Genomic DNA, 248,314 nt, shown 5'->3' with positions numbered 1-248,314 from the left:
GGATCCCGGATACGGGTGTCCCCTCACCCAGGACCTCGGCACACGGCTGTCGCCTCACCCAGGATCCTGGCACACAAGTGTCCCCTCACCCAGGACCCCGGACACGGGTGTCCCTTCACCGAGGATCCCCGCACACGGGTGTCCCCTCACCCATGATCCTGGCACACAGGTGTCCCTTCGTCCAGGACCCCGGCACATGGGTGTCCCCTCGCCCAGGATCCCAGCACATGGGTGTTCCAGGATCCCAGACACGGCTGTCCCCTCACCCAGGATCCCAGTACACAATGTCCCCTCACCCAGGCTCTGTCTCTAGAGTTAACACCCAGCCCAAATATACAGTTCCTCAAGTCTTGCTGCAACTTGCAGGTCTTGCACACCACCTGATCCCACTGCTGTTCTTCAAGGAATTCCTACAAGCAGATGCCCTCTTTGGTTTGGCTCATATTTTGGCTTTATTTTTCCTCCCCACTCTCTCTTACCTTCTTGACTCGTGATGCACTGTACCCTGTGTCAAGAGGTTCCCACTGTGCCCAACAGTGAAGCGTTTGCAGTGGCATTCTTGAAGATGATGATTTTGTGACAAGTGACTGGTGGCAGGACTCGCTGGGCTCTGCTGTGACTCCAGTCACAGTCAGGGTCCCCGCCAGGAATCTTAGATTTAGCCAGAGAGCTAAATGGATTAAATCCACATCCTGACTCAACCCACTGCAGACTGCTGCTCCTTCCTGCTGTGACAACAAGCAGATAGAAATGCCTGTGCCTGCTTCCAATGAGTCTCAAATAATCCTCTGATTTGGAAACAAATTAATTCCTTACCATGGGTTTCATAACTCGAAATAACATATAATAATGCATCTTGTGTTTACTACAAATTTTTTCATCTCCAAAAAGCTTCCCCTGTTGAAACTGTTTTGAGAGAAGTATCGAAATGTAATTAAGAGGCATTATGCATCAAAACAGCAAAGTCATCTTGTAAGCCTAGCAAAGAGCATCATTATTTTCATTTACTCATTCTGTGGGTATATTTATTGTAGCCAGCTACAGCCTGCTGCTATTTGCTATGTGCATCCAAGTCTTACTTTTCCTGCAGAAATGTGCTTTGTCACCCTAGCTGGTCTCAGGCAGCTGAGCAACTCTCTACAGATGAACAGGTTTATTCAGGGCTAGTACCCTTTCACTTCCATCTAAAATATTTGTGCATCCTCTTTGCCAGTTTTCAGTCAAAACCACTTGGAATTGAAATGTTACGTGGTTCAAATCTTGACTTCTAAAGAGTTGCTGAATTCAGTGAAACGATCCCTGTTAGAAAGCTACAAAGGGTTGTGTTTTCAGCTCTTCACAGAGAAAACCCAGCAGAGATCTTCCATGAACAGGAAGCACTTGGGGCAGTGAAGGGCTCTTGGGGCAGGTGAACAGCAGCATGATAATCAGTGAGAGGATGGCAGAGCCTGCTGCATTTTAGGATAACCAAAGACATGTAGATGTGGCCCTTAGGCACATGGTTTAGTGTCAGTGTTGGGTTTGTGGCTGGACTTGATCTCAGAGGTGTTTTCCAACTGAAATGATTCTGTGATGGTCACAGCACAGCAGAGAGCCCCATCTCCTTGACTGCGTGTTCCAAAGCTGCTGTTGTGTTCCAGCAGCTCTGGATGTCAGCTAATGACACTGGTCAGACATCATCTCAAGGCAGCCAGCAGCCTGAGCTCCTGGGCTGTGTGTTTGCCTTGGGGATTTCTCAGGAAAAGTAAGACAAGCCCATGAGCAAAAGCAAAACTTGCTCCCAGGCCTGAGGGAAAGCCCCAGCAAACTCCTTGGCTGCCTGGAGTATGTGCCCACCAGCCAGGAATGTGCCTGTGCCTGTGGAGGGGCTGTGCTCCTGCGGCTCAGGGCATGAGAGATGCTCTGACAGACCATAACATGTAAGCCAAAGCACTGACCTGTTTCACAGAGGCTTTCAATGCTATCAAGCAGGGCCTTGCTCATGCAGGGCCAACTCAGCCTCTCCTGAGCAATGAATGAACCTTTCAGCCTCCTGCTCCTCTTGCCTTAATTACTGCTGAGGAGGTTTTGCAAGGGTTTCAGAAGTCATTTGGGCTGATTCATTTGGCTTTGAGATGTTTATGAGATGCTGGCTGTTTAGAAAGTGCTGATACTTGTCCCCTAAGGATCTACCTCCTTTCGCACCAGGCAGTTTAAATCACCAGTGAGTGATTTAAATCACCAGATGTCTGTAGCACAGTTTAGCACCAGTATCAAGATTTGAAACAATCAACTCTGGCAAAGACTGCGAGCACTTGATTTAATGTAATAACCTGGTTGGCTCAGCTCAGTCAGAACGTGCTGTTTCTTCCAGAAAACAAAAAAAAAAAAAAAAAACCGAAGAAATCATGTGCCTCAGCTTTCCTTTTTATCATACACAGGTGATTACACTGCAGAACAGTTGTGGCCAGTGGAAAGAGAGTCACAGACAACGTCTCTCTTATGCTTAAATGGCTATAACAATGTTAAAATAAGACTTTGATATTTCTGTTCAATAATGATTGAGCATGGTTGGTTGTTAAATGATTTTGCATGGTTTTGGGGTGCAAGGACTGGGAATGTGTTTATTTAACCTGTCCTTGAGTTACAGTCATGAGGTGAAGAGTTTTTATTTCCCCAGGCATGTCACTAGTCCATTTATGTAAAAGAAGATTTAAAGCCATCATTTTTTAAGGAAATCTCTTAATGGTTCCATAAAGCTGAGCAGGATCTGTGCTTGGTACTGGTAGGCAGAGCCCTGTTAACTGGAGCAATTCTGATTCACCCCAGCTGAGGAGCCCATCAGGTGACCAGGCCGTTGCTATATTCAGAACCCATTTGGACAGTTTTGAATTTTACTCTTTCAAAAATAAGGCAATAAAGCAATTAGAAACAAATAACAGAAGGAGAGAGCACTTCACCAAAGGCAGCCAAAGATTATAGTGTGGCATAATTAATGCAGGGCTGGCAGCAGGGAAATGGGCTGTAACAACTGCGCTGTCCCTAGGAGAGAGGCTGCAGGCTGAGCTGCAGATGTCAAATGTTCAAATGGCCAAGAAGCTCTTCTTGCCACCCAGCACAGTCTGGCCTGAGAATGCCCAGATGTGGGGCAGAAGGAAATAAAAGAACCCTCCAGAGCTGGGAGGATATGCATGTTCCTGCCAGTCCTTCACTGTGTGTCAGCCAGAGGATTTATCCAACTGAAAACATGCTCCCACAACAAAAGAGAAAGGGAAATAGTGTAACCAGAAAGGCAGGTGCTTTTTTTAGGGAAAAATCCAAGGATGTCCTAAGAGGAGAACTGGGTTAAAAATATCAGGGAGTCTGCTGTGCCAGGGAAAGAATGAGTGGGCTTAAAGATAGGAGAGGCTGCACAGGAAAGGAGTTATGTACTTCTTGAGTGTTACTCATTTTAATTTGCCTTGTTACATGTCTGGAAGCACCAGGTGGAAATCAGGGCTTCATTGTGCTGGGAATTGAGCACAAACATAATGATTAAATGTTGCCAGCTCTGCAGAGATTGAAATATAATTCCTCATCTCTGCTGAATCACTAACCAGCATAATTATTGCCAAATAAGTTTTTCTGTAATTGCTCTTCTGGAATATCTGTGCTACTTGATTTTTTTCAAGATAACCCTGCCTGAGGGAGTGAAAAGATATATCTGTACAAGGTCCAACCTAGTAGCCTTTATAGATAACAAAAGCTGGTCAGAAGCAGAAAATTCTCACTACATTTAAATCCATGTTCAAAAATTCTTTGCTCATATCTTGGTTTCTGTTTCCATAAAATGGGAATAGTCACACTGCACTCATTGCTTGCTTTTGTTGTCTAACACCCATGATCAAGGCAAGAGTCCTCTGTCAGAGGTTTGGAGCACTGACATCATCACATACAATTACTGCTGATTGTAAAGAATAGGGATTAACTGGATAATATACATTCTTTCTTCTGTGTTTTCTGGGACAGTGCTTGAATTGCTGAAAGTTCCTTTTCTATTAGTAATAACTGTGTAAAACCAAAATGCAATCAAACAAGGAGTTAAAAAACCTCCACAAAAAACCCAACTCTCAACTGACCACAGCATGAATGGGAAGTAACACAGCACACTGTCATTGAAGGGGTTTGACATGATGACCAAATCCCTTTGGGATTCTGTAACACTTCATCCTGCTGCTCAGAGGTCAGAGAGCAGCAGGACACACTGGCCACATCCTAACTGCTTCAAATGCACTTGTTTTCTGGCCACAACACAAAGAAATCCTTCTGTCTAAGAACAGTAAATTCTCCCCTGATCCTCAGAGCAAGATCAGGTCAAACCAAGAGGACAGGAATATGATCCTGCTGGTCACCCACATTTCCACACTGAGAATTACAACACCAGGCATCTTAACCGGTCTGCATTTCAATTTGTGAGGCTCCAGCTTTTAGCTGCTGTGTTCTATCCTGCATTCAGTAACTTTGTGTGAGTTTTGACAAACTGGAAGGTGCGGGGAGGGGGCTGGGAGCTGCAGTGCTGAAGCAGAGCATCTGTGCCAAGGAAGGGGCTGAACAGAGCAGCCCTTCCTACTTGGTCTCCAATCTCTGGCCATCACCTCCAACCTCTATGGCAAAAGAAGGCCTGAAACAAGTGCCATGGGCTTTCCCTGCCTTTTCATACAACAGAGGAGACCAGTGTATGTTAAAATGTGAGAAATGTGCTCAGTTTCCTCCAGACAGCGATTGCTGTTTGGCACTCACCTGGGGGCCACAGTCCCTGGCTTTGAGGAGGAGCTTGTTTAAAGGAAAGAATCAAAATTGCAATATCTCATTTTGCTGGTTGCAGAAATGATGAATGAAAAGCAAAGCAAAGGATCCCCAAAGATTGTGCATTTAAAGAAAACAAGTTAAAGAGATGAAAAGAAATCCTTCCCTGTTTTTTAAAGCAGCCTTGGAGCTCTTAAGGATTCCAGCTCAGAAGTTTAGAATAGCAACTAGAGGGGATCATTTACAAGTTGCCTTTTCCTGATTTCATATTCTGTCTTTTAATTCTTCCTAGGAAATAATAGGGACTTTGTATTACAAGCAGCTTGAAAGATTAAGCAGGCAGAAATCCCGCAGCTCTACCTGCAGCTTTGCGTTTGTTATTTTAAGTTTTGACCGGAGATTGACCCGGTGTAAGTAGGTGCTAAAGGTTATCTGAACACTCTCACTTCATTGTCTATGGAAAGTGGATTTTCCCCAGTCTCTGTGAAATGGTCTTGCAGTCCCCTCTGCTGGTGGCAGCTTGCTGGGGAGCTGCACCGTGCCACCACATGGGACCTGCTTGGTCCTCGATGGACGCTGCAGGAGAGCCCCCGGGGCTTGGAGATCCCCCAGCCTCCAATGAACAGGCACCGACTCCTCCAGAGACCAGGAGGCTTTCCCTCACCCTCTCTGCATCCTTAGTATGAGCACCTGGCACCTCTGACACAGGGCAGCAGCACAGGAAAGGGTGAAAAAATTAACCATGGATAACCTTACAAAAACCCACCATGCCTGGGAAAGCTGAGAGCAAATTATCTTGCCCTGGGGAATGTATAGCTTGATATGTTTGTTGAGTTTATGACCAAAGATCACCTGCATGTCTGTAAGGCACACATGCTTATGTCCCTGAGAGCCCACAGCAGTGATGCTGCAGGCTCTGGCAGCATTACAGCCCTACAGCTTCTCCACCAACTCTACCATGGCCACTGGGATCCACTTTCAAAGCAACCAAACCATAGTTTTCCCCAAGAAGGTAAAAACAGACATTCAGAGAGGGGCTATGCAGAAAGTCAGCATTGATGTGTCCTGGAGAATGGAACAGGGCCAGCAGCACAGGGCAGGGTTGGCTCTTAGGGATGTGGGGTTTAAGCACAGCCCATGATGTGCAGCTGCACGTGCTGAGTGGTGCAAATCTTCCAGCACAGGGGTGAAGTTCAATTCCTGGATGCAGAGAGCACCCAGGAATTTGTGAGGCTGCTGCTGGAAAAGTCTTCCTGATCAGCTCACACTGACCAGTGTGGGCAGTGGAGGCAGAGCTGGCATGGATGGCCATGGCTGGCAGTGTGCCAGCGCTCCCTGCCAGCCAGCCTGTCTGAGGAGGAAACCCAAGTGACAACTCTGATAACAGCCCCTGCTCGTGGCCAGAGGCCCAGGGGCCCTGCATGGGAGGGCAGTTTCTGAAGGAATCATCACTAAAGGGATTACTTTGTATGCATAAACCCTCCAGAAACCACTCCAAACATCATGCTATGGCGCTAGCATAGGCACCATGAAGGGATGTAATAGAAAAACTAAAGTTTTATTTTTTTAATAAAATACATCCTTACAAAATAACCATTTTTCTCCCAGGCAGAGGGCTGGGGATGGTTCCTGCCAGCTCTCCTTCCTTCCCCTTCTCAATTTGGAACTGTCCAGTGGTGCTTCTGGGGCAGAAGAGTCAGCTGTGCTGTCCCCAGACCCCTCAGGTGCCAGTGACCTGGCACGGGCCTGGCACACCAGGCAGGTGCAGTGTGGGTGTGAGCTCCTCTGAAGGACCTGCAGAGGCAGCAGACCCAGTGCCCTGCAGAGGGCTGGCAGATGGCCCCAAGACCCCTTAGTCTGACCCATCCACAGCATCATGGCAGGTCCCACCACAGGCTGTGTGCTGGGCCAGCCAGCCCCTGCCTGGCTGCAGGGCACCACCTCCCATGAGCTGGTGCTGGACGCTGCTTCTGCTGGTCTTGGGGCTGGCCCAGGGAGGCGATGGGATGGCCACCGTGTTGTAGGAGAAGAGGAGGAGGAGGAAGGTGCAGGTTTGTCAATCAGTGTGGATTCTGCTGAGAGAGAGGTGCACAGTGATTTCTGCTCTCTCGCCCTCCAGTGCCCTTTTTCAAGAGATGCTGCCATCAAAGATGCAATGCCAGACCCACATCCTGCATCTGATGCTGCCCCATGCAATTGCTTATGTTGGGAAGTGCTGACCCCATATTAGGCACTGCAGCCCACAGCTCAGGTCTCCTCCAAGCCTCCCTGGATCCCTGCTGCCTTCTCACACACCTTGGAATAGCCCCAAGCCCTACAGCCCTCATCCCTGACAGATGTGTGCTAACAGGGCTGGGGAAACACCACTCACCTCTCACTGTGTGTTGTCTGGCTCCTTTACCTTCTTATGCGACTTTGACTAGGGGTTAAAGGAGAGAAAACAAAGATTCTTTTACAGACCTGCTCCTCTCTAATGTCAGGGAAATGTGACTGGGCAGCAACTCCTAACCCCCAGTGTACAGACATATTTTCAGATGAATATGAGGGGAAATGTTTTTGTATCCTTTCAAAGGCCATGAAACATTCCATGGTCATGGAGATGTTCTCAAAGAGCAGAAAAAAAATTTTCCTAGTCTGCTAAAGCACAAATCTGCCCCTGCTTCCCTTGAAGCAATGCAAGTATTACCAGATATTGGAATATCTGGGGTTAAAGGCAGAGAATAAAGTTATTAACAATGAGTCACACACAACATCTCAGTAATTTTGGAGAGAAGATTCATGGATCCCAGTCTCCAACAGTCCCAAGGGCTCAGGAAGGCGCCTGGTTGCCCCTCAGCGTGGATGTTTGTGTTACAGCATCATTACTCATGCACACATCCACACACACCCCTGCAAGAGCCTCTGCAGGGCAGCACTCACTCTTACTTACAGGCTCCGGTTCTGCATATTTGAATTTCTTCTGCTTGTAATAGTCTCGTCCATGGAGAAAATGCAGCAGGAGCAGGTCACAGAGGACAGAGGCCTTGAATCAAAGTGCAGTTAGGTTTGGAGTTGCCCTCCAAGATTACCTGCACCACTGTGTACTTCCAGTTTTTCCCAGTTTGCCCCACAATTTAGGGTCACTTCTGCTTCATCCCACAACATGGCAGTTGCTGAAGTCTCCAAATGTCCATTTAGGACAGAAGTGAAGTGTGCTGTGTTCAATTTAAGTGATTTGAGCCAAGAAAAAATGAAATGCTTCCCCTTTAGGTAAGTGCAGAGCACAGCAGCCTTTGAGTTGTGCTCAAGTTTTTAAAGCCATAACCAAATCACACACTGGGCTTCTGTCCTGAATTAAATACTGCCAATCACATGCAGACTCTTCCTCAATGCCAGCTCTAACTTGAAACCATCAGGATACCAAGACCTGCCAAGAGAGCCAGCCTTCCCTTCATCAGCAGGGCAGAATTCACATCAGCCAGGGACCAGCAGGAATCTATTTTCCTGAGCTGACAAGGCAGGAGAGCACCTCCTTTCCCCCTTTTGCCCATCCCCTGATTCCCTGAGCAGTAGCCAGTATTTCACTGCAGCTCAAGGACACTTCCCACGGATGTCACAGGCAAGAAGAATAATTTGAGAGTCTCCATATAGAGGCTGGAAATATCTGAACTTACCACTCCAAAAATACCAATTCCAGAGCCAATTGTGGTCATGGTCGGGATGATGTCAAATTTGCCTGCCTGGATAAAGTCAGAGAAAATAGGTGATAAGTTACAGTCAGCCCAGGGGGGAAAAAAGGGTGCTCTAGCTGTAGGTGGGGCTCAGCAAAAGTGCCTTGCAGCAACCCAAACCACAACCACAGCACACAGAGAAACAGGAGCTAGGAAAGAGCTGGTTGAACAGAAAAATATTGTAGGTTGGTTTTAGGCTGAAATAAATTGAACTTACTTTTCTTCCTGTATTTTTAATATAAAAAACCCAACCCAAACCAAGCAACCAAACAAAAAAGTGTATAATTTGAATATTCTCCATGGGAACACAATAAGAGAAGACTTCTCTCCCAGTGGGAAGAAAAAGACAAAATAGAAAAATGCAAATGTTCAGCTTTTGCAAATAACAGTAAAAGGTTTTGAGTTTACCAAGTCCTCCCCACTCCCATCACAATTGTTTTTAGACAAAACCACTGATCAAGCCACAGCTGAAAGATGTGACCTATAAAACATGTTTTCCACCTCTCTTCCCTTCCCCAGAATTTCCCAAGGGTTCCTGTGAGCAGGCCAGCACCCAAGGAAAGCATTCACACTAATGTTCCTGATCCCACAGGACCCTGGTGCTGTGTTCCAGAGCTGGTCCCTTCCAAGGACATGGCTCTGCTGTCCCAGGGACCCAGAGGATCCACCCTTACCTTGCCATTCACCAGAATGTCGAGCCGGATCCCAAACACCTTGTAGAGTGTCCTCTTTTCCATCCCATCTTCTCTGTAGTATTTGGCATATCTGTGCAATTGGATGGTGAGTGTTAATGATCTGCCAGGGGGTCCAACAGCCCTACAGCATTGGGATCTTGCTGGGAATGTGCTATCACAGACCTGCTCCTGACCTTCTCCTCAAACCCCCTGCAGGAGCTGGGCTGTTGGCACCTCTCTTCTCTGTGCCTCAGTTTCCCTGCCTGCAGGATGGAGTTCCAGCTCCTGCTGTTCGATCTGATGTCCCCAAGTTCTGTGTGTTACAGATATTGATGAAACACTGGTGACAGAGTCACACAGAGCAGAGGATACAGACTATGAGAACATGTGACATGATCCTACACCATCTCCAGTCTTTCAAGGGGCTTCCCGAAAGCTCAGCCAAGCAGGAGAGCCTGCAAGGGGGAGGAGATGGAAAGGAAATGGGGCAATTTTCAAGGCAAGGGCTGTATTATCACTTTTCTGATGCTGTTTAAAAGAGCACTGGCACTGCTGCCTGGCCCTGCAAAGGTAGTGAGTATTTTGAAGGACAGTCTCTGGCCTTCCACCATCCCTTGAATGGGAACCTGGAAGCTGTCACCTCTGAATTACACTTGGAGAACCAGCAGGTATTTCCTTACCTGAAGTTGAACCCTGGTGAAACATTGCTGTCATCGTTGTACAGGCCATGGAACTGGTAAATGGGTTTGCAGTAGCGCAGGGGCCAGTCGAGGTCACAGTTCCAGTCTATGGTGATGCCCACCACTCCACCCTGCAGCCAAGAGGGAGTCACAAGATTGCCCCTCCTTGGACCTGGCCCACACAGAGAAATGCTTTCCCTTCTCACAGGTGCCCTGTCTCAATGCCATGAGGTGTCCTAGCTCTCCTAATTCACGCATCCCACTGCTGCCTCAGCCTTCCTGAGCAGCCCTGGCTTTGTGGCCTGTACATAACCCCTTGCAGAGACTCTTGTTTCTGTCCTGAGTGCTGGATACACAAATAAATTCATGTCTTCTTGTTTCTGATCAGAATCCTGTGCCCAAGGCACAGTCCTGAGAAACAGTGCTCACCACAGATCCCTCCTGGTCCTCGTGGGACAGCCTTCCCTTGCCTGATTATGGCCAAGACATTGCTCAGGAAATGCAGGAGTCCCTCCTCCCTCCTGAGCTCACTCCAGGCTGTAAATAGCTGTGCCCCAGAGGTTTGTATTTTTATACCTTTAATATATAGAATATTAGAATGGTTTGGGTTGGAAGAGACCATAAAGACCATTTTGTTCCAAACCCTGCCATGGGCAGGGACACCTTTGTTTAGACCAGTTTTCTTCAGGTCCTGGCCAGGAATGGGGCAGCCATAGCTTCTCTGGGCCATCTGATCCAATCCATGCAATAAATGTTCACATATGCAAGCCTCTGATGATTTTGTCCAATGCCTGACAAAGTTATCACAAGGTTTTGCAGCAGAGACAGCAGATACTCCCACACACCAGCCTGAGGAGTGTTAGGCAAAGCTGCATTTTGGAGCCAGGGGAAAGGCTGCAGTTAGCACTGTGCAATGACCAATATTTGACCATCCAGCTGGGATTTCCAAGCTCAATCAGATGGGATTTGGCCACACAGATCTAGTTATTCACTGCTCAAATTGAAACAAGCTGAACCCTGGGATTTACTGCCAGGGGGTCAAATCTTCTCAAGAGTTTCCAAGAAAAATGTAAATATTAGGCCATGTCCAAGGAGATTCATAATCTTTATGAGATAATTCTGACACTTGTTTTCTCAAGAATTCTTGAGAAAACTGAAAATCATCTCAACAGCTGGAGGTGATTGCACTGTTGAGTGTCCCTTTCCCATCAACAGCAAGGAACATAATTTGAAATTGAAGTACCTTAACAGCCAGGAAGGTAAAATTCTGACCCGATTCCTTCACTATGTATCCCAGTTCAAACACAGGACACAAGGAATCAGTGACTTTGTGATAGGTGCATTTCTTCAGGTACTGCTTAGTAACACTCTCAACCAAGTTGCGCCTGTGAACGAAAAGAGAGTGGGAAAAAATCTCAGTAACACAATAATTTGGCGGGGGGAAAACCTCTGTAAGTCCCTTGCCCAGTCCATGTCACTCTCCCATTCACATGCCACTTGCCCACGGGCTCTGCTAGGCAGTGTTCTGAGCTCCAGCAATTCTTATCTGGGACACCTCATGGATAGTGAGTGTATCCCACACCTTTCACATTTAGCTGGAGTTTGCTATCTCCTACCACAAGGGTTAAAAGGAAAGGGCAACTTCTTGCCTTCCATCCCACTCTGCTCTTTTGCCCAAAAACATCCTGTGGCTTTGTAAGCCTTGTGCCTTGCTCCAACTGATCCCATCTCTGATGCTCAGCAGTAAATTGTCAGCAATGATCAAAGGCAGGAAGTTTCCCCACAGCAGCCAGCCCAGCCACCCTCACTGCCAGGACCTGCTCCCTCTCTGTCCTCTTCAGCCTGTCCTCACCTGGGCCACCTCTCCTTGCAGCTGGAGGGGATCCCCTCTCCCAGCCACCTCCTGGGAGGTGTGAGGTCAGCCCAGGACTTTGCCAAGCATGCTGGCTGCCAGGACACTTAACCTTGGCTGCAGCACAGGGACAAGATCAGCATAGAGAAAAGAATCCGCTGTCTACAGCACAAACAGCTTCTGTTAATTTGTTCCAAATCAGATATATGGTCAGTGCCGTCATAAATCCTCTTAGGAGAATGCCTTCAGCCAGCAGGATTTCCCCCAGTGCTGCCAACCCCACCCTTTGCTGAATCAGGTGGGATCTGTGATGTTAAGGGGAACTCTGGGGCACCAAGCTTATCCTGGCCATGTGGTATTTTAATTTTGTCTTCAGAGAAGAAAAATGAAAAATCAGAGTAACTGATTTGCAACTTGGGAGGGTAACTCAAGAGGGGTTAATTCCAGAAATCTTTCCAGTAACTACAGCTACCAGCTGAGGTGGGACACAACGGGAGGGAAATGTCTCAGTTCCTATGAGCTAATGTGGGGTTCAGTGCAGCAGTTAGAGTAGTCCTGGATCACTGAGAAGGTGAGGTGGGCAATCCTCCATACCAAGCATCCAGTTACACCCATCCAGCTGAACCCATGGTTTCCTCTGAGGGACACAGCTGGAGGAACTGACCAGGAGCCATCCCCTCACCCTCTCCTTACCTGGATACCTTGAACTTGGGGAAGGTGATGCTGTTCTTGATGAACAAGGTGAACTTCTCTGCTTCTGACAGCAGGGCAGGGCTGAAAAACACAAGTATAGATATGTGTCCATCACTTGGCTCTCCAGGTTCTAGAGAAAGCTCCATTTGGTGGAAATTCACCCAAGCTGAGAAAAGCAGACCCAGAAAACTGGTGGTCTCATCCCTCCCCTTCCTGGTCTTTCACAACACAGGCTGTCCTGGCCACATCCCATAGAGCCCCAACTTGGTCTGCTCCACACCAAGTGCAGCTGGGATGGGAAAGAGGGCACCAGCATCATTCCTTACCTGGGAACATGGTAATCAACTTCAACAGGGCACCAGCCAAAGATCTCACAGGTCTTCACAGTGCTGTTGAAGTGCACACACTTGCCGGTCATGAGCCCTGTGGGGGAAACAGCTGCTCACACCCTGGATCCTGTGAAATCTCAGCCTCACACTGGGATGGATGGGATCTGGTTGGGGCTTCAGCTCTGCCAAGGGCATTCAAGACACAAAGTGCTCAGGGCTTTGGCACCTTTCTAAAGCAATTAGGAAATTCATTGTGGCCTCTCAGCTCAGGGCAGTGGTTTCTCTTACAGTGCTGTACAGGAGAGCAGCTGGGGATTTTCCTTGTTAAAACACACCTAAGAAAATGCTGAGCTAATAAGAGGACAACAGTTTGGGGGAAATGGCTTAGTCCTGATTAACCTTTTGTTTGCAGCTCAGGTATCTTTCAAAAGAGCAGAGCTGGACCAGCCCATGTGGAACCTTCAACCAGCATGTCAGAGGTTTTCCTGTTCAAAGCAGGTCCCCCAGCCAGGGGACACCCCAGCCAGGCATCTTTTCTCAGTGTTGTCTTACCAGGAGCACCAGGACCGTGTGCCATACCTTGTCCCTGCCGGCTGTATTTCCCTTTGCTGCAGTCGCTGTCCTGTGTGCACAGCCCGGCATCTGGCAGCTATTTGGAGAAAGCAGCCACCTCTTAGCATCCCAGCCTGCAGCTTCAATCCCCTGTCCCTCCTGCCTCACCAGACAGCATTTTTCTTGAGGGAAACACTGCTCAACTACAACCAGAGCCTTGTTCATATACTGTTGTCTTATATATTACAACAGTTTTATTATCATTATATGTTGTCTTATATATCAAGAGTTCTTTTATCATTATGGTGCAAGGGTTCCATAGCCTCAGAGTTTCACACCTCCTCAATGTTTCTTGCTCCTCTGAGCACTGCCTACACCTGGTCCTTGCAGCAGCCATCTGACTCCTCTACCTCCAGTCCTCACCAATTCAGTCTTTCATACCACTTGTTCTTATTTGCTACAGGTGTTGCCTGTTCTCATCCAGCCTGCTCCTAGTCTTTAGTAATAGGGTCCAGCTGGAACTCATTGGGGGATAAGATTACATTCTACATAACCTTCATTTATCCATACTGTGTCCCCCTACAATATACTGCTTCCCAACCAAGGCTGTCCAGATAAAGCAGGAAAAAAGGCAATTTATTCACTCCAGGTAGATACTTTCATTTAAGCCTCAAGTCTGCTCTGCTTGATCATTTCAAAGGGAAGAAAAAAATGGATGTCACCTGTTTTTCTGCAGAATAAAAGTCTTCACATACCACACAGGAGTCAGGAACATTAAATATGGGGCCAGGCCCGGGCTTTTACTAAACCTCTCAATGTCAGAAAAAGTCTTTCCACCACAATCCCCTGAATTACAGAAGCTTAGCCCACTGAAGGAAGCTGGTGTGTTTACCTCTGGGCAGGTTCCTTGTTTCTGTCCAGGAGTGACAATGAAGTTGGTCATCACCACAAACGAGTTGTCCCCCTGTGGAGACACAGCCAACGGGCTCACAGCAAGCACAGGAGCCTCTCCCTGGGTGGGGACCTGCAGTGCCACCAGCCCCAGGGACACTGGAGGACCCCACTTGCTGCCTGGGACACTGCTCCAGAGGCACTGGAGAACCTTGATCCTTTTGGAGGCAGCCTCCAATGTGCCCCCTCAGCCACAGTGGGTCCCAAGTACCAGATGCTCCCCAGGGAGAAGCTGGGCAGAGGTTTGTGACAGAAGCAAACTCCTTCCCACCACAGGGACACCCTGTCATGCTTAGCCCCATGGAAAGCCTATGCCAAGGACCCACCTCCACCCCAGCACAGGAGGAAAAGCAGCCACTGGGACAAAAGCAAATCCCTAACCCACCCACCCTGACTCCTTACCTGGGGTGGGAAAACATAATCCACCACATCCCAGATGTGAGGACCCAGGACACTCTCGTTGGTCAGTGTCAGCCCTTTCAGCTTCACGGAGACTGAGCTGACAATGCTGTCCTGGGACTGGTAGCCCTTCTCGTAGAGGAACACCCACCTGGAACAGGGAAGGGTGGCAGGGTGAGCATGGCCACCAGCACTCCTCCACTGGCCAGATCCTCAGCACACACCTGTGCACTGGGGCTTTTTCTACCAAGTCTCACATGGGGAATCATTTGCCAAGTTTCTTCCCGCTGGATGAGGGACATGTTGTTGAAATTTCCTACCCTTTGCCTGAGGCATGTGGTAGCTGCAGGACCCAACTTTCATGCCAGGATGATGTGTTTTGGGGACTGGGACCCATTTTGTGGCTGGGGGTGTGTGAAGGCAGGTGGAGCACAGTAGCCATCAGTCATTTAGGGTTAAAGCCTATGGCAGGTTTGCAGCTTGCTGGTCTCAATGACCTAACCCAACACTCCTGACCTCCTGATTCACTGCAGAGAAACTCTCCAAAACCCAACGCCTCCAGCACCAACACAGAGCTGAGTCTGGACACGGTTCACATCCAGAGCCGCTGTTTTCCCATCCAGCAGAGGGAATGTGGAGCAATGGCCCTGTGTGCAAGAGGGCTGCAGGAGCAGGGTTAGGGACACTGTGTGGCCAGAACAGGGCTCTGCCTGCCTTTCCCAGCCCATCACACAGCCATTAGGACAGGCTCCTGACACTATTTAACCTAGAGCATAAACAAGCTGCCGCTGGATTAACTCTGACTCAGGGACACTATAAACATGGGCAAGCGCCCATTTCGGGTGGTGCCTGCGGCGCCGCGGAGCATTCTCGGCACTAAAAAAGGAGCGATCTGGATTTTGTCCCCTCTGCCGCAGGCATCGGTCCCGCTGGCTGTGACAGAGGCAGCAGGATACCCATGGGACAGCCCATGACACCAGCCTGGTGTGTCAACCTCGCCTCTGACACCTGGCTGATGGGCAGAGGGGGAAATGGGGAGGCCCAGGTGCTGCCTGGAGGTTTTCTGTTTGGACTTTCTTAGAGAGGGAGCTTTTAGCTTGCAGCCACATCAGCATCCCAGGACTGAGGGCAAGAGGACCTCAGGGATGGCATTTGCTCCAGAGCATGGGGATGGGAGCAGAAATTCAGCGCTGCTGCCACTGCAGCTGGGACACCCAGCTCCAACATCCTCCTCCAAGGCAGAAGAACGTACTGAGTTACACTGGTTACAGTGGGCATCTTCCCCAGTGCCCTCAGGGCTGCAGAAGGATGTGAACTGGGCAGAACATTTCTCTAGATCAGCCTCCAGCACAGACTCTGCTGCTGACCTTATCCCCCCCTGGCAGAGCTGACCACACAGGGCTGGGCAACCCCACCTCCCCTGTGGCAAAGCCAGGGTCATGACAAACAAAACCATTTCCCAGGAGTCTGTAAATGCTGCAGCAAGTCCTGCCCAGGTTGTAAAAGTCCCCTGGTGTCACACCCTGATGTGGCAGAGCCACCAAGCCCTCTCCCCTTGCTGGCCTCATCCTGTGGCTCAGCCCACAGCTCCTTGCATGCAAGAATTCAGGAAGCGAAACCCAGAAAGTGCCCAGCATCTCCTGGGCAGCAGTGATACCACCTTATCACAGCCATCACAGGAAAAAGAACTGCTCCCCAGGGGTGACACAGGGTCTCACAGGGGGGCTGGCCCCATTTCTGTGCACTGATGGCACCAGCCATGTCCTTCTAGCAGACACACGTTTCCATGAGCATCCCATGCCTGCTGTGAAGGGAGGACAAAAGCTGGGAGAACGGTAAATAAATACACATTTGGCTGCCAAATTTGTTTTGAAAATCTGACAGAAAATCTCAGGCATTGTGGCTTGGTGAGGGCAGTGAACTAGGGGCAGTGTTGTGGGCAGAGAACTGGGAGTAGTGCTGTGAGAAGGGAACTGGGGGCAGTGGTGTCAGCAGTGAGGGGAAGCCAGGGGCTGGTGGGGCTGTGGGCAGCTGCAATCATAGGCAGCCCCTTGCTAGAGGAGACCCATCCCAACAAACCAGGAAAAACTTGGGAATTACAGCAACTTCATGCCAGATTCCTCTGCTCTGCCACTGGCTGTCACCCCCTGGCTGATTCTCTTCCTGCTCCCTCCTGGTTGCCTGTCTCACTTCAAGTTGCTTAAGCCACATTTCCTTAGTTGCCCTGCACAACCATCTGCGCCAGTTCCCCATCACAGGAGCAGCTGCCCCCAGCCACATTTGGGACTGGAGCCCTGGGACTTCACAGGCTCAGTCCTTAGGAAAAACAAATCTGCTCCCAGTAACACCAGTGAAAAACTCTTAGCAACAGAGAATCCTTGAGACCTTGATTGAGGATAACCCTTGGGAGCCAAAGTGCTGGTGAGCAGGGTGGGATTAATGGGGGGACCAGCATGGGGGTTCCACACTTATCCCCTGAGTAGATTTTTACCCTTCCCAGGGAGTCTGTGCTAAAAGGAGGGATGAGCACTTCTGCTCCTCACAGCGACTCCCTTGCACTGAGGCCAGGGAGCCACTGCCTTTCCTCTGCATGAGACATTCTGCACCCCAAAAATTCTCAGATTTTCCAATTCATGGCCAGACACCCCCTTTCCTTTCAAACATCCTGCCCTGGGGCCCTTCCCTGTGAAAGGGTGCTGATCCCACAGCAGCCAAGGCTTACCAACCATCACATCCCATCACATCGTCCCACACTGAGGGACAGGCACAGAGTAACTTCAGCAGGAGCAGCAGCCCCAGGGCACCTGAGGACACACATCCTCACCCATTCTGATCCCGCCTGCTCCACTCACTGCCTTTTTTAAGCAGTTGCCCTTGCTTTTGGAGCTGCCTCCCAGAAGCAAATAAGACCAGGAATTTTGGAGCCAAGCTGCGTCTCGGCCGCAGCGTCAGAGCGGTGAACAGGGAGATTTATGGCCCTGTCTTGAGCCGCTCGGGTCTCACAAATCACTGCACTGGCCCCAAATGCCTCTTATTTAATATAAATGAAAATAAAAATAACAACAGATTCTCAGGCCACCGTCCAGCAGCTGGAGCAGGATCTGGATTCTCTGTAGTGAGAGGACGGGGCCGCGGTGTGTGGAGCAGGGCTGGGCAGGGATGGATGAGTCGCCAGCCTGGACATACAGGAGCTTCTGGGGAGGAGATGGGGACTAAGCAGCCATCCAAAAGAGCCATGGTGAGACACTGGTCTGCACGGGAGTAGCCACAACCAGGGGGATGTGAAGCCATTAGCAATAACCCCCCTGCACTGGGATATAGGGGATATAGAAGCCTTTCTCTCTCAATTGCTTTTTAACCCAGTGGCAGAGCATTAATGTCAGGGAAAGCAGGTGCTGGGCAGCCTTACCCGATGATGTACGCCAGGACGATGAGCTGGATCAGCCTGAAGGTCAGTCCCACCTTCTTGTTCCTCACCAGCACCATCCGAGGGGTGTCATACTCGAAGAGGAAGGAGGACAGCTTGTCCATGCACTTCTGCCCCATGGCTGTGCCAGGGCTGTGCCACAGCCTCCCAGCTCTTCACTGCGCCCTGGGTTGGGCCGTGCCCGCCGCCGCTCCGGCAGCTCCTCTGTTTGCAGATTAAAATAACAGAATAAGAATTGCTATCGGCGAGGCTCTGAGCACATCTGGGCTGCCGGGTTTCCTCCTCTGCGCAGGGATGAGGCTTCCTCTTCCTATAAGCCCTGGGCTGGGAACAGCGGGTGCCCTACATGGTCTGGGGGTGGGACAGGGTGTGGGAGGGTGCAGGGCCACCCTGTTGCCAAGCCCACATGCCACCAGGACGAAGCCATCTGTCTGTGAGCGATGCTCCCTCGCCTGGCAGGAGCCTTCCCTGGGGACAGAGAGGCTGCAGGCAGGGCTTGGGATGAGCAGAGACCACGAGGCATTCCTGGGGGCAACAGTGGGATGGGAGAGATTGTGGGGGTCCCGGGAGAAATTTTAGGAATTAGGGTTGGGGTATCTTTCCTACCACAACAGCCACATCAGGCTGTGTGTCCTGAGCCCATGTCCTCTTCTGTCTCCCAAAAAAGGGTTGGGAAAGAGAAGGGGGAGCACCAGAAAGCCCAGCTCAGCAATTCAGAGCTGACCCACGGAGCAGAAGGGCACCCAGCTTGGCCCCCTCCCATGGTGAGGCCAGACAGCTGGGGCTTGGCTCCTTCCCAGCACTTGCACTGGGCTGGGCTGGGTGCACTTGGAAGCATTTCCAGCATTTCCTGAATGGCCTGGATGTGAGCAGGGCCAGGCGAGCCGGGGTCACTGCGAGCGATGCTCTGCAGGGTGGTGCAGACACCACTTAAAACAAATGTCACTGAGAAAGGGACTGGATTTGACAGTGCCAGACTGAAATCTGGGGGGCCAACAGCTGCAATGGGGAGCTTTGAAGGGGGGGTGGCTCATTGCTGGGGAAAGCACAGAGGCTGTGGATGGGGGACCCTGTGCCCTCAGTGCATCCCACTGGGCAGCTCCAGGGCACGCTCTGTGCTGGGGAGCACTGGGGCTGAGAAGGGAAAACTGGGTTTGTGTTTTTGGGGGAAAGAGAGGATGTTTTCCCCAGAAGTCCCAGCACTCAGCTTCAGCACTCCAGGCAGGGACAGACTCCATGAGCCTCAGTTCATCTGCTGCCTCCCTTGGCCTCAAAGGAGACACTGGCTCTCTGCAGCCACCAAGCCTGGCATAAAGGCCCTCTCTGCAGGAGGAATAGGTTTGGAAGTAGGGAAAGTCTTCACCTGCTGGGATAAATCTTTCCTTTCAGGAATATTTCTATTAGTATCACCACCTCTTAAGTTCACTTGCAGCTTGCTCAATGCCACATTTACCTTTCGACTCAATACATTACAGACCTGACAACTGTGAAATAATTGGGAAAAATCAATTATCTTTGCTGAGCAATAAGGAAAACTGGGGAAAAAGCAACTGAATCATTTATCTGAATCTTTTGAGCGTACCATGAAGCCTGGGAATCAAAATCAGATGATCCCACGTTGCAAGTGACATGATGCGATCCCAATGCTCCGGTCCTCAGCAACATGGAAAGCTGTCAGACAAGGAGCCAAAAGCAAATACAAAATGCTGATGTTAATCATGTAGATTGAAGGCTGATACTGCTATTGAGTGGAGCAGACAAACCTTATAAGCTTAGATATCTGTCAGGAGAGAAGCAAATAACTTACTGTATGAAACGAGGCCTTTTAGGGAAGGCTGCTCACCCTTGCCAAGGCCATGGGGATAATGAAAATAGGACAGCTAAATTTAACAGCAAAATGACTTGTAAAAGAGCCACTTCTAACCTCCTCTCTGGTACTTGGAGTCAATAAAATGGTTATAGCATGGATTTAGCTAAAATACTTTCCATTGGGAGATAATAGGCATCTGCCATTTTATAATCTCTTGGAGCCATGTTGCAGCTGGACAGAGGGGCCAGACCCCGTCTGGAGTGATGTGGAGAGCAGAAAACCCCAGCCTGGAGCACCAACAGAGCCTGAATCTTTTCCTGGGCTGACACCAGCACCCAGCATGGGCACCCACTTTGCCACAGCATCCAAATGCTTGAAAAAACCACAGCCTCAACACTGGGCTGTGTTCACACGTCTCCCACACCCACACCATCCCTGGGATTGCCACCCCTTAAATTACTTTATCACAGGGAATTTAGTAAGTTTGCACAGGGATTGTTCACCTGTGTGGCCCTGCAATGATGCCAAGATGGTGCCAACACACCTCCCTGCCTCTGCCAGGTGGTTATCGAGGGACAGTGCCCTGCTTGGGCTGTTCAGGTGTTTACAGGGCACTCACTGGCAGAGATGCTGAGATCATGGGGCTGTGATACTTCCAGCTGTGGTGCAGGCACTGGGCTGTCCTGAGGCCAGGTTGGGATGTCTGTTTGCTGTGATAATAAATGCATTGCTCTAAAACCCAAATGAAAAAATAAAGATGGAATTAAGAGGAAGAGGTTTTGTATCAGCCTACTGTGTAAGGTGCAGCCTGGGGGTGTCCCAGAACCCTCTGCACCAATTCCCACACATAGCTGGGATCTTGGGGATGGTCTTATCTTAGGTTCCCACAGACACCAGCTGGTGTGGTGCTGCCAATACACTGACAGCCACCTCCTCTGAATAACTTGTGTATCTCTTGGCTGCTTCCGAGCAGAGCAGGCAGGAGGCGCTGGGGATGCTCTGCCTGGAGTGATGAGGTGCAGATGCTGCTGGAGGAGCAGTGGCAGCTTGAGTTTATCTGCAGCAGGTCCTGGGCACTGAGCATGGGTTTAGCTCAGGGCACAGAAAGTGCTGAACTGGACTTGACCTGAGCAGCATGGAAACAAAGGACCAAGTGGGACAACACAGGGACACAGAGAGTGGAGCTGCAAGTGTTCAAGGCCAGGTTGGACGAGACCTTGAGCAACCAGGTCCAGTGGAAGGTGTCCCTGACCATGGGAGGGGGTTTGAACAAGATGATCTTTAAGGCCCCTTCCAACCCAAACCATTCTGTGATTCTATGGCTCTAAAACCAGGTTGGGATAAGGAAAATGAGCCCATCTAGCTCCACTGCCCACAGGAGGGGAAAATGAAAGCAGAAACAGCAAATACAGCTCTAAACCCCCTGTGTTTGTGTCTGAGATTGCGAAGACCTGAGGCCACATTTCCCAAACACTCCCCTGGGTCAGCTGGCATTGACTGATCTCCAGTGCCAGGCTTTGGCCTCATCCAGCATCTCCAGCTGGGCCAGGTGCCAAGGGCACTGAGGGCTGGTGACCCTGCAAGGGCATCCCTGGCAGTGTTGGGCAGGGGTAGCACAGGAGTCCGTCCATGCTGTGAAAGGAACTAATTCCCCTGTCCATGATACACACTCAGCCTGTGCTTGGGGCTGAGAGAAAAATGAAACATCTGGTGTTTTTAATGGAGACATTTGGAAATGCAAGTGCATCCTTGCTTTGAGCTGGGACAGGAACTGCTGGAGCACAAAGAGGGTTCTGAAAACTTCTGCATGGGGCTCAAACCCTCCCACACCCAGGGAAGCACCACTGTGGATGGCACGAAAGCTACCAGGTATTTCCAGGCTCTCAGACATTGATAGGGGGAAAAGAAAATAGAAAAAATAATAGATGAAGCTCATTGCACAACCCAGACTCATGCTTGGCAGCGTCTAGCACAGAGCTCTGAATTTCAGCACAAAAATGTGTGGCATGCTGAAGATCCATGGATGGGGAGGAGTAACATGGAGGCAAAGTTTAAAATATGAGGGTGGGTGAGGTTGCCCCTGAGAGCTGCTGGCTTTTCCCAATAATTTTGGCTGCCACAGCCCCCTTGCCCTCACCAGTTGCAGGAGGTGCTTACACCGCACCGCTGGCAATGGGAAGGGGAGGGTGGAAAAAAATTGGCAGATGAGAGCAAGCAAGGTCCTCCAAAACAGCATGTTCAGTTTTCTTTCCAATTTTAACTTGTCCTTGACCTCTCTTCGCTCCCTCCCAGCAGGGCTGGCTGGGCTCTGTACTTGTCCCGTGCTGCAACGCCCTGGCACGAGATGTCTTTGGTGGTGCTCACCCCTCAGAAGTGGCATTTCCATCCCCAGTTGCTGTGACAACACATCTCCCTGGAAATATTCAGTTGAGCTGATGCCAAAGCCAACGTGAACCTGAGGTGCTGGGGGTACCAAAAGGTGTCAGTGGCCATTGTGGGCTCCAGAAATGGGGATGCACATCCAGTGTGGGGCTGGACCTGTGCCACGGGACACAGGGACCCTTGGGATTTTTTGGCAGGGTGAATCTGTTTTCTGAATCATGCCTTCAAAAGACAAGCATAGCCCCAAGTGATGGTACCCAGGGGTGCAGGGAGTGACACAACATCAGGTGGGAATTTGGGGTGTGTTTGCCTTCACTGCTGTGTCCTGACACAGCATTTCTGGTATGGGGGAGTGGCTTGAGGGTCACCTGCAGCCATGGCAGTGGTGCTCCTCTTGCTCTGACATCAGTCTGCACCAGCAAAGAGGAGGCCAAGCAATGGCTCCTTCCCAAAACCAGCATGTGCCAGGGTATCCCATGTCCCTCTTTGCAACCCCCTGTGGGTCACAAAGCTTTTGGCTTACCTTGTGCACCTCCTTTGTCCTGCTCGCAGCATTGGGGAGGAACACATGGGGCCTCATCCCAGTGAAAAAGCACCAAGGGTAGATGTTGCCATGAACACAGATTTGCTCCAAAACAGGACCTGCAGCTGGATCAGGATTTTCTGTTTCAAACATCACCATGGGCAGAGCTCTGGGTGATGCCAAGATGGAATTGCATAGCCCTGAGCCCTGTGCCATCCCCCCAGAGGAGGCCAAGCTATTTAATTATTATTTATTTCACAATTATTTCTTGTAGAGGTTATAGCAGGGCTTATTTAAACCCCCCCTCCCAGCTGGGGGAGATAAGGTGATGACTATTCTGGATACAGTCAAAATTAGCACTGTTATTTGTATTCTCGTGCCCCAAGAGTGAATTTAAAAATTCCCAACAGTCGTATTATGCCGCTCCGTTCATTTTGCCTTTGTCATCCCATGCCAGGCACAAGCTCAGCTCCATTTCTAGTTTGGCTCCTCTGAAAACCCACAAGAAATCCTGATCTGGTGAGCACAACTCCTTTTACGGCTGAAGAATGCCCTCAGGCTCCTGTATGGCTCCATGGGCTCCCAAATATCCCCCAAATCAGCCACAAACGGGACAAGAAAAGCAAAAAAAACCCCAAAAAGGTAAAACAACAACAACCAAATAAACACAAAACCCCCCAGTCATCCAGTAAAATTGCTTTTATTTCTGTAATTTTCTAAGTATAAAACAAATCAGCCCAATATTGTGTGAACAGTGGATTGTATGGATGTGACCACATGGAGCCTTCCCACGTCTTCCCAGCACACCTGGCTATTTACAGTCAGACAAAGGACATGGTTTAGGAAGCAGGAATTTAGTGGAAAAATATTTCTCATATAATAAAATAGGAAACCTCATTTCTTTCAGTTCTGTCCCTCAGATAACACCCTCCCACCCCCCAAGATATAACAATTTACCTTTTACTAAGAAGCAGAGATTTCTACATTTGGCTGTTCAGGCATCTCATATAAAAAAAAAAAAAATCAGCATATTCCCAGACTGAAGCCACTGAGGGCACCTGCTGGTTGCCCTCCTCTTGGTCCCAAGTGCCCATCACTCCAGGCACACACAGATTTTGGCTCATTTAATGCCCCATTCACACCAAAAGCTGAGTGGCACCACAACAACAGGTCCAGGGAGCACAATTGACCCTGTGTACTGCAGCCCTGCAAATCCTAACCCCAATTGTGCCTCACAAGATCTGCATGGGGTAAAGCCTTTTCCTTGGTCAGTACTCCCAGGCTGTTTCCCCAACATTTCACTGCAGAAGTGGGAGGAAAAAGAGCCCAGATGGGGCTGAATCTCTGGCATCATTTATACAAAGTGATGGCCATGCCAGGTATGGTCCAACAATCACAGTAAGTCTCAGGAGTTGGTAGTGGGGCCTTGAGTGTGTTTGAGTTTCAGGAGTGATGTAATGCCAAGGTCACTGAAGCTCATGGACATCTCCCAGCCAGGGCCCCTGCACAGCTCAAATCATTATTTGGTGAGTTTTAGTGGAGCAGGAGCCTGACTGGGAAGCAGTATTATCAACCTGATGTACAAAAGAAAGACCAAAAATTAATGCTGAGTTTTCCTCTTGCTCCTCCTTCTGCCATCTCCATGAGCACAAAGTCCAACTCAATCTCTGATGCTCTTACAGGAACAAAGTCCCACAGCCCCTCCATAGAGCCTGTCCCTCCTGCTGCCCCCCCAGAGCCTGGTGGTGCCATCCAGCCTTGGCTGAGCAGAGCATCACCAGAAACACACACACAGGATGCTCACAGTGCCAAAACCCCAAACACACCAACACAAACCTCATCCAGACCTGGGCCACACGACACAAATAAAATGCAGGACGCAGCACTTTGCTCTTTTTCCTTTTTCCAACGTGGGATCCCCATGGGATCACACACCACAGGGGGAAGAGCTCATCCAGCAATGACACAATGCCCCAAAACAGTACAAAAGACTTCCCACCACAGCTGATCCCCCTGGTGCTCAGCCCAGGAACACAGGACCTTTCCCTCCCACCTTGGCCCCTGAGGAAGGAGTATAAAGTGCTCATGGATAATCACAACCCCATGCTGCCATCCAGCACCTCCTCTGCCCTGCATCTTGTGGAGGATCTGTCACAGCAGCCCACCACTCCTAAAGGTCTTGCTGGAAAGACCTGAGTTTTATTTATAGACTTAGACTATGCCAGGCAGCACCATCAAAATAAAACTAAAAAGGAAATAATTTCTAACCTCTGCTGCCAAGAAAAGCAAGGATCCCAGAGGTTTTCCCTCAAGCTGCTTTTTGAAAAAAGCTTTAGGGCAAAACAGCCGCCCAGTGTCCATCTCCCTTGTATTGCACAGTCAGATGCCTTGGTAAGACACAAGAGCTTATCCCAAAGTGATGGTCTTGGCTCTGGGACCTCCAAGTTTACAAAAGAACATGTTCCAGCCTGTAAAACCTCCCAGCAGGCTGCTGCTGGCACACATGCAATAAATAACTACTCTGTGATCTATCCTGACCTTTCACCAAAGAATAAAGGAAAAAATACTTACATCTATGGATATTTTTCTACTTCATTGAGGTGTTTGAAGTATGAGCCTCTGTAATCAAAAGTATGGGGTGAAACCTGTACTCCAAGTAATTAAAGGATGTGGGGAGAGACAAGAGATATGGTCACCATTCAGAAGGGGAAATGGGGATGTGTCAAAATGGTCCCACCTGCTCCAGGCAGATCTAATGCAGATTACCTGGGCATTTTCTAGATAGATTTAAGGCTTATAATATAAGTAAAACACAATTTGCTGCTGCTGGGAAGAACAACCTGGGCACAGCTCTGGTTTCTTGCCCATGATGGTTCAGGCTTTGGTAACTCACAACTGTGACCCAATGGTTGCATGAACAGACTGACCTGCCTGGGCTTTTACACAAGAAACTTCTCCACACCACACACATTTGGGTTAAATTCATAACCCTCCACCTGACATTAGGTTCAGGGAAAGCAGTGTAAATCAGGTGGTGGATGGACCAAGCAGGTTCCTGCAGGCACAAGGGACCAGGGAGGCTGCAGGCCCTGCTGGACTCTCCAAACAGGGCTGGGATGCTCTGAATCCAGCCCAGCCTCTGAATCCAGCCCAGCCTCTCCCAAACTGGATGTTAACCTCAGAAACAGAGAAGCTGCCTCCTCTGATGACACTGAGCTGGAGCTGGACTAAATTCCCACTGGCTGTTTTTCTGCACAGAACAATGGAGATGGACTCAATCATCTTGGATGTCTTTCCCAACTTAAACAACTCTTTAGTTCTGTGACCTGTACTAAAGTAAGGTGGAATCCACCCTTTTGAGGAAAGGCAAATCACATGTCTACAGCATTAGTCTTACTGAAGCCTTATTTTGGCTTATACAGTACCTGGGTCATGTCCTGGTCCTCTGCACCAGGGTGGGTCTCATCCATGGTGAAAATCTTTGAAGAGGAATTGGTTATCCCATGGGATCAACTGATTAAATCATTTTGACAGAACACATTTGAAAAATAAAACTTCTTCAAGACAAAGTATAATAAGATTTTAAAAAATCAGCAACAATTTTCTAACGACAGAGTATCTATAAAGATCTTTTTTAAAGAGCTCCATATTAAAATTTCTTGAATACATTATATATTAAATACAGTAACAACATTTCATGCAAGGTTTTCTGTACAATAAATCAGCTCAGTAGTATAACAATTCTGTACATTCCCATTGGTCTGGGGGCTCTGCTCATCTTCAATGCTGGTGATGGAGAAAAGAAAGGAGGGATGATATTTGGCACCTACTGTATGGAAGGAGAGATGGTCTTGCCCAGATGATACAGAAAAACACTGGAAGCTTTGAAGAGGCAAAAAGTAGAAAAGAAAACCCAACAGCAAAGGAGCAAATGCTATCCCAGACCCTGGCTCTAGTGCTGTTGCTGGAATGTAAGAGAAAGGAAAGATACAGGCTCTGGCTAACTAAACATCATCAGGATGGATCCTAGGGGATGGTGAGGAAAACAGGAGGGAGAATTTGGAGAGCTGGAGAAGAGACCACCCACTATCAGCTTCTCAGCTGATGCAGCTCAATGGAGAAAGAAAAACTTAATGGATCCCAAAATCCACTCCTGATCTACAAATCCTCACTGAAGACTGTCTGACTCCTGCTGTGGAAAAAATCCCCAGAGGGCAAGATAAAGTTGGTGCCTTACAAAAAGGGATGCCACAACAAACACCACTCATGGAAAAAGACCACATTATGTACAAGCATACATTCATTGCCATCGTGATCCCTTGGCAGGGATGCCCTGTGCAAGTCAGTGATGGTCTCCAGAGCAGAGCACATCAAGCCATGGATGTGCTCCTAAAAACTTAAGCTGTACTACTGCTGGGGAAATAGTTAAAAATTCACTGAGGAAAGAAAGTGTGACCAGGAGGGAGTGGTGGACATGAGGAATGCAAGGTGGGCATCCCCTTGCTTTCTTTACATGGCTGCCCCTCCAAGGAGAAGGACTGCCTTATATAGTGCAGATGGGATCCAGCAAGATGTCAGATGGAGAACAGACAAGACTTCATCGTGCTTTGGTGCTGGATGAGCCTGAGAAGGTGCTGGGCTTTCCATAATGCAGGGATCAAACAGGACAGCGTGATAAACAGGGAGAACTTCAACTTCCACCATAGGCACCTGACCTCGAGGTATAAACACACCTCCATGAGGTTCACACCAGTGTTGGGACACACTGTGAAGCCATGCCCAGCTGCTGCAGCCACTGGAGCAGAGCACAGCAGCAGCAACACTATGGACATCAGCAAGGCTCAACAACACAGCCCCCTCTCCTCTCTCCCTGCCCTCACTCACTGCCAAGCCCTTCCCAGCCCCTGAAGCTGCCTTGTGCATCCCATCCCACTGGGGGATGTGGCCTCAAATCCCAAATTCCTGCCTTAACCTCTCATGAAGGCCACCTTGCCCATGCTCACTCAGTCAGGGCGAAAATTGCAAAGAGGGTCTCAAATTTGGCAAAAACAAAATCCCAAGGAACCACATTACAACGACTCAGATCCACACAGCTCCATCCCCAAACTCTAGGCCAGCTGTCCAGTAATTGCACTCATATGTACAGGAAAAAGAAAGCTACAGAACAAAACGAAAATCAGGATTTTTTTCTTTTTGACGATTCACCCGCATTTGTCTGAGAGTCGGACACATGCATGTCCTGCTGGCTTTAGCGATGGTCACGCATGCAAGACTTCAGTCCCAGGGACAAGTTAGGGATCCTCTAGTTCAGAGTCGCCCTCAGGTCGTTCATTTCTTGTCCTCTTCTCCTGAAAGGGAGGGCAAAAGAGAGAAATGAAAGTATTGGTGAGGGTTCAAAAGCAAAGCAGCTCCATGGTTTTGTTACTGAGAGTGGTTGCTCCTGGGTTGATCCCAGAAGGAACCTGGGATCCTGTGTGCACAGAGCTGGCCTGACTGCAGCTGTGGCAGCTCAGGCTGTGGGAGGAGGAGGAGGATGCTGGTCCCTGGGTGAGGAAGGTCTCTGCAAGAGTTGGGAAAAGGGATGAATTCATAGAATTCACAGAATGACTGGGTTGGAAGAGACATTCAGGATCATCGAGTCCAACCCAGCCCCAACACCTCACCCAGTGCCACATCCAGGCTTTGTTAAACACACCCAGGGATGGGGACTCCACCACCTCCCTGGGCAGCCATTCCAGAACTTTATCACTCTTTCCATGAAAAACTTTTTCCCACTATCCAACCTGAGGTGGAGCCATGTGGAAGGTGAGTAGGCAGGACCCTCCTCACTGCTCCCAACGAGGCATCATGCAGGGAAAGGCAGTGGCTCAGAGAGGAGGAAGGTCACTGCATCCTCCCACCACCCCAGAGCCCCAGCCCCGCTGCAGACATGGACACTGCTCCATGGGCTCACACACTTACACACACTGCCCATGTACCACACCCATAAATCCCTTCAAAACAATGAGCAAGGACCAAACTTCTCATCACAGCCACCGTCCCAGGGCTGCCCTCCCACTTCTCCCTCCCTCCAGATGGATGGGGAGGTAACAGGCAACATATGGTCTGTAGAAAAGTGATGGTATCCAGCTCAAACTCCATGTAACCAGGCTCAAAATCCTTGCCAGAATTTGACTTACAACAACTAGATCCCAAATTTTCAAGCAGTTGACAGGAGTGTCCCTGATTGCTGCGGCAGCAGCTGCCCTCCAGCCTGGGGTAGCTTGGTTTACCCAGAACACACCTTTTTCCTTAAAAAAAACCTACCCAGAAGCAGCACTTGCTAAGGAGAGTTAGAAAAATCCCTTATCATGAATCTTTTGACTGTATTTCTCTCTCTTTCATCACTGTACACATCACAAAATACATCTCACTGGGGACTGCTGTTCCTGTGCTCTTGATAAATAAGGGTCCTGCCCAGGGTTACCCTGGGGCTCTGTGCCTGCTGCCAGCCCTGGTGCCGACAGCTTCCAGGGGAATTAATAAATAACAGGCAAGGCAGAGGGAAAAGGCTTTTTTGCAACTTCTGCCAAAATTTTTTTCCAGTGCTGGCTGCAGAGCCCCGTCCTTGTGTGCTGAGATAAAATGGTTTGCTGTGATGGCAGCATCCCTCTGCATGACACTGCAGGCTTTGGTGCAAGGCAGGGATGCTGGCAACTGCACTGCACTAAATATCAATGCAATAATCAAAATTAATGTCCTCCCCACTGCAGCAGCCTCTCTTCCCTCTCCTCCAGCAGCTGAGCAGTCCCCACTGGGTGACACACCAGTGGTAATTTGCAAACCATGGCAGTTCCCCTAAAACATCACCCCATGGCTGTGCAAACGGGGAGGAGGATGCCATGGCATGTGGCAGGCACAGGAAGGGGACATGGCTGCAGTGTTAAACCACAGTGGATGCTCTTCAAAAAGTTGCTCTTAGGTGTCTAAAGTGACAAAATCCTGGCATGGAGTGAGTCAGGTGTTTCTACCAGCCAAGGGTCCAGCTCCAACATATGCAGGTCCCTGCATGCCAGTGTCTGTCTGTCCTTCCCTCACACAGGTGACAGGAGCAGGGCAGATGCAGGACCTGTTTGCAGGGATGATGGGATGGTGACAGTGCCTCTGGATGCTGCCTCACACCAGGGGTGTCACAGCCTTCCAGCACTTGCAAACCACAACTGCACAATGTGAGCTCAGCTGCTCCAAGCTCTGCTCCCCACAGACAGATGAGGCTTTTGGGGGGGCTTTTCCTTACTGCTTTTGACTTTCCTCAACAGGTTCCTGTAAAAGGTGCTGCTGGAGGGATGCAGGCTCCCACTGCCAGCCCAGATCACCTCCTTCACCAAGGGAAAAGCTGCAGCCCTTGTAGCTCTGAAAACTGCACATCTCCCCCATCACAGCAGGGCACCCTGAGCTTCAGCTGAGACCCCAGACCCCAGGAGAAAACCAAAAGGGAAATTGTCCCCCCATCCCTTTGCAATACCAGGGCAGCAACACTGGCAGCTTCCCTCTGCTCTTCCATTTCTAAAGCATGACACACAGACATGAAAAACAGGAGAGAGGGGGAAATAAAAACAAAAAGCGAGGCAGCAAGAGCTGTAAAGTCTCATGTGGATATTCCAGCACTAGAAGGTGCAGCACTGCTCTCCTGCAGAGCATCCCACAGCTCCAGGGATGGAAATTGTCCCCCCACCCCTTTGCAATACCAGGGCAGCAACACTGGCAGCTTCCCTCTGCTCTTCCATTTCTAAAGCACGACTCATGGACATATATAAAAAACCAGAAAAGAGAGGGAAATAAAAAATCCTGTGTGGAGATTCCAGCCCTGGAAGGTGCAGCAGTGCTCTCCTGCAGAGCATCCCACAGCTCAAGAGAATATTTGGCCCATCACACAGCTCAAAGGATGGAAAATGTCCCCCCACCCCTTTGCAATACCAGGGCAGCAACACTGGCAGCTTCCCTCTGCTCTTCCATTTCTAAAGCATGACACATGGACACACATAAAAGAACAGAACAGAGTGGGAAATAAAAACAAAAAGTGAGGCAGCAGAGCTGTAAAATCCTGTGTCGGTATTCCAGCCCTGGAAGGTGCAGCAGAGCTCTCCTGCAGAGCATCCCACAGCTCCAGGGAATGCTTGGCCCACGGGGACACATCCTCTGCCAGCACCCAGCCAAGGTAGCTCCAGGCACACATTTCCCTACAAGGGCAGGCGCTCGCTGCCCGCTCTGCCGTGCCAGGGAGAGGATGGATGGCTGCCTCCTCTGCAGGAACACGGGCAGCTGCAGCAGCCCCTGTGCTCCTGGGGCACTTCCAGGAGCTTCCCTCAGACCCAGGTGCATGGGGGAAAATGAGGGTGAACAGCTCCTTTTTGCTATATGCTGGAGGATTTTTTGTGTTGGAGATTTTGGTCCCTGCACGTTTTGGACGGTCTCAGATGCAGAGCTGTGTCTGCCCCTGGCAGGGAGTGTGATGCATTTGTCACTGCACTGCCACCTCTGCCAGCCACTCTCCTCTGGGAGGATGCTGAAGCCTAAATCTGGTGCCAGCTTTGCAGAGAAGTGCCCAAAGCTCCCTCAGTGGTGGAGATGTTCACACCAGGGACCAACCTCACCTGCAGATCAGCTGCAGTGGCAGGAGACTGCAGGGCACTGTACTGCCATGGGAGAGGGACCAGGAACAGGGTGGGGTTGCCACCATCTTTCACCTCCTGCAAAATGACCCTGAGGGCTGCTGTCCTCACTGGGCACAAGGACAAACAGCTGCCTAAATGCTGATCTGCCACAAAAGACACCAAGTCAATTCCTGTGCATCCAATCTCCTGATTTTCAGTGGCCCTGCTGCTGTCAGGGCAGGCATGTAGGGCAGAAAACACCTGCTTTGTGGTTTTGTCCCTGCTTTTACCACAGCAATGGTGATGCTCAGCACCCAGACAGGGCCTGCTGCTGGAACATGGTGAGAACAACCACAGCAGAGCTCCAACACCTGTGAGGGGTTTGCTTTGAGATGGGGAACATGAGGAGGTGCAGGGACAGTGCAGGAGGGGAGCAGGGTGGGCTCAGCAGTGGGCTGATGGTGCACAGAGGGACCTGAGCACTGGGGTTATCTCAGTGTCCTCCCTATAATTGGTACTTCTTGAGAACCACTTAGAAAAGAGACAAAGAGGCTTCTGCAAGGCCTTGGCACAGATGCCTGGAAATCTTCCTCCTGCATGCCACAGGATTCTGAGAGAACAACCACTTGAATGCATACAGCATGGAAAATATCAAAGATACTACAGCAAGAGATCCCTGAGGGTGGTGAGCCCTTGTGAGCCTGTCAGTGTGTGACAGACCCTGAGAACATCTCCACGCTCCAGAACATCTGCAGCTCACACAAAGCCAACCTCAGAGGGGCCAGAGGGGAATGGAGGCAGCCAGATATGCAAAGGATGCGAGATGAAAGGCTGGATGTGAGCAGAGTGATGGGGAGAGGAATGTAAAGCACTGAGACCACAGTGAGAACTCAAGAGTCTCAGCTTTCTGCCACTTCAAGGACAAGGAAAATCCAGCATAATGGAAACACATCTAAATCTCATCAAAGGAGAAACTTTTCCATGCAATTCCTGAATCAGCAGAACTCACAGCTATACATTTACATTCCTCAGCTGAACACCCTTGGCCATCCCTTGGATGATCGCATGCTGGAGACCATTCCCAAGCCCTGTCTTGCAGAGACCAAGTGCTAGCCTGGCTCCTGGCCAAAACTGCCATCAAACAGCTACTTCACAGGCTTGCTAGGGCCTTATTTTGGAGCAAACACAGAGACCACTGTGGGAAAGGAGATCCTGTCTGGGTAGAGTCTCTTGGCTCTATTATTGTATCTCTGTTCTGTATCTAAGCCATGTTCACCCAGACACATTCCAAGCAGGTCCCCACAAGACTGCAGGAAGCACAGGGATGCAGCATTCAGGGATGCAGCATTCAGGGATGCAGCATTCAGGGATGCAGCATTCAGGGATGCAGCATTCAGGGATGAGACAGGTAAGGAAGCCAACCCTTGCTCTGGAGTCTTGCAGGTATTCAACTGGTGCTCCCCGCTCCATTTGGGTGTTACTGTCCTGAGAATGCCTGGCAAAAAAAAAAATATCACAAGACCACATATAAAAGTGGCTTTTGGAGGTATTTTCCTTTGCTTTTCAAAGGCCAGAGCAATCAGGAAGTGGAAGAGTTTCAATTGCTTCTTTCAAGTGTGATGACTGAAGCGTGGTGATTTTGCCACACAGCTGTGATAGGAGAGTTGCATGGGAAACCCTGGATCCGTGAGACAGAGCAACCCATGAGCATCAGCAGCACTGTGACTGTGGGGATGAGGGAAGCTCAGAGCTCAGAGCACCTGAAACATTGGGAGTGTGCCATGGGAGGAGAAAACTGAGCTGCTGTGCTGGCACTTGAGAGGATGTGTGCCTACCAGAAACCTCGCTGTGCTTGGAGCTGTGCAGGCAGAGCAAAGAAAAGCACTTCCTCCAGCAGTGCAGAGATTTTACAGAGAAATACAAAGTGTGGGAGAAGGACAGACTCAGCCTCAGAGTACAGATTGTGAAGTGAAGACCAAGGGCATGCATAGGATGCAACATTAACCAGCTTTCCTACACCCAGCCTGGTGCCATGCTGTGGAATTGTTGCTACAGGCTTGTAATTGTGGGAGAAAACAGACCTGGGTGTCTGATGAGAGATGAAACAATTCAATAAAAACAGGCTAGAAACAATTTCTATCTGGTTTGTAAACACAGGAGCCCTGCACTTCTGTTTCTCTGAGCAATTGCTGAGTTTCTGCATCAGCCCCATACAGGAAGAAAGGCTGACATGAGCGCTACCTGCACACCAGGACACACTGATGGGGAGGGAGATCTGTTTGTGACCATTTCCTGCCTGCAATGCTTCCCCATCCCATATTTCCAGGTACTTGCAAAGCCCTGCTCCATGAGAAACCAAACACAGCTGTGACAATGCCCCAGAGCCCTCCTTGACAGGGCTGGCCAGACCTGCCTTCAGCCTGGAAAGGCAAGAGTGGCTTTGCACACATTTTCTGGGTTGTTATTACAGGGTGAAGGGAAAAAGAGGGGTTTGCTATGACACAGGTTGCCTGAGGGGTGAAAAGATGGTTTGAGCAAGGTGATGGTGTGGAAGAAATCCAGTCCTCACACTCAGATTGTTCAGATCTTCCCTAAGCAAGGACGGTGCCCTTCCTGCCCCGCTTCTCCCTGCTATCACTGTCAGGGCAGGCTCACCCCAAAAAATGAATAAATAAATCCTATTTCTGGAGAGGGGCCACCCCTGTGGCAGGCACAGTATTGCTCAGCAGCCCTGGGAAAACCTGTGGGCTTAACTCAGTGCTGAGATATCCCCCACAGCAACAACTTCTGCAAGAAATGAAAGAAAAGATGATATCATCTCTTTGGAGGGCTGCCCAAAGACAGGCTGTGATTTACAGCATGGAGCCCAGGAGCACACAGGAACTGCTGCTCCAGTGTCACAGGAGCTGCTTCTCCTCTGGTTGTGCCAAGGGCTGCATCCTGAGAGATCCCTTTAAAGTGGGCAGCCACTTCAAAGCCAGTTTAAAACCAGTTTATAAGGTGTTCAGCTCTCAGTGGATCTTAGCACAGAGGTTGCCAACACCAAATAAGGATGGACAGAGAGAGGTGGAAATCTGAGAGGAAAAAAGACAGGTTTCCTGTTACAAATCAGTGTTTGATTTGTTTCGCTTCATAAGCAAAGGGATCCAGTTCCTGGAGGTTTAAGAGGAACTGAATTAATAACTTGTGGCAGGTTTATCTAATGCTCCAGCTCCAAAGGGAGCATTTCAAGCAGATGCAATCACCAACTGCTCTGCCAGGCGTGGCACCAGGAAGGAAGGGAGCAGGAGAAGACCCTTGGCACAGCAAAGCTGGGTGAACATGCAGGTGCAGACATCACACAGGCAGAGGAGGTGAGTTAGGGGTCCACAAAACCCCCAGGAACCCCAAGCAAAGTGCCACCCTAACCCAGGGGGTGCAGACCATGCTCACCATCCAGGTGGTTGCGGGAAAGGTACTTGAGGCCTTCATCCAGCAGGATCACAGGCAGGGAGATCTTCATCACAACCACCCACTGTGGCCAGCTCAGGGGGGTCACCTGGAAGATGAGCTGCAGGGTGGAAAGGGTTGGACATGTCACTAGGGGAGCAGGTGGGATATTTTGTTGTTTTAGGGATCACATTGTCGTATACAAAGGTTGAGAGAGGGTCATCACAGGAATAAAGAGGGAGGATCCAGACAGCCCAAACAGGAGGATTTCTTCAAGGTCTGTCATGATCCAAGGTGGATTTTGGCCAAGATTAGTGAAAAATTATAGTCTTCACCTCTCCTGCAGATGGGGAAAGTGAGGCACAAGGCAGGACTGCGTGTTTATGTGGTCACAGGTGCTCAGCAGGTGACGAGGGACAATGCAACCTCCTGGGTACAGAAACTTCATTTTAAGCACCTTTGGGCACCAACCAAGACATCCCCAACCTTGCAAAGGAGACAACTCCTAAAGGGCTGAAGCACCCTCTGGAGATATCTAGAGCCTTTGCATTGCCCATTGGGAGAGCTCTGTACTCCTGGCTCGTGGGGCAGAATGACTCCTGATTTCCATGGTTCATGGGGCAGAATGACTCCTGATTTCCATGGTTCATGGGGCAGAATGACTCCTGATTTTCATGGTTCATGGGGCAGAATGACTCCTGATTTCCATGCTGGGTTGAGCCATGGGACCTGGCCCTGAGGGCACCTTCTGGGAACAGTCATCCCAGAAGTTTCCCGACCCAAAGATTGCCCCAGGGATGTCCTTGTCCACAGGAAGCACAGGGAGGTGACAGAGGGCACTCACAGGCATGGGCTTGACATAGAGGATGAGGAAGTGCAGAGCCATGGACATGATGATGGCCCCCAGCAGCCAGATGTTGAGCCAGGGTGGCATCCTCAGCAGCGACTGGTTCTCAGAGACACTGTGAAAGTGAGGGGACAGGGTTACCCCCAGAAACCCCCCCCACATCTGCCCATGCTGGGAATTTCATTTCCCTCCAACATGCAAGGCCATATGCTACATCATTTCTTTTCCAGGCTGTTCATCCCCAGGCTTTGCTGCAAACTGGATGTGGATACAACCAGCAATGCATGGATTAGGGCTGATCATTAATGACCAAATCACTAATGAATGCAAATCCAGTCCTTCCTTCACTGCTCCCAGGCACAGCACACTGCCTTGGAGCAGTTCCTCTATGGAAAACCCAGAGCTCCCCTGTGAGGACGCTCTGAACGGCTCTGCTGAGCCAAAGCAAAGCCCTCACCCTACCCAGAGCCACTCAGAGAGACAAAATCAGTCACACACAGAGCAAGGAGAGCAGCCCTGTGGGCAGCACACCTGTTCAGAGCATTGCACATTTCGATGGTCACCAGCACAGACAGAGCCATCGTCGTTGGGTATCGCGACTCGAAGATCTCACAGTCAATTCCTTCAAAGATAGGGTTGTCCTCAGTGCACCTCATGAAGTTCCTCTGTCAGCACAGGAAACTGCTGGTAAATACATGGCAGAGCAGCAGGAAAGGCAGGAGAGAGGAGGAAGAGTGGACTGGTTGGGGGGCAGGTGATGAACTGGGCTGCTGTTAAATGTCCCAGGGGTCAGAGCAACCAATAAAGTGCCTGCAGTGACTCAGCTTCTGTTGGGGTTGGGCCTTAGGGGTATGGCTGGGCAGTGCCTTGAGGCTCTCAGGTGCAGTTAGGAAGGAGTTTGAGCACACACGTGTCTCCATCAGAAATCCATCTTCCATTGCACATGCCATTGGGATGTGATGGCACCTGCTTTCCCTCTGCCCTGCAGTTTTCACATTAGCTACAATAATGTAACATGAGAACAGATCCCTTCCAATATGGGATGAGGCACAGAAGCTACTTTCAGCTTCTCTGAATCTCTCTGAATGTGAAACTTTCCCTACTATGCTGGTGGCTGGCAGAAGCAAGGCTGGAAACAACCTGAGTGAGAGAATTTGCTTCTGTTTTAAATTACTGTCTTCTCCACCAGGAATTTGGGAATGCCACAACCAACACAGAGGAAAGATAGATAAAAGACCCCAAGACATGAAAGCACACCCTCACCCATGTCTGCAGCTGTCAGCCTGTTCCCTCCTGACTCACCAGCTGATGGAAGGAGACCTGCGGTCCCTCGGCGTCGTACAGGAACCACCAGGTGGCTGCTCCCACTGTGGCCAGGCCCACGTACACTGTGGCCAAGAGAGACACCCTTACCCCAGCACCAGACAGGGACCCCTGTTGTGTGGTGATTTCAGGGTTTACCCCAGAACCTCGGGCCCCTCCCTTGAAGATTCCCTCCCAGGTGTGTCAGTCACCTCTTTTCCACACCCTGACCCCTGCTCAGCACTGTCTGTCAGTCCTGGCATTCCAGAAGGGCACTGAGTGATTGGCAGATCCAAAGGATGCCCTCTACCCCTGGGGGGCATTGGGCCATCCAGGTGTCCTTTGTCCGTCCCCTCCTGTCCCTGCTTGGTGGCTCCCTGCCCCTTCCCTGCCCCTCTCCCCGGGGTTAAAGGAGCAGCAACCACGGGCTCAGGGAGTTCTGTTGGAGCTGGTGCTGCATTCAGAGGCCTGAGGGCCAGAATAAAGCTCTGGATCCAAACCCTCCATCAGAACCAACTCCTTTCCTTCACCATCCCCTTAAAAGCTTCTCTGCCAGAGGGAAACCTGAGGAGCAGCCTCTGTTATGGGGGGAACCTCCATCCCAGCACCACCTGAGCTCCTGCAGGCCTGGACTTGTCCCCACGTGCCCAGCTGCAGCACCCAGCCAGCCCAAAGTGTCTGTGGGGTGAAACACCACACACCCAGCCAGGCAAAAGTGTCTGTGGGGTGAAACAGCACACACCCAGCCAGCCCAAAGTGTCTGTGGGGTGAACACCACACACCCAGCCAGGCAAAAGTGTCTGTGGGGTGAAACAGCACAGTGCCACTATTTGGTTCAGCAGTGAAGGCCAGACAAGCTCAGGCACGTCTCATCCAGCTATACTGGTAATTATTCCAATAGACCCCAGCCCAGGACAGCCCAGGCCCACCCTGACACACCCTCCCACCCAGCAGCACCCACCTCCCACAGCCAGGTAGCGGAAGAAGAGCCAGCCACTGATGAGGGGCTCCTTGGGGTTGCGGGGCTGCTTGTCCATGATGTCCAGGTCGGGGGGGTTGAAACCCAGCGCCGTGGCCGGCAGCCCGTCCGTCACCAGGTTCACCCACAGCAGCTGCACGGGAATGAGAGCCTCGGGCAAGCCCAGGATGGCTGTCAGGAAAATACTGCAGAAAAAAAAAGGGATGTGAAATTATACACGCTCTGGGCAGCTAAGGTTCTGTGTCATGCAAGGGGGAGAGAACATCTGGATCCAAAGCCTCAAACTGTCTATTCACCCCAAGTCCTGCAGACGAACCCACAGCCCCTGATAAGGAACCTGAAGCCCAGCACTGAATTTTGCAGCTAAAATTTGTTTCTGTTGCTATTAAAATCTGCTTTGCAGTTATCCAACTATTGATGTCCCCAGGCCACAAAGGTACCTGTGACAGTGTTTACAGGGGTCTCAGGTTGAGGGAAGAGACAAGGATTTGACTCCATGTTTCAGAAGGCTTGATTTCTTATTTTATGATATATATTATATTATACTAAAATAATAGAATAAAGGATTTCATCAGAAGGCTAGCTAAGAATAGAATAGCAAAGAATGATAACAAAGGTTTGTGGCTCAGACTCTCTGTCCAAGCCAGCTGACTGTGACTGGCCATTAATCACAAACATCCAACATGGGCCAATCACAGATGCGCCTGTTGCATTCTACAGCAGCAGATAATCATTGTTTACATTTTGTTCCTGAGGCTTCTCAGCTTCTCAGGAGGAAAAATCCTAAAGAAAGGATTTCTCATAAAAGATGTCTGTGACAGGTTCCCATTCCCAGCACAAACACCCATGCTGAAATGCTAGGGCAAAGGATGATCCCAAGGTTGTGCTGATGTTGCTGAGGACTGGGAGGGATGGGCAGGGGCAGGGATAGCTGTGACTGGGTGATAGCAGCCTGTGTACAAATATCTGCACCCGGATCAGGCACTTGCATGAGCTTAAATAGGCAATAATTTGACAGAACAGGTCCTGCAGTATGGCAGGATTGTAAAACTACAAAAAAAAAAAAATCAATCTCCCTGCCCTTGGGAACAAGACATGGTGCCTGGGATTACCAGTTTGGGCCCTACACACTGCTGCCTGCAGGTGCCCTGCCCCAGGGGATGTGTCCCCCCCCTGCAGCATGATGCCCACTGTGGGAGGCTCTCACCAAACGACCTCCCCAACGTTGGAGGAGATGAGATAGCGGATGAACTGCTTCATGTTGCTGTAGATGGCTCTGCCCTCCTCCACGGCCGACACAATGGTGGAGAAGTTGTCATCAGACAGCACCATCTCAGCAGCTGACTTGGCCACGGCCGTGCCCGACCCCATGGCGATGCCAATCTCTGCCTTCTTCAGCGCCGGGGCGTCATTGACACCGTCACCTGTCTGCACACAGCCGGGGTCAGCGTGGAGGGATTGTGCTGCGCTGTGATGTCATGGTTTGCCTCAGATACCCTGGGCCCCTCCCTGAAGATTCCTTCCCCAGGTGTGTCAATCACTTCTCCTTTCCCCTCCCAGCACTGTCTGTCAGTCCTGGCATTCCAGAAGGGCACTGAGTGATTGGCAGATCCAAAGGATGCCCTCTACCCCTGGGGGGCATTGGGCCATCCAGGTGTCCTTTGGCCCTTTGTCCCTCCCCTCCTGTCCCTGCTTGGTGGCTCCCTGCCCCTTCCCTGCCCCTCTCCCCGGGGTTAAAGGAGCAGCAACCACGGGCTCAGGGAGTTCTGTTGGAGCTGGTGCTGCATTCAGAGGCCTGAGGGCCAGAATAAAGCTCTGGATCCAAACCCTCCATCAGAACCAACTCCTTTCCTTCACCATCGCCTTAAAAGCTTCTCTGCCAGAGGGAAACCTGAGGAGCAGCCTCTGTTATGGGGGGAAGCTCCATCCCAGCACCACCAGAGCTCCTGCAGGCCTGGACTTGTCCCCACGTGCCCAGCTGCAGCACTCAGCCAGCCTAAAGCGTCTGTGGGGTGAAACACCACACACCCAGCCAGCCAAAGTGTCTGTGGGGTGAAACACCACACACCCAGCCAGCCAAAAGTGTCTGTGGGGTGAAACACCACACACCCAGCCAGCCAAAAGTGTCTGTGGGGTGAAACACCACACACTCAGCCAGCCAAAAGTGTCTGTGGGGTGAAACACCACACACCCAGCTGGCCAAAAGTGTCTGTGGGGTGAAACACCGCACACCCAGCCGGCCAAAAGGGTCTGTGGGGTGAAACACCACAGTGCCGCTATTTGGATCAGCACCAAGGGCCAGACAAGCCCAGGCACGTCCTGTCCAGCCATATTGGTATTTACTCCAAAAAGATTGAGCAGGGTGGAGAGGAGGGGACAGGGTGTCCTCAGGGGCTCACCATGGCCGTGATCTCGTTGAAGGACTGCAGGTACTCCACGATGCGGGATTTGTGCGCGGGCTCCACGCGGGCGAAGCATCGAGCCTCGCGGCACGCCTGGCGCTGCGCCTCGGGGGGCAGCTCATCGAACTCCCGGCCCGTGTAGGCCCTGCCAGACACGTCCTCGCTCTCGGAGAAGATCCCGATCCGGCGGCAGATGGCCACCGCCGTGCCCTTGTTGTCGCCGGTGATCATGATGACGCGGATGCCGGCCTTGCGGCACATCTCGATGGACGAGGTGACCTCTTTGCGCGGAGGGTCCAGCATCCCCACGCAGCCCACAAAGGTCAGGTTGTTCTGGGAGGGAGGAACACACCCCAGACCCATGTTAACCCCTTGGGATGCATCCACTTCCTACCTTGGGCTTCACTGGGATTTCCCCTGGGAAGAAACTTCCAAGAGGTTTCTGGAATTTATGGTATAAATAGGTAGGAATTTATGGAATTCCAACACACCCCCTATAGCAAGCCCCATGACCACAACCAACCCTATCCCAAGGCCATAGCCAACACCCCAGTTGGCCCACTCTTCTGGGTAAGGATCCAGTGAATAAACAAACACTTCCAACATCCCCCCTAAATAAACCATAACAATCACCAAAGACACAAAGCAAACCCCCAAGCTTACCAGCCTACCACACCCTACAACAGCTGCTACAACCAGCTCCAGCACCTAGTAATAAGGGGAGGGGTTAGATGCAACTGCCAACCCCCATAAAATAAAGCACAACCCTAAAAATAAAACAAATTCTATCATAAATTCCTACCTATTTATACCATAAATTCCTACCTATGGAATTCTGTGGCAGTGTTGAGGATTGCAATACAAGATGTTTTCTTGTATTGCATTACCGTCTGTATGGCAGATTATCTTTTGTCAAGTGGGCAGTTTGCCTTATCTCTCTCTGTGAGTGACCACATTCACACCTCCCTTAGGAGGGGACACCTGCTGATAACAGCTATTGAATGTCACTGCATGGCTGATAAGAACTACAGCATCCCATTGGGAGATGTGAGCCCAGAGAGAGGAGCCAAGCATTCCTACATGGATATAACCTGGAGGTTCTGGAACACCAGCACGGCTTCTCCACTGGATTCCCCAGAGGAACAGCAGCTGCCTCTCCTTCCACTGGATCTTCACAGGAAGAATCCATCCTTCTCTGCAGGATCCCTGCTCCAGCAGAACCACCCCTGACACTGCAGGAGGGCTGCAGCCACATTTCCAATTGGACTGCTACCAACACCCTGACCCAGAGGGTCACGCGAACAGCCAGGATTAACCAATCATGTATTAGCTAGAGACACGTGAACAGTAGAGATTTATTATAAATATAGTCTTTTTAGGAATAATAAATTTGGCTTCACTGGATCATGTTGGTCATGGTGTGATGTCCCTGAACCTCTGCGCCCTGCATTTTTGGGGGAGAAAAATCCTGCTGGGACAGCTGGGGAAACTCTGGGCACAAGGAAGATGGAGAGCAAGGCCAGATGTGGGGCGCTGTACCTCGTAGTGGACGAAGGTGGCCGAGTCGTGCAGCTGCATGCTCTCCCTGCGCACGGGCGCGTCCTGTGTGGCCAGGGCCAGGCAGCGCAGGGTGTCCATGCCCATGCCCCAGTCCCGGATCCTGCCCAGGATCTTGTCCCTCACCGGGGCCGTCAGCGGGACCTTGGCGGTGCCCACGCGCACGTGGGTGCAGCGCTCGATGACGCTCTCCGGGGCGCCCTGTGGGGAGGAAAGGAGGACTCAGGGGATGGGGTGAGGATGGAGGGTCAAAGGAAGTGTCAGAGGGAGGGAAGGCACCAAGTTTGGGTAAAAACAGAGGAAATCTCCCCAAATTCCAGCACTCATCCCGGCCCTGTGGCTCAGGGCACTAGATGGCAGCCTCTGACTGAACACACCGGGATCACACCCAGGTCACCAAGAGCAGGATCTGCTGGAGAGCCAGCTGACTCCTGCAAAACCTACAGATCCTCCCGAAATACTTCCACCCCATCCTGTAAGAGTGACAGGGGGTAACATGGTCAGGACGAATGGAGACGAGAGATCTCTGCAGCCAGGTCGTGGAACTTGGGGTTTATTGCAAAGGGCCTGGGTGCAGGGCCCTGCTGGGAGCTGCCAAACACAGCTCAGAGCAGGTCCCAGAGAAGAGAGGGCAAGAGAGGATGAGAGAGTAAAAGCATAAGAGAGTAGAAGGGGTGAGAGCTAAGAGGCAAGAGGTAAGAGAGCGAAGTTCCCATTACAACACAATAAATCATCTTCTGTGTTGAATATTCTCATTCTCACTAATCAATCTAGTACAATATACAAATCATATAGCATTTACATACAGCCTATAAGAATCATTACATTACCATGCTGTGTTACATTTTAAACCCTAAAAACTCCTCTTTGGGCCCCTTCTGCCGAGCTGTAGGGTCTGCTCTGACCCTTGGACCTGTCTGCAAGCAGAGGGTGTTGTTCCATCAAAAGGGGATCACCTTCAGCTGGCCACACCATTGTTTTCCAGTTGTTCAGTAACTGAGGTATCTCAAAGCTTGTTTTCATTTCAATCTCGCTTTTAGTGTCCGTATTCTCAAAATCTTTTGCCAGACAATCATATTTATAAGGCTTTCCTGTTTCATCTTCCTCAACACCACCCCAAAGACCCCTGCTCTGACCTGCAGAGGATGAGAGCTGGAAATCTGTGAGGGAACAAATGTGTGATACTCAGAGGATGTTTGTGATGCCTTTGCAATTCAGGAAAACATGTCCTTGAGCATCCCAGCCTCTCACCCCAGCCCTCCTGACCTTACAAAGCACCCTGACATTACTCTTTAATATAAAACTTGCAATCTTTCTATTGCATCTCTTAAAAAGCTCTCCCAGGGCCACAGATCCAGAGGCTTCAGAGGGTCCCAGCCTGGCCTGGAGGGCAGAGTTCACCTACCCAGATAATTTCCCAGTGGGAACAACAATATTCAAATCTTCTCAGAGTCAGCGGGGAGAAATTCCACCACATCTCTTCCCTTGGGAAGAAAATTTCCTATGAAACACTATTTTATTTCTGGCTTCACTATTTTATTTCTGGAAAACTGGACATCATCCTTTGGGCATTACTGGCATCCAGAGGGTCCAAGCCTTTAATAAAGGCAAGTGCCCAAATTCTGCACAAGGGCAGCTGTCCCTGGCCCCAGCACCGACACACTCAGCAGCACCTTTCCCTCCCTCTAAACCATCTCATCCCCTTTCTTCCCTCATCAATATGGCAAAGACTCACCTCCTCCCTGACCCCACCAGCCTACCTGCTGGATCCTGGCTCCCCAGCAGCTCAGAGCTTCCACCAGCACTGCAGGAAATGCTCTGCAGTTCCCCTCACCTTCCCCAGAGTGTGAGAGTAGCTGCAGAGCATCACCACTGCCCTGTGCAGCCAGGGCCAGATGCTGCTGTGTCAGGACCTAGGGCATCCCTCTGGCTGTCCTGAGCAGCCAAGACCCCTGCCAGGGGGCTCAGGGACCCTGGCACAGAGCCCAAAACACCTGTGGGTTTGATTATGACCCGTGGAGCAAATTACCAATGTTATATGAAGGTCTGCAAGCCACAACAGTTTAGGTAGAATAATAGTGAAGTTATCACAGGGTGGAAAAGTAGATTTTAGAGTTTCTGGTATGGGGGTTCAGGAGGCAAGATGGAGGGAACTGGGCATGTCCAGCCTTTCTCCTTCTTCTTCTTGGCCTCCATCTTCTGCTGTGATGGTGGCACTTTTGGATTGGTTTAGAGTAGAAGCTCACTGTCTAACATAGGTGATAGGTATTGGAAAGCAATTGCAAATAATGTACATGTAGTTTTTAGTATAAAGACATAACACTGTCCTGGGGCAGGCAGAGTGCCTGGAACTGTCTTGCTGAGCTGACCTTGGCAGGGCAGGAGAAAATCTTTTATAGGTAAGACGCAATAAACAACCTTGAGACTGAGAACTGAAGAGCTCAGAGTCCTTCTTCAAGCGCTGGGCTGGGAAAAGAAACTTCTGAACTTTTCTTGGGTTCACTCTGACAAGCTAATGATCCCGACACTGCTGGGTGTGTGAGGGGAAGCTGGACCCTGCAGGTGCTGCAGCCCTACCTTGACAAACAAACCAACAGTGGCTTCAGCCCTACCTTGACAAACATCTTGCTGCCAGCAGAGTTGTTGCCAGCCCCGCTGGGGGTGCAGTACACGGACATGGACTTGCGGTCCCGGGAGAACTCCAGCGTGCACTCCTTCCTCATCAGCTGCTTGATCACCTGCAGGAACAGCACGGGGCTGAGCAGGACAGGCCAGGGACACTGCTGCTCTCTGACAACCCTGCTGAGCCCCTGGGGTGGGAGGAGAAAGGCAGCCACAGGAGCCAGGAAGGTTTCTGATAAGCTTGCCTTATCAGAAAGGAGTCAGAATATTTATTACAACCTGCACAGATCTATCCTGAGGAAAAATGCTGGAACCAAGAGCCCTTTGAGCAAGGGAAGACATTGTAAGATCCAACAGAGGAAATACAGACCCAAAATAAAGTGTGTTTTCACCCAGGAGGACAGGGAGACACTGGAGCAGGGGAGTAGCCAGAACAAGATATTTTCTTGTCAAAAATAGATGTTTCCAAGGAGCAAATGTCACTGGGGCAGGCCAGGCTCAGGGGAACAGGGTTTGGTTCATGCTGGAGGGTGGCTGCTCAGTGCAAAGTGGGCACCCAAAGATAACTCCAAACTTGCTCATCTGCAGCCAGAGCTCAGGCTCTCATTTAGAGGGTCTCTCCTGCCTGAGCAGGGACTGCACTGAGTTGAAGCCTCAGGAATCACCTGCTCCAAAGCTGGTCCTCAAGGCCCTGGCATCAGCTCCCCAGGGCCACTGTTCCAAAACCAGCTCGCCATGAGAGCCCATAAATCACATCCTTGTGCAAATCGGTCCCTTAGATCATTGCAAGTGTTTATTTGCCCAAAATTCAGCCATCCTCAATCCCTCCTCTCCCTCCCATCCCCCAGTGCTGCAGCTCACAAGGGTTTCTCCCCACTCACTGAGTTGCAGGCGTTGGCTCTCTCCACCTTGGACAGCTTGCTGAGGTCGGTGTTGAAGACATTCATCTTCTCAACCAGGCACGTCAGGGCTGTTTCAGTGGCTTCCCCCACCTTCTCATAGACTTTTTTGGACTAGAGGGCAGAAAGAAAGAGCTTAAGCTTTAGAGCACATCCTCCACACGCTGCTGCTGCTCCTGAGGATGCTGCCACCCACCACACCAAGGCACCCCAGGGGATGAGGGAAGCCAGGGAAGGGGATCCCAAGGGACAAACTCTACTCTTGCTGGACCTGAAGCACCTGAAGCACAGCAAGAGCATCCTCCCTACCCCACCCAGGCCCTGGTGCCCCCACACCTCATTGTAGTCCAGCGAGGAGTCATTGCAGAGGGCACAGATGGTGGCCAGCTCCACCAGCCCGTCGTACTGCCCGCACTGCACCGGCTGCTCGTCCTTCAGGCTGCGGGCAGAAAACAACAATGGAGAAACCCAGAGCACACAGGGAATATTTTCCTGTCTGCTCCGGGGTGCCCTGACCCCCAGGGGAGCACTGACTTTGACCCTCATTCATGGAGAAAGTTTCCTAAACTCCAGAATAGACTGGAGTCCACAAAAGTGTGAAATAGATTATAGAGAGCAGTGTAGGTGTATCACTTAGGTGGGAAATTTAGGTTTTGGGATTTTTAGTATGTTGTGGATGGAAACAAGATGGAGGGCACAGGGTGTCCTCCTGGATTTCTTCTTCTTCCTTCTTCTTCTTGGGTTTGGGTGGCATTTTGTAATTGGGCAGAAAAGTCCACATTGCAGCTCTTTGGGATCAGTTACTGGGTTAAAAGGGAAAATAATCTACAGCAATTGGTTCTTAATTGGATAGTTTAGCCTTAAAAGACCATATAACAAGAGATTGTTGGCCATTTTGTGCCTTCTAATGAAAAGCTGCCAAGCTCACAGCAGTGAGACTGTTTTACTGATAAGAAATAATAAACACTTGAGTCCCAACATGAACTTCTGTCTCAAGTGCCTTCAATCCAGACCCAGAGAAACCACAACTGGAAGCACCACGCAACCCCAACAGCCTCACACCAGCTCACACCTTCAATACAGTTAGCTCACCCTAAACATCCCTCCTAGGGGGATACATAGCCTACACATCATTTTTGTAAAAGTGGAAGCAAAAGCCCAATTAAAGCACCAGTGCTGGCAATAAATCCTTGAGTTCACATTTTGTACTTTATTAAATGGGGCAGGACTAAATCGCAAATAAAATATCACAGGAGGCAAATAAATTCTGCAAGTGGCCCAGAACAAGGGGAGCAGCAGAGGAGTTCAAAGGAGCAAGCAGGGGCTGCTCACAGGCTGATGATGAAAATGATGGACCAGAAAAGGGGCAAAGAAATTCATGTTAAAACCCATCCCCTCAGGGGTTTCCATTTGCTTTGAATCCAGAGGAGCTGTGGAACCAACAGCAAGTCCCTTCCCCTCCCTGTGATGCTGTCTCACACTCCAGAGGGAACCCAGGGGAGCATTTAGGAGCAGCAGAGAGCTTGAACAGCTGCACTGCTGTGGCTGCTTCCAAGCAAGTGTTGAACTGTGATCTCTGCTTCCTCAATAGCAGCTCTTTGCTACGGAAAGGAGCAGCCCTGAACACTCCAGCTGCTTCTCCTCTCCTGGTGGCAGGAATGGTAGCAGTGGTTTTGAAGGAAATCAAAAATTCCCCTGGTTCCAGCAGAGGTAACTGCAGGTTAGAGCTGTGTAAACCCAGCCGGTCATCTGCTGGCTGGAAAAATAATTTGTCAGGCATTTACTAGGATCAGCTTATACCACTGTTGGTTTCCAATGGAAAGAACATTTTGGAGCCCTTGTTACAGCTCGGGAGCGGAAAACGGAGCAGCCAAGAAAATCTGAAAAATCTGTTTGGTGAGGGAGACAAAGCCACACTGGGCTGTGAGTGGGAAGGGAGAGCCACTGCTCCTGCCCAGAGGGGCTGCCCAGCCCTGGGCTCACAGGGAGGGACAGCAGACACAGCAAGCATGGCTTGTGCAGCACGGGATCCCCTGGACATTGTGGGAAGGGATGGGAGCCCCATGGTCAGACCCATGTGCTGGGAAAAACATCAGCAAAGGGGCTCTGTCACGGACATCTTTTCATGAAAAATCCTTTCCTTAGGATTTTTCCTCCTGAAAAGCTGAGAGGCCTCAGGAACAAAATTTAAATATTGATTATCTGTTGCTGTGGAACGCAACAGGTGCATCTGTGATTAGCTCATGTTGGTTTGTTTGCAATTTATGGCCAATCACAGTCAGCTGGGTCAGACTCTCTGTCTGAGACAGAAGCTTTGTTATCATTCTTTTCTGATTCTACTGTTAGCTTAGCTAGCCTTCTGATGAAACCTTTTTTTCTATTCTTTTAGTATAGTTTTAATGTAATATATATCATAAAATAATAAATCAAGTCTTCTGAAACATGGAGTCAGATCCTTGTCTCTTCCCTCATCCAAGAACCCTTGTGAACACGGTCACAGGGCTGCTGGCTGGGTGCTGTGTGAGCAAAGGCAGTGTCCTGCATGAAATATCCCCCTGCCAAGGCCAGGTTAAAGCAAACAAGCCTTTAGTGCTACCAGCCCTGGGGGAAGGGGGATTCTCTCCTCAGCAAGCCCACACATCCCTCTCCATACACAACACAGGCACAGGGCTAAATCAAAACTCAGGAACAACAAAAAATGTTGCAGACCAACAGAGTGGCCCTGAATGCAGCCCCCAGAGCCAGAGAACACTGAGCTTCAGAGGCTGGCAGGCACAAGCTCAGCCCCCAGGTCCTCCTCAGTTTTAATTGAAATGCACTGACTGACACCAGCTTATGACTTGGCTCAGCTTTTAATGGAGATTCCTAGCCAGGGATCAAATTGGCTCCATAAATATTCATGAAATTATGTCTGTGGCTGAGATGAGTTACAGCTGCTCCATGGAGGAGCAGAAGGGACCATGCTGACAGATGTGTCTGGGATCACTGAGCAAAGCAGAGGGGAGCAGAGAGTACTCCCACCACCAGCTGAGCTCCTCATCTGCCTTCTTGCTACACTGGGGGCCACCACCTCCTTCCAAAGGAACAGGAATAAACAAATACAACAGCAGAGAACTCCATGTGTGTGATAACGCTTCAGAGAAAAGCCCCCAGCTCCCACTCCCTGACCATGCCTGCCCTGAGAGACAGCCTGACATCAGCAGGATCCTGCCCTGGGCACACCAGCCATGGCAGCCACCCCTCCTATGGGCACAGGGCTCAGGGAGCACTGTCCTGGTGGGGTTTGAGCCATTTGCAAATCCCCCTGAGCATTGCTGGTGGCTCCTGGACAAGCTGCCCACCCTGCATCCTGCAACAGCCACCAGCCAATACCCAAACTGTGCAGGTTCCAGAAACATGGTGAGGCATCTTCTGCTGCAAAGTGAAATAGATTATAGAGAGTAGCGTAGGTGTATCACTTGGTGAGAAATTTAGGGGAAATTTCTATGTGATGAAATTTCTATGAAATTTTTATGTTCATCCCCAATCCCACATTTGTCATCTCTGGTTCACGGGTGGCCTTGTTTTATTGGGATTGCTAACCAAGGGAGAGCCAAGGGTGTGGAACCCTCTGCTGAGCAGTGGGAAGGCAGAGCCAGGGTGAGCAGCACCCAAACCAAGCGGGGCAGGATCTGGGTGTGAGGGAAGGGAAACACTGTCCTGGTGCCCATGGACAGCAGATCACAGCCCATCACCCAACACCTGCAAGCCCACTGGGGATCCCCATGGACAGGACTGCAAACCACCATGGAAACCCCTCCTTTCCCCCAGCCATGGCCATGAACCCAACCCTCCCACCTCCCCCAGCTCTGCTGCCAGCCCAGAGCCCCCTGTGTCCCTGGGGATGGGACCCTCACTCACATCTGTCCCTCGGGGGCGTAGGTGGAGCCGGTGATGCTGAACTCGTGCAGGCTGCACTGGCTGCCCTCCACCTTCTCCATGATGAACATCTGCCAGGGGAGAGGGACAAACAGAGCATCAGGCAGCACATTCAGCCCTCATGCCCAGCCTGGAAACCCACCACAATGCACTGTCCCAGTTATCATAGCCCTGCTGGCACCAGGCTCAGGTGGCACAGACATGGTTTATGAAAATTCCTTTCCTTAGGCTCTTTTCTCCTGATAAGCTGAGAATCCTCAGTAACAAAATGTAAACTATGGTTATCTGCTGCTGTGGAATGCAACAGGTGGATCTGTGATTGGTCTCATGTGGTTGTTTGTAATTAATGGCCAATCACAGTCCAGCTGTCTAGACTGTCTCGGTCAGCCACAAACCTTTGTTATCATTCTTTTTCTATTCTTAGCTAGCCTTCTGATGAAATCCTTTCTTCTATTCTAATATATCATTTAAATAGAATAATATATTATATATTATATATTATATATTATATTCTTTTATAATATATAATTTCAATAGAATTCTTGTATTCTTTTATAGTATATAATTTTCTCTTAATATAATATATATCATAAAATACTAAATCAGCCTTCTGAAACATGGAGTCAGATCCTCATCTCTTCCCTTGTCCTGGGACCCCTGTGAATACCACCACACTCAGGCCCATCCCTGGTCAGCCACTACCCCTGGGTGTCCCCAAATCCTTCCAGCTCTCCTCTGCCTTTGTCATGTTCACCTCCTGCAGCTCCTTCTTTCCCTAGGAGATGAGAGATGCTGAGCCTGTTCCTAAGAAGGTTCCTGTGTTTGTCTTGGAGCACAGGAGGGTCAAGGTATCCACTCCTGCCCTGGAAAGCCTCTGCAGGGCAGGATCCAAGCAGGGGTGGCTGCCCCTGCCACCCTTCCCAGCCAGCTCTCAGCCACCAGCCTTGTGCCTTACTGGGATCACAGCTCAGCTCTGTAATAAAACCCCAGTGAGCCATAAAAGTCCCCCACACTCCATTTTTAGTGATTTTTGCCTTTCAAAATCCTTCCAGTTTTTCTTTTGCTGCTATAATGAGACAAATCCCTCAAACTCTGAAATAAAATTACAATTCCCCTCTCCCCAGGCTCCCCCAGTCCCCCTTGTCCCTCCCAGCACAGCCCACCTGTGAGGGCAGCATCCCTGGGAACAGGAGCAGAGAGTTCAGAGATGCTCATTTCTGCTTCTTGTTATTTATGACCCACACTGAAGCCAAAAAGCAACATAATAAATTAAAAAAATAAACAAAGAAATAAATAAAACTGGTTTGGCAAATGCATTTCCCTGGCTGCAGAGGGAAGCCAGGATTTAATGTGGATGCAGAGAAGTGCTGCTCTCCTCAGCTCCACGAATTTGCTGAGTGCCTCCAGAAAGCAGGTGCAGGGAAAACTGTTCCACTCCAACCTGTCTCAAAATAATTGGTTTTTTACTCTATTTATTTTCCTCTGGTTGTTTGTATTGTTCCCCAGGAGAGGGAAGCAACAGATGCTGGAGAAATCAGCAGGCATCACTCAAGCACCAGAGATGCAACAGCTCCAGCTACCACCCACTCCTCTGCCTTCCACATTTCCTCTGGCAACAAACAGAGGTTCACCTGCTATTATTATTAATTATTACTTGCTATTATTATTAATTATTGTTAATAATACAAGGACACCTCATCAGCGTGAGCCTCCCCCATACAGGAGGGGTCCCAGGTATGAGCTAGGGGACAAGCCAAGCCATAAGGGATGTTCAGGGAGCCCAATCCCAGCATGGTCAGCACCAGGACACCCCAGGGGCTTTTCTCACTTTTTCTCACCTCCCTGTTTTACAGGTTTAAGTAAATCAAAGGAGCAGGTTCAAAGCATTCATCTCCTGTGTGAGTAATTCTGAGCCCAAAACAGCCTCACCCAGTTATTTCCAGATATCCACTACCCCTATCCTGAGCTAATGCTGATGCCTCAGGTTTAGATTTTATATTTTTCACATTCTGTGCTGCTTTAGTGTGTAATTCTGAGCTTCATATCAGAGAATGGTGAGCTCTGGGCACAGAGCAGGGAGATAAAACAATTCCTGCTCCCGCTGGGCACCAAGGACAAATGATCCAAATCTCAGGCCCAAGAGCATAAACAATATGAACTAAAGAGAGAAAGACAAGCAGGATGGGACTTCATAACCTAAAGCTGTAATTGGACAATGAACTGCAAGATGCAAATGGAGCAGAACTGATCAAAGTGAGAGACCCTGTGCCTGGTTGTCCATTTTGGGGCCATTTTGGTTCATCTTGGGCGCAGCCCTGGCTGGGCTCTTGTGCTGCCCAAGGTGGATCCATGGAGATCTTTTTAATAAATCCCTGCTTTATTCTTTAGCTCTGTCCAGTCCCTGTTCTAGGCCAACCTTCACAAGGCACCAATGCCCTCAGCTCCTTTCCCAGGGCCCATCAGGGAGGCCCAGCACCATCCCTGAAAGGTTCTGAAGGAAATACTGAGCCAAAGTGCTGCACAAGAGGTGTCCCAGGTCCCCTGGAGGCACTGGGCTCCTCTGGCAGCTCAATAAAGAAATCAAATCCTATTTCCTTTGGTAACAACCCCCCAAAATGACAGACCCAGAACCTGAGCTAAGGCACCCAGTCTGAGACACCACCACAAGGAACCTTCCAAGCCTAAGCACCCATCATCTTTTTTTGAGACATCCAACACCATCAGCATTCCAGAGAGCCAAAATCTCCTGTCCTCCTCAGAAAATGGACTCCTGAAACACCAACCAGACTCATTTATTAAAAAGCTGAAAGAACCCACCCCAGCCTGATGGGTTTGCCTGATATGAGCCTGTTTGTTTTCAAATGCCCATGGCTACAAAACAATTATTGCTTTCACAATAGTGTCTTTCTTATTAAAAAAGGGAAAAGGGAAATAAAAAACCCACATCATTCCAAGCTCTTTATTTTTCCATGCCTTTTTTTTTAAAAAAAAAGGTGCTACATAACCCACAGCAAGCAGAGGTTATATCAAATTTCCTGCTGCTCCCAGCTTGCGTGACTGGGCCAAGCATGGGGGCAGCCAGGGCACTGCAGAGGTGTTTGCAGGACCACAGAATGGTTTGGGGTGAAAGGGACATTAAAGCTCATCTCATCCCACCTCCTGATATGGGCAGGGACATTTTCTACTATCCCAGGTTGCTCAAACCTGGCCTTGGCCACTTCCAGGGATCCAGGGGCAGCCACAACCTGTGCCAGGGCTCCTCACCCTCACAGGAAACAATTCCTGCCTCAAATCTAATCTAAATCTCCCCTCCTTCAGCTCAAAGCCATTCCCCTTGTCCTGTCACTCCAGGCCCCTGTCCCAAGCCCCTCTCCAGCTCTCTTGGAGCCCCTTTAGGCACTGGACAGGGCTCCAGAGTCTCCCCTGAGCCTTCCCTTCTCCAGGCTGTGCAGCCCAGCTCTCTCAGCCTGTTGGTGTTCTGTCAGATTTCCAGGCTGAGAAGTGGGCAGGTTTGTGGGCAGTGGAAGCAGTCCAGAGGAAATAGCTGTGTCTTAAGTAGTTAAGAGGAGAAGTAAAGTTTCCATCACAAAACTAATAGAAATAATATTAGGAGCAATAGAAGGAGGTGGGAATGCTGCAGCTCAGCTGGGGGCTGCTGACAAGCCAGGCTCACAGAGGGGCTGCCCAGCCTCTTGTGCAGCTCCTGTTTATCATTCTTTGTGAACAGCAAAGAATCACAGTGAACAGCAGCTCCAGCCAGAGGAACACAGACAGCAGCACCCTTGGGCTTCCCCTGCCCTGAACCTTTCAAAGCCATGCCAGCGATCTGGGGTTATTATGCAACAGAGAGGAGAATGGAAGGAAAATGTAACTAAATGCTCACAGAGAATGTCCCCTTCTCTCAAAGGGCTCCAGCATCACTGTCCCTCTCCTGTCCCCTGGATCCTGCCCAGCCTGGTGCTGCAGCACACAGCTGGATGCTGCTGCTGGGTATTTCTAGGAAGAAAAGGGCATTTGTGTTCAAATGCATCCCTGGAGCAACAGCTGTGGGTTTGTGGGGCAGACAGGTGTGAAGGATTTATCTGCACTACTCTGTATTTTCTGCAGTGTCTTTAAAAGAACTACTCATGGAGAAAGGCAGGATTGCTGACTGTAAGAGCTGTAACCATCAGTCACTATTCCATCAACCAACCCATGGATCAGCATCATTCTCCTCCTGCACTGGCAGCAGCCCCAGCCAACCCACAGCCCCTGGGGACCCCCAGGCAGGTCCCCCAGTAATTAGTGACAGGTTTGGACAGGCCACAGTGCTGAACTAAGGCACAGAGCCCTGGGGACTGCACCAGGGAAGGCAGGGATTGCACATCTAGGCTCTGCTACAGCCTTTGTGCAAAATAAACCCCCTTCTGTTCCTGCTCCCCAAAACACCAGCAGCCATCTCAGACAGCCAAATATCACTAATTACGCCAAATATCACTAATCACCCCAAATATCACTGATCACCCAAAATATCACTAATCACCCCAAATATCACCAATCACCTCCTCCCAGACATGGGGCACCAGTATCTTTCCCCCCCACCCCCAAGGCCACATCTCCTCTTTGAGTCCTGATTTTCAAGTGCCACCTTCCTGGAAAATTAAGGTAGGCTGCATAAAAGGCTGCTGCAAGTTTTAGGAGAGTGATTTAAACATGTGAGAGCAGAGAGAGCTGTGATGCTTCTATTATTATTAATTAGAATAATGTCCCTTCTCCTCCTGCCAGGCTCCCACTGCTCCCAGCTCCATGGTTATTTACAGGGTGGGAGGAGGCTGCTCCTGGTCCCTCCCTGCCCTGGGGGATGTGGTGGTCTCAGAGACCCCCAGGTGACCACGGAGTGACACAAACCACGGGTTTGCTCTGCTTTACTAAATGGGTTTGTGGCTTTGTCACTGTAACCTTGGGTGGACTTGAGGTCAGAGCAAAGTCTCAACCATCCTGGGTGGACAGGATCACAAAGTCCCCAGCACAAAGCCCCTCATTTTGGGTGGCTCTGGGGGACACAGATTGACCCCTGCTGAGCCCTGGGTGTGTCCTGGCTCAGACAGCACCCTGGCCATGAGACCCCAGCACTGGGAGGGACCCAGAGACATGGCACAGCTCCTGAAACCAGCCCTGAAGCCTTTCCAGAGTCCCTTCAGAGCTCCCAGAGCTGATGCCAGCACTGAGACAGTGAGCAGGCCCTGCTCAGCAGCTGCACTCACCCTGTTAATGGGCAACTTAATGAAATCACTCTCAATTAATACATTTCCCCAGGTTATTGATAGGGTTTTCTGGCTGTTCAGCCCATGGCTGGGCTGGCTGTTTGGCACAGGAGCGTGTCCTGGCCACACCAAGGGCTGCCCAGCACAAATATTTAATATTTACCCACCTGCCACTCACAGGGCCAGGCAGGCAGCCCTGTCCTGCCCACGTCAGCACGGGAATCCCTGTTAATTAAACATTAACAGCCTGCTCTGTGTCCTGGGCCAGCCCTTCTCCAGCACTGTGCCCTGGGAGCCAGGATCCAGCCAAGGGAATAAACAGATATTGCAACAGGATTATGGGGACATGGGCTGGAGGATACTTTGACTTTTTAATTGCTCTTTTTTTCTGATTTTTTTAAAGTTGCTGAGTTCATTCTGCAGAAGACAATTGATGCAGGAATATCAGCCATTTCCATCCATCTGCAGTTTGTGCTCAGCTAACCAGTGGCCAAGGCCTGTGCCTGGTTTGCAGCACTGTCACAGCTTCCCACCACACTGCCTGTGTGTCACAGAGGAGGGATGCTGGCCAGCTCCTTCTTTTTTCCCACAGCAACACATTTTCCAAGGTTCTCCTACAAAAACAACACGCCAAAGGCATGTAAAAAGCTCTCCTGACACTCATGGACTAATGGGAAAACTGAGAAGTGCTCAGATGGTCCAGGCTTTCCTACCAAGTCACCTCTCCACAGGGCCAGTCATGTGGAAGCAAAATTCTCTGGTAGGTGAGGAGCCTTCAAACCCTTCACCAAAGCACCCCAGGGCTTCCTCCTTCCATCAGAAATGCTTTCCATGGGTCCAGGCTTTGTAATTTTGCATGGTCCAGGATTTCTCACTGGTTGGGTTAAAAACAGGGAGGAAATAGCAAGAGAGCAGAGGAGGCTGACGGCCATCAGCTCTGTCTCAGTGTCACATCCCAGCAGGAAGAAACATTCCCTGGAAAGTGACCCCTGAAATGAGACTGCAACACAGCACCTCCACAATGGTGTGCTGCTAAAAGTGAGTTTCCTAATTACACCCAAGCCAAGAGAATGGGCTCTGTGTCCTCACCAGAGCTGTGTGTGGTAGCAGTGTGGGGGTGAGCAGGGAGGAGGGTTTATAGGAAGCCCTGAGGGTTTATAGGAAGCCCTGGGGGTTTATAGGAAGGCCTGAGGTTCCCCAGGGCTCAGCAGGGATCAGGGCTTCTCCTGGCTTGGGTGTAATTAGGAAACTCACTTTTAGCAGCACACAAGATTCTCATCTCTCCCCACGTTGAATTTGTCTGCAAATTCAACACCTCTCAGTTTCCCCATCTCTGATCCAGAAAAGGGTTTAACCCCACTCTCCAGCCTCTCCCCTGCCCTGGGCTGTCACCCTGCACATGGACATTTGGTTGGTGGTGAGGGTGCCGGTCAACATCTCTGTTTCCCCATTTCTGATCCAGAAAAGGGTTTAACCCCACACTCCAGACATCTGGTTGGTGGTGAGGGTGCTGGTCAACACCTCTCAGTAATCCCATCTCTGATCCAAAAAATTGGCTTAACCCCACTCTCCAGCCTCTCCCCTGCCCTGGGCTCTCCCCCTGCACACAGACATCTGGTTGGTGGTGAGGGTGCCAGTCAACCCTTCTCAGTTATCCCATCTCTGATCCAGAAAAGGGTTTAACCCCACTCTCCAGCCTCTCCCCTGCCCTGACCTCTCACCCTGCACGCGGACATCTGGTTGGTGGTGAGGGTGCCAGTCAACACCTCTCAGTTTCCCCATCTCTGGGCCAGAAAAGGGTTTAACCCCACACTCAGCCTCTCACCCTGCACACGGACATCTGGTTGGTGGTCAGCGTCCCCGTCTTGTCGGAGCAGATGACCGAGGTGCAGCCCAGGGTCTCCACGGAGGGCAGGCTCCTGACGATGGCGTTCTTCCTGGCCATCCTGCGCGTCCCCAGCGCCAGGCAGGTGGTGATGACGGCCGGGAGGCCCTCGGGGATGGCGGCCACCGCCAGCGCCACCGAAATCTTGAAGTAGTAGATGGCGCCGCGGAACCAGGAGCCGCCGTGCACGGGGTCGCTGAAGTGGCTGACGTTGATGACCCACACGGCGATGCACACCAGGAAAATCACTTTGGAGAGCTGCTGGCTGAACTCATCCAGCTTCTGCTGCAGGGGAGTTTTCTCGGGCTCCGTCTCCACCATCTGGTTGCGGATCTTCCCGATCTCCGTGTACACCCCCGTGGCAATGACGATCCCCACGGCCTTGCCAGCTGCAATGTTGGTGCCCTGGGGGGGAGGAAGGGAGGAGAGTGGGTATGTGGGTATGAAAACCCTTGGTTGGAGCAGGGAAATGGGTTCCTCATTGTGAATAGGAAATGGGTTCCTCATTGTGGAAGGGAAATGGGTTGCTCTTTTACCCCCTTGGTTAAGGGGAAAATGGGACATCTTGGGGTTTTTATATAAACCCACCCCAAGGAGCAGGAGAGCCCTTCTTGAGAGCTGTAACCCCTCGAGGACTTGGCTTCTGCCTGAGAAAAACATGAAAAGGGAGGAAACCCAAATTTGCAATAGCTCCAGGCTTACCACAGACCTCTTCCCCATCCATAATGCATGGATGGAAAAAGTGCTCTGAGATTTCCCAAGGTATTTAAAGGCCTCATGTGCCACAGCCCAGATGGAATCCAAACGAAGCAGGTTCTTATTTTTATGGATCTGGGGCTCTTTTTATGGATTCAGATCTTATGCATGCACTCCCTTTCTCTGCTCAGAGATCTCCCACATCCACCAGCAGCCTCTGCACTTTGGAAAACCACAGGAGAGGTGGAGTCAGGTGTAAGGGACTTACAGAGAACAGCATGTTCTTCTTGTCCTGGTTGACAGCCCGGGGATCAGGGATGGGGTCCGCATGTTTGATCACCGACACCGACTCCCCTGCCAAGACAAGAGGGGAGAGATGGACCACCCATGTTCCCTCTCCAGCTTCAGCTCATCCCTGTTCCAAGCCTGCATCACACAGTGCTCTAGAGCAGCACTTTGCCACCAAACCATCCAAACACCCACCACAGGTGGCTTTGGTATTTTGGGTTTTGGGCTTTGGGGTTTTGAGGATCTTTGGGGTTTGGGGATTTTGGGGTTTTTGGGTTTGGGGATTTTGAGGTTTGGTGGGTTGGGGTTTGGGGGACTCTGGTTTTGGGATTTGAGGTATTTTGGGGTTTGGGGATTTTGGGTTTGGGGTTTTGGGGTTTTTGGGATTCGGGGCTTTGGGGTTTTGGTGGTCCCAAGGTCAGGTGGTCATGGTCAAGGTGGCCACTCTCAGGGATGTCCAACCCCACAAGTGACACAGGAAAGGCCCAGGCTTTGTGCTCTGCAGGAAGGACTCCCAATCACCAGACACATCTCACCTGTGCTGTGGCTTTGATGACCTGGGAAGGTCCAACCATCATCTAAATCTTGCTCTCCCACCTTTCCCACCCCAGCAAAGCCCTTATCCCAGCATCAGCTCCAAGGCTGGCCTCCAGGAAGGCAGCAGGAAGCAGCTGCCCCTGCCCCACACTCACCGGTGAGGATGGACTGGTCGACCCGCAGGGTGGTGGAGCGGATCTCGATGATCCTGATGTCTGCTGGCACCTTGTCCCCAACTGCAAGGACAAGCACGGCAGCTCTGCCAGGTGGCACTGGCAGCACCCAACACCCAAGAAATGGGCACAGAAAACCCCAACTGAGTCCAGCCGTGTGCAGGTGCACAGCAGCACCAGCCTGGAGCAATGAGGGCTGCAGCCCCTGGCAAAGGGTCCTGCACTGGGATCCCTAATTTCTGCATTTACAGCTTTGTTAAAGCTTCATTTGGTCTGTCTGTAATTTACAAGTCTGCCCCCAGCCATACCCTGGTGGTGCCCTGCCTGCTGTGCCTCATCCATTCCCCACCCTGTCCCTGTCTCTCCTCTTCCCTGCAAATTCCCCCTGCACCCCCATTTGCCTCTTTCCTGCAAAAAAACCAGAACATCCCCACGTTGAAGCAATCTGAGCTTCCTAATATCAGTCTAACCCTGCTTCAGGTTTCTCTGGGCTGACTGGAAGCTGTTAACAGTGGAAAATCTTCTGTGTCCAAGACAAACAACCATCCCTGGCTCTCCTGGCATGGCACACTGGGCACAGTGAAAGCTGCACCATCCACTGCCATCCAACACCACCCTCCAAGGCACTAGTGCTTCCTTAAAAAAAACATTTTAAGCTGCTTTTCCTGCTGGGTTTCTTCCCCCTGGCTCTTCCTCCTGCTCCCTTATCGCTGGACACAGCCACGCTCTGAGTTTTGGAAATACTGAGGGGAGCCCTGGCTCCCAGCCCCTCCCATCCCTTACACAACACTGCTGGCCTGGCTGCTAACGATGCTCTAAATCCCAAACTTTAATCCCAAGCTTCCTCCCGGGGCTTGTAAACCCCCCCAGAGCAGCAGGAGGGGCTGGCACTGCTCCACCACCCAGCCACTTATTCCAGCTGCAGATCCCAACGCTCCAGGATGCAGCAGCAGCATCTGCCAGACACCCCCTGCTCCCTGTACACCTGTCTGGGGGTGCCAGCACAGATCTCCCCTAAACACCATGCACAGAACTTGGACTCTGCATCTGTCCAAGGGGGCTGGAGCATCCCAGAGGGGGGAAAGAGCTCCTCTCCCCCTGGGAAAGGCAGGAGGAGCTAAACCTGCAGAGGAAAACTCCTGCAACATCTGGCGACAGAGAGAGCCCTGGTGGCTCTTTGCCTTCTTTAGAGGACACAGCCTCAAGCTACCTCAGGGAAGGGATAGAGTGGATATTAGGAAAAGGGATAGGTTGGATATTAGGAAGAAATTTTTCACCAAAAGAATAATAAAGTACTGGAATGCTCTTCCCAGTGAGGTGGTGGAATCACCATCTCTGGATGTGTTTAAAGAAAGACTGGACATGGCACTGGGTGCTATAGCCTTGTTGAGGTGTTAGGGCATGGGTTGGACTCTGATCTTAGAGGTGTCTCCCAACCTTATCATTCTGGGATCCTGTGATTCCTATCCCACAGAACGGACCTGGCCTGGCCATTATCCAGGTACTGAACATTTGCTGATCCCCCAGCACCACAAATCTCCCCAGAGAAAGAGAGGAAAACAGGGGGACACTGCCTGGCTGTGGCTACTGGCTCTGCCTGAGCACCACAGGGGTCACAGCAACCTCTGGTGCTCCCAAAGGGATGCTCTGCCTGTGCTTTTTGGGAAAGGCAAAAGCTGCCTGCACCAGGACTCACCTCCATGGCCTTGTCACAAAAGGGCAAAACTCAGCTGGGTTTGAGCAGCCTGCCAAGTTCCAGCCACCCCCTCCTTCTCTCAGCCTGACAGGTTTCCTGCTCCCTGCTGCCAAGTTCATTGCATTTGCACATGCAAACAGCAGCCAGCCCCTCCTGCCTGTGCTGTCACACATCCAGGGCATCACCTGCATGTCCACGGCAGGTTCAAAGCTTTTCCACCTTGTGTGCTTTCCTATCAGGCACCTGACAGCACCCTCACCACTTTCCATAACCTCCTAAACCCACAATTTGCTAATAATTTGCAAAACCCCTCCAGATAGCCCAGCTCTTTCCATTACAGTTGCAATGCTGATTGTGCCATTAAAAACTAACATTGGGCTGCTGATGGGCAGGCAGTGTGCACTTGATTTGGGGAAGGATGGCAGAATTGTATTAATAATTCATTAATTTAATTAAAAGCCAGGTAAGCAGCTGGACTGCATTGTCAGAGCTGCTTTGGGAGTGCTGCCAGCTCACCCAGCTGAGGATCTGGCTGGCTTGATCCTCCCTCCACTATTTTTTTATTCATCTTCCAGCTGAAGCCCAACTTGAAGACATAAATAACAGCAAGCTGGCTGGGCAAGGGAGGGATTGCAGCATGTTTCCACCAGCAGGGCCACGAGGAGGAAAGGAGAGGATTAGTTTTGTGGCTCTGGGGGGTTTACGGCATCATTTCAGGAACAAACAGAACAGAATCATTGGAATGAATCCTCCTCAGCTCTCTGGGGCAGGCAGCAGACCCCCAGGCAAGCTCTGCTGAATGCACAGCTCCAACAGAAGGGCTGGGGGGTACAACCCACCCAGAGGAAAAAGCACCCTGCTCACCCCCCCATTTAGTGATGAGTTCATCAAAAAGCTCATCCCCTCTGCCTGTCACCCTGCCCGGATGAGCAGCCCCAGCTCCCAAGGAGGCCTCCCCACCCAGGGGCCTGCAGCAGCACCCACACCCTGTCCAGGGATGTGTGTGGGAGAGCAGCTTCCAGAAAGAGGGAATCTCAGTGGAAAATTAAAAGTTCTCCTTGTTCTTCCAAAAAAAGGGGAAACCCTCCCGAGACACAAAACCTGCATCAGAAATTGAGATTTTTTTCTCTTCTCTGCTGTTCTCTACTGCCTGATGCTCAGGAAAGCATGAAGAGCCTCAGCTTTGGGGATGCCCTGGCCAGTGCCACCTCCCCACGCAGCCCCATGCCCGGGGTGGTGGCTCCCACCTGCCACCTCCACGATGTCCCCGGGGACGATGTCGCGGGCGCGGATGCGCTGCACGCCGCTGCGGTCGGCGCGGATCACCTTCCCCATCTCGGGCTCGTACTCCTTCAGCGCCTCGATGGCACTCTCTGCATTCCTCTCCTGCAAGCAGACAGGAGCAGAGCTGATGGTGCCAGCAGGCTCCTTCCCACCCACTGCAAAGGCAGGAAAACCTAAACCCAGCCCTGCTTTGGAATCCATTCACACCATGCACGGGACAAGCACCTTCAGCCTCTGCAAAATGATTCCTGCTGGCTTAAACCACCTCGGGTCCTGGACCTTTGGGGTTGATCATCTCATTCTCGGTGTGAGAAGCAGTGTATCCCAACAAAATGCATTTTTCCCCATCTAGCAACCTCACCTCAGATCAAGCTGCAGATGAATAAATGGCTTTATAATGAATAGGTGGAAAAGAGGAGCATCACTGGCTGAAGTGTTTGCTCATCCCCCAGGAGGGACACATTGAGGTGAGGGGCAGCAGCCACTGTGGCTGTCTGTGGACAGAGCAAAGACCTTCCCTTGGAAAATGCATTTGGCCCAGGAGACAAGCAGTTTTTGCCTGGATAAGTGCAAGATAAGCTCCAACCTGCAAGAATTGCCAAAGAAAGACTGAAAGAACAAGCCAAGAGGCAGCCATATGTGCAGGGGATGGGGAAGCATGGCCAACATGAAAATTGAACCTTTGGAAAATAAGTTTCCAGGGGCATGAAGCAACCAGACCTTTAGATGAAGGCTCTGAGCCTCGTGGAGCAGATGTGGAGGGCAGCTGTGCTCACCTGCCACACCCCCACCACAGCATTGGCAATCAGGATCATGATGATGACAATGGGCTCCACAAACGCCGTCGTGGTCTCCTCCCCTTCCTCAAACCAGGCCAGGATCTGGTGGCAAGACAAAAGAAGGAGCACAATGTGGTTCCAACCAGAGCAGCAACATCTTAAGGAGGATGACGGAAAAAGAGCCAAACCACAGGTGGTTATTTGCTGGAGAGGGAACGGCCTGGAGGTGGCCAGACCCACATGGTTTGGTCAAAGAGTGGAATTGCCATGTCCCACTGCTGGAGCCTCCAGTGCTCTGCTGGGATAAGCTGAGGCACTGAACAAGTGGGGCTGGAGCAAGCAGCCATGCAATGCCTGAATGAGTGCCTGCTGCAGGAAAGCCTCTCCCTGTGTTCAGGGCTCCTGTGGGGACACCATGGCCATGAGCTGATGAATGGAGACACCAGGCAGCACTGCAGCCTCTCCTGGGCAGAAGCTCAGTGAAGCAACACAAATAATCAGTGCAGTAAGAGCAGCCCTGCAGAGCAGGGACTGACCTCGTGGCTTCCACCACCCTGAGCCCCCCTCTCCACCCCAAAAGGCCTCATACCACAGTACAGATAAAACATAAATGTTTCCACTCCATTTAACTGCTCATCAATCTGCACTGTGTCAACACAGCAGCACCTCTCTGCTCTGTCACAAGGACCTGACCTCTGGCACAGGGCTTCACACCTGCTCTACCTGCACTCACTTCATTGCATGCTGTTTTGGGAATGTCTTAAACCCCACAAGGGACCAGCCTTCCCCCTTATCTACCCATGGGTCACATCCTAAAGGAAGAGACAGGAGTCTCAGCTTTGCCATCCTGCTGCCAAACACACTGACTTACACTCAAAAAAACCCCAATTGTTCTCCAGCACCTTAGTGGGAAACATTTCCTCATGCAGAGATGCTCCCAGGGTAGATTGTGGGCAAAACTGCACTGACAGTTCAGTCCTGGGGCACAGCAAACCAGGCTCAAATCATCAGCCTGGAACAGCCCAGGGAGCTCTTTGATATCACTTTTGGTGCCTTTTGATCAGCATCACTGAAAAATCTTCCAGTCCCATCTTTAAGCAATGCAGTGATGTTGCCACCATGCCCTACAAACCACTGCTCTGCAGCTGCACCTCCTTCATCCCACAGGTACCTGCCCTCCTTTCCTCTTCAAATGTCACCTCTGTGTGCCCCAGAAGGTGCCACCCCAAGCCCTGGGTACTCACAAAGGACAGAAAAGCTGCCATCAAAAGGATGCGGACGAGAAGGTCTTCAAACTGCTCCAGGACCAGCTCCCAGAGGGACTTTCCTGGTGGGAAAACATGAAGCCAAGCACAATCAGTGCTCAAAAAAATCCCCAGAAGACAGGTAGACCACTGAAGCCCTGAGAGCCACAGAACCATATCCCTGCTTGCTTCAGGGCTGCCCCTTGGCATTGGTGAGGACATGCAGCACTGTGGAGGCTTCTCTCTAAAATGAAATGCTTCCATTTCTGGCACTGCCCTGCTTTCACTGGGTCTGGTTTTAAAAACCCTCTGTGTTTCTATCCACAGAAGTAGCCTCACCACCACAGAGAAGCTCTACAGCCAGCCCAGCTTTCTCTGGGCTCAGATTAAAAGACCAAGATTAAAACCAAGATTAAAAGACCCCAAGATTCCCTCCGCCTTGTCCCCAGCAAACTCCACCCAGACTCAAGGCATGCACTGCCACCTCCAGCCCAGGACTTACCTTCTTCTGCAGGGAGCTCTGTGGGTTTTCATCAACAGCCCAAGGAGCATAGGATAGCAACAAATGATAAAAATAAAAAGATCATTAGTGATTTGGACCCAGGCTAGCAATCCCTTCCCTTATGCCTCACTCAGCATCCCAAAATGCAATTTTTTCTGCACAAATTCCCACATCAAGGCAGCTTGTCCTCAAACTTCTCAGTCCAACACCAAGTGAGCAGCCCTGGAAATTTCATTTCCCTGCTCAAGTGGCTCCAGCAGCATTTGTTCCTACACTCAGCCTGCCTAAAAAAATATTCCTCAGGAGCTGCCCTCTCCAAATCCAAGACACAGAAGTGCAACCATCCCATAAAATGCCCTGCCAGAAACCCAATACAGCCCCACTGGGGACTGTAACTTTCAGACCATATTTCCTACTAATCTGTAGTACTTTACAGCCTGCAACGCTCTAGGAAACAAATCCAAGGGCGATGCTCAGCTGCTCCAAGCTGCCCTCCTGAAGCCACCCAGGGGGTGCAGAGCCTCCATCCACACTGCTGCCAGCCAAACCCAAGGCCAGGCACCTGTAGAACCTTAGAGAAACCCAGGGGCTTCCAAGCACCCAGCACAGATTGTCCAAAATTTCCACATTCCAGGAGAGACTGTGACCTTCACGTGCAGCCACGACCACTGGACAATGTGATGCCCTAAGAGATTTGAGCTTTTATATTTTCCAAATATTTCTAATCCTGCAATTCTTTCGTGTTTCACTCCAAACTCCATATAGCGTTAGCCTACAGCTTTCCCATTTTGGTCAGACAAAGCAATTCCTCTCCAGACCTGGGAATCAGGGACACCTCACTGCCTCAGGCCCCAAGAGATGGGAACAAAAGTGAGTTGGGGGGAGCAAACTTGGGGTAAATTACCTAATTACCTGAAGCTGTAATTGCAAGATTAACCCCCAATATGCAAATAGACCAAATTTATAAAAGTGTGAAAACCCATGACCTGCTGTCTATTTTGGGTGTAGCCCCTGGAGGGCTTCATCTGCCCTATATGTACCTGAAGGCCCTTCAATAAATATAAATAAACTGCTTTTTATTCTCTTAATTTTGTCTGGCCTCTGGTTTTAGGTCCCAAAAGGCATCAATGCTCAAACCCTGGCCCCTTCCAAGGGAATCCTCCTGCTCCTGGGCAGCCATGGGGGAGCTGGGCCTGCTGAGGCAAGGCTGGGCCCAGGACTGTGAGGCCCTCACCCAGGGAATGCTCAGGAGTGACCAGGGAGGAACCCAGGGAGGGCTCAGGAGTGATCCCCCTGATTTTGGGGGCTCATGGGTGCTTGTGTCCACTTGCCCCCATCAGAATTCCCAGAGTGGATTGGGTTGGAAGGGGCCTGAAAGTTCATCTTGTTCCACCTCCTGCCATGGCAGGGACACCTTCCACTAGACCAGGTTGCTCCAAGCCCCATCCAGCCTGGTCTTGGACACTTCCAGAGATGGGGCTGCCACAGCTGCTCTGTGCCAGGGCCTTCTCATCCTCCCAGGCAAGAATTCCTTCCCAATGTCCCATCTACCCCTGCCCTCTGGCACTGGGAAGCCATTCCCCTTGTCCTGTCACTCCATCCCTTTTCCAAAGCCCCTCTCCAGCTCTCTTGTAGCCTTTTTAGGCACTGGAAGGGGCTCTGAGGTGTCCCCAGAGCCTTCTCCTCTCCCCACATCTCTCAGGATACTTCTGCACCCCATGGAGCTGACAAGAAACCCATGACAGCTCTGGGTTAATGGTTAGACTCAATGAACTTAGAGGTTAACTTAATTCTACGATAAAACAAGATGTTTCTCCAACTCCTTGTGTTTCTGGAGGGAATAAGGGACCAGATGAGCCCAAGAGGAGCCAGCCTGAGGCAGACACTGATGCCCCACCACCGTGGCTGTCTGCAAACACCCCCAGCCTGGAGCCCTGAGTGAAAGCAGGAAGTGAAACCTGCTCATCTGTTTTCCATCACCTATTTTCACTCAGAGGAATGAAAAAAAAAAAAAAAAAACAAACCCAAACCAAACCTACCTTCACTAAACCAACCACTGAAAACAAGAAGCCTGAATGTGCTCATGCTTCAAACTGTACCAGGGCCTCCTCAGCCCTCACAGACACACCCACCATGAGCTGATTTAAACCCATTAAACCCACATCCCCCTGGGTCAGGCTGCTCTGATCCCTGCCACTGTGAGACACAGAGCAGCACACAATGCCTATAATTATTTTTATACCTTTTATATTTTTATGTATTATATATATATATATATATATAGTATATATATATATATATATAGTATATTTATATATGAAAATAAATATATATTTATTATAGTTTTATACATTTTATATTTTTAGTTTTATTATAAACTATAGTTTCTATAGAAAAAAAATTAATATTGGAGCAGTCCTCACAGACACACCCACCATGAGCTGTTTTAAACCCACATGCCCTGGATCAGGCTGCTCTAATCCCTGCACCGTGAGACACAGAGCAGCACACAATGCCTGTAATTATTTTTATACCTTTTATATTTTTATTTTATATATATATAAATTTTATTATATGTAATTATATATATATGTATTAAATATATCTGTATACATAATATATATTACATTATATATATAATATTTATATATATAATTAAATATATATTTATACTGTTTATATTTTTATATATTTCAATATATTTATTATCTTTTTATACCTTTAATATTTTTATTTTTATTATAAACTATAATTTTTATAGGAAAAAAAATTAATCTTGGAGCACCTTTAGTGTTTCAATCACTCTACAGGGCATGTCAGAGCAAAGTGTCCTTTCATAGCCAGTTCCTCTCCACCCCCAGCTTCCTCTCCCCAGCCCAGAGAGCCTCCAAAACTAAAAGCAGAAGAGATGTGCTACTGCTATTTCCATCCAGACTGCACTTTAGGGGTGCAAGAGGGCTGGGGGCAGGCAGGTGCCCTCGGGGAGGCAGCTGGGGCTCCCACAGCTCCTGGCCCAGCCTGGGGTGAGTTTCCACCCTGAGCAGCCACCTGGAACTCTCAGTGCTGTCCCACACTGAGTTTGCATCAAGAGTGGCAGCAGCACCTTCACAGGGCTGGGGCTTTGCATGAGATCTTGATGAAAGTTCACCAAAATGGGTTTGTGTGAACTCAGGAAACGTGCACAGGGGAGGCAGCTGAAAGCCTGCACAGTGACACTGCCTCCTGTCACCAAACCCCAAAGGCAGCAATGCTGCTGCAGGCACCTCCCAAACCCCCAGGTTTGAGTACAGGCAGCTCCTGCTCTCAGTAACTCCTTCCTCCACTCTTCAAGGGGCAGCTCAGCACCCAACACCCAGAGAAAAAGGGCAGAAATTCACAATAAGTTCATATTTTTGGGTGAGAACTGATAAAAACACACTGGAAAACAGGAAAGTTTGGGGCTGGAGTTTCTCCCTGACACATCCAAAGCCTCACTAGAAATAAGAGGGTTTGCTGCTCCCCAAACCCCAAGTTCTGTGTGAGTCACCAGCAGTGCTGCCATGTCCCATCCTGCAGGGAAACCCACCCCAGGCAGGGAACCAGGAAAATCCCAAATCTGTCATTCCCTTGGGACAACATGGTGAGTGGAACCAGGCTGGAATGGAAACTCCTGGCTGGCACCTGAATAGCCCCTTTCTTTGAAATCCAGCCCTGGGCAGGAGCTCCCAGCCAGAACACAAATGCAGTGACACCACCAGGGGTGGAAAGGGGCAATGGTGCCTCAGAGAATCCCAAAATGGGTCACCCACATGCACCATAAATACTCAGCCTCCCCATCACAGGACCTGCAGCTTGTGGACACCTCTGTGGTTCCTCTGCTCCTGCTCTCCTGCATGGCAGCTTTGGAGAGCAGAGCCAAGAAAGAGGAGACATCCCAAGAGCTGCTTTTTCCTGCGTGCCAGATGAGGTTTGCTCACACCAGTGACAGCCACTCATTCAGGGCTGCTTCAAAAGGCATCAGAAAGATCAAATAAACAAGATACAACCCCCCTCCCATGGCAAACACCACTGGTTTGCTGTTCCTGTCATTCCCCAGCGTTCACCCCTGCTCCAGCCCGGCCCTGCACTTTGCAAAAGCCCAGAACCTTCTGGCTGGGGAATCCACTGTCCAAAAAATAAGCAAATTCAGTCAAATTAAGCAAATTAAGCAAATTAAGATGTCACAGCAAAAGAGCACTGTCCCCTCTGGGTTAAGGCATCACCACCACCTCAGAGGGCTTTGCCTTGCAGGGACACATCCACAGCTCCAGGAATGCTGAGAATTTGCAACTTGCTCTGAGCTTGCCAGATCATGACATCTCTCTTTGCTGTGCCACCACATCTGTGGTGATGTTTGGTCCATACCAGGGTGCAGAATATCCACACAAGATGCTCCAAGGAGCCGGGGCACGCTGGGCAGCCGTGGGGCTGTTCCAGCAGGAGGTGAATCTCCAGCTCTGCCAACTCAAACAGGGCTGGCAGCCCAGAGCTGGCGCCTGCAGCATGCCAGGGCACGGCAGTCAGGTGATGAAAAGGTAAATAAACAGTGGTGCCACCCAGGAGCACAGCACAGCTCTGCCCAGGCTCTGGGACAGCCCCGTGTGACGACAGTGCTCACAGGGATCCCAGGATGAGGGACGAGATAAGGATCTGACTCCATGTTTCAGAAGGCTTGAATTATTGTTTTATGATATATATTACATTAAAACTATACTAAAAGAATAGAAGAAAGGATTTCATCAGAAGGTTGGCTAAGAAAAGAATAAAAAGGAATGATAACAAAAGCTTCTGTCTTTTGTTATCATTCGTTTTTCTGACAGAGTCTGAGCCAGCTGACTGTGATTGGCCATTAATTACAAACAACCAACATGAACTAATCACAGATGCACCTGTTGCATTCCACAGCAGCAGATAATCAATGTTTACATTTTGTTCCTGAGGCCTCTCAGTAGGAAAAATCCTAAAGAATTATTTTCCATAAAAGACGTCTGTGACAGCCCTGCTCTCCCGGCCAGAGCAAACACACACCCGGACAGGCTGGCACTGGGGGAGCTTCATGGAAATGTTTGAGTTTTTCCTGCTGTAACAGGAGCAAAAATCCCTGGAGCACATCCCTGCACAGCTGGTGTTTCTCCATCCTGCCCTGATCCCATTCTGCTTTGGGGAAAGGGAGGAACAAGGTGACATCTCAGAGGCCAGCATGTGACAAAGCAACCCCTGGTGCACATCCCAGGGTGCAATCCACAACAGCAAACATCCTGAAATTCCATTTCCCTCACCATTTCAGGAGCTTCCCTTGGATAAAATCAGATTTCCCTCATGGGAAACCCTTCTGCCCCCAAATGATGTGGGAAGAGCATGATGCCCTCTGGGAGAATAATGATGAGCATCACATCCAGGCCCAGCTTTCTGCTCTAAATAACTTATTCAAGCTATATTTCTATGTTGTTATCACTTTTTTTTTTTTTTCTCTCACTGCCTTTAGTATCTTTTCCCTTATGCAAGGAAGGGGAAATGAATGTGCAAAATAAGGGATGCATCCAATTCCTTTGGACTTTGCTGACAGGCAGTAAAGCAGCAGTGAAAAGGGTAAGAAAACCCTGAAACAGCCTCAGCTGGGAGAGCAGCTCCTGTCCTGTGACACAAAGCAGGAGCCCAGGCAGGGCTTCTCTGGGATCCTTCTACCATCCCACACGACAGCAGGCAGGATAAACTGTTATTTTAACTGGCTGCCTTTCCCAGGGCCGGCTGCAGGGGAAGGATCCCATCCTGCAGGGGTGTCTGCTCTGCCTCACCCTGCTGACAGCCAGCACTGCACACCTCCACTCCCCAAAACTGCTGGGGACAGGCTTGGCTGGAGTGTTTAACTCACACTGAGCCCATAAATCCCAGCTGAGGATGGAGAGTGAGGCTGCTCCTCATCCTCACTGGGAGAAGTGTGAAAAGCAGCGTTTGGCAGCTGTGTGCCTGGGGATTTCAGCGTTATCTGCATGCAAACACTCAAAGCCTGATGGTGCTGATGCTCCCAGAGGACAAAACTCAGTGATCCAAGTGCCTGGCTGTGCATGACTTAACTCACCCACACCACGTCCTGTTGGGAAGGATGAAAGTTTGACAAGAATGTCTCACAGATATGTGTGCTTAGCAGAAAGATTTTTAAATGTAGAGTCTGATGAAGGAATAGAGATGGAAGCAAGTTTTGATATAGAAGAAAAGAATTGCTGAGCCAATTTTACTGGATAACCAAGAAGGCAAGAGGATATGTTAGTTAGAAGGGGTTTTCATGAGTTTTAGAGCCAAGGATAAACCCACCTCAAACAAGAAGATGTTTTTACCAAGCAGAAAGAGAGCACAGGCAAACAAGGCAGCAAATGTGGCAAGCAGAAAAAAGGTCTCAGAATTTTCCACTGCAAGAAAACGGAAAAACAACTTCGAGCTTAAACTGTAATGTACTGACTTTTAGTGATTGGAGAACAGTAACATGAATATGGTAATTATAGTAGCTATGATAGGCTATAGATAAAAGTTAAGGTATAGATTGGTTCTACTGTATTAAGATGCTCAGCAAAGAAAAGTATATAATGCATTGTAACCAAAACCAATGTATATAATGCATTGTAACCAAAAGAAAAGTCTATAATGCATTCTAACCTAAACTCAGGGTCTCCAGGCCTGCCTGCAGCTGGAGCTGACAGCTGTGGGCACAGCTCTGTCACCCATGACCCTGGACTGCTGTAATACCTTGGATACAATAAACTGCATTTTGGAGACTGCCTGGAGTCCCACATCCCTCATTCAGGCTCTTACAGCTTCCCTTTCTGCACAGCTCCTGAGCACCACAGCATCCCTGGAGCTGGCCCTGCACCCTGTGCCAGGGCAGGGGTGGCTCTGCTCAGGCACAGTGGCACCCTCAGGGTGCAGCTAAAGGGACCCTGCCTGCTTCAGCCTCTGCCCCCACATCCACGTCTGAAGGAGCTGGGGCTGTTTAGCCTGGAGAAGAGGAGGCTCAGAGGTGACCTCATTGCTCTCTACAGGTACCTGAAGGGAAGCTGCAGACAGGTGGGGTTGGTCTCTGACAGAAGCAGAGGATACAGCCTCCAGCTGCATTAGGGAAGGTACAGGTTGGATATTAGGAAAAGGGATAGGTTGGATATTAGGAAGAAATTTTTCACCAAAAGAATAATAAAGTACTGGAATGCTCCTTCCAGCGAGGTGGTGGAATCACCATCTCTGGAAGTGTTTAAATAAAGACTGGACATGTCACTGGATGCTATAGTCTGGTTGAGGAGTTAGGGCACAGGTTGGACTCGATGATCTTAGAGGTCTCTTCCAACCTCATTATTCTGGGAATCTGTGATCCCCACAAGCTACTGCACCAATGTGGGGGCACATACACTCCAAAGATCACCTAGCCTTTCCCCAGAAAAGCCCCAAAGGTTAAACCCATCAGGCAGCAGCCCGCTGAGACCCAGCAGGGTGAGGGGCTGTCCCAGGGCACCCCCTTGGCACAGGGGGCACTGACCCTGAGCACCCAGCATGGAAATCCCAGCCCTGGGTGGGCACAGCTGCAGGGAGAGCCCCCAGACCTGCAGCCAGCAGCGTTTCCAGCTGTGCTGAGCCTCTGCCACCCAAGGAGCACAGGAAATAAAAAACAAACTAAAACTCTCAGAGGTGCAGGCACAGCACTGGGGGCACAGAATCACAGACTGGTTTGGGTTGGAAGGGAACTTAAAGATCATCCTGTTCCAATGCCCTACTTTGGGCAGGGACACCTTCCACCATCCCAGGTTGCTCCAAGCCCTGCCCAAGATGGCTTGAACACTTCCAGGCATGGGCCATCCATCCCCATCCTTGGGAGATGCCACAGCCAAGCCAAGCCCTGCTTGGTACCACAAGCAGGGACAATCCCAGAGGATCCAGCCCCTCCCCTGCCCTCCACCAGCCCAAGGAGCTGCTCCCAAAGCCAGGGGTGGTTTCCTGCTGTGGTGGCTCTGGGTGTGCCCTAGGTGGGGAGCCCTCCAGCCCCAGCCCTTATTTGCCTATCGCCTCACAGCTGCTTTTTCCTGCGTGCCAGGTGAGGTTTGCTCACACCAGTGACAGCCACTCATTCAGGGCTGCTTCAAAAGGCATCAGAAAGATCAAATAAACAAGATACAACCCCCCTCCCATGGCAAACACCACTGGTTTGCTGTTTCTGTCATTCCCCAGCGTTCACCCCCTGCTCCTGCACTTTACAAAAGCCCAGAACCTTCTGGCTGGGGCATCCACTGCCCCAAAAATGAGCAAATTCAGGCCAGCTGGGGATGGCAGCAGCTGAAGGAGCACATGAGGAGGGATAGCAGAGGTTTAAGGGCCAGAAACATCCTTGCTGTTTTCCAGGCAATGCTTTAGGGTAAAATGATCCAACCGCTTTCCTCACTGGCACCTGGACTCTGTCAATGGCTGGCAAAAAATTCAGCCCCAAAAATTCCTGGTTTGGGTCACAAGGCTTGCTGGGGCAGACAGAGCTCCAGACCAGCTGCTCATCCTACCCTCAAACTCACAGATTCTGAACACAGCCCAGCACCATCGATTCCCCCAGGACAATGATGGGGTCCCAGTGGAGAACTGGGGGCACTGCTCAGTCAGAAGGGAAAGCTGAAAGCTCATTTGCTCCTTTTTCGGCCAGCTGAGCTGATCTCAGCAGGTCAGGGACCAGGAAATGCAGTTATGCTGGATGTGCCCCCCAAAATCACCAAAGAATCAGCAAACCCAGCCCTGTGCTGCCTCCTTCTCCCCAGAAATTCAGAAGTGACATCCCTGTGCTGAAGGAGAAGCCACCGCCCCCATGTCCCACTGTCCAGGGAAACAGGGATGGAGGAGGGACTGTGGCATCTGACCAATGGTCCAAGAAGCAGTGTGAAATAAATAAGGAAAGCCTCACCCATCCCACTTTAAACTTCCCTTCCTTTATTCTTGGAAATGGCTCATCCCCAAAATGTTGGGCAGCACAAGCTTCCCCTCACTGCACTTCAGGGGGGTCCATAAACCCTGCCCAGCCCTGAGCATCCTCCTCCCATGCCACAGTGAAAAACAAATTGCTTCCTTGCCATTATCCCACCTCCCTTAATGCCAGGAAAACAAGCACAGAAGGTTTTGCCCATTTTGCTCTGATAAAACGAAGCTGCCACTTGGGCTTGCCCCTCCAGTGTCCGCTTGGTGTTTGCAAGAATAAAATCTTGGAGACATTTAAAGGAAAAATCTAAAGGAAATGGGGCTTGAAGCCACATCCCCTCACCCCTGTCCCCCATCAGCACCTGGAGACGTTTAAAGGAAAAACCTGAGGGAAATGGGGCTTGAAGCCACATCCCCTCACCCCTGTCCCCATGAGCACCTGGAGACATTTAAAGGAAAAACCTGAGGGAAATGGGGCTTGAAGCCACATCCCCTCACCCCTGTCCCCATGAGCACCCCCAGCAGATCCTGGGATTGCTCTGGGAGTGGGAGGGAGTGGGAAGGAGGAAACCCATGGCTCCAGCCAGGGATGGATTATTTGAGCAAACTAAAAGCAGCAGTTTGTTCCCTCCTGCACCAACGCAGCGGAAAGAATTTCCAGCTCCGGCTCCCGGGTGGAAAAGCTAAAAATCTGCATTGAAATAGTAACAGTTTTGGAAAAAAGGAGAAAACAAACCCAAAACCCCACAACCACTACAGGAGCTTGAAGAAAATAAAGCTAAAGGTTCCATGACTTTTTTTTTTTTTTTTAGTTTTGGGGTCATGTTGGGTATTTTTTGCTTCTCCCCACCTCTACTTCAAGCAGATCCTTTCCATAAATGCAGGGAAAGGCAAGGGAGGGACTCTGCCTCATCTGGGAACCTTCTGCCACAATTACCACAACCCCAACCAAGGCACATGCTGCAACCTCAATATAATCTCTTCTTCCACCCGAGAAATATCATTTTATTTCCTCATTTATCACCCTAAACCTAATTCTTCAGCTAAGTGTTAAGTAAATAGGGAGTTTTTGTCTCATTGTTTTGGGCTCTGCTGCACCCTTGGCTGCTCCCCACATCCCTGAGGTGCTCAGCTGCCCCCAGAGCCAGCAGAGTGACCAGAAAGCCCCAGCCAGGCCAGGGGCAGTGCAGGGGGGATCTGTGCCCCCTCCAGGCACACTGGGCAAATTTGGCCACTTGAAGCAGCTCCAACACCAGTGAGAAATTCTCAATAATGTGATTTTCCTGGGCAGCACTTTAGGAAACCGAGCACAGGAGCTGCAGAGGTGGCAGTGCCAGGAGCCCCAGTGATGCCCCCAGTGCCAGGTCAGCTCACAGGGTGCCCAGCACCTTCAAACACCCCAGGGGAGGAACCAAAATTGGGCTGAGCCTTTCAGCTGAATTCTGCAAGAATTGGGAAACAACAAGGTGGGACCACGTTTGGGATTTTTTTTTCCTAAAAATCCCAAAGGATTTAAGAAAAATCCTATTTTTCCAAAAAATATTTAAACTGAAAAGACTCCAAGTAAGAAAATGAGACTGGGATGCATTTTTCCAAAGGGATGTGTTTGATTCTGGAGGAGAGATGCTGCTCAGAACACAGAAATGCTGCTGTGCCCAGTGGGGGAACAGCAGAACTCCTCCCCAAAGACCAGCTCCAATATTCCTTTACACTGAGACAAGCAACTTCCACGAGGTTGTAATAAACCATTAAAGATATCACATTTGTATGTCTTGGAAAATATACCAATAAATAATAAAAATAAGTAAGAAACAGAAATAATAAATTACATTACAAATGTAGCTAAAGTTACTGAAACAGAGCCCCAAACCTGCAGTGTCCATTTTAAAAAAGAAAAAAAAACCCAAACCAACAACAACAAAACACAAACAAAAAACCCAAACACACACACACAAAAAAAAGGAAAAAAATACCAAAACCCAACAACTACAGGATATTGCTTTTAAATCCAAACTGCATCTTTTCCCCTTCCCTGCCAAGGTGAGGAACCTGCTCACCCTGACCCCTCCAAAAGCTGATGTTTGTTTTAATTGCTATCTTTTAATCAATCCTGCCTTCAGCCAAGCCCCAGGGCCCAAACTCTGCATTTATGGATCATGAACACCCAGACTGTGAACATTGGGGTGGAAAAATTCCCTGCCCCAAGCTCGAGGCTGAATGGATCCAACTCCATCCTCGATGTGCTCAGGTCTGGAGGGAGTTGGGTTGGAGTCTTTTTTCCATTTGTTTGTTTTCTGGAGGAAATGTTTCCGTCATGGCAAACCTGTGGGGAATATCAAAGTTTGAATATGGCATCCCATCCCAAGCCATCGGCCATGATCAATAAAATCAGGATGATAAAATACATCCAGGGTAATGTATCCCTTAATCCACATGGGTTGCTTTTAACTCAAACTGAGATTATCAATCATGAATTTATTTTGCAGAACTCCTTGCCCCAGATGACCTGCCTCCACCCCTCCTTTTGCTTTTTCTGGTATCTGTTCTCAGAGAACAGTCTATTTTCAGCAATGCTCTTGGATGGGTTTTCATGGAAAATGAAGTCTACCCAGCCCTTAGTTTGGATTATATCACAAGAAAAAAATTTCTGTAGGATAGAAAGGATCTGTTTTTCTGGATGCGAAAAAAGGGGTGAGTTGGACAATTAATGCTTTTCATGGATGAACTCTCTGGGGATCACACATTTCTGTGTAGTTGAAGGAGTTCCTTTCCTGGAATGAGATACTTGGAGATCCCTGGAAATATGAGTCCCTTCTAGGGTTTTTTCATAATCACCTCCCAAATATACATAATATCTGTGTGCGTGACTATGAAGATGAAATATTATACATATATGTATGAAATATTAAAATATTATACATATATGTATACAAGCATAATACCAACATATATTTGTACTTAAGGATAAAATCTTATATATATATATATATATATAAGGATAAACTCTTATATATATATATTAATAAATACAGAGAAATTTAAATATATTTCTGTGGAAAAGGGAAAATAATTTGAATTAAGCTTTATAAAGGCCGATAAAGATGAAATATTATACATATATGTATACCAACATGACACCAGCATATATTTGTGCATAAGGATAAAATCTTATATATATATATAAATACAGGGAAATCTATTTGTGTGGAAAAGGGAATAATAATTTGAATTAGCCTTTATAAAGGCCTATAAAGATGAAATAATGTACATATATATATACCATGATACCAACATATATTTGTGCATAAGGATAAAATCTTACATATAAATACAGGGAAATATAAATATATTTGAGTGGAAAAGGGTAGAATAATTTGAATTAGGCTTTATAAAGGCCTGTAAAGATGAAATGTTGTACATATATGTATACCAACATGATACCAGCATATATTTGCGCATAAGTATAAAATTATATATATATATGTGTGTATATGTGTATATATATATATATATATATATGTAAATACAGGGAAATCTAAGTATATTTGTGTGGAAAAGGGAAGAATAATTAGAATAGGCTTTATAAACAGAGGAGGAACCCCAGAATGGGTTTGAAGCAGCACTGCAGAGTAGCCCCTTCTCCTGGGCCACTGCAGGAATCCCCTCTGGAGGGGAGCACAGAAGATCCCTGGCTCTCAAAAGCGTGGAAAAGCCCAGAAAAGCTGCAAACCCCCAAAGAACACCCCAAGGATGACCCGAGGGGAACCCTCCGTGCTCCATCACTTCCCCTCTCCCTGCTGAGCCAGCCTTTTCCATTTTCACTTTTCCACTCGCTCCCCACAGGTTCCTTAATTTAGCCCTGCTGTTGACTCGGGAGGCTGCGGAATGGAAAAAGGAAAGCGCAGACAGGCAGGTGAGGGGAAGGGGAAGGGGAAGGGGAGGGTTATCCCGACCTCGGCTGCCCGGCGGCTCCTGCTGGGCTGGGTCCAGCTCGGCCGGGCCCCGGGGATTGGGGCACGGCCGGAGACAGGGACACCGCTCAGATAAACCCAGCTCAGCTAAACTCGGCTCAACTGAGCCCAGCCAGCTCAGCTAAGCACTGCCCAGCTCAGCTAAACTCGGCTCAACTGAGCCCAGCCAGCCCAGCTAAGCACTGCCCAGCTCAGCTAAACTCAGCCCAGCTGAGCCCAGCCAGCTCAGCTAAGCACTGCCCAGCTCAGCTCCTCCTCGAGCATCTCTGAGCTTTCACTCCCCTTTGGAAGGAAGCAGAAGAGGAGAGACGCTCCCCCACCCACACAGCCTTCCCAAAAAACAACTGCTTTTTATCACCAACCCATGCAAGGAAAACTGTTTCCAAACCAGAGAAAGAAAGATACAAAACAAAACAAACAACCTCCATCATCATCATCATAATCCCTTCTATTTAGCCCTATATTATTATTATTGTTGTTATTATTTTAAAGCCCACTCTGTATAATAAAGGACGCATCTAACGCAAAACACCCGGAGCCCTGCATGTGCTCTGAGGACAGCTCTGCAAGCGCTCCAGGGGGTTTCTCCAGAAACGCAAGGGAAAAAGCCAAAACAAAATAAAGGAAAAAATGCGTTTTGGCCATTCATGACCCCAGGAGGACACGGAGCGGCTGCGGGGGCTGGAACAGCTCTCTCAGGCAGCCCGGGCACGGTTCATTTGGGGACCCCGGGTGACCGGAGCGCACTCAGGGACAGGGACAAGCCAGCCCGGGTTCCCGGCCATCCCTCCCCCCGCTGTCACACACGGAGCGCTCCAACAGCAGGAAAAACACCCGAAGCAAAAATACCGCGGGCAGGAACCCAGGGGGACACGCGGAGCGAGGAGCGGATTTCCTCCCAAACACCGCACCGGGACCGAGACCGGCACCGAGAGCTTCCCCCCGCCCGCAAGGACCGCCCGGCTCCCAGAGGGACACACACACACACACACACACACACAGCTTTTCACTGCCCCGGCTTGGTTTTCCTCCAGAAAAGGGGTTTTGTTCAAAGGTGTCCCATAGTTACTTGCAAATGTTTGTATGGGGGGGAAATTTTTATATATTATATATATATATATATATTTTATATATATATATATATATATATATATATATATATATGTATATATCTGTACTGCATATATATATAGTGTATATATACACATATATATAAAAATATATATAAATTTTATATGTTATCAGTGGGTAAATAAGTTATATTAGTTGGTCATCAAATAAGACACATCTATAATCTCAAATGGGAAATTATACACACACACATATATACTGTATATATATATATATGTATATATACCTATATAAAATATATATTATATATATGTTATCAGTGTGTTAATAAGTTATATTAGTTGTTATCAAATAAGACATACATCTATAATCTCAAATGGGAAATTATACACACATATATATACTGTATATGTATTATATATATATGTATACATACATATATTTTTTATATATACATATATGTTATCAGTGTGCTAATAAGCTATGCTAGTAGGTTATCAAATAAGACATGCATCTATAATCTCAAATGGGAAATTATACTCATATATATACACTGTATATATACTGTATATGTATTATATATATGTATACATACATATATATTTTAAAAAGATACTATATGTAATACATATATATAATATATATATGTTGTCAGTGGGTTAATAAGTTATATTTTCGGTTATCAAATAAGACATACATCTATAATCCCAAATGGGAAATTACATAAATATATAAAATCTCAAATGGGAGATATATATATATATATGCATAGATATAAAAATCTCAGATGGGACATATGTTGCTCTCAAATGGAGCACATATGTGTAGTCTCAAATGGGACACACATATACAATCTCAAATGAAGACCATGTATATAAAATCTCAAATGGGATACGTAAGTGTATATATCATCTCAAGTGGGTTCAGGTATGACCAGAGGGTACAAAGCCAGGACCTGCATCAGCACATCCAGCAGATTTCTGAGCACTGAAATTTTAGGAGGATTTTGATGATCAGAGCAGTGACACAGGTTTAGGACTATTACAGATCTGGACTTTAACAAGAGCTACAACATTTCAGCTTTCAGCCATCCCAGGTCACAAACTGATGCTACCCTCTGTCCCGAATCCCCAGGGATGTGCTGGACCGGGCAGATGGGATCACCACCAAGCCACAGCCTGACCTCACACTCGCCACCTCTGCGGGTGAGAAAGAGAAAAGGATTTTATAGAGTGATAACGAGCAGCCAAACCTCAGAAACCGGGAGGTTCCCACGGCAAAGCAGCAAATGCTTGTTACAGACACCAGGTTAATCGCTGGTGAGGATTAATTCGGCATCTCAGTGGACTCAGATGAGTCCTCCCTTCTTTCAGGGGATGACTGGCTTGACTACGGCCCGTCATGGAGAGGATCATCAGCATGAATCCCATGAATGCTGAAGGGAATTAGGAGCCTCCAGTGTGTGCTGCAGGCAGCGCTGCAGCCCGGCCCGCCAAGGGTTAACCGCCCCCGGAGCAGCCTCCGGTGCTCGCTCACGTCATGGAAATACTGGAGTAACCACAATTTTCTCTGCTGCTGTTTGGCTCAGTTCTTTCAACATTTCTACACTTCCAGCCCAGATCTCTGCTACCTGTTTTGCAGCGAGGTAGCTGCTACCAACAGCAGCTCCACTGAGCACTGGGGATTTTTTTAAAAATATAGGTTATTGATACACTTTCTACTTCTAGTGCTACCAACACTGAAATACAAAAAAAAAAAAAAAAAAAAAAAAAAAAAAATAAGATTCAGACCAAATTCTGGATTCCAGATCTCTGCTACCTGTTTTGCAGCGAGGTAACTGGTACTAACAGCAGCTCCACTGAGCACTGGGGATTTTTTTAAAAATATAGGTTATTGATACACTTTCTACTTCTAGTGCTACAAACACTGAAATACAAAAAAAAGATCCAGACCAAATTCTGCTACCTGTTTTGCAGTGAGGTAACTGGTACTAACAGCAGCTCCACTGAGCACTGGGGATTTTTTAAAAAAATATAGGTTATTGATGTACTTTCTACTGCCAGTGCTACCAACACCAACATACAGGGAAAAAAAAAAAAAATCATGAGTAACAATATCACCCAAAAAAAGAATTATCATATGCAGAATAATGAATGGGCTTCAACCCCATTCAACACCAGTGTGGGGTTGGTCCTTTCTGAGTTTTCTGCGTGTTAACATTGCACTGGGTTGGACTGAACGCCCAGACAGCTCTGTCCTGCTGCCACCCAGAGCAGCCCAGGCCCCTTCTCCTCCACCCATCCCAGTGCCCTCAGCATCAGCTCCTTCTCCTGCCCAAGGTGTTCCAGCTGAGCAGGAGGGGCTGCCTGCACCGCCTTCACCCCAGCTGAGATGCAATGGGAGCTCATCCTTGAGAACCAGGGGAAGGGACAAAAGGAGGGTGAAAAGTGAAAAAAGGAAAGAAATATTTAAAAAGCTAGCAGAAAAACCCAACATTCTTCTGATAATCATGTATTTTTACCTTGTAACTGAGACCATGAGTGCCAGCAGTGCCAGAAAACATCATCCTGCTCCAGCTCCTGGTCCACTCCAGGTGCCTCCCCTCTGGAACACTTTTCCAGCCCATTGCTGCCCTAACCCACACCCCAGCAGCCAGCCCAGGAGAAAACAGCCTCATGCCTGCAGCTCCACTGCTCCTGACCAGCAGAGAGAAGCAAGGGGCTGGGCAGAGAGCACTGCTCTGATGAGCTTTTCACATCAAAAATAGTGAGTAGGAACTCTAGAGCACCCTCATGTAATGTCAGCACCCACATGTCCAGCATTACCTGCCCACAGAGGTTTTTTATTCTGCCTTAAATGCCCTAATCCCCCATGGAATGCAACCCAGGTGTTGCTCCTAACTTCTCAGTCCTTCTTTCAACAGCCCTGAAAGCATTAACAGGATGGAGCACCCACTGCTCCCCAGGTGATCTGGATGGACCAAGAGAGGAGTTTTGGGGCTGGTCCAGGGAGGAGCCCCTTCCCCAGAAGTGGGGCAGCACCAGCTGGGAAAAAGGCACAGGATGCAAACACTCAGGATCTGGCTCATAGCTCACAAAAAATAACCCTAAAAAAATCCCCCAACAACATTTTGGAGGGGTATCAGCATCCCAACTGACTCTGCGAGCGCTGTGTGTAGGAGAAAAATCAAAGCTGGCTCCTCCAGAGGTTTGAGCATACAAAAAAGCATCAAACCACCTCATTTTTCAGGGCTGTGAAAATAGAAGCACCTTGGGGCTGCCAGCAGCCCTTTGATGGGCAGTTCAGATCCCTGATGCAAATCCCAGGGCAGCCCTGGCAATGCTGCTCTCCAGGGAGGTTTTGTGCAGAGAGCATCAGCCTTGGTCCTGAGAGACCACCAGAAACAACAACCACCTGCTTGAAGGCACTTGAAGTGTGCCTTGCTCAGCCCTGTTTTCAGCCAGCATTTGTACCCCTGGCCCCTCTTCAGGGGCATCACCAGGGCTGTGGCTGTGCCAGGACAGAGCCAAGCCACAGCCAGGAGCCTCCTGTCGTCACACCATCCCTTCTGCAGGAGCAGATCAAACGCAAAGTGAAAAGGCAGCAGCTTGGATGCTTCTCAAAAATTAAAATTCTCCTCAGGAGGAAAAAAGCAGCAGCAGCAGCAGGCATGGAGTGAGGCTTTTTGCTCAAGAAAAATGGGTTTGAGGGAAGCTTTAGAAAGGGAAACTTACTTGCAACATAATTATTAATAGGATTTTTCAGGGATTTACCCTGGGGGGGGAGATGACCACAGAAATGGAACACTGCAAATCACATCTGGAGGTAAGAAAAGGTTTAAAACATGCAGAAAGACCAATGGTGCTGAAATGGCAAAGAGCAGAGGTGTGACTTTGTGGTGATGGCAAGTATGGCTCCAGGATGGCCATACACCCTTGGCTGGAGTAGGGACTTCAAAAGAGACACCTGAATTACTGGGGAAAGGATTACCCTGGGAGAAGAGGGGTATTTTGCTCCTAATGGTGTTTTTGGAGGACACATTCCAGCCCCTTACTGGAAGCAGCACATCCCAAGCCAGCATCTGGGCATGCACAGTGCATCCAGCTCCTCTTAAATCAGTGTTTTGTAGCACCAGCTCTACCACCCCCAGCTTTAAACCCAGCAATGAAATAAAAACACTCATGAAATAACACTTGTGCCACAAGGCAGACCAACCCCAGGGGTAAACACAGGGCCTGCAGGCACAATCCCTTCTCCCACAGCAGTTTCTATGCCTTATGGCCCTGCAAACCTTCCTTCCCTGGTTCCTGCAGCATTTAGACAGCAGATGTCAGTTTTTCTGAACCTTGCTCTTGATTCACAGTGTTTTTTAAAGGTAGGTGTGAATGCAGGTAACCTCAGAGGACGGCATGGGGATGAAAACGCCAAGTTTCCCTGTCAATTACAAAAACTTTGTGTAGTCTCTCCCCAAATTTGAAGGCACTCACAAGGTTTGAATGCCTCAGCATGTCTCCTCAGGGAAAGGATTTGGAGGAGGAGAAGAAAAAAAAAAGCCCCAACCCGTAGCATGTTTATGAATCAGAGTGTTCAGCGTGTGTTTCGGGGGTGGGAGAGGTGGGCGATGCACAGAGGAACAGAGCGCAGAGTTTGATGAGTCAGAAAATGCTGCTTTTCCTCTCCTTGCTGCCACCTCAAATACTTCAGCATGAAATAGAAATTTTTTTCTCTTTTTTTTTTTGCTTTTTATTATTGTCAGGAGAGAGCTGGAGCATAACCTTGGCTCGTTAGCAACCGCCAGCAGCAAATCCAACGTCAAGCCCCCGCCGCAGACACACGCGTGTGCCGACACACACACCCCAAAAAGGGTGCAAATAAATCAGCTATCAGCGGTGTTTCTAGCAAAACAGGGGCTCAGATGTGTGCTTCTGCCTTGAGAAAGAGCCTTGGTGGGTTTGAGGAGAGGAGCAGCACAACCCAGGTTGGATTTGGGCTGGGGGATGTCTCCTCCTCCTGCCCAGGCAGGATGGGCACGCAGTGGGAAAATACAGGGATTTGGGGATCCTGAGTGAGGCTGGCAGAGACACAGGGAGGTGTGGTGGAAAAAACAACCAAATTTGCTGGTGGGCTTTGAGCTGAAGCCGTTTTGCAGCTCCATTGCACCTGCAGCAAGGCATGGGATCTGCAGCGCACGGGGTACCACAGCGGGGACACCCCCAGAGCAGAGCAGGGAGAGAAGAGGATGGGTGAGCCCCAAGGAGCCCCACAGGCAGGATGGCCCTGCCCAGCCGAGTTTCCAACCACAGCAGAGCTTCAGAGTCAGAGGAGATGAAAGATGAGATAAACACCCCTATGCTGGAGCCTCGAGTTTGACTCTGCTGACATTCACAGCCCATTTAGGTTACCGATGGAGCAAATAAAATTATGCATACACATTAATGCCTGCAATATCCTGCCTGAAATGTATGCTCATTTACACTCAGAAATCCATTTAGAAGAGATAAATCAGAGCTATATTTAAAACAGAAAAATCACTTGTCTGTCCACAAAGCAACTCCTGCTTACATCTGTTGTTCCTTGGCAAAAATCAAATAATTTCAAGGGAAATTGTGCCCCTTACATTTAGGAAGGGTACATGCCCATACCTTCCTGCTCAGTCTGTTATAAAATAACAGATGTGCATTTGGTTATTTTTGTTTGTTTGGTGTTTTTTTTTTTTTTTAAGTTTTGTGGTAAAAACAAAAAAAAAACAACCTGTGGATCTTGAGCTGGTGGATGGGATGAGGTACAGGGAAGCACCTGCCAGGCACATGTGAGACATCCAAAGCATTTATTAATTAAAATTGACTTGGGAGATTCAGAATTGCCATGGTGAGACCTAAATGTTCTGTGGCTTCTCCAGTTTCCTTGGCAAATGAAAGGCCATGCTGACAGTACTGATGACAGAGCTGAAACGAGAACACAAGCTCTTCCTAATGCAGAAATATCTCCTTCCACTCCACTAATCTGTACCACACTGCTTGGCTCCCCAGCCACGAGCTGGAGATACCAAATAATCACTATTGCTCTCTGCTTCCTCCTGCAAATGTGTTTGTGAGCCCTGGATCTGAAAAAACAACAATTTTAAGCTCCAAAAGAATACCGCCCCCAAAAAATGAAATCATTTTATATCAGTCACACCAATGATGGCTGCTTCTCACTTAACGTCAGAGCTCGTTGCAGCTCGTATTTTTTTAAATGCAATAAAAAAGCAGCAGCCAGCAGCTCTGTGAAGCATGTCAGGAGGCAGTTTTTCAGAAAGATGATGTATTTTAGATGGTGATTCACGACCACACTGGCAGTTTGAAGTTCAAGATTAGAAGGAAATGAATGAATGTGAGACAGGAGGGTGCGAAAATGAAAGTAGCTGGAGCTCAGGGCCTGCTCTGCACTTCGAGCCACACAAGATTTTTCTTCCCCTTCTGTGCAAGCTCAAACGAGTCACCAAACTGCCCCACACTCCTGCTGCTAGAGTTTAATTTAAAGCTAAATTGAAGTGCAATTTAATACAGCCCAACTCGTTGTCCCAAGCTGCTCCCTTGCGGCACCCTCACCCCAAGCAGCTCTCCCAAACAGGACACTCAAGGTGCCTGCTGCCACAACACAACCTGCAAGTTCTCACCATGCTGGAAAAAACCCCACTTTCTGCTTAACACTAAGGTTTTAAACCAAGCAAACCACATAGGTCCCTATCTGCATGGTTTTAAGGTGTTGTAAACCATCTACGTCTCATTTGCACCATGAGAAACACATAAATATTGCTCAGAAATTGCAGAAGTTCAGAATTCTTGAAAACTTTCAACCACATTTCACTGAGGGTTGCACTGCCCTCAAGATTCAGGCACATCACTGCAGGCTGTGCAGCACAGGAGCAGCAGAGCTGGGCTTGGGGGGTGAGAGGCACAGGACACCCCAAAGTCAGCAGCTCCTGTGAGCCAACAGCCCGTGAGAAACCAAAGCTGGGGTGCATGGGAAACAAAACTGCTACATGAGGAGAGCACAGAGCCACAGCTTGCAAGAGGAGGAAGCAAAAAGAAAAAAAAAATTAAAGGCAAACTAATTACCACCACTAACCCTCTGCTCTGCACCTACGTCACAGCTCTGAGCTCCCTTTGTCAAGGCAGAGCCCGGTGCCCGGTGCCACCACCGAGCAGCCAACGTGCCTGACTCAGGGATGGTGATTCACTTGGGCAAACAGCACAGGGACAAAGCCACCAGGAGCCCCACCATGGTGATGCCCATGGTGGCACCCTGCTGCACAGCACAGGCCACCCCTCAGCCTGCTCCTGTGGGCCAGAGACTGGCTGCAATTATACCCTGAGATCAGAGCAGCCACCTGTTTGATTAGGATGTATTTTGCATTTAGGATGTACTTTGCATTAAGGATGTATTTTGCCTTCAGCCCCCAAAGCAGAGGGGCTCCTCCCAGTTAACCAGACAGGGCCCCAGCTGCCCTTCTGCAAAATGAAGCCCAGCAGGAGCAGGTGTGATGCTCCATTGCTTGCAGCTCGTGCAGGCGCTCCATGGCAAGAGCTCCCAAGGGCAGCCCTGACCATGCTGGCCCAGGGAACAGAGCTGGAGCTGCCTGGGACAGGGAGCACTGCTGGGATGGATGGGGGGCCCTGAGCACAGCTCAGCACAGGACAGCTGCTCACAGGGCTGGAGGAGCCACAGCCCTCTGATCCCACCTAACAGACAGAAATGCACACAGCAATGCTGCCAGCATCTACTCGGGCTTCCCTAAGCCTCATCCGTGAGGATCAAGCAAAAAGCAGATGCAACAAGCTCTAACGCAGGGGAGAGTTTACACTCTGATCTCCTGCAGAAGTTTGAGAAGGGACTCACTGCCCCAAAGCACCGGAGCACACCACCCCAACCCTCCTGTTTCCTATGCAGAGTTAAGGACCCAGCTCGGGCACAGCCTGAACAAAGCCACCCTCAAATTACCTGGGTAGGTGCGGACACCTCAGCCAGCCCTTCCTGGGCACACTGAGCACTTTCAAAACGTTTACAGATTCCCCTTCTCAGTGCCGTGAAGACGCCCAGGTGCCCGCAGAGGGTTCCCCGGGTGAGTGTGACACCGGCAGGGCGAGACACACACGGACATTGTCCCCACCACCGCTCCCTGTCCCACAGCACCCACAGGCAGGGCTGCGGCGGGGGCGAGAGAGATCCCCCCAGGACACCTCTGACGGCTCTTCTGGGGCTTCCCTCGGTCACCCGCAGGCAACGAGACCTTCCCCTCTTTCCTTCCTGGTAACGAGATATCGCTGTCCCTCCCCGCTCTCTGTCACTCCGCCAGCGAAATTAACACCCCGCTAATTGCCGACGTTCCTGGCCGCTCGAACCCGCGGCAATTAGCCTTCAATTATAGCCGGTAAACATTGCCCTGATCAACAGGTGTCCCGCGGCACATCCCCAGCGATCCCCGCACAGCCGGGGCCGGGAGGATGCTCCGGGGCAGCACCCCGGACCCTGCCGGGACCGGCGGGGAGGATCTCGGTCCAGATCCGCAACCCCATCCCGGCGGGGAGGATCCCGGTACCCATCCCCATCCCGGTAGAGAGAATCCCGATCCACAACCCCATCCCGGCGGGGAGGATCCCGGTACCCATCCTGATCCCGGCGGAGAGGATCCCGGTCTCGGTCTCAGTCCCAGTCCCCATCCCATCCCGGTCGGGTCCCAGCCGGGATGTCGGTATCCCGTTGCCGGTGTCCCGTTATCGCTGCCCCGTCCCACGCCCGCCCCGCATCCCCCGCACTGATCCCGTCGCTCCGCACTGACCATTGGGGCCGTACTTCTCCCGGTTGCGGCGGACCTGCTCGGGGCTGAGGCCGCAGCTCTCGCTGACCCCGAAGCGGCGGAGCACGTCGAGCACGGGGATGCTGTGCGCCGCCTCCATGCCCCGGCCCGGGGCTGCTGGCCGGGGCCGCAGGAGGCACACGGGGCGCCGCTCGCACGGCGATGCCTCCCTCGGCACCTCTCCGCCCGCCCGCCCGGCGCCGGGCCCGCCCCGGCACCGCCCCGCTCCCAACGGCTCCGAACGGCTCCGTCCCGCTCCGTCCCCGCCTCCCCCGGGGCCAGCGCCGCCCCCTCGGCAGCCCCGGCACCGCCGGACCCCCGCGCTGCGGCTCCGTGCCCGCTGCTGCCCGGGGCAGGGGCTGGAAGGGACGTTAAAGGACATCCAGTGCCACCCCTGCCATGGCAGGGACACCTTCCGCTGTCCCAGGCTGCTCCAAGCCCCATCTAACTTACGCTGTCAGGGATCCCGGGGCAGCCACAGCTGCTCTGAGCACCTGTGCCAGGGCTCCCCACCCTCACAAGGAACAATTTTCTCCTGATATCTAATCTAAATCTCCCCTCCTTCCGCTTAAAGCAATTCCTCCATGTCCTGCCAGTCCAGGCCCTTGTTCCCAGTCCCTCTCCAGCTCTCTTGGAGCCCCTTTAGGCACTGGACAGGGCTCCAGGGTCTCCCCTGAGCCTTCCCTTCTCCAGGCTGTGCAGCCCAGCTCTCTCAGCCTGTTGGTGTTCTGTCAGATTTCCAGGCTGAGAAGTGGGCAGGTTTGTGGGCAGTGGAAGCAGTCCAGAGGAAATAGCTGTGTCTTAAGTAGTTAAGAGGAGAAGTAAAGTTTCCATCACAAAAATAATATTAAAAATATCAGGAGCAATAGAAGGAGGTGGGAATGCTGCATGGGTGAAGCTCAGCTGTGGGGTCTAAGGGAGCTGCCTAAGAGTGATGGTCCCTGGGTCCCCTCCAGCACCCTACTTCCAGCTGGAAGCTGAGCATGCCCCATCCCCTCTGCTGGAAGGTCAGCAGTTCCATGCCCACTGCCTTTGGTGGGATCTGGGTTATCACTGTGTGATAGCAGCGGGAGCCCTGGAATTACAAATCCCTGCCTGACACCTGTGGAAACCACTGACACTGCTGCCACTGTGTCCAGAGAGAGGCAGCTATGCTGGGCTGCCTTTGTCCTTGGAAATGTGAGATGGAAATTGTCACTGCAGGGAGACAGAGGAAGGATCCAGGGACCTCCTGTGTGGTACCACCGGAGCACTGTGCATGTCCCAGACAGGCTGGGACGTCCCACACTCCACACTCCTCAGTGCTGCTTGTCCCCACACACAAGGCACAGCATCCCTGTTTGAGGAATGGGTTTATCCTCTTATGGTTTTGCAAGAATTTTTCAACCTGTCTCACTCCCTGTTCAGCCAGGTTCCCTGTCCCCTTCCTGCCGTGGTGGGCCAGAGCTCCAGTGCAGCCCACAAGGGCTTTGCATCCCTCTTTGTCACGGTCTACTTAAATGACCTCTTCCAGCAACAAAATGACTCTTTTTAGCAGCTCCCCCATGCAGCAGAGACCACCATGACAAGTTACCCTGACATGGAAAAGAAGGGTTGCTCCCAAAATCCACTCTACAACCCAGCTAAGGGTCACCACCACCACCACCACACCTGCAGGACATTTCGATGTAGTGCACCTGATCCAGCTCCCCCACTCCAGCAGTTTGTCCATGACCCGGCTCAAACCTGCTCTCAGTGACTCTCCCCATGTGAACACCAACTCCTGACTTTTCAGGTACTTCCAGTTTCCCCACTGTTGCTGGAAGAAGCCTGCAGTTGATGGTGACCGGCACTGCTCTCCAGCTGAGAGGGTGACAAACCCAATTCTACACAAACATGCCCCAGGCAGAGACAGCAGCCAGCATGAGGAAGGGACAGCAGATATCTCAGGGAGGAGCTCTGGCTAATTTATTTCTATGTAAATTCATTTCTAGAAAAATGTCTTGCAGCTTCCACTGGAGTGGAGTCCTGAAGCAACGCAGGTTCCCTTTTCAAGTTTGATAAATTTATTTTTTTGGTTCACCACAGCTGAGGCGTGGGAGGCAGAGGGTGCTCCAGAGCTCAACCCAGCATGTCACAGCTCCTCCTGCAAGGAGCACAGCTCACCCGTCATCTTCCTCTGCCTCTCAGGAGTGTTTTAGGAGGAAAAGTGCTGTTCCTGCTGCTGAGCCTCCCAGGCAATAGTGCTGCCCTTGGCCAGAGTCTGCCCCAGAGCTGCCTGGCTCATGGGGCTGGGTGGTTCACAGAATCCCAGGATGGAAAAGACCACAGCAACTCATCTGGTCCAACCTTCCTGCTCCAGCAGGGTCATCCCAGAGCAATGGCACAGAGTGTGTCCAGAGGGCTCTGGAATATCTCCACTGAGGGAGACTCCACACCCTCTCTGGGCATATAGTTCAGTGCTGGGTCAATGTAAATGAAAGAAGTTCTTCCTCATGTTGAGGTAGAACTTCCTGGGCATCAGTTTCTGTCCATTACCTCTTGTCCTATTTCTTGGCACTGCTGGGAAGAGCCTGGTCCATCTTGTTGACATCCCCCCTTCAGACACTGACAGACATGGGTGAGGTCCCCTCTCTGCCGCCTCTTCTTGAGGCTGAACAGGCTCAGTTCCCTCAGCATGTCCTCATTAGAGTGATTTCCACCAGGTGCCTGGGAAGAATTGATGTGATGTGAAAACATTAACACATGATGTGCTCTTGACCAGGGGCACAGAGGTCCTGATGCAATAGATCACCCCCAAAACCTGGGGGCTGCTCCCAGAGCAGGGACTCCCCATCCCCAGCCTGCAGCCTGTCTGGGAGCTCCTAACAGACAGCTTAGCCTATTTCAGGGCAAACATGCTGCCCTTGGGGCAAGGCCTTGGGAAAGAGGGTTCTTGGTGTCCTCCTGGACATGATTTAGACGAGGCCCTACACCACAAACTGCCTCACCTGCACACCAGAGGGTAAAGATCTGGTTTAGTGCTCATTGTGCAGACCAAGAACAAAGACACAGACAGCTCAGGCTGTGTGACTGTGCATGGAGACCTTCACTGCTCTTCCCAGTGTCTCCTGACCCTTTTGTCACATTCTCCCAGCCCAGCAGTGTCCCATCAGGCTGTTGCTCCTGCTTCTCCCAGTTTCATGGGATGATGCCAGTCCTAGAACTGGAAGAGAGCACAAGGATGATGTCCCAGCTGCCAAGGTGAAAGTTTGGCAAGGCTGGGAGAGGCTGAGATGAGAGTTACAAAGGGAACATCTGGCAGCCCTGCTAACACCAGCACCATCCACCCCACCTATAATTAAGCAATCAATGAAAACCATTAGCAATTGGAGCTGTAAATTAGTCAGTGAGGGAAAATGGACTGAAAACACTCAATACTGCAAGGGAAGGGTCCACAGACACACTGGGCTGTGGGGGGACCTGGGCTCCATCCCTGGCACCCCCCAGGTGTGGGGGATTCCCTCTGTACTGGGTCAGCCCTGACACAAAGGACAAACCTCCTTATTTACCTTGGCTTCCACCACGGTAAAAGCTTTGGGAGGTAAACACGCTTAAGAGAGCTATAAAAAGATGAAAAGAATGGATTTAACACCTCCCAGGCTACTGAGGAGTTTTTTTGTGGGTTTTTTTTTTTTTTTTTTTTTTGCTGTGGCTGCGGTGTGGGAGGAAGAGCAGGACCCAGCCAGGGCTGACTGAGCTCTGTACAAGACATGGAAGTCTACAGGCAGTTTTGGTTTTAATCTTGGTTTTCCATAAGAAAATGAGGAGTAATTCTCCCCAGAGCCGTGGGTTTGCTGCCTGGCTGGGCTGAGGGCAGGGATGGCTGGAGCCTGCCGGGGCTGCCAGCGGCGCTGAACCGACGCCACCACCCTCGCTCCCAGGGTTTTACAATCCGTGGAAGATTAATCTTTTGTCTCCACTTTGTTCCTCTGAGATGGGGAAAATATTCAGTGTGCTGGAAAGGCTGAGGGAGCAGGCTGTGTGCTGGTGAGAAGCTCCAGGCTCTGGTGGGGCTCAGCTGTGATGGATCCCGGCGCTCCCGTGACGAGGGCTCTGTGTTGAGATGACCCCAAGCTGTTGGAAGTTAGAAAATTTTCCCAGCCCTGAGAACAAAGAAGAAGACAGGATTCCTCAGCTCTGGTTCTCAAGGTTGTTTATTTTTTCTTATCTATAACATTCTTTCTCCAACCCACCAAGTCCTGTCCAGCAGGTCAGTCTGTGGCACACTGACACCCTCAGGGCAGTGTTATCTTTTTATACTAAAAACTACATGTACTTTATTTACAATAATTTTCCAATACCTATCACCTATGTTAGACAGTCTGTCCCTACTCTAAACCAATCCAAAAGTGCCACCATCACAGCAGAAGATGGAAGACAAGAAGGAGAAGAAGGACAGGACATGCCCAGATTCCTCCATCTTGCCTCTTGAATCCCCATTCTAAGAACCCTAAAATTCTACATTTCCATCCTGTGATTAATTCACTATCATTCTACTCAAACTCTTGTGGCTTGTAACTCCTCACACAAAGCTGGTAATTGTTTCCATGGGCTAAAATCAAAGGCACAGGTGTTTTTGACTCTGTGCCAAGATGTCTGAGCCCCCTGCCAGGGTCTCGAGTCCTCCAGGGCAGTCAGAGCAATGTCCTGGGTTCTGACACTCTGCAGCTGTTGGCACTGCCAGCAGCAGTCACAGAAAGCACAGAGCTTTTATTCCATCCTCTCTGTTCCTACACCAACCTGGTTCAGCATCCACAGCTCCCCACCTTGCTCAGGTCAAGGACACAGTCTCAAGCTGTGCCAGGGGAAATACAGGTTGGATATCAGGAAGAAGTTTTTCACAGAAGGAGGTGATAAAATATTGGAATGTTCTGCCCAGGGAGGTGGTGGAGTCCCCATCCTTGGGTGTGTGTAACAAAGCCTGGATGTGGCACTGGGTGCCAGGGTTTAGTTGGGGTGTTTAGGGCATGGGTTGGACTCGATGATCTTGAAGGTCTCTTCCAACCTGGTCATTCTGTGATTCTCTGAATTCTGTGAAGTTCATCTCAGTGCAGAGGGCATCAGAAGCAGCAGGAGCCAGCCTTGGATGTGCCCTTCACACCTTTCCAGGGATGTCACTGCCACCCCCGAGGTCATCACAAATGCACACCCATGGTGGTGGCTCCCAGGAGAGCAGCTGAGAGCCCAAGGAGAGCAAATCCAGGGTTCACCAACCCAAACCAAGCAGGGGATGTGACACCAGGAGGTGTAAATCTCTTTCATTAACACCTCTCACCTTCCTAAATCAGCCCGGGTGATGAGCAGCTGCCCCTTGTCGTGTTCCCACACCCTCCCCTGGCCCCAGGGCCGTCACACACAGAGGTATTAATTAATTAATTAATTAGAGGTGACAGTGCCACTGCCATTTGTCATTCTGCTCCAGGCTCTCACTCACTGCATACCCCAGTTCACAGACAGCAAATCCCCATCCACAAGGGCGAGTCAGGAACAGCTGCTTTTTTTCCCTTTTTTTCCCCCTGCAGCAGCTTAGATATTTGCTTTTCCTATGGAGAAAAAAAAATAATACTCCTTGAAATAACAGTTAGAGGCTTTTCTAAATGTTACACGCCAGCTGACCTTTCAGAGCCAGGCTTAGGGGTTTATTTCTAATCCCCTGACCAGGACTGGCAGCAGCTGTGGGTCAATCCTGCTCCCTGAGGGCTCAAACATCAATCCTCACCACCAGGATGCTCAAGGCTGGAGTTTTGGTGTTCCCACCCTTCCTGGAAGTGTATTCCCTTGGCTGTGCATACTGTGCTGCCCTGTGCAACTTAGGGTAGTGTGGGAGTGTGGTTTACCAGGATTTGGCTTTTTGGAGCACCAATGCAGCCACTGCAGGTGGCAGGGAAGCAGCAGGCCTGTCGTGCATCCCACCAGGGTGCAGGGGATGGTGTAGATCTGCAGCACAGGATGCAGGGATGGTGTGGATGTGCAGCACAGGGGCACCAGTGCCAGCTCTGCAGAGCCCACCTCAGGCCATGGATGACACACAGGGACATCCTGGGAGCACCTGGCCAGCACAGGTGGTACATCTAGGGACAATGAGGAGGAACAGTCTGTCTGGATAATGTTTTTCTGTGGGAGGCCGTGGCTGCACAGGGCAGTCTCCCTCTTTTCCAGCTGTGATTGTTGCAGATATCTTTTCATGAAAAATCCTTTCCTTAGGATATTTTCTCCTGAGAATCTGAGAGGCCTCAGGAACAAAATGTAAACATTGATTATCTGCTGCTGTGGAATGCAGCAGGTGCATCTGTGATTGGTCTCATATGGTTGTTTCTAATTAATGGCCAATCACAGTCAGCTGGCTCAGACTCTCTGTCCAAGCCACAAACCTTTGTTATCATTCCTTTTTATTCTTAGCTTAGCTAGCCTTCTGCTGAGATCTTTTTCTTCTGTCCTTTTAGTATAGTTTTAATATATATCATAAAATAATAAATCAAGCCTTCTGAAACATGGAGTCAGATCCTCATCTCTTCCCCAATCCAAGAACCCCTGTGAACACCGTCACACTCTGATCCTGCTGCAGATGGCTCTGAAAATGAGGATTCACCAAAGTGTCAGACTTTTACAGCAGCAGCTCTTAAGCACATGTTAAGCCTTTCTTCCATGTCCTGTCCACAATTTAGCTGGAAGTGGGGCTTGCCCAAGTGCAATGCTCCATCTGGGGCATGTCAGGAATGGCTGCCCAAACTAGATTTGAGCTTGGATCCTGTGGTGTTTCCAAATTCCCTGGCATTTTCCTCCAGCGGCACACTTAGGAGCCTCTGTGTATCAATCCAGACCAGTATTGGCCCATTATTATATTATTTTTTTTAAACTGTATTCCAATTCCTTTCAAAGGCAGGAAAATACATTAATATCCATTAAAGGGAGAACACCACAACACTCCCTCTGACACTCAAGTGGGTTTTTCCCTGATGCAAAATGCCTCCTGGAAAAAGAAAAAAAAGTGCCTTTGTGGTGTGTCATTCCTGAGATTTTGCTGGAGTTTAGGAAACAGAGAAAACAACACAACAGGAGGGTCCCAGGAAGCTCCAAGGGTCCCTCACCCACCTGGGGCTGGGTTCATGCTTGAGGTGGTTGATTCAGCCCTCTCCCTGTGGGCAAAATTTCACTCCATGTTTCCTTCCAGCAAAAGCAGAAGCCAAAAATGGAAAAAGGTCTGGTTTCCAGCCGGCAGAAGGAATGATTCCTGCTCTCCATGGAGATGTGATGTTCACCAAGGGGAGGGTGAGGGCCGGCGACTTGCTTGGCCCTGGACCAGCACCACCAGCGTTTGCCTCTCTCTTCCACATCCTCAGCACTGTGCCCTGCAGGAACTGCAGGATGTCACAGCCAGGATATCACTGACCCCTCCAGCTGCTCCTGTCCCTTGCCAGGGGACAAACACCACAGTGGCTTTGAGGCCAAAAATGCCCACAGGATGTGGGGATGTAAGCAGGGGAGCAAACCAACCTCATCCCTCCTCACCCTGGGGCTGGCAGGAGGCGACATCAGGACCCAACACACTGCAAGGGATAATGGGCTGGGATTTTACAACACAGCTTCTTTTTAAGACTGAAGAGAGGGAAAAGGGGAAACAGGGGTTTTCTGACTGTGAGTCCTTCCTGCATTTCCCAGGAGATTGGCTGCCCACACTGAGCACAGGAGAGGAGCTTGTCCCATGCCCTGCACCCATCTCCTGCTCCTCTGCAAGTCACCAGGGTCACACTGCTGACACCTGAGCTGCTCTGCACAGCATATTATTATTATTATTATTATTATTATTATTATTATTATTATTATTATTATTATTATTATTATTATTATTATTATTATTATTATTATTGTATAATTTTAAGCACCAGGGTCACACTGCTGACACCTGGGGCTGCCCTGCACAGCATAATAATAATAATAATGAAGTAAAATTTAAAAATACCTAATTTAAAAACCAAACTTCAAAATATTTTAAAAGAAAAATTAAAATAACAAGATTTTTTTAAAAGAAAAGTTTAAAAAGTAATTTCAAATTGAAAAAAAAATATTAAAAATAAAGAGCCACTGGAGAGCCAGGCCCTGTGCATAGGAGAGAAGGAGTCAGGATGCTCCAGCTGCAGAGATCCCACCAGGGCTGTCACACCTTGACACTGAGGAGGGACCCCTGCATGTGTCACTAGGATGGAAAACAAACTCCATGCACAGCAATGGGGATCCTGTCATCCTCCAGGCTCCTGGCTGCCTCTGAGCCACCAGCAATGTGCCCAAAGGTGTCACTTGTGCCCTGTGTGCAGCAGGGCCTCAGGGAAGGGCCCTGCAGCGAGGCTGGAGCCCCAGCCCTGCTATTTTTACCCGAGCAGCAGGCGGGCAGCAGCGCCTTTCCTTCCTCTTTCCTTAGTGCTGAACAAAGGGAAACCAGATAAACCTGCACCAGCCCTCGGCTCTGAGGCAGGGAAGCCCTCAAGAGACAAAAAAAAAGGCAACCCAGCACATTTCTGTGCAGTGTTAGGATGGATGGCTCGGGAGGAGGGTTGGGAAAACACAGCAGTGATTGTGAGGATGCGTTTGTAGCCAAAAAAATGCAACTGGGAGGAAAAGGGACTGGTTTGGCTGAGCAATCAAGCTGGAAAAAGCAGGGAGAAATAAAAGGCAGCAGCATTTTTTTCCCCCTCAAAAGTCCCAGAATCTTGTTCCAGCACTTCTTAAGGCAAAAAAAAAAAGGGGAATTCTTTCCTTTAAAGATTTTGCTGTATATAAGGAGGGGAGGAATCCCAAATGATGAAAAGTATAGGATTGTTTGGAATGGAGGGAAGAAAACAAAAGTTTTTTTTTTTTTTATTGTAGCTCCCTTCATCAAAATTTTTACTGTATTTTCATCTTGAAAGGAGAAGCCAAGTCACCACCACCCCAATTTGACACCCACACCAAGAAAATTTCTCAACCATCTGAAAATTTGCCATGAATTACCCAACACACTGCTGCAGCTCCAGGACACCTTATTCCTCTGGGTGCACTGATACCCAAAACACATGGGCCATATCCCTGCAGCATTCCCCAGCAAACACAAAGGTGTTTTGCATGAAAACTTTGGAGGATGGGCTGTCAGTCAGTGTAATGGCTGAATTTACAGCTTCAGAGGGTGGCTGTGTTTTGCAGGTAGCCTGCAAAAGAAGTGGAAACAATATGTGAGGGAGGTCTGTAAGTATGGATCTATTTATAGCTTGCAAATACATCCAGTGCTACCTACACCCAACATAAGAAACACTCTTTGCCAAATACTTCACATGCTGCTGTCAGCTTCTCCATCTCTCTTCCTTGAAAAAAAAAATCTCCTATATTAATCATAGAGCAAATATATAGCCTGACAGGAACTGCTTTTGGCTCCACAAGGAAAAAAATATGTGTGTGATTGCTCAGCTTCAGTTTGGATTGTGAGCCTGGAATCGCTGTGGACTGCTGTTCACACCAAGGATTTTATGGGAGATGTAAAGCTTTTTTTCCCACCATTTTTTCCTTCCAGATTGAGGAATTGGTGGTGATTTCCCAGCTCCAAGCATCGTTCATGAACATCCCTCCAAATCAAATTGCTTTAGTTGTTCTTGCTGGGCTTGGGCCTGGCGGGTTCAGGCTGTGCCTCTGGCCAGAAACCAGGGACCAAGTAGGCAAAAAAATAAAGAAACCAACCCAAAAAACCCAACCTTTTGAAATTCTCCTCTTTACATTGCTGAAGGGACTGAGGCTTTGGGGGAAAATACATTCCCAAGATCAGAGAATCATGGAATGATTTGGGTTAGAAGGGACCTTAAAGGCCATTTAATTCCAATTCCCTGCCATGGGCATGGACACTTTCCACTAGACCAGGTTGCTCCAAACCCCATCAAACCTGGTCATGGACACTTCCAGGGATGGGGCAGCTTCTCTAGGAGGAAATGCCCCATCTCATCCTTCTGAAACCAAGGACCACTTGCTTTTATTTATTTTGTGTGCTCTTTTTTAAGTTATTGCTCACCTCGCTCTCCTCACCTGAGCGCAGAGGCTCCATCCCAGCAGGCTCCTTGTGTTCCCAGCTTCTCCCAAAGCAGTGTTCTCACTTGCACACCATTCTCTGCCCTGGCAGGTGGCTCCAAGGGGGCCTCTGAGGTGCCACAGCCCTTGAGGTGTCCATGGGGGAGAGGGAAGAGCTGCCAGCCAAGAAGAGGATGTGCCCACCTTCCCCTGGGCCATCGAGGAGCTGAAAAGCAAATTCACTGCTGAAATTTGCCCCCAGTCCTCAGCTTGTGGGGCAGGGATGAGGGGAGCTCTGGGATGGATGGATGGATGGGATGGTGCCAGGCTTTGCTCACCACCCCCAGGCCCAGTGTGCCAGGGCTGCCCTCAGCATGGCGTCACCGCGGCCGGCACACCGGGAACAACCTTCCCACAAAAACTGGAGCCGGGAATCTGGAAATAAAACTATCACAGATGATTTCAGGCTTGCTGAAAGCATGATTGACTGTTTAATTCCCCCCACACACACATACATACACTCCTTCCCTCATGACGAGGCTGACTCAGCCCTGGCATGGACACGGAGGCTTCTCCCGGCTCCTGTGGAAAATGTCCCCTCTTGGAAAGGCCGGGGCTGAGCGGGCACTGCCAGGGCAAACAGAGCCAGCCAGGGCTTTCTCCCACGCTCAGAAACACCCAGTGCCAGCAACACCTTCTCCATCACCCTGGCATGGCCCTGCTCCTACTCAACCCCAATCCCCACAGGCCTGAGGCTGCTGAGTGGCTCTGCTGCTGGCACAGGCCATGCTGGGGTGGGAAAGGCAAACACAACAGTGTTGGGGATGGCATTAATGCCAGGGAATGGCCTCTGAAAAAAGCCAAACACAATGGGGTTTGGGGTGTCATTAGTGCCAGGGGATGGCCTCTGATTCCAGTGCTGGCTGTAGGAAATGCTGCCCATAAATTCATGGCTGTGCTGGGTCCAGGAACGTGGAGGAACATAAACCTCGAGGGAAAAAGGTGAGCCCCTTGGTATAGCTCATCTCCCAAAGATGAGATATTCCTGGGCAAAGCTGTGAAGAGGAACGGCAGGAAAAGCAGAAAAGCAGTGCAGTGGCTATGACCAGCATTGCTCCTGCACTGGGGAATGAGAAAAGTCACTTTCAAAGGAGAACAGGCTCCTTCAGGGCTGACTTTTTATAGGGCTGCCTGCTCGAGGGCCATCAGCCTGGCGTGGTTTTGGTCTAGATGATTATTTATAGTGTCTGCAAGTCCTCACTGTGCACTAAGCACAAGCAGCCCTACCAGAGACAGGGAAATCCTCCCTTGGCTGGCCCAGCTTCCCTTCCTGGCAGCAGGCAGCAATTCCAGGCTCACCTTGTGCCAGTGGTGCTGCAGTGACCGAGTGTGACCGCAGTGATCAAACACAGCTCTCCTCACCCCAACCTCCTCTTGTCACTGACATGTTTTATGAAAAATCCTTTTGCCAGGATTTTTCTCCTGAGAAGCTGAGAGGCCTCAGAAATGAAATGTAAACAATAATTATCTGCTGCTGTGGAATGCAACAGGTACATCTGTGATTGGTCTCATGTGGTTGTTTTTAATTAATGGCCAATCACAGCCCAGCTGTCTTGGACTCTCTGGTCAGTCACAAGATTTTATTATCATTGTTTTTCTATTCCTTGCCAGGCTTCTGATGAAATCCTTTCTTCTATTCTTTTAGTGTAGTTCTAATATATAATTTTCTTTCAATATTACATTTTCTTTTAATATAATATGTATCATAAAATAATAAATCAGCCTTCTGAAACATGGAGTCAAGATTCTCATCTCTTCCCTCATCCTGGGACCCCTGCGAACACCACCACATCTCTCTCTGCTGCATTCACCCCTCTCAGCTGGTTCTCTCTCCCAGGAGAGAGAGAAAAAGAAAAAAAAAAAACCTATATACTTATACCACCTTAAAATTTAATAGCATGTGCTAAATATACATTAAAAAATCCTACATTAAAAAAACCCTTTAACTAGACTTTTCTTACATAACCATAAATTAAACCAATTTTTCCCATAACATAAAAACTACATTTTAAAAACCCCAATAACTTAAACAAAAAAAAATATAACCTACTACAATAAGACCAAATACAAAAATTAAAAAAATATAATAATACCCTCTATCTTCTTCTCTACCCCTTGTGTCCCCTTTTCCTCAGCCCCCAGTGCAGGATCAGCAGCCCCACAGCATTTCAGGGGTGGGCTGTGCCCCCTGTGTGGGGACAAGTGGTTCCATGTGAGCTGGCATGTGCTGTGCCTGCCTCTCCTCCTGGAGTCTCTCACACCAATCTTGGCTCTCGTGCTATTTTTACACTCCAAGCTTCAAGCTGTAGACATGCAGCAAGTGCTCTCCAAATGTAAACCCCAGGATGCATATATTTAGAACCCAGCATTTCTTTCAAAACAAGGTTTGGGTGAGTTTTTGTTTGAGGTCTGAATTGCCAGCTCTGGAGGAGGGAGCACGCAGGGCATCTCCTGGCACTGGTGGGATGCAGTGTGGTTGGCTTCCTTCCTCTCCCCCTGTGAAATGACACGTGCCTGTTTTCCAGCTTCCCTGTGAAATCTGAAGCTCTCTCCCCTCAGTCAACCTGATCCCACAAGCTCCTGAGTCCCCAAATGCACTTTAAGTGAAATACAAAGAGCCAAACTGACATTTAAAACACAAGAATCCCCAGGTGTATAAAGACTGGGAGGGTTTACAAGGCACCCAGCTGCATTCCTCTGAAGATGGAGCAGAGCTCAGCCCTTGTCTCCTACATCAGAAACAGCCTGGGATAAAAAGATTTCTTAAAAAAAATCAAATCAAATAAGAAAAATCACAAGAACATTTGCTGCTGGAAGTGCTGCTGGGGAGGGAGGGATGCCTGGAAGGAGCCTGTGCTCAGAATGTGTGCCAAGGAAAGGGATGGGGTGTGACAGCTCTGCATCCATCTCAGAGGGGGGCAAAGAGCATCCCCATGGGGATGAGGTGGTCTGGGACCACCCTGGGCTCCTGGCCAGGCCCTGTGGAGCCCAGCAGGAGCACCCTGAACCCTGGGCAAGCACAGAGCTCAGGGAATGGGATCTGCGGGAGCGTGGGAGCGGCTCTCTGCAGATGGCACCACAGCAGCTCCAGTGCCAGCCCCACCGTGTGTCACCGGCTCTGCTCAGCCTGCAGCAATGAAAATGCACCCAACCATGTCATTGCTGCTGGGATTTCTGGGCTCAGGCTGCCTAGCCAGGCTGAGAGCCCACAGCAGGGCTGGGGAAGGATGGCCACCAGCAATGGTGGAGCTGGAGAGGAACATGGGTGACTCTTCCAAAGGTTGAGTCCTTTCAGTGCACAAATTATTTTTTTTTTCATGGCTCAGATTATTATTAATGTCAGAGACATCTTTTATGAAAAATCCTTTCCTTAGGATTTTTCCTCCTGAGAAGCTGAGAAGCCTCAGGAACAAAATGTAAACATTGATTATCTGCTGCTGTAGAATGCAACAGGTGCATCTGTGATTGGTCTCATGTGGTTGTTTCTAATTAATGGCCAATCACAGTCAGCTGGCTCAGACAGAGCCTTTGTTATAATTCCTTCTTTTTCTATTCTTAGCTAGCCTTCTGATGAAATCCTTTCTTCTATTCTTTTTGTATAGTTTTAATGTAATATATATCATAAAAAAATAAACCATCCTTCTGAAACATGGAGTCAGATCCTCATCTCTACCCTCATCCTAAGATCCCTGTGAACACTGTCACAATTAACACTTTTAGCTCCTGTAAGTCTCCAGCACATCGAAGTGTGTCCCCTGAGGGGCTTGGGATGGTGGCAAGAGTCACCCCAAGGGACCCAGTGCCTTGGGTTTGCTCAGCCCTGGGCTCTGAACCCATGGAAACATCTCAACCTCAGTGCACAAACTGACAGAAACTGGCATTTATAAAACACCAGACATTCTTATTTACCTCTGAAATTCTCCCCAGTGCCACACTGAGCACAGTGCCAGGGCAGCAATGAGGGATGTTAAACCCTTCTGCACCTCCCCACTGCATCCCACCCTGTGGCCAGGTCATGGCACAAGGCAGAGGGTCCAGAGCAGTGACTCCATCTCAGCTTTTCTGGCAGCAGCAAGGACATGGGACAGTGGCTTTGCCATCCTCTGCCCATGGGGCTGGCACAGTGGTGCCTCTTCATCCCTGTTTTTCATGGGGAGTTGTGGGCAGTCCATTCACTCCACTCCAAACCAAGATTTTTCCTTTGAAAGCTCTGTGCCCAATGAATTTCTGTGCCCAAGAGGGGCAGTGGAGCTGGGGAAGAGTCTGGAGCATAGGTTTGATGAGGAACAGCTGAAGGACAAAAGGAGGCTCAGGGGGGACCCCACAGTTCCTTGACAGGTGGTCAGGCTCTGCTTCCAGAGAACAGGGACAGACAAGAGAAAACAGCCTCTGGTTGTGCCTGGGGAGGTTTGAGTTGGATATTAGTAAAATATCCTCACCCAAAGGGTTGTCCAGCCCTGGCACAGCTGCCCAGGGCAGTGGTGGAGTCACCAGCCCTGGAGGGGTTTAGAAGCCTTGTAGATGTGGCACTTGGAGAGATGGTCAGTGGTGGGGGAACAGTTGGACCCTGTGATCTCAGAGGGCTTTTCCAGCCTACAGAAATCCAGAAATCTGTGATTCTATGACCACCTGCTCCAGAACCTCTCAGGGAGGCACGCAGCTCCCAGGGCTGATGCACCCTCCTTACTCAGCTCAGGCTGCCTGCAGCAGAGCCCAGGAAAATCCATTTCCCATTCCATGAACTGCTGATCTTCCACTCCATGAGCTGCTGATCCTCTGTGCACCAGGGGCTGCTTCAGCTGGGACCCTGCACCCCTCTGGTTCCACCACCAGGACTCAGGATGTCCCTGGCACAGGGCTGAGGAAGGAGAGGGAACAGCTTCACACAGGAAAGCCTTGAGTCCTCCATCATGCACACATCTGACACCCAGCCTCAGCCTGAGCAGCTCCTCATCCCTGAAAATACACAACCCTGACCTATTTCCAGGGAAGGCGAGCGCCTTTTTAAACAAACCCCTGACAAATGAAGGCAAGAAACCATTTCCTCCCCATTTCCTTCCATTAGAAATGAAACACTGCCATTAATCACCCATAAAGAAATAAAACTCCTGAATGGTCTGCTAGGGACTGGTTGAGTCGGGTCCCTCTCCTGGAGCTCAGCACAGACCCAATCCCAGGCACAGCTGGGATCATTCTGGCTGTGCTCAGCCAAACCTTCGCTCTCTCCCATTTTCACTGCATTAAAAACAGCAGAGGATACAGAGCTGCTGCTGGGCTTGCTGATGCTCAGCCCTATGTGCACCCCCATTTTGTTACTCCAATTATTTTCTTTTTACTGTGATTATTTTTTTTTCCTCCCTCCAGGAAAAGCTTGTGTGCAAGAACCCTTTAGGAAAAAATCACACCCTGCACTGGGTACAAGTTATTCCTGGGGAGATTCCAGTTGGAGACAAGAGGAACATTTTTCACAATGAGAACAATCAGCCATTGGAATAATTTCCCCAGGGATGTGGTGGTTTCCCCAGCATTGGACTCTTTAGAATTGGCTGGATGTGGTGCTGGGCCATCTCGTCTAGACTGTGCTTCTGCCAAGAAAGGTTGGACCAGATGATCCCTAAGGTTCCTTCCAGCCTGGGATTCTATAGAACACCAGGGTCTCTTTGCAAGAGCTGTTTTGCAGCCCCAGTGAGTGATCCCAGTCCCTGCCTGCCCTCCCAAAGCCCAGGAACAGCAGCAGGAGCACCTGGTGGTTGTGGCAGCACTCACAGTCCCTGAACACCGAGTCTCACCAGGAGCAGCCTGCTGGAGGATGGAGCAATTATCCCCAGCACGGGACAGGGCACGCACAGATGGCAGAGGGGAATTCTTCCTGCATTTCAGGCTCGGTTTGTGAAGATAGCTTTGGGTGGATTTGCTTTTTTGGAGCCAGGATGGAACGCTCCTCATGCACCCTTGGCAGGGCTGTTTGCTGATTGCTGTTGGCAAAGCAGAGCCCAGCACAACCCTCAATGCTGGGTGCAGCTCCCAGCTCAGGGGAGGGTGCAGGACCCTGCTCTGGCACAGTCACTGGGGCAGAGGGGTTTTCTGTGCCCCACATCCAGCAGATCTCTGGATACTCATGCACAGCATGCAAGGAGCTCCTTTTGCTCAGGCAGATTGGCTCTGACAGTGATGAGTGGATGCTGAGCAGATGGAGGTGTCCCTGTTCCTGTGCCTGCTGCATTCCCCTGGGACATGGGGAGGCTTCACTCAGTCCTGGAATGAGCTGGGTTGGAATGCACCTTAAATATCAACTCATTCCAGCTCTTCCTTCCAAGTGTGGAGCACCTTCCACTATCCCAGGCTGCTCCAAGTCCCATCCAGCCTGGCCTTGGACACTTCCAGGGCAGCCACAGCTTCTCTGGACACCCTGTGCTGGGGCCTCACCACCCTCACAGGGAACAATTTATTCCAAATACCCAATCTAAATCTCCCCTTTTCCAGTCTGAACTCATTCACCCTTACCTCCTCCAGCTTGCCTCTCTGGGGTGAGTGTGGAGCTGACCCTGGGGTGCTTGTGCCCACCCTTGTGTCACTGCAGGCTCCCAGCCAGGATGGTTGTGTGGCTGCAGGATGGGGATGTTTGTCACAGACATCTTTTTATGAAAATCCTTTCCTTAGGATTTTTTCCTCCTGAGAAGCTGGGAGGCCTCAGGAACAAAATGTAAACATTGATTATCTGCTGCTGTGGAATGCAACAGGTGCATCTGTGATTGGTCTCATGTGGTTGTTTCTAATCAATGGCCAATCACAGTCAGCTGGCTCGGACAGAGAGTCTGGGACAGCTGCCTTTGTTATCATTCTTGCTCTTTCTATTCTTAGCTTAGCTAGCCTTCTGAGATGAAACCTCTTCTTCTATTCTTTTAGTATAGTTTTAATGTAATATATATGAGAAAATAATACATCAAGCCTTCTTCCTTTAACATAAGACCCCTGTGAACACTGTCACAGATGTTGGCAGTGCTGCCCCACCTCCTGAATCCTCCAACCCCCCATAGCCACACTGGAACTGTTCCCAGTGTGGGACCTCACAGAAGAAGCATTAAACCAACCCCAGGGTTATCCCCACACTGCTGAGGGACTCAGGAGCTGCCCTCCAGCCCCAGCCAAGGCTCCTCCATCCCAGCATGGAGTCAGACACTTCCTGCCCCACTCTTATCTCCCTGGCCAGGCAGCTGGATGGAGGAAGCCCAACACACACCCTGGTGCTGCTGCTGGGTGGCTGCAGGCCAGGGCTGCCCTTGTGTGTCACACAAACACTGCAGGGCTGCTCCCTCCTGCTCTGGGCACAGCTGGCAGCAGCCGAGGGTGGCAGCATGTCCTGCAACCAGCACAGGCTGAAAATAAACATTTTTGACCTGATTTGACTCTTACATCACTCAGCCCCTCATGGACACATTCTTGCCAGAAATCCCAGCCCTGTGAAGGGGATGGGAGACTCAAAATCCCTTTGATGCACCCCAAGGCGCCTTCAGGCACCAACCATCAGCTACAAATCAGCTCCAGCCCCTCAGAAACCTTGGCTGACAACCCACAGACAGAACAACAGGGAATTTACTAAATAAACTGTGCTGGGAGTAATTTATCTTCATTAAAATCCCCTCACCCAGGCAATGCCTCCCTCCAAGGGGCTGGGGGCACCTCGGGGTGAGGTACCTGGTGCCTTGGGTGTTTTGCACCCTGCAAGTGCATGAAGAAATGCCAGAAACAAACATGCAGAACCTCGATAAGGTCAGCAGGGAGGAAATGTAGCTGAAATCCTTGAGTTTCATAAGGGGCTGTGACAATGGGCTGGGGAGGTGCCAACTTTCCTTTCACGCACCGAGTGACAACCGTGCTTGGAAACTTCAGCCTCTCTGCTCAGAAAAGGGCTGGGACAAAAAGAAATGTTGCAGGAGAGAGTTTTGGAATGGTTTTCTGAATTTTAGCTAGTTTTGCTGTAAGATGGTGAGAAAGGTCCCCTCTAGCATGGCTAAGCTGTTACAGCCTTTGCTTGTGCCCAGCCCAGGATGGAGCAAAGGAAATAAATATGAATTTCAAGAGCAGAGGAAAAACACAATGTTTCTAAATAAATATTTAGGCTTTTCTGCAAACTGCCTGCTGCAATTGCTTCCATCACATCACTTTTTGCATTTCAAAGTTGGGATTTTCAATGCAAATGCTTCTGAGCAGCCAAGCAGGGCCTCTGTGATGTTCCAGGGGATCACAGGGGTGAGAGCACCCTCAGCTCTGCTGGGATCTACCACAGGTTGGGCTCCTGGGGAATCCTCAGCCCAGCTGGAGGGTGGGATGGAGGTGAAAATCCTCTGAGGAATTTGCTCAAGGAGGTGTTTAGATGAAGCTGTGTCCCATTCCTGGTGGAGATGGGGAGCTGGGAGGGCTGCAGAGGTGATCACAGCACCACAAAAAGCAGCTGCAAGCCAGGAGTCCCCATAAAACAACAGGAAAAGGAGAAAAAGCAGCATATCTGCTGAGCTCTGCAGTGTTTGTGCCCTAACTGGGGCTGCAGAGACCCAGATTCAAACCCCAGGGAAGCCTTTGTGGGGATGCACAGGTCACAAAATCCTCCCTGAGCTCCCTCACTGGGGGCTGGGGACCCCCAGTGCTGGGCAGAGCCAGCAATGGCCATGGGGCCACCCCTCCCAGCAGGGTCAGGGAGTCCTTCCAGGGCAGCAAAGAGCTTCCCCAGGCACAGCAATTGACATCTGCACAGGGCACCAGCTTTGCAAAGCCTTGGGGATTTGCATTTGATTAAAATGAAGTGCTAGGAAAATAAAGGCAGCCAGTTCCTTACTGCAGCTGGGCCAGGGCAAGGTCCAATGGTGGGACCTGTGTGAGGGAAAGAGCAGGGATAGGGAGGACAAAACCCCCAAAATTTCGTGTGAGAGGGGCTGAAGAAGGGCTGGGAGCTGGGGGTGATGAAGGTGGCCAAAGCAAACACCCAGGACACCTCTCAGGGATCCTTGGGATTTGTCGCCTCCGCTCTGACACAGAATTTGTGTATGGAAAAAACATGCCAGGCCCATGACAGCAGAGCTGCTCCATCTGGATAAATAGTTAACTGAGTAGTCAAAATAGCCAGTGCTATAAAACAGCTGCTGGGAGAGGAGACAGCAGCAGCAGCACTGGAAAAAGGGGATGGGAGGAAGGAAGCGATCGAGCGAGAGGATGTGCCAGAGGAGAGCAGGGAACAGGCAGCACCACGGGGCCCTGGGGGAGCCACGACCCCCCAGCACTGCCAAGGCTCAGCAGGGACCCCCACCAGCCTCCCCCAGGCTTTGCTGAGCCAAATCCCTGGAGCACCCCAAAAACAGGGCTGGAGAGGGGGCCCATTGTCCTGCACTGGTACCCAGCTCATGCCAGGGTGTCTCACAGCACTCAGGGGGTGTCACCCTGGTTTTTAAAGATTTTCTAAGCCTCTGATGTTGACATTCTTGTAATGAACTTTCTCACACACTTTCTGTAAATAACTCATTGTTTTGCATTCCTTTATGGAGGAAGAGAAATTTGATGGACTGTTGGTCTGTCTAGTGTCAGGTGGCACTGTCACCCTCCAATCCACTGTCACTCTTTTAAAACTATAAATATTGGAGTCAGAAAATAAACTTCTCTTTTTCCTTCACCTTGATAACAGCAGTGTGTATTTGTGTTCTTTTATGTCCTATAGTGACAAGGGGGGCACAGCAGAGAGGCTGGAGCAGGGACCTGCAGAGCTGCTCACCTGGAGAGCTGAGAGCAGGAGCTGCAGGGTGGGAGGTGATTCTGGCCCTGCTGGGAGCAGAGGAAGGTCTCACACAGGAAATGCTGCACACCCAGCCTGGGCAGGATGTCACACAGCACCAGGGCTGCCAGCACCCTGCAAAGGCTTTAGAGGAGGGACTGCCTCCTTTCCACCCTGGCTCAGTCCTGCTGCCACACCTGAACCAGCCCCCTGCTCCTGCAAGCCTGGCCCGATTCCCCCCACTGCTGCACAGGGCATGGTGGCACAAAAAGGGGAAGTTTCCAGCAGAAAACTCAAATACTGAGGTGTTTGTCCCACAGTCCACCACAGCACACCCTCAGCCCTGGGTGAGCAATGAGCTGGGAGCCTGGGATGTCATCAGGAGCATGGATGGGACAGAGGACAGCCCTGGCCAGCACTCCCAGCTGTGTTTATTGCTCACCGTGCCATGGGCCCAGCACCTCAACATCAGCTGCTCCCAGCACAGCCCCAGGGGAGGCTCCCACTGCTGGGGAGGGGCTGGCACACCCCCCCCCCCCAAGCCCTGCAGCAAAGCTCCTGGTGGGAATGGGATGGAGCTCCTGCAGGATGGAAGGGATGGAGCCTCTCCACACCCTCAGGTGCCAGCAGGCATCACAGGAGGCTCCGAGAGCAGCAGCAGAGAGGTTGGGATTGGGGATGGGGTTGGAGGGGTTTGACTGTGCAGGATTAAAAAAGATTTTAAGAAGGAAAGGGATGACAAGCACTGTGACTCTGGAGCCTTGTGGTGGGGACACTTGTGGTGGCACCAACTGTGGGGAGCAAAGTGTTTGTGCTCACCTTGTTCCACCCCACAGAAGAGCGCTGGGGACAGCAGTGCTTCCAAGAGTCCTAAATCCCAAAGGAAAACCCCAAGACAAGGCTGGATGTGGCCATGATCTGATGCCACAAGGTCAATGAAGAGAAACTTCTGAGCCTGGAGCCTTCCCAGGACCTCTCCCAGCCCTTCCCTCTTACCTGCTTCTCCCACCATGGGCAGGGATGTAATTCCCCTGCCCTCCCCAGCCTCATTAGCTGTGGTTTTATTCCCAGCACTAATTACCTGAACCTCTCCATCCCCCCCAGGACATGGAAATCACCTGGAGCCATTCCCACACCTGGAGGGAGAAAACACACCTGTGCTCACCCAGCCAGAGATGGGTTTGCAAAGGGAGAAGATTTTCTTTTCAAATGCTATTTGCATGATCTGGAGGTGTGACCTGCAGCACTCTGTGTTAATTATCTCTAATTGATTTACTCAATCCCAGCAGTGCCTCTGGTGGGAGCAGCAGATGCTCTGGGTGGGTTTGAGCACAGCAACAGGAAGTGGCAGATGGCTCCAGTCCCCAGAACCAGGCAGTACAGGATGGATTAAAAAATTATTATAAGATTTATTAACCCTTCAAGAATTATTATTCCATGATACAGCTGGAGAAACAGGGACAAGAGCCTGCTCTGAAATTTCCAAGCTGGAAAAGGCCCCAAAATGTCAATGTTCCCAGGAAAAATTAGGGAATAAAACCAGTTGTTCTTCTTTAGCCAAAACATCATATTTCTGCAAAGTCACTTTGTTTTCTTTGTGATTTGTCAAAGCTGGTAGCAGAGTGCAAAATAAAACAAATTATTTCCAAACAAGAGTAACTTTACAATAAAAAAAATGTAAATATTTGTACTGACGGAGTGAAAAGAGCTGCTCCAACACTTTCAACATCTTCCCTAACCCCTACTTCCCCACCCAGCATGTTTTGCTTTAGTTTTTACAAGGAATCAACAGTTGGAGAGAGGTTTTGGATTTTCCAGTGGAAAAGAGCTGGAGGGACACTCTTCCTACAAGTTCCGCCAATTAGCTCCTGGCTCCCCAGCCCGGGGCTGCTGTGAATTTTCCACTGCTGGAAATCTTAAATATCAAAACTGGATGTTTTCCTTCCTCCAAGACAAATGGGAGCGTGCTCAGGGCAGCTGACGCCACACACAGCTCCCTGCAGCCCTCAGGGTTACAGAACATCCAGCTGTGTGTGACCCATTTCTCCTGAAAATGCTCATTTTCCACCCAACTCCAGCTTGGCTTTGTCTGCTGGTGGGACAGTGAGCAGGGGGAGAGCCAGGACATCCCTGAAATCCTCCAGCTGTTCCCCTTCCTGCTCTGTCCCTCCTGGAGCAGCTGCCCAGCTGTGTCTGTGCTCCAGATGTGCAGCATCACTGCAAACTGCAGCAGAGCTGGGATGGGGGATGTGACTCATGGGATATCCTGAATTCCAGCTGGAACACAGTGCCAGGGTCAGAGCCTGCTTGGGGACTGCCCAGCACAGGGGCAGACGAGGTGCAAAGGCTCAGTGATGTTGCCAAACCCAGTCTCGTTTTATTAAAGAGCATTAAAGGCCATTTTTCCCTTTTAAAACCATAACCCACGCACCACATACCTCCCATTAATCAGAAATTCAATTTCCAACACATTAAATATTTAGAAGCTGTGCCAAGGGAGGGCGACAATAAAGAGCAATAACATTTGGGTGAAGTACAAAGGTCTCATTTAATTATTCTGCTACACAAAAGTGAGGCCAGATCCCGGAACTGCCCCTTGCCCCAGCCCCTCCTTCCCACCAACACCAGGTGTGTGTGCTTGGGTGGATTTGGGCATCCCCCTGCTCTTGTCAGCAGCGCTTGGGGTGCCAGGAGGAAGAGTTGGGGCCAAGGTTAAGGCTGCAGCCTGGGCAGGCTGGCTCTGCCTGGCTCTGGAGTGTCCTGGAGGTGTCCTGGGATCCCAGAGTGTGGGAGCTTCAGGGGGCAGGACAGTGGGGATGGACAGAGAGAAAGAGATCTCTGAAACCAGGGCTTGGAATTTGGGGTTTATTGCACAGGGCCTGGGGGCAGGGCCCTGCTGGGAGCTGCCAAACACAGCTCAGAGCAGGACTGAGAGAAGTAAAGACAGAGAAGGCAAGAGTGTGGTAAAGAGGATGAGAGAGTGAGGTTCCCATTACAATACCATAAATCTCCTTCTGTGCTGAATACTCTAATTCTCACTATCCAATCTAGTACAATATACAAATCCTATAGCATTTACATCCAGCCTATAAGAATCATTACATTACCATACTGTGTTACATTTTAAACACTAAAAACTCCTCTTTGGGCCCCTTCTGCCAAGCTGTAGGGTCTGCTCTGACCCTTGGGCCTGTCTGCAAGCAGAGGGTGTTGTTCCATCAAAAGGGGATCACCTTCAGCTGGCCACACCATTGTTTTCCAGTTGTTCAGTAACTGAGGGATCTCAAAGCTTGCTTTCATTTCAATCTCGCTTACAGTTTCCATATTCTCAAAATCTTTTGCCAGACAATCATATTTAAAAGGCTTCCCTGTTTCATCTTCCCCAACACCAGAGGTGTCCTGGTGATCCCTGAGGTGTCCCAGGATCCCAGTGATCCCAGTGATCCCAGTGTTCCCGGTGACTCAGCTGCAATCAGTGGGACTCAGCCTTGCCAAGGAGCAGGGAGGGAGGCAGAGAGAGGATCCTGCTGTGTTAGAGATGGGATCAAACCTCAGCTGCATCTGAAGGGGTAGAAATGAAACATGGCGAGATAAAAACAGGGTTCCTGTGATTGACTCACCCCACAAAGGTCACCATGAGCACTCTTTGCTCACAGAATTGCTCTTGAAACCCACCACCATCCAAACCTGGTGCAGGAAAAACACCTTGCAAATGAAGGACAACTTCCCCTGGGTGGTTTCCGTCTCTGGGTGTTTTTTTTCTGGGAGCACGACAACCACAGATCATGAATGTGGGATGTTTTCCTTTTTCAAATGTCTCTAGAAGGCAGTGCAAACCCTTGGGAAGGCTCCTGGTGCCAGGGAAAGCAGATTCCTTCGGAGGAAAAGCCTTTCTCCACACTGTGCTGAGCCCAGGAGCTGGGGCATTTCCAGCTGCCCAAGTGGACACACGAGGTTGATCTCCCAAAAGCACTGATTTGGGGGAGTTTTATGCATGAGAAGCATTCAATGAGAAAACCCCCATGGTGTATCTGCAAAATCTCTGCTGAGGGGCCATGGGGTCATCATCATTCCTGATCCCTTCCAAGAAGTCGGCTTCACCTGGCTGCAAACACCATCCCCAGCCCTGCTCCATACAGTAATTTTAAGGGCAATAACCAGAAAACAAATCCATACTAAGGGGTGGCTGAGCAGACTGCTTTGAACCCACTGCCTGCATAAAACTGATCCCAGGGGAGCAAGGAGTTTCCTTCATTGGCAACGGTGAGTCCAGCACAGGAGCAGGGCAGGGCTTTTCTCAGGATTTTTATTTGGGTGGCAGAGAAATATGAGTGCAACAGAAAGGAGCTGGAAAAACAAACAGGTGTGTCCAGCAGCAAAGGGGCCGTAGCTATAGCAATTGGGACAGGCCCTGTTGACAAAAGGCTGCACAAAGGACCTTCTTGAGAGATTAAAAGGGGTTTATGAGCTGGCAGGCTTTCCCGGGAAGGCGCCGGCGCTGGATCACGGCCCAAGGCAATTGTTGAAAACTCAGAGCAGGAGCACAAGCACTGAGCACAAATCTGCCACAAATCTGCAGCATCCCCCGGGGCAGAGCCAGGCTGGGGTTCCTCAGCAGTTCATGGAGATGTGTGGCTGTGCACAGGGCTGCTCCACTGCTCCAGCAGCACTGCAGGGCCCCAGCTCTGCAGCAGGCACCCCAAAGGGATGGTTTGTGATGGTTTACTTTGGGCATCACCCAGCTTTGCCTGTCAGATGCTGCTTTTCCTGTTACTCTCTGCAGGTACAGCCCGGGGCTGCGCTCTGGCCTGTAGAGGTGTCAAGGGTTTGGGTTTGGCAGGTGCCCTGCCCAGAACTTCAGCTGGACACCTCCCTCAAGCCTCCCTTGCTCCCATCCTAGGCACCCACAGTGGGAGAGCTGAAATGCTGCTGCTGGGCTCTGCAGCTGTTGCCAGAGCCCTGATGCAGCACCTAAAACAAAACCATGAAAACCAGCAGGTCAGCCCAACACCCAACACACGGTGTCCAGGGCTGCAGCACCCTTAAACAGCCCCAGACTCCTGTCTTGCCTTGTTTCTTCTGCAGCCCCTGCAGAAAGTGAGGCTCTGGTGCAGCAAAAACCTGCTGGGAGATGCAGCAGCCAGAAGAGACACGTGTGAGGCAGGAGTTGGGCTGTGCCACCAAGGAGAAGCTCAGAGGATGGAGCTGCAGAGCCAGCTTGAGGGCCAGGGGCTGTTGGGGACAACTGTGGGAACACCACAGCAGCCTTTGCCCAGAGAGATTCACACTCAGCTGGGGCTGAGCTGCAATTTAATTTTTCCTGGTTTAATTTATCTGAGGCTTTCCAAAGGACTAGTTTGTAATTAAAGCCAAGGATCAGTTGTACTGACAACTGTGTGACCTCATGTACAGTCACTCCACTCCACAGCAAGGAGGAAAAGTCTTAAAAGGAAAAAGCCAGAGATTGCCTCGGGCAGATGATGAACCACTGGCACTGCCCTTGGTGGCATCGTTGCTGTGTCCATCAGGGTTATAAAGGGCTGATGGGTCACTGTGTGCCACAAGCCACATTCTGAGGAGGGAACAAACTGGAGACAAACCAGGGAGGCCAGAGTGCCACACAGAGCTGGTCCTGGGGTAAGGTGAGGGACAGGGCGCGGCTTTCTGTAGGAAATCCAGAATTCCCCCAGGGAGTGCAAACTCCTCTTTTGCAGGAATCCAGGAACGAAACACGTGTTGCAGAAAGCAGAGCCGTCCCCGCAGTGTCGGGCCTTGCAGAGCCTCAGAGCTGCTTTCAGCCGGGGAAATTGGAGCATCTGCAGCTGGCCCGGCAGCCCCGGCCCGTGTGTGGCTGTGGCTGTGTGGGACAGGCAATGCTGGGCCTGGCAGCCCCGGGCCGTGTGCGGCTGTCCCTGTCAGGAACAGGAGACGCCGCGCTTGGCAGTTCCGGGCCGTGCGTGGCTGTGGCTGTACAGAACAGGCGGTCCCTGGCCGGGCAGCCCCGGGCTGTGGGTGTCTGTTTCTGTATGGAAGAGGCGTTCCCAGTCCCGGCAGCCCCGGTCCGTGTGTGGCCCTCCCTGTACGGAACAGCCCATGCGGGACCGGACGGCCATGGTCCGTGTTCCTGTACAGAACAGGCTCTCCCCAGTCCCGCAGCCCCTCTCCGTGTGTGGCTGTGGCTGTAAGGAGCAGGCTCTCCCTGGTCCCGCAGCCCCCGGTCCGTGTCCCCGCACGGATCAGGCCCTCACGGCCCTCCCAGCCCTCACGGCTCACGCCGCTCCCCGCTGGCGAAGCTCCGCTCTCGGCTGCCTGGCGAGGGCTTAGGGATGCACTTGAGGCAACGAGAGGAGAGGAAAAGCGATTTTAGTGCGGGAAAAAGTCTCTAAGAGCAGCAGCCACTCAGCCTGGAGAGCCCCGGCACCATCGCTGCCCTGAGCCTTCGCTGGAACCCACAAAGGGGCATCGAGCGTTGGAAAAAACAGGGAAAAACCCCCAAGTAGGGATATTTCTTGTTCCTGTCTAACACTGTTTTTGGCTGTGAGGAAGCCTCGTGGAGCAGAGGAACTGCTACAGAGCAGGGAAGGCACAAGCACAGGAGACAGGCACTGGACATCAGGCCTTGCACCTCATCCATGCATATCCCCCATCAATTCTATGCTGGTTTAATTAAAGACAAGCTATTACTGCCCAGCAGCACCCTAATAATAGCGCTAAGCATTATTAGTGCAAAAGTGAGGCTTTGAGTCTCTGGTAAATAAAGCAGCTCTTCTCAGCTCCCCAGGTCCTGCCCCCACAGGATTGCCTTCCTCGGCCTAAGGAACTTGAGGAGCCAGAGCAGGAGCACTGAGCACACCCTCCCAGGTGCCATCACCTCTGAAGGGGCTGAGCCATCTTCTGCAGAAAAATAAGGTGGCAAAAGATCAAACACATCACGGTGTATTTTGAAACTGGCAATTGAGTGGGGGGAAAAAATGATGTTGTTTAAAATCCAGTAGTGTGTCCAATACTGACCCCACAGAGGATGAAATTTTCCTTTTAAATATTAAGTCACAGTAGGAAGGAACAAAACCAAAAACCAAACCAAGCAAACAAACAACCTCCCCCTTCACTCCCACCCCAAGAAAAAAAACATTGGTGGGGAGAAAAGAGCCCAACCTGCTGCTCAGGGGAATAAAAACCCCAAGGTGAAAGCAGGGAGATTTCTGGGAAACCATTGACGTTTTTGATGAATGAGCTTTCTGTGGGTGGTTGATGTAGAGGAGAAGGGTAAGAAACACAGACATGATTTATTCTCAAGCAGAATGATGAGACTAAAGGTCTCCTGACTCAACACTTCTCCTGACTCAAGAATTCATCTTTTTGTTTCCTGCCTTTGCAGATTCTGCTGGGTGCCAGGGAAAGCCACGCGATTTGCGCACTTCCCATCAACAGCACGCTCTGTTTGGGCTCCAAGGCAACAAACCCAATTTAAAGCCTACCTTTAAAAGCTGAACTAGATGTGCTTAAGATTACACCTTAATTCCATATTTAACTTGATCCAAGATAAGCACAGTGATGAACTGAAGCCCCAGTAAATGTCTACCTATGTACACACGTCTAAGCGTTATCATAGATGAGTTATTGGAGAGGAAAATCTGCACAGGATGCTTTTGCTGATTAGAAAGTATAAAATCCTAAGGGGAAGCATTTCCTGTGATTCCTCAGGTGTTTTGTTGGTTCTTAGTGGTTGAAGAAGTTAAAACTTTTAGTGTCTGAAAGGCAGCAAGGTCAGAGGTCCAGCCCACAACACAAAGATGTGTAAAAGATCAGAGAATCATGGAACAGGATTGGAAAGGACCTTAAAGCCCATCCCATCCCACCGCCTGCCATGGACAGGGACACCTTCCACTGTCCCAGGCTGCTCCAAGCCCTGTCCAACCTGGCCTTGGGTACTTGCAGGGATGGGGCAGCCACAGCTGCTCTGGGCACCCTGAGTCAATATAAGGGGAATTATTCATTATACAGAGCTAAAAAGAATTCAGTGTGGCCTTACCAACACCTACTGGATGTGATGATCCAGCTGTGAGGAGATGCCAACAAAGTGTTTTGGAAATGAGCCTGTGAGAGAAGCTACCACTGACAAACATTTGTAGGCACTTCAATTCACATTTCCTTAGGTTTCAGAAAATTGACTTTTTCCATGCAACTCAAGTTTAAATATTTGTTATTTGCACTGCAAATGTTAAGAAAAAAACCTCCAAAAATGCAATAAGATTTATGCAGTAAGATTATGGAAAGTCAGACAGTAAAGTGGAGAATGGAAAGAAGAAACCAGCTGAAAAAAAATAAATTCATTGCTGTTGTCAGGAAAGGATTAGAAGGAAAAACTCCCCAGCCAACTTGTGAGGAAAGACCCCATCTTTGACACAGACCAGTTATCCCTTCTCCCCCTCTTTCCCATGCTCCCTAAATCCAAACACTGATTCTTTTTATACTCAAGAAATGGGAATTTCTAAATGCTAAGGACCACTACAACACTGCCCCAAATTCCCATCTATTTATCAGGAATGCTTGTGAATGTTTCCAGTTGGAGGAAAAAAGAGTTTGGGTTTTTTTTCCCAAGTGTTTATGGCTGCATACCCACATGTGAGGCCCACTGCAGCCTGGGCTGGAGCTGGGCACCAGCTCTTTATTATTTGTTCTTTCCTAGGTAGAAATCAGGAAAGATTTTGCTGCAGAATAGACCTGATTACATTAGCCCTGACTGCCATGGAAAGAATGAGCTTTAATCTCACTTCCTTCACCTCTTACTTATTCACAGTGGATTTCTCTCTTATTCACTTGAATCAGGGCTGACTGCTTTGCTTTAAAAGCAGAGGTGAGGTGGGCCAGACTTCAGCTTCCCCCTACAAAACCCTGGTTTTTTCCTGTGTTTCCAGGCAATGTTACCAACAGATATTTTGTTCCAGTTATTATCCAGCCTGGCCTCCTGGTCCAGTGCTGAAAACCAACCTCTTTACATATCCTAATGTGTTTTCCAACATTCTGGAGCTTTCCCTTAAGGCCAGGTCATGTTTTTCAAGGCTCTCATGGTTGTGGTTTTGTCCCCTGGAAACAGGAATGATGCTTGTCCTGGTGCCTCCCCAGCAGACCCAACACAATTCACTTCAGGGGGATTCACCATTGAAAAGGGGAAGAAGTAAATCAGATTATTGGGATTTTTTCTGCCCCAGTGTGCCCAGATTTTATGGCAGGATATTCCAGGGAGTTGCAGACAGGCATTCCAGGTTTAAAATTCTATCAACAGGCAGGTGCTGCCCTCATGTTTGTGAAGGCACAAAACCCACTGGAAACTGAGCTGGGCTGTGAAAACACAGGGATTGGGCCAGGTCTGTTTTCAACACAGCTCAGCCTGCTCCTAAAAGCAGATTTTTTAAAAGTCACCCACCTCTAAGCTAACTGGCAGCCTGCTTTTGATCTCTTGGAAGAAAAACAGTCTCAGAGAACTTGCCCTGAACAGCAGAGCCAAGGTGCTGTGGAGGTGCTGCCCTCTGTTACATTCCAATGCTGGCCCCACACCACATCTCACAGCAATTACACCGAGTTTTTTCAGGTTTATCAGCTGAAACCTCAAACCTCAGGGAACAATCCTCACTCTCCCACACCCTCACAATCCTATTATTTATTTGTGTTGAATAAAATTACCTAATTAGCCCATTCTCCAAGGAAACAACTTGCAGCTTTAAGCAAATACAGGAAGATGTTGACTGGACACAGCCCTTTCCTCCAGCCAAACCCAAGGCAAACAAGCTTTTCCATTAAAGCCACTGGAGCAGGTAGGCACCAGGACCTCTGCTGATAAACATCACTAATTAGAATCAACACCTACTAACACAAATCTCAGCTTTACAGGAGACATCTGAGGCCTCCAGACGTGTGTTTCAGGTCTCAAAGTAAATATGCACAGGCACTGAAACCAATGGATATCCACAGGAAAACTGAATTTTTAAGGTAAGGCCACTGGAATGTAAACAGCAGGGCTGGAATTTAAGAGATGACTCCAGAAGTCTGGGTCCTGCATAGCTCAATGTAATATCAGATATTTACCAAGCACATGAGGACAAGCAGGTTTGCTCACAGGCATGGAAAATGAGGATTCCTAAGAAAAACCCTGGATCTCACTACAAACTCCAGCATTAAACATTCAGTGAGGAGAGGAGAAAAACAAACAAAAAACAGACACCGTGTTGTACTTTTTTTGATTTTATAGAATTTTTACAATATATTTCTCTTCATTTGCATATTTTACCCACATCTGTAGCTTTCTTTTTACATGTTGAACTGAACTGGAATAAATCTAAAGGTCTGATATATTTTAAACAACTGATAAAAATTGCAAAGTAGTAAACCCGTAAGAAAAGAAATTATAAAACTCTCGTTTTTAAGTGTTTAATGAAAGCAAGTCAAATGTATCATTAGGAACAATATGATTTGTTTTAAACACATCATAGGTGATTCAGGCAGGACAACTTTTTTAGTTTTTCTTATATTAGGCACATTTTTTTCAGCATACCTGTTTTCCAGACAGTTTTATACAATTCAATAGCATCATTCACATCCACTTGGAACTTCTGCATAATTTTTAAAACGTGATTGATCATGAATATTCATTATTGGTATTCTATTCCTCTTTCTTTAGAGCTACCAGAAGGAAAAAAATAATCAGTGTTTCTCATCTGTTAAAAAATCCATAATTAATGATTTGAGTTATAAGGCAGCAACAGATTCAGTGTCAACTCAGGTCACAGTCCTTCAGTTCCATCTAGTGGGTAGAAATTATATTTAGTGGACACTGTTCCTAGACAGTTCCTTCAGGGCAAGATGACTGACTCATGAGGGCAGTCACTGCTGGTAGAGTAAGTTGAGTGGTAATGCCTAGCAAGGAATTCTGGCCACTCCTGTGTCATCCTTGCAGCCTCATGTCTTCATCCAGAAAGCAAAAGGACAGTCCAACAGAAAAAAAGTGACTGTGACAGAGCTGTGACAGGTTCTGTGAATGGTTTATTTACAGTCTTCATCCCTGATGTGAGAAAAGAAAAATCCTTCTTTGACTGATGGGCAGATGCCAGCACAGCAGCCCAGTGCAGATCCATGATTCCTCAGCCATGGGTGCCCATGGAGGCAGTGAAAAGGAAGTCCTCCTGCTCCAGAGAAGCAATTCCCAACCTGTGCCATCCACATGACTCCCTACATCAGTTTAGGAACATTTCCTTTTGGTGGAGCAGCTCCCCAGGCCAGGATCTGTCCCAGCAATGAGGAGTGAAGCAGGTGGATCCCTGACAGGGAGGCTGCAGACTCAAACACCTTGATCTGTGCATTAAAGGTACACCACAATCCTGGTAATTCTCTTCCCATCCTGATGTCTTTAAGGAAATCAACTCCTGATGCTCAAGGAGGCCTTTCAGAGCAGCATCTCTCTGCTCCCTTTCAGTCTTTCACAAATACTACACTTCTGAATCCTGGCCACTCCATTCCTGAAAGCATGGTGCTTCTTGGTCTTCAGCTTTAAGTCTTTCAAGCAGAATAATCCCATTCTGATTCAAGCACTTGGCTGAACAGAAGTCAAAACAAAACTCTACAGCACAAGAGGCCATAAAAAAATGCAAGGGATGTATTACTGCATGTTTCCCTCTCAGAGGGAGATTGGGCCACCCTTAAACTCCAGCCCCAGCTGAGAACATCAGTTCAGAGGACACTCCTCAAAGCAGGGCTCCTGTGCACTGGTATTTGGGCACCACTCAAATTTTGGACAAGCAGGGTCAATAAATACATTTCCTTCTGACAGAGCCACTGCTTCACACAACTTGCATTCCGTTACTATTAGAGCCTTTGGCTGCCTTTTTTTCCATTCTCCAGTGTTGGGGTGAAGAAGCAAAGAAGAAAATATTTAGCATTAAAAGCAATCTGAATTTATAATTGACAAGACCAGCTCTACAAACTGTGCAATGGTGCACAAAATACACCCCCAAATCTCTGTGTTCTTTTTAACTCTTTGGAAAGGGAATAACCAATACAGCTGTGCAGGAAGAAAGCCAATTTATTGCAGCATAGAAGGTCTGCAATTAATTCCATGTTCAGTAAGAGAAATGTGGTTATTGCTCTGAAAGATAAGAGTGGATTGATCATTAACCCCACCCTGAGTGCTGGGAGTCTGGGTTCCCAACATTGCCAAGAAGGACCTCCTAAACCACTGATATCAAAATAACTGAAGGAAAAAAAATTCTTCTCATAATTTCTTGTAAAGATGTGATTTTTCAGAAACATGTAAGTTCTTCAGGTCTTCATACCACCACTGCCTTGTGACTGAAGGCCAGCCTTGGCTCTCTGCACTACAATAACGGGTTATTTGGAATAATGCACTGGAGATAAAGCAAGGTAAGAACAGGTGACCCAAAGAACAGGAGAAACATAAAGCTCTTGCACGAGGATGCTGTCAAACTGGAATCCTTCAGCTGCTTTGCAAATAACCCACAATTTGTTTTACAACCTGTAGTTTGGTAAGAATTGAAATCCTTTTCCTTGGGAAGTAGCCTCCAAAGCAAAAATGACAGGATTCATCACGGACCATTGCTGCAGCAGGCACCAGATTCTCCTTTGCCTGTTTCACTCAGCAGATGTACAACAGATGCTGCTGATGGCATCACCCCAAGTTCAGCACTATTTTCTGAAGCTGACACCTTTGATGGATCAAGTTTCCTCAGGAGCAGACAATACAAACGTGGGGGCCTTGCATTCTCATACTTCAGCTACTTTCTTTCCCTTACTTCCTCTGAATAAAAAACAATATTGTTCTGTTTACTCTAACATGCTACAATATGTGCATACATAACTGTAGGACGCATGAGTTACTTCAGGATGTGCTTTTTCATTGAAGTGAGCTGTTACTTTTACAAATTCTACATCAAGGTGGAAGGAAGGAAGAAAGGCTGCAGAGTGCTCATACACTGAAGCTGAAGGAACTTCTCCTGAATGGAGTTAAGATGTTTGTTCCCATGTCCTATGGACAAACTACTCTATCCCATGCACTCCGGCCTCAGCCAGTATTAAACATTCCAGAAACTTGTTGATTTGTTTGGATAGTTAATGGCAAGGCTGATAGCAGCAATGTTTTTCAGGGCCTACAAGAGAAAAGGAAAAACAAAGTCACACAAAATATTCTCCTCAAGCTCAAAGTGTAAAGAAATCGTATGAAACTGAACAGAAATAGAAATCTAGAATCATGGACTGGTTTGGGCTGGGAGGGATCTTAAAGATAACTTCATTCCACCCCTGCCATGGGCAGGGACACCTTCCACTATCCCAGTGTGCTCCAAGCCCTGTCCAACCTGGCTTTGGACATTTCCAGGGATGGGGCAGCCACAGCTGCTTTGGGAGCCCTGTGCCAGGGTCTCCCTATCCTCATGGGAAGAATTTCTTCCCAATATCCTAGAAAAGCATTTGTGCATAGCCCACTCACAACTTCCAGAGGCCTGTTAAGGTACTGTAATGACCAAATACATCAATATCTCTTTTATAAACTCCAGTGGGCCATGAGACAACATCCAGGGTCTGCCACAAAGATCCCAGAGCCTCCCAGCCCTGGGGTGTGCAATCCTACCTGTGCTGTGCAGCGATGAAGATGATCTTCAGTATTTAAGGCAAGCAAATACTCCTGTAGAGATCCAAGCTCCTGCAGCCAGAAAACATGCAATGAACACCAATGTTTCTAATAAGGTGATATTCTACTAATTAACATCAAAATGCTGATTATTAGAGTCCCTAAGAACCAAAGGTATCAGAACTGCACACCAGACTCTCCCAAACTGGAGCACAGTTTGTGATCACAGAAATGAGCTCATGACACTATTCATGTTAAAAGTTCAAAACCAACTCTACAAAAACCACATGCAAATACCTCTAAATTAATTATTAAACCAGAATTGCTCTCAGAATAAACAGTGGCTTTAGGGCCTTAATAGTCATGACTATCACTTAAAGTCCAATGATGGATATGGTAACAGAATTCCCCTCTAATTACAACTTGCTGCCAAGTGAAAGTTGTTAATGTTTCTGTAGCTCTGAGGGATAAAGGAAAATGAATTTAGTGTAAAACTCTGTCATTCCCAGCACTGAGGAAAGGAGGGATAGAAACAGGAGCTGCTTACAGTAACTCTGTTTTCTGTCACAAAGAAGAGTTCTGCCAGTGCTCGATGAAGAGGAAGGAGGATACCAGGCTTGGCTGAGTCGTGACATGAGTTGTTTTCCATGTGTGTGAAGAGCTGCCAAAGTGGCTTCAACAAGGTGAGGTCACAGTCCCTGAGAAAAAAGTAATTTAAATGAAATTGGGATGCAATAGTGAGTAACCACCATGACCATTTCTGGGATTGGAGAGGGGAAGCCAAACCAAATCAAATTTAAGAGAACAAAACCATTCATTTGTAACAGTTAACAATACAAAAACCCACTTTGCTAAATGATCTTGAATCTAAAAATACTCATGCCATACCTACATAAGCTTAAGGACACATATCTCTTCTAAAACTCAATTACAGACTTAGTGGTACAACTAAAAATAATAATTTAGAAGCTGTTTACTTTACAGAGAATCAGATCATCACTTCACCAGCTTATTATTTCATCCTTACCTTAAATCTGCAGCATAACTACTACAAAGAGAATAAATTTCTAGAAGATGACTTAAAATCTACCTTTGTCCTGATTTGTGATGTTTTTTTTTTCCTTTATAATGACATTTTAATTCATTAGACTTCTTTAAAGGCCAGCAAAGAGAGAGTAAAACATTCCTGCTATCAAAGCAGAAATGATATCAAAGCTATCAAGCACTGCAAATTATATTGGACAGACAAATTAAGAAAATCTGCTTCAAACCACAGGGATTTTTTTTTTTTTGCTTCAGTTTAGTGCATTTTTGGTGCAGGGTGTGGGGCAGTGCACTCACCCCTGGCTGCTGCACTGCACTACCTTCAGGAGCAGGTGGATGGCCTTGAGCTTTGTGATGATTTTTTTTTCCTTTATGATGACATTTTAATTCATTGTGATGAATTTTTTTTTCTTTATAATTATATTTTAATTCATTAGACTTCTTTAAAGGCCAAGAAAGAAGAGAGAGTAAAACATTCCTGCTATCAGAGCAGAAATTATATCAAAGCTATCAAGCATTGTAATTTACATCCAACAGACAAATTAAGAAAACCAGCTTCAAATCACAGGGGGTTTTTTTGCTTCAAAATAGCATCAGTTTAGTGCCTTTTTGGTGCAGGGTGTGCACTCACCCCTGGCTGCTGCACTGCACTATCTTCAGGAGCAGGTGGATGGCCTTGAGGCGCTGGTGCCCCGTCTGCCGACACGCCACTCCCACCTGCCACTCCCAGATCCTGGCCAGGGGCAGGTGAGGAATCACCCTCTCCTCACACAGCATCTGCTTCAGAATTTCAAACCCTGGGAAAAAAAAAAAAAAAGAAAATTCAAACAGCTGTTCAGTTTTGTAGGGACACGTTTTGTTCATATAGTCAAGTATTGCAAGCCAGAAATATTGGATTAAAATAGCAAACAAAAATCTGAGATAACTCTAAATTACATCTTGACATGGCAACTCTTTCCTAAGGCAAAACTTACAGAAAAATTGGAAAGAATCATATCCAAAATTAAATTTTTGCCCAAATAAGGCAAAAAAACAGAGGCCCTCCCTATTATGACATGCAGTAGAGTTTTGCTAATAGCAAATAATCCATCAACCTCAATTTCATTAAAAATATTTAAACTCTGAAATAAACTAACAAAACCTCTTATGCTAAAAATTAGACCCAGAACCATCCTATTTTAGAGGACAACCACTTTGGAAAAATGCAATTATCATTATTTCTGTTTCCAATTATGGCATCTTGGAGTGTTTACTAAATACTCTGTGTAATTACTATCATATAATGAGATTTTGCATGCAAATTACATTATTATAATTGTAATCTCCAAGTCTCTGTGAAGATTTTGTGTTTCTACCCCAAAATCACAGGAAATAAGAGACATCAGTTGAGTTCCAACTTGAACTGATCAGGTTATAACTGATCACATGAAAAACTGATCATGTTATTTCCAAGACACTGAATGCAAACTCTAACTCAAGGAAAAGGGATAACCACAGGTCTCTCAAAGTTCAGCAAAATGACCAAAAAATACCCTTTTCAATACATTCTGAGCATCTCTTACCTGTCTGAAACCTGCCCAGATGACCTGCTGTCACTGTAAACTTATAACCCCACTCAGTGTTGCTCATGTCAGAAGTAAATCTGTAGTAGAGTGTGTCTCCTGTGTGCAGGGAAGGAAGAAAGCCAACATTATCTTCTGAGTTAGTTGTGCCATCTCAAATACAACTTAAATGAAAAATCTGAAATTAATTAATACTAGATGTCTTCATTTAAGGGAGGTGGTCTTTTATTTTTTGGTAACTATGAAGCACAAAAAGAGGAGGCTGAAGCAAAACCCACAATAATTTCCCCTGTCTAAAGATACTGGATAGGAAGGATAATGTCTTTTACATTTTTGACAACTAAATATAGGAAATTAAAGTAACTCCATATTCTCTACATGTAACTTCACTTTTCCAATTGTGTTACTGGATCAGTTATGATTTATGAAACAAGAACCCCTACACAGGCGGCCAAGTTCTTTGCAACAACACTTAAATTCATTAAACAAAAGGTTTAAAATATTTGAAAGTATTGTCAAAAAATTAAAATGACCATTTCTACTCCAAGGAAGAAAACAAACTTAATCACTTTTAATAGAAGGACTATCAAAATATTTGGCCACTTTACAATCAGGCAAAAAACATTTAAAAGGTTTTTGCCATTGTGGCATCTTCACCTTCAGAGATAAATCCTGGTAGTTGGCTGTAACACTACAGAAAACATCTTCTTATCTATTGTGCTCTATAATACTAGAGCTGTTAAAACTTAAAGTAACTTCCTGCCCCATGGAAAAGCCTGTCACCCTGGGCAAGCAGGTTAGGTTTCATTGGGAAGCAGAATTTTCAAAGTTGCATGAACAAGAAAAATTTTGAAAACATTTTTTAGGATTTAAAATGAAATATCTATAAAAGAATTTCCCTTTTTATCATGAAATGGAGACAGTGTTCTCTCCTACTCCTAAAAGAAAGCCCTTCAATTAAATAAAAAGCCCAGAAGCCTTCAAATGTCTGGTTTCAGCTAAAACCTGTTGGAACCAAGAGCCTTAATCCAGACAGCCTTGGTTGTAAATGAATTTTCACAAGGTGAAACTCAAGTTTCACAGCCAAAGCTGCTCTAAACAATGAGCTTCGAAGTTCAGCTCCTTGGCAAACCTCAGCAACTATTAGGGATGAAAAAGAAGACAGATAGAAGTTCACAAAAAATCTAAAATATTTCTAGAGAACACACATCTGCTTTTAACCAGTACCTTGCAACCCAAAACCAGCACTTGTAACCCAAAACCAGCACTTGTAACCCAAAACCAGCACTTGTAACCCAAAACCAGCACTTGTAACCCAAACAGGTTTGCTAAGAAAGCTCCTAAATCTCTTTACAGGTGCTGCCAGTCCTTGAAGTCGAGAGCTTCCTGCAGTGCTCAGTGGGTTAAACCAGGTTAAAATCAGAAGCAGGAACTGTGCAGTCCTTGAGCTCCCTGGCATTTGCTTCTCACTGTGCTCTCACAAATGTGTTAGAGAATCCAGAGTGCAGCTGGCAGTCAAACCTTGGGTTTTTTCCAGCTGTGCTCTGTGGCACCAGCTGGAGCCAAGGTGCTGGCACTGCCTCTCTTTGCTCAGAGCAGCAGCAGAGCACAAAGATAAGCATATCTTTTCTTTTTTTAAATAAAAAAAAAACATGCTTCCTGTGGAAAGTAAGACAAGGCATAAACAATGTCAGTGAATATCGTGCAGAACAAGGACTGTGTTGGAACACAATCAAGATCAAATTTGTTTCCAGTAGCTGAGTGCATGCTTTGAGTGAGTGGTGGAAAGAAAAGGTCACAGCACAACAACAGATAAGGCACTTTGCAGAAACAAATGCAAGAGCAGCACGTCAGAGCAAACAGAGTGGGACAAGGAAAGGATTGGCTTTTTCCCTGCACATCTCAGGACATTTAACTCATCAGGAGTTTCTCTCAGGAGCCCCAGCAGTATCCTGCATGCCCTTGGAGCAGCCCTGCTCACCTGGAAGCTCGAAGTCAGTCCATTTCTGGGGGGAGCCACTGAAGCTGTGCCGGTCCTGCTGGAAGTCGCTGCTGCTGGACATGAGCAGCTCATCACAGCCCTCCTCTGTGTTACACTGAGAGTCAAACTTGATGGAGAGGTAGATAGCACCAGGAATGTGAACTTTATCCTGAGAAATAAACACAGCAGCTTTGTGTGCTGGCACACTGCACTGCCCACAGCCCACTGAACTTTCACTATATGAACAAGGGAGATATAAAAAATATTACAGCATCTCTGTGAGTTTTTTACTTTGATATTTTTACCCTGAGCTAATTTAACAAATGTAAAGCATGGCCTATTGTTCACATAAGCTGTTAAGCCTGTAAAATGAATTGCCAGCAATGCTTTCCTTTTTTAAAAGCAGTAATTGTTGCTGATATTGATCTCACTGCCAGAACCTAAGGGGTTATATGCATTTTAAAAATGAAAATCAGAGGAGTCAGAGCAGCAGGGAAATTAAAAATCCCAAGACTGCCCAGAGGCAATAATTACTTACCAAACCATATCAGGAAAATGCTATCAAACAGTATCAAGAGAAGAAAGTCAGAAATTGTTTGTGACAGGGAATTGTTTGTGCTGTTCATCTAACAGCACAAGGGCCAACTGGAAGAGGCCAACTGAAACAAATCTTTGGAAGGAAGGGTAGAAACATTTGATTATTAAGGCCTTGAAACCATTTACAAATCTGATCTGCTTGAAATACATGCACAGTAAAACCATGTAAGTTATGCACTTTTCATGGGATTGAATTAGAATTCCATTAAAGTGCTTGATTGAACACATTTCTTTGCAGGACAAGGCCTGAGCTATCTGACATCAGCCTTTTCCAAGGAAGACTGACCAGACTTCACAGGTGCTTCAAGCACAGAATTCAGTCCCACAGATACCCCTGTGAACTCTGAGAGGCTTCTGCTCCACCCCTGGGTGATTCCAGCATCAAGTGATGCCTGTAAGCCCTGCCTGCCCTACCTCAAAGTTGGTGTTGTTGTTGTAAGGATGCTGAGATTCCCTCATCTGCACAGCCATCCCTGGCTCCTCCATGAACTGACAGGCTGTCAGGGCCATGGTTCCCAGCATGCTCTCCTTGCACCCATGCAGCACCTTCTGCAGAATCTGGGGGGAGAAATGTCATGGAAATATAATTTACTGTCAAAAGAACATTTACAGCTGTACATTCTGATGGCTGACACGAGTCATGTCCAGCCACACAGTATTTTGGAACAGGGAATCAAGGTACCAGCAAGATAAATGCAGAAATTATGCCTGCAAGTGTCATCTCCATAAGCACAAAAGATTTCACTCTGTCTTCTGTTCTAGACTTTTCATTCTTTATTTGATAAAAACATGACAGATATTGGCCATGTCTCCTCACACAAGGCTAATCCATGAAGTAATTAACAGGAAACTAAAGCTGTAATCAAGTGAGATAAACAACTTTGTTAACAAACTAAACAGGCACCTTTGCCTTCTATACCTACAGGTTTTGATTTTAATAGAACATGTCTATATTTCAGCCTTCAAAAACCAAAAAAGTACAACTCTGTGCATAAGAAGAAATTATAAAGTATCAACGAGATGGCTGAAGTTTTGAAAGCAGCAGATGCAAGTGCTGTACATTTAAAACTATCAAAAAATGTCCTTTAATCTATCAGGACATACTAAACAGAATTCAGAACCACCTGAGTCTCCCTTTTTCTTATTTTTATAACAGGGCATAAAAGCCCTGAATCCAGGAATTCTTGAGGCCCGTTCATATCATCAGAGTAACTCATTGAGGCCATGTCTTCATCTACCATCTCCCAACTCCTCCTACAAAATGTAATCCACCAGCTCAGGCCAGCAGGTTCATCTTCAAATCTGCCAAAAACTGATTTCTTGGGAAAAGGAGTTTCAAAAACAAAGCAGCATGCAGCAGTTTCCTGAATGCACTCTGCACATACAGAACAGCCTAAGACAAAGGCTAGGCTTTTACATTTAATATGCCTTAATGGATTTTATTCTATCAGTTCATCCTGCCCTTTTCTGAACCCATAAAAACACCCTGGGGCAACAATTTCCATGACTTACTGTGTCAAGAGCCTGTTCTTTTGGTTTGTTTTGGACCTGCCACTTATTACCTTAATCTGACACTCCTTTGTTTTCTTACTGGGAGGGCCAGTGAATAATACTGGCTCTAAACTTTTGCATGCTATTTACTGCTTTAAACCTACAGAGAAAGATGAACAGACTTTTCCATTGCTCCCTCTCCCTCAATGCCTCACAGGGGAAAGATCCAGAAGGAAGAAAACCAGTTGGTTCCTCATACTGAAATTATTTTATGGCTGTAATAATCCCTGCCATTCTTCTTTAGGCCTCTTCCAGTTGTACTGCACCTTATTTTAATTTTTTAAGGAGATGAGGGAGTCACTGCAGTTCAAAAGAGTGCATAGCATTGGTTCAGTGGCATATCAATGACTTCTGCTTTATTTTTCATTCCCTTTTTGAAGATTCCCAGCACTTGATTTGCTTTGACTGCTGTGAAGCCTTGAGCTGACATTTTCATTAAAACATTCTATTGTAATTCCGAGATCACTTCCACCAGCAGCTCATCAGTGGAGTAGCAGGTATTACAATATAGACATTGAGATCTAAGAAAACAGCAGCTTTTAAAAGGCACTGCCAATTTTACCAATTTCTCTAGATTACCATCTATATTGTCTATTTTCAAACCAGACTGCCTATTTTACCAGTTTCTCTTTCATAACTGAAAGAGTTCTCTCTACACAGCTATCTTTTCATTTTCTCTTAACAAGATCAGCACATCAAGACTGACAGATTCCAACTGGTTTTTCAGAACTAATTTAAATTTCTGAGTTTCAATTTCGTTGCAAAAAGGAACTGCATGTATTCCTGTTAGTCAGAGTCTCATGGCATGTGGGCACAGGTTTTGTTCACATGTCTAAGTGAAATCCTAAGTGAAATCCACTTACTTTTTCCCATAGCTGCTTCTCCTCTAGCTGCATCAGCATGTCCAGGATGTATGTCATATGGGCTGGGCCACTGAGATCTAGGATTTCCTCATTTATTGCCACATCATCAGGCCACTCAGCTAACAAGGATGCCAGCACATGCCTGGCATAGAGAACTGCAATAGCCTCATTGACACGGTACAGGTAGTCCCTGACAGCCTTTTTACTCCTGGAGTCCAGCTCCTTGTGCAGGAGGATGGAGCTCTTGGTGCGGCGCTGCTTGGCGTAGCTCAGCTGCAGGTCACTCTCTGTGTTGGTGATGAGTTTCTGGGCTACAGGATTGGTTTCTTCTGTTGCTTTATCACACAGTACAGGCTTGGACTGCAAGAAGAGAAATGCAAGTTTGAAAACAGGCTGTTAATAATTTATTGCCTTTTGTTTGGATATCTGACCGGAAAAATTGCAAGCTGAATTTATAAATGAATTTGTGAAAAAACCCCACAAATGTAGGATATCTGACACAGCTACAGATTTCCTGAGAAACATTGTTTATGTCTACACACACTGATGCATTTGTGGAAATAGCAGGCAGAATTCTAACCAGAATTAGTGTTAACTGAAGCTCACCTACAGAGGTAAAGCTACCAAGTGCCCTAAAATGAGGCAACTGGGAGGAACTTTTGGAGATCACTTGCTCCAAATTTGACTTAAGGCTGAGATAACTTCAAAATCAGGGCTTTGTCCAGTTAAGTTTGGACAATTTCCAGGCGTGGGTATTTCACAGCCTCTGTATAAGCTGTTGAAAGGTCTATTTTTTTCTTTTAATTATGTGAAACTGCTTCAGGAAGCTCCTTCCCCTTTGCTATGCAACTGATAAACAGCTGTGCTGGTGACACCTCATGGCCAGGAGTGAGCCCTCAAAATAAAGCAGAGCTGTGGGACCCTGTAATTCAATACAAAACCCAAAGCTTGCAAGTGTAGTGTCTACTTTACAAGATAAATTCATTGCTTCCTATTTCTTCTGAATTTAAGATAACAATGATATGCTAAAACAGTAGCAGGGCATAGGCTTACAGCAATGAGATACAATCTCTCTTGGGTAAGGGGAGGAAATTACAGCCTGCAATCACAATTTGTTCTCCTGATGTGGGAATCAAGTTTTTTCACTTCCTTAAGGAAGAAATAACAAGGAAGAAATACTTGCTTATTAATTTTGACATAAAACATTGATAACAGATTATTTCAGATATATATAAAAAAAATTGCAGGCATGAATGCCAGAATTGATTATTTTCCAGCTGTTGCTGTTTGTAGAGGTGTCCATACCAAACAGGGCAAGATGATCATGTCTGTATCCACTGCCTTGGAGCTCTGCTCCTCCAGCCTCAGGCGTTTGCTGGGCTGCCACTTCTGAGCCAGGGTCCGGATCCTCTCATCCGTTGTGATCACATCCCCATCAAACCTTCACACAGGCAAAGAAATCAAAAATACACAAATGTGTTTCCAAAGTAATGCAAACTCAATTAGGGCAATTAAATGCAAATTAAATCTTCCCACCTTCTGTTTTGGAAAGATTAAGCTCTGTCTATTTTTGTCATGTTAACTGTTCCCCTGTTCTAACAAGCCAAAGGATTTAAATGTTACAAAAATCACTCATTTCTGTGAGAACATGGTGTCTCTGTGAGATCTCTGAGTACCAGAAGCCACATGTGAGCTCTTGACTCGACTCAGTGCACAGAATTTAGAGCCACAGTGGAACTTCATATGGGAGCATGTGATGTGTTTCAGAGGATGGTGACTTGCTTCCATAAATACAACTTAGCAGAGTTTATTTCCTTACTTTTTCACACATGAAAACTAAATCTTATCCTTGGAAGAATTTCTATCCAGCACTGAGAGGATTTTAGATTTTCACCCACCACTTTCTCTGCTGGACCCAGAACTTCACATACCTCTTTTGAACTTCCAGGAAAAAAGATTCAGTTCTTTTCATCTGCAGCTCATACATGGCTCGAAGAATGTGGAGAGGTGCATTAAGTGCATCATGTGTCATCTGAGCAAGGAGCAAAAAGAAATTTAAAAAACCCCAAAAATACATCAGAGGAGGAAAAGAAAGACTGAATTTCTTTAAGAATGAGGTAGAGAATTAATGAACTTAGCATCTGGATTAACAATAATGAGAAGCAATTTAGTATAACACAGTATAATGATTTTGTAGCATTCATTACTGTAGATCTATTTTATTTTCATTAAAGAATGATGCACTGCAATCACATAGACCCATACTCTATAAATTTAGAAGGAAAACAACCACATGAATCACCAAATGTTTTATGCAACTAGCAAATGCCCATTTACCCAAAAGGAGGTAAATTAATTTAAATACCAAGAAGCAAATTTTGGTGGCTTCATCCAGGCCCTCCAGAGGATCAAGTTTGTTCTGCTCTAAGTCAACAGGACCAACAACAGGCTGCTCCACATCCTGATCTTGTTCCCTGTCTTCCAGTTCAGTATCCTCCTGCTCAGCCAGGGAACTGATGTCTTGCTTTGAGGAATACAGCATTATTGACAAAATCTGCACAGAAAAAAAGGTAACATATGGTGTGACAGCTGCAGGTATTAGGAGTTTATTTGCAATCAGCATCTTAGAGGAACATTATCAGACCTGAACAGTGCTTAACAAATGCTATTTTATAAGGAAGCACACCTAAAAATAAAAAACCAACCCCAAAACACAAACCAAAACCATTTCCCACTTCACTAATGAGTTACACCTTCCATGATGCTGCAAAGACAACTTCAGTGATTAGCTGAAAGTGCAAAGGAAGTCGAGAAAGTAATTATTTAACCATTTCAGTACAACAAAGATTTGAAGATTCCAAGACAAAACCAGAGCAAAGGTGACCATCACAAAATGCCAGTGATGCCCCTACACACCCTGCTCCTTTGAAAACATCCCTTTGGCTTCTCCATAGTCCTAAAGATGAACTAACACAACTCCTGCCTAAGATAAAACATAACTAACAGTTGAACCACACTTATCTTTCAGCTATAAACAACCACTGGGAAAGAATATGCCCACGTGTGCATTGATCTCCCCATCTGCACTGCAGCAAAACCTTGTGCAAGTCATGCTTTTCTTTGAGATTATTTTCTAAATTGAAGAATGGAATTCTCAAGAACAGTCTAAATAAAATCCATAAAACAATCTGAGTAGGTGAGTAATGTCTCATCCTGCAAATTGTTTTCCAAATAAAATCATATTAGTGAAAATCAGCTCCTGCTTTAAAGAATTTAGTCTGTTATCCAGAGGATTATGATGGGCAGAAGAGGCAGATTAAGGGATACAGTTAAGTGAACATTGGTTTAGAGATTAATTAGGGATAATCCTGAGTCCCCAGGAGGGCAGGGTACTGCCATAACCTCTCATGCCACTGTGTGAAGCCTGACTTTTTACAAACTGTCACTTTTCTTACCTCCAGGTCTCGGAGAAGCCAAGTCTTACTGAAGCCAGTTCCTTTGCTACACTTCTTCACCAGGAGTTTGAGTAAACCAGACTGAAGAAAGGCAGACTGGATCTCCTTAAAGCCATGAATCTGCACACACAGACACACACACATTAAAATAAATAACTAAAAAAGGAACAATGCATCACAGTGCTTGAGAGGCTTTGTCACACAGCCTTGGGTGAATTTCCTGCCCAGATGAATTACACTGGGAATCTTTTCCTTGCATTTCCCTAAAATAAAAATCCCCATTGCAAATCCCCTAAGGGTATCATCTGTGATGTGCACAGAGTAGTAACTCAGGAAAAAAGAAAAAGGGAAGGGGAAAAGGGAAGGGGTAAAGGGAAGGGGAAAAGGGAAGGGGAAAAGGGGAAAAGGAAAGGGGAAAAGGAAAGGGGAAAAGGAAAGGGGAAAAGGAAATAGTGAAAAAATGGGGAAAAAAAGGGGAAAAAAAAAAAAAAGAAAAATTTCCTCTTCAAATACTTCAGGAGTGAGAAAACATTTTATGGAGTGAAGCTGACTTATCTCTAGGAAATTCTTCCTGAGCTCTCCTGAATGGCTGGCCCCCACAGAGGAGAATCAAAACAACTTACAGCTCAGACTCACAAAAGCCATTTAAAGCCCAGCAACATTTCCAACCCCCTACAGACTGGGAATAAAGGATCCAGCTGGGACAGAAATGCCCTTGTGGTGATTCCCCAGTGGGCTCAGTCAATACCCAAGTTCCTGCAGCACAGGGTAGAACACGAATTTTTGGTTTTTTATCATATTCTGTGTCAGGTACCTTCAGAGTTCTGTAGAGCCCCTTCAGAGCCAGTGACAGGACCCAGGTTGTCTCCACTGCCTCAGCATAGCTGCTGTCCATGCTGGTCTGCAGGAGGTGGGTGGAGATGAGGACAAAGTGCTGCAGGTACTGCCTCAGCTGGGTCTGGGAATCACTGCCCTCCTGCCCACATTTCTGAATTAACTGATAGTCTTTCACTACCAGAGAGAAAAAAACATAATTTACTTGGTTCACATCAAAATGTTGTAGAGTCATCTCTTAGCAGATGTGAGGAGGTTGAGACATCCTTACATCAATTATATTCTAAAAAAGGTCTAATACAAAAATTATCTCAGATTCCCTGAACAGTCAAGAAAGTATTTCATTTTTTAGTGAAAGTTAAAAATCCCCAGGTCGCTTCTGGCAACAGCACATATTTGCATTATTAGCAGCACAGCAGCTCATGATGTATTTTACAACGAAAATGGGGAAAATTCTGACCTGCAATTGATATGATGAAATAAATATTGCTGATCTTACTGTTTAAAATGTCAACAGTTAAACAAAAAGAAGAGCTTTTATATTCAAATCTTCCTTGAATATCAAAAAGTGGTTTAGTCTGTTGATTTTTCCAAATGTCTTTTACACAACTTCAGTAGTCAAATCTTAGAACAACCTTTGCTTTATTAACTTCACTACATTAGGTCATACAAAGAAAAAAGCCCTTGCTCCTAAAAACCCAACTGATTTGTTATATAAAATATATATATTAAATATTAAATTGAAATGTTAAATATATATTAAATTAAATGTTAATTAAATGTTATAAATGTATATATAAAATGTATATATTAATTAAATGTTAAATATACATTCAATATTAAATAGTATGAAATGTTTGGCATATTAAATATATTCTATATTGAAAGTATATAAATATATAAATATATATTAATAAATATATTATATATATTTTGTTTATATATAATTATATTATTTATATTAATTAATAAATAAATTGATCTTTTTTGATTTTTTTAATGATCTTTTTGAAATTTTAGGGATATCCAAGCTGTTTTATAATTAGCAATTGTTCTAAAACATTAAGCACAGGTTTTTAAAGGATAACACACAAGCACTACACAAGTCTTTAAACAACTGCTTTATCTTCATCAAAAGCCTGCTTCTGAGATTTCTCAATCAACAGAAAGGTCTCAACAGCTTTCTAAATCCTTTTCTGAATAAAAATAATTGAAATAATTTCTGCAGAAGCTTCACAATTTGGCAATGACATGCAAGCAGAATCTGGTAACCTGTGAGCAGAAAATCAGACAACTTACTAATAATGGATTTCAAACTCTGCTCAGTGGTGTGGTTAACATTTGCTTTTAACAAACTGTAAGGAAATACTCTGTGATTCTCTGATAAAACAAAAATGTCACAGAACCTGTTTTTCTCTTTCGGGTTTTGATGTCCACAACCACAGCCCTGTTTTTCTCAGTGAAGTGCTTCAGGATGATCACATTGTGAGGCTCATTAGCATTGTCCATGTACACAGAACGAGTGCCCATACACAGCACCTGGAACAGCAGCAGAAATGCAGTTAGCATTTGGAATATTAATTTACAAATACACAGCCATGTCTTCTATTGGTTACATTTGCTTATTCTTGCTATTGTATTTCATTGTATTGCTTATTCTTGCTACTGTATTTTATTGTATTGCTTATTTTTGCTATTGTATTTTTTAGCTGAACCACTGCTTGATGCCTGGTATTTGCTGCTCTTTAGAAAATGGAAGTTCAAGACTATAAAACAAATGCCTACAATAACCAACTTAATGTTACATAGGCATTGTATCAGTTATGAACATCAAGATGGAGAATGGAGAATGGATTGTTTTGCTTGTACAGAAGTCCTTTTAGATACTGAAACAAATGAAGCTGGTTTGCTTGTAGCAGTTATAAGCAGCATCCAAAGAAATGCCAGGCAAAACCAGCTCATTATTCTTCATTAGATCACTGTTAATTATGCACTACAGGAAAGATGTGAACTCTGACACACATCTGTCACTGTCATGTTTTCTGGAAAAATCCCCTTGCCCAGGATTCTTCTCCTGGGAAGCTTAGAAGCCTCAGAGAAAAAGAAAAACAATATTATCTCATTTGCTTCTCCTGTGTTTTGCTCATGTGGAATGTGTTTGGAGATTGTTTATCCAACATGTGAATTGTTTTGACTTAATGACCAATCACAGCCAGCTGTGTTGGACTCTGAGGAGAGAGTCATGAATTTTTAATTAACTTGTTAAGCCTTCTGTCAGTATCCTTTCTCTATTCTTTAGTATAGCTTTAGTATAGCATTCTATACTATAATATACTATACTACAATATACTACAGTATACTATAATATCATAAAATAATAAATTAGCCTTCTAAGAACATGGAGTCACATTCATTCCTTCCTGCCACGGGGAACCCCAGAATACACCACACACATCAGGTTTTGAGAGTTTATAAAGGTTGTCTCCAACTGATGGAACGTGTATATTTAGAGACGCCTAAAATCTTTAACCAATTCTGTTTCCTTTAGGACTGCCAGACCACTTACCTCAGGAAAGCCAACCAGCACCAGCAAAGTGAAGATGTTGGTGTGCTTCAGCTGGAAGGGCAGCTGTTTAATGCAGTGGTCAGTGAAGGCAGCAATGACATGGTGCCACTGTGCTGAGGAGTTCAGGGCGCGCAGGATGTCGGCCATGGAGCTCGCCCAGTCCAGCCCCACCCGGCTGCAAAGCAAGAGCAGGCTGTGTTAGGAGGGCTGAATGCAGCTTACCTGAGGCTATTCCTCCTCAAAACAGCATAGCACTGCTGATCTGTCACAGCTGCAGCTTTCAAATTGTTAAAGAAATGATTTTCCAAATACTCGAGGCTTTCATGCCAGCTGACACATGAATTCTGCTTTGTTTTCTATAGAGCATAAATATTATTCTGCTTTCTGAGAATAAGATCCCAAATCAAGTGTGCCTGAGCATTGCCACGGCTAACTCTGAATTTTAGTTTAGAACTCAGAAGTTTCTGTTTGCATGGCAGCAAGAGGTTTATTTCCCATTACATGACCACCTGCTCACTCTTGGAATCACACAACCTACAGGGATGGGTCTCTTACACTAAAGTCAGTCTGGTCTCTTACACTAAAGCTAGTTTTTGAGAAAATCCTTTCCCTCAGCTTATGCTCTGGATATTCTTAAATTTTGTATGCTTTTCATAAATTTAAAAATTATGAAAATCATTTCATATGCTTTTCTAATTGTTTATGAAGCTTTCCTCTAAAACACAATTACAATAAAAAATAAGTCACATTTAACAGGCATGACATTAATCTCAGAATGCTTAAAAACTCTCTCAGGATCTTCCAAATCTGTCCTTCTCTGCTGTTTCCAGTGCAATATTACTATAAAAAAACCTCTCTCTCAAATACTCTTGCATAGAAGAGCCAGATCCAGAAGCCAGCACTGGTGATAGTTATGTGACACACCCTCCTCCTTTCCCAAGTTACACAAGAGATTTGTAACAATGTGAGAGAATGAGTGTCACAGAAAAAGTAAAGGACTGTAGTTTTGGCTTTCCTTGTAGTTTCCAAACCTCACTTCCTCCTCCCTGACATGCTGTGGAGGTAAGCACAGGAAATTAGGCCACTCTTCAGCAGCCAGCCTTCCCTGGAAGGAAATTAAAATTCCCACTGCAACAAAGGCTGCAGATGCTAAGCCCTTTCCATGACCAGAGTACAAGTTTAATTACCTTCTTATTAAAAAGCCTCTATGAACAAGGCATACATGAAAAAAAATTACTTTTCAGCAGAGATTAACTGATTGGGTTAAGGTAAGAAGCACCTGTCTAAACACACAGCTCCCAGACTGAACAGAAGATGAGTTGTCTTCCATCCTTCTGGCACTGCAGACCCATCTCCTGGTACAAACAAATTATGTTTGGCTGAAAGGATTTTAGTCACAGCAGCATCCACTTCTGCAGGCATTAGCCTGAGGATTAACTGGCCCAGGAGTCCCAAGGTTAAATGATAAGTTTCATTCAGGTGGCCAGCATTTGAGATTACAACATGAAACATCAGTGGAAGTATTTGTTCTAGGTTGATCAGAGACATTGTGGAGCCCTGTGGAGAGAGAAAAATCTCAGTGAGGCAGGGAAAGAAAACAAGAATTTTAGTCAAAGTCAGCACATGCAAAAGCTTCTGTTCTGAAGGTCTTTCAAATGGGACAGAAGGAATTAGAAGCTACATTCCTATTTGGTTATTGGCCTGTTAATGTGACTATGATAAAAAAATCACTAACATGACCATAGATTAAACTATGCTTAACAGCTAAGACTCTACTGCACAGATACATTAAAGTTCCCTTCCCTCTCCCCCCACCCAGGAACAAGCTCTTACATTCCTTAGTGCTGTCAATGTCTGAACACATTCTAATTCACATTTCATAAAATGTAAGCAACATGGGTCCATACCCCACAGTTAATTCCTAAGAATTTTATTCATGTTATTTGTGCACATAGAAAAAAACCCAGATGGAAGTAAAAAGAACTAACTGATTTGAAAGGTGGTAACATAGCTGCCAGCAACCCCAAAATCCTCTTCTGAGAGCATTCAGCAAAAACTTGTTCCTGGCTAGGTATTAAAACCTTCTCTGTTGGTTTTGGGGTTGAATCCTCTGAGATGGAGTCACCTGCTTTGTAAATAAAAACAAAATAAGAAAATCCCCTAAGAGACATAAAAAATAAAATAAATAAGTGATAGCTTAATTTTTATAATCCAATGAAATTATAGAAATTATAAAAAAGAATTTTTACAATTTGAAAATGAAGTCTTTATAAAAGTGTATAGAAAGAGAAGGTAAAGAAATTTATACCATCTAGTAAAATATATATAGGACAGTGCTGGACAGATCCATTTAACTTTCAAAATTCTTACAATCCCAATCTTTAACAGGATAAGACACTTATTTTCTGCTCCAAGTGCATCAGAACACACAAGTGTGTTAGATCAACAGGGACTATTATCTCCATACATGGATAAATACTTGTGGAAATCAACTCTGATTTCCAGACTCCTTTAAACAGACTGCAAGGCATTGGCTCAAAGCAATGTCTGGCAGGTTTTCACAACGCAGACATTTGAAAATATGCAAAACTGGATTAGGAATAAAAAGGACAGCTGTTTGTTTGCAGATGAGTAGATATTTCTGTGACAGGGAAAATGAGAAATTATTTTTTACCTGTTGCAGGAACATTCCCATCCACAGTCAAGTCTGACTCTTGTCTCACAGCAGCTTTCTTTGCAGAGACAGCTTTGGTTTCAATTTCTTGTTTTCCTGCTTTATCTTCTGCAGGGGACTGGATTTCCTTGCGAGTATCTCCTTTCCCCTAAAAATAAACCAGAAGTATTAAAAGATTAAAACAAAATGTAATACCTGCAGGAACAAGCATGGAAAGAATTCAGTCATCTGCACTTGACAAACATTTTTCTTTGAGTATCAAAACCTTCTACTGGAAGAATTTCTTGATGTATTCATGTTTTAAGTTTCCGTACAATTAAATTATGTTCTTTTATTTTGCTCATATCTCCCTACATAGAATTATTACACTGTAATAGTTTTAAAGACTGTATTAAATTGTAGGAAACTCATATTAATACTCAAGCAAGAGAAATGACAGCCCTTTCACAAAGGACAAGACAGGCTCTTTCCTGCAACACTTTTGTCAAAATCAGTTCAGAACAAGAAGTTTTTGATCAGCCAGATCTAATGAAAAAAACAACTGTGTCCTTTCCCCCCCAATTTTTACCCACAAATGGAATAATTAATATTCCTTATTTCCATCCCACATTCAGAATAGGATGTTTAAGCACCTGAAGACATTTAATATCAGATCACATGTGTGATATCAGGGGTCTGGAGGTAACAGCTACTCACACTGCGATGCACCAACGAGCCTGGGTTGCATTTCTCATCTCTTCCCCTCCCTGCTCTATCCCCAGGGTGACTTTTTGGAGCACTCTCTGTGGGAGGACTGCCTGAAACAGTGCCCTTCTCTGAGATGGACTCATCTTCTGGTAACATGCAGAGGAGAGCTAAATTTTTCAGTCCTGGAAGCAAAAAAGTTATGAAAGTTATTTAGCTGTTGAGTGGCAAGACAGATAAAAAGCAGAACTTAAACACTTTAAAAGAGAACTGCAAACTTCTTAACAATTCTTTTGAACATTAACTTAATCAAAAACATATTTTCTATCAAGCTCATATAATTATGCAGTTCCACTGAATACTAGTGATGGACAGATGGTGACATCTTCCACCTCAAAGATGCCATTGGGGCAGAGGTCTTAATTTAAGAAAACAGTAGAGTGGAAATTATGAATAACAAATGACGTTTGTTTTATTTTTCAATATTCTGACCACTTGCAAAACAGAACTGTATATTGTAAACAGATTAATTAATGAGTAACAGATTATTGGTGGTGGTGGTATTTCAGTTGTATTAGACTGCTCCCAAAAACTACCAGAAAACTTATTTGAATTTTAGTCTAAAAATTTTGATACATTCAAAATAGGACCCTATTGTATAACCCTATTTTCTGTAGTAGGTCTTTGTTCACAGAACCCCCAATTTCCAGACAAATGAACACCACTGCCAGAAATTTATACCACAAACACAGTTTAAAACCTCTTCCCATGAGATGCAGAACAAAAAACTTTCTCCACCAAGTCATTTGCTGTCCTTCAGCTGTCAGTGATACATTACTAAAAGAAGAAGAAGCTGTATTGACTGATCCCTTTACAACAGCTAAGATGGAAAAAAAAACATCCAGAGACTTGCCAAGTTGTGTCCAATGTTTATGTTAGCATAAAATTAGTTTTCTCAAGTACTCTATTTTCCATGTTCCAGCGACCCTGAACGACACTTGTTCTACATTTGCTTTCTACATAAACAGTTATTCTCAGTGAAGTACACAGTAGCTTCCCCTTTCCTTTGGAAACTTTCAAGTCAGTAACCACAGCCATTTGTGACACTTGTAGAAAGCATTGTTCAGAGCTGACTCACCTTTTCCGTGCTGCGCTTTCATCAGGCAGTCCCCAATGAGCTGAATGCACTGATGCTGCAGAACCCTGGCATGACTGAGGACCTGAGGATCCAGTTTCTCTCCTTCTACTTCCTCCCCATTTGCCAGGTCTGCACTGTAGAGGGTCAGGGCAGCAAAGAGCAGCCAGGAGTAGTTGTGGACATAGGGCTGGATGAGGCGCTGGCGGTCGCTGATGCGGATGGTCACCATGGGGTACACCGTGATGCTGTGGGTGGGCAGGTGGCTGCAAGGACAAGGGACACATTTAGGAATGCAGCTTTTGGTTTTTTGCTAATCAACACAGTCAGTCAGTCAGTCAGTCAACACAAAATACCTTCAGAGGAAAACACTTAAAACCCATTGCTTTCAATAGCACAGCAATTTCTTGCTTTATGTATTAATCTTTCCACGAATGAAACGAGTGTAGAATGGTTGAAGAGGGAAGACTTTGCATGGGTAGGGTGTTGTCTAGAAGCTGATACTGCAATAGGTTTCTTACTGGCATGAGAAGCATGTGTGTCATTGAAGATTTTTAATTGCTGTGCTATTGAAATGTGCCCTGCCAATACCTTTTCCTTCTCTCCAAGGAGCTATAAATTTGTGGGAAAGGCTTGTAGCCACAGTGCTTGACACCAGAGGTCATAACATTTTTAATACCTATCAGAGTATTTCTTTGCATGATAGCAAAGAAATTGTTGTTTTCCACAGTAGGGATTGTCTCTTCTGTCTTGTCATACAGGACTGGTAGTTCCTTCTGCAGCTTTTCAGCCATATCCAGAAAACAACTGCTACCAAGTGACTTCAGAGGTTGAGGCAAGTTTCCAGACATTTTTGCCCAAGTGAACCTATATTTGTTTCTCCAAAGGACACCAAGGAGATGTTCTGGTGTCAGACACAGCTTTATAGGAAGCACCATGTGAATGACTGACTGTATTTAGCTACTAAATATTGTCTTTCTGCCACATGGGGAAAAGTAAATCACATTTTTAATACCTGTCAGAGTATTTCTTTGCATGATAGCATCCATAGCAAAGGTCAAAGTCATCACAAACGTTGCAGTTCATTCTCCGACCTATGATAACTCCTTGGCAGTGATCACAGGCATATTCCATATTCACCATTTCATGGTCATCCTCATGTCCTTCAGGTTTAACTCCACCTGCAAAGAAAGACTTCCCTGTAAATCTTTTTGACAAAAGACCTTTCCTAATTTCAAGTTCACATTCATACTAGGGAAAGAACAGTTAAACATTTGTAAAGAACCCAGGAGAAAAGTGTTTGACTTTATTTTGTGTCTAATTGTCCTGGGTTGCAAGATTGGGTTGTAAGATGTGAGTTGGGGTGTGTGTTCTATCCCCATCTGTCAGAGCTGGGGCAGCTCTCTGCTGTCCATGGGGCAGTTTTTTCTTTATCTCTGCCACACCAACCCTCCCTCCAGCAGATCTCTGCTGTCCATGGCCACTGAGTGTCCCTGCAGGGCTGATCCAATGCCAGCATCCCATGGGGAGATGCTCCGCCCAGGGGAGGAGCCAAGCATTCCTGCCTGGATCCAATCTGAGCCTGGCACAGCACAGCAGCCTTTGCCCCCTGCACTGCCAGAGGAGCAGCTTTCTGCTGCCCTGCATGGCCAGAGGGAGCCCAGGCCCATCTGCAGCAGCCCTGGAGCTGCAGAGGAAAACTCCCCCCTTGTGCAGGATCCCTGCTGCAGCAGAGCCACAGCTGGCACTGCAGGAGGGCTGAGCCCCCCTGGGATGGGGCTGGGACACCCCCTGACACACAGGGGCAGGGACTGCTCTGACAGGGTTGTTTTGTATTACTACATTTTTCTATTTTTATTTTCTTCCCTAGTAAAGAACTGTTATTCCTATTCCCATATCTTTGCCTGAGAGCCCCTTAATTTCAAAATTATAATAATTCAGGGGGAGGGGGTTTACAATTTACATTTTCCATTTCAAGGAAGACTCCTACCTTCCTTAGCACACACCTGCCTTTTCAAGCCAAGACAATAACTTCCAAGATACTGTTTTGGCTTCAGATAGAGGGTTTTGAGGGGTTATTTAGTGGTGCTTACCAAGGAAACAGGTTTTGCACAGATCCATGTCATTGCACTGCAGGCAGCGGTACCGATGCCACGGTGCGATTTCATCACAGCCATCACAGGAAATGTCTACGTTCAACAGGTCACAGTAACGAGCCACAAACATGTGCATCTACAGAAATAAACCAAAACAATTTACTTGAGTATTGTTTTCTGACTTTCACAAAGCTTCAGACACAAAGCAGAACATTTCCCCTGCCAAAAATGAATCGGGATATTTTAATCATTTTAGACTCTTGAAAGTCTACAGAGATCCAGCTAATGAAAATTAATAATAAACCAGATTCCTTTCTGCCATTTAGGCTTTTAAAGGTCTCTTATTTATCCCTTCTGCAGGTAAAAATACAAAACATGAGGTCACCTTTCTCTGTTTCTCTGGGTCAGCTTGAGCTATCTTTTCATACCAGGTCTCAAACATTACATCCTGACATTCATCCATCCATTCACAGTTTTGCTTGTAGTCTGCAATTTCATCTTCTTCACTCCACTGACTAAAAGAAAAGCAAGCTTAAAATTAAGGTTGAATGCTATCAGGCTTCCCTTTAATAAAGCTTTACTTTTTAATGAAGAACAAAGTGCTGTGACATGCTAATGAAAACAGAATTGTGAGAAATCCCATTCACTCAGTTAATAAACGACCATACAGACACCTGCTTCTTGCTTCTGTGACATGTTCTTAAATACATGTGGGGACCATAATGCAAAAATCAGGAAAATCTACTCTTACAAAACAGCTTTTGGAATGCTGACAGATCAGATCAGATGTTTTAAGATTTTCTGGCCTTCACATTTGCTCAAGTTTGGCCTTCACATTTGTGCAAGTACAATTACTATAAAATTGCCAAATGAAGGTGTTAAAAACATTTGACATTCATCAAGGCAATAAACAGTATTATATACCTCCTGCTACACTGCTAAACAAGCAAAGTGTTCCAGCAGTAATCAGGCTGAATACTAAATTCCAATAGTTTTTGCAAAAACTATTGAAATACTGAAATTTCAATACTAAAATATTGACTTTTTTGCTGAATACAGCCAAGAAAATTGAAATATTTCAGATAAATCCTTGGATACTGACCAGAATTATGCCATACTTGTTAATAGTCCCCTTACTGCTTGTTCCAGCAGGAAGTTCAGGAACCCTCCTGGGCAAAATGGAATCAATATTTAGCAGCATGAGAAAGCTGCATTGCTCCTGACTCACCAAATGACACTGTCATGGATACTGATGTTCTCCTGTGATGTTGTCATGAGGAGCTGTGGTAGCTGAATCTCAACAAAGAAGGAAAGATCACTGGGCTCCCAGCTCATGTCCAAGAGGTGCAGGAGAGCTGTCTGCACACAGGATAAGGCAGGAAGCAATGACCTAAATAAAAACAAAAGACATTAAAATGTGACAGTTCTAAAGGTGACCTAAAGTTGAAAGACCCAGAGTCGAAATTGCGTGGGGAGAGGAAGGGTAGAAAAATCCCTACACACTGATTTTCAGGCTTTACTGTGCATTAAAGGAACTCTGTGGCAGGAACTCAGGTTTATCAAAGTATTCAACTTAAACAATTTATCAAGTACAAACGATGGAATTTGAAAGAAAGACAGTTTTCCTTCTGGATTCAGTTAAGATCAAGCCAATGGTGTTGTCTGAGCATTAGAAAGAGGTTTTGTCTCTGCTCTTATTTGCATTTATTTGCATTTGCAGGAATTTATTCTGTTTGAAACCTTTTTGACATTTTCACTTGAAACTGAACAAAGGACTTGAAAGTTATTGTCAGAGACACTGACATTATAGCCATTAAATTTTTCTCGGACACCTGGCTATAAGTCCTCCAAAATCTAACCAGAATGTTGCCAAAATATGAGTTTTAACTTTAAAGCATGGCTGCAGATTACCATGTTTCTTGTGGCATTACCCTTGCCCAAGTATTCCATGATAAATTTGCTATTTCTAGTATTTTACTACTAAGTTCAGAGACACACTGCAGAATTGTAACTACAAAATGCAGTAAGTCAAGTTTTTAACACTGGTAAGTTGTTGTGCTTTCCTTTATTTCCTAATAAAAAGCCAACTTGGCATTTTTGATCACAAGATCAAAGTTCCTCATTTAGTTCTGTAAATAATGGAAAGTAAAGACAAAATTAATGAAGACATTGAATGACAAAGAATAAATTACAAAGGAGGAGGTGTGGAGGAATGCAAAAAAAAAATCACATAAATAAAGCAAGCAATGTACTGTACCTGTCATTAATTGTACTGAATCCCTTCACAGAATTTACCAGGAACAAAACAAGCTGATAGTAGGACTCTCGAATCTCTTTGTGCAGCTCAGCACCACAGCCTTCCAAGTTTCCAAAGTAGCTGCAAATTAAAGAGTTATTTTAGTAGCCTAAATTCACTGTGATACTTTAGGTAGCATGATTTGTGCAAATTATTCAAACAGACCCTTTTTAACCCCTCTCCACAAGTGGGAAGGATGTTAAGTTTTATTTAAAAATGCAGTCTAGAAGTTTCAAACAAAAATGAAAGAATCCTGTACCAGGAATCAAAAGTGAAGAAACAGAACAGACAAAAAGAATATTCTCATGGCACTAAGAAGAGAACACTCCTTTAAACTAAAAAGTTGCTTTATGAAAATCTAATCAGGGTCTTAAAGGAAATCAGTGCATTGGAAGATGACCACAGAAAGCTCCTGACAAGTGAGAAGCCAAGAGACAGAGTTGTGACAGCACCAAACACAACACAAAAATCAGAGTTAAACATGTTCATGGCATGAACTGCTGTGCAACTAAGTCTCACTTGAAAATAATTATTAATTTTTGGGGTTTTTTTAATGAAGTACACAAGATATACCTACTAGCCTGAAAACTAGCCTCAAGTCATATTTTGATTATCCACATGCATTAAAAACCAGAACTTTCTACTCATGTCTAATACATGCTGGAGGAACACAAGAACTAAGACAGTCAATCACATGGCTGAGATTTGCCTAAATAATTACTTACTTTGTAAAATCTTTCTGACAGGCTAGCAGTTCAAGGAGAAAAAGGACACAAGGTGGGTGAAAGCAGTGTGGCTGCCCAAGAGAGTCCAGGCACTGGCGGATGGTCTTGAGCACTTCCAAAATACTCTGCCCTTGGGATTTTCTCAAAGCAAGAACCTTTAAAACACTGAAAGCAAAAAATATCAGTGAAAGCTTCAAAATACTGTGCTTAAAACAACACAAATAAAAGAATAATTCAAGAAGTGCCTGACTAGTTACACAATTGCTTTGTATCTGAATTTCCAGCTGTATTTCAATGTATTAGTTGGAGTGAGTGATGAAGCTTTGAACAGAATTCAGCTCTTCCTGCACGACTCCATAATCTAGAGCCCAGAACAGACAAGCTGAGAATTGGAAATCTCTATTTTGATTTATATTTTCAGAATAACAGGTAATTTAATGAGAGCTGCAACTTGTCTCTATTGGTACCAAGGATTGGTAATAGTGATACACCATGTCCTTGCTTTTGTAGAGAAAAAGCAAAACACCTCTGCAAACACATCTGAGAAAGCAAGACAAATTGCCAAGTGACTGTTTTTTACATTCTGTTCTGTGTGATGGAAGCAAATGAAATGAAATAGTACTCTCTGAGTCTCTACATCCTTGTGAATAACTGAAGTTTGGTACATAAGTCTGACAACTGTTTGTATACAAAATATTCTGCCATATTAGCTTGCTGCTAAAATATTTTATTCCACCTGAAGAGGTGTGAAGACAAGCTTCTGTATATTATAACTGACAACATTCTCAATTTGCTTACCTTTCGTGTGAAAGTGACTGATCCTTAATAAAGTCTAAAATGCTCTTCAAAATAGGGTATTTTTCCTTCACAGTAGGCACAGCCCTTGGCTCTTCCATTGACCTGAAGGACAGCAGCCTCAGTCTGCCACGGCCCAGCTGAGACTTGCGGGTGGGAGTGGAAGGAGGTGATGACACATCTTCCTGCTGGGAAACTGTACCCTCAACAGGCTTACTATGAAATGCAGATGCAGCTTCTGCTTCGTGGAGGTGTGGAATTTGTTTAACTTTCAGATCAGACTGTGATGCTTGACCTGCCTCTTTTGAAACAGGGTGGATTCCTGCAGTGGATGACACCGAGGGGGCTGCCTGGAAGTCCATGTCCACAGCTGATCCTTGTCTTTGGCACTGATCACTCACATACTGCTGGGGATCATCCATGTCTTGGCCTTCCAAACTCTCTGAGGCACAATCTTTTGTATTTGCTCTTATAGGCAAAAAGTTCAGTAACAAAAGGCTCTTCTGCACACAGAGTTTTGCTGCAGCATAAAGATTGGAAGAGTTAAAATCACGACAACAGAACAACAAATCTGCTGTCTTATGCTTAGGAAGAAAGTGATTTATCTTATTTCTTCTCAGTTGAGACAGATAGAAAATACTGTTTTTCTGGTTTTACTGATCATGATGCTATGGGTTGCTTAAATTCAGATTTCCAAATGCTAAATCTGAATAATCACACTGAACCATATGAAGTACAGAGTAGTCAGTGAGAACACATTTTGTTCTAATAACATTCATCTGCTGTCCTAACATCAGTTAAATATGTTAAGAAGTATCTACAACAACAGATGAATCTAAGTTCAGAACCAGGTGACCTGAGTGAAAGGTCAGTCCCTGCAGAACTTTCTTACTGTTTTCTGCAGAGAATAGCAAAACACAATCCCAGATAATTAATTCAATGTACATTGGGTTATCTCTTAAGGTATGAAAAACTAACCCCAGCTGCTAACTTACCTTTCACAGCAAAAATAATGCCTTCAGGTTTATAATGCTTTCCTAAGCTACCTGGAATGCTCACACATACAAGGCAACACTCACCAAGAGTTTCTGGGTTCACCTCACTTGCTTCTGTGTTCTGCTTCTCCTCAGCATCATTTCCCCTCCCCATCAGGGATTTCTGCTTCATTTCCAACTGCAGACAGGATGTTAAAATAGTTAAAATATGATTCTCTCTGTGCCTCTATACAGCAAGGCAGGATGAAGACTGTAATGACTGAAAGGAATTTAATCTCAGGAATAGATGACTGTGGTTACTATTCCCAACTTTGCAGAGCAAACCACCCTGGAGCCTACAGGAGCAGCACCTGAACTGTCAGAGCAGTAAAAGCCTCACCCTGAGCTGCTCAAGCTTTGTAGGCTGAGGCCATTCCCTGTCTTGTGATGTGATGTGCACCAGTCCTCCAAGGAAAACAGGTTTCTCATTTACCCTCAGCACTCAGGAAAATACAGACATCTAGTTGTGAGATAAAGTAATCCAAAAATATGTCACCCCCCTAGCAAGCTCTGTCAGATGCAAACATCACCTGCCATGCAATGGGTAAAATTACTCATCTTAACATGCATCTGCACCCATTGTAACTCTAGTACATCAACCTGCCTGGAATTTAGGCAGAAAACAGGAGGGAGAAAGTCACAAGACAATGGATTGATGTCTAAGACACACTTCTTTCTATGATATACCTCAAAAGAAAACAACTGCAATGTAAGAATCTTTCTAATTTATAACATACATTCTTGCTAAAATATAACACATTTCTAATTAATTTAAATTTGATAGCAAATCTAATTGATTTTCAGTCAAATTCAGTCCTTACTACCCATGATGACAAATCTGGGGCTGAGGGAAGGAGAGGAGTGTAAAGATGCAATTAAACATTTAAGTCAAAGTTTCAAAGTTAACACACATTCTTTCAAAGTGAAAATAGCTGATGGATAATAACTGTTCCATCCTAGTCCTTAACACTGCATTGTAAAGTACTAAAGTAAATGACATTAAGAGAGATCCTCCTGAGTGTTCTTACCATCCATATTCTAATGGAATCAGCCAGGGAATATACTTGTGCAAACTCATCACTCAAAGGCACCTTGCCTCCACTGTTGACTGGAAATGAGAGAAAGAAGAGAGTCCTGTTTATTTACAGCTCCATTTTTATACAACTGCTTAACTAAAATTATGCTACAGCCTTCCCTTCATCTCTTAGTCAATACTTGGAATTACACCTGTAAGAAAAATAGAGAATAAACCTGCCAACATTCATATGGTTAAATACACAAACTGCACCTTGACTGATTTATTTACAGAGTTAATTTACGAGTAACTTTCTCATCTCTTCCCAAAATTGCTGCCTGAAGCCATGGAAAATAAAATCCTTCCTTATGCATGCAATAACACTGATGCAAACTTATCAGAAAAATCAACAAATGCTTAACAGTAACTTAAAACTCAATAGTTGTATTTGTTTTCTCTATGAATTTCTGGAATGGACTTTCAAGAGCAATTTGCAAAAATTAAAAATCTGACAATTTAGTTTCTATTCAAACTGCCCTGACAATGACTATGGAGAAAAGACATTCTTATTCAGTCTTCCCTCTTCCATGCTCCCTTTCTAATTTTTCTCCTGTATTCTTTTCAGCATCCCCTCTCCAAATTTCCCACAGCACAGGTGAACATGGATCCTGAAATTAGCCTGTCCCAGCAGATAAGATACTGACAGAACAGTGGGATAGATTTCTCAAACACTCATTAATATTTGTCCAGTTTTCAATGTCACTCAGAAAATTAGCTCAATTGTCAGACACAGACAAAATGACTAAAGGCAGTAACCATATTAGTCATCAAATCAGCCTTTGTGTCAGTCACTTTTACTCATAACTTCACAGCTCAAAAAATAGCTCAATCATTCTATGAAAATGTAAAATGTTTAGTGTCAAAATTATGACAAAAAGTGAAAACCTAAAATGAAATCCTTCAAAACCAAGTAACATCTTATTATCCAATACTTCAAACATATCAATAAATTTAAAGGAAGGATGCTGTAAGTCAAAAAGTTCCTCATTTTACCCACTAAAAAATACATAAATGGTAATACAATGGCCAGTAAGTCAAAAGCAAAGCATTATCTTCTATTGGAAAAAAAAATAATTCTGAGGATGGCAAGGCTGATTTCCACAGAATGGTATTTTGGGAGATAACTCACACCTCCTCCAACCCCAACAGTTAATAACAGAAGTTGCTGCTGGCTTTTTAGAAAAGGTACAATGTAGAAAATGATCCAAGAACCTCTAATAACTGGAGCCACACTGTTCTGAATTAAAGCCCCAGAGGACATCACTATCCTCTTTAGGTATAGCTTTATAGAATAAGAGCTTCTGATGATTATTATTTTGCCAGTGCCCTGAAGACAAAAATATATGTTGATAAAAAATAAACACTCTAGAAAGAAAGCTTACCTAGTCTGTCTAAATGATACCTTTCTACAGAACATCTTTAAATTGCCCCACTGAACTGATTTTTAAAAGTTATTAACTCAGCTGTAAGAGAGCCTTTTACAAACTGTAAGTCTTCATTATTAAGATAATCTAATAATATTAGAGTTACCATATTTTTGAAGCTTCTCAAATAAATCGGGAGTGAGATACACCAAAGCAGCAAATGTTGAGTTCACAGCTTGATCAACAGTAGGACCAGCAACTATATCTGTCTTTGGGGTCTGTTTTTTACATGCCTGTATAAGTCCTTTGAAAAGTTCAGATTTTTGCCCACTGAAGTCCTGGGCAGGATCTGATTTTGCAAAGTCGATAAGAAAGTTACGGCAGACATCGTGGGGAGAGCTCCGAGCCTGCAGAGAAAGGTGGAATACATCAGCTGCAGTAATGCCTGAGAGAAACAGTGCAATCCTAATTCAACCTGCAATTTATCCACTGCACCTGAGCAAACTGAGCAATAAAACACACCCCTGCACAAGGTGGGGAGTCAGTGAGATCATCTTCAAAAGTCTCTCCTGTCACTGTCATATTTTCTGGAAAAATCTCTTCGCCAGGATTTCTTCTCCTGGGAAGCTGCGAAGCCTCAGAGAAAAGGAAAACAATTCTTCTCTCATTTGCTTCTCCTGTGTTGTACTCATGTGGAATGTGTTTGGAGATTGTTTACCACAGGTGATTGTTCCATTGGATTCTGCTGTGAGTTGTTTTCACTCTTTGGCCAATCAGGGCCAAGATGTTGAGACTCTGGAGAGAGTCAGGAGTTTTCATTATTATCTTGTTAAGCCTTCTGTAAGTATCCTTTCTGTATTCTTTAGTATAGTTTAGTATTGCATTTTTTTATATAATATATAATATGATAAAATAATAAATTAACCTTCTAAGAACATGGAGTCAGATTCATCATTTCCTTCCTGCCACAGGGGCCCCTGAAATTACCACACTCTCACATTTTACCCCTTGAAAATACCACTCTCCAAACCATTTGATGATCCCATGAAAATGGAAATTATAAAGGGTACAGAACAACAGTTTCTTTCCCCCTTGGTATTTGAATCCAACAGCACAAATGACCCAAGTTTAACACAGGAGTGTGTGCTTAAGGGCATTCCAACTCCATAAAGCCAATCCCTCTGTGATCCACAGGGATTTCATGCCAAGGGAACACAAGCAGGGGCTGAGTGGGTACCTCGTTTTTGTCTTGGTGTTTGGCACTGCTTTGCCTGGCTCCCGGGAGTGCCTCAGGACACAGCTGATGCCTGAAGACAGGTTTCCACAGAGGAGAATTAAGAACTGAGGTTACTTTCAAAGGAGGCAAGTCTGCTTCACTACCTAATTCTGCAAAAAATTCAGAACAGACCATTCAGTTAGGAAATAACTTTCTTTATTTTTACAGATTAATGCAAATAAGAAATGTTAAACATCCAGTAGGGAAAACAACTGACAACAAACTCACAACAAAAAGTTAATGCAAATAGACTGAACAAGTAATTTAACAATGTTCTCTATTTTTCTAACATGGTACAGAAAACTGAGGTACACTCCTTCATTAATGGCAGCATCAGTATCTTATCTTATAATGACAATCAATATCTTATAGTGAAGGGCTTTAAATCAAACATTTTCACTGTATAACTATAGCAATTTTCTGATTTAAAAGAGTTTAAAAGCTATCTCTCCGACTAAACACCTAATTTGTCATATGCAAGTATGCTTATATTAAAAAAGGAAGAAAATATTCTAAAACATTTCACCTAGTTCCCTGAATTCACAGGTAAATAGCTGTCTAATTTTCCAAGTTAAATATGGAGCACCTGATTGGAGCAAGAACTTTTTATCCCTATTTAATTTCCACAAAGTGGTGGATGGATTCAGATTTAGGAAGCTAGAGATAAGTGTTCTTGCTTTCAAACTAAACAATGAAGATTTTAAAAAAATTATTTATTAAAATTTAATTTACTTCATGGCCGAAATCTTCATGGCCGAAATCCGAAGTGTACTTAACTACTATAATTAACCAAACTTAATTTGTGACTTCACATCACATTCAATATCAAATGCTTATGTGAAACTTAGAATCAGATGTATCCTAAGCCTTGTTAGTTTTTCAGTTTGCTGGCCCCATATTCACACTCCCTATGTGGGGTGGATGACAGGGAACAATTTTAAATGGGAAAAAAAAAAACATACTACTTCATAAATGTAATTCAGCTTAGTAGGATTATTTCCATGATTCCATGTCTTCCATGGGCTTGCAAGATACCAAGTCTTCCATGGGCTTGGAGAAAACCAAGTCCTCCATGGGCTTGCAAGACTGCAAGTGCTCCATGGGCTTGGAAGCTTGGAAGACTGCAAGTCTTCCATGGGCTTGCAACACACAAGTCCTCCATGGGCTCGGAGCACACCAAGTCCCCCATGGGCTCGGAGCACACCAAGTCCCCCATGGGCTTGGAGCACACCAAGTCCCCCATGGGCTCGGAGCACACCAAGTCCCCCATGGGCTTGGAACACACCAAGTCCCCCATGGGCTCGGAGCACACCAAGTCCTCCATGGGCTTGGAGCACACCAAGTCCCCCATGGGCTCGGAATACACCAAGTCCCCCATGGGCTTGGAGCACACCAAGTCCCCCATGGGCTTGGAGCACACCAAGTCTGTCGTTGGCTTGGAACACACCAAGTCCTCCATGGGTTCGGAACACACCAAGTCCTCCATGGGCTTGGAGCACACCAAGTCCCCCATGGGCTCGGAGCACACCAAGTCCCCCATGGGCTTGGAACACACCAAGTCCCCCATGGGCTCGGAGCACACCAAGTCCCCCATGGGCTCGGAGCACACCAAGTCCCCCATGGGCTTGGAGCACACCAAGTCTGTCGTTGGCTTGGAACACACCAAGTCCTCCATGGGTTCGGAACACACCAAGTCCTCCATGGGCTTGGAGCACACCAAGTCCCCCATGGGCTCGGAGCACACCAAGTCCCCCATGGGCTTGGAACACACCAAGTCCCCCATGGGCTTGGAGCACACCAAGTCTCCCACGGGCTTGGAGCACACCAAGTCCTCCACGCTCACATGCAGCAAGTACACAAGGAACTCCATTTTCACAGGGGATTCTCAACAGCAAACCCTTGTGGCTCCTGTGTGCAGGGATGGAGCAGGGGGAGGCACTCACCTCGCAGGGATTTGAGGGCCATGCTCCGGGAAGCCAAGCGCCCCATCAGCCTGGAGACAAGCAGCTGTAAATCCAAGCCCCAAGACACGGCCACGTCTGGGAGGCCGTAAGCAGTGACGGAAAACTTGTAGCCCCACTCATTATTGCTGCTGTCAGAGTGAAAGAGAAACTGCAGCCGTGGGCCAGCCTTAAAGGTCACTTTCTACAGAGCAACAAAACAGTCATTTTGCCAAATGTACATGACAGGAGAACGTTTCAGGGTAATGAATTCCCTTCAGCAACTCTGGGGTTTCAGTATTATGTTCTGGTCATAATAGATCTAATTTCCCCCACCATCTCAATGAGAAACCCACAGAGCTAAGCAGGTAAAATTTCTATTCAAGAGCTTAATGAGCAATTTTATATTAAAAATCACAAAACCAGAAGAGTATTATCCCATTTGAGGACAGAGCACAGCCTCAGGAAGGACCACACTTGTCCTATGATATAAAAACTTGCAAGGGCAGAGCAAGTTTTACGCATGTATTATTGACAGTTAAACATTATTATTCCTTTTCATTTTAACTGATTGTTGATAACAGGAGCAAAGAGGAATTCTTTACTTATTCCCTCCTTTTATTTGCAGCATTTCAGACTTTCTTCCCCCATCTCCTGCCCCCCACCTAATAAACACACCCATGCACAAAAGCACACATCCTCTTACATAATAGGTTTCCACAGGAATCATAAGGACTTCCTAAGACTGGTTAAATAATTTGGTTCATAATCTTAAAGGTGCTCACCTTAGGCCATTTCTCAGTGCCAACCTTTGTATCGTAACGAGTTTTTGCCCCTCTGGCATCAGTAAACTCCAGGTAATCATACCTGTGAAAATTGCAATTCATTACTTCCAAATTTACTTTTTAATTTTTGGAGGAGAATGCTTTTGCTTCTGGATTTTCAGAAGTGCTGTATCTAAGTGTACCCTGTCACTTCTTTCTGAACTACATCTTCATGTGACTGCTAAGGAATTTATTTCATGTTTCAATGCAGAAGTTCTGCCATCCTGCAGTGCTTTGGAATTGATAATAGATGCCAAATCTAACATCTGGCAAATGCTTTAATTGAGAAGTAGCCTGATGTGTTACCAAGAGAATGAGGGCAAAATAAGTACCACAAACATAAACTGTGGTGGTCACAGCATTATTATCAAACAGATCAAGGCCAAAGGAACCAAAATTCATATGAACAGCATGTCTGTAAATTTGCCAGGAAAGGTAGATTTCAGCACAAGGTCATTCAAAAATACACATTGCGCACTGTTCTGGAAAATAAAGAAATTGAAATGGCATGTGTGGAGTGCACATTGAAACATGAACTGCCCCCTCTGCAGACAGACACTGGAATTTAACACAGCACAAGATTAAATTACCTCCTTTCAGTTTCACATTTTTCATCAAATTCCACCTCAAAGTAAGTTGCCCCATGACACAGGAAGACTGAGACCTCATGGCAATTATTTTCATAGTTATGAGGTGATTCCATTGTCCAGGTTCTCAATACCACAGGCTGCTCCTGCTGCCAGCTTTCCATGTCTGTCTGTAAAACAGAAATGCATTTTTAGATACAAATGTAAGAAAAAAATAAATTACCACACTAGATTCTTGTGGCTATACTTTTAAGTTGCCAGATGTGCATGCAAATGGCATTTAAGAGGCTACAGCATTGATTCACACAGAAATTAGCTCTGAAGACATCCAGTGTCTTGGTAATCATAATAAGGAAGCACTTCTAAAGCAAAACCCACCCAGTCCACTGGAGGAGACTGTCTCACCCACAAGTGACTACGAGTCTCCAGTCATGACAAAGAGACACTGCATGACTAATGCAGATTTAAACATCTGTGCTACAGACATACAGAATTTATTCATATCACCACAAGCAGTGAAGCTAAAAATGTTAAGCATATATATTTTTTTAAATTTGTTTTCCTCTTCACCCACAGAACCCTCTCCTTCCTATCTACCTTCCAGGCTGCTCATGCCATTTGCAATTTCTGACCACTCTGCCATATCAGTAGATAGGTTTCTCATTCTTCACTCAACATTTCATTACACACCCTACACTTCTAGAAGCTTTCTAGTTCTTTTCCAATGCTCACCAACAGAATCACCTCAGTTTTCTGTCTTTCTTGCAATTTTGTTTCAGACTGTTTAATAGTGCCCGTGTCCTTAGTTACCTTATGAGGTTCACAACAAAGGCTTTTCAGTGGTTCTATCAAAGTGCTGAATCCCTGTAGCAGAGTACAGTAGGGAATGTCTAAAGTGCAAAAATCCAACAAGAAGATGACCTAGGAGCAAACACAGGTGTCAGGAAATGCCAGACCCACAGCCAAGCCTCCCAGGAACAGGATAAAATCCCACAGCTCACTCACCAGCTGACGAGTTGCCATTGCAAAGACAGAGCTACTTATTTTTTCAACTATTGTTTTGCCACTATATTGAGATAAAAGTGACTGCAAAATTGTTCTGATATTTGACAGGAACTGGCCCACATCTAAAGAGAAAAAAAAAAGAATCCTTAATAGCTACCTTAAGGATTTGCTCCCACAATTCACTTTATCAGACATTAGGAGCATGGTGATGTGCACAAGGGCAAACACAGCAGGAAAGGATCTGCTGCCCCAGGGCTGCAACACCCAACACTTCAGAGAAGTTTTCTGTGATATTTCTATTGTGGAAACAAGTCATGCTTATCAACAATATCACTGAAAAAATGGGTGATGAGTAATTTCACCAAACACTCCAAGATTGTTGCAACAAGCTCCATGTATCCAGTAGTCTCCATACACTGCTAAGAAATGCAGCTGAACTCACAAGTGAGGGTAGGAATTTTTAACTACAGCCTAACTCCATTTTTAAATGTAAGACAGGAATACAGCAAATTTATTTATATACAAAAAACCATAAATATGATGTAATTTTACATAAAATTACACATTTGTTATGTATTTGGCCCAATTAACTCAACACTGAGCTGCTGCATTATAAAAATCTAACAATCCTCCCCACAAAAAAACCCAACAAAACCCCTTAGATGTACCCAGCTTCTTAACCAACTTCTTGCTATTACAAGCATCCAAGAAAGCACATATCACTATCCAGGAGTTTACCAAAATATGGAATGCTATGGAATTAAAATGTTCAAATGAAATCCTGTAACTATTTGTTGGTTGGGTTTTTTTCAGTATTTGGCCCCCAAAACTTACTGAAATCTTTCTGAAGATTCTCCCAATGTAAGATTATCAGTACAGCTAAAACTCCATGTTGCTCAATATGCCTACTAATTACTTCCTAGAGAGATTAAAAATGCTATGACAGTTCTGAGTATGCCTCAGGCAACCTTTGGTGATCCCTAATTACACTGCAATTTGCAAAATCACTTTTTAAAGTCCTGTATTGCCCCATATTTAATTCTGTATTCAATCCCAGCACTTACAATTTTTAAGTATTTCTACTGCAAGATCCTTGGCTGAATTATCAGTGCCTTTAAGCTGCAGATAGCACCAGGAAAGGAGGCTGCCCTGAACAGACCAGAATAAGGAAGACAAGACCGTGCCACTCTCTTGCTGTGCAACATCCAGCATCATCATTTCACACTGAAAAATAAGGAACAATAATGAATGTAATGGAGTCCTCTGCTGCAGCATGACATACAGTATGCACCAAGTAAACTGGGATGGACACAATCATCCCACTCACCCCAAAAAAGATGAAATGTAAATGACAAGCAGCATGTAACACCCTGTAGCAAGTGATGGGCTTTGTTTTGATATATCACAACTTTAAATAGGAACAGCTACATATGAGTCACTTGATGTTCTCAGCACAGTTTTTCTGCATATGTAAATAACCCTCCTCCATTTCCACCTCCCTTAGTGACATGCCCAATCCCAGCCTCTCAAAGTGGAATGATTCCTTCTGAATCCCAGTGTCTCCATAGAGTCTTTTCAATGCTATGGAAAAACACCACATCTTGCATAGCTCATGCTGGACAGACATTATTCATTTCCTACTCTACTAATATGAAATGTTAATGCTTAAAGGAAAACACTCAAATGATTGGAAAAGCTAATCCTACAGACTGCACAGCCATGATCAGGGGTACCCAGGACAGGGAAGCTGTTCCTCAGTATCCAAGGAAGCAGTTTGTGTTTGAGTGCCTACAAAACTCATGGCACAGAAGCAGGAGCAAAGACAAAGCCACTTACCTCTCTTGCTGCCACAAGCAGAAGGGTGTCCATGACTGACAATACTTCACTTATGTCAAAATTTGCAGAAACTCCTTTCTCTGGTAGTAATAAGAGTCCACCTGGATCTTGATCACTACAAAACAAAGATATTCTTACTAATCAACAACAAGGAGTTCCAAACAGTTCCAAACCAGAAATTTAGTAGTTTTTGTGTCAGATGTGTAGAGATCCTACTGTGTAATTACAATGAAAATCAAAAGTTTGTGTTCTGATGACTCTAGACTAATTAAATCAATACCAACCATCAGCACTGACAAACAATTACTTAAAAAATTGGAAGACAGCCTAAGAACAATATACTGTGATTTCAGCACCAACCTTGGCCAATGTTTTACAGAGCAATTCAGTTAATAAAAATATTGATTAGTAGCATGTCCTTTCTAAACAACATTAGTTGATTACTTCAGAGAATTATTGTTCAGGGAAGTAATGTTTCTAAAAAGGATTAAATACAAACTTATTAACAAATGTGGGGTATCAGACAAGTATTTTCAATTTCAGGATCCCTTACCTGAAGTGGGTACACAAGGATCTGAAGGCAAGATGTACAGATTGCTTATGTTCTTGCTCTGTGATGTTTTTCTAGAAAAGGAAAAAGATTTATTTTTATGATACATTCTGTTTTCCTCCTCTGTGACAAAGAATTCTAATTTCTGTGTTCTATTATTCATTTTTTGTAAGAAAGGCAGGGTTAGCTCCTCTTTCTTTGGATAAGCTGCAGAGAGAAAAGGGGCAGGGTAAAAAGAGGCAAAGAAAAAAAATAAGGCTTTTACTTGTATGGGACAAAGTATGTATTATTTGAGCATAACAAGTCAGATTTGTCCTCTTTTCTGCATAAAGAAAGCAGGCACTAAACAAACAATTTCTCATTCAATGTTTACCATCATGGTGAAGAGCTGGTGTCGCCTGGTCTGTCTATCTGGGAAAAAAACTGCTGCTCCACTGAGTAAGGTGTTCTTAACTTCCTCTTTCAGCATTCTCATTGGCATGAAGTTACTGTCCCCCATATCCACTACTGCTCATACAAAAAGGAAACAAAATTACAAGTTCTAATTAATACCCCATCTAATATGTTAGAGGCATAACTGAATTAAATGTTAGTCCACACAACTTCAAGCCCTCACAATCCCATTATACAGACAAAAAAGGAGGGGAAACTTTTTAACTTACAGCAAGAAAGATTTATATTAAGAAAGAATATATCTATTCACCAAGTAAATGAATTCTAGGAAGATTATAACTTGACACCCATCAAAGCTAATACAATTTTCATGATGTGACAGATTCTATGTAAAGTGTTTTCCCTCTAGCTTGCTTCTGCAGGAGACTCTTCAAATTACACTTGAATAGAGAGCATGCCACCCTACTTCCAATGAAATCTAATGTGTAATTCCCATTCTCTTCACTGGCTCCAGAATCTTCCCTGTGTCCCTGTAAACCTCACAGTCTACTCATGAGCTCATTTATACTGATATGCAATTCAGAAATAAATCAACCCCAGTAATATTATAGTCAAAGGATCACACTCCCTGGTGCTACAAGCAGGTGACACATTCAAAAGGAGTTTTCTATTGCAGCTGTTTCCAGACTGTGTTGTCAGAAAATCTACCAAACCATTTCTTTGGGCCAAGGACAGTTTCTAGTGATAAGACTAATGAGCACACACTGACCTGAAGGAGAAACAAAGGAACAGGAGCTGACTTGGCCTCTAGGAATGAGAATCTTTTCCCAAAATTTAATAGACAAAAGAGTCAATATATATTGAATAAAAATTACCTTCACACAAGTGTCTATAAAGCTCTTCTGCAGCCTCTGTGTGACCAGCTGCTTTGCTCTGAGGAGCTTCTTGAGGTTTAGCAGTTTTATTACCTCCAGTAAGTACAGAGAAGCAGCTCTGGAGAAGCTGCAACAGCAGTGTTTGAGCAAAGATACATTCTTCCCTTGGGCTGTAAGAAGATACACAACAAATAGAAGAAAACATTAGAAAAGCAGCTCTTTTCACCAAATAGATATTGCTATGAAAGTCACCATTTCAGATAGATAAAAACCACTGAGTGGAGAGACATGGCCAAAGGAAATGGAGCTACCAGCTCAACTAATCTACAGCTCAAGCTTCTACATAACTTCATAGTTAGAAGTCCATATGGCAGCAGTAGGGAAATGTTATTTATGTAAATGATGTAGTTTAGGAAGAACAAACTGCAGTACTAAACAAAGCATATTTTATTTATATACACACCACTAATTAGGGCTTCAGCAGACTCTAAAGAAGAAACTTACTTTTGGTGCAGTTTATTGTAAAAATTCCAGAACAGCTGCAAATCAAGGCCTGTGAAATCTAAAAATGACTTGTATTTTAATCCACTCTCCTTCTGCTGAACCTTAAAAAGGCAAATAAAACATAGGATTGGAAAGTTAAATCTATACAGAACACACTTATAAAACATAAATCTTTAAGCATTGGGCTTAAAGAAAAGCACAGCCATCTTTCCTATAAATTTGCAGTTAACATGAATTCCAGTTTTTTCATGGATATTCTGGTGCCTAAATGTGGCAGTTTATGCTGAAACCTTCTTCACAGAATCCTCCCCTCTTTCTGGATCTCTAGGATGCCATCCCTTTTCTCCATCACCAGAACACTTTATAACCTCTACCTCTCCATCTAATTTAATTGGAAGTAATAAATCTTCAGCAAAGGTTTATTACTTCCAATTAAATACATAGAATTCTATTTTTCATAAATAATTTTTTCCAAACATGCTTTTAACCTTTATTAAGAGTACCCCAACTTTTCTTCGCCCATTCACAACCGCTGTTTGCACACCCTTATTCCTTTCAGCCTGACAAAAAGAAGCTTATAAAACCTTAAGAAATAAAAATACCAGATCCTGTGCCAGCTGCTGGATGAAGTGAAGTGTCTTGAGGAGCAGAGTTGTGCCACAAACTGTGTCCTCCTCAGTTCTCCTGCACTGCAGGCAGCTCATGGTCCTGCAGGGCTCGTCCCGCAGGGGCCGCAGGTAGCCCAGAACACTGAGCCCTTGCACCCCGAGCCTCTCTGCTGAGTCTTGTCTTGTACACAGGAACTTTATCATCAAGTACTGAATGGATACAAAAATAGCACAATATTTGAGTTTAAAAGCTGGTACAAATTGGGATTTTAAAAGGCATGAGTGCACAGAGGTGAGGATTGAAGAGAGAAGCCTTAGTCCCTTGTTGTGGCCATTTCTCTTCACAGAGAAAAGCAAGGCACAACTTCCCAAGGATATTTCTGGGATTCACATTCTCTGAACCTCAGAGAAAGAAAAAAGAATTCTTATCTCATTTACTGCTCCTGTGTTGTTCACAACACAGGGGAATGCATTGTGGAAGATTGTTCACCTGAAGGGAATTGGTAATTAGATTCTGGCGTGAGTGTTTTGATTCGCTGACCAATTGAATCCAGGTGTGTGTGGGGACTGTGGGCTGACAGTCATGAGATTCTGGACAGTGGAGTTGAGTTGGGTGCTTGTGCAGATTCAGTTTAGATGTAATATAATACAGAATAATATAGTATAATAAAGTAATTAATTAGCCTTCTGATATTCATGGAATCCTCCTTGTTATTTCCCCCTGCCACGGGGGCCACGTTTAATCCTATACCTTGTCTATCACCTCCAGAGGTTTAAAATACTGAGCCTCAGATTCAGGCTAAGTTTGATCTCTCCCTGCTTCCAAAAAGTCACAGGAATGGTTCTATGAACTCTACAGGTGCCTGCAAAGTTTGTCAATGCATTATCAGCTCATTCACTCTGCACACCCTGCTCCTCACTGCCACAGCTACAGTATTCTTGCAGGTTAAAGAATTATTCACTGCTTTTAAAAGCAAGCAGAGGATCAATATGTAATATTTAGAACCTACTTTGATCAGTCTGTTCTCAGTGAGGTGCAGAGCATAAAACTGAAGGAACAGCAAGTCCTGCCATCCACATGCACTGGTTACTCTGCAGCAGTCAGAAAAAATCCCAGCTGACACAACAATGTCACCAATTCTCTTAATTCCCACAGTGCAGAGGGACTGGGGAACTACAACAACTGATTCCAGAACCATGATCTGAAATGCAACATTCCCTGTAAACGCACCAAGCACTTAAAATCAAAACCATCTCCTGCCATTCTCAAAATGAAAGAGTCTCCATTCTCCAGGGACAGCAGCCTAACTGATGGAAATGCTTTATAATTATTTACCCACTGAAACAAGGATTGAAGAACCTGGTTCTGAAAGAATAAATGCTATGACTACACAGTAGTTAAATAGTCTAGATACCAGAATAAAGCATCAATCATATTAAAACCAGTAATCTGCACATTATCACATAGCTTTGCATTAAATTTGATCATGAAGCACTCCTTAACTACAGATATATATATGCATACAGAGAAAAAGAAACTATTTCAGAGGACGAATGTTCAATATTCACTTAACTAGAAGCCAATTCATTTTTTTCTCTGTACAGCAGAGTTCTCCCTCACAAAACAGAATTAGGTTTATTTCAGTTGACACAGAAAAGAGCTCCTGTTTATTGTGACTGAGCCAAGGGGATTTTGTGGGTTCTTACTTGGGCAACTCTGCATTGCTGCATTTTGACATCAACTTCATCCCATTCTTCTTCTACTTCAAACCAGCCAATAGGATCATCATCTCCCAAATCATCACAGGAACAACTGCTTCTGTGTTTAAAAGAATGCAATACACTTTGTAAACAAAAATTTAGAAATATTGCAAAGCTGTTGATACTCTACCAAAACATATAGAGCATCTTATGGCTATTAAGATGAAAGACACCACAAAGTTTCACAAACCCAAAACTATCACATGCAAGGAAAAAGAAAAAAAAAAAGAAAAAATATCAAGAAAATCTTTTTTGTCAGAGCCCCTTAAACTCCCCTTACTCCTAAGCAACAGTTCTGAAAACTGATTCAACACAACTTAATTAAAAATTTTCCGTTACCATTAATCTGCACCCCAAGTAGAAGGTTTATTTTGCTATATCCCTTTTATAACAGGTCTTTAAATCAATGGCTGACAACAACAGCTATATGCATATTTCATCCAACACATCAAATGGAGGCTCATTAAAATCAAACAATTAAATGATGTCCCATTTTTAAGTCACCTGGAACAACTCAGTAGTTTGAGCAGCATTGCAAAACAATCAAATATAACATTAATTTTCCATATATGCATGGCAAAAATCCATTTATACCTGGTTTTTAAAAACTGTTTGAATTCCCTCAGCTTCCATTTGTCATAGCTCTCAAACCTTCTGAAGTGCTCCTCAGCATGGAATTTTTCTGAGGCACCACTGTATGCAAACACCAGCCCACACTGAGCCCCGATGGCACCGCGCCGGACCTGAAGGGCAAAGCCACACAGGGCAGTCAGGAAAATAAAGAATTGTGGAAAGCAACCAGATCCTGACAATCCTGCTCTCTGGAATTGCACAGGAACATGAAATACATTTGGAGAAATGTTATGAAAGCTTCTGTAATGCACTGAATTGAGATCATGCACATGGTTATTATTTACTGGATTTATCACCCTGCCAGCACCCTTACATTAACTAGAATTCCACATATTAATTAGATATATTATAGTTCCACATTTTAATTCTCATTTTGTTTTCCTTTTACATTTAAAAAAATCAACAAAACTAAAATCATGTTTCCCTATTAATATCACTACACTGCAAAACAACTCAGCTGCCTCTCCAACTCCAGTTAAAATTTACTTGCTAGAAGTACAGTCATGTTTAAATGTTTTTGACATAGAAATATGCATTGTTGCTCCAGGAATTAAATAATACTATAGTTTTGCCTTAAGTATATAAGGCAAATCAGCTGCAGAAACCTCACTGAAGTTTTGTCTTGGCCATGAGATCTAATCACAAGACCTTCTTTTGAAACCATGCAACAGTCACACCAAATGCAAATTACACTGGTGTCTCTAAACAGAATTTGAAATACCTCCATTTAATCTGAACTCACATGCTTTGTATCTTGACACCTGCTATTCACAGAGTCAAAAAGTTATTTTAAACATAAGATAAAAGACCTTGCATATAAATACACTTCAGCGAGAAACCACAAACCAAAGAGTCTCTGGCTTGAGATCTATATTGCAAGATACAGATAAAATCAATATAAAATAAATGTCTTTACTACATGCTTGTGGCTCCCTGGAACAATTAAAGACATCCTTTTCCTGAAGTTCCCTGACTTACACTGAAGAAAAACTCTAAAATAACAGTATTTCATAATGAATTTAAATTTCAGTTCATATTAAAAAATATCCAAATTCAATTCCACCACTAGGGGGAAAAAGTAAGTCTTCTACTTCAAAAGCTACATACCTTTATTCTAATTTGTGTCACTTGAAATGAAGATCCAGTTCCAGTAGAAAGAATGATACTTGCTCTGGTTTTCCCAGTTTCAGTAAGAAAACCTAAAGCAGCAGTGGGAACAGAAGGAGTCTGGATGAGTGCAAGGGTTAGAAAGAAAATACTGGGACTGTGGGATGAAGGGGGGGAAACAAAACCACAAAGCTTTTCCAGTGAAATGCTCATTAACAAATGCTTCCAAATAAAAGGGACTACTTAAAAGATTGTATTTTACACAGCACTCTCCAGTATCTCTCTGGGCACTGCAATATCTGCAGGAGCTTCAAGAATATTTTTTTATTAAAGTTTATTAGTAATTCCTAAATATTACTTTGGCTTGTGGCTGTATTCACTGAACTCAGTGAATAGTTCCCCAAACTGTGACCCACAAAACAACAGCAGACAAGCCACAAAATAACTAAAGAATAAACCCAAATAATGCACATGAACTAAGAGAGGTGTAAAATAAGCATTTAGAAAGTGCCTGATTTTCTGTCACAATGGCTTTCATTTACCAGTAGCACTGCACAAGACAATAAACTATTAAAAAAAAAAGATTAGGTGGCATTTCACTTAAAAAGGAGGTCAAGAAACACAAATCTCTTTGTTTAGGTTGCATCCAGTACATAAAAGCATTGCATTAACAAAGAGAGGCCTTAAGAGAGAATTAATAGGTACATGCAGTGAGAATTTCAATGATATCTACAAACTGTCTCCCATCAATATTTGGAAAACTAACAGTGATTCATGACTTCAACCCACAAAGTTTTGCTCTAGGAGAATATTCCCTGTGACAGCTCACTGCTGACTTCACATAGAATATTAACAACTCTCTCCAAAATCCAATCTTTTTGTTTGGTTGGCTTGTTTTGACAATAAATTGCTTTATGAGAAATCTACAGTGTTGCAAAATCGAATTTATATACTGTTTTAGTTTGGGTTCTTGTTTGTTAGTTTACTTTTTTTAATTACAAATCTTCCATAGCATAAAACTATAAAGAAACAAATATATACAAGTAAATATGGAACACCACCACAGCATTGTTAACAATCATTATGTTTGCTGGAATCATCTAACTGAAATGATTTTCTGATTCTAATATTATGGATTTTAAGTCCAGGCTCTTACCATCCCCAGTCCATGGCTCCACAAGGAGGTTTTCAGGCCCTGATTTATCTTCTTTTCCCTTTACATCACATGCTTGCAGAGTGAGTCTTAAAGGCTTTCCTAAGACAAAAAAATCAACAGGTTTATATCAAATCCATTTAAAATGGTAAAATAGATTTTTCATAGTTCTTTGTTCAGAAAAAGATATGGGAAAAAAATACTATGAGATTTTTACCACTGTCAGACCCAAAAAAGGGAAGGGAAACTGGAATATAAGAGATACATTAATCTAAAGTAGTTGGAGTTTTAGATACAGACACAAGGACAATGCAGTTCATGACAATTAATGTTTCTTTAACTGTTGCCACACTTTGGAATTCACAGTCTATGGAAAATCACTTGTCTTACAAAAGGCATTAGTTACTCTAGGGAAAATGAAACAATTTTAAAATTTTTGAAAATAAACATCAATAATTATAAAATAATCCATGTGTTCTTTGGCACAAGACAAGAAGTACTGAAGAAACAGACTAAAAGGCAAATAAAGGGTCTTCATGAATTCTTCATGAGAGACTAATGAGTATCTCAGCAGTTGATACCTGAGAAAATACAGATTTATCAAACAAGTCCAGCAAATACAGCAAAATCACCACCTCATGCCAGACCATGAACAGCTTTACATTCATGAAACACTCAGATTATAAAAACTTCATTTTAACTCATCTTATAAAAGTGAAAAAAAAAAAGGAAGAACCATAGAGAGATGCTAATGGCATTACATTTAAAATGCATCTTAAATTTGTACATGCCTGCAGGAGAGAGCACTCACAGAGGCTCAGTCACACAAACAAATGTTTTACTGGAAGAAGAAAAATGCTTCCTGTCATTTCCCTTTTAAGCCACACAAACACCATCATCACCATGCTGATACAGGGGCCATGATCTACAAAGTTCATCTTTTCTCTCTTGGTTTAACTCTTTAATTACAAAAAGCTGATCAATCACCAACTTTTTGGGTAGTTCAGCTGCTAGGTTGTGATTTCAGTGCCAGTTTTTAATTAAGAAGGTTTGGACGATTTTAAAACCCACCAAGTGGAACAACTCAAAGCTGTATGTTGGCTTAAGGCTGTGAAGGATGCAGGATTGTTGCATTACCATATTTATAGAGCAGGTTCTGTCTGACTGCTGCCATGGAGGAGATCAGGGAGGAAGCCTTGTATGGAGTGTCCAGGTGATCAGTGATGGCACAGAGGGAACTCAGCACTTTGGCAACACTGCCCCGGGCTAAGGCAAAGGCCAGGAGTGTCAGCTCCACCTCTGGGGTAGTACAACAACTGGGAGGAAAAACAGCAACAGTGTGAAAAGAAAAACTGGGACATTCTGTTTTTCAATAAAGACAAACTGCCACAGAACCTCCCAGGTGCATGTTTGTTGGTGCATTTGTATTTTTCATGATACTTTAAAAAGAGCATGTGAGTAAAGATGTAAAAATTTGATTTGCACTCTTCCAAACCACTTCCCACTGAATCAACCACACAAGCTCACCTTGTTATTCTGATAAGGAAGCTATCTACTTCTTCCAAAACATTTGGTGATAAGAAGCTTGAAAAATCTGTGGAGCCTGGGGTTAGGGATAGAGGTGGCATATGCTGCAATGCTTTCCTAGGAAAAAATAAAACATAATGTCAGGAAACCAGGCAGAATAGGAGAAAAGAGCTTCCTAATGTGAATGAGAGGCTTGAATCTTCATGTGGGCAGGTCTCTGCAAATTGCTTCTGAGTGCACTAAATCTATTTACACAGAGATTCTCTTCAAAAGGGAACAACAGTATTGCATTCTAGGCAGGGAAAGTTCAATGACTGCTGGGTAATCTTGAATCTAGTCTCAATCTCAGATTTAATGAGACAAACATATCAAGGAGTTTTAAATTAAATCTGTGACAGCATTAGAAATAGCTTAGTATCCAAGCATTGCTTCATTTTAAATTGGTCCAGAATTGAGCAAGAGCCTGTGAACAAAGGGAAAATTGATTTGAAATTCCCTCAGAAGAATAAGAGAAACTAAGAGAGACAGTTGTTAGCTCAAATCAGAATTATTCTGAATTCCCAAAGCTATTGTGATAACCCCTGAAATTACGAATTCTCAAGCAGTTTCACCAACATTATTCTATTCAATACTAAAGCTTTCAGTATTACAGTTATTCCATCCAATTCTAAAGTTTGGGGTTTCTGCTTTATAATTCTAAACAGTGAATCTAATTCCTGAAAGTATGATTTTAGTCAGGATAATAATAATAATAATATTTTTTCAATGCTTTATTAGCTCAGTGTTCATGTTCTATTTCTAAAAAAATCTCTAAACTTCACCAAAATTGAAGGCCCTCAGTTTCAGCAGAGCCTACAACTATGGGACTATGAGCATGTATGAAGCTATCTAAACTCTGAAGAGATTTCACAGATAACATAAATTAAAAGATAGGCTTAGTGGACTTTAGCCTACAGGATTCATTAACCTAATGAGAGCCCTGCTCTTCAGTGTGGTGACACTGTGCTAACTGAGCTCTGTAAAAGCTCATGTGGGTGTGGAGAGCTTTTATTGGGATTCCAATCCTTCAAGTCATCCAGCAGAAGAGTTTGGCAATCTAACAAGGAAACGTTACACAGAAAATGGTCAACCACCACAAGCAAACATTTGCATGGAGATGGTGCAAATACTCAACTATATCCCCATAAAATGCATGACAAGTAGAAATCTGCAGAAAATTAAACTAAATTAAGCTTCAGTCCTAAGGGGAAGATGTACATTTTATTGATTGTTAATACCAGACAAGAAAAATGAATCAATTTTAGGCTGCTCAAAGTCATTACAAGTAAATGGATCAGTAGAAAATTTATTTTTCAGTGTCCATTAAGTCATGGCTTAACAACTAGACTAGATGAACAGCCAGGAGAATTTCACTTGTTCTAGTACATGCAAATGGATAGAGGAAAAACATCCAAATCTGAACAATGAGACAGAAAAAGCTGTTTAAACACCTGAAGGGAGTAGAAACCAGTCACATACAACAGATTGCTTCCTAAAGCCACAAGTATTTTTCTAAAAAAATGAAGAAGTAGCTAAAATCAATTAAGTCATGGTTTAACAACTAGACTAGATGAAACAGCCAGAAGAATTACACTTGTTCTGGTATGTGAAAATAGATAGAAGAAAAACATCAAAGATCTGAACAATGAGAGAGAAAAAACTGTTTAAACACCTGAACAATGAGACAGAAAAAGCTGTTTAAACACCTGAAGGGAGTAGAAACCAGTCACATACAACAGATTGCTTCCTAAAGCCACAAGTATTTTTCTAAAAAAAATGAAGAAGTAGCTAAAATCCATTTGTGGTTTAATGACTAGATTAGATGAAACAGCCAGGAGAATTACACTTGTTCTAGTACATGGGAAGGAACAGAAGAAAAACATAAAAAATCTGAACAATGAGACAGAAAAAGCTGTTAAAATACCTGAATGAAAGGAGTAGAAACCAGTCACATACAACAGATTGCTTCCTAAAGCCAGAACTACTTTTCTAAAAGAATGAAGAAGTAGCTAAAATCCATTAAGTCATGGTTTAACATCTAGATTAGATGAAACAGCCAAGAGAATTGTTGAATTGAAACAGTCAACACTTGTTCTAATACATGGAAATGTACAGAAGAAAAGCATAAAAAATCTGAACAATGAGACAGAAAAAGCTATTTAAACACCTGAACAATGAGACAGAAAAAGCTGTTTAAACACCTGAACAATGAGACAGAAAAAGCTGTTTAAACACCTGAATGGAGTAGAAACCAGCCACCTACAACAGATCGCTTCCTAAAGCCGCGAGTTTATTTTTTTTCAAAAATACCAAGTAGCTCAAATCACACCCCATGTAAGTTTGGTACTCACTGAGTATTCTGTAGAATGGTGTGAACAAATGCTGGGTTGGTTTCCATGGAAGCTGTCACCAGAGAGGTCAGCAGGGACCAGTACCAGATGGCCGAGGCGTCACACACGGACACTCCCACCTTCCTCACGCGCTGGTAGCCCACGGCCCGCAGCCCGTGGATCCTGGTGTCACAGCCATCACTAAGGCAACGCTTGATGTTTATCTGTACATCTGTCAAAAAAACAAATCAGAATTTTTTTTTCCCATTTCTTCTGCTAGATTAGAGTTAGAAGAATAGATATTTTAAATATTGAATTAGCGCGGGAGCTCTTGGAAGAGTAATGGAACAGCGCTGCTTGATATGGACAAGCACACACCCTCTGATCTCAAAATTTACCCTTTCCATCAACAACCTCTGCATCCATTACAGATTCTATGGCTAGAAACTAGGAAAAAATGTAATAAAATATCCTCAAAGTGGACAATAGATTATTTCACCAGTACCTTCCTACCTAGATACACAGGAAGTGTCTTGGAAGCAAGTGGTTGTGGAGATAATACGGAAAAGGAGCAAAGTTTAAAGTTACATCAAAATTTTCACACAAGTTCTTGACCATTTTGCACAGATGGCATTGTCCTCATTACTTCTGAGGAACAACATCCTTGCTGCCCACTTCTGTGGCAGTGAAAGCTCCTCTCAGGGAAAAACATCTTTTGGAACTGAAGGGACAAAATTTCTGAAGGTGCAGAAACCATCTTAGGAAGGAGCAGTTTTTCTTGATTGATTCCAATATAGCACCCACAGAGCTACCAGAATCAAAAATAACACTATTTAAAAGCATAAAACCTGCCTTACATTGGAGCAACTTCAGAATTTCAGTACCAAAAAAAAAAGCAGATTTTTTGCTAGATACTATAAACCAACATATGCTTTCACTCTGCAAGCAAGGATATTTTGAAACTGCCCCATGTTTTCACGTTGAAAGGCTAAAATTGCATCTTCAGTAATTTTTCTCTCTTCAACCCTTAGCCCACACTACAGAGACCACAAGAAAGGCTTGGAAAACTCTCTTACAGGCTAGAAATTAAACCAGAATTAAAACAATTCCTCTGACCCAAGCACAAGGCCCAAAGTGTCACCCCTGATGAATGACACTTCCACACATTTCTCCATAATCTACCCAACCTTTCACCTTGCAAAAAGCACCAAAGCAGAATCCCAATGGTATCTTTATTGACTCACACATCTGACTAATGTTAGCGTTTTCCAACAGAGTTACGTAGCCAGTGATATTGCTTGGAATGTGAACATCTCGGACCTCCTGGAGACTGCTGGCATTCCTCCCCACTGCCACTGTGACCTGCTGTGGCATGTAACTCTGGTCATTAGCTGCCACTGCAATGGACAGGTGTCTCAAAACCACATCTGGTTTCATCTTTAAACTGCAAAGCAAAAAAGAGAAAATGGTTCTTGAAAAGAGAAGTTAAGTCAAGCACCGTGCTTTTATTATTATTTACCATAATATTATACATGTGCATATATAAGAGATATTATATTATTATTCACTCATTTTACTCCTCTACAAACACAAATAAATCCTCTGAAATTTACCCAATGCTTCACACGTGTTCTTAACCATACCATGGTGAACGCGTTAAAAAAAACTGATTTAGAGAACAGTTTCCTCTGAGAGACTCTAGAATTTTCTATTTATATTTTCAACTGAGAATTCATTCCTCAGGAATAAAAATGCAATGTTAATAATGACCAAAATGAGATTTTTTTTTTCTTTGAAGCACACATTCTAAGATCTAACACTGAAAAAACCCACTAAATATTTCTGTTTCATTGAGCATTTTTGTTTCATGGAACTTCCTGGACAGTGGCAGAATGTTTCTATTCAAGTACCAAACACTGCATCTGTATTACAGCTTGGAAAGCTTCACTATACAACAAGACTGCGTGTCACCACAGCAGATACAGGCATTTTACATGTGACCTTTTATTTGGCAGTCAAATTTTAAATTTTATGCAGAGATTACTGACTTCTGCTTTTAACCCAGCTGTTTTCAATTACACCTGTATTGGGTTTGTGTGACAAGGTTTTAAGACTGGGGGGCCTACAGGGTGTGAGAAGTTGCTGGAGGCTGGACCTTTGTCCCCATGGGGAGAGTAGTGTGCACTGGAGGAGGTTTGCTGGCAGGATTTGTGGTCCCATGGGGGATCCATGCTGGAGCAGCCTCTTCCTGAAGGACTGAGCCCCATAGGGGCCACTCACATAAGGTCTGGACTTGACAGTCCTTGGGGGTCCCTTCCAACTCAGTATTCTGTGATTTTGTAAGGACCCACACTGGAGCACTTTAAGGGGAACTGTCTCCCATGGAAGGAACCCTACACTGGTGCAGGGAAGCAAGTGAGGAGTCCTGCCCCTGAGGAGGAAGGAGTGGCAGAGCCAGCATGTGATGAACTGAGTGCAGCCCACACTCCCCATCCCCCTGTGCCTTTGGAGGGGAGGAGATAACTTCTCTTCCCTTTTTCTCTAAGCCTGGGAAGAAAATTTGCTTTTGTTTCTCCTAACCCCACCCTGATTTAATAAATTCCCTCAATCAAGTCTGTGATGGTAGCTGGTGAGAGAGCTCTCCCTGCCCTTGAGCCAAGAGCCTTTTGTTACCTTTTCTCCCTCCTGCCCAGCTAAGGAGGGGAGCCATGGAGCAGCCTGGCATTGAGGCAGGATCAATCCAGCCCACCCCCCGGCTGTGAGCCCAAGGCCCTGAGCTCCCCATGCCCTGATCCCCCCCAGCCCTGATCCCCCCCAGCCCTGAGCTCCCCCAGCCCTGATCCCCCCCAGCCCTGAGCTCCCCCCAGCCCTGAGCTCCCCATGCCCTGAGCTCCCCCCAGCCCTGAGCTCCCCCCAGCCCTGAGCTCCCCCCAGCCCTGAGCTCCCCCCAGCCCTGAGCACCCCATGCCCTGAGCTCCCCCCAGCCCTGAGCTGCCCCCAGCCCTGATCCCCCCCAGCCCTGATCCCCCCCAGCCCTGAGCTCCCCCCAGCCCTGATCCCCCCCAGCCCTGATCCCCCCCAGCCCTGAGCTCCCCCCAGCCCTGAGCTCCCCATGCCCTGAGCTCCCCCAGCCCTGAGCTCCCCCCCCAGCCCTGAGCTCCCCCCAGCCCTGATCCTCCCCAGCCCTGAGCTCCCCATGCCCTGAGCTCCCCATGCCCTGATCCCCCCCAGCCCTGATCTCCCCCAGCCCTGATCTCCCCCCAGCCCTGAGCTCCCCATGCCCTGATCCCCCCAGCCCTGAGCTCCCCCCAGCCCTGAGCTCCCCCAGCCCTGAGCTCCCCCAGCCCTGAGCTCCCCATGCCCTGATCCCCCCAGCCCTGAGCTCCCCCCAGCCCTGAGCTCCCCCCAGCCCTGAGCTCCCCATGCCCTGATCCCCCCAGCCCTGATCCCCCCAGCCCTGAGCTCCCCCAGCCCTGGGCTCCCCCAGCCCTGAGCTCCCCATAGCCCTTTGCTCCCCATAGCCCTTTGCACCCCATGCCCTGATCTCCCCCCAGCCCTGGGCTCCCCCAGCCCTGATCTGCCCCCAGCCCTGATCCCCCCCAGCCCTGATCTGCCCCCAGCCCTGATCCCCCCCAGCCCTGAGCTCCCCCCAGCCCTGATCCCCCAGCCCTGGGCTCACCGGATCCAGTGGGAGCGGGCACTCCCATCTGACTGCCAGAAGGACGAGGTTTCTCCGTTCGTCATCTTGTCGATATCGGCGGAATTGGAGGAGGTCTCGATGTGTGTGTAGCACTTTGTGACAGACTTCAGCTTGTCTGACTCCTGGTTACCATTCAGATCACTGGGGTATTCTGCAAAGAAACTCAGAATATTTTTCTTTGGCCTGTTTTGAGTGTTGTTATACCTTTGTAAGAATGATCTCACACAGATGAACTTGTTGGCACAGAACACAGCCCCTGAAGGAATGTTTCTGACAGGAACTAGGAGACAGCAAAGTTTCATTTCAGAAATTGCAATAATCTTCATCTACCACTCTCTGTATGAAAACAACTCCATTCCCTGGAGTTCAATAGCCTTTATCTACCCCTTTCATTACTGGCTTCAACACTGCTTTATTATTTTTGTACCCAAATACAAACAGATGAAAGGCAAAATAAATTACAATGGAGAAAACTTCAATTCATGTATTTGAGGGAAAGGACAAAGCACTCTCTTTCCCATGTAACTTGATCTGTTTCAATAGAAGTGCAGAAATCTGAAAATATCTAGTCAAGCTGTAAAGAAAAGGAGCCCTCCCTGTAGGGACCAGGCCAGTCCCATCAGAGATACAGTATAAGATTAATCACCTCCAGCCAAAAATGATAAAGTATCTTTTAGTACCGAACAGTCAACTCCATAAACATCCACCTTCACATGGAAACTAAGTTTCTAGCAACTAGTAGAGATATTTGACTGAACACAGAATATCACAAATGAGTAACCATCGATTCTGAAACAGGCCAGGAGAAAGATAAGAACATTCCAGAGTGTTACTCAGATTGCTGAGTAATTCAGAAAATCATTTATGTGCTTTAAGAAACCAACAAAAATCCACAGAAGCACGCAGATCAACTTCATAATAGTCAAGAAAGCTTTTCATTTTATCTGTAGCCTGTTTCTCACACCCTGCAAAAGAAGGGAAGCACTGCACACCTCTCTCCTTGAGGAGCAGCCGATCCAGGGAGTCCTTGAGCACGGAGGAGCGCATGGTGCAGATGTTGTTGAAGTACTCCAGCACGGGGTAGGGGATGGCAGTGCTGGAGATGCGGTTCCTGTGCAGGAACCTCAGGATCATCGAGGCGTGAAGGCCCAGGCGCTCTTTGGACTCAGAAAATATATCAATGAACCCTAGAGAGAGACAGCATTTCCTCAGGCACCACAGCGTGAGAGGGATGGAAAACTATCAGAGGATGGAGCTCAACTCTGCAACCTCTACAGCAGGGAAATATTTTTGCCAGTGACTTGAAATACCTGAAGGTATTCAAAACAATTACCAAAAATCTCATGTTTATTTTGCTGCCCCAAACCCTTACCTTCAAAATCTAAGTGAAGCAGTTGCTACTTGGTTCTCTACTTGTAGCTCACTCACCCTGAGCTACACTGAGCTTTTCCCTTTGGAATTGTGGATTATTCCCAATGCTTTCCACAAGCTTGATGAGAAATGTCAGCTCCTGAGCACTGGTACCTGAATGCCAGTGCATGTACATGCATAGAACAGCACTCTGTAATTCCCCCCCTCTAAATTCTCTGCAGCAAATTCTAGTGTTTCTTGTCTGATCCTTTAAGGCAAATCCTCTTTAGCCACTTATCATCAAATGCTTGGAAGGAAAGCCAGTAACTGACACTTATCCCAGAAATCAAATTCTGGAAACTGGCACTTTCTGAACTATAAACCATAAAACCTGAATCATGTTTTATCAGGATTTCAAATGCTGAATAACAATATAATAATAATAATAAAATATGTGACTCATCCCCTGGAATAGACTCCATGGAGGATTTATTCCTCCAGTTACCAAGTACAAGGCTGCATTAGCTGGGCACTCACCAAAATTCTGAATTTTCTGTCTGTGAGATGAACCAAATAGGGGTAAGACACTCCCCAGTGACACACAGAAGGAAACAGTGGTTATTTGTGAAAGGAAGTTCTGCATGCAATTCTGGGAAATGTTTAATTTACAACTCCACTTGCTTGACACTAAAGAACCAAGAACCTTCTGGAGAATGGTTTTGATAAGATTAGGACAAGCAATGCTATTAAAGCAATTTATTGAAGCAGCACCTTTTTTATGGGGCTGGGCTTGGGAAACCCTTTTGTTCCAACACTCTGCTCTCATACCTGGCACCAGTGAACAAGCTTGCAGTTGCCTGATTACATGGCTCAGCTCTCCCTGAAGATTTGCTCCACTAGAATTCTTGAGAGCCTCCAGCATATTCTCCACATCCACAGTGCCATCTCCTTCAGCATCAAATTGTGCAAAGGCCTGAAGAGTAACCAAAATAATTTATTTCAGCATATTTCCTTAAAGCAAGATATTTCATAGAAACCATAGCAACAAACGTTGCAACACTGGTAAAACAAAATCAAAAGAATCCATTCCCCAAAGTATTGGATTCATGGTAACAGGAAGCAGGCTGGCTGGAAATCTGCAGTGTTTAGCAAGTTTGAGGGTATTTGCACTGCCTTGCTATAAAAGTCATGCTTAGGTGGAGACAGCCCATCACAACCACCAGTGAATCAGCAGGATCCATCCAGGGGTAGCTGGGACTGGAAGGAAGGTAAGATTTGCTTAGCAAAAAGCTCCTCAGCTGAAGGGTGGTTTGGTTCCAAAAGCCACACCTTCCATTACTCATCACTGCTGCATCCCTCTCTCACTGCATCCACTCACATTCCTCCAGGGCTTACATAGTTTCTTTATTCAAGAGATTGTCCTAAGAACAGTAATATTTTTTTATTTGATTTTTCCTTCCATAAACTGTCCTCCTACACCAAAGATCAGTTTAATATAGTTTGTCTCAGTGTTTTTGAAAACAAAGGAGAGAGTTAGAAAAGGGTTGGGATTTTTTTATTGAAGAGAACCACTGGCAGCTTTATTAACTTTGACCTTAATAAAAATTTTAATATAAAAAGTTGTGTTGAGCATGTACAAAAAGTAACTCACACAGCATTTCACAACTTTGAACTAACAAATGTACAAGGTATTTTAATTCAGCTGAGCCTGTAAATCAGAACTAAGCTCATAAATGTAACTTACTTTAACTAGCTATTTCAGACAACTCATGATTCAGTGACACACTACTATTAAAATCTGGCTATATTTTCACAATTAGATTTAATTTTGAAACAAATTTATGTTTAACTGCTAAAAATGGCATTTGTTCCAAAAGAGAAATCCAGTATTTCAGGAACATGCACCTTTTTCATATAAATTGGGAATGCACTTACAAAAGATATTTCTTTACAAGCAAGACTTGAGTCTCCCTGCCCTGGACTTTGTATTCCAAGCTGAGCCACACAAACCAAGCAAATCTGGTCTCTGAGGACAGATGATCTCACAGGAGTCTGAGTCAAGGGCTTGCTGCTGCTCAGGAGGAAGTTCCTGCTTCCCTCTCTTGGTTTGCTCCCTGGTCATCAGACCTGATGTGCCATTAACAGTGCTATCCTAGAGAGGAGCAGCCTGAAATGATTAGCTCAAAATAACCTGCCAATTAACCATGGCATAATTACAGCAGTAAAATGAGAGCAAAGTCCTCACAAGACAACAGAATTGAAACATAGTTTTAGCTGACTAAAGCTCTCATGGCACTTGTGTGGCACAGAGCTGCATTTGAGCTTGGAAACTTTAGAGTGTTATTATACACAGAGCTGAACCCAAGCTAATAATGAGCACCTTTAAACAATTATTTTGAGCAGCAAAGCTGGTGCTGAGCATCCAGCAGGCACCAGGGCCAGCCCAGCCCAGGCACCGGGCAGGTCCCAAAACAAAAACCCAACACCTTTGCTTGAGGACAACAAGCCAGAGGGAATTCATTCTAACAGACATAGCTCAGTTGCCAAAACAATTCAATGTACAGTTTCACACCACACCATTCTCACCATTTTTTCTCATACCTGAAGTGAAGCTGCACAATTGCTAAACTACAAATTGCACAAGTTTTGTGATGTTACTGGTGACAGTAAAACACAAGGCAACAAGGCTGAATCTGCTGACACCTATGTTAAACAAATTTTTATACTCTCACATAAGGAGGGATTACTACATATATGCTTTTCTTCACAGTTTAATGCAGTATTGTGTTATCTTATTTTTAAACTCTTCCTCTGATCTCAGGAGATTGCACCAAACCTAGAACTCTAAAATTATTAACTGTTCATTATAACGTAAACTCTGTGTTTGATAAAAACCATACATAATTTCCACTGCTGTCCTACGTAACGGGGGAAGAAAACAGTGGGGGGAAAAAAGAGAGTGTCAACCAGTACTCAAAGAATTTTTGAGCTGTGTGCAGGACTGGACATGAGACAATTCAGCAGCAGCCTTACACAACCCAGCTCATCCTGCTCCTAAAGAAATGCAGTAACTCCACACAGTTCAACCCTGAACATGAAGAAGCATCTGAGAAACATCTTCCTTAGGAAATGATGGGTGAGAGGGTTGCTTGGAAATATGACACATGGAAAAATCAGCCCCTCATCTCACAGCTCAGGAGCTGGATGGCGCAACAAGGTATCTGAAAGGTGACCTGGGAGCACTTCATGTTTCACCCTCTGCTCTCAGCAGAACTGCAGCATTAATGGGTACATGACATGACAACTGCTGAAGCAGTACCAAGAAGGATTCAGACGTTCAGTTCATACAGAACACAGATTTTGCATTTAAACGTTGTTCATAAAACATTTGAAGACTGTGCCCAAAGCCCTGCACTGAGAAGATCAAACCTGGGCTGTGCCAGACAGGACCCCAGAGACATTAAAAGGTGAAACCTATGGAGCTGCCACCCCTAAACTGACTCCTCAGTGTGAGAGGAAAGCTCAAACAGCACAGCTGATGGGTTAGTGCCAGAAATGATGACATCAAGGTTTTCCACAGAACTCTCAACATCTCAGCTTTGCAGGGCAGATGTGACCACACATCCGTGGCACGCTGAATCCTGTGACAAACTTTTTCCCCGCTCCCTGGAGCAGGAAATGAAACCAAAACAAATAGATTCCTCATGCAGAGGAGGACGCGAAATACAGACAATCCTCAAAATATTCCTGCAGCCCACAAAGCCCAGCTGTTTGTGCCAAAGGAAGAGCCCTAATGGACCCATTTCAGCCTTGCTGCTGTTACAAATGAAGATGTGCTCGTTACTGGCTGTTCTTGTGAAGGACTGCAAGTGGAGGCAGCATTTCACCGAGCTACTTAAACCAGTCTGGTGAAAACACACCTATCTGCACATGAAATGAATCTCCTTCCAGTTTCCAGAAGCCTTGTTCACCTGTCAGCACCGATCTGAGGCGTGTGTGTGTGATTTAACAGTTTACACAGTTGTTCTGCTGCTCGGGAGCACAACAAAGCCAGCAGGAAGTGACTGCTGAGCTCAGGAACTGCTTGCACTCAGGAATTCAGACACAGTCACTTTCTCAAGTGAGTGTGGAATTCCCAACAGGGTGTTCTGCTGCAGTTTGGATTGCTACAGAGCAAAGCTAAAGTGTGCTACACATTAAATTCTCCATGTCATTTCCCACAGAAGGGGAAAACTAGAAATCCCAGCAGAAAGGAAAACTACTCTCTTCAACCATTAAATACTGACCATAACACCTTCTGCCTGTGGAAGGGGATCTCCGTTACATCACTTCCTTACAAGTTTTCCAAAAGTCCTACTTTACAATAAAAGAAACGCTTCACAATTTCACTGATGCTTTTAAAAAGCTACAATAAACTCCAGCGTGGTAAACTTTGACTCGCTGATAACGCTAATAAGTATCAAGAGGAATTACTCAGGCAGGATTTCCTACCCGTGTTCCCCCCACACCTGCAGCTCTCAGCGGCACCAGCGGCAGCAACAGCAGAAATATTGCTGTAAAAACCCATTTTATTCTTCAGTGGCCGCTGAGCATGATCACTGATAACTGACATAAGTTTTTTTTAGAGGGCTATCTGGAAGCTGACAGGCTGTCCATCAACAGCAGCAGCAGCAGAACCCTTTGGCCTGGCCCTCCCCACGTACCAGGACGCGCGTCCGGGGTCTCCAGGGTTGTGTGGATGGCCACGGAGCCGGGCTCGGGGACACCGACCCCCAGCAGCACCCCGAGGTTCCCCCGGTGCCGATCACCCCCCCGCCCGGACAGGCGGATCCCCGGAGGGATCCCCATCCCCGGCAGTGCCCAAGGCCGGGCTGGACGGCTCAACCCGCTCTGTTGGAAGGTGTCCCTGCCCATGGCAGGGGCTGGAACGGGACGGTCCCCAAGGTTCCTCCCTGCCCGAGCCGTTCCCGTTCCCCGCGGCTCCCGGCCGCTCTCACCTCCTCGCTCTCGCCGCGGGATCCGGCCGCCAGCCGGGACACGCTCTCCAGCACCTCGCAGAACTGCTCCAGGCTCACGGCCTCGTCGCCGCGGCTCAGCCGCTCCTCCAGCCATCGCACCAGCGCGCTGTGGTGCCGCGACACGAGCGGCTCGGGCAGGGCCGCCTCCCGCAGCCGCGCCGTGGCCTCCCGCAGCCGGGCCTGCTCCAGCAGCACCTCGGCCGGCGGCAGCGCCGGAGCGGCCGCGCCGGCTTGGGGCGCGCCGGCCGCCCCCTCCATGCCCTCTTCGGCGCCCTCCTCCTCCTCCTCGCTGCTGTGGCTCGCCGCCGTCCCCATGAGCCGCTCGGGAGCCGCTCGCAGCCGCCGCCGCCGGTGCCGCCGCCGGTGCCGCCGCCGCTCCCCGCCCGGCCCGGCCCGCCTTAGTCAGCAACTTCCCGCCCGCCGCACCTGTCAGCGCGGGGCCGCCACACCGCCGCAAAGCGACACCGCGCCACACCGCCGCAAAGCGACACCGCGCCACACGGCCGCAAAGCGACACCGAGCCACACCGCCGCAAAGCGACACCGCGCCACACCGCCGCAAAGCGACACCGAGCCACACCGCCGCAAAGCGCCACACCGCCGCAAAGCGCCAGTGCCGCAAAGCCCGGCCCGGCGGCTCCCGGGACAGCGACGGGGCCGGTGAGGGGACCCGGGGGGACAGCGAGGGCTGGGGACAGCGATCCCGGGGAGAGAGCGGCACCCGAGCCCGGTTCTGTGGGGAGATCTCATTAATTCATAGATGTATCCCCAAGAGGTGCCAATAGGACGGTGCCAGACTCTTTAGTGCTGCCCAGTGACAGGATGAAGAGTGAAGGCCACACGACAAATTTCACCTCAACATGAGAAAAACTCCTTGACATGAGCGTGGCAGAGCACTGGGACAGACTTGTGCAGGGAGAGCGCGGAGTGTCTCTCTCTGGATGTGAAAAATGTGTATTTTATGATTGTGTGGGGGCTTGAATATATGTAATGTTATGGAGAGAGTCCCTGTTAAGATCTATGTATTGTAAGATCTATGTATTAAATAAGTGGATCCTTGTGGAGAGAGTCCCTGTAAGATCTGTGTGTGGGTCCTAGTTACTCCAAACGAGCTACAGCTGCGAAGTCCTTAGTTGGGGAGCAGCTGTAGCTCGTGAAGGTAACTGGAATAAATAGGGGTGGGTCGAGAGCCCAGGAGGAGCCCCTGAGAAGACACATGAAGAATTGTGCTGCAGAGGAGAACAGCTTGGTACAGTGTGGGACTTGAGAAATATGAACTACAACAAGAATAGAACATGATTGGTTTTTGCAAATATTAAAATGAATATTATATGTGTAGTGTTAGAAAGTAATGCACTATTAATTCTCTTAAGTACTGTGTTAAATATAGTTTTAGGCTATAAAAAATGTTAATATAGAAACTATGCTATGTAGGGTACTTTTTTTAAAGAAAGGACTCACAGTGAGAGAGCAGCCACAGGGCACCCGAATCTTTCAGAGAAAGAGAATTTGTTGCCACTTATCAGGAGAAATGAACTTCCTCCTGCCTCGAAGGCGCTGTTGGAATTCAGAGGAAGAAGCTGACACTGACCAGACAGAATCCTGTGTTTGAATGGAATTTATGCATCATGTATGAAGTGTATGAATATGCAACAGGCTATTGCTTTTAAGGGTTAATCCTTTGTTAATGGTTGTCCTTTTTCGGACTCCTGCTGCCCTGGAAAATGCCAAAGTCACCTGAACCCTCCTGTGTCACCTGCTCCAGGTGCCCCTGCCCTGGGCGGGTCACAATGAGTGATCTCCACAGGGCACTGACAACAAGAGATTCTGTGTGAAAAGCAGCAATCACTTGTTTTTAAAATTTTAAAAGTTTAATAGTAATAAAATGGTTCTAAAAATAGTAATACAATTAGAGTAATAATAATTTGGACAACGGCATTACTCAGAGGGTGGTGAGGGCGGGCTCAGAGAAGCTGTGGCCGCCCCGTTCCTGGAGTGTTCGAGGCGGGGTTGGCCGGGGTTCGGAGCAGCCTGGGCTGGTGGGAGGCGGTGTTGTTATGAGTAGAATTAAAAAGGAGAAAGGTCTCGTGTTTATTTCAGTGTAAAACCACCTCCGTTTATTTCAGTGTAAAATCATCTCCCCCCAGCCCGGAGCGCTCCATGGCTCCGCCGCCATGCTGCCGTAAAGCGCGCCCTGGGCCCGGCCGTCCCGCCGGCCGCGGTTGGGCCTGCACGCTGCCGTGCGGCGAGGGAACTGTCGCGCGAGCGCTGCGCTGTCGCGGCGCGATGTGGCGGGGCGCGGCCGCGGCGCTGCTGGGCCTGGCCGCCGCCTGCCTCCTGCGCCGCGGGTTCGAGCCCCGCGCCCGCCTGCTCAGCGCCGCCGAGCTGCGCCGCTACCGGGGGGCGCCGGGCGAGCCCGGGCTCTACCTCGCCCTGCTGGGACGGGTGTTCAATGTGGAGCGGGGCCGCAAGCACTACGGGCCCGGCGGCGCGTACAGCGGGTTCGCAGGTACCTGCGGTGGGGCGGGGAGCGCTGTCTGAGGGCCTGGGGGTGGCCTGGCTGGGGAGGGAACCGTCCCCGGAGGTGTGGGTGTCACCCGGTGTCACCGCCGGCCGCGGAGCGCAGCCCGGGCAGGGAGGAGGGAAAGCTCAGCCCTTGTTGGGCCATTCAAAGGCTGGGGAATTCATCCATGGCTGGGGTATTCAGTCCAAGGCTTGGGGATTCACTGCATGGCTGAGGAATTCCCTCTATGGCTGTGGGATTCACTCCTTGGCTGAGGGATTTTCTCCATGGTTTAGGGATTTACTCCATGGCTGGGGAATTCAATCCGTGGCTGAGGGATTCACTCCTTGGCTGGGGCGCGGGGGTCACTCCTTGACTGGGGAATCCACTCTATGACTGAGGAATTAATTCCATGGCTGAGGAATTCCCTCCATGGCTGGGGATTCACTCCTTGGCTGAGGAATTCATCCGCGGCTGAGGGATTCACTCCTTGGCTGAGGAATTTGCTCTCTGGGAGGGCTCTCACCCTTGTTGGCTCTCACCCCTGTTTCTTGTGCTCTCCCCCGTGCCCGCAGGCAGAGATGCCACCCGCGCGTTTGCCAGCGGCGATTTCAGCCCGGCGGGGCTGGTGGACTCCGTGTCGGGGCTGTCCCCCGCGGAGCTGCTCTCCATCCACAGCTGGCTGAGCTTCTACAGACACAACTACGAGCCCGTGGGTACGTCTGGGGCTGGGTGGGCTCCCACGGGGATGGGTGTGCAGGGCTCTGAGGTCTGCTTCCCTCCAAGGGAAGGTTTAATCCTTTTCCCACCTGGCTGCTGTCCTGCTTGGATTGTCTCTGCTGAGCACAGAGCATGGAGCCAGCCTGAAATCACTCAGGAGAATGTAGGGGCAGCAGTGCAGGGAAATTGTTCTGGGGAATGGCTTCTGGGTTGTGCAGGTGAAACTGGCTTTGGTTTTCAGCTCTGTAATGCCCAAGCTTGTCCTGCATGGGTTTATTAATATGGGTAAACTGCTGTGTGATTCAAGGGTTGAAGGGATGTAAGCTCAGTTTGGTTCTAAAATTGGGCCATGGTGGCATCTCCTTTTAAATAGCAAATTAAAAATAAAGCCCCACCAGAACTATGCATTTTCCTTGCCTGGAAACAGGTCTGTGGTCTGGAAACACTGTGGTCCTAATTGATCCCCTCTCCCAGGGAAGCTGGTGGGCAGATTCTACGATGAAAATGGGGCACCGACAGCAGCCCTGAGGGAGGTGGAGGCTGCCATTGAGGAAGCTCTCAAGCTGCAGGCAGAAAGTGAGCAGCAGCAGCAGCAGTTCCCACCCTGCAACTCTGAGTGGAGCTCTGCTAAAGGCACCCGCTTCTGGTGCTCCAGAGAGAGGTGAGCCTGTCCCCTCTGGAGCAGAGGCTTTTTGGGGTGCCCTGTGCTGTGTTCCTGCCTCTCCTGGCATGGCAAGGTGTCCTGGCCCCTGCAGCCACCACACTCCAGGGTAGGTGAGCTCTGGGACCTGGCACAGGTTCTGTGGGCAGTGGTGCTGCCAGGGCTGGAATAAGCCAGGCATGGGCTCTGTCCCTGCCTGAATTCCCAGGGTTGTTCAGGTGGGAAGAGCCCTGTGAGAGCACCCAGTCCAGCCATTCCCCAGCACTGACCTGTGCCCCGAGATGTCACATCCACAGAGCTTTTACATCCCTGCAGGAATGGGGCCTCCACCACTGCCCTGGGCAGCTGTGCCAGGGCCTGACCACCCTTGCCATAAAGAAATTCTCCCAAGTATCCAACCTAAACCTCCCCTGGCACAGCTTGAGGCTGTTTCCTCTTACCCTGTCCCTGTGAGCACAGCCTGAATTTCACCTGGCTCCACCCTCCTGTCAGGGAGTTGTGGAGAGTGAGAAAGTTCCCCCTGAGCCTCTTCTGTCACACTGGAATCAAAGAATTTCCCACATGTGCACCTGATCTCCTGTTCTCAGCAAAACAGGGCAGAAATCCCAGCAGGACTGGGATTCAAACAGGTTCTGTCACCTCTCAGGAATACAAGCATTAACCTGTGCTTTTCAGACAGTTTCATACCACAACATTTTCACTTAAACCACATAAAAATGAGGTTAAGCTTTGATTAATCATTTCCTTTCTCTCCTGTTAGTAGCTATCTCTCAGCTTAGGAACTGTTTTGTTTGAAGATGAAATCATTTCACAGACCACACTGCAAAATGCTTGGGCTTCATGTCAGCCCAGCAGCAGCTCTGTGTGCCCTAGGGATCTGCTCCTGTGTGTCACTGACCTTGGGGACAGCCTTGGGACCAGGTGTGATGTGGCAAGGACTTGTGTTAGAGGCGTAAAAGCTGCAGTGGTTGGGGAGTTGGCCCATAGAGAGACACTTAGACATAAAGAGACATAATGAATTAGCTGGGGAAGTACTTTTTCTTCTGCCCCAGCTCCCAAAATCCGTGTTTAGTGTTTAGTCAAGCACAGAAGGCCCAGGAGAGCCTGGTCTATTGGAAGGTGGCCCTGCCCATGGCAGGGGTGGGCTGGAGGGTCTTTAAGGTCCCTCCAACCCAAGCCACTGTGATTCTGTGAAGATGTGTACTCACCTGTGAGCATTCAGGTACCTCCAGAAAAGGATTTTGCTGTGCTCCATCAGGCTGTGATTCCTCTGGCAATGGAAGCATGGAATGCAGGAGCTGGTGACTCTCAGAAGGGCAGAGCCTGCAGCAGCAGTGATGGAACCAGGGCCAGGCCACAGGTTTCTGAAGCACAGCCAATAAAAAGGTGAAGGCTGTGGGATGGTGGCTGTTTGAACAAAGCCTGGATGTGGCACTGGGTGCCAGGGTTTAATTGAGGTGTTGGGGCTGGGTTGGACTCAATCTTTAAGGTCTCTTTTAGCCCAGTCATTCTGTGAATTCTGTGGAAGCAAAGCCTACCTCAGTGTTAGTTCTAGTTCAGAACTAACTAGACCCTATTTAGCTCAGATTATCTGAGGTTTTTCCCTAAGGATTCTCTATTGACTGGAAGCATTTCCCTGGGTTTGAGTTGTAACAGATTTTCCTTTTCGGTTCGCAGCGGGGGCGTGCCCAGAGGCTGGGCCGGGGTCCCGCGGAGGCTGCACCGCCCCGGCTCGCAGGGCGCTCCCTGCGTGTGCGTCCGGAGCTCGGGGCCGCCCTGGGGCCAGCCTGGCTCCTCCCAGCACCGCGACAGAGGCGACCTGGATGACCCTCGGCTGCAGCAGTACGAGGGCTGCCATCCCCTGGCCGAGCAGTGCGTGCTGCCCACGGGCTGAGCCAGGCAGGGGCAGCCCTGCCCTGAAACCTCGCACTGGGGTGGGCAGCTCCAGCCCTGCAAAGGAAGCAGGAACAATCTCATGGGACTTGTGATGCTTTTTAACATATATGGAGATGGAGGAAACACTTCAGCCAGCTCAGTGGCTAAAAAAATCAAGTAACAGGATGATTTCTTTATGGGAAATATTTCTGCACCGGGGAACAAACTGTAAGATGCACAGGCTGAATTGTGTTTTAGAGCTGCTCCCTGTGCAGTCAGGGACTGGGTGTTTGTGTGCACAGTGGTGGGACAGTGAGGTCAGGGAGCACAGAGCTGCTGCAGCATCACTGCCACAGGTCCTGCTGCAGGCACTGCTGATGCTCCTTCCCAGGCACCTGACTCACTCCCAGGAGTTTAAAGGAAGCAGGAGAACCCTGAATTTCTTCTGCAATTAAGGTCCACAGTATCAGGAACTTGCACAGTTTAGTTACACACAAGCTTTATCAAATTCTTGGAGTAGAGAAGGCAAAGGCCAGAGCTGCATTTCCTCACTGTGTTTGCATTAGATACTGAGCCCAGATATTGAAGCCACCCGTGGGGATTGTTGTTTGATATTAACCTCACTGTCCTGGTCTGTGATTCACCACTTTCAAACTGTTCTGATCAGGAAGGAGTAGTTTTAAATAGCTTTCTTTTTGTTGCCTGGGTGGCAACAGAACCATCCTACTGTAATCTGCCTCCTGTTTCCATTCTGGTATAAGACTTCTTCCCATCTGCTCTGTGCCTGTCAGACTGAGCTGGATGTGCCCTTACAAGACCCAGCACTTTTAAAATCCATATGTATTGTGTCACAGCTGGCAGAATTCAGCAGTGTGAGTGACTCCCAGAAATACAGGGCAGGTCATTACCCTCTCTGGGTGGGGCTAAAAGGGAGGAAGAAATACTTGCACTACAAACCTCAAGCTGCAGGGAAGCATTTGCTGGTTTTAGTGGAATCTGCTGTTAAAATCAGTTTTGGTCGAGCTGGGCTTTGAGAGAGACATACAGATCAGGGTCCAGTGGTGGCACAGGTTGTGGTCACTTCTTGTCCTTAAGGCAGCTGCCACCTGTGTGTAAGCTCCTGGAAGTGTTTATAAACTGATTTTTAGCTTTCACCACCTTTGAAGAAAGGCCCAAAATGTAAGTGATGAGTTAGTTAATTAGCAAGTTTACAGGAAGCACCATTCCCTCCCTTGCAGCAGGACACATCACAGCATTTCTCACTGATAAAAATCAGAGGGTGCTACAGGGATGGACAGAAAGTGCATTTGTGTGGCTGCCAGGGATGGAGCCACACAAACTTAAACCTGCACATGCTTGGAACAGTGGGGTTGTGGGTTTAGTTTTGGGGTTTTTTACCTGTCTTCATCCTGAAGAGAAGCCCCTGCAGGCACTGCCCTGCTGTGCCAGCCCGTGGCACTCAGGGGGAGCAGGATGTGTGGCAGAACCAAACCTCAGCCCTGGGCTTGAGCCATCTCTGGGGGTGGAGTGAGAAATGAAAACTCATTTCACACAGAGCTGAAGATCAAGCTGTGTAAAAGGTGCAGCACAGAGCTGCAAAGCAGCACTTCACTGCCTCCACAACTTTGGCCTTTGCCACATTTAAAAAGACACCACCACTTTAAAAAGAAATTGCATTTAAAGTAGTGAAACCATCCCTGCAAATGATTGGTAAGTACCTTTAAAAGAGCTTTTTAAAGCCATCTAAAAGCTGTAGCAAATCCCAGACTATTAAATGCTGTTAAGAAGTAGTTTGTGAGGGCAAACCAGTCCCAGAGAAGGTGGGACCAGCTTGACCTTCTGAGCAAGTTTTATCTTGCTGGAACACTCACTATGCAAATAGTGCTGAGGGGATGGTTTTGATTGCAAGAGCTACACAAAAATCAAATAAACTGCTGCAAAAAGGCAGGGCAGGGAGGTGTTGGTTTAAGTTAAAGTTGGTTGGAAATCAGTTCATAGCTTATTCCTGAGTTTAGGGTTTGGAAACAGTGGGGAGGAAGAGTTTGCCTTGCACCAGGAATAAGTCATCCATTAAAGCAAACAGGGAGACACCCTCAGTGACCTGAAGTGCTCCAAGTATCTTCACTGAGCAGCTCAGCTGGATTCTCCCATGGTGGAAAAGGGAACAGTGACAGCTACAGAGGGCTCAAGTCACCACAGACAGTGCTCTAATAAAGCTCACCATTCATCTGTACTTCAGTAAGTTTTATTAATAAAAGACTAATAATGCATCACAATCTCACCCAGAAGCCTTGGCTGGGTTTGCTATTGCACTGGAGTTTTCCTTGTCCTGCAGTGAGGCTGCAGCAGCTCTGTGCTCTCCAGGGGGCTGAGCTGCCTCCAGCACACAGCTCTGAGTGCTCCCAGGGCTGGGAACCTGAGCTGTGAACTCCCTGAAGCAGCTCTGGCCCCAGGAGCTCGGGTTTGTTTCACAAAACTGATTATAGGTAAGTCTAGTATAAGGCATTTGAGATGACTACATGGTACAAACCAGAACACCAGACCTTGACAGCCAAAAGAACAGTTGGAGCAGTTCCACAACATGACAATGAATACCTGGACTAATCTCAGAACAAAGAATAAAGCTGTTGTGCCCAGTTGGATGTTGGATCCCTGGATTTCTTCGTGGTTTGTCAGGATAAGTTGTAGAGGGGCAGCTGCCTCTACAGGAGCAGACACTTCCTTAGCAAGGTTTCACCTCACAATGCATCATCTAGTTCTGCATTTTATTACAAGTAGAATCATTACACAACGAAGTAATGCATATTGGAAAAATACATTTTTACAACAACTCCAGACAAACATTGCAGATAAAATGCCATTGTTCTAAGACTTCCTTTTCTATTTCACAGAGGGTATTAGAAGGTTCAGTTATTTCTGTCACTCATACAAGCTTTGATTTTTCTAGAGATGAGTTTGCTGCAGTGACCACCTCTGCTGGTTACAGAAAAAAGAGAACTTGCTATTAACATTTGATCTACAAAACCATCCAGCCTTGGCCTCCCATACTGTTACATGTTAGTTTATAAGCACTAGAGGAGCAGTTGGATGAGCTGTTATCTCCAGCACGGGAAGTCATTAAGGCATGACAGCTTTTAGCCAGCAACTCACTCTGCTCTGTTAGTGCCTCCAGCAGCAGCGTTCTCACTCCACTCAGTGGTGTGAAACAGTGACTGCACCTTTCATAGACAGAAATTCCAGCCAGACCACGGCTTGTGCTTGTGTAAGAGTGCTGGGTGACTGCAGGCAAAAGGAATCCAGTCTCAGAACAAAAACTACAGCAGGAGCCACCCGACCTCCCATGCACCCCTGCTGAAGTGCCTGGAGCCTTGTGTGACAGCAGCACTGCAGGGACACAAACTGAGTTCCCATCTAACCCTTTGTTCAATGCTTGGCAGACTTGAGTTAATATTTACCACTAAAAGCAGGGCTAAGAGGGGTGGGGGGGTTGGTAACAACTGTATTATGCTACAAAAAGGGAAGAGCAGTTGTTTAGAGTTAGAAATGTGTTGACCACCACTACATTACAAGTGCCTCATTCACATTTGTACCCTGTAGTGGAGCATTGCCAGCAAAACTCCCAAAAAACCTCAGTGGTCTGAGAGCTCAGACCAACACCAGGCAGAGTGTGTGAGGGACTGAGCCCCAGCAGTTGTCTGGAGGGGTCAACTCCTCAGCTGAACTAGAAAAGAACTAAGGTGGGTTTTGGTTCAAGTTGTGAGCTTTCCCTCTTTAGCTCTGGCAGAAAGCTATTTAGAGTTGGCCGGAAGGAAACTATCTCAAAGGCACTTTAAAAGATCAAATTTGCTGAATTTAGTTGCTTTAAATTAAACAAACACCTCAGGCTGTACATTTAACAATAATCTACTTTCCTTTCAGACTTCAGTAAGTAAGCTGGGAGAGTACTGGCTGTAAACAGCAAACCAGGAGCACTACAGGTGGTTTCCAGATCTTTCCCAGAGTTTTACAGTTATAATCAAGATCCTATTTTTTAGAAAGCAACTACCCAGCCTTAACTTGCCATTCGGTTAATCTGAATTTTCACCAGATCCACATTTTCCATCACTGCTTTCCTGTTCCCTTGCCCTTACATCAGAGAAGCCACTGAAACAGTGATGTTTAAATGCTTTGGCAATTACATATGTGCAGTTTCCCCACCAGGCTGAAGCCCACAGGAAAACCCCTCCTCTGCACTTTCAGCATTCTGAGCACACCCTTACCCCTCCACAGCACTTCAGCTCCAAACCAAGAAGGAAAACAACATGTTACCGTGGGATTACAGTCAAGACTTCTTTCACCAAATGCACTTTCCATCATTCTTTCACTGCTAGAGATCTGCAACCAGTGACATCCTGAAATACCAGACATACAATATTTTCCATCATCTCTTTCACTCAAAAACTCCCAAACTGTAGATTGTAGTTAACTGACACCAACAATTACTGCAGCTACCACTAACTGACAGCACTATTTTCCCTCATTCACCCACAGCATTGTGCCAGAGGTGCCCCATTTGCATTAGGAACTGTGTTAGAGACCAGCTGTGTTACCCAGAGCATTCTGTTGCAACATGTCAGCAGCAGACATCAAACAGTGAGGCAAGTTTGTGTTTCATCCATTGTTCTTCCCTAGTGGTACAGGGGTGATTCCAGTTACAACATAGGCATTTTGGAAGATCAAAGTGCAGATCAAGTGAGACTTGATGTGAAATTAATCATACAAATGTCAGCAATTGCACCCTCTCCTGTCCTCTCCTTGTACAAGCTTGAGAAAAACTGAGAAAGTTTCCTGTAACAGGAGCAGCCTGGTTCATCATCTCCTCTCACTCTTCAAGACCAACAAGTCACTGCTCCAAACAGGGCAACACATCATCACCTGTCCATCCAGTTCACTGGAGATAACAGTCATTAAAAAATGCACACCAATTCATGGAGTAAAGATGAGGAATGCTGAATTGAGTCTATACTAGCTTTATCTCATGTAGTTTTGTTTAAGTACCCATTTTTCTAACTGAAGCCTTTGCCCACCAAATCACAAGCTGGTCTGCCAGTCAAATACTTTCCTGTTTACCCAGACAATGTGGTGGTAGGTTTCCACAGATTCAGCATGTTGAAGAGAGTACAACCAGCCTAGATTAAAACCCTGCAGCTTACTCCTAACAGGAAGCCTCCATGTACACTCCCACTCCCCAGCAATCTTGCTGAAAATGGGCCCAGGTTTAGTGTCTAGAGGTGCAGCACATTCCACACTTGGCAGGGTTTCTGACTCTCCCACAGCAGTTACCAGGCCCCTCAAGCCCCAGAAAGTGTTTCTCTCCCTCCTGGGACTCCTAATGCACTTCAGCATTTATTGCTGTACTGGGAGTTAGACTCCACCACTTTTAGTGTTTCTCCTTTAGCACATGCTCAGCCTTTCAGCAAACTCATGGTCATTTGTACAAGTGCCATGGACTGCAAGGACCAGCTACATAAATATGACAGTGCAATGAAGACTGACAGTTCCAGCAGGTATGAGCAAGAGCATTTTCCTAAAACAAATCTTGCACTTCTCTTGAACATGCTAAAGCTAACGAGTCATTTGTTGAGGAGGTATCAAGATGTGGATCTGCAATTCTGACTGCTTTGCATCAGATGTGGTAAAGCTTTCTGTTGTAAGGCCACAATTCTTGAGCTATACTTAGAACTACCCCCAGGTCTGAAGAGTTTCTTGAATAGTGGTTGCAACAGCTCAGTTTAGCTTCACAAAAAGTCTTCTCTAGAGAAGGGGAACATTTATCTTTAAGACAAAGCAAAGAAAGATACCTGGTTACCCTGAAACTTAATACCATCTCTACTAAGCAGCCTGAAAGCCACAGGACTTAACAGAGTTGCTCAGTGCAAAGCACCATGTTGAGGACAGACCTGTTTTATGCAGATTCAATCAGAACAAATTTCAGCTTCCATACCCCACTGCAACTAGAAGAGGGTCTCAATTCTTTTGTCACTTGGTTCCAACAATCCACTCTGATTCCTAGTGAAGTCTATCGCAGCCTGATACATTTACAGTCATAGAAAATCATTTATACCAGAGTATATCATAACAGGGTCCTTAATTAGTTCAGTCTATTGCAGAAGACATGTGTAAGCCTCCTCTTCCCTATCCAGAGGGCTTGTAAGCAGAGCTGCTGTCAGGAGCACTGACTGGGAATCCCTTTACTTCCACAGCATACTAGGAGACTCCTCCCAGAGTCAGGACATCAAAGCAGATGTTGCAAACTCGAACTGGCTTGTTCAGATCAAATTTTATGATAGGAATCTCCTTTGTTGAGCACTTATGGCAGAGCAGGCGTCCACAGTGTCGGCTGTTGACAGAAGAGAGGTGGGAGAAAAGTGAATTCCCTCCTGGTGAACACCAGGATGTTACTGTCTGACATTCTTTATCAATTATAGCATCATTAAATATACATTAGCAGTTGAAAAGCTATGATTATCTTGTATCTTCTGATATTTGTCTTGTATCTTTCTGATATTTTGGAATAACTGACTAATGCCAACAGCACATGCTGGTTCTGTACTAGTGAGTCACATGGTACTGCTTCAAGTGAGGCATGTGTAGCTTCTCTGAGCTAAGAAAAATCTTAGCTTAACCCCCTTCCAACCAGCATGTTTTGTACAAGTTCAGACTATTTAAAAAGGCAACTATCTACAGAAGAGCAGCTCATGTTCATCTTCAACCATTTCCACACTGCCAACAAGATCCCAAACTTAAGCTGTGAACTCCTGCCTCAATCTGCCACCTCTTTTGGAGCAGGTCATCCTACCACTGTGGTGGTGCTGTGCTTCCTCCTGTCTCTCCTGTGTCAGCCACAGCCCCAGTGGCTGCTCTCTCTGAACCTCCTGCCCCCACAGGAGGCTCTCCCCAACCCCAACCTCTATGCAGGAAATAATCAACTCCTGATAAACCACTGCCACATTTACCACTGAACTTCTATTAACTCACTCTCTTAATAAAATGTATTGTTGCTCTTCTGTGGAGTGAAGTGCCTCACACTCTCTCTGACAACTGGGTATTTAAATCCTGTTTCACTACTGGAACTTGGACATGATTTCTCATTTATAACTAATCAAAATATTAAATGCACAAGCTGCTTAAAATATTATTTCAGTCAGACTACAAGTTTCTGATCTAAGACAGAATGGAATGGAATATTTCAGCTGGATTAGTGGTTGTACACCTATATTAACACCTAAGCTATTAGGAGCAAGCCCAGCTACATTTGGGGAGGAATCCATTTCCCTGTAAGCACAGCAAGGGGGCTCATATTACCAGTGATGCTTTCTTGTCGTGACTCCAAATTTGGCAGCACATTCGTAGCAGTTGGAGCCATCACACCAGGGAGGTTCTTTTGTCAGCATATCTGTTAAGAGGTAAAAATGTGAAGGCAAAATGGGCTCAGACATGTTCTGAGTACACTAAACCTGAAGGCTTTTCCAGTTCTAGGCTGCATTCAGTGTAATGGATTCACTACTCTTGCAGGAGCTGGAGTCTCCTTTGTAGATAATCTGTAGTTGCTTTCCATCACATTGTCCACAGCAACTGTACAGCACCAGTTAAAAAGCAGTGTCTGTGTTTTAAGCTACATTGGACTACACAACCAGCCAAGATTTCCAGGTCTAACCTTCCAAAAAAAGTAGCATCTAACAGTCTGCATTGTACAACTTTTCAGCTAATCACCAGAAGAACTAGTATTTCTACTCTGCACTGTTAGTAGTACAAAATTCACAAGTTTTGCCTCTCTGGAATTACTGTCATCTAAGTCAGAAGCCCAGAGTTTTTTCCTCTGAAATATCCTGGAAGCAAAAGCCAGAAATACTTTCCCATCACAGCAAGTGGTACTTACCCAGCAATCTAAAGAGAAGCTGCTTTGTAGCCACTTGATAGTTGAAGATATTGACTCCTTGGTTATTGTTAACTCCCAAGCGAGCCCCAGCTCTCACTATTGCACGACACAAGTTGGCATTTCCCTTCATGTAAGCCAAGAGGAGCACTGAAAAATAAAAGCCAGACAGTTCATGTAAGCCAAGAGGAGCACTGAAAAATAAAAGCCAGCTAACAGAGTGGTAGATTGTGTTACATCCAGTTCAGAGAGGATCTTTAGTTTTTAAGTTTCCATATATTGTATTTCCATAAATACAGTATTCCTACTGTATTTAACATACTACTGGCAATTATTCCAGCTTTAAAAGTGACATACCATGAATACAACTTGATTACTTTCAAGTTTAGTAGTTGCTGAGTCTCACCTACCTGTGTTTCCTTCAGCATCAGGTTTGTCTAGAGGGTATTCTGGCATACACTCCAAGAAGAGGTCACAGATGGCTGCTGCATTATCTTTCCCATATTGTCCCAAAATATGCATTGGTGACTGGCCTCTGGGGAAAAGAGATTGTTACCCTGATCAAAGTCTGCTTGCTACTGCAGTTACTCATCCAACTCTCCTTGCTTTCAAGTTTGGTTCAGACTTGAACAATGCTACATCTCAGTAATTCAGTACATCACACTCAACTGCCTACTTAACTTTCCTTCCTTGGGGTATAGATATAATTGGCACAGAATTTAGACACAGCATCATCTGCACACTTCCAAATTTGTGTATAAATAATATAATACAAGCCAAAAATATATTTTTAAGCAGCATGTATTTTAAAACACAAAATGGTTCTTTTAGCCTGTTACCTGATATTATTAAAATATAAATAATTACCTGATATTAAAATTAAAGGCTTTAATTACCTGATATTATTAGAATATAAATAATTACCTGATATTAAAGGCTTCTGCATCTACATTGCACTCTGTGAGGAGGACCCGGATGTTGTTGAGCCGGCCATGCATCACTGCCAGATGCAGAGCTGAACAGTTAAAAAAAGAAAAAGAGAAAAAGAAGGTTCAAGACTTTGAGTACCAACAATAATTACAGCCTAATAATTAAACAGAACAACCTCCTTCCACTTTCCCAACCCTCCTTCTCAAACAGCTCCTTCCATCTGCTTTGATTTCCTGGACTTTCATTCTTTCACCTTTGCAGTGCAAGGCCATTCACAGTGAGCTCTCCACCTCTAGGACACACCATTAAAAGACCTACTGAAGTGTTGTGCATTTACTTGTGTAAAGTTTACCATTATTTCCATTTTCATCTACAGCTGCAAAGTCCACTCCATTCTCCAGAAGGACTGAACAAATGGTGGGCAGGTCTTGCTGGGCTGCTAAGTGAAGAGCAGTCTGACGGTGCTTGGTCAGTTCATTCACCTGGGCACCTGCAAGGAGCTGGCAGGAGGAAAGAAGGAAAATGTTCAAAGATGGTTTCAGGGCTATTTTAGCCAACAGCTTATTTCTGTGAATAAGCACACAAGACTTTATTGTACAGAGATACTTCTAGGCCTCCAGAGTGCATAAAATGGTACAATTACTGAGATGCTACAACTTGTGTTTGTGATCAAAGTGCAGAAAGGGCAAGGAAAGATTCTTTACAAAGAGCCAAACCCAGGGAAGGTTCTTTGTGAAGAATCAAACCTAGGGAAGGTTCTTTACAAAGAGCCAAATCTAGTGATTGCTGCAAACCCAACATCCTCATGTGAAGGCTCCTGTGGCAGCTCAGCCAACAGTCCAAGCTAAGGGGGTTTTCTGTTCTGCAAGCAGCTGTCAGGAGGCAAGAAGGAATATGTTCAAAGATGGTTTCAGGCTATTTTAGCCAACAGTTTATATCTGTGAATCAAGCACACAGGACTCTACTGCACAGAGATACTTCCAGGCCTCCAGTGTATAAAATGGTACAATTACTGAGCTGCAACAAGTGTGTTTGTGTTCAAATGTGCAGAAAGGGCAAGGGAAGACTCTTTAAGAAGAAGCAAACCTAGGGAAGGTTATTTACAAAGAACCAGACCTAGGGAAGATTCTTTGTAAAGAGCCAGACCTAGAGAAGGTTCTTTACAAAGAACCAGACCTAGGGAAGGTTCCTTAACAGAGAACCAAGCCTAGTGATTGCTGCAAACCCAGCACCCTCCTGTGAAGGCTGCTGTGGCAGCTCAGCCAACAGCCCAAGCTCAGGGGGCTTTGTTCCAGCAGAAGGGGTGTCAGTGCTGTGAGGGACCAGCCTGCAGGCACTGTGCAGGGAGCAGAGGGCACACTTTAAGCAGGGCCAGGCTGAGCCCCAGCACACACCAGGTTCCTCACGATGATCTCGGAGCCAGCCTGCACTGCCAGGTGCAGCGGGGTCAGCTTGGAGGCGTCCTGCACGCGCGAGTTGACGTTGGCTTGCACGCTGATCAGGAACAGCACGCTCTCGATGTCCGAGTTCTGCACGGCCACGTGCAGGAAATTCCGACCCTTGTTATCCACCTGAGGCAGAGAGGGCACTGGAATTAGTTTGTTGTTCCTGCAGAACAAGGGGTTTTATGGAGCAGGACATGTTTGCACTAAGAGACACTTGCTCCCTCTGCTTGAACTGTAGAATCCTGTTCCTTTCACTGGTTGACACTTACCTGATAGATGTGACTACTGAATAACTGAACTGAGAAACTATCTGCTGCAACTGCTCAGTCCAGTCTGCCTCACACAATTTTACAACCTTGTCCTTTCTTGACCACACACCGGACAGTATTTTTAGACAGACAAGAAGTAAACAGCTGTTGTGGTGAAGTACAGAGCAACAGTTAATGATAAACTCAGTTAAGTGAAACAAGCTTGAGTCTCTCTGGCAATTCATCCAGGAGAAGGAAGCAACATGGGATCCTGCCACAATGATGTAAAATGTATTCAAAAAAACATAGGTTTGTGAGGGAAGAGACCTCCCAAGGTGATCCAGGCCACCCCCTGCCATGGACAGGGGCACCTTCCACTATCCCAGGGTGCTCCAAGCCCTGTCCAACCTGGCCTTGGACACTTCCAGGGATGGGGCAGCCACAGCTGCTCTGGGCAACCTGAGAATTTATTTTTCTAGCCTAATACCAAGTACATGTTGTTCAACTTTGCCTTGCAGCTGATGTTAAAGCATATTTAAACTGGCGGTACTTGTTACCATGTTTTAGATATAATACAAGACCTCACTAAGCACTCACATATTTTACTGGCAATTAAACTTACACAGGATAGGAAGAATCTCCTGAACAGCTGCCTGAAGTGTCACACCAGAAGCCTGAAGATACAGTTGGAGGTTTTATAGTTCAGCAGGGCAGCATAGCATCTATTATTCAGTTATTTTAGGTCAGGTTTTCTGTTGTGGATAGTTTTAGGAGAGCTGGGTAACAGATTATTTCTGTACTAGTCCAGCACAAGACAAGAGTGGAGTTAGAATTTTCTCCTTCTACACACATATGCCTGTTTCCCATTTTAGTATTGACAGGATAAGAAGAATTGACAAGACACTAACCCTTAATGTTCTTACACATATCACATAAACACCTACAGTTTCCTAATAAATCCTGCTTAAGAGAACTGGCATCTGGCAAATGGATTTCATGTAAAGCCACAAAAGGATAAAACAGAACTGGCTTGTGAAACAGCTGTTACCACAAACTAGTGCAGTAACAAAACCAGCATGGTTTGAACTCTCCCAGCTTACCTGTTCTGCAGCTCCTGGTTCCCTCTTCAAAATTGCTTCAGCTGCTTTATTGTTTTTGTATGTCATGGCACAAGCAAAGGGAGTCATTCCTTGCCTGTCACGTACATTCAGCTTAATATCTGGATGTGAAATCATCAGCTGAATGATAACATTATGTTGGTTGCTAATGGCAACATGGATTGGAGTTCTTCCTTCTGCATCCTAGAAGGAAACCAGAAAGTTTGTTAAATATAGACTCAGTAGTACAGAAATCCTTCCCTAACTCTGAAGGGTCAAGGAAACTTTGTAGTTTAGTCCTGTCACCTACCCAGCTTCCTTCAGCATGGACACCAAACAGCTGCAGGGCAGGCTCAAACACACAGTGTAAGAAAAGCAAATTGAGATTCGTTTCTCCCAACAGGTTGACCTCAATTCTGTGCTACAGAGCCCTTTAAACAGCTCACCATAACATCTCCCATTTAGTCAGTCATTTTGGGGGCAGAGATTAGCATGCAAATTTAATAGCAAAGTCAGCTGAGGTGTTTAAACATTTGTCTGCATCAAGCAGCAGTTTACAGCCAAGGCTGCTTTGTGACTGTGTTCTGTAATTCATTTTAATGTCACTTTCAACAGCATCGGGACCTAAAAATGTTATCCATTCATTTCTTTTGTTGTTATTTATAAAGCTTCTGTTTAAGGATTACTGTGTAATCAAAAATGAAGTGTAACTCATACTTACATCACCTCAGTTTACTCAATAACAGAAGACATTTCCCAAACATACTAACAAAGCAGAGTATTCTGGGGTTTTACACTGTAGCTGGTTTAATTATTAATTACAGCTGTCCTCCTGCCTTTAACTCACACTAGGGACAGGACACACTGTATCCCCCTGTTCCACGAGAAAACCAACATTGCAGTAAGTTTTCTGTATCATTTTCCTTCAGCACAGGAAGGAAATTCCTGAATTAACCACCACATGGGCAGACAAGCACCAGGTGTGGTAAAAGCGACAGGAGAGGGGAGAGAAAGCAGAGCTGCACCAGTCATTGCCATGGCTCAGCTCTAAGAGCAAGATTCTCTTTTCTCTATCATGCAAAATACACAGGTGAGAGAAAAGTTTGTTTTCAGTACATTGGGGGAAAAGAATTTACTTTTAAAAATTGTGCATGATTTGTCCACATACCTGAGCATTGACATTGGCACCAAACTCCAGAAGGCACTGGATCACCTCCTCCAGTCCCCAGCAGGCTGCCAAGTGCAGGGGTGTCTGTCCATCATGGGCTTCCTCTTCTCCTTCCCCATTTGGGCCTGGCTTTCTGGGACTATTCACATCACACCCACTACAACAAACACAGTGCAGTCAATTCATTATGTTTAATCCAGATTTAAACTGCTTCAGTAGAGGTCACAGAAAAGATTCCAAGAGCTGACACAGCAACTGCTGACACATTCTACAAAATCCCAAGTTCCTGGTTTTGGTTTGACTCTTGTCATCAAGAAAATGATGCTATTACAGATAACAGAACGTGTCCTTTGGATTGGTCAGAATTCCCTGAGCATCACCCACCCAGCAAAAGCCTAAGGAAGCACAGTTGTTACTGATTTAAGAGAGCATTCAATTAATTTATGCCAGGAACACCCCACATGCATGTTAGAGCTTTGTGTTTGGGAAGGGCTCTGACCTGCGGATCAGGAAACAAGCAATCTGTTCACTGTTCTCATCAATGGCTCTGTGCAGAAGGGTTTGTGAGCAGCCACTGGGTCCTGACCCCCAACACGTGGCATCACAGCCATGCCTGACCTGGAAAGAGAAGTCCAATGACACAATGAAGGGTTTTTTTTAATAGGTTCCTACTATAGTCCCTGACTAATGCTTCTGGAACATTATCCCCTAGAGGTAAAACTTGACTTGTCTTGTCTATTCCTGTGACAGTCACTGAATTTCAGGAAGCTATATTAAAGTCCTCCAGAACAATACTTTTATCAGTTTACTGTGTAATCCTTAATTAGGTGGTATTTACTAACAATTCAAATATTTGTCCATACACTTTGATAGACAGATCTAAAGCAGGTTGGACTAGTTACCTCATTTTCAGCAATGACAGGCACCTACAGTAAATCAAGCAGCAACAGCAGACATTGCTTTTGAAGGTCTGGCCCAGTTCCCTGCTTGCTCAGACATTCAGCTAAACAGAGAGAAGTTTTTTCCAGGAACTGTATTGCTAATATTTGTATTCTTCAACTAGAGAACTATGTACTTGAGCAATGAGGCACTTAAGACTTGTTCTACTCCACTTGACAAACTATTGACAAGGTTTAAAGATGAGCAGTTAAGAGTGTTGACTCCATAGAAAAGTGCTGATGAACACAGTCAAGAACAGCTACAAAACATATTTCTCACGTCACATTTTTAACCAGTTGTCTCTAGCAGACAATTGGACAAAGCTTCCAAGTAACCCCCTTATGAAAAAGACACAAGGAGGTCTACCTGTGTATCCTAGGAAATCTGTTGTATCATCCACGCCTGAAAGTAAACAGTCTTTAAAGAAAATATGAGCATTTAAAGACCTTCTTCGTTCAATGTTAAGATGCAATAAAAAGCACATACATTAAAGCATAAAATGACTATTTAGTTTTATTCAGAAAGCTGATAATTACACAAGTTGTGTATGCTACAGATTGATCTAAGCAGATCCTTACTCCATCCAGATCAGGAATCCAGACAGCAGGATATATATAGAATATATTTTTTTATTAAAGTGGCTGCCAGATATTTGGTCATGCACACTACAGTATTTATAAGATTCCTGCAGTAAAGAGGAATTTCTGGTGAAGAAAAGACCTCCAGAAATTAGTAATATTGGACTAGTCTGTTATTTTCATGCATTGAGTTTGCTTTTGCTGATGAAGCATTTTGCTGCTAGGAAGATGAACAAAAGTGAGACTAAAGCCACCTGACTCTTACCAGAGTTGATGCAATGTCTTCCAGGTTGTTTTCCAAGGCAAGCCACAAGGGAGGATTTCCTTTCTCATCAGGCACAGACATGTCTGCTCCCCTGGTACAAATGGCATCCACCACCAGTGGGAGCTGGTTTTGGATGGCCAGCTGCAGGGCTGTCTGTCCATCCTGGGTCCTGCAGCAGGGACACTTCCAAGTGTTACAGATGCATTATAAAGTTCAGCAACAGCACTTAATTGGCATAGCCAAGAATTAACTCCTGTTGTATGTATTTTTGCATCACAAACACACCATGTATTTCATCACAGCTCTCTAGTCTACCTTTCTCTCCCCTTCACTTTTAGCAAGTGATTGATTTCTACAGTTGGAAAAACAAGTCAGTGTTCTTAGCTCAGAGACATTCAATTCCTTCAGTGCAGCCATTATTTGAACAGAGTTCTTTCTGAGCCAGCCTGCTGCCACAGAAGCAAACAGCTTTGTCTCCAACGTGGAACACTTCAAGCAACAGTCAAATACCAACTGTTAAAAAGTTGAAGTCAGAACAGCAGCTTTAGGCAGTTTGTACCCATTCATTACAGTACAGCTTGCCAAATTTAACAGACAGCCTGTCAGTCATGTAAGCAGACAAATGTTCTGTTAAGTCTAATGTAAGTTGTCTAGGAGACACTGAGGAGGAAAGATTATCAGACTCCTGTTGCTGGATCAGTATCTAATTATTTTAGATGGTAGCAAACATGCAGCTCTAACAAGCTGGCAAATGGATGAGACAATAGAAGCTCAGTGCCTCTAGGGCTGTCTCTAGGACTTCAGTCTGCCACAGAGGAAGCTGTTTTACCCTGAATTAAGTGGCACCTCCTTCTGCAGCCTCAAGAGGAGGTACTGACTAATGGAGCTGTACCTAGGACCAAGTTAACGCATGTAATCCCTCAGCCATAACCAGTGCCACAAAACAGTGCCAAACACAACTATGTGTAAATCAGATCTGGAACAAATCTCAAGCCATTATACAAAGGCAGTCAGCACCTGCTCCTAGACACATACACAGGTGAGAGTTCTGTCAGTTAGGAGCTTACCTGACATTTATATCTGCCTGGTGTTCCAGCAGGAAGAGGGCACTCTTACTGTCCTGCCTCTGGATTGCCATGTGCAGTAGCGTCTGTCCATCTGACATGGTGTCATTGATGGATGCCCCAGATCCCAGCAGCTGGGCTGCTATTGTGTGCATGCCTGAACAGAACAAGCTCATTAGTATTTCACCTTCAGTTCTATAAAACAGACACACTGAGACTAATAGACTCAAGTTAATGTGCACAGACAATATGATTAATAGTTTTCATCTGATATGAAAACTACCAGTGGGTTCACAGAGGAAGAATTCCACTAAAGTGCAAGCACAGTCCTGGGCAGAAGCTGCAGGACTAGAAATCTTTCACTAAGTCATATGTGAACACTAATTTTAAAATATGAAGAACCATCTAAAGCTCTCTTTGACAACTCCTCCCCAGCAGCACAAGCCAGAACATGAACACACAGCAGCTGTTTTATCTTTAAGAAAATCTTGTTCCTGTAGTAGCTTCACATCCTGAAGGCACATACCTGTCCAAAGAGCCAATCCCAGCACAGTCTGGTCTCTTGAGTCCTTCAGACTAAAGTCAGGAATAATTTGCAAATTGTTGGTAGCATGAAGAGCATTAGCTACAAGAAAGCACAAGGAATTAGGGTATGCTTGTACTTGACCTGCAGCCACAACCTGAAAGCTGCAGCAGCAATGCCACAGTTTGTACTAAGCTGTTCCTTTAGCAGTCAGTGTGTAAGATCTGAGCAAAGCACCTTCAGCTTCCCTGATGTGACACTGCCTAGGATTCAGACCATATTGCCACTACTGACTGATCTTAACACATATACAGAGAAAAAAAATCAATTTTCTAGCTAAGAGGGTTAACCTGTCCCTTTCTAGGTGCAATTCCAAATAGAGTGGTATATACAAGGCTCTGAGAATGAAGAGTGGAGGCTCCACAATATGGTGCAGCCTGGGATGGGCAATATTTACCCCAGATCACCTACTGGGATGGGCAGTATTTACCTGGGATGGGCAATATTTACCCCAGTTTACCTACTTCCTGCTAAATCCCACTTATGGTAGGAGACAAAACTGGCCCTGCTTCAGCTGTCAAATTCCCTCCTGATGCTAGAAAGCTGATTAGTAGCATTTAATGAACTCATCTGCTGGTATTTGAGTACTCAAGTCTCAACTCTACTAAAACACCAGTATTGCTCTGTATAAAGTCCTCTTAGTAAGGAGTTGAGGGAGGCAGAAGTCTCACCACAGAAAAATGTCTTAATCCAAAATTGCTTCCAGCATCCAACTGAAGCAAATGCTTTGAAGCTATCTCAGCTGTAACAGAACCCAAGACTAACTGCTCAAGTCCATTATCTACAGTGGGGAATTTACAAACAGACAAAATAATGTCCTTGTTTAAACAAGCAGATGTTTTAAGACTAGTTAGCCGGTCTTATTAATTGCTATACTTAAACACTGCTTACAGGAAGATCTGCTTTCTTAGTAGTTTGTCAGAACACCTTGAATGCCATCCTGACACACCAATTCACTGCAGCATCAAGTCAGGACACCCACCTTTTTGTTCTAGGATGACTGACACCACATCTGGGTGGTTGTAAGCAATAGCCATGTGAAGGGGAGTTTGCAGATGAACATTCTCTGCTGATGGAGGAGCAGGTGCATCCTTCTGCCCAGGCACTGCTTCTGCTGTCTGGATGTTGGGATTGGCTCCTTGCTGCAGGAGCTCTGCCGTCAGGTTTGCCAGGCCATGCCTGCAGGCTGTGTGCAGTGGGGTTTCTCCCTTTAATAAACAAGGTGCTGAGTTAACAGCTTGAGACATGAGGAGAAACAGCTTTTAAACTCTTAAAATTAAACTATTAAAATTACAAGAGCTGGTGAAGAGTTTCACCCCTAGTCACTGAAGCTCATTAGGAGCTCCAAACTACATGAGTTAGCTTTTACTAAGGATTTTATTACACGAGGCACTGCAGTAAGTGCTAAAAGCATGTTAACAGCTGGTGATTCTGCAAGAACAGCACCACAAGAATGCAAGTGGTCACTAGCAAATACCTGAAAACATGCAAAGGTTCACAAAGTGCTCCAACTTGCTTTAAGCTATGGTTTAGCTATAAGAAATCTCTGCTATCTTATTTTTGAAGAGAAGTAAGGAAACTTTCAGAGTAAGTTTCTGCTTTTACCCATTTGTTTTGGTGGTTGACTTTTGCTCCATGCGTTGCTAGGAAGAGAGAGGCTGCCTCATTTCCTGCACCAGCTGCTCTCTGAAGCAAGCAGTTTCCTAAAGAAAAACCATGGACACTGTTATTCCAACCACACTTTGATACTGAAGTGTGCTAACACCTTCCCCACTACACTTTGAAGTCAACAAGGAAAACCCTTGCTATTAGGTTGGTAGAAGCCCCCTTCCAATTGTCACATGCACTTCCATTTAGTGATTACACATCTTGAAATTGTAAATATTAGAACCTGGCAATGAGTCCAGATTTTCTGTCACTTCCTGCAAGTCCATCTCAGCTTGCCAGTGCACGAGCTCTGGGTAAAGCAACTACCACCTAGCATTTATTATGGAGCAATTGCTGCTGAAACCTCATGCAGCTCCTCCAAGTGCAGTCAGCATTAAGCAATTAACACACAAGCCTTCCACCTACAATGAAATACAAACCTCTGGTTTACCTGTTACTGTGTCTGGAGCATCTGTATTGCTGCCTCGCTGGATCAACCTTGCTGCAAAACTGTTCTCATCAAAGGAGGTTCCATTCACAACAGGGGCATCCTCAAAAGGGTTCACAGACTGATCAGAGGACACAGTGATATACTGGACTGCAAGCCACAGAGCTGTGCTGCCTTCATGATCCTTCAGCTCCAAGTCTAGTCTAAAAATAAGAGTTAGTGTCCCCCAGTTTGTATCTTAAAAAGTGGTTCCTCAACACAGCTGAAATCCAAGTGTCTGAACAGCCATATTAACTCATCTCATACCTCTCTGACAACTTTTGCTTGCCAAGAAGCTACTGTAGCTCCAGTTACTTCAGACAATTTGTGAATACTCTGAAACAAGCACAGCTCCTTTCAGTGACTACTAGAGTCAAGCTCGTTGCTTGTAGGGAAGTGTAGATTCCCTGGTAGATTGGGCTCCCACTAAATGTAACAAAGAGGCAAATTCCCTTGAGTAAGCTGTGTACAGGAGCTGCAAATTCAGCTGCAATGAAACTGAGTCAAATGAAGTCTCCTGCTTCACCATCCTAAGAATTCATCTCTAAGGAGAACCCAAGTTGAACTCAAGAATATATTGAGATATTTCAAGAGTGTTATTACTCCTTTCAGCTCCACTACAAATCAACCTTCACCTCTGGAATTATTTCAGCCTCTTTATAAAACACAGAGATGCAGTTTGCTGCTTCTTTACAGTAGGGTAAAAACTTACATGGCTTCTGATATGGTTTTAACATCTCATTTATGCAAAGCCTTTACACTTTTGCATCCCAAATTCTTACTAGTCTTATTATAAGGGAAAAAGGCACAGAGGAGTTGTAAAACCAGTTTTCACATCTTCACTGTCCAAGGTAACCTTGGTGCATTCATTTTACATTCATGTGAGACTTACTGCTTGCACTGCAGGAGCTGGCTGAACACAGGCTCATTCCTGACCACAATGGACACGTGCAAGGGGCTCCTGGAATTAGAGCAAAGTTACAGCAGGAATGAGTGAGACACTGCAGACTCTGGCCCCAGCCACCAATGTGCCCCTAGAGAACTACAGGCTTTCATCTCTGCTTAAAGGAGAAAGGCACAAGCATTTATTAAAAGAAAGACAAATCTAAACTTTTAGTGAACATGACTCCAAATTATTTAGTAGTAAGGAACTCATTAATGTAAGAAGTAACTTTAAAGGAAGAAGCACAACAGCTTCACCTATCAGAATCATGCAGCTGATACATTCCAAGTCTTCTATATTATTTTATAAACTTGATTGCCAGCCTAAACTAACCTGTAAAAAACCTTACAGGCCCTACGCTTCAGAAAACACACTGTAGAAACTGGCATTTTTGAGAACATTTTGGTTTCCCTGACAGCTTCAGGTATATTATTTGTCATCTTAGTTAGCTTTTACCATTCAGTGACTCAATAAAGGCAATTTAGCTGTATTCCATGTGTTCTAACACTATCAACTCACCCCAGTTTTCTGTAGCTGGGCTATGTTTAATTTGCCATGCCAAGGTACCATTCAGCCTGCACAGCTTTCTTTGAGTGCTACCAACAGGTCTCAAATTGGGTAAATGAGCTCCTGCTTCCAGCATCAGCTGTACTTTGCTGAAAGACCTGAACAGGTTGTTAGGAGGTTGCATCTGATCTCCACAGCATTGACTGTGGAGCAGATTGTCTGCAGCACTTCACTTCCCCCAGTATTTACCTGCCTTTGCTGTCCTGCATGTTTGGGTTGGCTCCTGCCTGCAGGAGGGCCTGAGCAATCTGTGCCATCTCTGCCATGACATCTGGGGAGTGCTTCTTGGGGCTGTAGGATGCCACAAGGTGCAGAGGAGTCTCCTGGTCTCCCAGTGTAGCAGCATTCACACGGGCACCATTTTTAATGAGAAAGTTTGCAGCAAATTTATCTCCTTTTGTGAAACAAAACAAGGTTATTAATGGATATATGTAGCCTGTATATTTTATACTCCAGGAAACAGGTGCACATGACTTCATGCCATACATTCATTCCAACACAATTTCTGCTCCTAGAATGCCTCAGCAACAGGCAACTTCAACAATGCTTCACAGCAAAGTCAGGATTAAAATATTTCACAACAAGCCCTTGGAAAAAGTGATTTGCTCACAGCTTACCTATGATTCAAATTCTCACACCAGCTTATTGTTGTAGAGATACTGACTTTGCTTGTTCCTTTATCAAGATATATCCATTGTTGCTTTAATAAAACATTGGACAAACTGTGATGCTAAACAAACAAATATTTTTGGAACAACAGGTACTATTCCAGGCACTAGTCAAAAGTTTCCAGTTCAAGTCAGTCTGTTGAGTGTTACTACATAAACAAGCAATAACACTGCCTTTGCTCTTGGAAAATCAGGGCCTTGTATATACACAGGGTAAGGGCTTTAGCAGTGCAGACCCTGCATGCACAGCATTCACAAGAACTCCTTCTTGAGAGCTTCTCAGGAGTCCCAACTTAGACCCACTTCAACACATGAAACCTTGAACTTGAAACACCAATGCAAAGAATAATTTCAGGAAAATACTAGTTGCCCCTGCTTCAAAGGCTACTTTGCACAGACATATTCACATATTGCTTGGCCTGAGTGCAAGATCAGAGAACAAAGAACAGTGTTTCAATCTAGAGTGCTGGATTACCTCTGCCAACAAAAACAAAAGTCCCATTTTCTGATTTCCATATCAGACATTCTCCCACTTCTCAGTGATCATAAGTAGTAAGAATCATGTGGCAAGTGCAGTTTGCTTTAGCTCCACTTCCAGAACATGTGATTGTTAACTGTGATTAATTCACTGAAGCTGTGGTTACTGAAAAGCAAGTGTTCATTCCCAGAGCTCCAGCTCAGACTGAAAGCAGACATTAGAACTAGAGACAAATGCCAGTAGTAAGAATGAAGAGCAGCCTGCTGGAAATCCTGTGTTTCACAGGGCTGCAGCCATCACACACTGACCTATGCCTACAGTGTCTCCTACTCCTGCAGCTGAAGTCTCACTCACAGGATCAGATGCCAGTATTACCCTGTTCAGACATCAGGAGATTAATTCAAATTTTGTGAGCTTAAAATACAGCTCCCAACTTCTTCCTTTACTTCTAGGGGTCTGAGACAGTTTGGTGCTAGAAATAAACTTTCTGGAACAGAGCTGCCAAAGACACTGCAGAAATAAGGAGCAGCACAAGGTGTTTGCTGCAGATTTGCACCACACTTTGACCACAGGCCAAGATGCTGCTGATCCAAACCCTTCAGAGCACTGTGGCCATGGCAACCAGAACCTGCTGTGCTCCAGTTCTTGTAAGATGCATTTTCCACTCTAAGGTGGAGAACAGCTCAATATAATCATGTAGTTGTACTCAGATTCTACTCTGATAACTGCACTGGAGCTTTGAAAATGCTTAGGCTGGGCAGAGGTACCTCCACTTGCTCCTCATCTTCTTTCAGTCAGATTTTCCTCTTCTGAAACTGCAGTACAGCAGTGAGGACCCTCACTGTTAACCATATCTCTAAGAGGCACATGCTGCATTCAACCCAAGTCTAGGAAAAGACTTCATCTTTGTGACCCTTATGTTGTGGTGCCCCACTCAACTATTTGTCAGAAGGAACACTGTTAAATTAGAATATTCAGTGTCTGCCTGTATTTCTCCTCTTAGCAGGCAATGTTGTACTAGATTGCACCTGGATATCACACAGCATAAGTTTCCCCAGCCAGCAGACTGGTTCTCAGATCTCAAATATTCATCTGTTTGCTTTTATGTCTAAAAAAAAGCAAAACAAACAAAACCACAACAGGACAAAGTTCATATTTCACTACAATTTTCTAACTGCAATGTCAACTACAACACGACACACAAGTAAACTCTGAAATATATATTCCACACTGGGAACAACTGGAAGTTAACAAAGCTTCACATCCCATCTACTTACCTCTCTGGATGGCTTTATGGAGCAGACTCCAGCCTCTCTTGTCTGCCCTATCCACATCAGCCTTGTAGTTGACCAGTGTAGTTGCAATACTCTCCAGTCTTTGGGCCAGGGCTAGATCCAGAGCAAGATCTCCATTGTGATCCAATTCATTGAGCTTCCCAGGAAGCTACAACACAAACACAGCCAACTGCCATTAAAAGTGTTTGAATAACTATTCCCTGCACTTTATTGAGGGACAATTTATTTGCTAGTTGTTTGGAGTTTCATCCAAGCAGAACAAACAGCTGTTACTTAAGCTTTCAACAGAAAAGTTGTTCAAGGAAATGATTCTTACTGAACTGCCAGGAAGCAGCAGAGCTGTCTGTTATAACCACTCAGCTTTAAATGGGCAGAGCAATATCAGGTAATGGCTTTTATTAGATATATTCTGCTGCATGCAAGATGTTTTAAGCATTATGAATCACTTCTAAATTATGTAGCTACTGCTAGATAGATCTCCGTTACAGACACAGAAGTAGCTGTGGCAATGCTAAACATGCAAATAAGAATTAGTGACAAAAACCACAAACAAGGTTCAGACTGGAACTTAGGAACTGGTTATCTGAAACATCAAATTCTAGATAGATCAAGTCAGTCTCACTATACCTGAGAATCCATTTCAATAAGGTACAAAAAGACTACATCTTCTCTCTCCACTTTAATGGCCTTATGCAGGGGATATTCTGTCTTGGACTTGAACATTTTATACAACAGCTGAGCACTCATGCTGCTGAAGTCTTCTTTCCTCAAGTCATCCTAGGAGCAGTTCAGAAAGAGAAGGGTTAGCAACACTCCTGTTTTATTTATGGACAAGGCATTACACAATGTAATTCTCAAGTTCACAAAACAAGTTCAGTTAAAAGTTCAATTTTGATAACATTTTGGCAAGAACAATCCCATATAGTCTGTTAAGATTAGGAAGAAACAATCAGGAAGTTTCAAATCTTGCACTTGAGTTTCAAGATCAGTAGGTTAAATTATTATTTCTTTTTGTCTGCAGACATGGAAAAGCAGCATTTTAATGCTACTATGGTAGATTAACACTTAGTCTTTAAAATAATCCTCTACTAACTTATTCTTAACACTGACAAAAAGTCCTGCAACTATTGAAGACTAATTCATAAAATTATAAACAAAAGTAAACAGAGGCTTAGGAATGAAAATATCTTAGCTCTGAGCTAGTGCTCATTTGACTATACAGAAGCAACTTCATTTCCAGGTAGAGGTAAGCATCAAAAGTTAGGAGTCAAGAAGAAAGTCAAGAGTTAAAACTGCTGACTCACAGGTTCACATATAATAATCTTTTTTATGTATTAGCATATTAAAACACTTCCCTCTGCCTCAGAATTAGCCAAGGAAAGAAACCTCCACATCTAGAGTATGCATTTTAGATTTAGAATAAGCTAAAGCCCCATCTCAAGTCTAATGTTGACAACTCTTATTTTAAAGGCTAATTCATTACTCAGTTAATCAAACTTCACTCAAAATAAGAGATCAGAGCAAGTGAAACTTGCAAGTTGGTTGCAGGACTGGCTGCCTCTCTCTCCATTACAGAAGACAAATTGCCCTGGCTTCCATGAACTATTTTTAAAAGTAAAAGCAGGCCTGGGATTTGTGATCTGTATAGACAGAGACCAACTATGGACGAACTTATAAACACTTTGAAACCCAGATTTGATAAACAACCCTCTTGTTTATTAGGAGACAGTCCCTTGTATCTTCTTCATGTTTAGGAAACTGAGACACTTTGTACAGTGAAGTATTTCCAACCAACAGAACAAGACTTTGGGCAGAAGTTACTCTTCCCCACCAAGACATTCTCAAGATAACTGACAAGATGTTAGACAGTGTGGTAAGGGAAGCAAAATCCTACCAGTGAGTTTCTATAATGTGCAAACATTTCTCATCCTGCTTCCCTGTGCCAGGACTCACCCAGTGGCTAGCAATGATCTCAGCACAGTAGTTGAGGAGGGTGCTGGCACTGAGCTCCTCAGCAGTCTGGTAGAAACGGATGCAGTTCCTGACATTAACCAGTGACATCACTCCTTTTTCACATCTGTCAAAACAGGAAAGCCAGTGGTCAGTAATCAAAAAAATTTACTTAATTACTGTTCAATGCTGTAACAGAGTCCTAACACTGCTTTTCATAGATGCTGGTAGAATATGGCTTGGACTAACTTTACTAGAAGGCTGAACTGCATAAACATACTCTCATCAGCAGCCCTAGAAGACACCTCCCCAAAGGACTGACTTCTATCAGAGAGATAGCCAAGGTCCCATGATAACACCACACTGCAGGATCTGCAAGCACAGATCCACCCCAGCTCTCCCAAGGGCACAAACTGCAGTTCATTCACTGCCATGAAGTAGGGAGATGTGACCTACAGTGACCACAAGCAGGGGCTGTTGAGGTTGGACATCAGGAAAAATGTCTCACTGCAAGGGTAGTCAGGCACTGGCACAGCTGCCTGGGGCAGGGTGGAGTCACCATCCCTGCAGGATTTAACAGATGTGGCACCTGGGGATATGGTTAATGATGGACTTGGCAGTGCTGGGCTGTTGGCCACTCATCTTAGTGGTCTTCTCCAGCCTAAACAATTCCATTATTCAGTGATTCTGTACCTACAAAAACATCTCATAATTATGAATGGCATCCTACACATGGAGCTGTCACTGGACTGCTGACCAGACAAGTGCTAAGTTCACAGTCCAACATAAGGGCAGCTTTCAGGCTGGTACAAGGCTTGAAGCAGTTTTAGCCTTGGCCTTACAGATTTCAACTCCTCTGGTCAGAACACTTGACAGCAATTTAGTTGCTTCACATTGAAGGCACACAAATCACAGCTTATGAATGTCATGTACTGCTACAGACATCCCTTGGGCAAAGGATTATTCTATCAAAGGGTACTTTGACTAAATTGAAGGCTTTGAAGTTGTACACAACTTGAGGAGGTTTCAATTTGTACATTCAGGCTTCTCACTAACTCTAAATGGTTTAGAACACCCTAAAGAGTTCAAGATAACAACCTAGCCCCTAGTGCCACAGAGTAATCACAGTCTCAGACTGGGAAAGCACCATACTGTTACACTAACCTTATTTCTCAAGAAAGGTTGCACAAGATGCACAGAAGTTACAAAAATTTCACCTGTGCCACCTTAATACTGCAAACTAATTGCCATTGATTCGTGCTAGCATTATCTAACAACTCCTTTCTTGCAACTCTCCTGAACCTGATGCTATCCTACTGATCTCTCAACACAAGATTAGGGTTATTAGTTTGGCTGGGAGAAGAACTGAAAAATAAACACAAAACCTATGAGAAGTCTGCTACAGTTTAACTCTAGTGCAACACTTCATTTCCCCTGATAAACTCAATGACATGCTGTATTATTAAAAGCTCAAGACTTTGAAAAAGCATAATTTTATCCTATTGCCAGCAGCTATCATCTTCTTTCTGTTCAAACAAGGTTTAAGAGTTCAAGTATATTTACTAAGACTCACCTTTCCCTAAGCAGCTGGAGCTGAAATTTATTAGCTAATTTCATGAGTTCTGTCAAGAAGATATCATCTTCTCTCAGCTCAAGTTCATCTGTGTAGATCCACCTCAGCATTGCCATGGTTACCTCTGGGTCAGCATCTGCTACAGGGAGCAACAGGATTAATAAAATACTCAAAAACAATCACCTATCCTAGTAATTGCTATTCCTTTCACTTCTAAAAGTCACAGCTACCATAAAAAAAAAAAAAGATAGTCTTGTTTTGAAACTGTACTTTGTTCAAAATGTCAAAATGAGTGAAATTGGTCAGAAGTTGAGTAACAGTGCTGGCACCAAGCAGGAAAATAATCTTACACTGCAACACTGTGCAGAATGCAGGGAGCACTGTAACATCTACCAATGCTGCATATTTAGGGATCCTTATAAAGTCCTTGGTCCCTCACATATGGCCTAAGGCACATCCACACCTGACAAGAACAAAGCCCCTTTTAATTTAACAGCCATATGTTATGAACTGCTGCATCCCAACAAAGGTACTCACACCTTGTTACACTGGTAGTAACTACAAAGCACTTCAAACTGCTGCTAGCCATTTCTAGGAGAAGTGCAAAAAAGCCAGTTTAAGAAGCTGGTTAGATTTCAGGTCTTTACAAGACTGATCACAAACTGATGTTTTTACACAGTGGGAAAACCAGAAAATCACACCATGAGACACTACACAAGCCCAGTGGCCAAGGACCTTTGTCACTCACTCACAATTAAAATGACAATCCATTTTACAAGGATGTAGATAAGAATAACTTCAGAAGATCAGATCAATTACAACAGTAACACCATCCATTTTAAAAATTAACCTCAGTCCTTTGAGCTGCTTTGTTCTTTAAAAAAATATTTTGAATTATAAACCTTAAAGAACTTGAAATACCCATCTTAAAACATGTCCTTTAGATGTTGGGCTGGCCCAGATTATCTGCAGAGTAGTAGAAGTACTTGGCATGCAGACTGCCTCTCAGGAATCACAAGGTTTTAGTAAGACAAGTATTTTTGTCAAACTCAAAGCAATCAGAAAGCCTCCTTGAGATGTACTATCAGCTCTGCCTTGGCAGAGGTAAGAGTGCATTTTCTCCCTCTCAGTAAGAGAACATGTGTTCATCTCTTTCTACTCTTTTAAAGATTAGAAAATTCTACAGATTACATGAACTCTAAAAGTGCTCAATCTCAAGTGCTGCCTGCATTCTAAAGATAAGATTCAGGCACTCTTAGCCTGCAAATTCTTACCTTAAGAAAACAATTTGCAGGGAACAGCTTGTATCTTCCTCCAGCTACTTCATAAGCTATTCCTTGTGCCATTTATCAATCTTTTTAAAAAATCAATAATGCAATTTTACAGTGGAAAGTATCATTTACTAACACATATTTAAGCAGTGTTTGCATTGTTAAACATGTAAGACTGCAGTTATATTTGAGATTCTCAGACTAGCTTAGATGTGGAGCTAGAAATGCTTTGGACTGCCACTTGTAATGACACTACAATTCACATAAGAGCTTTTTAGTAATTATTTTTGTTAGCACAGCACTCAGTTTCAAAACTCCTTGGCATCTGTTCTCTTGTGGCTGCAGAAGGATCCACCAATGGTGTTGCAAGGAAACCTGTGCTGTCCCATAAAAGCAGCTTGCTGTGACTTGCTACTTTCCAGTTTGTCTGCACTTAGAATTCACTGTAAGATTGTGCAGAACGTGAAGCCAATGCTTAATATTCAATTCAATGCTTAATATTAAATATACTTAATATTCAACATGCCAGTCAGCAGGCCTGCTTAACTTCATACCTAGTTTTATTGCTCACAAATTAATTGTATAAGGCTCTCCTACACTGTTAAGTACAGAAAAGCCTTTTGAGAGGTTCAATCTGCAGAAGCACTGCCCAGTGTGAGTACATGCAAGAAACAGCTACAACAGAACAAAACACTCGTGTAGAAGATGGTCTGTTAGAAAACTTCTCTTCCTCACCTGTTTTATAAAGGTATCAAAGTGCCAAAGCAAACAATTTCAGTAACACATCAGTACTTGCATTCACTTCCCACACACACCGTGTTAACAAGCAGCAAGGTATTTCCGTGACACGCTTCAGAGAAATTATGCACACTACCTCAAAAAGCCCTGTCCTTCCTCAAAAAGGAAGAAGTCAAGCTCCTCCATATAGATTTGTTTTTCATTATGTTTAGTTGACTCTAGAAAAGACAAACAGGCCACAAATCTCAACTCCTGTTTGTTAAAGAGAAAGAAGGCAGGTTACTGATTTAACTACCACTAGCACCCACTTCACAAGCTCACCACCACTCCAGAGAGAGAGCTCGGTTATCAACAGATCAAGCACCACTTTTAGTGCACGGCAGGAGGCTGGAAGGCACTTAAGTAACCTTCTCCCAACGGGCCCTTTCACAAGTCACCCTAAAGCCAACGGAGGCATCACATTACTCAGCAGTGACTGACCTGACAGATCCAGCTCCTCTGTTGAGGCCAGGTTGGCAAGGCTCCAGGAATCGCTGCGCGCCGCCAGGACAAATTTGTGAGCACGGATGTGCTTGTCCCCAACCTTTATCTTCAGATCACTGAGAGGAGAAAAAACCACAAAAACCTATTATGCAGACTTCTCCTGCACTTAGGTATGTACAGATTCTCCATGGTATCTGTATCTGGGTATCCACATTCAGGTTCAAGTTGTTTGAGACATTAAAACACAACTGGTTAAGCAGAACATGTTGTCAAATGACAATTCATATTTTTCTAGGGAGAAATGCAATGAGTCATTCATATTTCAAGTGCTTGGTTGGTTTGGCTTTTTAAACCATTTCAGAATAAACAGCAAGAGAATTATTGTAGAAGTTAGGAAAAGCCAACAATCTTGAAGTTAAATATTTATGTCACAGTGTCCATACCAATACTGTCAGCTGAGCACCAATGCTTTCAGGCAAGACCAGCAAGAGAACAATGCTGTCTGACAGGAGGCTGCGTGCAAGGCAGAATCCCCAGCTCCCAGGAGACCAGCTGTCAGGAACACCCATTTCATCCTGACCCTTTACACCAGCTTATCCACTTGTCCAGATCATTTGGAAATCCCATGGCCTGCAAATGTTCAGACTGTGTAGGTGTGCTTTCCAGACCATTTTCCAAATCAAAGCACTGCTACAAACTACAGCACACACAGAGATGTTACCTAATGAAACCTGCACTGGGACCTGCTGCCTTTCTCATTCTGTGATATGTAGGCCCTTTGAGACAAGCATTCAATGCCTTTAAAGCTAAGGAGATGGACAGAAATAAAGTGTTCCAACTCTTCTGACATATACTACCTAACACATCTTTTACCCACCAGGCTACAGAAGTTCTTGCAGTCACAGAGCCTCATCTCTGGGAGGCTCATGAAGAGATGCTGGTGCAAGGTAATCTTAACTAAAATAGATTTTCCCTTACATGACTAAACTCCTTTACTATATTGGCTTTGCTTTCAGTAACAGCAAAGAAATTGATAAATATCATAATCTCAAAAATTAATCAGCTCAGGGATCTAGAATATGGAAGGGATCCTTAGTGTGCCTAGGGAAAAGAAACTATTAACCATAATTTTGTGTTGAGACTCAAAAATAGAGTGTATCATTAAGTCACATACATCACTAATACAACCAGACAAACAAAATTATTCAGGCTTCTTCATACACAACAGGAATACAGCACTGAAAATGTTTTAAGACAAAGCCTTTCAAGAAAGGAACAGTTTTTCCAGACACATTGTGTAATTAATCTATCAACTGAGCATGGTTCAGTTCAAAACTCCTTCTTGTCAAAGCAAGCTTTGCTGCTGACAGTGATTGTGGTTAGTTTTTTGAGATGAACTTCTGCTAAGAGCTCTCCATTCAAGAACTGGATTCAGTATGCCACGACCTTAGCAAGCTCCTCCACCTACAGCTGCAACTCAGGACTCTGTTCACATGTGGCAGCAAAGAATTTTCCTTGTGTAAGACCAGCACCCTGTGCAGTCAATAAAACCAAAGGCTGCTGTAATTCCCTGTCCCAGGGGGGTTCCTCACCTGTACTGCTCCTGCTGGTAGAGCTCAGCTACAATGGCCAGCAGGCGGCTGATGAAGGTGTCGCTGGCATTGTCCTGGTTGGCCTCCACAGCCAGGACGTTGCATCTCCTTTCTGTATCCACAAGTTTCTTCTGCAGCTTCACGTACTCCTGGCGGAGGAGCAGCAGGTGCTTCTCCAGCTTGGCCACCTCCTCTGCAAGGCACACAGTGTTACCACAAGGCTGAGACATACACAACTCTGTTTGGCATCTGAGGGTATTTTCATATCTTGTTTAATTACAACACTCCAAGGAGAGTCCCTCCTCTTCCAAAGCATCTCACCCCCACTATTAAACCTTCCATTTTGTATCATTTTCATAAACACATTGAAAAATCATAACACAGTGATAAAAGCCACTTACAAACAAAGTTCTGAATTCTGTTTGGTCAGAAATGCCATACAGTTCCTAAAGCAATGGAGTCCATTTCTGTGGGAATTATGGTGGGCCAGAGGACTAAGTCTTAGGTTCTTACCCATTTTTTTCAGCCTAGTTAAGATGCTGTCGGACTTTTTAGCTGATACTTAAACTACAAGTGAGCATTAGAACAGCTGCTAAAGCACCATAATCTACCTCAGAGTATTTAACTGACCTGTTTAAAACTCCTCAACCTGTCAGCTAAGAAACTCCCCAAAAAATGGCCAGAGTGGAAAACAGATTATCCCCAGAATCCACGTGCTAAAGGCCAGTCAAAAGTACATAAAACCACTTCCTGCTGGCACACTGGAGGCACTCCACTGGTGAGGCATCACAGATGGAGTCAAGTCCATATTGGCTATTTCAGTTCAGGATCAGCAAAGCAACAGCACCTGGGAATCTGATCCTTGGACAGGTATTTCCATCCCATTGCAGAAGCCACTTTTCCACCACATTTAACTGGTCACTTCACAACATGCTGGGGTAAATCAACCCAGGCCACCTCTATGAAAAACCTCTACACCTCACTGCTGGAAGGAAACATCTGTACAAGTATTTAAAACCAATCCAACTTATAAGTGCTTACTTATGGATTAGTTGCAAAAACTGTATGTTTGCTATCAATCACAGGGCTTCATTATCTTTCCCCTATCATTAAGTTGATTTTTCAAGTAAAGCCAAATCCCAGACCAGTCCTAAAATAACAGGGGGCAGGGAGGATAAATTCAGACGCTAACCAGTGATTTTAGGTGGGAAAGTTCCTACAAGATTACTCCCTACTAGCCAGGAATTCCTATTTCAAAGACTTTTCCAAAATATTTACTAAACATCACTAGTACAAACAAGGAGAAACTGAGCTCTGTTGATCAGTGTTTTCTTCTTGCTCCTGTAGAAAAGTTCAACAGTCCAGCTGACCTTGGCCTTGCTCTGACAGAGGTGCCCAGGGCAGAGCATCAGTCTGTGGCAGACACAGCACCTTGTCCAGCCTGTCCTCTACACACCCTGCAGCAAACGCTGCCTCTGAACTCTCTAAACTTAACAATTGTAATGGATAAACAAAAGGCAACATGTCCCATTTTATTTTTCAGTTAACACATAAGCAGGTTTGGCAGGTACTTCCTTCAACAGCCTTTTTGTTTGCTTCATCCTTCAAAATTTCAGAGCTACCACCTCCTTTGGGACACCTTTCTCTTCCTACTGAAATATACTCTGATTTCAGAATTGTGCCATCAGCACCACACAGCCTCAAGGAGGGTTTGAAATCCTGCTGTGGTCAGTGTTTCTGTGTGAGGATGAATGCAGTTTTGGTGTTCCCAGAACTAGAAGGACATGTCCCTTGTTCCTCATTTCTCCATAAGGATGGTGTTGGGGCACAAAACAAGTCCTGCTGTTAGAGCAGGAGTCTGACAGGAGCCCAGAGTAAATAACACTGAGAACTACACCAAAGATTAGTGTATGAACAGCACCACTGTTCATTCAGTGAGTTTTTAGATGGCATACAAATTCAAATGCTAGGAATAAGAAGCTGCCTAGTGAAGCTCATTGCACGCACCACCCTACAGAAATCCTGCATCTTCCAGCCAAACCATGGGAGTGCAAAGGTGGGAATAAAGAATTGATACCACCATAAATACTGTCATTTTCACTAGCTCCAAATTAGCCTGAGACCACTAGGATACAATGCAGAATTACCTTAAACCCCCAAAGAGCAGCAGCTGAAGCTTTGTGCATGACCAACAATCCAGCTGGTCACTGCTGCTTTCAGGGCAATCCCAGACAATCCCCTCTAGCAGTGAAAGTCCCTCAAAGAACCAAAGCTTTGAGAACTCACTCTTGCTTTCAGACTGACACCAGATGCTTCCTGCAAACTCAGTGAGAAGGGCTGACAGGTATTTGTTACTGTACCAATTACAAGAACTGTAAAATAAAGTTTCTCTTATTCTTGTGACAGCCTGCACACATGTTGTGTAGTAGCAAGACTTGAGTATTTGATCCTACAGCACATTTCAAATGCACATTCAAGAGAGTCCTCAAGGTCCAGTTAATCAACATTTACAGCACAAGAGCAAAGGCTCAGTTTCCCCTGTAAACTGCTCACTTAAGGAGTGAACAAATAAAAGGCACAATTAGTGCAGGCACACACACACACATTTAATGATGGTCCTTGCCTCAAGGCACTGAAAGGCCAGGCTGAGCCAGATACCAGTAAAGCTCTGCCTAAACACCAACCCCAGTGCCTCAGTGAGGAGGATTCCCAGGTTCTGCAGAGCAGAAAACACAAAATGCCTCTTCTTCTGAGCCAGGTAAATAAGAGTAGCTTTTGTTAACAGCTTTCTGGCAGACTGATCAGCATCTCATGAACTGGCAGAAGTTTATATTCCATGTCAAAGGCTTTGAAGAGTTTTCAGGAAAGGCTACTGTCATTTTCTTATAGGAGAATGCACAGAAGTACTCGGGAGCAAATAGGTAAATGCAAACGGGGAGGCAAAAGGCAACGAGCAGACAGACAGCAGATATCAAAAATCAGAGGGAGGCTCTGGTGGAACCCATCACACAGCCCATTGCACCCATCAAAAGCAGTTCCAGAAGCCATACACACAAACTTGGTTTCCCTACAAAGTGGACCTGAGTGAAATATTTCAGAAAACCAAATTATTTCCTTATCCCCTCCACTGCTCCACACTCAGACCCTTATCTCCCCAAGGATGTTCAAGTCACTGCTTTCTGGTTCCTCCTCACTTCTGCTTATTTTTGATCTTTACCACCACAAAGCTCTACAGCTACTGCTTCTTTACACTGAAGCATTAATCCAACAATTCTTACCCATGCCTGCATGTAAACCTCTGGTATTAGCAGTGCAGAAAACCCAGGAATTACACACTAAGATATTCAATCAATCTGCAGGTAGCAATTGCAATAAATCTGATGCAGGATTTTTCTAGACAGAGGCAACACTTCCTTATGAGAAGCACTTGGCTTCTGAGCTAATAACCACAATTTGACAAGCTCCCTTCCTTAATAAGCTTTCACTTTACAGCTGACTCACGTGTAGCCCTTAACCAGAGAAGTGTGGCTGCAGGTAGGGACAAAATGAGCCCCTGTTCCAACACAACCTAAGGAGCTGAGAAGGGTGAAAACCCCAGCTTGTTATTCCAGTTCACACAGGATCATTCATTGGTCATGTGCTTTATTCAGCCAAAAGATCAGAGAATTACTTAAGGCAGGGAAGAATCTCTGAGAAGTACAGGTTGTCTGAAACAGGGCTTGCTTGTATCAGCTGCAGGTTAATTCTGCAAAGGAGGACCCTGAGCCACAGCCTCACACCCCTGAGGGTCTCTTTGGAGAAACCTTCACTACCTGAAGCCAACTAAAGCCTTCCAGAACGGGGTCACCAAGGCTTAAAAGCAAGCACAAGAGACTGGTCAGCTAAATATGAAGCAGTGGTATTTCAGCACACAAGAAATCAGGCATTCCTCTAAGGACTCATCAAACCAGCTTGACTACAGCATCCTCTCAGCTGATGCACGCCAGTCCAGCAGCATCTGCTCCATCTTAGTCAATATTCTACAAGTGTTCCTAAATTTCACCACTGTCCAAGAGCTGCACTTCCAGAGTTCAAGGCTCTGCTTTCACGACTCTAACTTCATTTCCTTCGTAACTTGGAGCATTTTAGCTCCGTTTGCACACTCCGTTTCCTCCAAGAAAAAGAGGAAGCTTGTCTTGCAGAAACGAGTAGAACTGCAAAAATCCAAGCGGTGTTTTTCCTAATCCCTTTATGTTACATTAACTTGAATGGTGCAATTGACAGCCTCCAAGCAAAACAGCAGCACTCCAGGAGCTCTGCAAACCTCACCTGAGCCTGACAAAAGGGCTCCAGTGCCCGGAGGCTGCAGCACCGGCGGTGCCCAGGGAAAACCGGGATGAGCTCCGGGCCGGGCACGCCGGGATGAGCCCCGGGATGAGCCCTAAGACACGGGCAGGAGCCCCCCCGGTCCCACGGCCTGCGGGGAGGGCTCGGCGGGACCTTCCGGCCGGCTCCCGCCGCCCCCGGCCGCCCCAAGCGCCCTCCCGTGAGGCGAAGCCGCCCGCGCCAGCCGGCCCCGCCCGGGGGTGCCCGCCCGCGGCCCCCGCCATCTCCCGCTCACCTCGGGGGCGGCCCGCCCCACCCGCCGCGGGCAGGGCCGAGCCCGTCCCGCACGGGAGAGCGGCGGGAGCCTCACGCTGCGGTGCCCCGGGAGCGGCGGAGGGCCCCGGCTGCCGCGGCCCCCGGCCCCGCCCGGCCCCTCACCCGGGCTCCCCCCCTCACCTTCCGCCATGTTGGCTCCGGCGCCGCAGCTCTCGCGAGAGCCGCCGCCCGCCCCAGCGCCACAGCGCGGCGGTCTCGCGAGAGCAGAGCAATAGCACCGCCACCGGCCGCGCTGCCGGGACGGTCCCGCTCTCTCCCCGTTATCCCGCCTCGTTATCCCGCCTTCTCCCGAGCTGTCCCGCCTTCTCCGCGTTATCCCACCTCCTCCCGCTTTATCCCGCCTTCTCGGAGTTATCCCGCCTCCTCCCGCGTTATCCTGCCTTCTCCCGCCTTCTCCCCGCCCCTCCGGCGGCACCGGCACGGCGCAGCCCCGGGACCGCGGCGGGAGCGGAGCGCGGCCGGGTGGAGCCGCCCCGGGATGCGCTTCCCACTTGCAGGAGGCGCCCGGTGATCCCGGCCGGAGCGCTGGGCTGGCGGGGAACGGCGAGGCGGCGGCTGGCACGGCTGGGGAACTGGAAAATACCGGCCAGCAGCGGGGAAATCGCCTCCGCTCACCCGCCCCAGGAGCGCCGGCCCGGGTCCCGAAAGCGCCTCCGGCCCGGCCACGGCTGCGGGAGCCGCGGCGAGAGGGTTCGGGCACGGGAGCTCCTTGCCGCTTCAGGTCCTGCTTTTGCTTCGGAGCCAGCAATCCCGGACACTGAATCTGTGCCCCCGGACACGGGATTGGTGCCCGGTGGGTGAATGGCTGCACTCGACCGGCAGTGACCGAGCACCGGTAACGGGATCATTTTCCCAGCCACGCGTACAACGCAGCTGCCCCTCGGCTGTTGTTGTTGTTGTTGATCATCGCTCCTGCTTAGATGCTACAGAAATGCCAAATACTTCATGCTGGTCCAACAGCAAACTTGTTGCTTGCTTTGAGGAGCAACTTTCAGTTAAACGTTTGAAGACTTTGTGCACAGTATAAAACTTTATGCACAGTATTGTTTTACAGGCATAATTTTTTCTGGACTCCACTATGCAGTGACCTTTGAAAAGTTGCTCTGCATCCCATTTATTTTGGTGTTGGATGAAACAGCACATCCAGAGCTGGGCCCATGAAGGCCATACAGTGTAGCTCTAGACATACCATGGAACAACCTGTCTCATTTTACACAGCTGTGTATGACTGCTGTATAGCAAATTACCCCACTGCTCATGGTGCTGTTGATCCTCTGGAGGAACTGTGAGGAAGCAAATTATTGCTTCCCGATCAGATTGAGTTTAATTTCACAGTAACAACAGGGATCAGATTTCAAACCACTGCTATGTTTTGCATCAAGGGAATTGTAATCTCCTCTAGGGATTTGCCTGGGCAGGAAGCTGTTGCAGGAGTCTCTCTAAACCCCATCCAGCTTCTGATTTGGTTTAGAATCCCTCGTGTTGCTGCTCTGTGTGCAGTGATGGCACTACACCAAGAGCAGGGCACCAGATGGTACAGACAGTGGAGTCCACCCCACATTGGCTTCCCAAAGCCCAAAATACCTTTCTAATCATTTCAGACTTTATGTGCTCTGCTTATTAATCATCTAGTTCCAAGAAGTGTTTTCAGGCACTGCAGCAGAAGACATTTTAGATAGTTGACAGTCCTTCTGAGTTTTAGGGATCCTTTCTGGTGCAGCAGGGAGAAACAGAAAAAGGGAATTAAGATGGCCACACCAGTTAGACATTAATCAGTATTTGATGCTTTTTCTTTTCCCCCAGTGATTCAGAGATATCTGGAATGCAGAGCAAATGCTCTGTGTTGGGGCAAAAATCAGCTCAAACCCTCAGCCAGGGTAACAAACCCCTGGAGAACCTACAGTGATAACTGAGCACCCTGCATGAACCAAAGTCTTGCTACAAGAAAAACTGAGGAATGCTGGTTTACCTCCTTGTTCACCAAGAATCCTCACACTACTTGTCAATCCTGCAGCTCCTCAGTGCTGTTCCCACCTGGTTTCATCACTAACAGCTTTCCACCAGTGCCCCTTTCAGCGTGGGGCAGGAACAAGGAGCCAAGTGTGATCACAGAAAAGTGAAATAAGCCATTTCCTTGCCTGCCAAAGGCTTCCTATAACCTGGACACTTGGCAGCACAGCCTGAGCTGCCTCTTTCATTCAGTCACTAGGCATTAGCCATACCTGCAGCTTGTAGATCTTAGCAGTATCCCACAGTAATGCTCCTCCCTGGGGAGGATCTGGGTCAGGTGGGATCACAAACCATCTGGGTAAGCCAAATAGATATCTGAATTTACAAAGAGGGGATGAGCAGTGCTGTGGAATTCCCAGTTCTTCCATACCACAGAAGGAAGACAAACATTTCCTAAAGAACAAACAAGCAGCAATTCTGGAGAGCATAGACATAAAGCTTTGAACAACTTTGTGAATTCACAGGTGAGTCTGTGAGTACTGTCTGTGGTACTTGGGAAGACAAAAGAGAGACCACTCTTGAATGTGCTGAAAGCAGCAAATACCTGAATTGCCTCACTTCCAGATACACTGTGGAAATTGAAAAGGAAGGTCAGCCTGTGGGGAAGCAAGTCCATTGGTAGGTTTAATAAGATCAGCTTTTTTCTATTCTTTTTTTTAATGGAAAGAATGACACCATGGCACTGAAATTCTGCACAGTCCCAACTTTAGGTGGAAAAGAGCAGTCAGCTGGTGGAAAAGAAAACTGCTCTGAAGACCTTTTGGACAAGTGCTCCAACAGGAACTCGAATCAGCTGTGTGTATCTGAGGGATTAAGTACTGCATGCACCTGCCTGGCTGCAGTAGCAGCTAGCCACCTAAAAGCAAATTTAACTAATGATTTCACAAAAAAAAAAATTCCAAATATGTAAATATAGATATCAAACATACCTGTTTATCTAAACCACCCATAGGAGGAAGTAGTACCTTTCCCTCTAACATTAAATGCCTTTTTGTCCCCAAGGGCTGCCTTGCCTCTAACAACTGTCACCTCCTTCCACCCCATCCCCCCTCACAAAACCTGCAATTTGTGCCTTTCAGCATGTGCATGTTGCACAGCAACATAAAATGGAGTCCAGATAGCAAATTAGGACTGAAGGCTTCTAAAATGCTGACTCTTTGACACTGGAACTCTTGATTTATCAGTGGGTGCTGCTGTGCTGTGGAAAGAAAAGAGATGAGAATTTTAAGTTCTTCTATAAAGTTTCTTTGGTCAAAGGCTTGAAAACTGTTTTGAGCAGATACTCTGAGATGAGTATTTGCTCACTAGAGATGGTTAGGGATAATATATAATAGGGATAAAGTTGTGTGTTTTATTTGCTCTTTCATAATTCAAGCTGAAGCACAGCACGTCCAACTCCTCAAGTGTTTGTGATGTTGATGATGTTCAGGTAAGTTGTGCTCCAGCTACAATTGTACCCTTCTCCTATTGTGATACTCAAAACAGCCAGTTTGACACATGATTATTGGAAAAAATTATATTTTGGAAGAACTCACTACAGAAGGTGACAGAATTCCAAAAATCAAATTACATGAAAATATACATCGCCATTTTCTTTGTACATTAGGTGAGGAAAACTCTGAAGTAGAAGGCAAAGCAGATGAAGGGCCACAGAAAAGAGTAAAGGAGGGAAACTATTTTTGATACCAAACCCAGAAGTTAGTCATTTGAAAGCCTACAGATGTGCATGCTTGAACTCAACCTTGAGAAAAAACAAGCCTCCCCCCCACACACCCCATCCCACAAACAGGCAATGAAAAAGGCAAACCAAAAATGTCACCCATAAAAAGCAGCTCATTCCTATCTTGGACTAACTTAGTCAACCAAACTTCCAAGTGAAAGCACTCAAGTTCTTGGAAGTTAAAAATCCATCAGGCTGCTCAAGGGTGCTCCATGGCCAGTTTTATTGCTATACCAAATTCAAGAAAGATGAGTAATTGGGTTTAAAAAAGGGGTGGGAAGAAAAAAATGCACCTTTGAGACTACAAAGGTCATCATAAAAGAAGCCACAAGTAATTGATAGCAAATCATTTCAGGGTTTAATTAGGAAAATTGTAAGTTCTGATGGGGGAAATAAAAGGGACCACATGTCCAAAAAAAAAAAAAAAAAAAAAAAAAAAAAAAGGAGATACTAAACTTGAATAAGCAAGAAATTTTAATTAAGCCTTGGTGGGTCAAAGGAAAATTAAAGTGGGAGGAAAAAAAACAAAACCAAAAAAACCAACTTAGTATCCTAATTGGTTTTAACATGCTTCACAAGTTGTTGTTTTTTTTTTTAACTCAGGAAACAATGAACAGGGAGAGAAAAAACCTGCTAAAATCTTTAGAATTTACACAATTCTATCCCTAACTACAGACAGCATTATTTGGTACAATGTGTATTTGTGGATGTACATGAACAGTATATATATTATCCGGATCATGTTGTGCTATGTACACATCTTTACAATTCTTCCTGAAGGTTAAAGCAGTTCATTAGATTTCAAAATGCGTAATCATCTTGTGTTGGCACTTGTTAGGCTCTTGTCAGCATTGATAACTGGCATGTTTTATTGCAGCCCAGTTCCAGCCAGTGTTTGCCAACTTGTAACAACAGAAGTCCAGCAATAGGTGGGTAGAGTGCAGGAAAAAAAACAGTGCCATGTTTCTCAATTGGAGACCTGCAAAGAAATCACAGGTATTAAAATAAAACCCCTCCTCACCCTCAATTATTTTCACGATGTTAATTAGTTTTTAAAGCTCAAGAAGATTAACTATTACTAGTTCAAGAGCTTCACATACCTCTGAACAGAAGATGGATAAATCCAAACTCATCCCTGAGAAAGCCTGGAGTTAGCTGAGCACACTGAGTGTCCAAGCTCAATTATCAGACTTTGTGGCTCCTGTACCTCGTGTTGCTTGTCGAGCGCGCAGCGTGCAAAGCTTTGATTATTCACACACAGGGCTAAACATGGCAGATTTATCACTGGAAATCTGTGCATTACTTACTGTGAGAGGCAGGCACAGCAGTGCTCAGCAAGCACTGACACCACAGCCCCCAGTCACACTGGGCTGGTTTGAAACCAGCTGTGGCCCCTTCTCATCCAACTCCCTGCCCATCGCTCACTTGGGAGGAGTCACCAGACTCAGAAAAGCTTTTGCCTTCCAGAAAAGCAACACAGCCAATTACTTAAAATATTTGTCAAGAGCATTGTTTCACTATAGCTAAGTTCAACATGGCAACAGAGCTGAGGTTAGTTAAGGATACTCTGGAGTGTTACTCACAGTTACTCCCTTTCTCCAAGACAGGAAAAAAAAAGTCAGCAGCATTAACAATTCTTGCACTCCAGTTATAGGCAGTACAAGACTTTCTGTTCCTTTGCTTAGTCTTTTGGTCAATATTAAGCATTTTTCATGCTTAATCCATACTGGAGAAAGTTCCTTTCAATCAAAGCATTTCTGCAAAGGGACTGCAGAACTAATTTGTCACAGATGGAGCCTTTCCCCAATCCCCCCCATGTTTACAAAAGGGTAAGAAAGGAACTCTCTCCTGTACAATTGTAATTAAAAATAACTACCCAGCAGAAGAATGTAGTAAGCTGCTCTGGTTCAGTCTGAACTACACACAGTGCCATATTTCTGTCCCTGTGAATTATGTATGCTGTAGGTAACCAGTAAATGTGGATTTGGGATTTGCCAGCCAAATGGGTCAGAGCAGTTTACTTGCCAAACCAACCATTAAGAAAAGGCAGCTTCAACATGAAGTTTGTTTTGCTTTGAAAAGCAAGAGTGGGAAATTATTAGCTCACGGAGGAAGTTTTTCCTTGGCATACCCAAGATAAAGTGACCAAAGGCCAGGGATTTAAGGGCCATGATTTAATACAGAGCTTTCTACAAGAGGTTATTAAAAAAAAAGTCCCATTAAAACTGAGATGGGATTGTATAAATTAGAGTAAGTATCTTGAGTCAGAAGCTCTTTAACAGGGTGGCAAAAAATGCAAACATCACATCAGCTACTCTCAGGTGAAAACTTGTCCAAGCTCTCAGATATGCCACAGTTCAGTTTCCAGGCAGAACACAGCTGTTTTTATGAAGCTATTCCCAAGCCTTCCTTACTGAAGATGTTTCTTGGGCTGCTGAAGAGAACACCACCTTTCTTGATATTATTAACTGGTAATATCTCAATTTGATGCTTTCTGCTGTGCCAGGAGACTTTCTGTTAAAACTCCCATAGATACCTGAAACAAACCCTTCTCAGTGGCTCCTGGCAACCTCACTGAAGTCTCATTTAACTCCTATGTGCAACATGCCACCAACATCTGCAAGACAATCCACAACTCCTGAGATAACAAGACTTTCAAGATGCTTAAGATTCTAGTAAGTATTCTTCACAATAATGAGTATCAAGGAATTGTCACCCCCTTCTATTAGTAACCTCTAAGTGCCATTAATAAAGCAGGATGAATTTTGATAAAGAGAAGTTCAACTTCTGAACAGCATAAAACACAAGAATATAAGAGAAGTTCCCCAATTTTGGCAGAACAGGCTGTCAAGTACACTTAACTTCTTTTGGTCTTTAGTACTGCATACAGGCAAAGAGCTCCACTGAGATCATGCAGCTGAGAAGAAAGGTTTGGGAGTTTCTTTTTGCTTTTGAGGGGGAGAAAAATACTTCAGCAACACTTAAGCAGGAAATCCTCAACTCAGGTAACTGACTCATCTTGAGAAGGATACTTACCCTGAAAAAAGTGAAGCTACTAGCTGCTGAATAAGTGTCACTCAAAAGCAGTTTCTTGGCTTTTTCTTACACAGCGGGCAACTTTTCTTTTAAATTCTCCATTTCTGTCTTCTCTCCATTCTTTCTGTAATTGAATAGACAGCTTTCAGATGTCAGTCCTACAACAAGGAGTTGTACAAGCTCTAGGAAGACTCTTGTTGTTTATGTTTTCAGACATTAGCCATCTATCAACCCCTAAATTTGCTTACAATCATTGAGCTCCTCACTGAAAACCTTGATATTCAGGACTTCCTAAAGTTTGCTCTGGGTTTCTGTGCCAGCTGCTTACAAGACAGTGAGGATGTAATTTTCCCCTTGGATTTTAGGCACACTCCAAGACTAACCTGGTGGCTTACCAGTATTTCACAGTGTCTGTGCTAAAATCTATTTGCTTCAGCTTGCAAAGTAGCAGCAAACTCCATCTGTAGACCACAAGCTGTTGTTATTTAGTGTCTTTAACTGCAGTGGTGAGAAAGGTACACAGGTACTGTGAGCCAGCAGTTACTCTGAGATTTTTTAAAAGACAGTGTCAGTTCTCTTCAATCTAGCAAGGACACTCCAGGACAGAAATACAGAAGTGACAGTATCTAGAAGAGGCACAGCAGTGTCCTTAGAAAGCAAACAGCTCCCAGTTAGATATGGCTGTAAGATGCTGGCTCTGTGAGAAAGACCTTGGGAGAACACTCAGCTCACCTACAGGGCTGCTCTCTGTGACAGGGATGTGATTGCAGAGCTGCAGAGATGAAGAGCCAAGATAAAGATGAGCAGGAAGATAGGTAAGAGGGAAGCCTGAACCCAGAGATGCACCCATCAAGGTACCACAAAAACCTACAGGAGAAAGTGCAGCCAGGTTTGGTTTGTGCCAGGCTCACAAGGAGCTCAGATGAAAGCACAGGAGCACCAGGTGTGGTTAAGATTGATGTGCTGGGCACTTCCAGCCTTCCAGTCAGAAGTGGTGGGGAAAATATAAAGAACCCCTTATTTCATCAAGTTCTACAGTTCTTAGTTTCTGCTACAAGCAATATATTCTTACTGCAGGGTGAGGGAAGGGGTTAAAACCCCCACATTGTTCCACGTGATGCAATCTAGCACACAACACCTTTTCACCCCCACCTGGAGTGGAGGTTGTGGCACATTTGAGTGATAAATGGCACAACCTAACATTCATCACCTCCAAGCTCACTTAAACAATCAGTTGGAGAGCCCAGCATGTCTTAACTCCCCTATGAAAGCACAAATAAGGCTACTAATTAGTTTGTTCTTTTTCAGCAATTCATGCAGCAAACATTTGGTTCCTTGGACTGGTACATAGGACAGCTTACACAAGATGGCTTAAAGCCAAGAAAAGCATTGAATTTGTGCCCTCTGAGCTTCAGAGCCTTCGTTTTTGTTTCTACTTTTTCTAGTTGTAGTTCTATGAATTGTTCAGATTTGAATAGCAAGCAAAGTTTCCAATTTGACAGCTGATTCTCCAAAAATGTAATTTTAGGTCATGAACTGTTCTATTTGCTTTTCAAAATATTTATTCAGGTTCCTGATCCTCATTTTTCTCCCACTCCAAGAGACAGTACTCTAACATGCATAGTTCATTTTTCCTGAAGGCAGGTATATCCCCTGCTCCTGTAATCCTGTGAATTGCCTGTGACACCTTACTCACTAAACTCACTTAAAAGCAGAAACTACTGACAGCAGAGAAAGTATCTTATAGTAACTGCCAAAGTTTATTGCTGTTCTAAACACAGGAGCTGCTGATTCTTCATTACCCTGAGTATGTTTTTTGCTAATATGAAGAGAGCTACAATCCAGCAGGAAAACCAACAGTTCTTCAGAAGTTCCTTGAAACATGTAATGCCACAGTCAAAAATAATTTCTAGCATCCAAAGTGATGCCTTACTACTATCTTCAGTCTAATTTAGATTTTTTTGTTCTTTCATGCTGGGCTAGAAAAAGCTGGTTTTATTTTTGACCTTTACCCTAGGCAAATTCATTTTGTGTCTAACTTTCCTGAGAAAAAAAAACAAAACAAAAAAAAACAAACAACGCACTCCTGAAGTAGTTGTCAGTGGGGCACAATACAGAAAGTCTGATGTCAGGAAGGTGACAAGCACAGCTAAAAGCATGTGCTTTCTCCAGGGTTAGGCCAGCTACATTCAACATACATGAGTTTGTGAACTGAAGAATTCTAACTGCACTTTTAGCATTTCATTAATGCTCTCAGCAGGAAATGTCCATATTTCCTGGGTGTCTGTTTCCACCAGCAACATGACACAAAAAAGGGAGGTCCAACACTTAAAAAAGATAAATGAGGAAATTGTTCACTGCAACTTTTTGTTTGTTTTCTGTTTTCTTCCCATTCAATTTGTTCCACATGAGTCTGTTCCCATTACGATTTTTCAGAGAGCACAACCACCTTTGAAAATACTCACAACACAGCAGATCAAAGGCTTGGGAAACTACTGAACTCCCACCCACTTTGGGAAGGTACAGCTTGGCTGACAGAACAGGTTAACATTCCTTTACAAAATTGCATCTCACAATTCCTATCTCCTTCCTCACTCCCACAGTTAAAAGAGCTAGAATTTTTCTTTTGTGAGAAGACAACACTCACTGCTGAACTGCAATTCAGGAGCATGTCAGTGTTATGTCAGATGAGCAGGGCCTGAAGTCTGTCCCCCTGTGCCCTTCCAGAACTGAGACTTTTTTCTCTCCTCACCACATTTTCCATCCTCATTCTTACATTCTGCTGTAAACACAGCTCTTCTAGAGAGCTGATAGCTGTGTTCATACACACTCACAGCACAGGCCATGGTCCAGAACACTGCATCAAATGCTTGCATCTCACACCTGCAGATTCACCCTGGTGTTTGGCTGTAAATCAGAAAATTTTTCCTCACTCCTGAGCCAGTCTAGTCTGGGACAACCCATGCTGTTCAGCTGAAGGTGAGATGCCCACTAAAGCCTTTGTGTACCTTCTCAGAGCACAGACCTACACAGTCAAACCCACTGCTCTAATCCATGGGACAGGAAGTGACAAACACAGACAAGTGAAATAAACTTCCCAAAGCTAATCAGTAGTTTTGTCTGACAACATCACTGCTGTTCCCAACACAACGGCAGCCTTAGCCTGTGATAGAAAATGTCCTTCCCAAAGTTCCTGTTTGCTAAACCAGAACTGCATTGCAAGGTTTCTACACTGAAGACAATTGGCAGAGCAAGGAAAGCCTTACCGCTGCATCAACATTAGCAGGAGAATCACCATTGGGATCTGCCAGCATAGAAATAACACTAATCATGATGGTTTCCACTGTGTGAATGGGAAGCCAGCGTTCCTCAGGTTTTTCATAGCCATATTTGTCTTCCCCAGGCTCATGAAGAATTGAAATGCAGACATCGCCGTTCTTGTCAACTACAAAATAGAACAAGGCATATTTCAGTCATGAACAACGTGCTGGCATTTCTTCAGGACAGTCAGGAACTGCTCATCTTCATTCCAGCTACTCTGAAACACTGTTAGAGAAAACACTTTATAAAGAAGGAAAGTCATTAACTATTGCAGAGCTTAAACTGTAATAAACAGGGCTTGGAGGAAATCTGAATGTGCCTGGGCTCCTGACAGAGGGCACATGGGGAGGAGGGACTCAGTCTAAGATCACACTGCAGCTCTCAAGAATATTTATTTAGCCAGGCTTCCACTAAAGCCTTTTCTGTTAAGTTCAGCAAACTCCAGAGTGACTTTTTTCCACAGCAACAGCATCAGCTGGATATTACTGGAACATATTGAAATATGATTTAAACTGCTGGAATTAGAAAGTGCCTGACAAGTACTCTGGTATTTCCAGAGCTGAAACTGACACAGCATTAAAATATTCTGTCCTTTTGATGGGAGCACTGTCTCCTCCCACCTTTCAACATCTACAGTTTCTGAAGTTGAAGAAAATTTTTCTTTCCCAGTAAAACCATCTTCTGTTTTATTTCACCTTCCCATCCAATCTTCATCAGTCCATAGGTGAATGAGACATTAGGAGAAGTCTCCTTTAGAGAGACTAGAAAATTTCTTTTCATGCTTCACTAGATGAGGACAACCTTGGGCTTTCTGTACTGAGCTGCCAAGTCAGTAACAGCAAGATGAAATAATTGAAGGTATAACAAAAGGAAGCTATAGAAGTCAAGTTTTTCCTCAGACTAGAATTTTGCACTTTGGGAAAAAAAAAATCCCTGAACAATTACCAAGTATGCAAGAACGTACTCAGAACAGCTTCTGAAAATACTTTAAGAGTATTTTATGCTCTCAGAGTAGCACCATTAAAACTCTGCCATTGTTATTACTTCTCTGTTAAGTGAGGATGGCAAAGTAAAAGCAGAGTTTGATATTTCTAACACGAACAGAAATGTATTTTATTTGTCTTCACTTTCTTCATTTTAGTTCTGAACTGCAAAAAGAAATTGAAACTTTGACATTTCTTACCATTCGGATGCCAGATTTCTGTGATGAATTTCATTTTTGGCGGCCTCAGTGGGTAGTCTTTTGGAAAAGTAAGATGAGCCTTGAAAACACCACCTTCACTGGGGAATGAAAAATATCTTAGTAGAGTTTCTTGTAAGCTGAAGATCGGAACTTACTGATGTTCTAAGTTTACACCTCACACAACTGAACATCATGTTGGTAATTAACAGTATCAACACTTCCATATGCAATGCAAGGAGTTTCTACATTCACAAGATCCTGCCAGTTCCCCAACATGATCTTTTTTTAGAACTAGGAAGATGTTCCAGAGGGGAAAAACCATAGGAGTGGGAAGGGAGGGGGAAAAAAAATAAAAAAACTGCCAAGGAATTTACCATCTGGAATCACAACTTATATTTTTTTCCTCACAGTACATTTATTAAGAGGAAAAAAAAAGATATTGCAAATAACTGCCTCTCTCAAGTCCAGCCCAGCAGACTCCCATTTTCCTCTGCTAGAAGCCTCAGTCCTAATTTTGTGGTCTCAGTCTGCAGCAGTGAGCCCCAGGGAAAAAAATGCAGAAAGCTCTGGCTGTGTGTAGAGCATTAAATGTAGAAAGACTTCCAATGCCACCTTTTCAGCACTAAACTAAAGTGACTCAGGCATGACAGTGAAGTGTTCTGCATTAGTTACCCACTCAACTGGAAAACAATAATAAACAAGAGACATCCTGGTTTTATGTGCAGTTACAGGCCAGGAATAGTCCTTTTGAAAAGGTGAAGGTCTGTATTAGATGGAAAGGTTTACAGATGGAATACTCTGCTACTGTCAATAATATCTGTCCTACTACTGTCATTTCTTCTAAGTGAAGGTTGTAACAAAATTTGGAATTGCAAAGGCAGAACAGAAAGTGGAACATAAACCCCAAAGATGGCATGAGATGCACGGTGTGAGAAGCTACTCCTCAGCAGCCACACACACAAACAAGAGGTGAACAGAAAACTGTTCAGTGGGATTTTTTCCTGTATTTGTAAAGGAGTAGGAGTCTCTCAAGTGCACTGGCTACTGAGAAAAATCACATGTTTTATCATCATTAACCTAAGGGGTGCAGCTCCAGCAAGTGCCTAAAAAAAAAAAAAAAAAAAAAAGAGAAAAAAGAGAGAAAAACAAAGAAACAAACAAAAAAAACCAACCCCAAAAAGCACTGCCTTTAAGTAACCTGGCTCTTCGAAGCAGCTGAGGGGATCTGAACCCACAGCATTTATTTTTCACAAGTTTTAGAAATGGCAGGCAGTTTCCAAAGAATCCTTCATCCCAGGAGAGGTAAGAATTCCAGAAACATTGTTTTAACATCCATAATGTCAAGACAAAGGAGAGCTGGATTGCATTTGTTGATAGCCCCAAACCAGTCAAATCCTTTCTTTCAAACTGAAAACATCCTTCTTTCCCTGTTTAAAGAAGCAGATCCTAAAGCTACTAGGCTGTAGGGCATCCCTGCTTGCCCCAGATCAGCCTGTTTTAAAATGGATATACATTAGATATCAGTTAATGAAATACAGCTGTCAATTAAGGGACATCAATGCCATTTTTAGCAATATTCCTCATAAAAGGGTTTCTGTCTGTAGAGTAATGCACTAAATCTAAAGTCTTTTCAAGTAAACTCAGAATAAATGAAGTGGGACCAGGAATAAGACTCATGTTTGAAAATTGTTTAAGTTAAATTATTATATATGACCATCCTCATGAAACAGCCCAGGGAAAAAGGGTTCAGTGTAAACAACCCTGAAAAACAGCAACCAGGGACTGGAACAGAAGAGAGTTTCTTACCTAAAAGCCTCAAAAAAATTTCAGGACCCTATAAAAGTGGAGTTACAAAAAAAACACTATTGCAACTTTTAACACCTAAGATGACAATCAATTAGAAGCAGCATTTATTTATTGACAATATTTATAAAATAGCCATGAGAATGTAACATGTTCAGAAAAGGTCAATAGGAGCTGGAGAAACCATCTCATGCAAAAACCACAGTGCAGGGAATTGAGGGAAAGCCAAGCAATTTGATAACTGGGTTTAAATACTTATTCAAAGTCTGCTGACAGACACACACAACTTCATGCTGCAACCAAAAGTGACCTCAAGCAAACGTCACTCGGATTTTGTATCAGCAGTTTAGCACTGCAACAGCTCAATGAAGAGCACAGAGGTCATCTTCAGGAGTACACTTTAAACTGACCTCTCCTGGGCAGAGAACCTTTTCCCAGAAACTGGAGTAGATGATCACCCCAAAGTACTCCAGGTCACACTTGGAAGTTCTCCCACCACCTCAATCTGACAGGATTTGGAGCCAATTCTGTGGACTGCTGAGGTTTCCTCCAACTACACCCCACCTGAATTGAGTATTTCCCCACCACCACACACATGAAGTTGTAATGGTTTAACAAGGCACTATCAGCTGAACTACTGGCTCCCAGCAGCAACAGCAAACAGTGCATTTTATCTGCCTTACCTACATGTGAAAGAAAGCAGAAGCTGCCTCTAAGTGCACCTATTGTCTTTCTTTTCCATACCAGTACAAAGAGATCAGTGTTGCATTTTCCCAGGGGAGCAAAGCAGTTTAGAACTTGTACAAGCAAATGCAGCTATTTACAGGTACTCTGCCAGCAACAGGAGAGCATCACCTGATTTAGCACAAGGTTTTGGTGAGCTTGTATTCGCTAGGAGCAAACTAGAACTAGTAAACCCGAGTTCATTCAAGTTTCTGTGTAAGTATCAGTACTTACTATAGTGTATCTGGAGGACCAATAATGAGGACTTCCCATCGATAAAGGTCATTGTCATCTATTAAGCCCGCTGAAAAGCCTTCCACTGGATTTTTGTTGAGCTCTGTGTAGGAAAAAGAATTTAAGAGAACTTTAGGTGTCTATAATACACATTTGCTGGTTTTGCTCCTGTGCCCATACACGACCAAACACCTCCATGACATTTGGTGCTTTCTCATGGCCTGAGTGAGAGCCCTCAGCTCCCCCACCACAAACACTTCAGTCAGAGCTGGCACCATGTCTGACCCTAAAATCCTCCCAGTGTAACATGAGCAGAAGGGCCAGAACAACACACAACTATGGGGCATGGTATCCTAAACCAGATACCAACAAGTGTTTAAGTCAGGAAACTTCTAATAATAATATAGGCTATAACATATCTAATAATAACTTCTAATAAGTCAGGCTTTCTAATAATACAAGAGCTTTACAAGAACCCCAAGGAGCCAGCTTAACTAAAGTCTGTCTTTAACTAGAAAATGTTAACAGAAGACCAAAGTCCCATTATGTTTTTATTTAAAAGCAACATCCTACTTTGTTTAAATGATTTTTCTTTCAGACTCTGGAAGCATTTGAGGCCTGTGCCAGTGAATTCTGGAGACAATGATTTACTATATTTTCAACTAGTACAAGAGAACATAGAAGATAAGCTGCTCTGCTGTTCAGATATGGAGTTGTATGGTTTTATTTCTTCCTTTTGCTTCACAGTGTTTTCCATCAGTGATAAACTATAGAGCATTCTAAGTGTATAGGCTACTTCATACAGATGCTGCCAGATAGAGGCTTCTCTGGAAACAGCTACACACAAATAAGTCACAGCTAGGTCCAGACTTCACTGAAGTTCTGTTATCAGCCTGCTCCAGGAAAAAAAAAAAAAACTGTAAGATCTGGAATTAAACCCTCCAATGAGTTTTGTCTATAATCCAGTGATGAGGGTAGGAAGGTGAGAACATCTATTAACTGACAGGTTCAAGTCAGAAATTACATCAAATGCCATATTTATGCCAAATTTAAATTCTTCATCCAGCTATTCCAACAGTAGATACAAAGTCCTGACAGATCTTGGGTACTCAGGATACAGGAGGGGGAAATTATTCCTTCAACTGGTCAGTAATTTGCAGATTAAATAAAGAATGGTAGTTATTGTGGGAAAAATAGAAAAAAAACAGCCAACCATACTTATTTTAACCTGTCAGACTCTATGCAGTCCTCACAATTCTGCTCCACAGCACAGCTTGTCTACATATTCCCATTTTGCAAACCTAAAAAAGACACAAGTTCAGAGGGCCTTATAATGCCCTCAGGGACATTCAGAGGAACTTCAAGTGAGAACCTTGGACCCTTCTGGAGAAAAAGCTGCCATTAGGTCCAAACTGATTTGCCCAAAAGCTTGCAATCACTGATGGCCAGTTAAGCTCTGAAGTATTAAAGTGAGGCTGAAAAAGGCAGGAAGAATCAATTCAAGCCCTACACAGAGGAGTCTAAGTCCACACTGGGAAAACAAAATGCTCAGCTCACATGAAGGAACCAAGGTCCTGAAGAGGGAGACAGCAAGAACATCAACTTCAGTCATTACTAATTTAGTCAAACTTATCCACAAAGATTTCTCAATTCTAAATTGCCAAGGGACACAGTGAAAGGGGTTTCCCTGGGTGTAATCAGGAGCTAAGGTCAGCCATCCAGCCCCCAAGGTGCAGGACAAAGACTTGGGTAAAAAGAAAGAAAAGGAACATCACAGGCTCTCTAACCAAAGTGCAAACCTCAAACCCAAGAGCTACAGCATGGCCATGCCTCCTCTAAGCAAATCAGCGTTCAGACTCTGGTATTTATGAACTTTGTGGAAACAGCTGCACAAGTTTGAGTAACTATTTAATCTTAGCTGGAAGGGCAGATAGCCTAGGTGAGCATCTGACCTTAAAAAAGAGTTTTACCAGTCTCTTACTACCTCCTTAATACAAACATTTCTTCAGCATGGTCTATTAAAAGTTCCACCACCTCAGTAGCTGAATATAACCTGCTTTTTCAGGCAGGATTTCATTAAAAAATTGCCTATTGCTTGTGAAAAAAGCCATCTCTGCTAAGGACATTTACATCATCTTTTCAGATATTATTAATACTGTAATACAGAATACCCACTGTAGTAACTACAGAAGTCAGTAAAATGTATTATTTGAATTCTATCTCACCTAAGACTTTCAAACTTGAATTTAAGCCTGGGAAACACAACCCCATCATTTCTGCATCTCCACAGAGAAAAAAGGATTTGTGGAGTTTTGTGTGAACTGCTGTAACTCAAACTGCTCACATTCAGCTTCTTTATTGTTTGCAAGTTATCACTGCTCACTGATAAGACTTTAAAGACTGCCAGAACTTAAGACTAAAAAAATTCAGAATGTTTCTCTCTATTTAAATATGCCACATTATTTCCAAAGCAAATATACACATTTTCTTCTCTACTTCTTAACATGTACTGTTTCAATTTCTTTCTACATCTGTCTCAACCTCAAACAACTTTATCCCTAAGTAGTTCAAAACATTTTTTGTGTATTTATTCCCAAAGAGAGCCAGCTCTTACACTCTGACTCTCACCCAGGACCATGTAGCACTATATTGCAGAAGAGCTTGGGAGAAGGGGTAAGATTGCTGGGTGCCAATTCCTTTAATGCAGAACATCTGTAAACTGTATGAAAGGGACAAGAATTAACAAAAATCTTCAGTTCAAGCAGTTAAAGAAGATTGCTTAGTGCATGTTGCCTATAAAGCAAATGAGCACATCACTTCTTTTACAGGAGGTGCCATCAGTCTCAGCTTGTGAAAAGGTTCTTTTCCTTCCATGACAGCAGCATTGAAGCACAGCTCAAGCAGCTGCTGATTGCAGAAACACTCTTAGGAAAAACAATGAATATAAGCTCATGCACCTTCCCCACGAGAGGTATGCAGAGTTACCATCAGCAATTTAAAAATGAGCTTTTCCATCCAGATTATTTATGTTAAACTAAACAACATGGCTGGCAGGCAGACAAAAAAGGAAGTCTCAGGAAAGTTCTGCACTGAGACATGAAAAGCATCATCCTTGGCTGCTTCACCACGCCAGTAGCTGCTACTCATTAAAACCTGCAAACACCAAGGGCCCAAGGTTTGTTTGGCTTTGTTTTTTTTCCCTGGATATAGTGAGTGCTGCAGAGCAGGAAAGTTAACCAGCAGTTCCACCTGCCTCCTGCCTCTCTCTGCTCTAGCTGAGGCTCACCCAGCAGGGAAATCCATGCACCAGAGCCCCAAGGGAGCAGCCAGGCAGGCAGGGCACAAAAGGAGCTCACCCACAGCTCAGTGACAGGGCTGCTGCCAGGCCGGTGTCACTGCCCCTGAGCGAGTGACACCAACACTGCAGCCAGGGCAGGGGACACCTGCTCCCCGTGCCTGCCAGGCCCAGCAGGGACAGCATTAACTGCTCGCAGCCTGAACAGGAGCTGCCCAGACAAACGTGGGTAAAGGGTTCAGCAGGGACAATCCTTTACCCACCCTGCTCTCAGTGCAGGGCCTCTACAAAGCCCCAAAGAGCTGCCCTAGAAGTCCTGGAAAAGCAGAGAAGTCAGACACCTGTGAAGAATTGGATCTTTACACATTATTTTTCCAATAGCTTTACTTTGAGATTTCTTCTTCAGCTAAAGATATGCTGTACTTTTTAAACATGAATGAGTACATTAACATATTTCCATTATGTCCATACCTAACTAAATGCCATTTACTTGCAACTACTATATATTACAGTCTGTTGTTCAGCATTTCTGACAATATTTTTTGCATTTCTGATTATTTAATGGGCATTTTTCTACTCAACAAAATAAAACAAAAATCTAAAACACTCACTGAGTGTAGAAGCAGTTTCAGGTAGAGCCCTTTGCAGACCAAGCAGCAGCTGACAGCCCAAGCAGCACACACCTGGACAGCTGCCAAGCAGCAACATACTTGGAACAGAATCCAGTGTCTGCTTATAAATTAGACATTCAGTTCCTTTAATCCCAGTCCTGAACCTGGGATTAAATCCAATACCTGATTTGGGAGGTGAGGAAGACTAAAGGCCCATAATCCAAGAGAGTTTAAATCCAGAGCAGATTTTCAAGCCCCATGGCTCCCTTTCCACATGATCTGCCACACAACTCACTGTCTGTCCCTTTAGCTCTTCCTAAAGCAGAACTAAATTACCATTGCCTTAAACTTGAGCCAACACAGTACCATGGGCAGCACTTCCAGTTTCAGCGTTCAGTTTACATCAAGCTACTGATGTTCCCACACTCACTGAAACTGCCTTTATTTTAGCCAAGAGACTTCACCAATCCCAGAGCAAAACAGCAGCAGCAGAAATGACTAAGCAGAAGGAGGCCCACAGCTCCCTAGGACAGCTATGTAAGGCATCCAAACTTCTCAGCCTGACACCCAGACAGCCACTGAGGATCAACTCTTCCAGTATCTGAGCTACACTGCAGTACAAAGCTTTCAAAAATATGAGCTCCTATCGTTTTTTAATAGCAGCCTCTTTAGTAAGTTACACAGTGTGTGAGTTTTGTGCAGCCAGTGAATAGAGCACAACACAAAACCAGACTCTGGAGCCCAGGTCCTGGCTGAGGCTCCTGGACAAACCATCCAGCTGTCACACACAGCTCTCAGAGCAAGCAGGCCGTTCCAGCACTTCATACCTGCTGCCCCTCAGACTTGTGTTGTCTCAGCACCAGTCCAGGAACGTCTATAAACTGTTCACACTGAAAATCCTCATTCTAGACTCTTCTTCTCTGTGACTTCCACACAGTCCTATTACTTCACTGAGGTCACTTACAATTTCCTAAACTTCCCTCCACACAGGACCCAGCTGCACATCTCAGATTCTAGAGAGTCAGAGATTATGACAAAGTAACAAGATCTCTCTGTGGAGATGCATTCCCCAAGCTCTCCATTTCACCTTTCATCATGTTCTGTCTTGCTCCACGAGCTCATCCAAGAAGTTCAGACAAAACCTAGTACCAAATACACACACACTCCTGATAGCCACTGTGGGAGTGACAAACAAACCAGATTAAGCCTCTGAAGGACACAAATTATTTTGAAGGGAGACTAAAGTAGTAAAGACAAACCTGTCTTTAGCAGATCCTACCAATCATTTCAGTAGAAGCTTTAGGTTTGACTTTAGCCTGGTAACTAATTTCCAGTGCTCCACACATCACTCCTTAATAAGGGCAGCACTTCAGACATTCACAAATCAAATTTTCTGAGCTCAGAGAATGTGTAAGAAGGGTTGCACAATACCAGGCAAGCTGCATCTCAGTGCAGTGCCACACATCTGTGTACTGCTTCACCTGCCATCTCCTCAGCTATACCTGTGAAGTCTTCCTTAGATTTGCAGAGGAAGCAGATTTTGAAAGGACAGAGGACAAGGCTGGAGGCTTCTTGTTTGATCTTTGGTTTTATTCCCAGTCAAATTGCTAGCCATGGCCATAGGTCAGCTTTGCAAACAAGTGGAGAGCAGCACTAGCCCAAAGTCCCTAAAACTGCCACTAGCATGAGGATTAAGGTACCAGAGAAACTGTAAATAGAGATTGGAATTATTTTATGAGTAACACATCACATTATTCTAGAACTAAGCTAAAAACTGAGCTCCTTGATTTTGTATATTCTGTAGCTGCACGGTCATAGGAGTCATGGCAATTGTCTGGAGACAGACAATTGTTAGTTCAGATCAGTTATTTAGTGGAAAACTGAGTCTTAAACACACCAACCAGGAACTTGCAGGTCTTTGGTGTTGCCTTGGTTCTTAAGGAGCTCCCCACAATCCCTTAAGCCCATGGGGGTGGACATCAGCAGACACTGCCAATGCTCCTTTAGATTTCTCTCTCCCAGGTCTCAAAACCAGCTCTTAGACAGCCTCAACTGGAACACAGACACCCAGCAATTGATCTGACCCAGCAGCCCAGTTTCACAGCCCACAGTCTGCTCCTGGGCACCATTTCACCTGAGAGTCCTACAGACAGGCAACAACAGTCACAAGCTGTTTTGAGGCATTTCCTTTCTGCAGCACTGCTCATACATGGACCCTTCTGTGTGCACACTCAAACCAGTCCTTTTCCAACACCCCATGCTACAGAAGGAAGGTCTGCCTCCCCCTCCCTCAATGCCATTATTTGCCATCAAGCAAATATCTAAACCTTAGTTACTGTGGACACATTGTGCCTACTAAACCCACAAATCTCTTCTTTCAAAACAAATGTGGTGTTCAAATTACTTTCCTGTCCAAATCACTGGAAATAGAAAACATACTCATCTGATGAAAACCTTTGAATACCAGTGTTGTTTGAAGTTTTGAAAGTTATGCTTCCAGAATTAAGGTTCTCAGCAGGAAACTCAGAATATATGCTCAAATTACCATCAGCCATGTAATTTTGGTAGAAATCAAGGTAAAATATTTCCTGAATAGCTTTCTTTGCTAGCAGCATGCTGGGTATAACATCAGACCAGAATCCAGCACAGTTACAGTACCCCAGGTTAAAATGGAGGTTGAATAAGGTCTGTTAAAAGCCCACAACAAAACCATTCCCACTAAGTTCTGAATTTTGAGGGGAAGAGTTAAGAGGAAGGGAAATACAAGGACAGCAAAAAAAATTGGAAGAGCCCTGATTGGGAAACCCACATGTAAAAGGAAGCAATTATGTCAGCAGGGAATATTCAGTGCAGTGCTTTGCCCAGAGCCACATTCACCTGTCACACTCAGTGTAACAGAAATGCCACCTCCACTTTGTCCTCCATGTTTCATGCCTGTTTCCCCTCTTAAGAGTTAGATGAAGTATTCACTTGTCTAAGCATACCTGCATTTGAGATGGTCACCCTCAGCAGCACTCAAGAGACACCATTGATTACCCCATCCCGAAGCAGGTGTCAAAACCAGGTCAGATGAATCACACTCTACACACATTTATTTCTCTCACCTGCAGAGAGACTACAAGTTTCAGATGCCTACTGCACACAACTGCTGGAATTTGGCAGGACAGGTGCCATTAATGCAGCTGAATTTGCCGTGGACAGGACAAGTTGATTAACTCCTTAAGAGCTAATTATCACTAGACTAAAGCTAAGGAAAAAAAAAATCCATCCAAGCATCTTCTGAGCAGTCACATACACATTAACCATGAAACACTGAGCCAAGGGTTCTAGGACTTGTATGGTTCATAGACAAAACCAGAACAACATCAGAAATCCACTGAAAAGGCTCCATGCCTTGCCTATGCCACAGGGAGGTATTAACATCTGAGGGAGATGTTAACGTCTAAGCTGTTGTGCAAGTCAAGAACAATTTTCCAGCTTGTTTTCTCTCCTGCTTATAATATGAATAACAGGCTTGCATATCCTAACTTGAGCCACATTGTTATTTAGAATTGTTTTAAGACATTCCTTTAAATGACTCCTGACAGCACCATCTTCTAGATCAACAGCAAATGCCAGCCAGCTAAAAAAACAGCCAGCTTGACCTATGAGGTGTATGATGACAGCACAGAAATGTTTCCCTTAACAATCCACACACACAGAGACTGTATGTGAAAACCTTTACAGAGGGTTTCTATCAAAGTTTTTGTGATTATTCTAAACCTGTGCAAAACCTGCTAACATTTCTGTCCAGGAGAGCAGATATTTTTATGGAACCCCATTTCAATTAGATTGCTATACTTAGTGTTCTTACAAGGTCTGGATATCTGATCTCTGCTCCAGCTGATATGCCTTGGACTTGAGAGCAGGAAAGAAAAGCAAGTATGAACATTTACACTTGCAGGGTGACCTAAAGCTCAAGAGATAGACTGTAAGTGAAAGATCTCAAGACCAGACACTGAAAGGTGGGCACACACCACTGAAAACTGCAGCAGAGGGGCAGCTGGGTGAGAGCAAAGGCCTGCACTGCCCTGACTCCGTTGCCATACACTGGAACAAAAAGCAGACTGGAGTTTCAGGAGTCACACACCCCCCTCCTCACACAAGCCACCTGCTCTCCTTTTTCCAGGCACCCAAGGCTGCACACTCATTTAGTATTTTGTTAGCTCTTGCTTTCAGAAGAGCAGCCACCCTTCAGATCAGTTCCACTTCACTGGAACCCCATCTCTATGCTAGGAACAAACTGTTGTATTTTACATCAAAACAGAAGTTGATTAAACACACTACAGGAAGAAAATTTAGCAGAATGCCACTTGAGGCAAGCAGGTTTCACCTACAAAGGTCACTTATTTTCAAACTGTTGAACACAGGGCATTGGGGGTACTAAAAACTACATTGTACCAACCACAGAAGGGATCAAGTAATCCTACATTTGTTGAATATGTACATATTGTTCCAAGTTTACCTTGCACTAAACAGAAATTTCAACAATATACAGAAAAGTCAAGGCAGAATCAGCTATAATTACATGTGGCTTCATCTGAAAACCATTCAGTCTACTTGATTGATCTCTATCAGTTTCTCTTAACCAAATGCCATCCTGGCCAGTATCAGAAATGGTATGGCCAGCAGGAACAGAGAGGTCATTCTTCCCCTGTACTCGGCACTGGTGAGGCCTCACTTGGAGTACTGTATCCAGTTCTGGGCCCCTCACTTTAAGAGGGACGTTGAGTTACTTGAGCGTGTCCAGAGGAGAGCAACGAAACTAATAAGGGGCTTGGAACACAAGCCATATGAAGAGCGACTGAGGGAGCTGGGGTTGTTCAGCCTGGAGAAAAGGAGACTAAGGGGTGACCTCATCACTCTCTACAACTTCCTGAAGGGTGGCTGTAGTGAGCTGGGGGTCGGCCTCTTTCTCCGGGCGACAACGGATAGAACAAGAGGACACAGTCTCAAGCTGCGTCAAGCGAGATGTAAGTTAGAAGTAAGAAGGAAATACTTCACAGAAAGAGTGGTCAGAAACTGGAATCATTTACCCAGTGAGGTGGTAGAGGCATCATCCCTTGAAGAATTTAAAAAAAGACTGGATGTGGCACTTGCTGCCATGATCTAGCTGAACAGTTAGAACATCAGCTGGACTAGATGATCTTATAGGTCTCTTCCAGTCTTGAAAATTCTGTGAAAATTCTGTGAAATACATATATAGATAGCAAATCAATAAATCCTTAGCTTGCAGTTCTGCAGCAAGTAGTTATAATACTGAAGTTGGAATCAGTATTAATCACACAAGTAAAGACATTTTAGTTGGTTTTTGCATGATTTAACATCTCCAAATGAAGCTCTTACCAACAAAGCAGAAATTCTGATGGAATTATTTTCTGAAATGGTATTAATTTTGCTCCTTACTTCAGAGGATCTCCAGCAATGTCCTCCCATTCGCTATTCTCAAACCAAACACAAATAAATCACCGTACTGCCAGATCCAGATATGCCCTTACTTCAGTCTAACTTACAATGCCTTGTCTGGGGGTAGCAGGGAAGGAAATAACTCAGAGCTCATGGTAAGTTTGGTTCTTTCCCTGAAAGATTAGTAAGCTGACCTAGGCAGAGCCAAGGCAGTGACTCCTTGGTGAGGCAGGTTATTGCTTCATCCTGTTTAAGCAAGTGGTTGAGTCATCAAGCCCTTCCATTCTGTTTAGCTAAACCTCACTTTCCAAAACTGCCAGCACCCCTGAAATTTTGCTGGTGGTGCTGTTATAAATATTCTTTCCTTTGAAGATGCAAAGTTCAGATTATTTCTACAAGAGAAGCATTTGGAAAACCAACACGTAGCAGGCAAAGTTCGCCATTAGTCACATTTATCATTTATTTACAGTGCAACAGAAATTCAGGCTGCTTGTGCTGCTGGAGTGACTGGAGTCTGAGCAAGGCCTGTGTTTTAGCAATGATATTGTCTATAAAGTCAGCTTTGATAATTCTGTCAGCACAACCTCACAGAAACAGGATTAGCTCATCTGCTGTAACAGGGCTGTCAGGGGTTAAGGTGAGGGCTACACTCATGCTGTGCCTAAGTAACCCAAAAAGCATCAGACAAAAAAAAAAAATTGATGGTTATCTAAAAACATGAAAGAGTCTTCTAAAAACAATATGCAGTGGTGTTTATAATTTCAGGACCAATTAAAATGCTAAGTTTTACATGTGCAGGACCTTAGAGTCCTAATTATTTGGGATAATACAGAGTATTAGTGTCCATATGAACAGACCTTCACAAAGGAGATAACAGGAAATCTAGTACCAAATTAAGATTTCACTCAGAAGCACTCAAATGACTACCTTACAGACAAACTTAGTGTAAACAAAGGCTTCTTACACACCAGCCACCCCAGAAACATTCATCTCAGCCTTGATTTATAAAGTGATCTTTACTCTGCAATTCCCTCTCCATTCACTACTCAAACAGATTTTTTAAAAAGTCCTAACTGCCAAGAATTCAACTAGCTCAACATTACTCAGTAAGATTCTTCCTCAGAAGAAAGTAAAAGTTGTTCAACTGTCACATTAAGTATTTAGTAGTTTTCCAACTTGCTAGTTTTTAATTAGACATTTCTATTTTGAAACAAAAGCTGCATACACTTTAACCTGAAATAATGCCATGTTTCTCATGTTTAAGAAAAGCATTAGAGTGGCTTTTTCTGTATCCTAAGTTGGAGATTATTTACAACCCAGCTCAACTTCAGCCAACAAAGGCATGGTTATTCCCATTCCCAGTGCTCCATGTTTATGTTCCAGAGAACTCGCACTTCTAGTTCCACTGTGTGCTGCTGATTTAACTGCGTCCTCCCTGTGATTCTGCTGGTTGAACTGGACAAGTCTGCCTACTCTAAAGTCTCTGTGTCAGCAAGAATTTGGCAGAAAGATGAAATAAAAGTATTCACAGACATACCTCAGTCTGTAAAACCTTCGGGCTTGACAGTGCTGGAGACTGCGAGAGAAGCTTTACACCCTGTTGTCTGCATCTCTTTTTGAAGAGCATAAAGTTTTGGGGCTGTAAAAAGAAGTTTATCCTCTACCAGCTCCCCTGAGGAGTGAACTCTGCTAACCCAGTGCTAAACCAATCTAAATTTTTTTTAAGTTAAGGGGCACTTTTTTTCTTTTAGTTTTTCCTGCACTCTGCCTGGAAGAAATGGACAGGTCATGGCTTCTATTTCACATTATTATCAAGCCACAAAAAGTGTCCCCCTCCTCCCAAAAAAAACCCAAAAAACCCCCAAAATATAAAATAAACAAAAAACCCAAAATCAAAAAGAAACCTCCCCCCTGAAAAAAACAAACAAACAAAAAAACCCAAACACCACCAAACGTAGGAACAAATATATTTGAATTAAGATATTTCCAGAAGCTGCTACTGCTTACAATTAAATTGATTTGAGAGAGAACCACATTTAATTTAATTGGCAGATATCCACAGATATCTGATCCTCCAGCTCTAGTTAGACCACCCTTTTTAAATGGCTTTTATATTAAGAGATCTCAAATGATCACTTCCTTAAGACATAAAAAACCCCCAAAAACCCAAACCCATAAAAACTACTCAAAGTTCTTACTGCTTTGAATTGTTCTTGTGCCTAAATGGGGGCAAGCACATGTCAATATAAAAACAGCTACTACACTTAGTCTCTGGGGATCCAGCTCAGTATTTCATTAGCAAAGGCACTGTGAAGCCACACAGAACTTGGGAGATTAAAAAATAACCCACATGTAACTTGAAGTTATATTTTGTGACTGTCATTGAATGTCCCTTCTCTCTGAACATTATCAGTATCCAGAACATGCCACTGAAGCACACAAGCATGTTGTACATGGTGCTGTGGTACCAGCTCCCTGCTCAAGTTACAAGCCAGCTTGCTTTCAAAAAAAAAAAAAAAGAATCCAAGTCTGTCTTCATACACTCATTGGAGCATTGCAAAGCAACTTCAGGTTGTGTTGTCAAGTTTTGTGTTTGGTAAGGCCACTGTTTCACATCTCACTGACAGCCAGCAGCCTCATCAGTTGACCTGTACTTTGCCAGAGTGCTCAGGAATTAAAACATCTCATTAAAGTGCTCCATGGCACACATCTTCTCTCCCCATAATTAAGAACCAAAGCATAGGGGGGGACCAAACAGGTATCTACTCTGAGAACTACTGTTTAATATTCCTCTCTCCTCCTGCCATTGTCTTTTCTTCTAGGCACTGAAAAGGGACAGTCAGGGCCTCACCATCAAAGAATTTTTATACCCCTCCACCATTGTATAGGTTTCAGATTCTCACCTCAGCCTCCCTTCATTTCTGGATGTCTTGCTTCAGCATCAAATCTGTCATTATCAAAGCATGACTGAATGATCCAGAGCAATTTAAAGTAGCTTAGAGCACATAACTCACATCAACTGTCTATTTACTGTTCTCCAAACCCAACCACCAGGTACAACTCCATGACTCACCACACCTGATACAGGCAAAAGCTGCATGGAGCAGAGGGACTGAATATCAGTCCCACCAGGACAATCACCACCGGAGTGGTGGCTTTTGGTTTGAGGAAGAAGAAACAACGTGGGTATTAACAAAGGGACACGTTGGAGCAGGTGAGACTTGGAAGACAGTCAGCAGCAGGGAAGGGAAATCATGAAGCTCAGACTCTGCACTATGACTGCAAGTGGCCTGACACCAGAAAAACCAGTGCCAGTCCAGTGCCAGCCCAGTTCAGATGTCACACAGGAAATAGTTTCTTCCATACATGGGAACTTTCTCAGGTCAGTTATTCCATGTAGGACTTCTGAAGAGTTCAAGACTCTTCTTCAGTGCTCACCATACTTCATGCACACTCAAAGTCACTTTTAGTATGGTTTCAATTTCTTTTAGCACATGTAAAGGGATACCAAAGGTATTGATATTACTTAAAACAAAACCCCCAGAATAGCTGCATGATGCAAGAAAATGGCTGCAGTCAGTACAGCTGAATCAGGAATAGGGGCAACTAGAAAAGCTGACCAGTTTTACCAGTACACATAAAGCCTTCAGATAAGAGTGGGCAGAAAGTTAAACAGAAGTGAACCCCTAGATCTAGCAGTGTACCAATGTACTTACATATCCAACCACTCTGTGCTTACACAAGGCCTTAAGACCTCACAAGAAAAAAAAATTAAAAAACATAAATACACCACAGAAGCTGAATACTTACTATCAAGAGACTTCAACCAAATGTCCAACTTTCTTTTGTGCAGCACAATTACTAGATTAAAAGAGAAATTCCAGACAGCTGAACAACTATTCTAGGTTACCAAATGTTTTTATTTAAATCAAGTTAGAAAGCAACTATTCTACACTGTTTCCCTTTCAGGATCATGTATAGGAGAGAGAAGCCTCACATCACATCTAGCCTTGGAGCCCCTGCAGTAAGCCCATATCGAGGCATTATTAGCTTATCTGAACGTGCAGACACCTCACTGAGTGTCACTAATAACTTCAGCAGTTACCAGGGCATTAACAAGTCCATGCTCATGTTCAGGACTAAGGCCACCGTATGCGATTTTTAACCACAGTACAAGATTTGTTGGGGTTTTTTTAAGACCTTTACCTTACAGGGGCAAAACGTTTTGTGCTAGTAGTTAACGATACTGAAGTTTCTCAAACTGATCACCATCCAAACCCAGAAAACAGGGCTGGAGATGCACAAACACATCATCCAGCTCGCTATACCCGGTTATGCAACCTCATCTCCTTACTGCTAACAATGCTGCTTTCCACCCTGAGGCTTCCAACGACATTAACTGAAGTTTGGGGCCAAAATCCTGCTCCGGGAATTCCTGTGCCACCCAGTGACCCCGTGCCTTTGTATGGCTACTCGGCCAACTCCAGCCAGCTTGGCAATTTCCCGAGTTTAGCTACACCTGGCACACGTTTCCTTAACTGGGTACGAAGCAATTTTTAACGTAAGAGGCAAAAAAGGGGACCCGATTCTCCCAAGGCACCGCGCAGACCCGCGCGCTTCCTCGAGTGGATGGCCGTATCCCGGCCCAGCAGGCAGAGGATGCGGCGAACATGTGCAAGTGGGGGAGGGAGGAAGGCAGCGCTGCCGGCTCGTTTCCCTTTAAGTGTGGCAGCGCACACATGGAGCCGCATTGTGCGGCCCCGCGCATGCGGGGCCCCTCGGCGGGGCCGGGCCGGGCCAGCTCGGCCGCCCGCCCGGGGACAAAGGGAGGGGGCGCGGCGACACCGAGCCCGTGTGACACCCCGATGACACCCCGCTCCCCTCGGCCGCCGGCCGGCCCGCAGCGCCCGGGCCGTGTCCGTCCCCCGGCCCGGTGCCCAACTCCTCCTCCCCCGCGCCCGTCCCGCCCTCTCGCCCCCGGCGGACCCCCCCGCCCCTCCCCGCGGGTCCCCCCGCAGCGCTCCCACCCGCTCCCCCGCCCGCAGCCGCTGCTGCCCGGTCATGTCCCCCCCGCCGGTGCCTGCGGAGCCCCCGCCGCTTCTCCTGACAACAAAGGGGCCGGCGGCCTCCCCCTCCCGGGCACGGGAGGTGAGGGGGAGCCGGCGAGGGGAGGCGGGACGAGGGCACCGCAGGTCCCCTCGGGAAGGGCTGCGAGTGCGGGGAGCCAGCCTGGGCCCAGAGCGCCTCGTTCCGGGGGTGGGGGAACGATCCTTCTTCCTCCGCTTCTTTCCGGCGCCTCAGAAACACCCCCAAACATCAGCCCGCACACAACCCCCGGGCTGCGGGACGAGCCCCGGCTCGGTTCTCCCCCGCCTCAGGGAGACGAGACCGCAAGGGGAGGGGACGAGGAGTCCTCCAGCCTTGGTACCGGGGGGCTGGGGGGTGCCGACAAGCGCGGCCGGGGCCACCCCGCGCTCCCCCGGCGGGACGGGGACAGCCGAGGGGACGCTCCTCCACCGTGCCGGCCCCGCTCCCCTCCCCCGGCTCCCCTGGCAGCAATCGCCGGTCGGGCTCCCCCTCCCCCGCTCGGCCTAGTTCCCTCGGCTCCCGGCTGGGCACAGCACGGCGAGGGGGGGCCGTAATCTCCCCTTCCCCCTCACACACACACGCACTCCCGCCCGCCCCCCGACCCGAGCCGGCGCCCCATCCTTCCACCGCTACGGGCCGCGGCCCCTCCGAGGCCGCCCGGCCGCTGCTCCCCCGCGGCGGATCACCCGCCGCCCTCCCTTCCTTCCTCCGCCGCCGGCCCAAGTACCTGCTAGTTGTCTCCGCAGTAGCAAGGCGGACTGGAGCTCCGTCATTCTCCCCCGCTCTGCCCGGGGAGGGAGTCCCAGCGGCGGCGGGGACGGCGCGGCTCCTGGCGCTGGGAAAGGTGGCGGCGAGCGTCCCTCAGCCCGTCTGCTCCGCGCCCGCCGGGGGTCTGGCTCGGCGCCGGCCGCCACAGCACGCAGGGTCCCGGGCAGGGCAGCGCGGCCGTGGCTCCGAGCCGCCCTCCGCCTCCTGCTCCGAGCCCTCAGCGCCGCCACCTCCTGCTCCCCCCGCCAGGAATTTCACCGCACTCGGGCCCGCGCAGGCGCACTCGGGCCGGCCGCTGGGCTTCCGCGCCGCCATCTTGAGAGCGGCTGAGGGGCGGGAGCCGCGCTCGGCCGCCATGTTGGGAAGGTCCTCCCTGCCTGCCCTTCCTGAGTCAAGCCTGAGTTAGCGGAGAGGAAGGGAGAGCGCTCCGTGAGGGGAATCTCCTCACGAAGGACATTTAGGGACACAAACTAAAGCACAGCAAGTTCCACCTCAACTTGAGGAAGAACTTTTTTATGTGAGCGTGGTAGAGCACTGGGACAGACTTGTGCAGGGAGGGCGTGCAGTCTGCCTCTCTGGAGAAATGCCAAACTCACCTAAACCTTCCTGTGTCACCTCCTCCAGGTGACCCTGCCTTGGCAGGGGTTACACTGGCTGATCTCCAGAGAGCCCTTCCAACCCTAACTATTCTGGGATCTGCCGAGGCCCTCATGAAGGCCATTATTAGGAAGGAATGCTTCTTTTTGAGGGTGGCGGTGCCCTGCCATAAGTTGCCTAGAAAAGCTGTGGCTCCCACTAGATCCCTGGAAATGTCCAAGGCCAAGCTGGACGGGGTTTGGAGCAAACTGGGATAGTGAAAGGTGTGGATCGAGATTGTGCTGAGGTACAGCAGCCCCTGAGACACATCTGCCCCCATCAGCAGTGCACAGGACTGTCAGATACAGGAATAAGTAACAACAGTGTCTGTGCTCAGAGCCCTGCTGGCCCTCAGGCTGCTGCCATCTTCCAGCCCACTACATACAGGAGGTTTTGAGGAGCAGCTAAAAAGAGCAGCTAAACACAACAGGTTAAAAGGGTTACCAGCTACCAGGTAATAGTTGCTTACTCAGGATTGCTGCAAAATGTACATTTTTGTCTCTGTGTGTGATGCGGATGCTTTGGAGCACTGTGTTGCTGCACTGAGGATGCACCCAGGGAAGAAAAAGAGAGATAAAAGGCCTAAATCAGCCCTTACACTTAGGAGGCAAAGGGGCTTTCCTGCATTAGTGTATCCCTGAAGGGCAACTTAGGCTTGGGTTTGGATGTCCAGCAAAAACCTTTAGAAAACAGGCTTTTGAAGGATGACTACAAGTCTGAGGACAGGCACTACGGAGGGAAAGAACTAAAAATTAAGATAGCTTATCCCAAGGAACT

At 46.1% G+C, this 248,314-nt stretch overlaps 6 protein-coding genes across 12 annotated transcripts; 1 reads left to right on the top strand and 5 right to left on the bottom strand.

The window, feature by feature from the left end:
• Nucleotides 1-6,314: 6,314 nt before the first annotated feature.
• Nucleotides 6,315-18,290, bottom strand: P2RX1 (purinergic receptor P2X 1). Its single transcript, XM_059486941.1, has 13 exons — nucleotides 18,014-18,290; nucleotides 14,608-14,755; nucleotides 14,147-14,218; nucleotides 13,282-13,351; nucleotides 12,700-12,796; nucleotides 12,374-12,454; nucleotides 11,072-11,213; nucleotides 9,829-9,959; nucleotides 9,149-9,239; nucleotides 8,418-8,483; nucleotides 7,694-7,786; nucleotides 7,136-7,183; nucleotides 6,315-6,836 (listed from the first exon to the last, which is right to left on the bottom strand). The coding sequence occupies exons 1-12, from the start codon at nucleotides 18,148-18,150 to the stop codon at nucleotides 7,139-7,141; spliced, it is 1,173 nt and encodes a 390-aa protein (XP_059342924.1). The 5' UTR covers nucleotides 18,151-18,290; the 3' UTR covers nucleotides 6,315-6,836; nucleotides 7,136-7,138.
• A 5,140-nt stretch (nucleotides 18,291-23,430) lies between these two features.
• ATP2A3 (ATPase sarcoplasmic/endoplasmic reticulum Ca2+ transporting 3) lies at nucleotides 23,431-86,661 on the bottom strand. Of its 4 annotated transcripts, none has more exons than XM_059487216.1 (22): nucleotides 86,477-86,661; nucleotides 63,662-63,679; nucleotides 63,160-63,242; nucleotides 61,913-62,017; nucleotides 61,100-61,238; nucleotides 58,139-58,219; nucleotides 57,427-57,512; nucleotides 56,403-56,867; nucleotides 49,317-49,405; nucleotides 45,753-45,855; nucleotides 45,399-45,530; nucleotides 44,508-44,633; nucleotides 41,878-42,096; nucleotides 40,336-40,671; nucleotides 39,144-39,364; nucleotides 37,919-38,121; nucleotides 36,958-37,043; nucleotides 36,187-36,320; nucleotides 35,653-35,770; nucleotides 34,812-34,929; nucleotides 32,802-32,874; nucleotides 23,431-28,094 (listed from the first exon to the last, which is right to left on the bottom strand). In XM_059487216.1, the coding sequence occupies exons 1-22, from the start codon at nucleotides 86,592-86,594 to the stop codon at nucleotides 28,049-28,051; spliced, it is 3,099 nt and encodes a 1,032-aa protein (XP_059343199.1). In that variant the 5' UTR covers nucleotides 86,595-86,661; the 3' UTR covers nucleotides 23,431-28,048. The 4 variants fall into 4 exon arrangements, with proteins under 4 accessions (XP_059343199.1, XP_059343202.1, XP_059343201.1 ...); XM_059487219.1 differs by lacking the exon at nucleotides 86,477-86,661 and adding an exon at nucleotides 85,639-85,820; XM_059487218.1 differs by lacking the exon at nucleotides 32,802-32,874 and having other exon boundaries at nucleotides 86,477-86,660.
• Nucleotides 86,662-116,584: 29,923 nt separating this feature from the next.
• Nucleotides 116,585-177,656, bottom strand: ZZEF1 (zinc finger ZZ-type and EF-hand domain containing 1). 2 transcript variants are annotated; one of them, XM_059486707.1, is made up of 55 exons: nucleotides 177,321-177,656; nucleotides 173,152-173,296; nucleotides 171,966-172,160; nucleotides 170,953-171,124; nucleotides 168,518-168,717; nucleotides 167,295-167,505; nucleotides 164,905-165,021; nucleotides 164,515-164,693; nucleotides 163,381-163,479; nucleotides 162,225-162,316; nucleotides 161,079-161,227; nucleotides 160,431-160,542; nucleotides 158,718-158,933; nucleotides 158,116-158,216; nucleotides 157,612-157,781; nucleotides 156,717-156,850; nucleotides 156,347-156,417; nucleotides 155,794-155,908; nucleotides 155,022-155,181; nucleotides 153,958-154,079; nucleotides 153,763-153,873; nucleotides 152,956-153,122; nucleotides 152,327-152,408; nucleotides 151,545-151,746; nucleotides 149,563-149,711; nucleotides 148,492-148,732; nucleotides 146,915-146,994; nucleotides 145,932-146,025; nucleotides 144,856-145,372; nucleotides 144,058-144,222; nucleotides 143,294-143,413; nucleotides 142,265-142,426; nucleotides 141,422-141,551; nucleotides 141,034-141,172; nucleotides 139,956-140,121; nucleotides 138,944-139,206; nucleotides 137,818-137,990; nucleotides 137,122-137,269; nucleotides 136,436-136,575; nucleotides 135,727-136,004; nucleotides 134,448-134,622; nucleotides 133,288-133,420; nucleotides 131,862-132,058; nucleotides 131,048-131,167; nucleotides 129,958-130,146; nucleotides 129,524-129,624; nucleotides 128,898-129,033; nucleotides 127,593-127,952; nucleotides 125,593-125,736; nucleotides 124,582-124,750; nucleotides 122,601-122,699; nucleotides 121,670-121,835; nucleotides 120,542-120,692; nucleotides 119,995-120,066; nucleotides 116,585-119,515 (listed from the first exon to the last, which is right to left on the bottom strand). In XM_059486707.1, the coding sequence occupies exons 1-55, from the start codon at nucleotides 177,654-177,656 to the stop codon at nucleotides 119,441-119,443; spliced, it is 8,910 nt and encodes a 2,969-aa protein (XP_059342690.1). In that variant the 3' UTR covers nucleotides 116,585-119,440. The 2 variants fall into 2 exon arrangements, with proteins under 2 accessions (XP_059342690.1, XP_059342691.1); XM_059486708.1 differs by having other exon boundaries at nucleotides 136,436-136,572; nucleotides 177,321-177,621.
• A 1,970-nt stretch (nucleotides 177,657-179,626) lies between these two features.
• On the top strand, nucleotides 179,627-185,140 carry LOC132082818 (neuferricin). The gene is made up of 4 exons (XM_059487250.1): nucleotides 179,627-179,849; nucleotides 180,419-180,559; nucleotides 181,038-181,224; nucleotides 182,902-185,140. Exons 1-4 carry the CDS (start codon nucleotides 179,627-179,629, stop codon nucleotides 183,116-183,118), a joined length of 768 nt encoding a protein of 255 aa, XP_059343233.1. The 3' UTR covers nucleotides 183,119-185,140.
• A 710-nt stretch (nucleotides 185,141-185,850) lies between these two features.
• On the bottom strand, nucleotides 185,851-217,980 carry ANKFY1 (ankyrin repeat and FYVE domain containing 1). Of its 2 annotated transcripts, none has more exons than XM_059487248.1 (25): nucleotides 217,785-217,980; nucleotides 213,024-213,216; nucleotides 211,429-211,547; nucleotides 208,940-209,078; nucleotides 207,370-207,493; nucleotides 206,044-206,193; nucleotides 205,399-205,564; nucleotides 203,165-203,369; nucleotides 202,358-202,426; nucleotides 201,430-201,629; nucleotides 200,937-201,034; nucleotides 200,314-200,539; nucleotides 199,275-199,373; nucleotides 198,752-198,905; nucleotides 197,685-197,853; nucleotides 196,402-196,520; nucleotides 195,903-196,059; nucleotides 194,738-194,938; nucleotides 193,339-193,515; nucleotides 192,297-192,444; nucleotides 191,939-192,029; nucleotides 191,425-191,549; nucleotides 191,018-191,164; nucleotides 190,444-190,534; nucleotides 185,851-189,478 (listed from the first exon to the last, which is right to left on the bottom strand). In XM_059487248.1, exons 1-25 carry the CDS (start codon nucleotides 217,792-217,794, stop codon nucleotides 189,346-189,348), a joined length of 3,510 nt encoding a protein of 1,169 aa, XP_059343231.1. In that variant the 5' UTR covers nucleotides 217,795-217,980; the 3' UTR covers nucleotides 185,851-189,345. The 2 variants fall into 2 exon arrangements, with proteins under 2 accessions (XP_059343231.1, XP_059343232.1); XM_059487249.1 differs by having other exon boundaries at nucleotides 208,940-209,075.
• Nucleotides 217,981-221,175: 3,195 nt separating this feature from the next.
• Nucleotides 221,176-247,161, bottom strand: UBE2G1 (ubiquitin conjugating enzyme E2 G1). Of its 2 annotated transcripts, none has more exons than XM_059486986.1 (6): nucleotides 246,861-247,161; nucleotides 231,695-231,797; nucleotides 228,935-229,032; nucleotides 227,697-227,875; nucleotides 224,431-224,554; nucleotides 221,176-222,373 (listed from the first exon to the last, which is right to left on the bottom strand). In XM_059486986.1, exons 1-5 carry the CDS (start codon nucleotides 246,904-246,906, stop codon nucleotides 224,468-224,470), a joined length of 513 nt encoding a protein of 170 aa, XP_059342969.1. In that variant the 5' UTR covers nucleotides 246,907-247,161; the 3' UTR covers nucleotides 221,176-222,373; nucleotides 224,431-224,467. The 2 variants fall into 2 exon arrangements, with proteins under 2 accessions (XP_059342969.1, XP_059342970.1); XM_059486987.1 differs by lacking the exon at nucleotides 221,176-222,373 and adding an exon at nucleotides 223,554-224,011.
• Nucleotides 247,162-248,314: the final 1,153 nt, after the last annotated feature.

Source organism: Ammospiza nelsoni, chromosome 21 (assembly GCF_027579445.1).
Source record: "Ammospiza nelsoni isolate bAmmNel1 chromosome 21, bAmmNel1.pri, whole genome shotgun sequence".
NCBI classification, from domain to species: domain Eukaryota; kingdom Metazoa; phylum Chordata; class Aves; order Passeriformes; family Passerellidae; genus Ammospiza; species Ammospiza nelsoni.
Note: the sequence above shows the minus strand (reverse complement) of the source record. Positions and strands in the feature narration are given on the sequence as shown.

What these genes read in the sequence shown, in the direction of transcription:
- P2RX1 (XM_059486941.1), bottom strand. Translation starts at nt 18,150, where the DNA reads ATGGGGCAGAAGTGCATGGACAAGCTGTCCTCCTTCCTCTTCGAGTAT. An exon ending in AACAAGGAACCTGCCCAGAG is followed by an intron (nt 13,352 to 14,146) that starts GTAAACACACCA and finishes TTCTCCAAATAG; the next exon opens with CTGCCAGATGCCGGGCTGTG. An exon ending in ACATTCTGGTGAATGGCAAG is followed by an intron (nt 8,484 to 9,148) that starts GTAAGGGTGGAT and finishes GACTTTATCCAG; the next exon opens with GCAGGCAAATTTGACATCAT.
- ATP2A3 (XM_059487216.1), bottom strand. Translation starts at nt 86,594, where the DNA reads ATGGAGGCGGCGCACAGCATCCCCGTGCTCGACGTGCTCCGCCGCTTC. An exon ending in TGGCAGCTTTTCTGTCCTTT is followed by an intron (nt 62,018 to 63,159) that starts GTGAGTACCCAG and finishes TCTTGCCACCAG; the next exon opens with ATCCTGGCCTGGTTTGAGGA. An exon ending in CCGCTACCTGGCTGTGGGAG is followed by an intron (nt 37,044 to 37,918) that starts GTGGGTGCTGCT and finishes TCTTGGCCACAG; the next exon opens with TGTACGTGGGCCTGGCCACA.
- ZZEF1 (XM_059486707.1), bottom strand. Translation starts at nt 177,656, where the DNA reads ATGGGGACGGCGGCGAGCCACAGCAGCGAGGAGGAGGAGGAGGGCGCC. An exon ending in GAACCTGCTCTATAAATATG is followed by an intron (nt 163,480 to 164,514) that starts GTAATGCAACAA and finishes TTTTTGTCTTAG; the next exon opens with GAAAGCCTTTAAGACTCACT. An exon ending in TGGGAATGTTCCTGCAACAG is followed by an intron (nt 136,576 to 137,121) that starts GTAAAAAATAAT and finishes TTATTTACAAAG; the next exon opens with CAGGTGACTCCATCTCAGAG.
- LOC132082818 (XM_059487250.1), top strand. Translation starts at nt 179,627, where the DNA reads ATGTGGCGGGGCGCGGCCGCGGCGCTGCTGGGCCTGGCCGCCGCCTGC. An exon ending in CGCGTACAGCGGGTTCGCAG is followed by an intron (nt 179,850 to 180,418) that starts GTACCTGCGGTG and finishes CCGTGCCCGCAG; the next exon opens with GCAGAGATGCCACCCGCGCG. An exon ending in TTCTGGTGCTCCAGAGAGAG is followed by an intron (nt 181,225 to 182,901) that starts GTGAGCCTGTCC and finishes TTCGGTTCGCAG; the next exon opens with CGGGGGCGTGCCCAGAGGCT.
- ANKFY1 (XM_059487248.1), bottom strand. An exon ending in AGTCATCCTAGAACAAAAAG is followed by an intron (nt 199,374 to 200,313) that starts GTGGGTGTCCTG and finishes GCTTTCTTGTAG; the next exon opens with CTAATGCTCTTCATGCTACC. An exon ending in GGGATTGGCTCTTTGGACAG is followed by an intron (nt 198,906 to 199,274) that starts GTATGTGCCTTC and finishes TGTTCTGTTCAG; the next exon opens with GCATGCACACAATAGCAGCC.
- UBE2G1 (XM_059486986.1), bottom strand. Translation starts at nt 246,906, where the DNA reads ATGACGGAGCTCCAGTCCGCCTTGCTACTGCGGAGACAACTAGCAG. An exon ending in AGAAATCTGGCATCCGAATG is followed by an intron (nt 227,876 to 228,934) that starts GTAAGAAATGTC and finishes TCTATTTTGTAG; the next exon opens with TTGACAAGAACGGCGATGTC. An exon ending in CTGCTAATGTTGATGCAGCG is followed by an intron (nt 224,555 to 227,696) that starts GTAAGGCTTTCC and finishes ATTCAATTACAG; the next exon opens with AAAGAATGGAGAGAAGACAG.